Here is a 286,664-nt window from a genome sequence, read left to right as displayed (position 1 = left end):
GGAATGCTAAACCGTTACTTGGGATGATTCTGCAGTTTTAAAGTGAAGGTAATCAGCACTTCCAGGTCTCTGGTGTCTTTTGTCTGTCCTGTACCACTGCTGGGGGCTTATTATGGACTTCAGTATCAAAAACTGGTGCAATAGCAGCACATGAAATGGCAGATCAAACTAAGAGAGTCCACCATATATCAGAGACATCTTTTGAAAGTCGAGTCTCCCCTTACATAATGTGGGTCCTATGATTTGAACTCAGGTTGCCAGCATCGGTAGCAAGCCCCTTTACTCACTGAGCCATTTTGTAGGCCCTGAAACATTTCTTGATTTGGCTGATGGGGTTTGGAAGTGAATTCATCTTGGAAAACAGAGGCCATGGGAGGCTTATAAAGAGCTAGTTACCTCCTTTCCTGCCCAGGTTCTGAGCTTCTTACAGCATTGTTTACTCTGAAACTTAAAGGAATGATTGCCCTTGAAGGTATTTTTATGCACAGCACTGTTACAAAGTGCTAGGTACCCACAGGCAGCACACATTCTGAGTGTCAGTTAAATGGCATTAGGTCTCAGTTATCTTTTATGCTGACTAACACAACGTCAAAGGCTGGGATAAAGGGTACTTGGTACAACCCTAGAGGAAAATTTGACCATTAGGATGGAATATCCAGCAACCCAGCATCATATGGGGACTTCACACTCTTAACCATGTTATCCTTTCCACAGGACATTCTGCCTAGTGGTTGGAGCACCATTTGTCAGGACAATAGTTTCAGAGGTCACCACTGAGAATGCTCAGTCACAAATAGGACACTATCGCCCTCCTTACAAAAAGGGGAGGGTTATGCAAAGATCATCACAGAAGCAGGGGTGGAAAGGGTAAGAGCCAGGGGTCTGGGAAGAACGGAGTAAATCAGTGTCCCTTGGACGTTACAGGACCACTGCGCTCACGAACTCAGAGCAGCTGCAGTTGCCTGCACAAGACCAGCACAGGATGAAGCCAACTAACACTCCAGTGAGGCTCATGAGTCCCCATCGCTGTCTGAGGAACTATTGACAATTGAGAGCTTTTGCAGGAGGGAGAGGCACCTTTATTTAGGGGTGTGGCCTCTAATAGATTATCATGCTCCGGTGGATGGCCCTAAACCCATGGGTATATGGGTAATACAAATCCGACTCGGTGGGTTATTAAAAGAATAAGAGACACACAGTTAGGGAGGGGTTAGGAGTAGATATGAAAGGAGTTAGAGGGAGGAGTAAGGATGAATATGAAAATACATTTATGCAAGTGTGAAATTCTCAACTAATTAACATTATATTTAATAATAATAATACATGTCTGCAGAGACCAGGAGGTGAGGGGCTGTGAGAAAGGCACAGGCTCTAGGCTGGACTCTGATGCTAAATGTGGACTTACAGCAACCAGGACAGAAAGGGACCTAATTATATGGGTGGAGCATGCAAAATAAAAGAATCAGGAGGGTCTTATACAGCACAATGAACAATACTAAGTAACTTGACATCAGTTTGACCATTGCCTGAAGAGGGGACTGCTTCCTTCAAGGTCTTAACGAATCTCCTGGCCTGTTTTGTACTTTTTTTTCTCTCTCTTGGGCCTCCTTTATTTGCCACACAGTCCCTCCTGTTTCCATGCTGGGGATCAAACCCAGAACCTGTGCACACTAAGCTCCGTCCACGGCCTCACACAATTCATTTGTCCTGCGTTGCAGGGCATTTGCTTGCCCTGTGACACTCGGAGACTGTGTTAATAAAGTTAACCTTGACTCAGGGGGTGAAGCCGGCAACTGCTTGACAAGAATTAATCATAGAGACCATGAAAGACCCAGGCTATGGACAGAAAGGCACAGACAGAAAGGAGGAGGCTGGGACTTGGAGACTCCTGGGGTTTCCTGTCATCCCTCTCTTGGTCTGAGAAGTGTGGCGAGAAGGGCAGTTGGTTGCTCCTCTGCTGCTTCTTTGACCTGTCAGGTTCTCAGCACAATGTCTTACAACCAGGTCTTTATTGGTAATAGAACAAGTAAGGTAATACAACAGATGGGCTATTGAAATACCTCCATACGACCACACATTGGAACTGCTTCACAGAGTTCAGCCTAGTAGCATGTGAGTTCAGTTGCTGGGCAGGCTTTGGTTACTTGGCAACTCAGTGAGGTCGTGGGCTGAGGATGTGTGGGAAATTTGACAAGCAGACTGTAGATCAGATCTGCAGTCTTATTCACTTCTTTCTATGGCTGCCCTCTCCTTGATCTATCAACGCAATCATTTTAATGCCATTTAAGGAAACAGTAGTTTTTTCCCCCTCTCTGCTTTCAGTTGTCTTAAATACTATCTTGATCACTCTACACCTGTAATTCACCGAGTAACCCAAGTCAGGCTCAGATTTCCCTTCTGTTACCTTGTATTGCTTGAGAACATTGCTGCCTTGTGATCGCCTGGAAGAACCAGGCTGTGGTTCTGTAATAAGAGGGATGGAGTGTAATAAGAAACGTATACTTGGGAAAATCAATTGGTGGACTGAAGATTATATTGACTCTTTCAAGTCGCGGTGACGTCATTTGGTGCCCTAAATTAATGGTTACCAAATCATCAGTGCTCATTAAAGACAAGGCTTTCTGGGTACCTCCCTTGGAGATTAAGGTTCAGTGGATCTGACTGGTCTGGGTCCTGGGAACCTGTATATTGAACTAGAAGAAAATTTTTGGCCTCAGCAGTTTGAAAAACTCTGTCTTTGGGAATACATTGCTGAATAGTGGCCTCAGGAGCTGAGAATACATTTTATTTGGTAACATATTTCTTTTCTTATGAAAATCTATTGACTCAAAATTAAAGGAAAATTAAAAATGTAATCTACTTGTATTTCTGCCATTCTAAAATATCAGTTTCACTTTTTTGTAATTCCTTATAATTCTACTCCTATGTATATATAAAGACAAAGTGATGCATATTCAGATTCTTCTGGGTTTTCTTCTTTCTTTCTGTCTTTTTTTTAAACAGGCTGACCTTGAACTTGCTGTTTAGCCAAGGCTGACCTTGTACTTCTGAAGTGCTCTCCACCATGCCAGGTTTACATGATGCTGGAGAACAGAACTGAAGTCCACGGGAGTGGTGGGCAAGCGCTCTGCCAACAGAAGTACATCCTTAGTCTTTGTCCTTTACATTAAACGTCAGAAATACTTTTCCTTTGATGGCACATAAAATTGGTGACTTAGTCTATTCAGGCTGCTGTAACAAAAGTATCTTAAAGTGGGTGGTTCACCAGCACTAGAAGTGTGTTTCTTACAGTTCTGGAGGCTGGGGATGTGACTACCAAGGAGCCAGCAGACTTACTATCTGGAGACAGCCCACGTGGTTTCATGGGTGATGCTTTTTCATCGTTGTTTTCCATACTGTAAGGGAAAAGCAAACATCCTTAGCCCTCTTTCTGTTACCATTGTTTTGTGTTTTGCTTATGATTTGAGATAAGATCTCCCTATGCTATCTTGACCAGTCTGGAACCTGTTATGTAAGTCAGGCTGGCATCAAACTCACAAAGATCTGCTTGCATCTGCCTCCCAAGTAGTGGAATTAAAGATGTGTACCACCATATCCAGCTCCCTTGGACCCCTTTAATAGAACACTAACCCTGTTCATAGCCCTCCACCCTTAGGAGATAATAACTTACTAAGACCCTCACTGTTTTTTTGTGTGTGTATACATGTTAATGTATGTGCATGTGAAGTTCAGAAGTTTGATGTTCATTGTTTTCTTTAATGTCTGTCAACTTTATTTATTATTATTATTATTAATTATTATTTGATTTGAAGACAGAGTCTCTCTAGATATCTCTGACTGTACTGTAATTCACTATGTAGACTAGGCTGGCCTTGAATTCACTCCTGCCTCCCAAGGGTTGGGATAAAAGGTGGATACCACTATGCCTGACCTTTATTTTTTAATTTTTGAAATAACATATATAAATTACATCTACATATTTTGGGTGAGCATGTGTGGGTGTGAATAAATGCATATGTGCACACATACACACACATTTGTTGCCATGGCATGGATATGGTGATCAAAGAACAACTTGGTAAGAGTGATGGTGGTACATACCCAATATTCAGGAGGCAGAGCCAGGCATATCTCTAAGTTCAAGGCCAGCCTGGTCTACAGAGTGAGTTCCAGGTCAGCCAAGGCTACACAGAGAAACCCTGTCTTGACAAACAAAACGAAAAACAAACAAAAGAGTTGGTTCTTTCCTTCCACCATGTGTGTCCCAGTGATCAAACTCAGGTTCACAGGCTTGGCCGCAGGGCACAAGACAGGGTCTCCCGCTGGAGCTCGCTGATTCAGCTGGGATGACTGACCAGCAGGCCCTCGGGAGCCTCTTGTCTCTGACTCCCCAGCATAGGAATTCCTGGTGTGCACCGTTTCGCTGGGCTTCTTGATGGGTGCAGGTGATCTAAACACAGTTCCTCATGCTTACACAGCAAACACTTTACCAGAAGAGTCATTTCCCCAACCTCTTCCCACCTTTCAATGTTATCCTGTTGGTGATTAGGTTTTGGCATATGAATTTTAGGAGCACACAAATATTTAGACAATAACAATTAACTGTTATAGCATTAATTGTCTACAACTAATCTGTCTACTTAGCAAGTATTGAAGACGTGTGTTGGTTTTAAGTTTTTTGTTGACATATAAATTATATAATAGCTTCTATCTATAACTCCTCTGCAAGACTTTTTGCAGTATTGGGGATACATTTTTGAATAATTTTTCAGGAACAATATTAATAAGTCAAGGAGTCTTAATATCTTAAATTCAGGATGATTAATATTTGGGACACAATGTACTTCATCACTGATAGAAATTGAGCAACTAGTCGCATTCTTAAAATGTCTGTATGCCTTCTGCAATACATTTCCTCCATGTCTTTATATTTAAAAGTGCATTTCTTTGATTTGGGAACAGCTACTTGGTGGCATGCAGTTCCAATCTAGATACTGTGGGGTGCAAAAAAGACAAGGTCCCTATGGAGCTCCGATGGAGCAAGAGGGACAGCAGGTGACGGTACAGATGCAGGGGCAGAGCCGTGTTAGAGAGCGGCGGCAGGACGCACGGCACATGGAACGTAACAGAGACCGAGTGGCTTCAGAGGGTAATAACGAGGAAACGAGGTTATGCTGTGACCTGAATGACAAAGAAGGGACCACATGCAAGGTTGTGTTAGAGTTCTTCTAAGAGGCAGAACCAAAATAATGTGTGCTGACACACGGATTGATAGGTATGTGTATGTGTGTGTATATACGTGAGAGTTCACAACAGTTTTATCACCCCAAAAGGTTGACGACACCTTTCTGTAGTTCATTTCCATTTTTTTAATCCTCTTGCCACAGCAACCACTGATATTCATATTCATCCTGTAATGTCCTAAAGCTTTTGTTTGTTTGTTTATGGTAGGTTTTACTCTGTAGCCCTGGCTGGCTTGGTACTTGTTATGTAGCCCAGGCTGGCCTCAAACACGTTCCAATCCTTCTACCTTAGTCTCCCAAGTGCTGGGATTGCAGGTGTGAGACGTTATGCCTGGCTGTTCTAGAATTTTGCATAAATGGAATTGTGAACGCTAGGGAAACAGATGAGTTAGCTATCGTACACTGTCCGGCACAGGCTTCACTTCTTTTCAGCCGTCCAGGATCTTGTGTATCCTAGGCAAGCCTTCCACCACTAGCCACATCCCTAGCGCTTTGGTTTTGCTAGGTAGTTAGCTTGTTAGTTGTAGGCAGGTTCTCTCTAGGTAGCTAGTCTGGAACTCGCTGTGTAACCCAGGCTGGCCTTCATCTTGAGAGCCTCCTGCCTCTGCCTAGCGGACGCTGACACGTCAGGCAGGCGCTGCCAAGCCTCGCCCACATCACAGTTTTCATCTCTGAAGTCTTCATTCTTGCTCGGTAATGATGGGACTCTCAAGTCCTGCCCTAAGAGACTGCGCCTGGTCGCACTGCTTCTACTTTCTTATGGCCTTCAGAGCCAACCATTATATTTTCTGCATCCTACCAGGTCGTGTTGAGAATTACTTTTAAAAAAAATCACAAGAGGAATATGCATTTCCCTATTCCCAAATGTGAAGTGTATTGTTCCACTGCAATGCGAGTCGCCACCCTTGTCACTCTTGAGAACCAGTCTTCTAGTCTAATGATCACTTGCTAACCAAAACCACTGACCTGCTAAAGAATGTCCTAGAAAGACATGGGGTAGCGTTCCCTCATCCCACCTCTCCTTAAGTGAGTGCTTGCCTTTTATGACTACCCAATATTTAACGATCCCAAACCAAAGCAATTACTCATGCCTTTGTTTTACATCCCTTGGCTTCCTGATATTATTTTTAATAGCTCCTCCATAACCATCTAACAGCTTCATTTCTAAAAGGTCACCAGGCTCCAGGAAATAATGACCATTTAAATAGGCTAGCCAACGACTTCAAACAGCTGCGTGGGGCAGGGCTGTCCCCAGCTGGGCTGTTGAGGTTGGCAATGGAAGATTTAGATTTCACAGCAGAGATTTAAAAATAATCATGTTGCAGCCACAGAAAGAGAAGACGTAAGTGTTGGAATCTAGTGTGCTTTAATGGTGAAACCGCAGTGTGCGCGCGCGCACACACACACACACACACACACAGAGGAAGTTTAAATGAAGTAATTTATTTCTTTAGGAAACTTCAACCTCTTTTCCCTCTCCCTCTTCTGTGTGGAGTGTATGAGTTCAAGCGCATGAGTCATGAGTATGTGTGCGGTTGGTGAGTGTCAGGTGTCTTTCCCAATAGCTTTCCACTTCATCGTTTGATTCAAGGTCTGTCACTGAACCTGGATCTGATTTAGGGGGCCAGTGAGTATCACCTGTCTCCACCTCCCCAGTGCTGGGGTTACAGATGCACTCCGATGCTACAGATCACACTCAGGTCCTCAAGCTTGCACAGCAAACACTTTGGTCACTGAGCCATCTCCTTGACCCCTCGTCTTTGCTCTTTGTAAGATGCACATCCTAACAGCAGTTTCAAACTTGGTCTTCTCTTTCAGCCCAAGTCTCACAGCTTCTCAACCCGTGTACAAACTGCCAAGCAGCAGACAGCAAGAGTAGGATGACTTTCTTTTTTCAGATTGAGAAATAAAAATAAAAAAGGAGAGCCAGGCAGTGGTGGCACATTCCTTTATTCTCAGCACTCAGGAGGCAGAGACAGAAAGATCTGAGTTTGAGGCCAGCCCGGTCTACAGAGCGAGTTCCAGGACAAAGGGGAGTGGGGTGGGGGGAAAGATATTCTGGTTATTTTAAAATCTGTGGAGGAGTTGAGTAAGCAGCAGTGAGCTGTTAGTGTTGTTTCTTCTTCTTCTTCTTCTTCTTCTTCTTCTTCTTCTTCTTCTTCTTCTTCTTCTTCTTCTTCTTCTTCTTCTTCTTCTTCTTCTTCTTCTTCTCCTCCTCCTCCTCCTCCTCCTCCTCCTCCTCCTCCTCCTCCTCCTTCTTCTTCTTCTTCTTCTTCCTTTTTTCCACTGTTACATTTTTATAATGATGACTTTGTTACAAGGTTCCTTCTGGGAGAAGGGAGTTGATGGAGTTGATATAGTGTCTTAGAGTATAGAGTGTACAGGAAATTTTCCTCTGGTTTCAACTTGGAATAAACATGCTTTTCCTAGGAAACCAATGGCTTTAATCAGAGAGCACTGTGTGTCATGTAAAATTAATCACACATTTTTTTGCTTTTGTTCTGGGTTTGTTAACTCATGGTCCAGCTTTCTGACTGTCTAATGAGTAAGAACTTGCAGCATTCAGTTTGTTCTGAGCTCCACTGCGCTCTTTAAAACATTATGTTCTCTTCATTTGGATGTATCCACTTATTGGAGAAGAATTCTGATACTTTACAATGACATAAATAAATAAAGTAAAAATTTTAATAGGAACTATAGGACCTGTTTTTTGTTTGTTTGTTTTTGGTCTTTTGTTTTTTCGAGACAGGGTTTCTCTATGTAGCTTTGGACCCTGTCCTGGAACTCTCTTTGTGGACCAGGCTGGCCCTGAACTCACAGAGACTCTCCTGTCTCTGCCTCCACAGTGCTGGGATTAGAGGTATGAGCTACCATGCCCAGCATAGTGCCTGTTTAATTAACAGGTAATTTATTATAATTTAATTTTTTATTGGAAGCAGTCTATTGCAGTGTTTTAATGCATCCACTCTGAATTCTGGCTAATGATAAGTTCAAATCTTCTCCAGTGCCCGGGCAGCATAATAAGATCTTGTCTCAAAAAACCATACCAAACTGAAACAACAAAACCAAACCAGTCAAAATTTCCTAATATCCCGATTAATCTAAGGTATTTAATCTGTGACTCAGCTTTCTTGTATGCAGTAACAAAAATAACAAAATTTTTTATTAAATTAGATTAAAAGCAGTAAGCACATAGAACTGTGGCTGGTATTCAGTTTCAGGTGAGCATTGCTGGGTGTTAGAAACCACTGCTAAGTTTTTCCAACTTTTTTGGGGGAGGCAGGAAGCTCAGACTTTTGATGGTTTTATGCTTATCAGGACTGTCTCCCACTGTACCTAAGGTCCATTTGCTAGTCTAGGTTCCCTTGGTTTAGGATGTTACTAGCTTTTGGTCATGACATGGCTAATACATTAATTATGCATATGACTGTGTGACAAATTACCTCCAAATTTGTTGGGTTAAAATAAAATATAGGGGCTTGAGAGATGGATAACTCAGCATCAGTTAAGAGGACTGGCTGTTCTTGCAGAGGATCTGAGTTCAATTCCCAGCACCAACTATCTGTAATTACAGTACCAGGGGCTCCAATCCCCTCTTCTGGCTTCCTCAGGTACTGCACACACATGGTGCACAGACATATATGCAGGTAAAACACCCATATGCATAAATTTTGTAAGCCAGTACTCTTAACTGATGCTACGCCATCTATCCACCAGTCCCTATATTTTATTGTAATAGCAAGAGCCAGAAATCTGAGAGAGACTTATCTGGGCATTCTGTTCAGGTATCTCACAAGGCTACAGTGAGCCTTCTTAAACTGGGAAAGAGCAACCCGCAACCAAACTCAACCCATGTGATCGTTGGGTTCAGTTCCTGTGTGTGTTACCTGAGGCTTCCCCTCAGTACCTTGGTATCTGTTCATCAGAGCCAGTATGGAGGACATTCTGCTATCAAGACAATAGTCACACGCTTTGGTAACTTAATATTTTGAAATAAAAAAGTTCGGTCTTTACTTCCAGTTCTTAAGAGATAACTGCCACCTCGTTGGATTGGCCGATTTACTGGAGTGACTGTGTTAGTCACCATGAGCCCCTCAGCCACGTTTGAGTTAATGAAGGAGCTGCATTTCATGTCCATACAGTTTCGGAATCCAGGGTACTGTACAGGAAAGACTAACTATGTGATTAACCAGGGCTAGAGCTTTCAACTTAACCTTCAGGAAATCGACAAGGTTAGTGCTTGAAGTTAATCGGTCACATAACCAGTGATGCGTGAACCATCCGTTTATTATGAAAAGCTGATGAAATATCTGGACACTGAAGTTCAGGTATACTCTAGGTCATGATCATGTTGATGTACCAGAAGGCTGACCCAGCCTGACTCTGCACAAAGAGTCCAGACCAGAAGAGGCTGAGGAAGGAGATTCTTGAGTTCAAGGACAATTTGCGTTCTGAAGTGAGTGTGAGGCCAACCTGGATATACAACAGGACTCGGTCAAGCAGTAAAACAACACCAAACAAAACAACAGCAAAAAAACAAACAAAAGAATGAAAAGCAGAAGCCAGGCATCGGTGGCACACACCTTTAATCCCAGCACTCGGGAGGCAGAGGCAGGCAGATCTCTGTGAGTTTGAGGCTAGCCTGGTCTACAGACAGAGTTCCAGGACAGCCTCCAAAACAGTACAGAGAAACCCTCTCAAAAAACCAGGAAAAAAAAAGAATGAAAAGCAAATACACAAAACAAAACGAAACTCACAATAACTCCAAAGAGTCATGACACGTCAGAGACCAACACAGGGATAACAGAAAAGAGGTGCGATTGCTTAAGGAGTTTATAAGAAATACTGACAGCTTTGCTTTTGGAGAGAACAGAAGGAATCACTTATCTGGGATTTACATACATGTTCAAATGATTTGCATTTCTTTTTTTCCTTTCCCCTGACGATGGAAAGCAAACTGCCACAACATCCCCTAGGCTCTTCACCTATCAGACAACTGAGGCAGACGGACCTAATGGAATTTGTTTCAGATCAGAGATGAAACTTGGGCTCTGCAGATGCCCACTGATGCCCTGTCCTCCACTCATTTCATTTCCCCGTAAGCCTGGCAGCTCCTGGACACTGGCCTTGGAAGTGCCCTCAGTGAGGGTGGCACTACACATTGGTTGCTCTCCAAACATGCACAGCATGGATAAATGGCCCTCAGATCCCATGTCTACTAGACAAGTTGGTGGATGGCTGTGTGTTGACATCAAAGCTTATACACACTCATGGCAAGTGGAGATAGCTGTAGGAATTTCTTTGAAAAGAAGAGACACAAATATCAAAAACTTAAATTGAGATTGCCACTAGAATCCAGAAGACACGCTACAAGCACAACAAACATTAAAACCCAGTTTCCTTCCCATTTACATTTAAATTGTTCCCATTACATTTAAACCTAAAATGTAGAGGAAGCTTGAGCTTTGGGGTGGCAGTGAAAGGCTGTTGTCATTGGAGAAGAGGGCTTCTAGCTGGTCCCCACTGCACTGACCCAGGAAAAATGGCTTAATCCTCCCGAGCTTCCTTTTCCTATATAACAATCATAAAAAAAATCCACCATTGCAATGCTCTCCTCAGACAGTCCAGGTGACAAAATCAGAAGTTTTTAATGTAAAGGAAATTTGTGATTAGGTTAGGCTAAGAAACCATCAAATGAGAAGTGATGTGTTCCTAGCATCATCTAGAGTCAGTTGTTGGGCAGTAGTTAATTTTAAATGGGTTAGTTTTACTATATTCTAAACTCTTGCAGAAAATGGTTCTTGTCACAATGCTTTGCACACCCTTATGTCACAACAATGGGTCTGGAAATATCACCTTCATTTTTATAGCTTAAAAAAACCCCAACACTTCCTGTAAGTATTTACATGGCACACAGTATTCTTTCATTTGCAAAACACTAGTCTCAGTGTGCATATTTTGGATGTTATTCTTTTGACGCAGAGAACTTCTGAACGCCACTTCAGTGTTTTCCTTAGCTTGTCATTATTTGTATTTCTATTTCTTCTTCCTTCTCCTCATTCTCCTTCACTCTTCCTCCATCTTCTACTATCTCCTCTCTTCTCTTTCTTCTTTGTACAAATCCCTTTTTTATGGAGGCTAGAGAACCACAGAGATCATTTCTCTCCGAGGATGTTATGTTAGCATTCTCCCTTAAGTATTTCTTAGAAAAAGACAACTCCCAAACAGAAAGTAAACTAATTGCAGTACCAGGGTGAACACTCAGGAATATAAGTCATGAGCAATGGTACCATAAGTCACAGAAGATTCGGTTCTAGGCTTAAGCAGCTGTACTTCTTTAACATGACCAGGGATGCAGAATAAGATTTCTTGGGTTTAGGGTTTTGGCTGCCCTTTGACTCACTTATTTTCTGTTCCATGTTAAAATGCATCACAGGCCTGCTGAGCACTGCTCAAGGTGGATAAAGGCGACAAGCCAGAGTCTATGGCTGCACAGAGGGTCATCCAACAGAGTCCTAGCTTTGACATCTTATCTTATACCTTTCTCCTTGACCCTCTTTTGAAAAATTAGCACATCCGGAGGAACTACAGCATGAAGCAGGTGGGCAGAATGGGCTCAGGGAGAGTGGGGGCTAGTGACACATTGTTGTGTCTCTAGTGTCTATGTCTGGTTGAATGACTGAATTAAAAGGTCTTAATGGATAAGTGTTGACCACATTGAGAAGTCATTGTAGATGGTCTGTTCTCATTTGCTGTCTACTTCCTTTCTTTCCTGTTTGTCAGTCTTAGCTTTTTCTGGGACTTAGTTAGGAGGTTAGAGGGCTTTGAGGGACCCTCACATGTGGCTTGCTGTATCCTAGAGCAAAGCGTTTGCCAAGGCAAAGAGGAGAGGGGAGGAAAATAATAGAATCAGGATAATGTTCTTAGTTGGACATGACTGGGAGCATGGGCAATCCCAGCACTTGGGAGATGGAGACTGGAGGACCATAGATTCAACACCATTCTCAGCTACATAGTTTGAGGTGCCCTACATATAAACAAACAAACAAAAAACAGAAAAAACACCATTAGGGCTGGGAGGACAGCTCAGTTGGTAGAGTTGCTTTGCAACATGGAGGGCTCACTGACCAGCCAGCCTAGACTACTTGATGAACTCCAGGCTAATAAGAGACCCTGTCTGAATGGAAAATAAATGAATAAGGATGGTGCCTAAGGAATGTCACCCAAAGTTATCCTTTGGCTCCTTACAAGAGTGCATACATGTGCATGTACATCCCCCAAACCTGTGTCTATGGGCATATAAATGTACACACATACACACAAGAGAATACCTTAATTCAGAGAGGCTTTTTCTGTGTGGCAATGACTTGGTGTCTATGAGGAGAGCCTGATGTGACATGTCCATGACCTAGCATTTATTGTTCCCTTAAAGTCTCTCCAGGAGACACTGGTGAGTCCATGCAGTATCTGCTGAATAAGGACAGGTCAGTCCTCTGGTGTCACAGCTATTTGTTCTTCCTGCCTCCATAATGTCCAAATTCCTCAAGCCTATCTGTTTCTGGTCCCTCCAGATTCACTAACTTGGATATAATTCCAATTTCAACAACATGAATAGAATCTAGGCCATCAAGTTATTTTGAAGATGAAGTGAGTTAGTGCACAAGAAGTACTTGGAATCTTGCCACGAGAGTTATATAAACATTTGATACCATCAGATTTTATTTTGACTAATTGACTGAAGCAAATCCCTGCACCCTCTTCCTTTCTTCCTTTTCTGTTCTATGAGGGGAGGGTGTTTACTGGAGAATGAACCCAGAATCTCAGGACCGAGAGACAAGCTAACCACTGAGATAACATGCTCACACTCCCTTCTGGTTCTTTTTCTTCTTCCCATGTGCTTGAGTGTGTGAGGCCTGCATGTGTGTTTGTATGCGTGTTCTTAAGTGTATGTGGGGTGTGAAGGCACATGTATGCACATTCATGTTGAGTTCTGAGTTTGATGGGAGCCATCTTCCCCGATCATTCTTCCACCCGACTCTTGAGGCAGGGCTTCTTAGTCAAGCCCAGAGCTTGTAGATATGGCTATCCTCACTAGCATCTTGCTTTGGGGGATCCCCTGTCAATCACTCTCTGAAGCCTGGAATTACAGGTGTAGATGGGCTGTAGATCCAGACTCCAGTCCCCTTGCTTTTGTGGCATGTGCCTTAACCACTGAGCCACCTTCCCCTTTCTTCTTCTTTCTAAAAGGCCTTTCTTTTGCACTGGCCCTCCCTGAATCTCCTAAGCTGGCATTGAGCCTGACATCTTCCTGCCTCCACTTTCCCAGTAGCTGATATTACAGGTGTGTGCCACCATACCTTAAAAAAATACTCATGAATTTGCTAAATTTTCCTCAGCAAGCACAACAAACACAGTAGCAGGCACTGGTGGGCACATAAGTCTATTCAACAGTCACAGAGCATTCACTTCCTGTCGCAGAACATTCACTTCTTGTCGCAGAACACTCACTTCCTGGGCAATGAGGTACACAGAAAGTATGGCAAGGAGTGTTTCCTTCTTTTGGCAATAGATCCAAACCTGGCCAATAGGATAGTCCAGTCACTCCTTTGACTATGATAACCCAAGGCTAGCCTATATACTTGCTCCTTTGTTCAGGTACTAGGCTAGCCTCTAGCAAACTGAATCAGTTCTTAGAATTCTTCTGCTGGAGGCAGAAAGGAAGAGCATTCTGATTTTGAATTCTCAAATCCTACAGCTGGAAGTATAAGAAATAGTGGAGAGAGTAGGACCTACACAGAGAACAGAATGAATAGGAATGAGAGGGTAGTTCTGCCTCTTTTTGGCGTGGTGACATTGACTCCACTCCAGGATAACAAATGAATTAGTTGAGGAGTTCCCATATGTGAGCTGCTATGAGGTGGAGAGCTGGAATTTTGCTAACGGATTAAAACAAATACTGCCTTGGCTTTTATAGAGCTACTGTCCTGTAGGAGGGTTCTAGAAACTAGAGTTAAGCTGTTGAATGCTCTGACAGAGATACAGAGCTCTGGATAGAGGAAACCTCTAGATAAAGAGGTCAGAGAGTGTATTATAAGAGCCTAAAGATGTATAGGCAGGTTATGGGTAAGTGTGCAGAGGTCTGAAGGTAAAATTGAGGAAGGGCACTATCTTTGTATAACGAAGCAATGAAGGGAAAAGATCGCAGAGACACCATTCAAGAGTTCTCACCTCTTTCTTCCACCAAGGTAACGAGAAGCCATTATCATACTTGGTCTGGGGGATGGATTTCTATCTTAGAAAGGGCATTCTGCATCGAGCAGTTTTATCTTCGGCACAGTGGCTGCACCTTAATGTACTGCAGTTTCAACCGGCATTTGAGACCTCACAGCCTGCTCCTCTGGCAGTGGCCTGGCCACTCAGACCATCACCTGGCAGGAATTCTGTTCTTACAGGCACCAACCCTGTTGCTGTTGCTAACTGTAGCTTTAACTAAATCTCTATTTTTCTATTTATAAATAAAACTGGAGACTCAAAGACTGGGATGAAAAGCTGCTGGAAGTCGAATATCACTTAGCTAACCTCCTCTCCTTGCAGGAACTTCCCAAAGAGCTTGTCCTGCTCTGCCAAATGACAACAACAATAAAAATGTGCCACTCAAAATCCCTATCCAGTTGGGCGTTGGTGGCGCACGCCTTTAATCCCAGCACTCGGGAGGCAGAGGCAGGCCATCTCTGTGAGTTCGAGGCCAGCCTGGTCTACAAGAGCTAGTTCCAGGACAGCCTCCAAAGTCACAGAGAAACCCTGTCTCAACCCCTCCCCCAAACAACCCTCTCTACTACTTCTGGTGCATCTCTCTGTCTCTTCCAGATGCCCTCTGATGCTCCACGATTACCTCCTGTCAACTCACCCTCCTGACTCAAGGCTAATTTTATTTAGTTAATGCAAAGGCAAACTTGGGGTTCACAGTGTGATTCTCTATCCACCAACAGAGTGGATTGGAAGGGTACAAGTATAGAAGTAAGGAACATTTCCAACTATGTAGGACATTGATGTTGCTGGCCTCAGCTAACTAGAACAAGATGGAGTTAGAACAAAGGGCATAAAATTGAGAAATATACAAAAGATGAACTCAGTAGTTGGTGGTGACTGGCCCTGTCTCTTCCTTCCCACAGACCTAGTTAAGTGTTTAAACATGGGCCTTGATCTTGTCTTCATTTCTGACCTCTCGCAGTCTTGGAGTATTAGACTAGTTCACTTCCCTCTTCACCATTATAGGCTCCCCCCCCACCCCAACTACATGTCTTTCCTTGTTGGTGTTTTTAATCAATTGTTTTTAGTCAGATGACTTTTTTGGTTCGTTCATTCACTTATTCATTCTTGTTTCAAATTAGTTGTTTTGTTGTTGTTTATATCACATATGGTGACTATTGTCTATGATTCTAGCACTTGAGAGGCTGAGGCAGGAGGATAGCCACATGTTTAAGTCTAGCCTGGCCTTCAGAGTGAGATCTTATGACAAAAAAAACTTAGTTTAGAAATCTTATTGTAGCTATCGTACAAGTAACGAGTCAAATAATCTACACAGTTTGCTACGGAACATGGCGTCTCCAGTCACTGGAAGTTCACAAATCTTTTTTTTTTTTCCTTTGATGGTTAACTCTCCTTGCCCCTCATGCCTTAATCACACTAGGGATTTGCTCTCCCACTGAACTACTCCCAGCCCAGTCTTCCTTTTTCTAAATGCCATGGGCACACTGTTAGCCTGAGTACTCCTGTTTTGGACTAATAACTTCCTACCATGGAGGAGAAACATTTCATTCAGATCCGGCACGGCCCCGTCTCAACACTACCACACACATATGGAAATTCCCGTTGTTCTCATCCCAGTATGACGCTGGACCACTCCCAACCCATTCTGGCTGGGGCCAAGACTTCATGTTTTCATTATAACCCTGGTAATAATAGCTGCAGATGAGACCCGTGGCACACCGTGATCTTCTGCCCTTTCTTGAACAACATTTTGTTTTCTCTGAGGTTAATAACTGCCGTGTTCTTCTCCCCTTTATGTCTTCTAAAGTATAATTAATTTAACCACAAACTCTCCATGGCTGTCTAAATCCTGTCCCCTGCTGTCTCAGGCTTAGCATTAATCTATCATTTTTGTCTTCTTAGAGAAATCTTTCCTGTGTTCTTCCACTTGCTCTGACCTGGCTTGGCTGCCATCTGGGCCTCCTGGATGGCTCTCTTCCCAGGATATGTCTTCAGTATGATCCTAGCGTGCCATGTCTTGGGTTGAATTTTATTTCTTCCATCTTCTTCTGTCGCCTCCTTGTCTTGCTGATATATGTTCTACACTAACTTCCTGAGATACTAGGGCCAGGACGTAAGTTCAGACAATTCATGTGTGAAAACCGAAAGCATCTTCAAATTCTGACTTCATATTTATGGTCATTTTAAAATTTTGTCTTCACTTGTGTGTATGTATGTGTGCATGCATGAGCTTATGTGTGCAGGGGCTCACAGAGAACAGAGGATGTTGGGTACCTTAGAGGTGAATTATGGGCATCTGTAAGGGTCTGTTGTGGGTGCTAGGAATCAAACTTGGGTCTTCTGCAAGAGCAATAAGAGATGGCTTAACCACTGAGACATCTCTCCAGTCCCCCAGCTTTATATTGAGTTGATAGAATTTTGAGCCATAGATAACTTTCAGCCTCCAGAAAGCAGGGGTTCTCCCTCCCAGTTTCCAAGTATCCTATCTTCTGGTTCTTTATATGTCCCCACTCTCTATTCTGAAAGTTTTTACAACCTTCTCTTTATCTCTAGTGTCTGTACGTGTCACGCATATGTGGGATTGTGTGTGTGGTTCCCATTTTTTCTTTTAAAATCATAGATAGTTATTTTAACTCATTTCTGATTTAGTCTACAGCATAGGTCCATGTACACAGATGGTTCTGTCCATTATGACCCAATGCATCATCTTCCTTCTTCTCATTGCTGCAGAATGTTACATTTTATCTTCCCACTTGGTATTGGATAACCAATGGCTGTGTTCTTCCTGAGGAAGACTGTTTATCCTGCTCTCAGCATGCCTTAGTTGCCTGTAGCTATTTGTGTAGGGTTGAGGTATTTGTGTTCTTCTCCTGTGTACTTTGGAAATGCATGTATATTGTTGGTCTTGTTTAACTTGTATGTAGGCAGTCATGTTGGTGAGACTATAATGGGTGTAGAATGTGGCTTTTTTCTTTTCCTTTCTTCCTTCCTTTCTTTCTTTCTTTCTTTCTTTCTTTCTTTCTTTCTTTCTTTCTTTCTTTCTTTCTTTCTTTTTTCGAGGCAGGATTTCTCTACGTAACATCCCTAGTTGTCCTGGAATTCGTTCTTTAGACCAAGCTGGTCTTGAACTCACAGAGATCCATCTGCCTCTGCCTCCTGAGTGCTGGGCCAGGCCTTTCCTCCTTCCTCTTTCCTCCTTCCTTCCTTCCTTCTTTCCTCCTTCCTTCCTTCCTCCTTCCTTCCTTCTTTCCTTCCTTCCTTCCTTCTTTCTTTGCTATTGTTCTGGTCATTATGTGGGCCCTTTCCATTGATAGTAGAAAACTTTATGTTCTGAGAAAATTCCTGGTATTATTTCTTTGATTTCTCTTATTTGCCTGTTTCTTTTTCTGTTAACTTTAAAACTTTTTCCTGATAATTCTTTCTTGTTAAGTGTTAAAATGCTCCTGAATTATATATATAATTTTCTCATCATCACAATCTTAGACTCAATCTCTTTGTCATTTTACTTTGCTTTCTGGGGCAGTTCTTCATCGGATTTTCCAAATCTTGAACTGAGAGTTTCATGTCTGCTAATGTTTTCTCATCTTGTGAGTGAATCTTCTTAGCTTTCTGAGATGCTAACTGTAGTTTTGTGATGACTTTCTCATCTCTCCATCTGTCTTTCTCTCTTTCTGCTTTTTTGTGATCTGTCTCATATACTTGGGGGTCTTCATCATGTGTCTGCTTGGTACTTTTACCGAAGACAGCCTTGCAGCCTAAAGGCTCCGCATGTGTGGGTGGGGCTCTGCATGTGTGGGCGGGGCTTGTTATGGTCTTTATTTGCTCTTGAGGAACACTTATAGTCTGAATCTTTCCTCTTGGATAGCTTAGCCTCCTACAGAAGATAATCCTTTAATGCTTGGTGGGTAAGAGGCTGAGCTAAAATTCCCTTCAGTCTCCTGAAAACATTCTTGTAGCCCTCACAGTTCCTTCCGGGCCATACAGTATCCCTCCTGCCCAGTGAACATGGCTTCTGTTTCAAGCTCCTGTCTTGAGTTTCTGCCTGGACTTAACCTGTAAGCTGAAATAAGCCCTTCCTTCTGGGGATCAGAACCTTGTTTTAAAAGTTACTTGATTTTTAATTATGAACATGTGTCTGTATATTGGTGTGTGCATGTGAGTGCAGGTCCTCAGGGAGGCCCTGGATCCCCTGGAGCTGGAGCTGCCAGTGGTGGGGGACATCCCACATGGATGCAGGGAATCCAGGTTCCCCGAGAGAGCAGCAGCACTCTTAGTCATCACCCCTCCCTCCAGCCCCTACTAAATGCAACCTTGCACACTGAGCTTATTTTCAGCTTACTTCACTCATACTACTGATTCCTGTCTTCTGACTTTGGGCGAGCGTGTAAGATTCTTTATTGCTTCCCAACTGATGGTTTACGGACTAGTTTTCTCAGATGGGCTAATTCGTTCCCCATTTACCCACCAATTTCCCAAGATTCTAACATCGTGCTGATCTCAGTTTTTCAATCTTAGCTTTTCCAATCCCATCTTCGGAAATCTGCGCCTTAGAACAAAACAAAGCAAAACAAAACACCATGTGTTGCTTTATTAGGACTTTAAAAGTTAGCAAAAATGAACACAAGGCTCAGTTTGCCCTCTTAGCAGTCCCTTCACTAGGCTTCCTGTTAACTCTGTGGAGCCGCTGGTCTTTGTTGCCACTTTGATGAGGGTTGGAAGAGGGAACCTCAGGTGAGGATCTGCTCCCCCAGACTGACCTGTGGGCGTGTCTGTGGTGCGTTTTCTGGATTGCTGATCAATATAGGAGGGCCCAGCTCACCGTGGGCACTCCATCCCTAGCAGGTGGGCCTGGACTGTATGAGAAAGGGAGCTGACTGTGAGCCCCTCCCCGGCTTCTGCTTTAAGCTCCTGTCTGGAGTTCCTGCCTGAACTGTAACCTGAAGCTGAGATAAACCCTTTCCTTCCTGAGTTGCTTGTGGTCATGCTGTTTATCACAACAGCAGAAAACAAACAAGGACCCCTCTGCTTTTCCGGAACTATTCCTCGTTCCTTCTTCCTTGAAGGTCGTGATTACATTCTCTTTGCCTTGAACTCTCCTTATAGGATCTTTCAACACTAACAAGATGAAATTCAGAAGAGGCAAAGTGCAAAGCTCTATATTCAGGAAGAAACCAGGGATTAAATGACATAGAATTTAGGAAGTGTTACTTAATCCCCATTTAGGGGAAAGAGCATAAGATCAAAATAATTCAATGATATGATATGACTGCCCCTCAAATGGTACGATTGCTCCTACATTAATAGGAGCAAAATGCTCAGAACAGGGGAGAGGAAGTGTGTTTGGAAAGGGTTCCCCCTATCCTTGGTGCTTGTCAGTGAATTCTGTGGTCTCCTCTATGGCACCCCTTGAGAAGGATAATAACAGCTTATGACAGAAATGGAGAGGAGGTGGAAACTTCGGATGGGGAATGTGGAAAAAAAGTGATGATACAAGTTGGAACCTGGAACACAGGAGGGGAATGCAAAATGTCATCTGGGTGGAAGGAGTGAGTTTGGGTGATGTCTTATGAAAGGCTAGAATTCAGATAGTGCAGAAAGGAGAGCGTCTGCTTAAAACACAAAGACCTTTCCCCTACTAAGAACTATCTGGAAAGGGTGGGGGTTGGTAACCAGGAAGCTCTCTCTGTCCCTGGAAGGTTAGTGGTTGAATTGAGTAACTTCTGAGGTGTTTTTTGGCCCAGAGTATGATCTAGAAACACCTCCCCCTTGTTTTAGAAAGAAATTGGAAGCCATCTGATCAGTGCCTGGGCAAGTTCTCCTACCAAGCCTTCTGCTCCCAATGGAACATTCCTTCTAGCCTTTTATTGTCCAAATTACCTTTGTTTTTTCAGACAGACTAAGACATTTGAACACCTAGAACAAGAGTGCAACCACAGAGACACAAGTGATTGTTTGTTCCCCTGGGCATCTGTTTGCAAATGACAGTTTCATAGAATTTACGCATTTCTTGTAGCTTCCTAGCACTCGGGTCCTAAAGGAACACTGAGCTTATTGTCCTTGGGGCACACGTGGCATTGTTGGCACAGCAAGAGGTAACAATATAATCCTGCCTTGGGAGCAAACACGCATTTTTAAGGGATATGCTCTGTATGTTCTGAGATTGTAAAGTCTGTCACCTTTTAGAGTCTGAATACCCATGATTTATGAAGCTTGTTTATGTAATAAGGAAATGAATGGCCTTGCAGTCAGCCTTAAGTCCACATGTGAACAGTTGCATGCTCACTGAACCTTGGGTTGTCCCTCCTCATTAATCATGAACTCTGGGCTTGGCTATTTCAGACTAACAATGCTTCCATTGTCCTCACATTGGCAGGATTGGCCTGGCCCAGGAGCCCAAGCATGAAGAGTATGAACTGGGCAGAAGGTAAGCTGTGTGCACGCAGAGCAAAGATGAAGGCATGTGCTGTGGCTAGAGGTCAGGCTGAGTTAGAGATTGTAGGGAGAAGTCATAAGGAGCAGACAAAAAGTTCTGATTCAAGAGGCCTGGGTCCAGCACTGGGACCAGGCAGACATCGAGCAGTGTGTGGACACCAGCACGGAAGTCATTTTCTGTGGTTATCTGCTCAAAGAGGTCAGATTCTAGGTGGGGTCTGCTGACTCAATCAGAAAATAGGTCTGAGAGAATGCTGTGCTTCCTCTTAATTAAGGAGAAAAATGTTGTATGGTGACCTCATAATTCACACTTCTCCTGCCCCAAGCAGCAGCTAACTGTTCCCCTACACTCCTACTGGGGAAGGTAGTGGTGGGCACAGGTTGGGTGCAGCTATGACGGTAGACTCTCACGCTTCAGTTTGTGTATGTCCTGTTGGGCCATCAGAAATAAACTATACCCCTTAAGGTCCGGGTCTGACTCCTTCAGCTCCTGTGTGCAGGTAGAAGCAAAGCGCCAACGTCTTTTGGCTGATCACGGGTCAGGAGGTTCTAGCTTTTCTCTGCATGACTAAGTACCCATTTCTTCCTAGGCAGGATGGATGGCCACAGATGAAACGCTCTGAAAGCCATGGCCAGGCCACTGAATCATCTGGCTTGAAGTGACAGGCTGCTATTAGAGTAAATCACAGTGATGAAAGGAGGCCAGAGAGGAAGTGCTGGTCACCTTCTCTCTACAGCCTTTCATTTTCTCCCCTTAGACTCGACTTATTTTTAGGCGGGATAATTATTCCTCTTGACCCACTAGATAGCTTCTTTTCTTACAATTGTCTCTGGCAGGACTTGGGTAGAATGACCCTGTCCCCAGAGCTTTTATGGATGTCTCCGGAATGAGAAAGAAGGAAATACATAAGGCACTTTTTCAAAAGCGTGGTTGTAAAAACTTTTACAGGGCATTTAATTAACTTCTCTGAGTCACAGCCTCTCCTGGAGTCTGAACAATTTCAGAAATTGACTTTTTAAAAAAAATCTGTGTGTGTGTGTGTGTGTCTTTCTGTCTATCTGTCTGTCTTTCTCTTGCTCGTTTTCACTCTCGCTTGATCTCCCTACTGTTGGAGATTGAACCCAGGGCTCTGTGCATCCTAGGCAAATGTTCTTCTACTGAACTGTACCTCTAACTCCCAAATTGCTTTTCTCGAAGATTCCCATAGAAGAAATCCTAAACAACCCAGCCTCATAGACAAGTGCTTTCAGACCCAGGCTTCTGGTAAACCCATTCTACATCCTTCTAGGAAAGGTTAGAAAAACCACCAGTAATCCCAAGAGCCCTTGTAGTTTTGCATATTCCACAGGAAAACACACCAATCACACCTCCTATCGACCTCACCTTAATACCGGCGGTACACTATTTGAAATGGGTTATCACTGTGTCGTTCAGGCTGGTCTCAAATTCTGGCTCAAGCCATCCTTCTGACTCCATAGTTGTGCTAACAGGTGTGCAACTGCCTTCAAGCTGCTAACATAGTTTTAAAGCCAAAACTGGGAGATTTGGACAGCTGTGTTTGGCAATTACAGAGGAAATGGAATTTCAGAGAACTCTCATGCCATTAGGCCAATCTACTTTTCAGACAAAGTTGATGCTTCCTTTCTGGGTAAAGATTTATCTAGACTGTGGTTTCTGCAGGTGGGGAAGAGTTCCCCGACAGCCCACACTCTTTACTTTAATTCACATGCTTAGAATCCAAGGTGTGAAGCTGGTGGTTATCTGGGCTTGACACAGGCGATTGCAGAGAGTTTCTCATGAGATGGGGTTAAAACTTAACTTGAAAGACCTTAGGTTTAAAACAAACAAAGAAGAACCCCCCCCCCGAAAAATGATTGTGTTGCTCTTTGGTTCTTAATCAAGGTGACATTAACAGTGACGTCAAAAGGGGTCTATACGATGTGTAGCTGCGTGAATTATACCCAACATTTCCTCTAAGAACAAAGCCAATAAAAAGTTTTGTGTAAACTTGGGGTGCAATTGTCCGACTCGGGGTTTGACAGAGGTGGGTGTGGGAAGGAGAATGAATGGATGGGTAGATAGATGGATATATAGTAGGAAGGAGAATGAATGGATGGGTAGATGGATGGATATATAGTAGGAAGGAGAATGAATGGATGGGTAGATGGATGGATATATAGTAGGAAGGAGAACGAATGGATGGGTAGATGGATGGATATATAGTAGGTTTTCTACCCATCAGAGACATTTTCAAACCAGCATCTCTTGTGTATCCCAGACTGATATTAACCTATATCACTATGTCTCATGGGTGAGCAGGAATTGACCTCATGGAGTCAGAAAGTCCTGAACCTACCTACTCCCGTTTAGACCTGCTACTGATGCTCCTGATCTCATCAAAAGCCCTGTGAGGAGACGAATCCTCGAGTCCTGAAGAAAACCTGTCTTCTGGCATAGGAGAATGCAACTGATGAAATATGACGAGTTATCCTTTATCAACTGCCTGTTTGCGGGGGTGGGGGTTAGCAATTGCCTTAGGATGCAACTTCCTTGCATGCGTTCTTTTCCAGCATTTCAGTAGCGTGCTAGAGAGACGCCATGGCTTCCTGGGCATCATGTGTTTTTGACAGAATATACATATCTGTCTTTCAAGGGCAGATTTCTGAGGCCTTTACAACCTCTTTTCCTTCCTTCCTTTCTTTGTTTTGGTTTTGAAATAGGGTCTCACGCTGTAGCATGGGGCCTGGAACTCACTGTGTAATCCAGGGGGGACTCAAAACTTGCCACAGTGCTCCTGCCTCAGCCACCCAGGTATTGGGATTGCAGGTGTGAGCCACCACACCTGGAAGACTCATTTTTTTTCACGTCTTCATCAGTGGGCTTTTGTTTAACCATTCTCACTTAGCGCTTTATGAGTCAAGACTCACTAATCATTTTGTCTTGGTTTGTGTCTGCCCAGAACATTATTGGCCCTAAACCTCCTAGTATTTGTTATGGGCGTCATAAATGACTACTCAGAATATCAGCCAGACTTTGCAGGCGGTGGCTTCAGATGTGTCCAGCTCACTCTCATAAACACAGCGCAATGCCTTGCCCCTGCCAGACACTGTAGTGACTTGATTCAGCATTCGCTGTGAATTTGGAATAAAGATGTCAGCCTTCTCTATTTGTCACCCAAAGCTATGTCAAACCAGAGTTCACAGCTCATTTCCCCAAATGTTCCCTTAAACTTATCCATAGCAGAGAGTACCAAATAGCAATTAAAGTACCAAAGTCCTATGACTAGAATACTTGCAAAAATTGAACTACACCACAAAACAAACCTGACCTTTTCCTTCCTTCCTTCCTTCCTACCTTCCTTCCTTCCTTCCTTCCTTCCTTCCTCCCCCCCTCCCTCCCTCCCTTCCTTTCTTGTAAATGGAAATTTCTGTCCCACCTAGTCCTGAAGCCATTTATTTAGTCCTAGACGAACACACAGAGTCTTATATTAATTATAAACTGCTGGCTGACGGCTCAGGCTTCTTTTTTTTTAAAAATTTCTAACATTTTTATTGTTGAGTATTTTTTATATTTTTTATTTAAATTAGAAACAAGCTTGCTTCACATGTCAATTCCAGCTCCCTCTCCCTCCCCTGCCCCGCCCAATCCCCACTCCATTCCCCAGGGAGGCTGAGACTCTCCATGGGGGATGTCCAGAATCTGTCATTTCATTCAGGGCAGGGCCTAGGCCCTCCCCCAAGTGTCCAGGCTGAGAGAGCATCCCTCATTGTGGGATGGGCACGCAAAGTCCATTTGTGTGCCAGGTATAAATACTGGAGTACTACCCAAAGCTCCCTAGGTTGCATAGCCCTCCTCATTGACACCCACTTTCAGGGGTCTGGATCAGTCCCATTCTGGCCTCTCAGCCATCAGTCTGGGGTTCAAGATCTCCCCCTTGTTCATGTCAGCTGTTTCTGTGGTTTTCAACAGTCCTGTCTTGACCATTTTGCTCACCACTCCTCCCTGTCACTGGTTTCCAAGAATTCAGTTCAGTGTTTAGCCGTGGGTATCTGCCTCTGCTTCCATCAGTCACTGGATAGAGGTTCTAGGATGGCATATAAGGTAGTTGTCAAACTCGTAATCAGGGAAGGGCATTTAAGGTAGCCTCTCCACTATTGCTTAGTTTGCCAGTTGGTGTCATCCTTGTAGATCTCTAGAAATCTCACTTGTGCCAGATCTCTCCTCAAACCTAAAATGACTCTCTCTCTTATGGTATCTCTCTTCTTGCTCTCCTCTATTCTTCCCTGACTTAATCTTCCTGCTCCCTCATGGCCTCCTCTCCCCTCCTCTCTTTTTCCTGGCTCCCTCTCCCCTCCCTCCATGCTCCCAATCTGCTCAGGAGATCTTGCCTCATTCCACCTTCTCTGGGGTACCATGCATCTCTCTTAGGGTCCTTCCTGTTTCCCAGTCTCTCTGGCAGTGGGGTTGTACGCTGACACTCCCCTGATCCATGCCTAAAATCCATATATGAGTGAGCACACACCATGCTTGTCTTTTTGTGATGCTTTGTTTTTTCCATTTTATAATTTTAGCTTCTTTGTCAGAAACCAAGTGTTCATATGTGTGGGTTAATATCACAGTTTTTGATTAGATTCCATTGGTCTACCTGTCTATTTTTGTGCCAATACCAAGCTGTTTTCAGGACCATAGTTCTATAATAGAGCTTTAAGTCAGAGATGGTGATGCCTTGGGATGTTGCTTTGTTGAACAGGGTTGTTTTGGCTATCCTGGGTCTTTTGTTTTTCATACAAATTTGAGAATTGTTCTTTCAAGGTCTGTGAAAAATTGTGCTGGGATTTTAATGGGGATTTCATTGAATCTGTAAATTGCTTTTGGCAAGATTGCCATTTTTACTACGTTGATCCTACCTATCTAAGAGCATGGGATATCTTTCCATTTTCTGGTTTCTTCTTTAATTTCTTTCTTTAAAGACTCAAAGTTCTTGTGATACAGGTCTTTCACTTGTTTGGTTAGCGTTACCCCAAGGTTTGTGGCAATTGTAAAGGGTGATGTTTCTCTGATTTCTTTCTCAGCCCTCTTACTGTCTGTATATAGTAGGACTACTGATTTTCTTGAGTTGATCTTGTATCCTGCCACTTTGCTGAAAGCATTTATCAGCTGTAGGAGTTCCCTGGTAGAGTTTTTCGGGTCACTTATGTAAACTATCATATCATCTGCAAATAGTGAAAGTTTTATCTCTTCCTTTCCAATTTGTATTCCCTTGATTTCCTTCTGTTGTCTTATTGCTCTGGTTAGAACTTCAAGTACAATATTGAAGAAGTATGGAGAGAGTGGACAGCATTGTCTTGTTCCTGATTTTAGAGGAATTGCCTTGAGTTTCTCTCCATTTAGTTTGATGTTGGCTGTTGGTTTGCTGTATATAGCTTTTATTATGTTTAAGTATGTTCCTGTTATCCCTGATCTCTCCAAGACCTTTATCATGAAGGGGTGTTGGATTTTGTCAAAGGCTTTTTCAGCATCTAGTGAGATGATCATGTGGTTTTTGTTTCTCAGCTTGTTTATATGGTGGATTACATTGATGGATTTTTGTATGTGGCTCAGGCTTCTTATTGGGTAGCTCTTTCTTAATCATTAACCCATTTCTATTCATCTGTGTATTTCTACGTTGTCTTGGCTTACTGTGATACCTAGACCTCTTGCTCTCTCAGCAGCTACATGGCATCTCTCTGCCTCCACCTCTTACCTTTTTCTACTCCTGTTTGGATTTCCTGCCTGGCTAAATCCTGCCTGTCCATTGGCCAAAACAGCTTTTTTTTCAGCAACCAGTATGCAAAAGGTCATTCCCCCAACACTTCCTTCTTTCTCTATCCCTTGCCACCCTGATACTTGCTGTGAAGCCCCAGGTTGTTTCAAGCTAATGGCAATCCTCCTGAGTTCCGGGAATTACACGTATAAAACAAGACAAGCAGCAGCTTGGATCTATTGTATACAACAACAACAGCAGCAGCAGCAACAACAACATTGGGCCAGCAAGGTGGCTCAGTAGGTAAAATCCCCTGTCACATAAGCCTGGCAATCCAAGTTCGATCTCTCAGACCCACTGTGGAAGGCGTAGGCCAAATCCTGAAAGCTCTCTGCTGGCTTCTGCACACACAATAATAAGAGCAAAATAAAATAAAATGATATCAAAGATTTGGTTATATGTGGGTTAGACCTATGATGCTAGCACTCAGAAAACTGAGGCAGGAGGGTTACTGTGAGTTCTAGTCCAGTCCATGCTATACGGTGAGTTACAGGATAGTGTGGCAGGCTACAAAAGGTGACTCTTGTCTTTAAGAAAAGATTTAATTCCCTATTTCTCACAACCGAGAAACATTTGTGAGACTCATATAAAGCCACGTAACAATTCAGGAACAAGGAATGTAGCTCTCACAGCTTATAAATTAACTATGAATGTCAATGGATTTGTCTCCTGAATCAGATACCTGATCCACAAGATTAGATAGAAAAAGGAAGGCCTTAGATAACACACCGGTGCCCAGGAAAACCTCCTTCCCCTGACTATGTCCAACTTTGTCATGATCGAGTTACCCAGGGAGTTGGGACCCTGCATCCATGCTCTTTCTCTTCTTGCTTTCAACCCTGCCTTTGTGTCCCTAGTTGGGCAATGAGCTCTCCAGAGAATGACTCTTTTAAAAGATTAAAAGTCTTGCCTAGACTGTTTGACTGTTGCTGTATAAACTGGACATGCAGGACCCACAGGAAAGTGATTGCTGAACTCAGTCTTACAGGGTTCCTGCTTCATGAAAGAGTCTAAGAGACTTTCTACAGGACAAAGAAAAATGACTAACAGACTGCTAATGCAGATTGACAGTTTGAAATTTCCTGCTTTGCTGAGAAATCTTCTGGACACATTGTGGCCTATGGGCTGAAGATGGATGCCCCAACGTTACAGAGGAAATTTGGGTGACTGTCCAGGCAGTAAGATGTCTCTGTCAATCCTAGTGTTTATATATTATCCTTCTGTGGTCTTTGATGGAGTTGAAGATAGATAGTTATAATTATAGTTTTCCTTAGTTATGATAAAAGATAAGCTACATATAGAACTTTGGACTCACAAGGATGGGATGGATGATATTTTCTTTAAATCTTCCTAAAATATTGTAACTATGTTCTTATTTGATAACTGTTCTGTTATATACAATTTGACTATGTTAAAGTTAAGACCTTTCTTTTTGTTTAAACAGAAAAGAGGAGATGTTGGGGAAGTCCTGTGCATTTGTCAATAAAGCACTGTCTGGCCAATAGGGAATCTAGATAGGAGGGACTAGGAGTCCAGAAGGACTCTGGGTAGGAGAAACACAAGAGGGCAAGATGTAATTGCCATGGAGTAGGAAGCCCGGGACTATTCTCCGGTAAGAGAAATACTTAGATTAACAATTATGGGGCAATTACTTAAGTCAGAGCTAGCCAGTAAGAAACAAGCAAGGCCAACAGCTTCATAATTAATATAGCCTCCTGTGTGTTTATTTGGGACTGATGCGGCTCTAGAACCAGGCTGGCGGGAAGGCTCCTCTCAAGGAAAAAGCTTCCCTTTACACAGAGAATGACTCTTTTAAAAGATTTGGCTCACAATCTACAGACTTAACTGGCCTCATCCAGCCAGGCCTTGGTTGCCCGTGGATGCACTTAGACGGTTGTTCTGAACGTTCTGTTCTCTAACACATCTCTCATTTACTGAGGTCTCCTCTGGCTTTCCGTAGTCCCAGTTCCCACTTGATCTTACAAACAAATTTGCCATTTTCCATCTGTGTGCCGTGGTGTGTGCTCGTAAATCCTGCACTTCGGAGGTGTAGGCAGGAGGATCAAGAGTTCAAAGTCATCCTTTTCAGTGTGGTGAATTCAAGGGCAGCCTGTACCACATGAGATCTGCCTAAAACAAAGCAAGATCTCTTCTTTGTGTTTGGCCTTTTCTTCAAACCTGTTATGCAATAGATGTTTTGTAAATGTTCAAGTGGAAAGGGATGTCAGTTTTGATTGTTGACTTGCGCTGGAAGGGAGTCACGGTGAGGGAATGTCTAGATTAAGTTGGTCTTTGGGCATGCCTGTGAGGGATTTTTAAAACTGGGTTAACTGAAGTGGGAAGACATACCCTGGATGAGGGTGGCACGATTTCAGGGGCTGAGCCTGGGACTGAATGAAACACAGAGAGCTTGCTGAGTGCCAGCATGCATCCATTCACTGTCTGATCCCCATCATGGATGCCACAGGAACATCTCCTCCAGTCCCGCCTCTGTGAGCCCCCTACTATGATGGACTGGAGCCAGGAACCCTGAGCTGAAGAGAATTCACGGGAGCCCATGTTCCAGCTAGTCTGATATATGCAATAATGAAAAAGAAGCCGTCCTGCATGGAGGAAGGCAAGGGCTGACACGCCTGAGGTTATCTTCTGACCTCCACACATGCATGGCACATGCGCACACCCACCGCACACAGATGTCCTTTAAAGCTAAATGCAAGTGCTGTGTGTCTTTTCTCTTACTCACATAAAGAATACATGGAAGAGAGACGTGGAGGGTCTGATTCATGTTTTCTTTCTTTTTTTGGAGACAAGGTCTTGCTGTAGCCCGGGCTGGTCTGCAGCTCTTGATTCTCTTTCCTCAGCCTCCCAAGTGCTGGGATCGCAGGTGTGTACCACCGCACCTGGGTCACGGTGCTTACCCGGAAGTGGTGTGCTTCCTTTCCCGAGCATCGCATCCTGCTACATACTTCCTGACGGGACTCATTGTCAGTTTGTTCCTCTCCTGGGGATGTTACAACCTTCTGATGCTTCGTCACTGACAGCGGAGGAAGAAACACGGGAACAGAATGTCAGGATCCAATTAACTGGAAGGTTTTCTTAGACACATGTCATACGTTTTTCTGAAGATGTTTTTGAGGGGGTGGAGTAGAAGTGTCACTGTTTCTAACCATCCTTTTATGTGTACCTGACACATTTCAACTAGTCTAGGCAAACTGAGCGTTGTGGCAAATGGGTCTGGTAAGAGGGTTTACAGTGGTTCCTAACTAGCTCCAAATGTGTCAGCTTGGAGAAACAGGTCAAAGATCAAAGGGCTCCCCATCACTGAGTCTGCAGGTGTTACAGAGAACAGAGAGGGGAAGGGTACGTTCCATTTTTGGACTTCCCAAAGATGTAGATTGGAGTTTCCTGTGAACCATTCTCCAGTTCACATCCTGCAGTCTAGCTGGAGAAATTTGCTTTTGATGCTACTTTACATAGAAACGCTGGTTTAAATGAGTGGCAAAAGAAGAAAACGATATCTTTGAACTCCCATTACAATCTGCTTGTTTTAATGACAGGTAGGTGAAGAATGGTTCACTGAGTCAGCAGCCAGGGAAGTCAAGATCAAAGCCGAAGGAGAGGGGTGTTGTCACCCAGAAACTCTTTCTCAAAGATATTTTCCTACTCTTTCTAATGTCTTGTCACACTGGGTTGTCACATGGGAATAAAGAAAGGTCTCCCTTTGTAAGGCACTAATTATAATTCTATGAAAAACAGATCTGAATTTAAAAGCTACTCTTTAATCATCGCAACTATTCCAAAGGCTAATCAAGAAGACTGAATGATGAATGGTTTTCTGTAATGAATGAACTTCTCATGAAATGCTAGTGAAACATAATGTGTATTTGCCTTTGTATTGAGTAGTCCATTGCCACTGTGTTTCTGAAGAACAATGACAGATGATATTGGAGCAAAGGGATGATTTTCCACTAACTACCAAGACTCTTTGTGTGATATATAGGTGTGTGTGTGTGTGTGTGTGTGTGTGTGTGTGCAGGTGTGTGTACATGTATAGGTGTGCATGCATTTGTAGTGGCCAGAGACCAATGAGCATCTTCCTCTATCATTGTCTACTATGTTTTCTGAGGTAGGGTCCCTCATGGACAGGAGTCCATGATTGGCTAGACTGGCTGGCTAAAGAGACCTAAGGATCCTCCTGTCTCTGCCTCCTGGTGCTGGGATTACAGGCACACAGAACCACAGCCATCTTTTATGTAGGTGCTTGGGTTCCGAACTCAGTTCCTCGTGCTTGTAAAGCAAGCTCTGTACCCATAGAAGGCTCTCCCTAGCGCCTCTGAGCGACTGATTCTGATCATTTATTAACATACAGCAGGGGTGCACTCTGCACATAACATTTTCAGGGAGATAAACTGTGTTGATTGAGAGTGACAGCGTGACGGAGGATCCTGGCAACGGTGATGAGGAAGCAGCAGGGTTTGGAGGAGATATTTATGGCCAAGCTTCAGCCACTTAAGATGCCTTTTCGTGCAAGTGAAGCTGACTGAATTGGAGAGCCTGTTTCTTTTTCCACACACTCACCCTCAGAACCATCTGAACTGTCATTTTCTCATTTAGCCACCAGATGGCCTTTAATGCTTTAACTCTTGCACACGGGGACAGGTGCAGTGGGGCTGTGGACGGTCTGTCGTGGGTACCTCAGGTGGTGTGTCAAAAATCAATCCTACCTCAAGTGTTCTTTGCTCTGCCAGGAATGACCCATTTCCCGAACCCATCTGGTCCTCCCTGCTCTGCTGTCATGTCTGCCAGATGGACAGACTTTCCTCTGGGAATTTAAACAGCCATTTTCACAAAACCTAATGAGCACTGCATTATAAGCTCGTTTGCTCCAGGTTCATTTCTGTCTTTGATAAGCTTCTGAGTAGACTATAAAATTTCGACAAGTGCTCCCCCACTACTTAATGTTCTGGTTATAACAGAACGTTACGCCTTGTGTGAGGGCTGCTATGGTCTGTACAGCTCAATTTTAGAAAATAAGGTTTCAGTGTGCTTTGTGTTTTTCTGTGACCATAAAGAGCACTGAGAGGGACATGAGAGCTTCGTATTTCAAAGGAGAATTAGAGGGCCAAACGATGATGTCATAATTCGTGCTGTGCATTCCTGTTATTAAAATGCTTTCTGGTTGCCACATTTGCCCAAAGCCTCTAATGCCTGGATAAATAAGTTGTCAGGGGCTGGCTGGCTCAGCTGGTAAAGGCTCAGCTCAGCAAGCCTGACTACCTGAGTTCAGTCCCCAGGACCCACATGCTGGAAGGGGAGGACTGACTCCTCAAGTTGCTCTCTTAGCACCACTGGGCCACGGCACGTGCACACTTACTAAAATGTACTAAAAAAAGAAGTGGTTGCTGCGGGCGTCTACCTGCCTGGTAAAATGCTTCCCTCTTCTTCTCTTCTTCTCACTCTACATTGATTTTCTTTTCTTTTTTTTTTTTGGAATAGTGAGCGTCACTATGACATTTTCCTTCTGTGTGTAGCCTTATGCTTTGCTGATTTTCACCGCTATCACCCCCCATCTTATTCCCTCTCTCCCGCTTCTGTCTCCCCGAAAATGATTCAGTGTGTGAACTTGTTCCTCCTGAAAGTGCAGATTGCACTTTCAGATTATATTTTAATCTATTTCTGAAGAAGCACAGACCCACAAAGAGGTGAAGCCTACAGGAGATCTTGGCGATTGAGAAGGGAAGGGCACATCTTCAAAGGCGACTGTGAACCCACAGCCTCTTTCTCTCCCTCTTGTTCCCATCCTGGCTCTGAGGTGAGTAGTTTTCTCTAACTACCACATCCTTCCCGCCATGATGTACTGTGTCTCTGCTGGCCGGAAAACAACACGGCCAGTCATTAGTGGAAGCCTCCAGATCTGTGAGCCAAATCACCACTGACTCTCTCTTTTAGTTGGTTCCTAGGAAAGCTGACTAAGGCCACTTACCTGTGAAAACCCAAGCACACACTTTCAGCAGTTTTTATTGCATTGCCAAGTTGTGTTTTTCATCCTTATTTCTTCAATTTCAAAATTTTGGTGTTAAAATTTAAGTTGTATTATTCCTCTGAAGATGCGATTTAAAGTAATTCTTTTCAAGCAAGTTGTAAAGTTCAAAAGTGTAAAAAAGGAAGTTCATATCACACTTTACTCTCCAAGTTTCCTTTTTTAAGGCAACAACAGGGTAACTAGCCACACCCTGAATAGATTTGAGATCCATTCCATGGCAAGAATTCACATCTGATACCATGAACATTGTCAATGGCCTGAGGTTGTGTAGGTCACCAGCCCTTGTAGGAAACTGTTGGTGTTATTGTGCTAAAGGGACATGATATGCCTGTTGAATTGCCCTCTAAGTGCTGATATTTATGCCTATAGGTTAGTGCTGCCCTTAGGCTTGGTCAAGGAAGCTTCTTTCTGTAGTGGGCAGAGGTACGTGCAGAGAATGATAAATAATCAAGGTGCTGGGATTAAACAATGATGATCCAGAAACAGGACCCCTGCCAAGACACAGGGAACATCACTGAAGAAAGAGGAAGTGGAAAGAATATAAGAGCAGGAGGAAGAGAGGAAGGAAGGAAGGAAGGAAGGAAGGAAGGAAGGAAGGAAGGAAGGGGTGGAGTGTTGTATGTGACACACTGCTTTCTGGGAATGACATAGCTGTTGTCAACATTCCATCACGGAGGAGGGAGAGGCTCACAAGGCTCCGCCTCTCTCTGAATAGCTCTAGGTAGTTAATGGTTGCTGGGGATGAGAAAGAAATATTTTCTTCGGTAGTGTCCCCATTGGTCAGTTGATAGAACTGGCTTTGAAGACTCAGGTGATCAGGTATTCTCTCCATGTTGATTTTATTCCCGTCATAGTGGGGCCAATGGTCAGAAGCTACATCCAAAAGTTCCTGACTCTTGCTCTGCTTTTCCTCACTGAGGCCCTTCCTATCTGCCAATGGAGTAGTGTTGTCAGAAGTTAGAGTTGGTGGTCATATGAGCAGTTTGTTCTGTTTCGTAGTTGCTGTTTGAAAAAGAACAGAATCAAACACTACATATTTTAACAGGTATTTTTAGAAATGTAGTTGTGGTGATAGTCATATGACACATCACTTATTACTTTGGTGTGTGTGTGTGTGTGTGTGTGTGTGTGTGTGTATGAGACAGTAAAAGTTTTATTGTAATGTAACATCCATACAGAAAGATACAATTCTTGCATTTACCTCCATGTTTTCCACCTCAGTCAAGAAGGAGAATGGGGATGGGAGGGCAGGGGAATGACTCAGTTCGTAAAACCGAGTTGTACCTTGCAAACATGGGGACTTGAGTTCCACCTTCAGAACCCACATGGAGAGGCCAGATGTGGTGCAGGCTCTTATCATCTAAGAAGTGGGGGCTGAAGACAAGAGGATCCCTGGGGCAGTCAGTGTAGACTAATGGTGAGCTCCAGGCCATGGAGAGAGATTAGATGGCCTTCCTGAGGATGTCACTCAGCGCTGGTTGCTGGCCTCCCTACACACATGCACACACACACACACACACACACACACACACACACACACACACACACACACACACACCTGAGTATGCAATACAACACAGGCAGAAAGAACAAATGAAAGTGGCCCTGGTCTCTGGAGCCTTCACTTTTGTGTCTCCCTATTCTTCCCACCCAGCAGGAATGACCATGACCCAACTTTCGTGGCTTAGATTAGATCTGCCCAGTTTGAATTTATATGCAGCATTATGTAAAGTATGTGGCAGGAGGCCTTGCTAATTTCTCTGTTCTAGTTTTTCTCTTTCATTCTGTCATTGCTTGGAATTTGGGCTCTTTCCAGTTTTTGGCTATAAATAGAGTGGCTAGAAATATTCTTGTATGTGGCTTTTGTGAATATATATCTGCATTGCTATTGTGCACGTACCATGTGGATTGCTTGGTTATTAGACAGGTAGATGTTCAGATTTGGAAGAAATTTCTATTTTCCAAGGTCATTGTTGCCAACAGACAGATGCTTCTTCTAAGTGATACTACTCATAGATGCTCTGAAACCTTTGCTTGAGACTAAATGTTCTGCAGAAGACTTTAGAACAACTCCAGATCAAAGCTACTTCAGCAATGCTCTCTGGCTTAGAACTTTAGTGTCTTGCTCAATTTCCTGCTGCTGTTTAATTGCTTTATGACCACTAGGAGAGTTTCAATATAAGACCAGATGTTGTCTCCATTAACAAATTTAAGTTGGAAGGTGGGAGTGCCGGCCCATGAGATAGCTCAGTCAATAAAGCTTGCACAAGCTCGAGGACCTGAGTTTGATCTCCAGATACTATGCTAAAAGCAAACAAACAAATAAGCAAGCCAGGCATAATGAATGGTATGTGGTTGCAATCCCAGTGCTGGTGGTTGGAGACCGGTATCTATCCCAGGGTTAGTGGACACCAGCCTACCATAAACAGCAAGCTTCAGTCAGTGAAAGATCTTGTTTAAAAAAAAATCACTCTTTTTTTCCCGAGACAGGGTTTCTCTGTATTGCTTTGGAGTCTGTCTGGAACTGGCTCTGTACACCAGGCTGGTCTCGAACTCACAGAGATCCACCCACCTCTGCCTCCCGAGTGCTGGGATTAAAGGCATGCGCCACCAACACCTGGCTCAAAAAAAAATAAATAAAAATAAAAAAATCACTCTTTAAGAGAGATACTTGAATCTGACCTTTGACCCCCACATGCACCCACACATGAATGAACACTTACATGAACACACACACACACACGCGCGCGCGCGCGCACACACACACACACGCGGGCGCGCGCGACCATCCACAATTTAAGTTTGGATTGAGCATTGGTTGTTTTTCTTACCCCTCCCTCAAAATCAAGGAGTCTGCCTCCTCTATTTTGTGAGTTTGATGAGAGATAAGAACATGCAATCTCATGTAGCCAGCTACACAAATAAAAGTGCAAGAAGATTGTGATTCTCAAAAAAGGATATTTGCTATGGCAGGAAGCCAGACAGCCAAGCGAAGGTGAGGTCCCAGAGGTAAGGAGGGAAGTTATCCATCCCACCATCTTCTTACTCTTGAAAGGTCTCTAAGAGTGACAGCAGCTTTGGTCTTCCGGATCTTAGGATGGGCAGAGACTGTGGAGTTGAGTGTGGTGGTGGGAAGGTGGCTCTGAGATTGACAGATTCTTGCTACTACATAGCAACCTTTATTTTGGAGATCAGTGTTACTGTTATGCTGGTCTGGAAGGCAGCCATTAAAATGAGCAGTTACTCATTAGACAAAGTATTTTATTCTTTAAGGGCTCCTCAAAGTGGATATAAAATAGATGTTGCTTATATGAACATTATATTTCAATTGGTGTAGAGTGTTCCTACTTACAATTGACACCTACCTAGAGGAAGCTCTAGATAATCCCCTGGCTTGCATTGCTGTGGAAGAGCTCACAACTTAGCATTAAAAATAGTGTGTGTAGCTGGGTGTGATGGTGCAAGTCTTTAATCCCAATACTCAGAAGGTAGGAGCTGGTGGATTTCAGGGAGTTTGAGGCCACAGGGTCTACACATAATGAGTTCCAGGATAGTTGGTTAACTACATAGTGTTACTCTGTCAGGAAAGCAAACAAAAAAGGTGTGTGTGTGGGGGGGGACTCAGTTATGACTGGTAAAAACTATATCAAAAACCCCCATACGGCTACAAAGTAAAAGTATCATTCATGCAACATTAAAGCATTTAGAATTAATTTTTTATTTTAATTTTATTATTTTGTATACAAGGATTGCATGTATATGTGTGCAATGCCCATGGTGGATCCTCCAGGACTGGATTTACAAACTTGGTGAACTGCCATGTTGGTTCTGGGAATTGAACCTGGGTCCTCAGGGTTAGGGTTAGGGTTACTGTCAGTGCTCTTAACCGTTGATTCATTAATCTAGATTCAATATTAAGAATTTGTTGTGGACAGTATATTGTGCTTCTAGGTTGGGAGGTAAACTAAAAAGCTTCTTTCATGTTAAAGAATTTGGGAAGAATTTCTGGACTGGGCACATGTCTTTGAGTCTCAGTGTTAGGGAGAAAAAGGAAGGCAAATCTTTGTATGTTCAAGACCAGCCTGGACTACATAGTGAGTTCTAGGCCAGCCAGGACTCACAGTAAGACCCTGCCTTTAAAAAAAAAAGTTAATGGGGGAGTTAATGTTAGAGCAAGAAGCTGGAGTGATACGGACTTAGACATGTAAAATTAAGGGCCCCGAAATCCTGCATAACTCAGAGCTGGTGGGAGTTGGGAGTGTCCAGTACTGAAAATCAGAGGGATCGACTAGAAGAGATCATAAAGTAGACCCCAGTCCAAGAATGGGAAAGACCCCTATGGAACTCAAAATTTCAAAAGCAGAGGTACTAGAAGATGCTCATTGGTAACAACTGGGATAGAATTGGGTATGTGCTATCAAAGGATACATTAGAGCTAGGTATTGTGGCACATACCCATTGTCCTAGAAGTCAGGAAGATGAGGCAGGAAGGCATCAAGCTCAAGTATAGCCTAGACAACATAGTGAGACCCCACCTAAAACCACAGTAACAAAAGTGAACCCAAGAAAGCAGGCTTAGATATGAGCCACCACTGGGCATTAGGATTGTTGGAACCCTTTGTGACCATTACATCTTTGACTTATGGAACGCAATAGGTGTCTTAAAGAGACCAGAGTCACAGGAGTGCTGCTGTGTAGGAGGAAATGACAAACAAAGGCTGAGGAAGGGCTGCCTCAGGTCTGTGTAGGGATTAGTGAGTGGCCTGTTCCATGACAATGGTGAGGATTGGAACCGGGAGACATCTGAGTAGATGATGACCAGGCTTGACACCAAGCAGGATGTCTATCTATCGTGGGCCCTTTCTCCTGAAGACAATATGATTCCTCTAAAGGCATATCCAGTCTGTGCTTTAGGCATTCCTCCAAGTCAACAATACTCACTGAAGTCAGGATGGGTTGCAAGCACTCTCTTAAGAGGGACAAAATCCAAAATCCACATTTTATAGGTCCTCAGTGTTTGTGTTCCCCACAGTCCCCCCAAGGCTATTGTGAGAAAGAGGAAGAACTCAGATACAGGAAACAGGACTCAAGCCAAGAACGGTCCAAGTCACATCCTGGTTAAGCTAAGAGGCACTAGAATGTGTGACTAGGATAAGAAGGCTTTCCTCATAGAGGAAGTAAATGTTATGACCAGGAAGCAAATGGATGTACAATAATTCTCAATGTTACTTGTGTGTGTGTTTGCATGGGTGTCTGTGTACATGTCTACAGTGCCTGCAAAGGCCAGAAGAAGGCACTGGATCCCCTGGAAATGGAATTACAGATGGTTCTAAGCTGCCCTGTGGGTGCTGGGAACTGAACCCTTGTCCTCTTGAAGAGTAGCTAGTGCTGTTAATTGCAGAGCCATCTCTTGAGGCCCACAACCCTTGAGTGTTCTGGTTTAGGACCTGTATTTTGTTCATCCATCTGGTGACGGACGGGTGCCTGCCATGCTGACAAGTGGACTCATGTGTTATGAAAATTCCAGGAGAGAAAATGTTTCTCTGTCCAGGAACCAGGATGCCTAGATCTCTAATTTATGTCCTTAGGAGATATACGGTCATCATTTCTAGTGTGGGGCTCTTGGGTGACGTGCGATCATTCTAATAATGAAAAATCACTTCCTTATGCAAGAACCTATGAGGTTTACCTGTGACTATGAGGGTGGCTGTCACCTGTGTTCCTATGAAACCTGATGAAGACTGCCTTCTCATCAGAAGATGCTCCTCCATGGCTCTCTCTCTGATGATGTTGGGGAAAGGTCTTGGATCTTGGATGGGGCTACAGGCTTTGGGCTACTTTTGTCTCCTTGCGCCCATCTCCCAAGGCAGGACAGATCTTCTGACACTTCTGTGTCCCTTTTTGCCAAACCAAAACATTTCCTTCTAGAGGAGACTCCTGAGACTCAGAAAGCTAAGGAAACTTGACAGTTATGAGATTCTTAAACCCCCTTACTCAAGGCTGTAAAAGCAGAGGACAGCTGCTGGGGAGAAGGTATCTGTGGTGGAGGCAACTGCACGGGAGGCAGCTTTTGTGGGTCATCACCCATGCTTGGGGTGGGCTTTCTGGTGTGGCACCTTTAAGTCATCCATGATCCTGTGAATTACACCAGTAAGCTCACTGATCTGCCTAGACTCGAGAGGATTTTCTTTTCTTTTCTTTTTCTTTTTTCTTTTTTCTTTTTTTTGATCTGTCATCCATGCCCTGGCTCAGGTGAACAAACATTCACCCCAGAAAAAGTCACACAAACAACAGCTCACATTCTTGCTTTAGATGGCTTTACCATCACTGATCAATGTCAGAGTCGAGGGCGACTTCTGTAAGCCTAGCAGATGACAGGGTCAGAATGTTCAGGATTTAACAGTCTCAGCTGCTTCTAACTATCAACTCAGGAGTTTGGGGAAGACTTCCCTTTTGAAGTTTTTCAAGCTGACTTGTCTATTACTTATGTTGGGAAATCAATATGATCCTTTTTTTCCATGGTCCCAACTGCTACCTGCAGCTTGGGAAAAACAGGGGAAGTTATATGAATGAAACACGCTAGAGTCTGTAGACCCCTGCGACATACCTCGCGTTCTGCTCTGCTGTCTTCCAGTTTGTCTTTTCACAGAAGAAGCAAGTCGTGTTGCCACATAGAAGGGGCTGGAATATTTCCTTGATCATGGCTTTCCACGTGAATCATTAACTGCTACCTTCAGAAACTTCTTCCCCAGTACTCCAGGTTTCAGGGGTGTGTGTGTGTGTGTGTGTGTGTGTGTGTGTGTGTGTGTGTGTGTGTGTTTCTTTATAAACTTTCTATAAACCACATAATGGAGAGCCCCTTTCAGATTCTCACAAGCACAGGAAACAGAGCCTGTGACGTGAGGACACAGAGGTGGACGGTCTTTCCAGTGGGACCCCTAGAGGGTGGAAGCAGATATAGCTCAGAGCAAATGAAATCCCTTAGGAGGGTTGTCAGGTTGGCACAAGGGTGAGGACCAGACAGGATGAGTCACTTTAGGAAACATAACATGGGTGGAGCTGGAAGGCAACATCACACTTCATGCTCTTGGTATTGATCCACCAGGATTGCAGCAAAACACATGTTCTTTGGGTAAACAAGCATGGAAACCCCCATGCTATCACAAGGGTTAGAGAATAGAGCTGTTGACCTCCAGGGAAGAATGCTGACCTGGGTTTCGATGACCATTGTTCTTCAGCTGTGAGCCCCCAAGTAGGTCAGGATTAAACAGCAGGAAACAATGGAATTTGGAATTAATTAGACTCGGTTTTAATTACTACTCCTCCATTTACTCAGATCAGATTTCTTCGTCCAAGACCAGCCTGGTCTACAAGAGCTAGTTCCAGGACAGCCTTCAAAGCCACAGAGAAACCCTGTCTCAAAAAACCAAAACAAAACAACAACAAAAAAATTAGGCTTTGTTGTTGTTGTTTGTTTGTTTGTTTGTTTTTTTACTCCTCTGTAAAATGGAGATAAAACTTCGTCATGGAGTTGTGAGAGTTTAATAAAATGACATATATCATAGATGTGCTTGCTAATTCACAAGCAGCCAGTAACCAAAGTCCTTACTGCCTGGGAGACTGAGTGGTCCTGGAGTTTTCAGTTGACTAGCAGCTCTGACAAGTCTTTGGGCCTCATTTTCAGCTCTGCCTTTGGGAATCTTGGATTCCGTTTTCATTTTGGCACTGTCAATTTTATCCTAACACAGTGGTCGCTGTTGCAAACTCAGAAAACTCGTTCTGTCCTTGTTGCTGTTATACAGCCGAGAGTGTAGGCTGGATCCTGGCTGTCTCTACAGGAAAAGAAGCTTGGCTTTCTAGTAGACTCTGAACACTCTCGTTCTGGGCACACTGGTTGTGAGGACTGTCACCGGGCATGTGACGTGGGTGCCTCTGGGAAGAGGACTGATTGGTGATGTGGCCACCAAACACAAGTCTCCATCAGGTCTGTGTGAGCATGAGGTATTTGAAGAGTTGTGGGTTAAAGATGTCTACCAACTGCTGATGGATAATGGGAATGTGGTTCCTGTATGCAATGGGATTTTATTGATCTGTAAAGGAAATTAAAATTTGCAGGTAAGTTGATAGATCTGGAAAACATTGCACTGAGTGAAGTAGCCTAGACCCAGGAAGACAAAAATTGTGTGTTCTCACTTACATGTGGATCCCAGATCTGTGTGTTTAACTCAGAGTAACTGTGTGTTTAACTCAGCGCCCCTGGAAACTAGAAAGGGGCACTGGTGGGGAGGGGAAGAAAGATCTTAAGGGAGGGATGGTAGGCACAGGAGCTATGGGGGATATGGGGAGGGAGGTTTAAGTGGGGGAGGAATGAGAGAGTAGGGTGGGGGAAGGGGTAGGAAGGGCATAAATAACACTCAGGATGTTTGGAAAAGCCATATGGGGGCTGAAGTGGTTTAAAACCCTCATTGCTCTTGCAAAGCAACTGGGTTCAATTCCCAGCACCCACATGATGGCTTACAACTGTCTGTAACTGCAGGTCCAAGGGATCTGATACTGTCTTCTGATATCCATGAGCACCCAACATGCACATGGTGAACCCACATAGATGTAGGCAAAACATCCATCCACATAAAACAATTATTTTTTAAATAAATTTAAAGAGTTCAATTGATGGTACCCTGTACAGAGGAAAATGCTCCTCCTAGAATCCAGGTTGCCAGATAAAAAGCCCAGTCTCAACTATGGGGAATTTTTCCTTGAGTGGTGGGTCAAGAGTATCTGGATATACCCCCAAACAACACAGGCTGTTGTCATTGCTATTGGTTGTCCACTAGAACCCTATTGCTAAAGACATTGTACAGTTTAGCCATAGGACTCAAATTGCTACCAGGAAGCCTTTTCCTTCCTTCCTTCCTTCCTTCCTTCCTTCCTTCCTTCCTTCCTTCCTTCCTTCCTTCCTCCCTCCCTCCCTCCCTCCTTCCTTCCTTCCTTCCTCCCTTCCCTTTCCTTCTTATTGAGACAGGGTCTCTCTGTGTAACAGTCCTAGCTGGCCTGGAACTTGCTCTGTGGACCAGGCTGGCCTCCAACTCAGAGGTCTGCCTACCTCTGTCTCGTGAGTGTTGGGATTAAAGGTGTGTACCACCACTGCCTGGCCTGATTGAAAATCTTTAACATCAACTTTTCTTCATAATTGTCTGGGGGAAAAGCCAGACTCCTTTTGGTGACACTCCAGGTCCTTGTGAACTTACTTCAAGCTCCAAACTCTTAGAGGAAACCTGGGAACAGCCAGTCAGTATTGTTTGACTATGCCTGGGCACTCCAGCTCTTCATCTGGGCATGCTCTATCCTCTGCCTGGAGAGTGTTCTTTCTCCTTAGATGTTGAAATCCTATCCAACCCTCAAAGGGCAGTTCAAATGTCACCTGTATCGCTTTCAGTTGTTGCATAACAAATTTCTGGGGACACAGTGGCTTCTGTGGTTTGCATGTACCGTCTTTCCCAAACTCTTGCTGAGATTTAGTTGCTAGTGAAACAGTGTTTTGGGGAGAGGACTTAAGAGATTCAATCTTAGCAGACAGGTCCCTGTGAGTTCAAAGCCAGCCTGGTCTACACAGTGAGTTCTAGGACAGCCAGGGCTACACAGAGAGACCCTGTTTCATTTCCCCAAAGTAATTAGTGGTTTTTTTTTTTTTTTTTTGTTACGAGACAGGGTTTCTCTGTATTGTTTTGGAGGCTGTCGGTCCAGCCCGGCCTCGAACTCACAGCGATCCATCTGCCTCTGCCTCCTGAGTGCTGGGATTAAAGGCGTGCGCCACCACCGCCCGGCAGTAATTAGGTCTTAAGGGCAATGCCTTCCCTGGTGAGTTTAATGCCTAAACTACATGACTTCGGAAAGTAGCTCTCTCTTTACTCTTCCATCTCCTGCCTCCTGCCTTTCTTCCCTCAGAGGGAGTAGCATGCCACGTGTCAGCCTGGATGAAGAAAAGCTGCCTCCCTTCCTTCCTTCCTTCCTTCCTTCCTTCCTTCCTTCCTTCCTTCCTTCCTTCCTTCCTTCCTTCCTTCCGTGTTTTCTGATTTCCAAAACTGTGTGAATACATTTGTTTGTTATACTTTGGTCAGGCTCAAGCATTATGTTAAAGCTCACAAACAGCCGCCTAGTGCCTCAAACTAAGGAGACTGGAGGCTGAGGAGGCTCAGCTGTGCTCTCTGCTTAGAGTTTCACACAGTAGAAGTCGAGGGGTTAGCGGGAACTGGTGGTAACCGGCATTCTTAAGAATTGGTTTCTTGTCTCCTCCAGGCTCTAGACCAGATCAGTTGCAGTGGCTGTAGAAACGGGGGCTGTGTATTCTTATTGGCTATTGGTGGGGGAACATTCTCAGGGGCCCTTAATCTCTCAGCAATGCAGCATTTGCAGCACTGCGCAGTCCTCTTCACACAGAGTTTCTGTGACCTCCTCTATCACCAGCAGGAGAAAACTGCACTTTTAAAGGATTTCTGTGATGAGACTGGCCCCACCAGGACATAAGGCAACATAACTGTGGGGGTGACGTCTCTCATAAGCACAGATTTCATTGCCAGGGACAGAAAGCATGCAAGGGTGAGTGGGCGTAGGGGTTAAGATTAGAATTCTCTCTCACCACCACTTCTTGAAGGCCTGTCCTGACTCCTGGTAATGAAAACAGTGTCCTCCTCTGCACTCCATGCTAATGAGCTCATTATGCATGCACCGGAGTCACCGAGTGAAGATGGGCCTTGATTTTGCTTACTTTCCATTAGTCTTAGTGTTGGTTAATTAAAATGTGATTACTATTACGCCAGGTGATATTTTGGTATTGCCGGCACTTAAATTTTAAAAAAAAGTATAAAAGACAAAATGTAAAAACCATTAAAAGAAATGGAAAGTGAAATAAGTGAAGTCTTAATATAAGAGAGTATGTATTCTATATAATCAATATAAGAGAGTATGTATTCTATATAATCAATATAAGAGAATATGTATTCTATATAATCATATAAGAGAGTATGTATTCTATATAATCAATATAAGAGAGTATGTATTCTATATAATCAATATAAGAGAGACAGGCTCTTGCTATTGTGCCCAGACTGGTTTCAAACTCCTGGGCTCAAGTAATCCTCCTGCCTCAGCCTCTCAAATGATTGGCACAGACGTGGGCATCACCGGGCTCAGCTTGAATATAATTTTTACAGGTATTTTTTCATGACCTTTTTTGTTCTTTTTTTCTTGGTGAGTTAAGTATGAAATATCATTTATCTTATTGTTATTTTCTTAAATTCTGTAATGCTTTTATTGTGGAACTAGATTTCTTAATAAGCGATAAGGTATATGCCTTACCAAAAAAAACCCTATTTAATTGGAATTTTAAAATTCAACCAAATAATCTGTCTTATAATTGGTGTATTTTACCATTTATATATTATGATAACTAATGTATTTAGACTTGTCCTATTATCTAATTTTGTGAATGTGTGTATGAGGGAGTGGGGAAGTAACTCTGCCCCCCCCTTTTTTAATTTTCTTATTTTGTTTTGTTTTTCAAGACAGGATTTCTCTGTAGTTTTGGAGTCTGTCCTGGAACTTGCTCTGAAGACCAGGCTGGCCTGGAACTCACAGAGATCTGCCTGTTTCTACCTCCTGAGTGCTGGGATTAAAGGTGTGTGCCACCACTGCCTGGCCTGACTTTTTTTTTTTAAGACAGTGTTGACAGATTTTTCTGTTCTTCCCAGTCCTGCAGCCAAATAAACACAGAGGCCTACATTAATTATAAACTATTTGGCCTATTGCTCAAGCTTATTACTAAAAAATGCTTACAACTTAAACTAACGCATAATTCTTACCTATGTTTGGCCACGAGGCTTGGTACCTTTTCTGGGTACGGCATTCTCATCTTGCTTCCTCTGCATCTGGCTGCATCTCAGCCTTTCCTCTCCCCAGAATTCTCCTAGTCCGGTAGTCCTGCCTGAACTTACTTCCTGGCTACTGGCCAATCAGCATTTTATTAAACCAATATGAGTGACAAATCTTTACAATGAACAAGAGCATTACACCACATCAAGTCAGGGTCTTAAGTTACTCAAGCTTGCTGTGTAGCTAAGGATGACCTTGAAGTCTTGATGCTCCCTTCACCTCTCAAATGTTGGGGTTACAAGTGTATGCAACCACATCAGATGTTAACAAACAATATCCTTTTATCTTTTTGTCTGCCTGTTAACACTGGTAATTTCTTCTTTTCCTTATTATGACTTTAAGTGTGATATTTTGGTGGCTACCATAATTTTTGACACATATACCCCTTTTGCCCCAGCAAAGTTTAAAGTTAACCAGTATTTGATTTGTTTCCTTCCAAATCCTACTCCTATGCTTAGTCGGTTTTGATTTTATTTTAGATTCCTTTGTGTGTGTGTGTGTGTGTGTGTGTGTGTGTATGTGTGTGTGTGTGTGTGTGTGTGTGTATGTGTGTGTGTGTGTGTGTGTGTGTGTGTGTGTGTGTGTGTGGCTTTTTGAGACAGGGTTTCTCTACGGCTTTGGAGGCTGTCCTGGAACTAGCTCTTGTAGACCAGGCTGGTCTCGAACTCACAGAGATCCGCCTGCCTCTGCCTCCCGAATGCTGGGATTAAAGGCATGTGCTACCAATACCCGGCTTTTAGATTGCTTTTAAGCATGACAAAAACAACCCACACATACATACCAGTTTTATTATTACTAATTGGTGATTAATGATCAATGTGTTTCATATTTAGATATATTGCTATCTAATACCAATTTGCTCACTTTTAGCTTTTGTATTTTGTAAATTTAATTCTTAAAAAATTTCATCCTTTGTGTTTTTTTTTCAGGGAGATTATTTGTGTAGAAAAATTTCTAAGTTGTTATTTGGAAGAATTTGCTTTTCCCCCCTATTTGTTAATTCCTCTCTGTTAAGATCTGGTGCGTTTACTGGTGCCATGCATTGCCTTTTCCAGCCTGTTGCATGGTTGGACTTGTACAGCAGATGCTCTTTCAGACTGCCTCTTCTTCTGAGTGTATGTTCTTTGAGGCTGTACCTCTTTTTAAATGCTATTTTGGTTATTTGTGTAAATTGATGTCCCCAGTTTTGTAGCTTTCACACACACACACAACACAAACACACACATACACACATACACCACACACATGCATGCTCACACCACACACATACACACATACTCACACCACACACACACACACACACACACACACACACAGCTCACCACACACCTAAAGAAATCCTGGGCCTCTGAACCATGGAAGGCTAGAATCCTGAACAGGCAGAGTCTGACGTATCTAGAGGCTTTGCTTTGTATTATAATGTTGTCAGCACTGACAATAAGAGGTCCCTAGTGGAGGAAGTGACATTGACAATATGTGATAATGAAGTAGCTACTCCTTATGGAAGCTTAGCATGGGCCAGATTCTGGACTGAATGTTTTGTATGTACACACTCCTTTAATTGTCCTGTGAGGTGACAATATTGATGCCAAACCTAGCATGACACCTGGTCATCACAGCATGCACTACAGCCCAGAACTCCTAGACTTAAGTAATCCTCCCGTCTCCACCTTTGGGAACTGTATGTGTATGTTACCAAGCCCAACAAAGGTGTAGCCCAGGCTGGCCTAAGCCTCACATCCTCTTGCCTCATTCCTTTTAGATAGTTCATCCCTGGCATCCCACCAGGGCCGACTCCTTTAACCCTCACCGTAACACCAAATGTAAGAATGTTCCCCGATTACAGATGATGAAACTGAGGCTCCTAGCAATCAAAGTGTCTAATGACGCATCCATTCCTATAAAGTAGCAGAGGTGGCATCTGTCACAGTTCTGTGTGACACTCAGCCCATGATTTTAGCCACCCCATATATTTCTTTGCAAGACCGAAGTTTTTAGACACCAAATGGCTTTATTTCAGAGGGGGAGTTTGACAGATGGACTCAAGTCATCTGTAAACAAACTGATTTGGGTGCTGAAGAACTAGCTCAGTGGTAGAGCATTTACCAAGCAGGTACGAAGCTCTGTTTCAATCCCAGAAATAAGGTGGAGAGAAAAAAAAAAGACTGCTTTTCTTCTGCTGTGTGTGAAACTGTTTGCATGGAGAGTCAGCTGGTCTTTGATATCTTTTTAAAAAAATATACATATACATACACACATATATACATATACATATACATATGCATATACATATACATATACGTATACATTCTTCCCTGGGGAGACTATCTCTCTCTCAGTGTTCCCTGTTTGCCTGGAGTTCTTTGTTTATGTAGTTGAGGTTTTGCGGGCTTTTGCTGTCCACTTTATTTAGTGTGTCTTTTGTTGCTGTCCTTGTTCAGCTCTTGTTTAGGCAGTCATGATGATCTCTGATCTCTTCAACAAATCTGCTTCTGCCCTACATGTCTTGGTATCCAAGAACTAATATACTAAATAGGCTGGGTTTTCCAGTCTGCTGAAATTTTCCTTCTGTATTCTCAGACTTACTTAAATTCATAGTTAGGTATCTGGCATTATTAGAAAGGAGCCACTTAGCTTATCACTTTCCACCAAGACTGGAAAACACCTCTCATCATCTTTATGCTTAACCAGTTTGGGTTCACAGGCCTGACTCCCCCCCGCCACCCCCCCAGCCCATCTTCATCTCCCATTCTCACAGACTACTTGTAAATGTTGTCTCTCTAGACCCAAACACATCCATCCCCAGAGGTGATTGTGCTAACCTGGTCGATGCTACCACAAGGCCTCTGCTCCTGTCAACCTTTCAACTGGGAGGACCTAGGCTGTCACCTGGGTCAACAGGCTCTGCCAGTTAACCCGAAGTCCAGGAAGATGCTTCTTCATAGTTGCATGTGATTATGTGTCCTGGTTAGGACATTTAGATCCACACAATGTATTTGGACCATCTTAGGACATTGTGATTTATAGCCCTTTTAATGGTGACATAAGACTTTTGATAGCCTTGAATATAGGAGAAGAAATCTGCCAGTTCATGAACGTTAGTAGACAATTGGGGCCATATAATGAACCAGGTAAGCTGACCATAAGAAACCTCTCCTAGTCCTTATAATTTTCAAAAACGGTAAGACCCTTTTGAGAGATGGGCATTGGATGCATCTTCATAACATACTTGGAATCTTGCAGCCTTGAACATGCTAACAAAGTCACGCTCTTGGATAGTTCTGGTATATGCTGCTACTGCTGCTGCCACCACAGTTGATGGTGGCTCCTTGGGGGGTTTCTCCTAGCAATAGAGGGCACTGTAGCTTAGGTTGAGGGCCAAGATGGGGTAATTGGAACTGGAGCTGCCTTCTTTCTGTAAGCAATCAGAAAACTGGACAAACTGGATGAGGGAACTGCTCCCTGGAATTTGGCAAAACCCTGTATGGGATTGGAATGCTTTAGGAAGGGAGGCTGATGGAGTGAGTATGCTCTTACCTGGGAACAATGATGCCTCGACTATGACATCATTGGGGAGAGCCCTGACGGAGCACAGGAGAGGAGTCCCTTCTGAGCTGAGAAAGCAGAGTTTGGAGCTGTGGACCTGGCTTCAGTCTGTGGTGCTGGACAATAGATATGAGGGGCATTTTTCAAGGAATGGAAAGTGATTATTACAACATGTGGAAACCAATCGGACAGGATGGAAAGAGACCACCTTAACTAAATGGGAGAAAACGCAGTTGTCTATTCCATTAAATTAAAAATCTTGGAAAGACACTACAAGTATCCTTATCTGAAATCCAAAAGTGTTTTGAGTTGCAGAATTTTGAAAAAATCTGAGACTGTTTAAATATGCACAGTGATATATCTTGGATATGGGATCCAAGTCTATATATGAAATTTATACAATTCATTATGTTCCATATACATCTCATACTCATAGTCTGAAGGATATTTTTATATTTTTAGTTCACTTATGGTTACAAGAGGTCAGGTGTGGAATTTTCTACTGGTAAGTCAGTCCCAAAAAGTTCTGAATTCTGGAGTACTTCAGATTTTCAACTTGTATGAAGAAAATGAAAAGACAAAACATCTAATGCAAAAAAGTTTCTCAATATGCACCAAAGGACATTTTCCCAAACTGTGTTTAAAAGTTTTTACAATTCAGCAATCAGGCACAGAACCCTCAGGTGGGCTGAAGACTTCAAGAAAGGAAACATAAATGACCAACCAGTAAATACAAAGATGTTTATCACGAATCATTAGAAAACACCACGTGGTCTCTGTGAGTTCAAAGCCAGCCTGGTTTACATGGCAAGTTCTTTTACCAACTAGGACTATATAGTGGGACTCTGAATCAATCAATCAAACAAATAAACGTGTTTCAGAAACATTGTGCAGATTGTATAATGTTTGTTCAAAGAGTAGATCTGCTCTGGGATATTTAGCTATGTAAGATGTGTTAGATTTGTTTATGCTGTGGACTATCACTTTAACTGTGTAAAGGTGTGTTACATTTGTTTATGCTGCATTTACTCAATGATGTAAAGATGTGTTACATTTGTTTCACCTTGCATGACTAAGGCACCTGATGGGTCTAATAAAAATCTGAACGGCCTATAGCTAGGCAGGAGCGGGATACCCTGGGCTGTTGGGCAGGAAGAATAAATTGGAGAGAAATCTAGGCTGGAGAAAGAAGGAGAGAATGAGGGAAGCCAGGCAACCACCAGCCAGACATGGAGACAGCAGGAAACTAAGATACACAGAAAAAAAGGAAGAAAGAAGGAAGGACGGAAGGAAGGAAAGAAAGAAAAAGGTAGAAAGCTCCAAGGCAAAGCATAGACAATGAGAAACGGATTAAAATAAGAGCTAAGCTAAGGCCAAGCATTCAAAACTAATAATAAATCTCCAAGCCATGATTTGGGAACTGGGTGGCATCTCCAAATGAAAAAGCCTGGTACACAGAGCTTCAATGCCATTACCAAACACACACACACAGACAGCATGTGTTCGGATGAATGCATTAAGTAAGTACATCATGCTAATAGTTTTACTATACATATATATAGCTTTGTTGGTTATTCCACAATAAATGGAGAGGGAAATAAATAATATGGAGAGGGAACCTCACAAATTTTTAAAACAGATAATGGAAGGTGTAAACAGAACTTTGCTTTGCACAAGTAAGATCTTAGCTTATTATCACCTGAAAAATCGTTCTAAAATGATCCTGAAATTGGAATCTCTCTTCAAGAAATGGATCAATTTTGTACTCACCTAGGTGATGTGCAAGGTTTGTCAAATTATAATAACACCAAGAAGACAACGCTACAAATGTTGGGCAAAAGTCACATGTAAAGGAGTAAATGTTGAGTTGTACTACTTACAGGATATCCCAGGACAGGCAAACACTGTCCAGTGCCCGAGAACATATCACTCGTGTCCAGGGTAAAGATGATGACATAATACACAGGTATTACAGAAATGTCATGTAGCTTTATTCTCTGGTTTTTTCTAAGGGTTTTGTATATTTGCTTAAATTAAAAAATATGTCCTAAAATATATGCACTATATGGTGTATAAGTTAGACCTCATAAAGATAATTAATACAAAGACCGCATGTTTATGTGTCAGGGTAGCCAACCTGCTACTGTTTCTCATTAATATATGATCTTGGACAAGGTCCTTACTTAGTTCAAATTCGTCTATCTGTAAATTAGGAATACTATGAGGATTTACTAGGATTCAGACTCATTTCAGGATCTGACCTGGACCTCAAAAGCAACAGCCAAAAGTTTTCCCTGATCGTGTTAAGAAATAATATGGTTTATTATTCCCTTGTTCTTTTGAGAGACTGCCTCTGAAGCTATCAGGGCAGAACATACAAACCTGATCTAATCAACCCCAAGACAGGAAGGCTTGTTTTACCTCCATTTTGGAGATTTCTGGCCATGCAGGTTGGCCCCTGGCTGCTCAGGGCCTGTGGTGGATATTTGGAAGAGAATGTGTGGTGGAGAGAGTTGCTCACTTCATGTAATCATGAAGGAAAACAGGAGACAAAAATAGGCATCCACAATGTCTTTGCAGGGCATGCTGCCAGTGACCTGTGTTAGTTGGCTCCACTCTGAAATCCATCGCCTCCGAATAGTATCACTCTGCCGTCCCAGTCCTTGATACATAGGCATTTGGGAGACATTTCTGGAAAAGCATCTTCCAGTATGTAAGCAAGCAGCAGGGGGAAACTGAATTAATTTCCTTTTCTAGCTGAGTACAATATCTTGTTCTTAGATGCAGGGAGGGTTCTGGCTCTTTGAGACAAAAATCTCATCTACAGGGGACAAGGTGTCCAGTTATATTCAGGCTGACCTGAGTTAAAATGGACTTATTTGATCCAGCTAGGTGTCAGAGCATCGTGTCTCTCTTGGACTCATCTATGGTGTCACATTTCCCTAAGGTTTCTGCCTTTCTTGTTTATGCATCTTGTCTGGCAACTTGAGCCTGCCCTGCCCATGATTTGATCACCTGCCACTTACCCTATGATTACTATCTGAATTCACCACCTTCTCGTATATATATGCCATTTAATCACTAACTGACTCGCAGACTCCACGTGTCTCCTGTAAAACTTCTGGCCTGGATGGCCCCTGCCTGCTGACCATGCTTCCCTCGGAGCCATTAGAAGCATGGACTCTTCAGACTGAATGGCTCTCTCCTCATGCCTGGGAGAGGTACAAGCATTTTTGGCAGGAAGCTTATCTGACCTTCTAAGCTGAAGCATCGCTGCTACATTCCTGCATCCTTGCAAGGGATTCCAGTTTAAGATAAGAAATTCAAATGGAATGGGTTGAGTTTAGCATCAGAATTAGATTAAGATGCATTTTATATGTTGCCACAACACAATTCTTTACTCATCTGCTTATGTTCTTAGAGGAAGCCTTTCTGCTCATCAGAGTTTCTTCCATTTTAATTTCCAATTCCAGTGGTCTTTGGATGTTCTCATGTTATCTTAAACACACACTCCATGGTAACAGTACGCAGAGCTTTCTTCCTGTTCCTTTGGGCAGTGTCGCATGGTGTGGAGTCTGGGCTTTCTTCCTGGGCAGATGTGGATTTGAATATCAGATCTGCTGTTTATTAGTGCTCGGGCTCAGAGGAGAGCTCTCTGCCCTAGACACTCTGGGCTTGCTTTTGCTCATCGAACATGCCAACATCACCTCTCTCAGCATCTCTGCACTTGTTGCCCCTGATGCTCTCCTTGTCTAGGTCTTCCACGAAGGTAGTCCTTGTCATTCAGATAGTAGTTTAAACGCCATCTCTTTGGATGGAACTTTCCTGAGCACTATTTCCAACCTACCCTGGCCCAGTCTCTATGATGTCATCTTATTTTTCTTTTAAGTGTTGCTCTTATTTACTTATCATCGGGTCATCCCAGTTAGAGTACATAGTTTTCATAAGCAGGACAAGCCCTTATCAGTCTTTTCCTCCTCCATATCTCTAGAGCTTTGAATTGTACCTAGTCCAAACAAGGTAAATTCCTTAGAAGTATTTGTGGAATGAATCAACAAGTCAGCATCTCTAGGCTTTAGTAAAATACAGACCATAGTCTTCCCCTTTAAGGTTAGTGAAGGTTAATATTTGTAACCCAATGTTCATGGAGGGACTTAATGTATGTGTGGCATACACTAAGTGTTCTATAAAGGACAGTAGTTATAGCTGTTTCTTCCCACTATTCTCTCTTCTCTAGTACATAGATTCCCCTAGGAACTTTGTACATCTTATTGCTATGAACATGGGATGAACTCAGTGAAACCCGGGTTATCTGTTTATAATTCACTTGAGATAGGGGTCTTACTTGTGGTTCAGGCTGGTCTCAAAATTTCCAGACTTGAGTGATACTACCAACTCAGCCTCTCAAGAAGCTGGGACAGTGCATACCACTGTGTCTGTTTATGAATTTAGTCAAAATAAAATTTCTTCTTTTTTAATGCAAACTTCATGGTACTTCTTTTTTTCAGTCTCAGCTTGTGAATTCTCTGCCCTGTGAGGGTTTTCCTGACTGTTCACAGTGGCAGGGTTAGGGAATTAGGTGACTATTTTCTGTGTGACCTTGACCAGAGACGTTTGATTTCAGTCATGCAGTTGCAGGTAGATCGTCCTCTACTAGACTAACGCGTGCTTTGAATTGTCCTTATTGTGTTCCTATCGACAGACCCCAGGCTTCCGAAGGTTCCTACTGTAAAGCAGCAGACAAAGAGCTTTATGCTGATTTGGCTCCAGTCCCTTAGTCATGAAATCAGAACATGAATGTGGATTGCACTATTATCAGAGGATTATAATAGTCTCTTCACATGGGTTTCTTTAAAGAGTACTTTCAACTCTATAAGCATACCTGATTTCATACAGATGTGATAGCACATGGATCATAGTAGACATTCAACAGCAGTCACTGAAAGATGTGCAAATTAAAATATTTTGGCAAATAAAAACATAATTAAACAGGTAAGTAGAACTTGTTACAGCTGGTCCTTTGTAACACATAAATATATTTTAGTTGAGATCATTAATACATATTTTAATTTAATAAAGTATGTTTAATTTTTTTCAATTTCATAACCATTCTAGTAGATGGAGTAAATGTGAAAAATGTTTGAAAGTGGATTTATATTCTACTACAAATCAATTTATGAACACTCTTAGGATATAAATTAAGGAAAAGACTCTTCAGTGGTTATAATTTGGGAACTCACCAGTTCGAACTGAAAATTCTTTTCAAACAAATACTTCCCCCATATTTTGTTTCTTTTGTCTTCTGTTTACCTGTTTTTTGTCCAGCTTCCTAGTGCTCCCATGAGTTTTAACTACAGCAGCAATAAAGTGTGAGTTTATTCAAGATGTGTAGAAATGTTACATTTCCTTAATTAAAAAGATGGGATATTCTCACCTATCAATGAATAGCTAACATGAATGTTACCTAACAGTTATTACATGTCAGTTGTGGAGTCTACATAAATGAGGCTTAAATGACATGCAGAAATTAATGTGGGCTTGGTATAAAGCTCAGTGGTAAAACACTCGCCTAGCAAGCACGATGCTATATGTTCAATTCCCAAGAAGCCCCATGTTTGCTTCCCCAAAACACCTGATTAGTTTTCTTGTTCTAATTGGTTTTCTTTATCTATGTGGGGAAAATTGTATAGTGCACACAACTGATAATAAATATTGTGTGTTACACTCACAGGAATAGCAAGTACTTTGCCTATTTACCATAAAACCAGTGTGTTTTTATGGGTGTTATCTTCAGTCATTCAACAATAGCTCTGAGACAATCTATTGAGAAGGAGGAAAGTCAGGGCTGGAGGGATGACTTGGTGGTTAAGAACTCTTGGTACTCTTACTGTGACCTGGGTTCCATTCCCAGTACCCATATCAGGCGGCTGGCAACTGTAACTCCAGTTCCACTGACCTTGAGGCCCTGGTCTCTGTCGGTCTCCTGGGACATCCGTATGCACATGGTATACATAAATGCATGCAGACCTCATACATACAAATTACGAATAAAAGAATATTGCTAAAAGGGAGGAAAGGGGAGCTGGGCAGTGGTTTGCGCATGCTTTTAATCCCAGAGGCAGAGGCAGGCGGATCTCTGTGAGTTCAAGACTAGCCTGGTCTACAAGAGCTAGTTCCAGAACAACCTCCAAAGCTACAGAGAAACCCTATCTCGAAAAAACCAAAAAAAAAAAAAAAAAAAAAAAAGGAGGAAAGGATTGTTTTGGCTTTGCAGGTCTCAGTCCATGTTAAAGCAGAATAGCATGGCTGAAGCTGAGGAAGCTGTTCACCTCCTGCTAACCAGGGAACAGAGAAGAAGAGGGCGGGGTCCCAATATCCTATCCATGGCATGCCTCAATAATATAGCTGCTATTATGTCCCACCTCCTAAAGGATCCACCACCTTCCAACAGTACTACCAGCTGGGAAGCCTTCAGCACAGCACAAGTCAAGCATTCATGAAAAAGGAAAGCATGAATAATCCCTGCCATGACACACAAACTTTAAAAATGGTTTAAAAGTGACCACAACAGACGTCATTCTGACGTGATGTGTATTTTGATAGATGGGGAGAAAAAAACCCAAGTACATTTCTCACAGTAGAATGAAATTTCTTTGCACTGGGGAGGGTGGAAATTGCAGTGAACTCTGCTGGGGCCCTTGGGAAGCTGTGGCAGAAGCAGAGCCTGAATATTTTATACTAGACCACTTTCACTTGTCAATAGTGAAGCTTTTACTAAACTTCTTCCTCAAACCTCATCATGTAGATTTTCTTTCTTTTCAAATGCTGCATAATAATTATAAATAAAGTCCTCTATGGATGATGACACCACTGACCACCATCAGAACAGGAAGCATTTTAGGATTGTGTCCCACAGGAATGTGTTTAGGTCTCACAGATTTTATTTAACCAGACCTTCTTACAGGCTTTTATGAATTAGCCATTTGCAGTCACAGTATACCTATGGCCATAGCATTGGGAAATGTACAAAACATTGATTTGAACCTTATAAGCTGAAGACAAACAACTCCTTAATTTGTCATTGTTTGTTCATTCATCCTTATTATTATAAGCTCTGTTTTGGGTACTGAAGAATTCACACTACGTAAGGGTGAGCAAAAAATTCTGACCCTATGCTTACAGTCTTATGGGAGAGACAGACATTGACTGGAGACCCCTTGTGACACAAGCCTGGGTTTCTGAATGCACAATGGCAATACAGAGTGTGAAGATGAGGTCTTCAGACATGGAGGAAGCCTGGGAGCAGAGGAGATTGGGAAGGATGGTGTGGCTGAGTCTCAGAGAGAGGACTGTGGTATGCAATGTGGTTAGAGAGCAGGCACAGACAGACCCGCAAGGATCTGGAGCAATAACTAGGGTGGACTCTCATCAGGTCTGTCTGCTGATCAGACCTGTGGAAGGCGATGGTAGTTTAAACAGTGTGGTGTGGTGGTGCTAGATGGAGGAAATTTGAGCTATTTAGGAGACAGACAAATTCAAGCATGATTCTTAGGTTTGTGGTTTGAGGAAATGAACATGGTGCTATTTACTGCAACAGGGAATAGGAGAGGATCAGAATGGGAGAGAAAGACTATGGGTTTGATTTTAGATATGTCAAGCTTGCAAGAGGAAGTCATCAAGCAAGCACCAGAATATAATGACACAGACAGCTAGCACTGTGATAACACCACCTGGCTAATGTTTAGCTATACATACATATGGCCATTGAGTTTAATTAAAACAGAAGCATTAGAAGACTGGAGAGATGCTTTTCTAGAATGCGTTGGTTCCATTCCCAGCACCCATGCTGATTGGCTCACAACTGCCTGTAATTCCTGCTCCAAAGGGATCTGACACCTTTGGCCTCTGCAGGCATCTGTACTCATGTGTACACACAAGTGTGAGTGCATACACACATACACACACACACACAGAGGCACACACACACACACAACACACACAAGCAAATCTTTAAAAATAATTTAATGTCTCTGTTCTACTAGTTACATTTTAAGTAGTCAATAGCTCAGAGGCAGAAAATGGCCTTGACATGAAGGAAGATTTGCGGTCTATCCTCATCACAGGAAAAAAAGAAGTGTAGTTAGCAGCTTTCATTTAATAGCCCAGTTCTAGAGCTCAGAGCAGTCCAGGGTTGGGAATACAAAAAATCGATGCTTATGTGCACAAAGTTTAACAGTGTAGTTAACAGTGTAGGAAGAGAATGGTCAGTGGAATGAGGAATCAAAGGACTGAGAGTCAGTTACCTTCAACGTGCAAAGGTCAGTGAAGAACAAGAAGGCTTCAGAGGGCACAGAGAAGAAGCAGACAGAGAAAGAAGGATAAGGATATCCTTAAAAGTCAGGAAAAGTGTGTACAAAGGAGACAGGAGAAGCAACAGTCACATGCTGCTGCAAGGAGGGCCAAGGGCGGTGAAGACTGAACATGCTGATTCCGTCAGTGAAATAGAGAAGTCTGGCCACTCCAGCAAGATCTGCTCCAGTGGGGGCTGGGAAGAGAAGCAGATAGATGAGCACGAGGTCATGAAGAGAGAGCTGACAGCAGGAGATAAACCTGTGAGTTCCATGATGTAACAAGTTGTCAATGCGATCACAATTACAAATTTAGTCAGGTAAAATGGAATTAATACCATAGACACGTGCTTAGAGCATTGTAGTTGCCCCTCTGGGTAACCAATCTGGAATATTTTGTCCTATGAGGAGGCATGCATACTGTGCTTCTCTCTTACCCTGACTACCTTGGAGGGCAGGTAAGGGGGGGCCATGCAAGGGCTCAGCGGAGGCCATATCAAGGAGTATTGTTTAGCCTTACAACCACAGAATGGGACAGAAGGCAGTTTCTTTTCTGAAATCTTGAAGCCAGTCCTCCAAGGGTATGGAGGGATGACTGCAACAGACAAATCAATAAGTAGGGGGATAAGGAAGGCAACCAAAGGGAAGAGGGGAGAATGGAGTTGCAAAGGTGCAAAATATGTAGATCTGTAGTCTTTATCTTATTGCCTATGTAATATGGGAATGCATCTCCTGAGAGAGAGAGACAGACAGACAGAGAGTCACAGTTTGGGACGTCTGTGGGAAATGGGCAAGAGCAGCATGGGGAAGACACATGCCAAACAGATAGGTAATTGCACTGTGCCTACGGGTGGGGTGAGGTAAAGGGAGAAGGCAGCTCCTCCCCGACCAGCTTGTGGTAATCTCACTTATCTCTCTTGGAGTCAAATACAGAATTATGGGGTGGGGAGGACCGAGCTGAGGTCTTTGGAGGAGTAAATGGGTGAAGGTGGGAGTAGAGGAAAAATGAAACCGGGAAGGCAGCTCCCCACCCATGTGACAGCCAGGGTGACTTACACAGAGCTGAGGAGAGTGAAGGGAAGCACAGACAAGGTCTCTCCAGTTTTGGGCCGCTATGATTAAATAGTCCCTCAACTGTGAACATACCTGACGTTTGGCAGCTGGAAACTCTCAGTTGGCTGCAAGTGAGTTTCAGGACAAATTGCCAGCGACTGTCCCTTTTTCTCTCCCTTCCCTTGGGCAGGGCATTTGTGTCAACAACAGTAAAGATAAACAACTCCAGTATATTACTCACATTCTTCTGTTCTTTGCTTCCAGTTTTGCTGCAGCAGTTTTTTTTTTTTAAAACCAATCTAGTGTTGCCAGTGTTCATACAAAACATATTGTATGGAGTGTATGCAGTTTTCTGGTAGTAATGAGGTAAGCCTCATTCCTTGACCTGTTGAGAATTGGAGCATTAGTGACCAATAAGAATTCTTTTTCTGGAAGACTGTATGTAGATCACATCTCAGGTTGCAGTTTGCTCTAGGAAAGAAATGAGAACAAGTGGAGTATGAGAGATTTTTTGTGTAAAAAGTCCCTGTATGAACTGCTGGTAGCTGAAAATAACTTACTTCCCACAACTGTGCAAAAACTCAGGGATAGATTTTCTGTAATTTTTGTTCAGAATCTGGAAGTTAACAGGCTCCTGGTTGACTTCCTCTTTCATGAAAGTCATCCTGCTCCGAATGTCATCCATCTCAGTTTGTGGCAACTTTCATCCTTCAGGGCAAAGATCTTGGAGGTATTCTTGACTTCTCACATTTCACATTTAGTCTGTGTGGAAACCCCATGGGTTCATCTGTTAAAGAACAGACCCTACATCTGAGTACTTGTCACCACATCCACTGTGATCATCCCTACCCGTTACTTTCATCTCCTGTCTGTAGTATTGTAGGGCCTCCAATAGATTCTCTAACTTTCAGTGTTTTTTTCTAGTAGCTGGATAATCCTATTAAATTATGGTAGTGTACATCACTCTCCTGTTAAAAACCTTTTCTCATTGTTTCCATGTTGTCTTAGGGTTTCTGTCGCTGTGAAGAGACACCATGACCATGGCAACTCTTATAAAAGAAAACAATTAATTGGGACTGGCTTACAGTTTCAGAGGTTCATTCAGTTCATGATCAAATGGAAAGGCAGCAGGAAGAGAATAAGGCACACTAGGCCTGGCTTGAGCTTGTGAGACCTCAAAGCCCGCCTCCAGTGACACAGTTCCTCCAACAATGCCACACCTACTCCAACAAGACCACAAAACCACACTTCCTAACAGATCCAGTCCCTATGAACCTATGGGGCTCTTTCCACTCAAAACACCACACCTATTTTACTTAGTAAATACTAGTGTCCTTATGATAACAGCACACAAGGCCTGTGGTTGCCAGAAGAGGGCATCAGATTCCCCACCCCAGAACTAGAGTTAAGTTGCTAACTGCTTTGTGGGTGGGTGCTGGGAATCAAACTCAGGTCCTCTGGAAAAGCAGCAAGTGCTCTTAGCCACTGAGCTACCTATCCAGGCCCTACTCAATCCTTCATATCATCCTGTCTTATATTGTACTGCTGTCCTCAGTTTCATAAAGTTATCTTGGCCTCTTTGGTGGACTTGAATACACTAAGCAAGATCCTCTCTCTGGGGCTAAGCATTGGCTGATCTGATTCGAAATTTTCTTTCACATATTCATGTAGTTTACTCCTTCAAGTTTGTGCTTTCCAGTGAGGCCTGTTTTGAATATTCTATTAAAAAATATACCTCTAAACCTCATCCTTTTACTGTGTATTTCTACCCACCCAGATACATATAATTGGTTTTTAAAATAAAACATTTATTATCAAAATACTAATTGGTTTTATTGTCCATTCAACTTTATTTTGTTCATTAACTGATCTATAGTACTTAGAATACCTAGTGCATAGTTAGTAAATATTTGGCAAATATTACTGAATAAATGGAAGTCTGGATTTCCTTTACTGAACCTGGGATAATCTTAAAATAAATAGACTTGAACTAAACTAGGTTTCCTTAGAGCATTAAATTCCAGTTGCATCAGTTATAATTTCATATTCAGACATAGTAGCTGGGATGGAACCAATAGGGAGTTAGATGGTGATTTCGTAGAGATATGTTAAATTAAGAAATAATTATTCTTTTATTTGTTGTTTATTTATGTATTTGGAGACAAGTATGTGGTACTACTCCGAACAAGGATTGTTCATTCTTTCTGTTGTACTTCTTATTAAAGCCAGGAGTTTATTCATGCTAAACGAGCACTCTATCACGGAGCTGTTTCCAGACTTGCTTTTTTTTCAGTTTATATGAGATCTAATTTTGCCAAGATGCCCAGGTAGGACTTTTATTGGAGGTCTTCTGGCCTCATACCTTCTAAACGGCTGGGAATGCCACAGGTCGTTTTTAAATTTAATTTTAAAAAGGTGCTTTTTTTTTCTGATAAGGACTTCCTCTTTCAGCTCAGGCTGGCCTCGAACTCACCGTAATCCTCCTGCCTCAGCCTCACAAGCGCTGAGATTACCAGTGTATTCCACCACGTTCAGCTGCCCCCCCTCCCTAAGCTCCCTAAATTCAGGCGCTTCATTTCGAGAATCTTGTGTAATGACACAGAATTCCGAGTGAGCTAGCATGGGCTACTCCACCTGAAATGAGCTTCTGGGAGTTAGGGTTCCTGAAGGCTGTGTCCCTGGATGGTGGAAGAGGTCTGGCTCCTCAGCTAGCTCTGTTGCCCTCCCAAAGCGAAACACTGCAATTTTTCCAGCGGGAGCTTCCAGACACGAAAAGATGACCCTTGGGCTAAGTTTCTAGGGCGTGACAAGCTGCAGAGCGCCTCAGAAAGCTGTTCCACACATTTTCAAACCTTTGTTCAAAGCTTAAACGGCGCCTCCCACTTCAGCAACATCCAAGTAGTTCTTTTCTTCTTACATTTAGCAAGCAACGTTTTAGAGTGAGGCCATGGACATGGCCTGGGGAGTGGAAGGAAGGGCAGACGCGAGAGCTCCTGCCAGGCGGACTCGCGAGTCTCCATTTTGTGGGGCGTCGGATGCCCCCGGGCTCCCCGAGTCAGGTGTGTGACTTGGAGCCGCCGGGCCTCACTAGCCCTCGAGGTAGGATCACGGTTTCTACGGCCAAGGGCTCAGTTGTCTTGTGCAACTCGGAACTGCCTTGGCGGGGAGGGACGCAGCCCTGAGCTCCACCCCCGCGTTTTACGATCATTGTTCTCCCGAGGCGCCGCCTTCCCGCGCCCTGGCTCCGCCTGGAGGCGCGCACATGAGCGGCTCCGCCGCGCCCATCGCCAGCACTTCCCTCCCAAGGCGAAAAGGTTCCCGCCCCCTTCGGTTCCGCCCACTCGGCCCCGCCCAGAGTCTGCGCATGCGCCTTCGTCACCCCGTCCGAGCGCTCCTCGCCCCTCCCTCTAAGCCTCCGGGCGCGCCGCGGGCGGGGCCTCGCGGGCGGGGGCGGGGCCAGAGCGCCTCTCCCGGGGGCCCGACCGGGATTAGTTGGTTTCGGAGAGGAGGAGAAGGAGGAGAAGGAGGGAGCAGCGAACGCCGAGACAAAGCCGCGTCGCGTCCCGAGGACCGAGGGGAGTGGGCCGGGGGCTCGGTGGCGTCCCGGTCAGCCGAGGGGGTTGGTGCGCCGCTGCCTTGCAACAGGTCGGCCGCCGGGCGCGCGGCCTCGTCCTCTCACGGCTTCTCCGGGCCCGCGACCCCCGGCTGACTTCTGCTCGGCCAGGCCGCGGCCGGACCCCCGCTTCCATGCGGTTCGGGTCCAAAATGATGCCGGTAAGCGGGTGGGCGTGCTGGGGCCGGGGCGTGGGGCCCGGAAGTATGCGGGGCGCTGGGGCCGGGGCAGCCGAGCTAGTAGAGCTCGGGGCTTCGGGACTCCAGGCTCCGTTCCGCCCGGTCCCCTCGCGAGGGTCGCGGTGCTGCCTCGCAGGTCTGGGCGGCAGCCACGGGCCGCTGCTCCAAACTTTGCCTTTTGGGGGGGGGGTTGTTTTGAAGGTCAAGTGCCGGGGAGCCGGGAACCTTGTTCTTCAATTGTTTGAGCTTTTTTACTGGAGTCAAGCATAACGCTTGAAGAGGCTTGCCTTTCTTTTTCTTTATTTCTGCTAGTTTTTTTTTTAACCCCCCTTGAATTTCGATCTGATGTTGGCGATAGCAGCCAAGTCACCCTATCTCTTTGTGGAAACAGGCTTTAGTAAATGTAGCCTCAAAAGTTTTAGTTTGCAGGAAAACTTCTGAGACCCGCTCCCTCAGCTTGTTCTGCAAGATCTCCGAGAAAGAGTGAGTTCTTTAGGCATCTGACGTGACCACCAGACCACAGGTGATCTGCAGTTTAGGTGGAGATGATCCCAAAAAGCCACTTTCTTTAGCGAGCGCAAGATTTGGCTGGTTGTGGTGGCTTCTGTGTTGTGGATTTCCTTGTGGGTGCTGTGTTTGCTTCTCTCAGGCAGAATCAATCTTGCAATCAATTTGAGTTCTGTTTTTAAAAAAAATTTTTACAATAATCAGCTTTTATATATTCTTTGAAAAGTTAATGTATTTTAACCATATCCATCCCTACCCCCCAACCCATGTTCGTATAGCTTCACTTGGTTAAGAAAACAAAACAAAAAACCTAACACAACTTTATTTTTGCTTTTGTAAAATCCGTGGAATAGAGTGATGAAATTTGTGTGTGTGGGTGTGTAGGTTCTATTTTGTTTTGTTTTTGTAATTACACATGCAGAATGTTGTCTCTGTTCCCCCTTGTGTTGTAGATGATGTCTTAAATTATTCTGTCTTATACACATACATAATAATTTGATTTTTGGGGGTTTAGATGTCTTGGGAAGAGTCAAGGAATTTGGAATTGCTAGCATTTTGTAACTTAGTACTCATTTATTGAGTTAGGTTTGTGATGTGACTGCCTCATAGTGAAATACATACCTTGATAACGATAGGTTTTATTAACTTTTTTATTCCTTGGGTTTTATTTCTTTGTTGTGAAAAGACTTGTGTAGTGTAGGTTGTCTACCAGTTTTTTTCTGAAGAGTAAAAGGAAGAGAATAGGTGTTTTTGTTGCAATATTACCTCTTCCTGAAAGGTCAGTCTAATATCAAGGTATCTTTTGTTTTTGTTTCATGTAGGGATGTTTTTCTTCCAACTATGTAGCTGATCATCAGAATTCTTATAAGAAGTTAGTAATCTTGGGACTAAAGTCACTTAAGTCATGTGGTTTTGACAGCTTTTCTGATGTCAGTAGAATCATGTAGTGTGTGTGTGTGCATGATGCCCTTTGGAATTTTTGCACAGCATTAGTAATCCCAGATGTTAAAAAAGGAAGAAAGGAAGGAAGAGAAAGAAACTGTCTCTTTGCTTCAGCATCTGTGACTTGGGGATGATGGAATACCAATTCTCAGTAGTCTGGAAGATTAGAGTTACTGTTTATGAAGAGAAGGATTAATATGGTCCCTGGCTTGGATAGGTGCTACATAAAACTCCTGAATTGGCAACAGTGATTACACATGAGATTTTTATTTAGTGATACATAAAAATATGATTGATTTCATTTAGCAGCCTTGTGTTCTTTTTACAAAAGATTTATTTTGTGAATACAAATGTTTTACTTGCCTGTATGTCTGTGTACCATTTGTGTGCCTGGTGCCCACAGAGGTCAGAAGAGGTCATCAGATCCTCTGGAACTGGATTTAGGATGGTTGTGAGCTACTCTGTAGGGTGGTGGGAATTGAACCCAGGACCTCTTTAAGAATAACAAGTTCTCTTAACCACTAAGCATCTCTCCAGCACCCAAGCCTCAGGTTGAACGTGTTTTATACTTGTATAAAAAGAAAACTGCGTATGGTAGAAAGGATGAAAACCAGGGCCTTGCATACATGGTAAACAAGTACTCTGTCACTGGGCTATAAAGCCTCTGAAAGTGTGTTTTGGCTCTTTGAGATAGATCTTGCTGTGTGGTACCTACTCTGTAGCCCAGGCTGCCCCTGCCCTTTAGCTTACAGCAGTTCTCCTGCATCAGCATCTGGAATGCATGGACAACAAACATGGCCACCATTCTTGACTTAAAACCGTCTTCCTAAATTTGGTTTTCATCTTTAGCTTTTAATGTGCTTGGCTTTTTATTCTAATACGAGCAAGGTTTTGTTGCATGTTGTTTGTTACTACTTTGGAAAAGGAGAAGTTTATCAGGGAGAGCATCACGCTAATGAAAAGATGGGCATTCAGAGTGTAGACCAGTTGCTTTGATGTGCCTTTTTAATGTGGTAAAACATACAGAATTTGAAGTTTTACCTTTCTAGCCATTTTCAAGGGCAGTTTTATGGCACTAAGTACATTCCTTGGTTTGTTTTGGAAGGCATTCTGGTGTCCTAGTGTATTATATTAAATATATACAAACCCAAAGGTGTTCATGTATTTTCTAACCAAATAGTACAGACTCAAGTAGTTTTCCTCTATGTGGGACGTGAAGTGATAATTGGTTACAAAGCCAGAAGTGGAGATGCATTTTAGCAGGCTAACTAAAAATAACCGGGAATCACAGAGCAGCTAATGACAGGGTAATGCGAAAGTGGCATGATGCTTACTCTCGGTTTTTTTTTTTTTTTGATACCTGCCATGGCATCTCTTGTTCTGTGCTATCTATCTCCACCACTTAGTGAGGAGAAACTGACTTTATAGTTGACATCTTACCTTCGTTTAAGAAGGGTTATTTAAGAAGGGTGGCTTTTTAGTCTTCCATTCATTGTAACTGATTTTCAAATGGAAGCAATTATCCAAAACAAAAAATCTCACCCACTTGAAAATGATACTAGATTTCTTTTTATTACTTTCATGTTGTATTCCAACAAAAATATGTTTTTACAAAAGAGCCTACCCAACACTGAAAGCATTTACTACTCTTTTCAGAAAAGTTTCATTAAAATGTTTGTTCGCCGGGCGTTGGTGGCGCACGCCTTTAATCCCAGCACTTGGGAGGCAGAGGCAGGTGGATCTCTGTGAGTTCGAGGCCAGCCTGGTCTACAAGAGCTAGTTCCAGGACAGCCTCCAAAGCCACAGAGAAACCCTGTCTCGAAAAACCAAAAAAAAAAAAAAAATGTTTGTTCACATCTGCTTTTGAAATGGTAAATTAAAAAGCAAAATCTACCATTGAAAAACTACAGCCTGTAATAGCCAGTACCCATAGAAGGCCAGTGGGCTTGGATTTGTGTAGACAGTAGGGTGAGCTGCCCTGTATTATCCCGCAGTGCCTTGTACACAGTGTGGCTATTGTGAGTGAAGAACTGAACTTGGAATTATGTTTAAATAACTGCATGTGCCTGGTGGGGACTGTTTTGCCTGTGCAATCAAACCAGATGTCACCATACTACAGATAATCTTTCCAGACAAACTAGTTGAGTTTAAAAAGCTCAGTTGATTTGACTGTAGTTAGCTTTAAAATTTGTGGCATTTTTTTTCCCTGTCTGTGCTGCAGGGGTGTAATTGCTTGGAGTTGTTTATTAGTGCTGGGAAACAGAGCCTGGTTCTCTGAGCTTCTGGCATCAAGAGTGCTAATTGGTTATCGCAGTGACTCCTTTGCAGTCTGACCCCTCCCTGGCCATCAGCTTTTCTATTCTGTAGTTCCCCTCTGCAAACCAAAAGCAGGGCTTCTGCTTAAGTACTGTGTTTCCAAAAGCCCAGTTTTGTTTGCCATTATTTCCCAAACTGGAATTGTTTTTTTTAAACTAAAAAAAAAAATCTTTTAAGTTACAGATGTGGGGGGCTGGAGAGATGGCTCAGTAGTTAAGAGTACTGTCTGCTCTTCCAGAGGACCCAGGTTCAATTCCCAGCACCTATATGGCAGCTGTAACTTCACTTCCAGGGGTCGAATGCCCTCCTCACATACCAATGCACATAAAATAAATACAAACATTTTTAAAAAGTTACTGATGTGGAGCATTGAGCCTGTGTAAATTCTGTTCTCTGAAAGAATTCCTTCCAGCTGACTAGGATAAGAAGGTACTGCATGTGGGTTTTATTCCAGAATGAAGTTTATGCTTAGCTAAAGATGAGTTCCTATCTCTAGAGTTGTAATTTTCAAAGGCCATTGAATCATTTATTTTTAGAAATGTGCGAAAGATCTCACATTTCATGTGTTTCAGTTTTGTGGCCTTGTGACTTCAATTATATTACATGTGATTTCACATTTGAAATTTTCTGTTTTTTTTTGCCTTTTAGAGAAATCAGACTTAGTATAAAGAAATGTAATCTAATATGCACTGCCCCTTATTTTAAAAATTAAAGGGAATTAGCTTATCTGGAAGGGACCTTGGAGGGTCATTCTTACTCTTCTAGGAAGAGCTGGCATCCCCCTTCCCAGCAGACTCAGGAACAATGAAGACTTTCTGGCTGGAGCTTTTAAGGGATACTTTGCCCTTTATCTCTGGGTGATCTACCTCAGGTGCACGCCTCTAAAAGGCACAGAGAGCCCTTGTGAAGTCTACAGATTGATTGGGTTTTCTTCAGCTCAAACAGGATAACTCTGTAGCAGTACATGCTGGTCTGATATGTTGTCCTGTGTGATAAGCCTCTCCCTAGCTTTCTCCATTCACAAGTGTCTCGCAGAAGAATGGGCTGTAAGAGCTTAGGAATCCAGAGTGCTCTGTTCAGTTCATGCCACTTAATCAAGCCAAACACTATTTAAGTACTGGGCTTTGATAGTGTGCTAGGTACTAAACAGAGTGTTTTTCTCTTATCAGTTAGAACTGAAAATGTAGATAGGATGGCCACATTTGAAGTATGGTGGAGTGGTGAGACTTAAGATTCTGTCTGCATCTGTCCTGGTTGGAGAGTGGTGTTGGTCACAGGTGCTCCTGAGAAGGCAGCAGGAAGCAGCATCACTAAACACTGAGTAGTGTTTTATCAGAGAAGTAAGTGCCAAGACCAAGGTTTGGATTGTGGGAAGAAACTCAGCAAGTATGTTTTTTTTTAAAGATGTATTTATTTATTATGTATACAGTATTCTGCTGGCATTCATATCAGCATGCCAGAAGAGGGCGCCAGATCTCACTACAGATGGTTGTGAGCCACCATGTGGTTGCTGGGAGTTGAACTGAGATCCTCGGGAATAGTAGTCAGTGCTCTTAACTTCTGAGCTATGGTTTAAGTTTTTTCTTCTATGTAAAATAATTTAAAAGCTTTTTTGTTTGTTTGTTTTTGTTTTGGAAGCTGTCCTGGAACTTGCTTTGTAGACCAGGCTGGCCTTGAACTCACAGACATCTGCCTGCCTCTGCCTCCGAGTGCTGGGATTAAAGGCTTGTGCCACCAACACCTGGTTTAAAGGCTCTCTAATGTAGATTATACTAGCACCAAATTGTCAATGAAAATAAATGCCCAGTTGACTGGTCATAACTACTGAACTTCTGAAACACATACTAATTGCTTTCTTAGAAAAAATTTTAAAAAGATTTAATTTAAAAAAAACCCGTGTTTGTGTGTTTCTGTGTGATGGTGTGTGCATGTGAGTGCAGCTGCCTGTAGAGACTAAAGGGGTCAGATCCCCTGGAGCTGGAGCCCACGTGGTTCACAACTTGGGTGCTGGGAGTTGAGACAAACTGTTTGAAAACCTGGAATTGGAGGTGGGTGAGGTGGGAGGTGGGGTGAGGTAGGAGGTGGGTGAGGTGGGAGGTGGGGTGAGGTGGGAGGTGGGAAACCTAACTGAAATGGCAGGTCAGTCAAAAAGCTTCTGTTTAGAGCTCCTTTGTGTAACACAGCCCAGGGACCTAGAGAGGCCTTTCTAGCTGGTCAATTTGATCTTTCCATTCTCATTCAACAGAATTTGAAGCTCCAAGTTGTTTCATTAGTTTGCTTCTGGTCATTCTATTGAAGTGAGATTTGAACTGTTTGCAAATACACACTCTGTTCAAGCCTGCAAGCGCTTGGGCTATAATGTACTTGCAGAGCAAACAGTTGTCATGTTATTTTGGCTAATGGCTAATGATAACTTCAAACATTGCTCTTCAGAGGCTAGAGAGGGCTCAGTGGTTAAGGGCACTTGCTGCTCTTTCAGAGGACTGCAATTGGCTTCTCAGGACCCAGGAACCATGACTAGCAACAGCTCGTGCTTCTGGGGATCCAGTGACAATCTCTGGTCCCCACAGGCACCTGCACACATACATAAACTCTTTCACACACGTTAGCATAAACAAAATAAATCTTAAAAATTCTCTCCAGAATGTAGCTAATTTTTGAAGTACAAAACGAAAACATTTTCTATTTAAGTGCACACTAAATGAGAAAATTGATGACGCTCTTACCACGCTCCCATTGAGAGGGGGATTATCTGCCCCTAAGTAGAGGGAATATCTCAGTGGCCTTTAAAAAATTCCCCCCTACTACTATAGAGAGCTCAGATCTTTCTCAGTCATAGGGAGAGGGAAGGGGCTTAATGATTATCTTCTTGTGAGGGATGTTTAAAAATCTCCTTCAGTGGTAGTTTTAAACAGGGTGTGAAGGAGATGGTGTTAAACCAAACAAAACAAAAGGGACAGAGGTGGATGAGAGGCGCTGGGGGATGCTGAAGACGGAACTGAAACGGGCTCCAGTTGGTTTCCAGGAACTGAAACGGTCTCCAGTTGGTCTCCAGCGCAAGGGGCCCTGAAGAAGTGTCGGATGGTGGTGGGGTGGGAGCAGCGTGTCTGAGCTTCAGGACTGTGGGTGGGGAGTAGAGAGGACTGTTTTGGATGAGTTACAGTTGGCTCAGCCTCTTCATTTCCCCATGATGGTCGTCTGGGGCCAGCGCATGTTTAATACATGGTGGGTGAGTGAGTGTTCACTGTATTTTCAGGCTCCTTTATGAGTATCACACATACAGAACAAAACAGGACCACTTTCAGGGAGCTTGACACGTGTCAAGGGAAGTAATGTTAGATGCAATGTAAGTTGGGCTAATGTGACTGGGTGGCTGGTTTTCATCGGGAAAGTGACATTTCTGCTGTATCTGCATGGTGGGAAGGAATGAGCCAACACTGAAGATTTCCACATGGAACATTTTCAGTGGGCAGAATTGCTTGTGTCTGGGGCAGATGCCCATCATGAAGCATTGGAAACCAGCTAGACCAGAGCTATGAGGGCAGGGAGAGGAGAGTGGTAGGAAGTGATGTAGATTATCTGTGGAAGGGGTGTGTATAGTGAGAGTTGGCATGATCTGATGACTAGGAAAGCTTGTTCCTTGACTGTGGGGAGAAAGAATTCTAGGGTGCAGGACTTGGGAAAGGCTTCACGAACCCTGTGGAAAAATGAACAGAATAGTCACCTTGCCACATGAAAGGCCCAGCTGGTGGTAGGAACTGGTTGTAGGTTCAGTGTCTACAGTTTACCACTTGCTCCACTAGCTTGCCCTTGGTGACATGGAGAGGTCTATGTCGTGAGAGGAGAAACAGTAGATTCCCTAGGACTGGGAATCAGAACAAGATGAGGATAATGACTGTTTTAAAAATGTGTTTTGTCTGCATGTATGTCTGTTTACCATGTGTGTGCCTAGTGAGGCCAGAGGACAGTGTTGGATCCCCTGGAACTGGAGTTACAGAGAGCTGTGAGCCACCACGTGGATACTATGAATTGAGCCCAGACCCTCTGAGGAGCAGTCAGTGCTCTTAACCACTGAGCCGTCTCTCTAGCCCCACAGTTTGCTTCTTTTGAGATCTGATCTCCATAAGTTGCTCAGTCTAGTTTGAACACCTGGTAGGTCTTAAATTTACAGTCCTCTTTTCTCAGCTTCCGAAATACGCAGCAGGTTTATAGCGTGTGCCACCAGGCCCGGGTCAGTTTTTTTCATTGGATAAGTTTTCACATTAACATGTCCTTATAGCCTTGTAAGTGCCTTAGGAAGCATCTGACCACAGAACCATGCTGCTCTAGCAGCTTCAGATGCTAACTAACTGCTCCTTGACTTTCTTTTGTTTTGAAGTCAGTGCTATTTTCATGTTCCTAACATAGGTATAAAGTAGACAGAGACGCATGGAAATCAAGTCAAGCTGACTTTAAAAACCATCTCTTCCTGATTTCTCCATCACACAAGCTGTAGATGATGACAGCTAGTCTGTGGGATGCAGGTAACGTTTGATAAATGTGTTCATTTTATGAAGTAGAGACACTATTCATTTTCCGTTTGTTGTGTGTGTGGGATCTGTGCATGCCATGGTGCACACATGGATGCCAGAGGGCAGCTTTCAGGGGAGAAGGTTCTCTCCTCCGGTGGGTTCTGGAGATCAGCGTAGGCTGTCGGGCGTGCACGACAAGCACTTTTCTCTGCTGAGCTGTCTTGTTGGCCCCAACATTATTTAGAGGTAGCTCAGTACTTTGGTATTCTGGTTGTTGCTCTCTAGATCCAGAGACTTATGCTCCTTTTTTCTTTGAGCCATTTGGTCAGTGTGCATGAAGACCCTTTATCTTCAGCGTCTTTTTCCTTGGGCTTATGCAGTCCTCCCCTTGATCGTTATTTTTGCTCCAGTCTATACACAATTGTGTTCCTTGTGGTCTTTCTGAAAAACACTGTTATTTCCTCTCCAGGATCCTTCGAGACAGACCTCTAATACAGCATAATGAATACCTTAGCCAGATACCAAGTTTCTTTGTTATTTAGCCCAAATGAAATCAAGCCTTTTTGTGTCAGGGGCACATCCCATTTCAGAAGTTTTAGCTGCCTACAGGAAGTGACCAAAAGATTCAGAATACCAAAACTGACATTTAGAAGAGAGCATCTGGTTGCCCTTATTGCCTTCCTGTGCTCCTAAGGAATCTCACTAGGATGTCATGGGGCTTAAGGAGTGTTGGGTTTTTCTCTTGCTCACAGCAAGTGTATCCTTTTGCATCTTGCTGTCCTTAGCCAGCTCTAATCTACTGGACTTTGCCATCTTTCTGTGTGAAAGGCAAAATGAAACATTTAATAGTACCTTCATGTAAAAAAGTCATGTAATAACAAAGTAGCAATGCTCACTTTAGGGGAGAGCATAGCAACGTTGATCTTACAGAATAGTTGTAGGCAGGAAGAATTCATTAAGTATATATTTTGCTTCTTTTAGTTTATTTGTTATTATGACAGCTACTGGAAAGCAGAGTGACCTCAAGGGATATTGCTTTGGGTTATGTATTTAAACTTTGACTGAATTCAGTTTTAGGTATAGTTGAAAAGAAAGTTTTAAAATTTGTCTCCACATAGGCATTGTTCTGTCATTTTCATTTGAGACATTATCTGGCTTTGACAGTGCTCACTTTGAAGTAATGCCATGTGTTTATGGATAAATGTTTCTTGAGGCACACACACTGACCATCATGTTCTAGTCTCCTGGAAGTGTTCCCATCCTCCATGGAGTGCTAGATCACTGACTCAGTGCCATTAGTTCACCCAGGCAGACACACACTGCAGAGTGACTGTGTGTAAGGGCTGAGTGAACTTGGGGAGTGGGATGCAGGCGGGAGAGTGAGCTTTCGACGGGCAAAGAAGCATTTCTGTCTGCTGCACTTGGGTGTTTGTGTAGGAGCAGCTAGAGGAGGTTCTGTGGTCTGAGTTAGACTAAAATCATAGGGCTGGCTTCAACAAGAGGGCATGGGTAGTGGCTGCAGATGAGCTGTTCTAGGAGAGAAGTGAAGGAAATGTGGATTTTAGATTTCTTACCTAGTGACATGAAGCTAGTACTGTGGAGCTGATCATTTGATGTAAGCTTTAGGTACTTTTTCCCCCTTCTTCATACATAACCAGACTGACCTGGAATTTGGGATGATCCTTCCGCCTCCATGCCGTGGGTGCTGAGGTTATAGTTGTGAGCTACCGTACTCAGCTGAGCTGTAAGCACATAGCACCTCTGGCCCCAAAATCTTCAAAATCTGAAATCTTTTGAGTGTGGACAGGATGCCATTAGTAGTAAATTTCTCACCTGTCTCATATGAAGCATCCCATTTAAAAAGGCAACCTTATGCTGTATATGCAGGTAAGAATTTCGTGTTTATATTTGAGTCTCTTCAATAAGATTTTCACTGTATTGTTTTGGAGGCTGTCGGTCCAGCCCGGCCTCAAACTCACAGAGATCCGCCTGCCTCTGCCTCCCGAGGGCCGGGCTGGACCAACAGCCTCCAAAACAATACAGAGAAACCCTGTCTCATAACCCCCCCCCCAAAAAAAAGTAAAAAAGATTTTCATGGATATTTGCAAATACCCCAAAATATAGAAACAAAGCAAATTCTGAAATACTTGTAGTCCTAAGCCTCTTGGGTAAGAAATACTCAACCTTTATTTCCCATAATCAAATTGGAATTATTTGAAATGGAAATATGCAGCCCTGCTCTAATGACTTCCCCAGGAATAAAGCCTCACTCCTTGCCCCTTTAAAAATAAACATTTATTATTTTGTGTGTATGGGTGTTTTGCTTAGATGTGTGTCTGTGTACCGTGTGCAGGCAGGGCCCATAGAAGGCTGGAGTTACAGACAGTTGTGAGCTGCCACGTGGGTGCTGGGAATGAAGTCAGGAAGAGCTGCCAGTGCTTTTAATCCCTGGGCCATCTCCTGTCTAACACCTCTTACCCTGTTTGTCGGTGTATTCCTAACCTTCTCATTCTGCCCTGAAGAAGGCACTTTTCATCCCTGTTTTCCTATGAACTGTGTTTGCTCGATTAGCTCTCAGTACGCAAGGAGGTGGGGTTAAGAGGAAGACAGAACCAGGACTTCTTTGGAGTGACTGACTTTGATAAGACACCATGCCGAAAGTTGAATATAGAAGTAGCTGTTAAGCTGCCTATATATAGAATGGTTATGTTACCAGACAGCAAAGACCAGCAGGTGCCTTGTGTATAAACCCCTCAGCTTCCCTCTAAATCTCACCACTAGCTTAATTACCTTGCAGTTTGGGAGACGTTTCTTATGGTTAGGAAATTGAAGGAGTTTTGCTCTTTTTTGCCCATTTTTCTTTGCAGGGCAGGTTTTTCTCCTTGCATGCCTGACCTCCTATAGGTGAGCCTAGAGTAAGTGTGTGTGCGTTTTCACAGATGAAAGCTCTGAAGGTGTGGTGGTCAGCCTCTGCTTCCCGTCTGTTACAGCAGACATCTTAGATCCAGGCTCCAGTTTTCTTCCCCTCTGACTTCACCGAATGACCAGTGCCGCCGACGTGGGTCAGTGAGTAACGGTCCTTGCCGCCACCCTGACAACCCGAGTTTAATTCCAAGGAGACATATGGTGGGAAGAGAAAACTAATGCCTGCAGGTTGTCTTTCGGCTTCCACAGTGATCTGTGTGATATGTGTGTATGCCACCGCCAATAAATAAATAAGTAAATAAATAATTGAGAAAATCAAGTGAATAAACTGAAACCTCTAACTCAGAGTAAATTTCCTTCCGTGCCCTAGCCAGTGTTCTGTGTGTCCTCTTGGAAAGGTGGCTCCTACTTCCGTCTGAAGTAACTTCTCTTTGAAAAGGAGGCATCCTTATGTCAGTGACAGAACATTAATCAGTGACTGCATGTTCCATCACAATGGACCTTTAAGTCTGCCTGTTCTTTTTAACTAAAGGTTATCTGTGCCCTTGTGTTTCTGACAGTTCTGTGTAGAACGGCTTTGGCACAAATTACTGTGCAGTGTTCCTGGGGTTACATTTTATCTTTTCCTGCATGTTTTCCCCTTGAGATTGATCATTGTAAGAGACAGAAACAAGCAATAATCATACTAGGTGTGTTTTCAAGCTGTAAATTATTTTTAAAATTTCAACAATATAGTAATTAGCTTGGAACTTAAAATTGTCCTGCCTCTGCTTCCCAAATGTGAATGCTACCACATCTAACTTTGAAATTTGTTTGTTTCCATCAAGTGATTTAAAAGTCACCTGATCTGAATGAAACAGTAACTGCTTCATTTTGTTTCTGAGAATTAAATCGTAGTTTTGAGAGTACTTAGGTCATTTAGGAGAGCCCTTATATGACACAGTTAAAAAGGTAGCAGTGTGAAGCCTGGGTATGCCCTCAGCGTTCACTCTCACGCGACACACAGGTAGTTTAACCTGCTGTTACTCCTCCTCCTTCACCTCTCCTAGGGACAGAGAAAGGCACTGATGTTTATTGGAAACAAATCTGCATTTCATCTCTTTATAGTGTTTAAAATATAGGTTGCTTTAGCATGCTTCATTGTGGCTAGGTTTTAAGTTTAGAGATTTGAAGTGATGCTTAACATTTATAACTTGGGTGAATACTGAGGATAAGGAAATGTTTGACATAATTTCCAAAGAATGTTTCAAAGGTGTGGTTGCTTCATTTTGCCATTTAATTCTCATGTCTTCTAAGAGGAGAAAGAGGCGATTCTCTATCTTCTTCCTGAGGCCCTTGGCAACCACAAATTTATTATTATTATTAAATTATTTGCCTCCCGGGGGTCTCATAAATTACAACCCAAGTTTCCTATTTCCTTGTTTTGGCCTTTCATAGTGGTGCTTGGTAGGTTTCTAGATCAGCTGTGTGCCACCCAGGACTTGTTAGGAATGGAGGAGGGGTCTCAGTTCCCTTCCCATAAAGACTTGCATGTTGGTTTCCACTTGCTTCTGTAATCTGTTCTTCTTCCTCTCTCCACAGAGACCTCATCTTTCACAGATGTGACCAAGTGTTGTCTCTTGGGGCCTTGTTCTCTGTGTGCTAGGCCTGCGTCTCATGTCTTTTAGATGGTGGCTGCCTGCTTAAGAGCCCTCCCAACATTGTGGGGAGGAGTTCGGCTCGTCCCCTGGCCCTTGTTCCCCCACAGCTCCCTCTGTCTCACCTCGTCCCTCGCACCAGAGTTCTCCAGCCGCTGGTTCTGCTTGGGGTTGCTCAGTGGGAAATAGAGGGAGAGGGAGCTCCTCTCTGCGTCTTTTCCATAGCAGATTTTGTGTTCTTCTGTCATCCCCCTTCTCTCTCTCCCTCTGCATTTTGTTCAGTATTAACTATTTCATCAGGTTGTTTCCACATTAGAGTCCAGACCACAGATAAATGAATAGGAAGGACATTGAATCAAGGGTATTGAGCCCATAGCTTGCTATATGCTATATGCAAGACCATTTGGTGATACCTGAGTAGAACTTACCTGAAACAAGCTGGGGGTAAGATGGTGTGTTGTGAGCAAAAACATGTTCCTGAAAGACAGAAATAGTGACAAGTGTGTCCCATGTGTGCTATTGAGAGAACGCAGTCTCTGGAGGAAGCCGGCCTTGGTTTTGATCTCGGCTTTGCGTTTCATAGCTGTCTGACTGCAGACTTTAATTTAGTCTCTGTGCTTCAGTGTTGTGACCATAAAGCGCCCTGCTGTCTGCAGCCTTAATGCATGTTATGTGCTGAAGACACACTAACAAAGACAGCCCCTCACATTTGTAGTGGATCATAAACTCTGGCTGTCAAGTACAGAACCTGTGCAGAGGCAGTGGCTAGTGTGTATGGTGTTTGATGTTGGAATTTTAGGTAGGGTGCCAGGAAAATGTTACTGAGGGGCTGATAGATGTGTAGATGAGAAGGGGAAGCAAGTTTTACTGTTTAAGAGCATGCTCACCAGAACAGTGAGTACACGGAAGGCTCAGAAGTGGGCGTGGACCTGGCCTGCTCTGTAACAGCCTGCAGGACTCTGGTAGAGCAGAGGCCATGGGTAGACATGAGGGGTTGTGAAATTAATGGTGGTGGTGTTGTTGGTATGGGCAGGACACATGGTCTTGTGGTCTGTAGTCAGTGTTGGCTTTTATTGTGGTACCTAATTAAATGACAGTTCTTAGGGAACATAAAACTCATTTAAAGATAAGAGTGTTGGGCTGGAGAGATGGCTCAGCAGTTAAGAGCACTGACTGTTCTTCCAGAGGTCCTAAGTTCAATTCCCAGGAACCACATGTGACTCACAACCATCTATAGTGCAATTTGGTGCCCTCTTTTGGCATGCAGGCAGAACACTGTATACATAATAAATAAATCTGTTTTGTTTGGTTGGTTTTTCTAGACAGGGTTTCTCTGTGGCTTTGGAGGCTGTCCTGTAACTAGCTCTTGTAGACCAGGTTGGTCTAGTACTCACAGAGATCTGCCTGCCTCTGTCTCCCGAGTGCTGGGATTAAAGGTGTGTATCACCACCGCCCAGCTTATAAGTAAATCTTTAAAAAAATGAGTGTTTCAGGGAGGTACCTTTCCTAAGGCACTGTGTAAAACAATGTGGGGTTCTCATTCCATCTCTCCAGGAAGCCAACGACATCCCATTGCTGGTCCAGCATTGAGGGCTTCAGCACAGACATGGGATCATCACAGCTAGTTTTTATGGACAAGAAGGGTGTTGGCTCAGGCACTTGCTGTTCACACCAGTGTTGACTCCATGGGGCTGGTACCCAACGAGGAACATTTCTCTCCTATTCCTGTAGTAGCTGTGCTCGTAAATAACAGAGCACAGCTCTGTTTTCAGAGAGGAACAGACTAGACTGCTGCCAACTTGGGGTGGCTGGCAAAGTGGAGGACTTGCTCCTACTCTCCTGCAGAGCACAGGGGATGGGTCAGAAGGGGTTGCACTCTGACCTTGCTTCAGTAGCCACGGGGACCACTGCTCAGAGCCTTTTCTTCTCGAGAAAGAGAAAGTAATACTAACGTTAGCTGTTGTGTTTGTCTGAGAGTTGGTGTAAGTCCGATGGGTAATCCCTGTGGCAGAAGCTGGCAGGCCAGAAGAGCACAGAGGGCTGTTATGTGACGGTGCATACTTGCTGGTGGGCTGTGTTTAGTGCATGTTTTTCTGTCTGGTTTTCCATAATTTAATAGACGGCTTCAAGTGTCATGCTTACAGTGAAGACCGTTCCTACTTTTGAAACTTTAAACTTCAGAGAGTTTTGGTGTGGGTGGGAGCATGGAGAAGTACTACTTAGTACTCTGCCACTGTGTTAGGTATGCTGGGGTTTCTGGCCCAGTAGCAACAGAGTAGCATTCTCTGAGCTTGGTTAATGTTAAGGTTTCCCAGTGTTGTCAAGGTGCTATGTGTAAGGAGCTTATGTGCTTCCTTGTTGGTTAAGTTGGGGCTTTCCGACTCCACATCTTCATGTGGTACAGTCACCAGAATGCACAGAGCCCGAGAAAGTTAGCTTGAACACATTCAGTTCATACTAGGAATCTTGACAACATTCCTCTCTTTATAAAATGATCTATTTACTATTTTAGCAGAGTCCACTTCTACTGCTTTTGGATTATTTTGTATGTGAAAGGTGTTTATGTAAGTTAGGAGAGGCATTTGTAAAAGTGGAGGTGAAGATCCCAGGGAAATGGACTTTAGCATACTGAGGAGCAGAAGCAGAGCCCAGGTGCCTCCAAATCTCCTGGTCCCCATGTGATGTCTGAGTCAGTTTCTGTCACTGACTCTCCTCAGTGTTGCCTGTTCACAAAGAGCCTAGTGCAGCTTTCTCACTGGGATGGTGGCCAGAGAAGTGTTAGCTTGCAAGGGTGGTTTGGTGACTTTGGCAAAACCTGTAATCTAATGGTACTGTGTCACTGTGACCAGAATGTAGGTTCTATTCACTCTGCTTTTTTATTCCTATTGTAGTCATAAAGCCCATGCTTTCTTTGTTCGAGACAGGGTATTTGTTTGTTTGTTTGTTTGTTTGTTTGTTTGAGGCAGGGTTTCTCTGTGTAGCCCTGGCTGTCCTGGAACATGCTCTGGATACCAGGCTGGCCTCAAACTCAGAGATCGCCTGTCTCTGCCTCTTGAGTGCTGGGATTAAAGTTGTGCACCACCATAGCCCAACTAACCCCATACTTTCTCAGTGGTAAGCATGTCTGAAAGACAATATCCTGATCTATTGTTTTTCAAGTTCTTGTGGTCCCTGCATTCTGTCTTCAATCAGAGTGAAAGTGGGATAACTCTTTACAGGTGCTGTTCTTCATACTGATATGCACAGGTTCACATGAGTAGGTGTTCATGGGATTGGATGAACAGGGTTTTCTGACTTGCATTACCATCAAACATTTATTTGTAGCTTGTTGGTTTCTTTAGCATTAGGAATTAACAAAAACTTTAAATAATTGAATAGGCATACTTTGGTAGCAGTGCTTTTTAAGATGTTTATTTTTTACTAGGAGAAAGATTTACAGCAAGTTTTAATTATCTGTTGGACTGAATTTATATACAAGGTCAGGTAGGTTTTTTGAATACTGGCTAATTTCTACTTGTTAGTGAAATCTCATACTTTAGAGTAGGTACTGTTTGATTGAAACATTTTAGTTTAAACTTTTGGGGAGTAGTTAATATGTGTACATGATATAAAAATAGGTCTTCTTCTATGATCTGGCTCCAGTGTCTTATCTCCCACCATCAGAATATGTACTTAACTCTTTTTATATATCCTTCCAAAAAGAAGTGCACTGGTATGTGTGTATGTGTAACTTTACTCCTGAGAGATCATCATATTGAAGCTGAACTTACAGCCCAGATTCCCAAATTTAGCAATTCTCCTGCCTCAGCTTCCTGAGTAGCTTAGACTACAAGCATGCCTAGCCTGTATGGCATTCTTTAACTGTGAAAAGGTATTTGATGTCTTGGTTTAGCTAAGTTTTTGCTTAAATAAATATTACAAATGAAACTGGCAGAAAAAGAATTGCTTTGACCTTCTCTCTGGAGGCTGCCTATGGCTGTCCTGTGGGGTTTCCCCTTCAGCTGACAGTGTCTGGGGAAGGACAGGGACCCTGTGCTTTGGGCCTAGCCAATCCCTCCCCCCCTTTTTTTTCCAGGGCAGGGATCTAAAGGGAATGAATGCTACCCGGGCAGACAAGACAGGTGATGGTTTCCTTGTGTTTCAGATGTTCCTGACAGTGTACCTCAGCAACAGTGAGCAGCACTTCACAGAAGTTCCCGTTACCCCGGAGACAATCTGCAGAGATGTGGTGGATCTGTGCAAAGAGCCTGGTGAGAGCGACTGCCATCTGGCTGAAGTGTGGTGTGGCTCAGGTATGGACCTGGCTTTCTGTTTGAGCTCTGCCGTCTTCTGTTGCTTTTGGGTTCTAGGTTGGCACTGTGCGAACACTCGTTAGGAGGTCATATTGCTTCAACTTTTGGTGACATAAAATCTTTTGTTCTTCTCTTCTGCAGCAGCAGGGAGTCATTGAACAAGTGTTGGTGGTCATAGGTCGTAGGGCAGGTGACAGATGTGTTGGAATGTGCTGGGTGCAAGTTTCTGGGGTTGTTGTGGCCAAGTATTTGTTGCTCAGCAGTTGTTGGTTTTGATTTTGTATGTTCAGGTTTTCCTTGCTGGGCATTGGGGCACACACCTTTAATCCCAGCAACTAGGAGGCAGAGGCAGGAGATCTCTGAGTTTGAGGCCAGCCTGGTCTGCAGAGTGAGCTCTAGGACTATACAGAGAAACCCTGTAACGCTTTCCTTAGTTAGAAATGTGAGTCATTCTTCACTTCTCTTCCTCCTGTCTTTCCCTTCCCTTTGCATTCGATGTTGGGATTGTCTTATTTTCCTGTTGCTATGATAAAATACTCTGAAGCAACTTCAGACTCACAGTTCAGGTTGTCGTCCATCATGGTGGGACAGGCATCACAGCAGTAGGAGCTTGAGGGAGCTGGTCACACTGCAGTCACACTCAAGAAGCAGAGGTGGTAAAAACTTGCTAGAACTGAAAACATAAATAACGGAATCCATTCGTACCCCAAAGCTTAAGTGTATTCTGTTGCTTTGCTCTCCAAATAGTAAAGCCTCTCTTCTTCCCCGCCCCACCTTCCCTTTCTCCTCTCTGTCTGCTCATGCATTTGCGTGGACATCTTTTCTTAGATGCCAGTGTACTGGATTTTGAGGGGTAGAGATGGAAATTTCCTGCTTTCAGATATCTCACAGTGCGGGAGAAGCAGGTGTCAGCTGATGTTCCTTACAGTGCTGTGAGGGCAGCAGCAGTAGGGGAGTAGATGGATGTGCTCCATCCTCCAGAGGAAGGGTACCAGAAACAAAGATGAGTGCTAGTGCCCATCTATTCAGCATCCTGCAGAATTTGTATGGTTTATAGAAAGTAGTTACATGCATCACTGTTACTGGGAGTGGAACCAGGACTGCATGTTGTTTACTCAAGCAGATTAAGTTTGGAGTTAAGTCACAGAATTGGCTGCTGAATGCTTGACTGCCCTGTCTCTGTCCATGTCGTTTATTTAAGACATTGAGAGATGGCGTCTTTGATTACTGATAAGTGTATAGTTTTCATAGGACATTTCAGCATTCTTATACAAATTATACTGATGTCATTGAGAACTCTTGAATTTATGCACTTGCCTTCTCAACCAGTACATTGGGATTTTAAATCCAGCTTCCTTTTCCAAAGTGAGAAGTGTTTTGTTTTGTTTTGAAATAACTCATGATACCTTATTTCTACCGAAGCTCCCTCTTATGGAGTATTTAGCTGTGTCTGTTTGTTTGTTTCTAGAAAAGTTATGAAAGTTGGTGGTCTTGCTACAAAAGGGCAAGAAATTTTTTCATTGAAATAATTCTGTTTGCAAATGAATAGGTTTCACTCTTAACATTGTTAACAAACTGGAAAGTTTGCTCAGTGTGTAAAGTGCTGCACACAACGTGGGCTCGAGTTTGTATCCCCAACACGCACTGGTTATTGCTGAAGGCTCTAGAACCCCAGCAATGGGAGTTCAGACAGGGGGATCCCAGAGACTCACTGGCTAGCCAGCTTAGCCAAAATGGCAGAAATGCAAGTTTAGTTAAGAGACTGTTTCAAAAAACAAGGAAAGTGGAAAGTGATGGAGGAAGATACCCTGATGTTAGCCTCCACATGTGTACACATGGGCATGGACTTCTCCACACATATCACTTGTGCATGTATGTGTACAGGCCTACATACCGCCCCCTCAACTCATACAAGGAAATAACCTGTATTGAAGACTTTAAATTAAAACTTAAGCTGAGGCCATTTAGAAAGAAATTTTTTCTTCATATATTTAGGGGCACGTAGAACATCAGTATTAGTGAGAGTGGATCACACCAACCTCCAAAACCCTCAGAAGTTAAATGGCATGCTGATAGACATTAAGGAGCCACTGAATTAGACTCTTAGACCCTGATGACTGACATAAACCTATTGTTTCTGCTACTTTCCTCTGACTTGACAGTGATTGTGTGGAAAGTCTGCGACATCATATTTCTGAGTTCTATTAACAGAAGACAAAAATTATGCAAAATACCAAGTATTTCCTATATTTGTGACTAGTTTATGTCGAGGGTATATTTGTTCTCTATTACCGGTAGATAATTAATTTTTTTTCTTTTAGAACGCCCAGTAGCTGATAATGAACGAATGTTTGATGTTCTTCAACGACTTGGAAGTCAAAGGAATGAAGTCCGTTTCTTTCTTCGTCACGAACGCCCCCCTAACAGGGATATTGGTACTTAGTATTCTATGACTCATAATTAGTGTTGAGGCTTTTATTTTGTACATTGTAATAGTTGGGGAGAGGCATAGGATGAGAAACCGGGGAATTAGAGAGGTGAAGGGAAGCTAGGAAATCAGAGCAAAGGGGCAGGTTTGTTAGTCTGTTCTTGACTGATAATGGAGAAAAAGAGCAAAGGGGCAGGTTTGTTAGTCTGTTCTTGACTGATAATGGAGAAAAAGAGCTATGGTTTCTTTGAAAAAGGGAGAAGTTTCACTGTAGTTTTTTAATGTGGTGGGAAGGAGTCTGTAAAGCAGCAAGTTGAAACTAGACAGAGGAGGAATGATCACTGGATATAGCAAAGTCCCCGGAAATGGGTGTCTCCCCCTGACGTTCTCCTCGTAGATAAGAGGAGGAGCCTGGACCTCCTCACATTAGCAGGAAAGAGAAAATCTCACACAACGTAAATCTGGGCGTCTGTGGGTGCAAGTTGAGGCGTTTCCCATCTGTTTTGTCTTGGGGACGGAGACGAAGTTGTGTGGAAGTGATGTGCTGGCGGTGGGTAGGCAGGCTGAGCTGTTGTGGAGAGGAGAGCATGGGTATGGGGACGTAGGGTACTGGAAGCATCGAGGCTGCCTGATGAGAGACCGGAGACCTGTGGCTTCCCTCGGAGTGCTCTGCAGCTCAGGAGGTTGTCAAGGAAGACACTGGCCTAGAGTTGGGTTTTGCCTGACGGACTTAGTGGGAGTTCAGCGGTGGTGGTAGTGTTTGGCAAGGTACCGTCTAAGCTGGGCAGGTGTTTTAGTGACTTTTCCTGTTGCTGTGATAAAATGCCTTGGCAGAAGCAATTTAGGGGAGGGCGGGTTTATTCTGGCTTACAGGTCAAGCGGTGCATACAGTGTGCTTGGCAGAAGTCAGACTGGGGGCCCCTCACACCCACGTCAGGAAGCGGATCATGAATACTTGTGCTTACTTCACTTTCTCCTTTACGCACAGTTCAGGTTGCTAACCCAGGGAGTGGGGCCACTGCGGTGAGCAGGTCTTCAAGCCCTGATTAGCCTGATCAGTGCTCCCTGCCCTCTCTCCCAGGATTCCCAGAGGCTTAGTCCATGGGCGTTTCTAGATATTGTCAGATTGGTAGTAACCACTAGCCACCATCATAGTGGGGTGGGGTAAAGAGAGGATGGGTTTAGGGGAAAGAGTAGATTGCATCCAGTGACCAAACCTCATAATTAGATTAACAAACGAATGTAGTGAGGGGAGAAATGAGTGGTCCAAAAGTAGAGAGATTAAATATGAGATTGCAGATGTAGACTGCTTCCTGTGATTTTCTCTTTTTCAGGTTCCGCCATGAAAAGGAGCCTGATTTAGAAACAACTTGGCAACAACTTAGACGATCTCTTGGGTGGGAGGGCCTAAAGAATGGGATGGTTAAGTCTCATGACCTACATTGTGGCCTGAGTTGATATAGGGCAGGAGAGGACAGACAGTAATACAATGGAGACTGTGGGCTGCAAGTGGGTTAGACCCTGAGAATGTGGCCCTTCCTTTAAGATGCAAATGAATTTGCCTTCAGTCTGGGGAATTGGGAAGCCAGGGGTTGAAAAAGGATTACTCTGTATTTCCAAACATACTGGCATTTTAAAAGGAAAACTAAGGGCAGTTTTCTTGGGAGTAAGAATGTAGATAGCATCTTAATGAGTGGATAGTTTAACATCCCAGTTTTATTATTTGCTGTTATTTTAATCCAAGTGCCCACATAGTACCTGACCATTAGAAATGATTTGTGTTGGGAGTCAGAATTGACTTAGTTTGGATCTTCTACTCTACAGATGAGAACTACTGATACTTCGGGTTAAGTGGCTTGTCAGGCCACACACCTAGTGACAGGGCCAAGAGAGAAAACCTGAATCACTTGGACCAGGCTAACTTTCAGTATCCCTGGTGTTTGTAATTTTATTTTAAATATATATAGTTTTTCCTCCTAAGCCTTCTTTTAAAAATACATTTTAATTGACATTTGCATCATGTTTTTATTTTGTTCTGTGTTTACATTGCTGTGTGCATTCTGAGTTCTAATAAGATGGAATTTGGCTATCCACCTCCCAGTTCAAATGTCTTGCTGTGTGCAATACTGGGTGAATTATTAAGTAGTCTGCCAATAGTGCATTATGCAGTTTAGAGTGTCTGTAATGTGAGAAATAAAGTGTTAACTAAGACAAAGGAGCTGTTTGCACATTTTTGCAAACACCAGTGACACAGTGTTTAGACTGGTAGAGAGCCAGATGGCTTCCCAGTCTGCAGTAGGCAGACTTCTCTTCCCTGTTTAGTTCAGGCTGCTAAGGACTAGGAGCATGATAATACAGCTGCCAACTAAGACTGTGACACACAATGTGCTTGGAATTATTTTAAAACTTCTTTTTACTCTAATTATATAACTGGCTATAAATAAAATCTAGTTGAATGTTTTTTCCCTGAGACAGAAAAGAACACAATTATTTGTACTATAGAAAATTATTTTTTTTACAGAGATACTATAATAAATTATTCAGGTTATTTTATTAGCATTTAAAAGCTAACATTAAAGTTATATATTGAATATAATGCTTGGCTCTGAGGCTAGCTAGTCATAGTTATATATTTATTGACATAAGAATTTGTTCTAAGTTTCCTGATAGGTATAATAGATACTTGATTCAAAGAAATGTTTGTCTTAAAATTTCTCAGGTAATTGTAATGATTGTTTTAGTCTCTGGTATGAGTTTAACACATTTAAAAGTTATCTTTGTTGATATTTCATATATGTATTATTTTATTTTATTTTATTTTTTTGGTTTTTCGAGACGGGGTTTCTCTGTGGCTTTGGAGGCTGTCCTAGAACTCGCTCTGTAGACCAGGCTGGTCTCGAACTCACAGAGACCCGCCTGCCTCTGCCTCCCGAGTGCTGGGATTAAAGGCGTGCGCCACCAACGCCCGGCTTATATGTATTAGTTTAAATATATTCCTTTTATTTTTCACTGAGTAGTACCAATATACATGTTTTGACTTGAAAGACTCTTAGTCAAAAAAGCAGAGTAGTCATTAGTTTTTAGATAGACTCTCTCAAATCAAGAAAAATGGAAATATTTTCATAAATTAACAAGGATATACCTCATAGCATACTTATGAATTTCCATAGAATGTCCCAATAAATAAAATTATCAAAATACCACTGGTTCTGTTTTTTTAACTACTCTCTTCTTGTATAATTTTTTTTTTTTACTGTTGATGAATACAGAGGTGGACTGATTGCATTTTCAGTTATTTCTTTTACTGAACGCCTCCCTGCTCCTGTACTAAATAAGTATTGAACTAGCATCCTGTACATGCCAGGAAGGCACTCTCCTACTGAATTATCTCCAGATACTCCAGCCTGCTTACGTTTAAAATAAAGAAAAAAATATATTACATATATGCATTATATATATATATATGTGTGTGTGTGTATGTGTGTGATCATAACATGGTGTGTGTGTATTCTTGCGTGGTTGTGTGTGTGTGTGTGTGTGTGTGTGTGTGTGTGTGTGTGTGTGTGTGTGTGTATTCTTGCTGTGGCATGGATGTTGAGGTCAGAGGAAAACTTTGGGGAACCAGTTCTCTTATCCCATCCTGTGGGTCCATGGAAGCATACAGCTCACTGGTTTTGGTGGCAAACATCTTATCAACCTGTTGAGATGTCATTGGTTTCCCCATCCTCCTTTTTACTTTGAGACAGGCAGGCACTGAACTTGGGCTTCTCTTGGTTGAGCCTTCTGAGTAGCTGAGATTATAGGCCTGTGCCATTAGGTTTGTCTGAAGCCCTTTGAATTCATTACTGCATGGCCTAGAACTAGGAGAACAACTATGATACAAATTACCCGGAGTCAGAGGTAGAGTAATTTCCCACCATTGTTGAGTGAATCAGGTAGCTTCCTAGGGAATAGGTGGAATGTGAACTCCTTAATGCTAGTCACTGTTTCAGATAATTGCTTCTTCAAAACAAGCCTAACTGCTGTTAGAAGATACTTTAAGTATACATTTAATTTAAGTATCAAACAGCAGTAAAACAGAAAGCAGAAAGGAACTGCTAATAGGACTCTTCTCTCAACTGTAATGTTCATGCTTAGTTTTTGAATCTGTTTTTAGTGAGTGGACCGAGATCCCAAGATGCAAGTGTAAAAAGAAATGGTGTAAAAATTCCTGGAGAGCATCGAAGAAAGGAGAATGGAGTAAGTGGTCCTTTTTTTCTTATAAGCCCCAGTGACATGTTTGTAAACTTTAAATCTCATTCATTGTTATTTTCTTATTCAGTGGATCAATAATGACCACCCTTTAAAGGCTTCTTCTTTTTTTAACCATTTTAAAACAAAAAAATTAATTGTTACTTATTTGTGGGGACTGGGTCAGAGGGGCACCTGGAACTGGAGTTACAGGCAGTTGTGAATTGTCTGCTGTGGGTGCTGGGAATTGAGCTTGGGTCCTCTGCAAGAACATTATGTGTTCTTAATCACTGACCCATCTCTTTAACCCTTTAGATACTTTTAGCAAGGTTCAGGAAATATTTGTTGATTTTATTTGTTGCTATAGTCACTTTTAGAAAAATGGAAAATTATTAATTAATGTTCTTGCTGTTGTATGTGAAGATCTTAGTATACCTTTTAAGGTGTTCTTTTCAGAACCCAGAATTGAATATCATGCTGGGTTTCCTGAGTTATCTAGCCCTAACCCCTAACCCCAAACCCTAAACCCTAATCCTTATTCTACTTTATTTTTTGGTTTTACGAGTCAGGGTTTCTCTGTATTGTTTTGGAGGCTGTCGGTCCAGCCTGGCCTCGAACTCACAGAGATCCGCCTGCCTCTGCCTCCCGAGTGCCTGGATTAAAGGTGTGTGCCACCACCGCCCGGTCCTTATTCTACTTTATACATAGCCCCTAACCCCTAGCCCTAGCCCTAACCTAACCCAAACCCTAAACCCTAAACCCTAAACCCTAACCCTAACCCTTATTCTACCTTATACCTTTCTAAGTCTCTAAAGTACCTGTGTCACATTCCTCAGGGGGCTCCTGCTCTGTTCTCTGATTTATAGTTAGTTACTGTGATGGAGGACAATGGAAGAGCACAGAAGTAGCTTTAGTCAGTAGCAGCAGGGTATTTCTAAGTGTGACCTAACATACAGTCCCTCCATCGGTGTTTACTTCCCAAAGAAAACTTTAATTGAGATACAACAAATTGCCTATTTTTTTTTTTTATGAGTCAGGGTCTTACTGTGTAGTTCTCATCTTCTTGGAGGGTCTCCTTGTATAGAACAGGCTAGCCTTGAACTTGTGACTATCCTCTTGCCCCTGGGTCTTGAGTGCTGGGATTCCAGGTATAAGCTACCATACTGGACCTTAGACTCTATTTGGAGATTGGAAAGCGATAACTCTTGCCTCGTGTCCCCACGCTGAGGTTACAGATGTGCACTGCACTGTCTGGTGCTAATTTATGTTCGAATCATGTTTTGATGACTGTGTTACAGGTTTGCTGTGGATGCTCCCGTTACTATGTTTATACAACCACCGTCTACTGTCATAACATAAATTAATCACTGGACAAAGTAACTCTGAATTCTGTTCGTGTTCCTGAGCAAACTATTTAGTTTAAAATTGACAACTTAAAAGATTATTGGCCTGTATGTTAGTATCTTTTACATCTTAATAAGTCAACTCAGTGAATAATAAGTAAAATTAATACCCAAGTCATTTTGTTAGTGTTAGTTTAGATGGAGCTTTGAAGTTGGCCTTTGAGTGGAATCCCTGCACATAATATGGTAGTAGACGTTGGTGTGTTTCCATTTGTAGGTTAATAGTCCTAGGATGGACCTGACGCTCGCCGAACTTCAGGAAATGGCATCTCGACAGCAGCAGCAGATAGAGGCCCAACAACAAATGCTGGCTACTAAGGTAGTGTCTTCACCGACCTCACCGTCTGGTGCTGTTAATGTCTTTGTTGAAACTGTGCAGTCTGCTCTGCTTATTAAGGCCGCTGCCTCTCTGTCACATAGGAACTGGTGCCATTGTCCCCAAGTTCACCTCCTGTGTGTGTGACTTTCTTCAGCATTTTCCAGAAATCCTTGTCATTTTAGTTTAGGATTTTCCTGACGAATTTTTGTTACTCTTATTTTTTCTTTTTGAGTAAGGTGTCTGTCGCTCTTACCTGGTCTCAAACTCTTGGACCCAAGTGATATCCCCCTGCCTCTGGCTCCCAAAGAGCTGGGATTATAGGCTGTCATCACTGTGCCTGACCTGATACTTGGTTTTAGTAATGGCTGATTACCCTGTGCTGGGAGTCAGAGAAAAGAAAGCTGTAACCCAGAGCTCACATGGGCAGTAGCAGGGACAATTGAACATTTGCTCAGGCTGTCACTGTCGCTTTCTGCTGGGCCCAGTGAGGGGGGAAAGGGTGTTTTATTTTAACAAATTTCTAGTCTTGGCCTTGAGTAAGAAAAAATGCCCTCAGTTACTGTCAAAACTAGTCTCTGCTGCTGCGCCACAGGCTTCGAGTTTCCACAGATGCACAGTAAGGTCTTAGCCTTTCGGTGCTACTCTGCCTCATGGCAGTTACTCAGCTTTGCCTGGAAGAAGCCGCAGATGTGTGGTGTGGTCCAATAAAGCTTCACTTATGAAAACAGCAAATTAAGGGCTCAGGAGATGGCTTAGTGGGTAATATGCTTGTTGTCCAAGTGTGAGGATCTGAGTTTGAATCTCAGAACCCACGTGAAGCCTTATTCGGTAACTATGTCTGTGACCCCAGCATTCCTATGATGAGGTGCCCTCCTCCCCCATCCATGTGCAGGATTTCAGGGAGAAGAGAAAGATTGATTTAAAACAGAAAACTCGGCAAGCTGGTTTCATCTTCAGGCTCTACCTTGTCCACCCTGAGGACCCTTAAATTAGCAGTCCTTTAGCTGGGTAGCCACATGATGACGCAGCAAGGGTGCCATTGAGCTTTAGAAGGGATGCTAGGACAGCTTTCAGCTGTTCTCACATGTACTCTGCTCTTGCATGTAACATTCCCATGCATTCCTATGCATCCATTTGTTTTTATCTTACATACCAACCACTTTCCCCTCCCCCTCCCCTCCCTTCCCCCCCATGCACTTCTCCTCCCTCTCCATTCGGGTGGGGTAAGGCCTCCCTTGGGAATCAACAAAGCATGGCATATCAAATCGAAACAGGACCAAGCTCCTCCCCACTACACCAAGGCTGAACAGAGCATCCCACCATAGGGAATAGGTTCCCAAGAGCCAGCTCAGCCTGCATCCTTCTACTTGTGTATGATGCCCAGCACCACAGCGTATTGCTTCTCCAACTGGACCTAATCATCTAGGTCCAGGGTGGGATGTAGTTAAGAACTGGGTTTCTGATTCAAAGTTTGGAGCCCGAGATCCTGCATTTCCCAATCTCGGAATAAGCAGATGTGTCATTACGGTAAGTGGGAGGACAGGCCTTCATTATTGCAGAGTAAATCTCTACTCTCTAGACCCTCACTACGAAACTCCATGTTATTTACATGTTTCAGGAGTATTCGGAGGTGGTTACCTTTGATTGTAGATTTTGTAACTGATGGCTTAAAAATCACAAAGTAATAAAATAAATCTTAAATGGCATAACTGCAGTTTTCTAAAGGTGTTACCCCTTTGGCTCTTACAGTTCCTACCTATGGAGTATGTAATATATAAGATGCCCTCAAAGGTTTATATTCTCTATTTAATTGAGTCCTTGCCACAGCAACAAGTAGTTGTTCTTGCTCATTCCCATGTTACAGGTAAAGAAACACGTGTATTCTTGGTGAAGCCATATAATATAAGATCTCATAGGAATCATGGTGTAGCTTGGGTTCGAATTTGAATTTGAATTCATACCCTCTACATTGAACTACTGTTTTATATTGCTTCCCAACTCAAATGGCTCCTTCTTAAAATCAGCCTTTTAAAAATTTAAAGTTAGTGTGCATGCGTACGTGCATGTATGTGAACACGCACACTCCTGTGCGTTCCCAAATGTACATCCCCACAGCACAAGTGTGGAGAGCAGAGGACAACTCTGAGAGTTGGTTCTCCTTCTACCATGTGGGCCTCAGGGATGCAACTCAGTCTCTCGGGCAGGTACTTTTACTTATTGGCCCAAGGTAGCTTCTTTTTTGTTTTTTCTTCTTTTTCGTCTCTCTGTGGCTTTGGAGTCTGTCCTGGAACTCACTCTTGTAGACCAGGCTGGTCTTGAATTCACAGAGATCCACCTACCTCTGCCTCCTGAGTGCCGGGATTAAAAGCATATGCCAACAACGCCTGACCCAAGTTAGCTTTTTACAGATGGCATCTGGGGTAGAAAGACGCTCACTTTGTGAAGTTCCTGCTGTGAAAGTATGAGGGACTGAGTTCGGATCCTCGGCACTCATGTAGAAGCTGGGCACAATGGCAGGATCTTCGAACATAGCACAGAGAGGTCACGATTATGAGACAGGCAGATCCCTACAGCTCACTGGCCACCAGTCTGGGCAGTCCAGGTTCAGTGAGTAACTCATTCTGTATAATACCCCCTCCTCCCAATACTCAGGGATCCTTGCAGAAGAGGGAGAAGAACGATTGTAAGAGCCAGAGGCTGGGTGACTGCAAGGAAATGCTTTCTGGACACAACAGGGCATTCACACATAGGAGCCCATTGCAGTTATGACAGCATGTATGAGACCTGTGCAGTCTCAAGTCAGAAAAGCCCCAGCATGGAGAAGGGAGGTGGCGTGCAGCCCCACTCTAGCTGCAGCGCAGCACGGGTGGGGTGTTTTCAGACGATAGCATCTGGGAGAGGGGAGTCAGTTTTCTCTAAGGTTATGGCCCCTGGCAGCTTGGCCACCCTTCAGTGGAGGGCAGGCATCCAAGAGCACTTGAGCAGCACAAACTGTATTTGATTTTTTAAAGTGGAGAGGAGACTCCGCAGGTGGCAGCATGGACTGTTACTCCAGGGAGCCTGCCTGAGTTCTATTGCCAGCACTCACGCAGGTGGCATATAACAGCCCATACCTCCAGCTCTTGGCTCTGGAGCCATAGTCTCTGCAGGTCCCTGCATCCGTGTCCACATACCCACACAGATACAGGTGCATTGTTAAACATAAATCTCTTTTTTAAAGTTGGGTGGGTAGGGAAGGAGGTGTAGCTCTGAGAGGAATTGGGGACTAAATGTGATGAAAATTCATCACATAAAACTCTTCAAAGAACTAATAAAAATGAGGGGGAAAGGTGATCAAGGAAGACATCCAATGCTGACCTCTGGCCTTTTACGCCTGCGCACATACACATACGCACATGAGTACTCACATATACACTACATATACAATCTGTTTTACAAGCAGTTCTTAATGAAACTGCTTCCAGGATTCCTGGCTGCCTACTATATAGGAACCACTTGGGTTAAAAATACAAATGTCTAGGTCTTCTCTTCAAGAGCTTCTAGGGTGGGCCTTGGGTGCGTGATTCGAACACTGCTCAGGTGATGGTGACAGCGTGCAGGAAATGCGGAGAGAGCAGAGCTGTTACAGGAACACTAGTCTTGGTGTGCAAGGGCTGGGTGAGGTTCTGTTGAGATTGGTAGTGTGCCTGTTTAAAATGACAGGCCCAGTGAATGCTTCTTTTTCTCTCTTTAGGAGCAGCGCTTGAAGTTTTTAAAACAACAAGATCAGCGTCAACAGCAGCAGGCTGCAGAGCAGGAAAAACTCAAGAGGCTCAAAGAAATAGCTGAAAATCAGGAAGCCAAGCTTAAGAAAGTGAGAGCCCTGAAGGGCCACGTGGAGCAGAAGAGGCTGAGCAACGGGAAGCTTGGTATGTGGCTCACAGAAGACAGTGGAGGCTGAATTCAGAGCTGTTTTGGCATAGTGAGAACAGCACAGGAAGTTTATGTGGATTCACAGTGAGAATAAGTGTTCCCATTTAAAGGAAGTTTTTAAGAAAGTGTTTCCCTGTAATTTTGATGTTGTAAGTTTCTCTTGGTTTAAGTTAACATTGAATATTTAGGTAAAATTTTAAAATTATATCTTTAGTTTATATTTTTCATAATTTCTTGATAAAGAATTTGATGAAGATAAGTATTTTTGTTTATATGGTACCTCCAATTATTCAATTGCCATATTAATAATTAAAGTTTAGTGATTTAGTCCCTCTATCTACCATAATAAAATTGAGAGGAAAAGTTTTAAAGAAATTTGATTTCCAAAATTTAGTTTAATGTTTACATTATTCACTGTAAAAATTCTTCAGAGTCCCTAAATGTTCTAGACAGTAATGCAGCCATTTAGCGATTTCTGTTGCTCCCACAAGTAGGCTGGTCCCAGGACATTCCCAAAGAGTTCTCTACTTACTATAAAGTTCATTATAGAGCTTGGGTGCCTGGCAAGTAGTTCATTGTGATTTTTATTTCCAACCGTGGTCGTTCTCTCTGTTCTAGTGGAGGAAATTGAACAGATGAATAGCTTGTTCCAGCAGAAGCAGAGGGAGCTAGTTCTGGCTGTGTCAAAAGTGGAGGAACTTACAAGACAACTAGAGATGCTTAAGAACGGCCGGGTGGATGGCCACCATGACAACCAGTCAGCCGTGGCTGAGCTTGACCGCCTCTACAAGGAACTGCAGGTATGTCACAGCCGCTTTCTCAATGCTGTGCGAGCTGCCCCAGAAATACAAACTGCCCATAGAGGTGACCATAACTTTTGAACTTCAGCTGTTTTTCCTTTAGGTGGGTAGAAGTGGGAGGCCTAAACCCCAAGAGTCCAGAATAAACTTTAAGATGCCTCAGACAGGAAATTTGAGGCATGACCACAGCCAGTGGTCAGGCACAGATGTCGCTTAAGTTTAAACGGGAGATGAGGTGTGCGGACAGGTGGAAGCAGGCGCCTCATATCTTTAGAAATTATGTCATAGTTAACCACCTGACTGCCTCCTGGGGGTGCTTTTCTTTCTTTTCCTCGGTTATCTTTGTGTTTCCTCCCTGTTTGGTTCAGTTAAGAAACAAACTGAACCAAGAGCAGAATGCCAAGCTGCAGCAACAGAGGGAGTGCTTGAATAAGCGCAATTCAGAAGTGGCAGTCATGGATAAGCGAGTTAATGAGCTCAGGGACCGACTGTGGAAGAAGAAGGCCGCGCTGCAGCAAAAAGAAAATCTCCCGGTGAGTGAGTGGGCTGCCTGGACTTGGGCCGGGGAAGGGGGAGCGGCCTTGTCAGTCCTTACAGCTGTCCTCAGAGGACAGGGCAGCGTAGAGTCTGCAAAAGGTCATCTGTCACTTTTACTTTCCATTCTTACCTGTGGTGCTTAGCTTCTCTTTCTAAGACTTGCAGCAAGGTTGTAGGAGAGATTGTTGTGGAGTATTTCTCTTGTCATTTTTTATAGACTGACTGAATTCTAAAATTGCTCATTATGAAATTTTCATTCTTTTCTGATTGCTCATCTAGTAAAACATGTAATATTAAAAGATCTGTGCTTTTGAACTAAGGTTTCACCTGATGGAAATCTTCCCCAGCAAGCAGTGTCAGCCCCAAGTCGTGTGGCTGCTGTAGGCCCCTACATGCAGTCCTCTACTATGCCACGGATGCCCTCCAGACCTGAGCCGCTGCTGAAGCCAGCCCTGCCCGATGGCTCTTTGCCCATGCAATCAGCAGAGGGGCCAATGAAGACACAGACGCTGCCCAATATGAGGTCTGGGGCTGCTTTGCAAAGTAAAGGTAAAAGTGGGCGTCTCCAAGTTCTTTCACACTAGCTCTTCCCTGCCCCACTGTATTCTCCAGTTGTGGGGGTTTTAAAGTTGTCTTTCTGTTACATACCCACTTCTAAAATCTCAAATTCCTTTATTCTTTGCTAGTGATTTTAACCTTAACCAATGCAGTTCCACTCAGGCTAAAATCGCAGTTATTTCAGAAATGTCCTTGCTGGATGTGTGACATTGACTTTTAAGCCCAGCACTTTCTGCAGAGTTTGAAGCAGAAGGATTGTGTTTTGAGGATGAACTGAACCTATACAGTAGGGCATTACCTCAGAAAAGAAAATAACCTTTGTCATGAAGGAAATTTTGATCTGATATAATGTGAGGTCTTCCATCCTGTGCGAAGAGACTGTATACACATCAGTAATGCCAATTTTACAGAGGCGAGTTGTGAATCCTCTGGAATAACGGTGCTGAGGATTTGTGAGCTCTTAGTCATGAAATTGCTTGCTGACAGACTTAGGAGTAAAGGAGAACTCCTGAAATGTAAAGGTGGGAAGAGTAGGGGCCTTGCTTTTAGTCAGCTGTGGTTTTCAGGTACATGGGGAGGTGCAATACTGGGAGGGTAAATGTCAGGGTTTTAGGAAGTGCAGGGTGTAAATATTCTTGTTTGTATAACCATTATTTTTGCTTCTTCTTACCATTGTTACATGAAAAAATAACTGGTTTTAAATTGTTGTTTTGCCGTAATTATTATGAAACATTAACACTTCATATATAATTTGTTATTGTTTTTGAAGTAAGCTCTCAATATTGATAGACCGGGCTGGCCTTGAACTCTCAGAGATCCACCTGCCTCTGCCTCCCGAGTGCTGAGAAAATCATGAATACCCCAAATAACCAACCCACCACCAAGGCATTGTCTGTAACATCTGCCTTGCGTGCTTCGATCTGCTGTATTGGAAACTGTTTTTCAGAGTGATGGCCATGCTCCCTTACACAGTCAAGAATAGTGAACTGGGCCTTCTTTGGTACAGGCCAGCCTTTTCTTGGTTTTGGCTTCTTTTTTTTTAAACTGCTTGAGTAAGGTGGAAAATATGAAAGAAGAAACAATCTAACATAGGTGTTTTCTAAATAACTGTGTTGGGAGGCTGAGTGCCTAAGCTGTACAACTGTTTGTAGAGAAAAGTCTTAGCAGCAGTGAAATGTCTTTAGAATGTGAGTGACTCGTGGCTGCTTTCTGCTTTCTAGTCTCTAGAAGTCACCTAGCTGGCCCTGACTGGAACCCTTCCAATGCAGACCTGTTACCCAGCCAAGGCTCTTCTGCACCCCAGAGCACTGGGGATGCCCTGGACCAAGGTGAGATTTGTTTGTACTACTCCTGAGCATTGTGCTTGGACTCTTAAGAGGTATTTTTTTACTTTTTCTAGGGAGCTCATTTTTTTAGCTCGTTAAGCCCAGGGGCAGTTTATTTATGTGATTCCCTTACTTAACTGAGGACCTAAGATATTAACATTGTAGTATTGGGGTCATTTTTTTTACCAGCTTAAAATAAAAATATGAAAGCATCATAGTGGGTATGATGTTCAGAGAGATCTAGGAGAAAGAAACGGGTGAAAAGCAGTTTTATTCCAAACAGTTTGGATATCAAGGTGGGGTGTTTTTCTTTGTCTTCAGTTGATGATGGGGAGAGTTCGCTGAGGGAGAAAGAGAAGAAAGTGCGCCCCTTTTCCATGTTTGACACGGTGGGCCAGTGTGCTGCTCCACCCTCCTTTGGAACACTGAGGAAAAACCAGAGCAGTGAGGACATCTTGCGGGATGCTCAGGTATTCACCTTTATCTCACTTGTTACCATCTAATGTGTTTCTTTAGTGCATTTTAAAAGAAAAGCTTTTGAAGTATTGTCTGTGAGGGAGAACAGAAGAAATACGATATCTGGAACATGAGAAAATATAGCAGGAGTCTGTTATTTTAATTTTTGTTGTGTAGATATGATTTGCTCTCCCTCTTTCTTGGGGATGGCTGCACATTTGCTTCTGGGTGGAAGGTATTGTGATTCTCTCAAGAGTAAGTACACTGAAGGAGAGAGTACTCATGTTGTCCAGATACTTTATTTCTTTGAAGTCTGGTATGTGAACATGGTGTTTCATGCCTTATCCACAAATTTGAAATCAGTCTGGGCCACAGAATATAAATATGTCTCAAAGAATACAAATACAACAAAAACCATTGAAGAAATCAAGAGCCAAGGCTGTATCAAATCCACAATGACGAATCTTCAGTGACTGTTAGGTTCTTAAATTAGGATGAGTTCACCTGTGGGTGAACGCTGCAAGTTAGGTGGGTTTTCAAACGTTCTGACTGCATACAACTCTGGAACTGCTTGTTTTGGAATGGTTTTTTGAGACTTGGTTTTACTCCGACCTCAAACTTGTGATCCTCCTGCTTTAGCTGCCAAAGGGGGTGGGGTTTGAGTTAGATTGTATGACATTCTGATGAACAAGAATGTTTTTTATGTATCGATAGCATCCATGGATATGAAAAATGGCAGTAAAGAGTTTTGTCCAGTTAGGAAGCAAAACTAGGGGTGGGAGAGGAATTGGATCACATCTCTGTGAGTCTCTTATTAATCTGATTTAAAGCTTTAATGATTTTAAAATGTAGAAGCAATATTTTGTCTACTTTTCATGAACATGTATCTAGTGTACAGGAGTACATGTATGTTTATATATGTATGTGTGGGTGCATGTATGTGTCCATGGGTGTAGAGGTCCAAGGTTCATAGTGGGAATTTTCAATGGCTTTTCTTCCTCATTCTTTGGAGTGGAGTCTCAACCATACTCAGAGCTTGCGATCTGGCTAGTCTCACTAGACCTAAGCTTGCAGACTGGAATTACGGGTGAGCTCCCACTCAGCATTTACACAGATACTGGAAGCCCAAACGCCAGTCCACTTGTTGTGTGACAACAGCTTTAGCCCTTGATCTAGCTGGAGACTCGAGAGCTGATGTGTGTGCTTGTGTTTGTGAGGTGAGCTGACTAGGCTACTTTGTATAATTTTGTACAGTAGTTTTAATCACCTTGCCGTATGTGCATATGTGTTACAGGCTGCAAATAAAAATGTCACTAAAGTTCCACCTCCTGTTCCTACAAAGCCAAAACAAATTAATTTGCCTTATTTTGGACAAACAAGTCAGTCAGCTTCTGATATGAAGCCAGATGGAAACCCACAGCAATTGCCAATCGCTGCTCAATCCACAGGAGCTAAGCTCAAGCCAGCGGGGCCACAGTCAAGGGTGTTGCAGTCTCCGGGTGCACCTTCAGGTGGCCAAGACCAAGTCCTCTCTCCAGGATCAAAGCAGGAAAGCCCACCTGCTGCTGCAGTCCGGCCCTTTACGCCCCAGCCTTCCAAGGACACCTTCCCTCCAGTCTTCCGGAAGCCCCAGACTGTGGCCGCAAGCTCAATCTATTCCATGTATACTCAGCATCAGGCGCCAGGAAAAAACTTCCAACAGGCTGTGCAGAGCGCCCTGACCAAGTCACATCCCAGAGGCCCCCACTTTTCAAGTGGTAAGGTTCTGTTTGTTTGTATTTCTGAGTGGGAGAGGAGGAGGATGTGCAAGAGTGTACTTGGAAGAGTGTGTGTGCCAGTTTGCATGGCGAGCAGAAAGCTTGTGGGATCAGTTCCCTCCTTCCATCGGGAGTTCCAGAGACAGAGCTCAGGTTGACAGGCTTGTGTGGCACTTACCTTGCCCTTGATTGGTAAGATTCCTGATTTCCTTTTCACCTGTGTAGATTTTGGGCTTAAGTCCTATGCCAAGCTGCCCGCAGGCAGTAAAATGCCAGATCTCTTAGGCTGAAGCTGTTGTTCTAAGAATTTTAGCTGTAGCTCCGGTTAACTGGGAGTTTAATGGAGTGCCTGCCACATGTCAGCTGCTACGGTGGCTACAGATGTGCTATTTCAGAACTGTGACTGATAGAAAACCCCTCACAAAAGGTGACAGAGGAGAAGTCATTTGGCTTACAATTCCAGGTTACAGTGTTTCGTTTTAGAGAAGTCAGCTCAGAAATGTAAGCAACTGGTCACGTGTATTCTATTCGCAGTCAAGCGTGGAGAGAAATGACTAACCCCCTGCCCGCTTGCTTGGTCTCACTTTCTTCTGTCTTCCCTAGTTCAGGACCTGTACCTATGGAAAGGTATACACAGTAGGCTGGACCTCCCATACTAATTAACAGTAAGGACCCCACAGACATGGCCACAAGCCAACCTGACCTAGACAGTTCCTCAGTTGTGGCTCTCCTCAAAGGTGGCTCTAGGCTGTGACCCTCACAGATGAATCGACTCTCAGTTCTGAAGGAACTTGCTGATGTGGGGACAACAGAGTCACAGGTGTTAGATGCGGAAGGCCATATCTTTATTACTATTGATGCGACTGTTCTTGGTACATGGAGGGTTGGACAATTACATTGTCTCTTGATTTTTAAAAGCAGTGTTTTCTTCTGTTTTAAGTTGTTATAGTGAGAATACCACCACTAAGTAAATATGAAACCATGATAAAATTAGTTTGTGTTAGATGTGCATAGTCTGGATGTTTGAGGCTTTTTTTCTGACTCATTGGTTATAAGACTAGGATACAATTGACTGTAGTGGCTTTTAGTTATGAAGTAAGCATATAATTGTGGTTCAAAGCCATCATAACATTAAAGTATTAGCATATGTACTACCTCTTGGTCTTTTCATTAATCCTTGGTAAATTTTGCTAATAGAATAATTTGGAAATCAGGTAATTTTGACATAATTGGAGTGTTTCAGGGGACTGTCTTTGGGAAGGACAAGTGGTGAGATTAAGATAATTTCTCACATTGATCTACATTTGAATAGATGGAAGGATATGTTTAAACTTAGTCTGGCTGTGTAGGAAGATTACCAGTTTTCCTTGATGCCATGCCATAGTCAGTGGTTTCTTACAGCTAGCCATGCCTTTCCTTCTTGCTGTTTCGTGGAACAGTGGTGCATGTTATAATGAATGAACCTTTCGGTTCTGTGTAAAGCTTTTGCAAAGATGAAACCCTTGCTTTGTCCTTGTTATTTAAGAAATTGAGTATATGTGAGGGGAATAATGTAGTAACTATGGAACGAAGAGACTTGACTTACCATTAGCTGTTTTCTTGCCAATGTTTCTGAATCAGCACTAACTGGGGCTTTTCCTTTCCGTCTTCTCTGATTAGTGTATGGCAAGCCTGTGATAGCTGCTGCCCAGAATCCACAGCAGCACCCAGAGAACATCTATTCCTGTAGCCAGGGCAAGCCTGGCAGTCCAGAACCCGAGACAGAACCTGTTTCTTCAGGTCACGAGAGCCATGAAAATGAGAGGATTCCTCGACCACTCAGCCCAACAAAACTGCTGCCTTTCTTGTCTAACCCTTACCGAAACCAGAGTGATGCTGACTTGGAAGCCCTGCGGAAGAAACTGTCCAATGCACCAAGGCCATTAAAGAAACGGAGCTCCATAACAGAACCAGAAGGCCCTAACGGGCCAAATATTCAGAAACTTTTGTATCAGAGGACCACCATAGCTGCCATGGAGACCATCTCAGTCCCATCATACCCAACAAAGTCGCCGAGCTCAGTGACTGTCAACCCAGATAGCCCAGTAGAAATCCCAAATCCATATTTACATGTCGAGCCAGAAAAGGAAGTGGGCTCTTTAGTTCCTGAGCCATTGCCCTTAGAGGATGCGGGGAGTGCCAGTACAGAGAACGGTGGTGTGCCAGCACCTTCTCCAGGCCTTGACTATGTGCCTGAAGGAGTCACAGACAGCAGTCCAAATCTCCAGAGTAGCACAGAAGACACAAACCCAGAGGCTCCTCATTTGCTTGAAGTATACCTAGAAGAATACCCACCATACCCTCCCCCTCCATATCCATCTGGGGAGCCGGAGGGGTCTGAAGAAGACTCTGCACGCATGCGCCCACCAGAAATCACCGGGCAGGTGTCTTTGCCTCCTGTAAGTAATGTAGTGATGTAGTGTCCTGTGTTCATTTAGGAGACCTTGCCTCGAGATGCTCACCATGGTACCTGTATTCTTCTAAAGTTTGCCTTTTTAACTTATGATCCCTTGGCACAAAGTGGATCTTTGTAGTCTTGGTTTTTGACAGGACTGGGACTCACTTATGTTGAGCTATATATTCAGTTCTCTTTTTTATTTTAGTGAAATGTTAGGCTGAATTTCAACTTCTAACAGTGATTGGGTTAAAAGGATTGGAGAGAGTGAGAGCAGGAGAGAGGCGGGCAGAGTGGAGTGAGCTCTTTGGCCTCTTCCTCCGTCTCAGTGTTGTTAGGAAATCACTAGCAGACACCGCAGTCTCTTGCTTCCCTTTTTCTCCAGCACCAAATTCTTCTAAGTTTCTGGGCTGGGAATGCCTTTACACTTCTTCCTCGTATTAAGTTCTTCTAAGTTTTTGGGCTGGGAATGCCTTTACACTTCTTCCTCGTATTAAGGTTGTTTTGGAAGTGTATCATATCACTTTGAAATAGACTGGAGAGAATACCACATTGTCTGCAGTCTGCTTTTCTACTGCTTGGTTGGAAGTCATTTTTTAATTCCTTAAGTGCAAACAAAATATAATGCTGAGCTGTGAATTTAAACTACATTAAAAATTAAAATGGCACTTTTGAATGATTATTTAAATGGATCTCATATTTTTTTATATCACTAATGTACTTCCTTTGGAAAATCGTGATTTTTCTAACATTTTAGTGTTTCCCATCTGTAAGGTATGTTATTTGTCACTTAATGATTTTGCAAAGCCTGACAACCCTATTTCTGGGTTGCACATTGTGGACTGAGAGACTCCTGAAAGTTAAGTTGTCCTCTGACTTCCACACTTGCACTGTGACACATTAGAAAACACACACATACCCATGCACGCACGCACATGCCTATATAAGTAAATGTGATTTAAATTATTTGTATTTTATGTACATTGGTGTTTTGTCTGCCTGTATGACTGCGTGAGGGTGTAAGATTCCCTGGAACTGGACTTATAGACAGTTGTGAGCTGCCATGTGGGTGCTGGAAATTGAACCTGGGCCCTCTAGAAGAGCAGCCAGTGCTCTTAAACTGCTGAGTCATCTCTCCAGCCCCAAATAAAAGCCTGACTTACTAATATGACTTCCTAAGTCTCCCTCAATGTACCTAGTTATAACTAATCGTCTTTATTATGTAGCCTAATAATTTGCTTATTTAAGGGGAAAGACTTACCTAGGTTCAAATTCTGGTCCTGCTGTTTTTGACTGTGTGCATTTCTTTCTGTGCCATAGAGTGATTTGGTTTTTAATGAGGAATCAGTAAATAATCACTTGGGTATGTGAGTTGTTATGATTCTGAGTATTGGCCAAGTTAAGCGTGAGGCTCTCTGCATTATACTACTAGATAAGTGATTTAGAGAAAGTCTTGTCTGGTTGTGGTCCTCAGCAGAAAGCCAGTCAGCTTGCCACCAGATTTAGTTCACTCTTGAGTTCCACAGCCAGGCATTAATGGCATACTCCTATCATCTCAGAGCTGTGGAAACTGAGGCCGGAAGCTTGCAGGTTCAAAGTCAGCCTGAGCCACATGGCCAGTTTCAGGCCCTGTCTGAGCTAAATGAGGAGACCATCTCAAGATAGACAGCTATGCAGACGGGTGGGCAGATATGTAGGCCGGTCCCCAAGCAGTAGTTATTTTCACTAGTGCAGCTGAATACTGCTTCTGCCCCTATTACTCTCTAAGTCTCCCACACGTTTCCTTTACAGGGCAAAAGGACAAACTTGCGTAAAGCTGGCTCGGAGAGGATTGCTCATGGAATGAGGGTGAAATTCAACCCTCTTGCTTTGCTCCTAGATTCTTCTTTGGAGGGAGAATTTGATCTTGTACAGAGAATTATTTATGAGGTAAGTTTCTTAAATGTAACTCTTTTTCTTAAAGCTTCAAATAGAAAGCTACTATACGGCAATCCTAGTTTTACATTTTCTTTTTGGGGACTATGGAGTTGTTTGTGGAGAGGAATATTGAGCATGCTCTAAAGCAGGCTGTGTATTTTAAGAGTGTACCTGTAAGGCTTTGATAATGTAGAAATTGAGTTTGCACTGGAAATATTTTAGTGTACTTCTTTAGCAGGAAGAACTTTTCTCCCTGAAAGTTGCTCTGTTTGAATTTGTGCTCTGTAGTATTGAGTTATAGTTGTGGTTGCTACTGAGAATTATTATTATTATTATTATTATTAATAGTATTATTATTATTATTATTAATAGTAGTAGTATAGATGGGTCTTGGTGTGTACCCTCAAATGCATGGCCCTCCTACCTCAGCTTCATGTAGTATTGAGTTATAGTTGTGGTTGCTACTGAGAATTATTATTATTATTATTATTATTAATAGTATTATTATTATTATTAATAGTAGTATAGATGGGTCTTGGTGTGTACCCTCAAGTGCATGGCCCTCCTACCTCAGCTTCATGTAGTATTGAGTTATAGTTGTGGTTGCTACTGAGAATTATTATTATTAATAGTATTATTATTATTATTATTAATAGTAGTATAGATGGGTCTTGGTGTGTACCCTCAAGTGCATGGCCCTCCTACCTCAGCTTCATGTAGTATTGAGTTATAGTTGTGGTTGCTACTGAGAATTATTATTATTATTATTATTATTAATAGTATTATTATTATTATTAATAGTAGTAGTATAGATGGGTCTTGGTGTGTACCCTCAAGTGCATGGCCCTCCTACCTCAGCTTCATGTAGTATTGAGTTATAGTTGTGGTTGCTACTGAGAATTATTATTATTATTATTATTATTAATAGTATTATTATTATTATTAATAGTAGTAGTATAGATGGGTCTTGGTATGTGCCCTCAAGTGCATGGCCCTCCTACCTCAGCTTCATGAGTACGGGAATTGCAGGCATGTGCCACCATGCTCAACTCTAAAATGTTTTTAGTTGAACTTCTTTAATTTCTCATAGCAAATAGAATGTCTACTTAGAAACTGGTTTGTAGCCAGGCGGTGGTGGCGCACGCCTTCAATCCCAGCACTCGGGAGGCAGAGGTAGGCAGATCTCTGTGAGTTCGAGGCCAGGCTGGACTGACAGCCTCCAAAATAATACAGAGAAACCCTGTCTCGTAAAAAAAAAAAAAAAAAAAAAAAAAACTGGTTTGTGCTGGAAATTAGAAGGAAGAACAAGGATAAGTAACTATAGGATATTATTTCTGATGCTATGATTTTTAAACAAAACCTTCTTACAGAGTACTTACTTAATTTGGTTATGCTGTCTGTCCTATTTCTAGGATTTTTCTTGATAGTTTTCTTGATTCCTTTATGTTTCAGTTATGGTTTTTAAAATGTTAGCAACGTTTCTATTTTCTTGATCGTAAGAACCAGTTATTAATGACAGTTGATGTGACATGGAATTGGAGTGACTCTCTCCCTTTTTATTGGTCTGACAGGTCGATGACCCAAGCCTACCCAATGATGAGGGCATCACCGCTCTTCATAACGCTGTGTGTGCAGGCCACACAGAAGTCGTGAAGTTCCTGGTACAGTTTGGCGTGAATGTGAATGCAGCAGACAGTGATGGGTGGTGAGTCTTGCTTTGAACTCCAGTCCAGCAGCAACTGTGGATGTCAGTTGTAGAGCATTGCTGTGGTGCTGTTGGAAGGCAAAGAAATATGCAGTGTACATCTCTCATGTGCTTCCATGTACTGTTTGAGGGGCTACTGTGTCCTCCGGAAGCAGATGGATTTTAATTTGTTTGTTGTTGTTGTTTTTTGAAGACAGTGTTTCTCTGTAGCTTTGAAGGATGTCCTGGATCTCGCTCTGTAGACCAGGCTGGCCTTGAACTCACAGAGATCTGCCTGCCTTTGCCTCCCAAGTGCTGCGTTTAAAGGCATGTGCCACCACTTCCTGGCAGTGTTTAAAATGTTAGTGATAGTGTGCTTTGTGGTCACTGAGTTAAAATATGATTTACTAGATCACAGGCACTGGAGTATGGGGACTGGCCAGGTGGTTGCCAAGTGACCAATGGGTAGGTGGCATACGTAGTGTGGATGCTCGGGATAAAGTGATGAGTCACTTGCAGAGGACAGGGTAGATAGTGCTACTTATCTATCTTGATACTTCGGAGAGTGAAGCCGTAGGAGAAATAAAGACCGAAAATATTAGTTTAATCTCACATTTATTTAAGAACTTAATGTTATAATATCAGATGCTCATGTGTATAAATCATAAATTTGAATTAACCTATCATTCCAAGTGATCATCTATGAAGACTCTTTCCTTTTTATTAGATATTTGTTGTTGTTACAAATAATACTTGGAAAGCCGGGCGTTGGTGGCGCACGCCTTTAATCCCAGCACTCGGGAGGCAGAGGCAGGTGGATCTCTGTGAGTTCGAGGCCAGCCTGGTCTACAGAGCGAGTTCCAGTACAGCCTCTAAAACAATACAGAGAAACCCTGTCTTGAAAAACCAAATAATACTTGGAGAGGTATTATGATTGCATTAAAATATATGTAAGAACAGTGTGTGTCCACTATGGAAAAATAAACAAAGAATAAGAAGAGGGAGACAACCTACATCTCCATATTCTACAAGTAAACATTAAGATTTTAATACAGTTACTTCCAGTTTGTGTGTGTGTGAGGTTCCCTGAATATTAAATTCGGAACCTTAAGCAGTGCTCCTGACAACTCCTCTAGCCCTCAAGCTCTTTTGGACACACTAATGTGTGTGTGTTTATATATATAAATACATATTTATTTATGTGTATATATAAATATACACCCTCTTGATTTAGCATGAGCAAATTCTTATGTGTCATGTTACCCTCTTTTGAGATTTTAGATTGTATGTAATTTTCCACTCTTAGAAACTAGCACAGGAAACAAATCTGTCTACCACAAGGCTGGGGAGTGATTTAGGAGGTCAAGAGCCTGCCCTGCAACCCTGAGCCCTGAGTTTGGATTGCCAGTCTGTAGCTCCAGTTCTGCGCAGGCAGAGACAGGCGGATTCCTGAGCTCACTGGCCAGCCAGCATAGCCAATTTGTGGGCTCTAGACTCAGGAAAACCCTGTCTCAACACAGAAGGAAGGTTCCATTGATAGAGGAAGATGCCTAACTGACCTTTGACATTAGCATGAACTCATGTGTGCACAAAAACAAATGTGCACAAAAGCATACACTCAAATGTATACTGTGCATGTGTGTGCACACACACAATTCTGTAGTCATATTCACCAAAATAGTAATAATAGTATTCTGGAGTATAAAGGGTCTGAATTTCTTTTTTTAAAAAAAAATTATATTCAGCTGTGGGTGGTAACATATACCTGTAATCCTAGCACTCAGGAGACCGAAGCAGTTGGATCTCTAAGTTCAAAGCCAGCCAAGGCTATATAAGTGAGATCTTCTCTGTAAATAAATAAACAAACCTTTTATCCAAACCAGAGGTGAGATGTAGCTTAGTTGTGGAACACTTGTCTGGCACGAATGAGGCACCTGGGATTCCCATCACCTGTAGTAAAAGGGGGTAGAGTAAATGTGTGGGGGGGACAGAAAGAGAGGAAACATATATCCAAGGGAACCAGACTAAAGGAGGAAAAGAAAAAGTGAAGAAATGCGCATTTCAGAGCCTGATTTGTAACAGTCTTAAGCCAATTTTCTGAGTTGGGAGATTTGAGATGACAGGTTTTTTTTTTCTACAATATTAACAAGTTCCTGCAAACTCATTGTCTAAAATAGATTGAATTATGTGTGTGCATGTGTGTGTGTGTGTGTTTCAATAATTTTTTTAAGACCGTATTTTTAGGAATCATCTCTACAGTTTGTTAACAGTTATTTTTCTACTTAGAATTGAATTGGCAGTTTGAGTTTCGAGAATATAGGTAGCCTAAATGTGCTGGTTGATTCATTGAAAGTTGATGGTGAAAAGGTATAAGTATTGGCATTCAGGCATATAGACTTAGATTTTTACTCTGACAGAAAGCATCAGGTTTCAGGTCTGGAGAGATGGCTTAGTGGTTAAGAGCATTGTCTGTTTTTCCAGAGGACCTGGGTTCTATTCCAGACATCCACATTGTAGTTCACATTCATTTCTATGTAACTCCAATTCCAGGGGATCTGACATCCTCTTTTTTGTGGGCAACAGGCACACAAGAGGTGTGCATACATAGATGCAGGCAAAGCATCTAAGCACTTGAAATAAAAAACTAAAGTTCCAACAAGAAATGATTATAAGGTTGGGGAATCCAGACAGAACAAATCTACTTTGTTCTGTTCACTTTAGATCACCGCACAGACTTTATTTCCTTGATTCTTCTCACTAGCTCTCGGCTCCTAGCCCCAGTGTGCTCCAGTGCTCCAGATACTTTCCTTTGTAGCTGTGATTCCTTTATGGTGCAGTCGTTTGTCTCGAGTGAACTGAGGCTCATGGGTAAGAGGCTGAGGACCTTTCTTCTGGGTAACTCAGCAAGCGGAGGCTGTTCAGCCTGGAGACTTTGCTAACCTGTGCTGTGTCCTGCTTCCCAGGACCCCACTGCATTGTGCTGCCTCCTGTAACAATGTCCAAGTGTGTAAGTTCCTGGTGGAGTCGGGAGCGGCTGTGTTTGCGATGACCTACAGTGACATGCAGACGGCTGCGGACAAGTGTGAGGAGATGGAGGAGGGCTACACTCAGTGCTCGCAGTTTCTCTATGGTATGTAACCAGTGCCGTCAGTGTGTGGGCTGCTGTATTCATCACCCCGTCTCTCGGGAATAGCTCAAAGCTCAGGAAGGGTTTTATTATTTGTTCCACGCAATTCTGGATGCTGAAAATAGGCTAGTCTCGGTCAGACGCGATACAGCTTTGTGCTTAGACAAAGCTATTGCCAAGGACAACCTCAGATACAGCTCATTATTGGTGTTAGCTTACGTCTTGGTGCGCTCATAAGACCCTCTGTTAAGCACATTGTACAATGATATTTAATGCTTTGAGTTTGTTTTTGTTTCATGCTTTAAGTTTATAGTTTTGATTACTGTCAAAAGATGCCGTATTAGGGCTGTACCTAAATACAGATCTCTGTTTAGAGAAAAATGAAGTGAAGTCGGGATGGGTATATATGTTGATTGCCTTTTAAGTAGGATTTTTTTTAATTTACAGGACTTAGCAGTTGCAGTAAGTTTTTCTGTTCATTTTGGCTTGAGAGAAGACAGGAACTCAGGAGGTCTCTGGAGGATAATTGCCCGAGCCCTCAAAAGCTTTTTACCAATTGTTCACAAAGTCCCTAGAAGTTAGAGGCACAGGCCTTTGTCCTCTCTGCCTAGCCATGTTCCTTGGTGAGAAGAGAGGAGGCATTAAACCCACAGTGCCCCGTCATCTTCCTAAGTGCTTGTCTTCCCTCCCTTTCTTATTTTGTCTGTTTTGTGGTGCTAGTTCTGAACCCAAGGCCTTAAGCCTGCTGGTGGGTCTCTACCACCGAGGGACACCTAGCCCTCCAAGCTGTTTAGACTTCATTATTGAAACCTATGATTGTGTTTTGTTTGTTTTCAACTTTTGACCAGTAGAGTATGTTGACATTAACATTATGTAAATTCATATGATAGACATTGATTTAAAAAAAAACACATGAAGGATTTTTGGTCAGACTCTTGGTAACTGAATTATATCACAGATGCCAGGGGTAATGATGCATTATGAAGGTTCACTACTAATAATGGACTTAGGACAGCTCCTGTCTTAGGGACAAGAACCTGATCTCTCTGATAGCTGGATCTTTTGTAAAATTTATTTCCATATTTCATTTTCTTTTATCCTGTGCATGTGGATGGCTTGCCTGCATGTACGTAGTGCACCACAATCTTGCAGTACCCTTGGAGACCAGAAGAGGGCATTGGGTCCTTTGGAACCTGAGTTAGAGAGGACTGTGAGCCACCATGTGGGTGGTGCTGGGAATTGAGCCCCAGGTCCTCGGGAAGAACAGCCTGTACTCTTAACTTAGCATCTCTCCACACCCCCCCCATCTTAATGAAAATTCTGGTGAAAACTGGGACTTGAATTGCTAATTTGAGCGTATTATGGTAACTAGGATTTCTTTCCATTCCCATCTCAAGCAGAAACAAAATAAGCTTTAAAACCTCGTGGTGTTACGTTTGTGTGAGGTTTTGTGTTCATGGGACCCTGGGACCCTGTGCATGCTCCATGAATGATTCCCCCAGCGACACTACCAGCTTTTGTCCTCCTCTGTTTCATGTCATTTTGAAAGGTTTTATTGTCTTTTGGAAAAGAACATTTCATTTCTTTGGAGTTTTTTTGTTTTGTTTTGCCCAGAGCAAGAGATACAGAACATACTGGTTATTAGTTGATATACTAATTGCTATGGCTGACTACTAATTGTTGGATGCTCAGAGTTGGAAATGTGTTCAGAAGTCAAACAGCTATTTCCATGTGTTTTTAAGACATAGAGGTAGATGAAGATGAACGCTGGACGCCCTGCTGCCACGCCCCCTCGCCTCCCTCTGCTTCCTTCCCAGGTGCCAGGTGTCTAGTTTCTCGGCCTTGTGCCACCCTTCACCTTTAGGGTACAGCGAGGAAGCTGAACCTAACTCACAGTCATGAAATAACTGCTGGAAAATACCTTTTGAGGATTTTTCTCCTACCCTGTTTGTAGTTTCGGCATCCAGAATTCTGATTTTCCATGTGTAGAAAGTAGCCATGTGTAGACTTTAAAAGTCTACCTCACCTGCTGTATTCTAACACACGATGTTGTCTCTTTTGTTTTCTTTTTGGGGGAGGGGTTCAAGACAGGGTTTCTCTGTGGCTTTGGAGGCTGTCCTGGAACTAGCTCTTGTAGACCAGGCTGGTCTCGAACTCACAGAGATCCGCCTGCCTCTGCCTCCTGAGTGCTGGGATTAAAGGCGTGCGCCACCAACGCCTGGTGTTGTCCTTTTTCTTAGCACACTAGGAATTGCTGTAGAGCTCTTTGAAAGTTTCCCTGTTTGCTCTGGGTGTCTGGTGAAGACTGAAGTTAGTCATTATGCTTGGAAGTAGGCCGAAAGTTGACAAGCCCGTCATTTCCTTTTTTAATGCCTTGGATTCAAGCAGTTTTTCTTTTAGTTCCTGGGCTAGCAGAAGGCAAGCTCTATGAGATGCCGAGGAGGTACCTGTTTTGGGCCTTGTAGTACGGCATCATTCTGTGTTCTGTAAGCACTGCTGGGTTTCTAGTCTCTCTCCCACGCTGGGGTGTTTGCTTCTTGAGTGCTTAATGTAGTCATGATGCTCTCTGGTAAGTATCCTTTTCCGGTTGTTCATAGAGTTTAAGTTCTTAGGAGTGGTGTAATCTGAGAGCTGAATCCCTTCCTTCTGTCCCTGCTGTAGGAGTTCAGGAGAAGATGGGCATAATGAACAAAGGTGTCATTTATGCCCTGTGGGACTATGAGCCCCAGAATGAAGATGAGCTGCTCCTGAGAGAAGGGGACTGCATGACCGTCGTCCACCGGGAAGATGAGGATGAAATCGAGTGGTGGTGGGCACGCCTTAATGACAAGGAAGGATATGTTCCACGCAACTTGCTAGGAGTAAGTCACTCTAACACTGATCATGTTTCATGTGTGGTTCAGAGCCTTGCATGAACTGCTGTGTAGATCCAGTGCAATTCACTGCCCTTTGTTAATAAGACGTGATCCTGGGCTGGAGAGAGAGATGGCTCAGCAGTTAAGAGCACTTGCTGCTCTTGCCGAGGACCCAGGTTTAGTTCCCAGCATCTCTGTGGCAGCTTCAACCATCTATAAACTCTAGTTCTAGATACCTGCTCGCTGCACACACATGGTACATGTACATGCGTACAGGCAAAACACTCATACACATAAAATCTTTAAAAAAACACATAAAGCTAAAGTTTCTGATGTTCTTAATTTAGACTCACAGCCACATCCACAGTGGATTATATTTAGGAAAATATTAATAGTTTGAAATCCAGAATAACATGCTTTCAAGATTTTTCCATTAGGCTCTTACATAGGTTTAAGCCAGGTGCCATGGGTCATGCCCGTATCCCCAGCACCTGGGAAATGGAAGTAGGAAGATCCAAAACAGGCTCTCTGATGGGCTTGGGTATTCTTATATGTGGCTGTGTTCACAGAGTGTGTTGGGTGTATGAAAGAATGAGAGGAATGGTATAGTAGATGGAAGGTAAAAGTACTTGCGGATCTGTTATTGTAACGAATAGGAAAGAGGCTTAAGGAAGAAGGGTGGAGATGATGTAACATGTGTCATGTAGGTCACAGGCACTGGGCTCCACGTCTCTGTTGATCCAGTTGGAACATTTCTGTTCTGGATAAGCAAGCCAGTGGGGGGAAAGACTAGAAGGCTGCCTTCTGAGCTCAGTGTGCACACAGTCAGGCCGTCCATGTGAACCCTGGTGGGTTTTCATCAAGTGTCACATAGACAAGCCTGCCACACCTGTATGCTAGGGTTCCCTGCTCGGGGGTTTCGGGCGGCTTTGGCCCTGGGACCTGGCATTTTGGATTCTGACAGTGACTCTCCTTTTCTGTGATTGCCTGTCAAATGTCCATTTTAAACCATTTCCTATACCTTACGGCTGCTTTCCAGACAGCAGCATTTGTTGTGAAACCATCTGCTGAGCCATCTCTCCAGCTTCGTGATGCCTTCGTCTCTCAAGAGCTGGGATTGTAGTTGTTCTGACACCATGCTTAGACGAGCCCCCCCCCCATTTTTGTCGGGAGTGGGGGGGGTGAATGAGACAGTGTGACAGTATTGCTATGTAGCTGAAGCTGGTTCAAACTGTCAATCCCCCTGCCTTCTGAGTGCTAGGTTTACAGATGTCTCACCTACCTCGCTCGTCTATTGCAAATTAATAACTAATTGTGCATATTTGCGCTATATAATGTGAGTTTCAAAAACATTTACTATGTCTGTGTGTGTGTATGTGCCACAGTAAGTGTGTCATGATCAGAAGACAGTTTGGGAGTTTGGAGATTGAGCAAGGGTCACGAAATTTGGCAGCCAGTGTCCTTACCTGCTGAACCATCTTGCTAGCCCCGACATTCCCAGCCCCTAACCCAATTTTAAATAACAGATTTATATTTATGAAATGGCTAAGTCAAGCGAACTAGCATGTATAGCCTTACAGTTAACTTATTTTGTGATGAAAAAAATCTGCTAACCAGTTTTCAATTAATATATTTGTTTTTTACTACAACTCCCATGTTGTCCAACAGAATTCTTTGAATAAGCTTAATCCCCTAGTAAGGAAAGGCCCTGGTTATGAGATGGAGGATGGTTCTCGAGGGGAAGCAGAGAGACTGTGGAGTTCTCAGAAGGTTATGAGATTAACAGATGGGGAGAAAGGTTGTAGTTTTAGTCCTAAACTTAGGTAGATAATCTTGGTTCTCTGACAGTTTCTTCTGGAGAAGTGTGCTCTCCACGCCATGTGTTAGTATCTTTTGAGTTTTTAGCCAGGCTTAGCCGTAAATCTGGAAAGCGCATTGGTGAATGTCTTCTCTTAAATAACCACACCACCCTTCTGCTTCCTTGTCCCCGGGAAAGAAGGGAGGATTGGTGTCGTTTGATGATTAACTTCTAGTGTGACCCTCATGTAGCCTCTCCTCACCCTTGATATGGAAAACACAAGCCAGCAGAATTCCAGAGCATGTCACCTGTCTTCCCCAAGGCTGCTGACACAGGCATTTTGTTTTTGATAGGCTTAGGTACCCAGACTGCCGTGTCCCTGTAAATAAGGTTGAAGGCATGTGGTTTACATCTGTGGTCGCAACACTTAGGAGGCTAAGGCAAGATAATTGTGAGGCTAGCCTGGGCTACCTCACTAGACCCTGCATTAAAAAAAAAGACTTTGTTTTGTCAGAAGGGGTTCCAAATCCTGGAGCATACAGATGTTTACAAGCAGCTGTCAGCAGCTTGGCTTCCCTAGGCTGCTATGCAGTTGAGCAGACTGCAAGTTGAGTTAGTGCCTGGAGTTCACATGCCACTGCTCTGTGGCATTGTACCAGCTGATGGTCCTTGTGACCTTCAGAGGTGTTTCAGCCAGCAGCCGCTGTGACCAGGGCTGAGTGTGAGCCTTTGTGTACTCAGGGGCCAGCTTCCCCAGCTCAGTGCTTTCCTGAGTCGGTTTCCTTCCTGAATTTATTGAAATACTGTCGGGCTTCCATGCATAGGGCACGGGTAAATATGTTTTCAAACTCTCTTGCAGCTATACCCACGAATTAAACCAAGACAGAGGAGCTTGGCCTGAAACTTGAGTAACTGAAGAAATAATCAGCTAGAATAAATACTATAATCTGGAGAAAATTTCAAAAGACTTACTTTAATGACAATGTAGCTTGAAAGCAATGAAGAATGTGTCCTGGAAGAAAATGAAGGATTGAAGAAGTCACCATTGGCAGAGGGCACGAGCAGCAGGGATTCGGATGACGAATCCGCACCCCCTGTGCTGGGCAAAGTACTCACTGCAGCGCATAGCCAGGCGGCAGTGAGCCTGCTTTTGCCAAGAAATGGGGCCACTTATTGGACTGTGGGAAGTCAGCTTCTTGTCCTGCCTAGGGAGTTTTTTTGGCACTGTCCGCACACCCAATGCCCTGCCAGAAAGGACCAGTGCCATCCGGCACCGTCTCCAGCTATCCCCAGCACTGGCAGGCTTTGGGAGTCCCCAAGGCTGCACACTTGTGTATTGTCAGTGAAGAACTGTTAGCTGCTTGTCAGCAAGCAGTAACTATTGTACGAGTTCCTGTAGCATTTTAAGGATTATGCATATATTTGAATACTTAAACTACACTACCTAATCTAAATTAGATTTAGAATCTTGTTTTTAGGTTGAATTTGAATCTATATTTATTGTCTTTTTGTATCTTGGAAATTAGAGATTTGTTATAGATTGATCTGTATTTGTCAAGATCATAGGTGATTTTAAAAATGATTGTAATAAAATTAAACTTTGTCTGTAACCCACTTACCAGTTTTCCTTTTAATGTCATAAACATCTTTGGTTATAGGTTATAAGCCAGTGGGCTGTCTCTTGCACAGCTGAGAAATAATGAACTGCTTGATCTGATATACATGAACTGTGGTAAGACTTCCTTGTGTGATTGAGAAACACTTCTTAATTACAAAAACTCAGCTTTGCAGTTCATAAGTCTGGATGGCTAGAATATCTTACTTTTTTAGAGAGACAGAGAGTGAGGTGTGTGTGTGTGTGTGTGTGTGTGTGTGTGTGTGTGTGTGTGTGTGTGTGTGTGTGTGTGTGTGTTTTATCCATGGAGGCTGGGAGGGGGGTGTCAGATCCCTTGGAGCTGGAGTTAAAAGTGGTTTGTGAACTACCTGATATCGGTGATGGGATCTGATAGAGCAGTAAGTGCTCTTAACCACTGAGCCATCTGTCCGGCCCCTAATTTTGTAATTTTGAAAAAGATCTTGGAGATCATAGTAACAGACTTGCAACCTCTGCTGGGCTGTTTTAATGCTCTCATCTCTTTCACATTCTTCATAAAGTTATATACATTGATTATTTTTATTTTACTGCCAAACCGGTTAATGAGTTGTTTTAAAACCCATTTTGCTTAGCGTAATAGAAGATATAAATGCAAAACCAGTGTTTTTAAAGCTGAATTCTAACAAGGAAAGTAGATGAAAAACAGAACATAACCTTTCAGATAACGGAGAAAAAATGACAACATGAATTAAATATAGAGATTATACATAGTAGGTAAGATTCTAAACCCAGTGGGCCTCCCTTCCCCAGTTAGTGAGTCTGGCACAGATCTCAGATCTTTTCAGACTAAATACCTTAATCAGCTAACACAATAGGGAGATCAGCTTGGATTATCTAGGTGGGCCCAGTGTAATCCATGAGCCCTTGAGAAGCAAAAGGGGAGGCAGGAGTCTGAGATAGAAGGGATAGTCAGCCAGACTTGGGGTATTTTGAAGATGAAAGGTCATGAACCAGAAAGTGTAGAAACTAAGAAAAACTCTGAACCAGAAACCTGCAAAGAGACAAGGCTTGCAGCCATGCTGACCTGAGAGCACCATGCCAGGCAAGTTGATCTGTCTAGAGACGATTCCACAGCTGGGCGTGGGCTGCAGTCTGTCCAAGTGTGGGATAACGGTTACTTGTGTTAAGCCACTGAATTGTATGAGATGTTACAGTAGGGAACAAATATGACATGGATTCTTGAACTAGACTGCACTGTAGTAATTAACTGTATGACCTTGCCAAGGCAGTTGACGTCCATGAGATTTGTTCTAATTACATAACGAGTTGTTGAGAGAAACCGTGTAAAGTGCTATAGAGTAGGCTAAAGAATTATGTGAATCTTAATCTTACCATTTGTTTTGTTCTTGTAAATTTGGCGCCACCTCCGGGTGCAGCACATTTCCCACATCCGCTAAGAGTTGCATAGTGACACATGCCTCCTTAAAGGCCTTGGCCACCCCACATCATTTTCTCTGTCTAGAGCTCGTTCTGCTCTTTTAAAAGTATATTTATTTATTTTTAAGATTTATTTATTTATTTATTTATTTATTTATTTATTACATATATACTGTTCTGCACCTGACCTGACACCCTCTCCTCTCTCAGCTTCCCTGCTCTCACTCCCAGCCCCTCCCAGCTAGGCCTCCTAGCCTCATGCTTCATTTGACCACCTCCCTCAGTCCTACCCCATCTCCAGTCTCTCACCTACACAGCGACCCTTGTCACCTGTAGACCCGTGACAATCCATTCCTCTCTGTCCCGAACAGAAAAGCTCATACCAGTGACCTGAGTTTGCTCCATGTTCATGTTCTCCAACCTCTTAGCCTTCCCAGCCCACTCAAGCTGCATTTGAAAAATCCATCTACCACTTGGCATGGGCTGCAGTTCCCACTGTGGCTGTGGAGGCAGGAGGATCAGGAGTTCAAGGCCAGTGTTGGCTACATAGTTCCAGATCTGTCTGGACTATATGAAGCTCTGTTATATATCCCCTGCCCCTGAAAAAATCTATCCCCCAAGCTTTCCATGAAAGTGGGTAGCATTTCCTCATCGGGTCATCTTTCTTTCTCATTTTATGGTTCTTCAAGGGTCACTAGCATAGCCAGAACCCTAGATTTGTGATTTTCTTTTTTTGAGACAGGTTTTCTCTGTGTAGCTTTGTAGACCAGGCTGGCCTCAAACTCACAGGTTCTTCTGCCTCTGCCTTCTGAGTGCTTGGATTAAAGGCGTGCACCACGACCGCCCGGCATAGATTTGTGATTTACTGTTTGGGTTTCTCAGCTCCTTGCTGTGAGTTGGTATGGGAGCTGGCCCAAGTGATGGAGCCAGCAGCGATAGAGACTAACTAGCAGGTGAAATTAGGGCTGCCCTTTCTGGTTGAATGACCAGAACTTCTGAGCTAGAGTTTTAAAACATTGCGGGACTGCTTTTCCAGGGGTCCTGAGTTCGATTCCCAGAAACCACATGGTGGCTCACAACCATCTACAATTCAATTTGGTGCCCTCTTCTGGCATGTAGGCAGAACAGTATATATGTAATAAATAAATAAATAAATAAATAAATAAATAAATAAATAAATCTTAAAAATAAATAAATATACTTTAAAAAAAAACTTGATTCAGCCTGACTTTGTTGGTCTGGATCAAGCTTAAAAAAAACAAAAACATTGCATAGTCCCATAGTTCAACTACAGGTAAGATGTTTCTCAGTGTGTCAATTTTCAGGGCTGCAGACCTGTTCAAATAGAGCTAAGCTGTAGCCCGGTGTGCTCATAAACCCTCGCACGGGGCCACACTCGAGGAAGAAAAACAAGGTGTGGTGTGGCTGCATTGGCAACTCTTTATTGACAGTACATTTGGCAGGAGGTAAGGCAATATGCTTGCAATGTTGCTAGCATTTTCCCAAGATCAAGAAGCCAGCTTGCTTCCGAAGACCATCTGAGCTCTGTTCTCCCCAGCTCTAGGCACAATCCCTGGGGTGAGCAGAGAACATAAAATTTCCAGGCAGCCGACAGCTCATTTGTCCTTTATCACCATCTTCCTGCAAACTGAACACCTGGCTCTGATGCAAGGCTGCAGTTGCTCAGGGTGTAATGCTGTCACCATTCACTGTTTAAAAGACTTAAAGTGTAAGGCCAAATATGCTCGAGGACTTGAGTTTAGGAACGACTTGCTGTTCATGATTGTATAAAAACCATCTCTTGTTAGAACCAAATGACGGAGGCATGCTTTTATTTCCCTTCCTTCCTTCCTTCCTTCCTTCCTTCCTTCCTTCCTTCCTTCCTTCCTTCCTTCCTTCCTCCCTCCCTCCCTCCCTCCCTCCCTCCTTCCCTCGCTCCCTCCCTCTCTCCCTCTCTCCCTCTCTTCCTTCCTTCCTGATTTCATTTTGAGATAGGGTCTTGCTAGGTAGCCCAGGTTGGCTTCTATCTCAGACTCCTGTTTGCCGGGGTGTTCCACCACTCACGACTCCTGAATTCATTAGATGTCTCCATCAAACTACTTCAGGATGCATCACCATAATCACCAGTTTGCTCAGGGCAAGAGGCAATCCCCAGGCTTCTGTGCATTTTAAAACTTAAATTTTTATTTAAATATTCCCACCAATGCTTTGTGGCCTCTGAGATTGACTTCTTGTTTGCCCAGTTATTTAATGCCTCTCTGCATTCCTTCCTGATTTAATATTGCTATGAACAGGAAAATGTGTAGAAGTAAAAAGTATATACTATTTACAGATAGCTTTCTTCAAGCTTATCAAGGGTTAATGCATTTCATTTGCATTTGGTTTAATGATATGCAAATCTTTTACTCTGATATGTGAAAATTCATCTATCTCAGACGGTTATATTCTTCAGGTATAATCATCCATTTACGTAAATGTTCCCGTAAGTTCAAGGTTCAGATACGAAGTGTTTGGAAGTTTAGGCATTGGCTATTTTCTTCCGTTAGATGTCTTCAAGTATGTAACATCAGAGTACTGTAAAACTCAGCCACTGTGTGAAGAAAAGAACCGGTTATTCAGGGACCATCGTTAAAATGAAAGACTCTATAGATGGCTTTGGGTTCTGCTGGACGAAGGCTGAACCTGAAAGCTTACACAGGACTAAGACATCAGTGTCCCCGCAGTCCATTCCACCTAACTTGCGGTGTCTAGTTTAACAGTTCAGTGACTTGTGTGGTTTAAACTGGTGGCTGCAGCAGTACTGAATACATGAAGGGTGACATTCAAATAATGTACGAACCGGCATTTTCATACCTTTGCCTCAACACATCACATCGGAGGCTTGTTTCGGGCTGGTCTGGTGGTGTATACCTCCCGTTCCAGTACTAGGGAGGCAGACATAGGCACATTGCTGTGGATTTGAGGCTAGCCTGGTCCACATAGAGAATTCCAGGCCAGCCAGGAATTTTTTGAGACCTTGTCTCAAAAAAAATTTAAATAAAAATAAAAGTTTTGAGATGCAGATATCCAGAAAATACTGGCTTCAGCCTTGGTTCTATATTGGAGTGACAGGAACTCTCAGACCCCCAAATTGGTGTGGAATACACCAAGTCATCAGGACTTTGTCACAGCCCTCCAGAGTGACGTGACCCACAGCTGAGGATGAAAAATCATGAAAATCACAGCATAATTAAGAGGAGACTTTGTAGACATGACTAACCCTTGGGCAAGGCCTCCTAAGGGATCTTTAGGGACCTGTGGAGGGTAAGCTGAGTGGAGGGTGGATAAAAGGTGTTCCTTAGGAAACAGGAAGGGACTGGTCAGAATAGACATGTGAGCAGGGAGTGGGCTGGGCAAGCCAGAGTTGGCTATCCAGCAGGAATGAGAAATGGGCTAGTTTCTAGAACCTAGCATGGCATGCTCCATCTTCCAGTTGTATTGACTTACCTTTAAATTGCAGGTTCAGGCTAAGGTTATTTCCTAAGTGATACAACATTATATAGCTTTAAGGGACTGGTCATTTGTAGCTAGCTAAAAGGTTTCCACTTGGATATGGGTACTTCACAATGTACTGCAGAGCAGTGAACAGCTGTTTGAGTGTTGATTTGAGCCAGAGTTCAAAATTCAAGAAAAGGAGTTGTTAGATCCTAAGCCCTGTCTTCCTGCCAGTCTGGTCCTCTGTGTGACATGGGGAAGCATTGATGACTTCCCACCTAGTGCTGCATTCTTCGGTGGCCTTCTGGAGCCACGTGGTCCTGGATTCTCTGCTGCTTTTATTTTTTTTTTCTACAACGCTGGGGCTTGAACCCAGGACTGTGTAAACATTAAGCAAGCCCTCTTCTACCCAGTTGCTTCTGTGAGTATGAGCCTTTTGTTAGAGGATGACAAGAGGATGTCCTATGCTTTGATTTTGGTGAAGTTGCCTGCTGCATTAATTTAGATCAGTGGTTCTCAACCTTCTAATGCCGAAATCCTTTAATACAGGGTTGGGTGGTGACCCCCAACCATAAAATTATTTCCTTGGTACTGTTATGAATCATAATGTAAATATCTGTGTTTTATGATGGTTTTAAGCCTATTATGACATATGATAAATATATGTGCTGTTATCAGTTGCGTGTTTAGGGGAGACATAATAGAAGTATTTGTCTCAAAAAATATTTTGAGTAGGTGTGTCTAAAATGGCAGGTTTTCCCAGAATCCAACCTGAATTCCACCCAAAGGGTTTCATTCTATAAGCACATTCTCTCAAGTGCTGATCACTTCTTTCCTCAGCCATCTGGTATACCCCATCATCTTAGTTTACCTAGTGTTTATGCTCTAGTCAAAGCTCATTGGACCAGAGAGCCCGGTGTGTTTTCCTAGCTAGGAGAACCAGCAAGTAGATCAGAAATAGAACATCAAAGTGCATCATGGGACTTTACAACCATTTACAGGCTTATCCCCACCAACCAGAAAAAGCTCAGAAACAAAATTTCCAAGAGAATCAGGTCACCCTAGGAACAGCCTGTTCAAGGTCACCCTAGGGACAGTCTGCCTGACACGTCTTCCACTAGCCTTCCCAGGAGCCAGGGTTGGTATGAGCTGCTGACTTACAGAAAGAAGGTCGAGTTGTATGGTCCCAGTGTTCTCAGGGTCCAGTTGCTTGAATATCTCTGTGGAGGGAGGGCGGGGGGCGAAAAGTGAGAGACAGGAAAGGCACCGCTGCATCGCCCAATCTGGCAGCTGATTTTCGTTGGATGACACAATCTACTGCTCCTTCCTGCTTCCCCAGTTTACCAGAAGGGAAATTTACCCCCAACTCATTACACATTCAGTAGCTGCACCCCTGGTGACAGGCAAGCTAGGCCATCATTCTGAGTGAACAGAGCAGAAAGAGCCACGTACTGAAGAGCAGTTCCAGCCGAACCAAACACCGAACAAAGTTGTTAAAATCTATGATGAGTTCGTCATCTGAAAACCGGGCAACGATGACTTGGTGGAGTTGGCAGGGCAGCTTGAAACCTGGAGGTGAGTGAACAGAGTCATCGGCTGAGTGCCAGACCCCACTGCTTAGCTCTGCTGAACACAGGCTGCGGAACCAAAGGGACACTCTTTCCCTCTTCCCATTTATTTTTATATTTTTATTTATTTATTTATTTTGGTTTTTCGAGACAGGGTTTCTCTGTATTGTTTTGGAGGCTATCGGTCCAGCCTGGCCTCGAACTCACAGAGATCCGTATATTTTTATTTTTTAATGTGCATGTACCTGCTTTTCTATATATGCACTACCTGTGTGCAGTGTCTGAAGAGGGTGTTGAATTCCCTAGAACTTGAGTTACAGGTGGTTGTGGGCTGCCCAATCTGGGTGTTGGGAACCAAGGTCAGTCCTCTGTGAGAGTAGCAAGTACTGTCAACCACTAAGCTCCCCTGAACTGTGCGAGTCTTTAAATTTCACCCATAATTGCTTCTGTCCATGGGTGGTGTGGCTGGTTGAACTTTGCAATGCAGTCCCCTCTTTCATTTCTGAACTGTTCCATTACCCTATTTCCTCATGAACACATAAAGCTTTTGTCTGCTTTTTTGCAATGCTGCTCCTAATTGATAGCCATGATCATCCACATGAAACAACAACCGTGTAAGTCAGCTCTAAATCATCTCTGAGATTAGTTTCTTCCTAGATTTAGGTGGCAGGCTGATTGTGGCACACTAATTGATATTAATTCTTCCTTGTGAACAGAAAATGAACTTTAGCAGTCCCGTCGCTGTCTGCACTTCCCAGCTTGCCTTGCAGCTGTAGGAGATCTTGTGAGTAAGTTCTGGCAAACAGTGTGTGTGAGCAGAAGTCATGATGTGCCTTCGCAAGCAAGGAGCCCTTTGGGTGTGGGCCTGCTGGCAGCATGTGATGGTGGAGACCTGCTGTCCCCATCCTAAGCCATAGATAGAGGAGTCTGGGGTGCTGACAGTCAGAGGCCCCAGCCTTGGCTGCTAGAGGGAAAGATGCACTGTTATCTGGAGATTTAACCTCAGGCACAGAGATCTCCTCTCTGGTCTTTGCTGGGTTTACACCCTAGTTACTGATGTCTGTTCTGCTGGGGCTTTCCTAAAAGCTTAGCTGAGACGGTCAGATTCTACCAAGTGAGCCCTACAGGGGAAAGTGTGAGGAGAATGGGGAGGGACACACACAAATGCACGCCACACACACACACACACACCCCACACTACACATACTACATACACCACACACACAAACACCCCACACTACAATACTACATACACCACACACACAAACACCCCACACTACAATACTACATACACCACACACACAAACACCCACACTACACATACTACATACACCACACACACACCCCACACTACAATACTACATGCACCACACACACACACCCCACACTACAATACTACATGCACCACACACACACACCCCACACTACAATACTACATACACCACACACACACACCCCACACTACAATACTACATACACCACACACACAAACACCCCACACTACACATCATACTACATACACCACACACACAAACACCCACACTACAGTACTACATACACCACACACACAAACACCCACACTACAATACTACATACACCACACACACAAACACCCCACACTACATGTACTACATACACCACACGCACAAACACCCCACTACATATACTACATACACCACACACACACACAAACACCCCACACTCTACATACACCACACACATACACACATACCCATACATACACCACACACACACACCACACACACACACACACACCACACATACACACACACAACTCCCCCACCCCTGCATCTCAGAGCCGACTTTGCCTTCTCGCTCTGCCAGGCTGTTTCAGATAAAACAGGAGGACACTAAGGGCAGAGCTTCCGGGATGACATTTAGTTTGAGCAGTCTGTCTCTTCGAGGGGAATGAGAAGGGTTTGTTTGTGTGTTGTTTTAGACCAAGGCCTGCTTTATGACACAGCTTTATACCACCAACCGAATTTTGGTTCCTCTTAACTTTTTTGGTGGTGCTGGGTGGGGACAGGACCCAGCGTCTTGTGCGTGCTCGGCACGAGCCTACCCCTGCGCTACATCTTCAGACCACCAGTAAAGCTTTATGTTGTATGGTATAGAAGGAGGCTCAACAGAAAACACAGGCTGTGGGTAGGAAGTGGTACCTGCTTCTTCCAAGGCTTTCCGCATCTCATAGGAATTCATGGTTCCAGACCTGTCAACGTCGATTTCCCGGTAAATTTTCTGGAACACACAAAATACTTAGAACCATGACCCAAAGCAAAAACAGGTGTCGAGGTGCCTGTGCGGGGTGTGCGCGTGGGTGTGAAGTGCTTGCACCTTCCCGCCTCTGGTCTGGCCTTACTACAACTACTCTCATTTTCAATAATTAGTAGTGTGGTGGTTCTCAACCTTCTTAACACAGGGGTGTTGTGCAGCCCCTGTGAAAGTCAAACCCCAAAGGGGTGGCAACCCACAGGTCGAGAACTGTGGTACTAGAGTTCTTGCTTCTTCTATGTGCTGACTTTTTAAGGTGCCCACCAAATCACCTAGCCCATCAGCATAGGCCTATGCTATGTTTTACATATGAACTGCCACAAATCCAGACTACAAGAGGCTAGGCAGCCTTTTCAGGAAACTCTTGACAGTGGCCTCATTCCTGGTCACTAATCAGGCAAAAGGAAGGCTAAGACTGCTTTCCTGGCTAAGTCCTTGCTTTTTTGTGTGTTTTGTGTAGCTGGGGCTTTACTCCTTCTGAGTTCCACCATGGGTAAAGTCCAATTCTCTTGGAAATGTTTCTCCACCCTCCCGAGGAGTTACATTTTAAAGTATATGTCTAGAATACCCCCCCCCCGACACTGATCTACCCACCCCGGGTCCCCAGGCCCCTACTTGGTATTTCTGAATCTTTGTCCAGAGGATGTAGAACTCCTTCAGGCCCAGCTTGCCACTCCCATCTTCCTGCCCTCAGTTAAGGAAAGCTCCCCGAGTGTGCGGTCACTGGGTAAGTGGCATGTGCTTGGCCTGCGGGCTGGCTCTCCTGGTCTTTCCAACACACACACAGGGATGTTTTGTAGAGGGCTCTCCCTTCTGCGTTCTGCATTCCTGAGTTTCCTCAAAGAGCAGCAGGAAGGGATGGAGCCCTGATGTCCACTGACTGGGGTGCTGTGGGGGCCCCAGATCTTGCCAACAGTTTGTTATGAGATGACAGACAGATGGCGGGGCCCTTGAGAATTATTTGGGTATGTTTAAGGTGTCTTGTGAAGGGAGCTGCCGTGTCGTAGGTACATGCCATGTGGCCAGTAGACAGTGTCACAGAAATGTGCACTGTTCTGCTACTGAGCATCAGAAATGGAGAGAGGGAGCATGTTTAGTCTGCTTCAGGGACGGGTGGGTGGCCCAGGAGAAGCTGGGCCAAAGAGAAAGAATGACAATGTAGGCAGGCCCTCAGCCTCGGGTCTAGAAAACTGTTTTTAAAGACAGTCTTGCTGGCCTCAAACTGGAGATCTTTCTGCCTCAGCCCTACCACGTGCTAGAAGGAACAGGAGAGTACAGGCACATGTGGTTTTAGAAGGGAATCTTGCCACAGTCAGAGTCACATTAGGCACTGTGGGTTAGGGCAGCTCTGCCTTGGAAAGTAAGAGAGCCCTGTTGCTCAAGAAGCTACCCAGACTGCTTGGGCAGGATGGTGGGTATATCGCTAGGGTTTCTAGCCCTGGACCTGACAGGCTGGTTGTTGTACTCCAAGCCTATGAAGGCGGGTGTAGAGTGGGCTAGTCTCCGTTCTGAGCACATTAAAGGATACATCTAACATGTCCACCATGATTTTACAAGTCTCAATGCTGAAGCCATCTGACTTGATATCTTGGCCTAAAAGACAAAAGAAGCCTGTGAGTAAAGCTTCCAGACCAGCACTATCAGACAGAACTTTCTACAAAGGTAGACACATCCTTCCTCTATGCTGGCCACTGTAACAGCCCCCTGGATCACTTTGGCCGGGTGTGGTAATTGGCTGTCTAACTGGGGCAGCACAGGGGATTCTACACGTGTTGGATTTCTCTGTAGAACTACCATGGACAAACAAGGCTTTAATATTAAAATATTTAATATTAAATAATTTTTTTAAATGACACGGCTGTTTTTTTAGACGGAGCCTTGCTTTCAAGCCCAGGCAGGCTTCACATTCACACTTCTGCCCCACAAATGCTGGAGGCATGTTCTACTACACCTGGTCATGGCTGAACCTTTAAATCCTGACAGGGTGGAAAACTGCCTGTGGTCACGTGCAGCCAGAGAGAGGAAGGCAGCTGTTCCATTTGTCCATCTCTAGACAGTTGTGAGTGTGTCTGTGTCCAAGCAGACTGAGAAACTGAGGACCTAGAACCTACTATACTAGGTGAGTCCCGTGCCATTGGTGGTCTGAGACTCTTGTCACATACCCCATAAACTTCATGAGGAGTAACTGTGTGTGTGTGTGTGTGTGTGTGTGTGTGTGTGTGTGAGAGAGAGAGAGAGAGAGAGAGACAGAGACAGAGAGACAGACAGAGAGAGAGAGACAGACAGAGAGAGAGACAGAGAGATGATGGTAATGTGTGTGTTGAGGATGACGGTAACGTGTGTGTATGATAGGGGTGTATGCGTGTGTATGAGTATAGATGGGTGTGTACCATGTGTGGAGTCACAGGACAGCCTTGGGTGTCAGTCCTTACCTTGTTTGAGACAGGGTCTCTGTTGCTAGCCCCCAGGGATGCTAGATTGGCCTACAAGCTTCTGGGACCTCTGTGCCCATCATTTGCTCTGACTTAGACTTTTCTCACCAACTAGTCATTACAAGAATTTTGATTTATAGCACGCGGGCTCTGGATCAGGCAGATTTTACATAAAGCCCAACCCCTGGGAAGAGGGAGTCATACGTAGTGTGTCTACTTTGCAGATAAGGGGTGAAAAGTCAGACGGGTGATCTGTGTAATGTTGTTTACTCAGAGAGCTTGTAAGTAATAGAATCTGGATTTGACCTGTCATCTCTAGACCCAGAAACCTTTGCTCTATAGCATTACTTCACACACTTCCTCTGTCCTACTCTTCCTCGGTGCTGGGAGTGCAAAGGTGATCACTTATGTAGGAGCAGAGAGTGGCAGCTTAGCCACAGCAGCTGACATGTGCTAGAAGGAAGGAGTCCCTCGTGTCTGCAGGGGTAAGAGTAGGATGAGGGATTTGCACAGGGGACACTTACGCCTGGCTAGAACTCTTCTCAAGATGGTCTGCAGCTCAAAGGCAGAGATCTCCGCATCCTGTGGACATAGGACCAGACCATCGTTATGGGCTCCCCGTGGGAGCTGGGTGAACCACAGTGAACATCTTGGATGGATCTTGCTTGCGTTACTAACGCCCTAAGTGATGTTGTTTTGGCTGTCCCCAGCCTATCCTAAGTAGTGCCCTGGCTTGTATTTAATGCACTGTTATAATGTAGGGTGCACACTAGGTGGTCTTAGTCACCTTCTCCATATGGCAGGGAACACGTTCACGGCGTTCCTCAGTCTAACTCTCCCACACCACCCCCCCCAGCAGGCCTTCTCTACCCTCTACAACTCAGATCCTGGGCTTCCTGAAACTGCTCAAGACCAGCCATAGCTCAGCCCTTCTCTGCGGTCATTTGCCAGGGCTCCTCAGAAGTGGTCCAGCTACCTCAGTTCACTTAGGGGTGTTTGTGTAACCTGGACAAGGCCCAGAGTGTTTACAGAGGGGTAGGTGTGACTCAGTTAGTAGAGACAGTAGGTTTCTCTGAGGTCCCTTCCCTTGAGAAATGGGGGGGAGGGGTGGCGACACAGCTTGGGCTACCCTTTGATGAGTCTGTGACTAGACAGGACCTCATGTAGCACTGGAGAGAGCTCACATGGAGAAGGACACTTTGCTTCTGGGGTTGCTGGGAAGAAAGGGAGGTCTGACTTTGTAGTGGGACAGTAGGCTGGGGGACTATTTTAAGAAAAGGACAGTAGGGGGGCTGGAGAGATGGCTCAGTGGTTAAGAGCACTGATTGTTCTTCCAAAGGTCCTGAGTTCAATTCCCAGCAACCACATGGTGGCTCACAACCACCTTGAATAAGCTCTGATGCCCTCTGCTGGTATGCAGGCAAAGGATTGCATACATAATAAATAAAATATTTTTTTTTAAAAAGAAAAGGACAGTAATGCTTTGGTAGAAACTGCTTGCATTCTGGAGGATCGGGAATGGTCCGTCTCAGGTGTGTTTATGGGGTCAAGACCAGGAGTTGTGTTTCATGTCTCAGTTGGCACAGAACAGAGGAAACAGAACAACCTCAAAGTGAGCCAAGAGTCTCAAGGAAAAGCAGAGCCAGGGCTGACCTGAACAGGCGAGGCCCTGGGAGCCAGCAGAGGGCTTGAGAGGATGTGAGCAGTGTTGAGCTAAGGGTCTCAGCGATGACCAAAATTCTTCTGCTTTTGCTTGGTTTGTTTTCTTTCCCCTTAAAGTGAAGTTTCTCCAGGAAGACCACTTCTCCTCTATGTCAGCAGAATTTTGGTGACACCTACCTCTCCTGCCAGCTGAGCAAACAGCCTTCTGAAACCATCGTCAATGTCCTCCTCATTAGCTTCAATCTGGAAGGTGAGGCACAGAAATAGGAAACACGTTAAAGAGAAAATTGACCTGAAGATGCCCTTTCCCTTCAATGGCAGCCCCTCCCCTACTCTCCAATTTCCAGCGTCTTCCTGTTCCTCAGGCTAGAATTCTAAGGACATTGGGCTTACAGTGAATGGCAGTGTGAAGAGTTAAATATTTTGTTTTGCTTTGAGACAAGATCTCATATAATGCAGCCTGGCCCCAAACTCCTTAAGTAGTTAAGGACGGCCTTGAACTCCTGATCCTTGTCTCACCCCCCCAAGTGCTGGGGTGATAGGTATGTGTCATCACACTTATCCTTTGAGAATTTTTTCCTGACCTGAGACAGGGTCTCAAGTAGTCTGGGGTGGCCTTGAACTCACTACATAGCAAAGGATGCTTTGGACTCCTCATCCTTTGGCTTCTAACTCTTGAGGGCTGAGATTACAGGTGTGCACCACCATGCCTAGCTAAGGTTTTTCTGTTTTGTTTTGTTTATTTTAGTTAAAGCCCATGAGAGGGAGTGGAAACCACATGGCTGGGGAGGTCATGATTTAACTTCTTGTAACTCCAAGTATGTTTAATATTTAACTAAAATGACCTTGTGTGGTCTACTCCAACAGGAACAAGTGGAATGCTGCGGAACAGTTTGGTCAATGACACCATTTGGTGTTCCACTGGGTACTTAGGACAAGCACCAGGCTTCAGCAACTATGACCCAATCTAAGAAACACCTCAGGGCCTCAGAGAGAGAGAGAGAGACAGACAGACAGACAGACAGACAGAGACAGACAGAGACAGACAGAGAGACAGAGAGGCGAACAGAGAGGCAGACAGACAGAGAGAGACAGAGAGAGAGAGAGAGAGAGAGAGAGAGAGAGAGAGAGAGAGAGAGAGAGAGAGAGAGAGAGAGAGAGAGAGAGCCCTTCCTTTCTCTAGCCGGTGGTACTTCTACTTGGCTTTGCTAAGATTGGGGGCCTTGGGTGAAATTCCTGAGTTACATGCCTAAAAGCCCTTCAGGATTTACCACTGAACCATTCTTAGAATCCTTAGAAACTTGAGAAATCTTGCTATCCTTTGAGTCCATTTTACAGATGATAAAAGTGAGGTTGAACAAGGGGAGTCAGCGGAACCTGGCCTGCTCAGTGTAGTATTGGTGCCCTGTCCTTCCCCACCGCCCTTATGCCCTCTGCGTGTGGGTAAACTGGGCTTTAATGAACAAGAGACTATCGGTAGCCTCGCTTTCAAACCCGGTTCCCGAGGTCTAAGGGGTACCCAGGCCCTCGCCACGCTTTTGTTCTGCTGTATTCTATGCCCATGAGCATGAGGAGAGTTGGGGAGGTAGAGAAGGAATACCTCTTCAATGTTGGCCTCGATTTCATCATCCACAACTCTGGAAACAGAAGGAAAATTTGCTATTAGAAGACTGAAGTCACCCTACAGAATGGAACAGCGGTGTTTAAATCCAGCATGCTGTGGGAAAGGCTGGCTACTCTGGGGCAGGACAGCCGCTTTTAAGGGCAGAAAGCTCACCTTGGGGCAAGCAGAGGGGGCTGACACTTCCCTGGGAAAGGTTTGTGGTTAGCAGGGCAGGATAGGGTTTGACCAGGAGCAGTGCCGTCCGTGTCACAGAAAAAGGGGAGAAGGGCAGACCAGGGCCACAAGGAGAGGTGGCAGAACCTACTGGTAGTCGGCCTTCTTCTCTGAGAAGACGCGGATGCAGAAATCACCGTCCTTGTGGGGCTCGAAGGTGGAGGGGACAACAATGTACTCCCCCGGGGGCAGCTTGAAGCGATTGAGTACCTCCCGGAGGTTGATGAAGGTGTCCGACCGCTCCCGGGCCCGGGTGGTGAGGAAAAAGTTCTTGCCCAGGTGGATGTTGGTCTGCCCTGTTAACTGATGGTTAAACAGAGAAACGGGCAAAGGGACAATGGGGACAATGGGTTGTTTTAGATGGGACGCAGAATCCCCACCCCAGACAACACATGATGGCAAGGAGCTCAGGTGTGACCAGATGGGGCAGGAGCTCCCCTCTCCCATCTGCCTGGCTTTAGGTGACTCTTGGGGTGCCAGAGGCCCCTCCCCCACAAAAGAGCCAGGCCAGTTCTGTGTTGTAATTCACACACAGATAAAAGGAAAGACAAGGTTGGGGTGCAGAGAAATGGCCCAGCTGTTAAACCAGACGCCACTCAAGGCTGGACCCACGACTCAGAAGGCAGTGTTCAATGAAGCTCAGTTGTCTGTTGGTGAAAGCAGGATGCCCATGGGTGGGTCAGGGCACCTGGTGTGGCCACTTAATACCTGGCTTTTTGAGTCACCCGGCTGTTATGCATCTCATTACTGTTAACTGTAGCCTTCTATAACTCAGTTCATGCCTACAGTACCCAGGGAGGTGATGGAAAAGAAAACTAAATCTCAGAGAGAGTATGTCAAGTGTACAGGGTCGCCTAGCCTGGGAGTTGGGTCCAAGACAGTGTGCAGTTCATCCTCCCCCTCCCTGCTCGTTCTCAGAGCCACACAGGCCTTGGTGACGAGCTCCTGCAGTCCAAGGGCAGCTGGCTACCCCCACGGCAAACTACACAGGTTCTCTACGGCCAGGGCGCAGGAGGCAGGAAGCACGATGAGCTCTATGGACACTTTGTCCTGAGCTTGGCCCAGTGGGATCCAGACCTGGAGCCACCCCCGTGGGACTCAGAGGGGCCACCAGCCCCTCCCAAGCTCCTGCTACTCCCTGAGTTGAGGCAGGCTCAGCCTGAATTGTGTTGGCAGCTGGAGCCCTGGGGTTGGGGGCCGACAAGTAGCAGACGTACCTCCTCTGGAACCTGAAAAACAAAGGAGACACGATTCAGACGTGGGGACTGTGAACACACCAGCTCTGTGACTTTGCTGTGGCCTTTCTCTGCAGCTCCAGTGCTATTACCTCGGTCAACACAGAAGTTACTCTTCAGGCAACTCAAAGTACTTTGGACACATGGGAGGAAAAACCCTCTTAGCACCTGGAGATGCGGTGGATGGGCCCTTACCACCATTCATGCCTGGAGACATGTGGTAACTTGCTTTAGGTCACCAGCCAGCTGTGCTGAAGCCCACACCCACCGCTCACTCAGGGAAAGGAGGGCTGGGTGAAGTTGGAGGGCGAACCAACAGGCCAGGCCAGCTGCATCCAGTCTACATGTTTTTTTCCACTAAGTCACGTTCCCTCAGTGGCCTTAGTTTTCTTACATTTAAATGGAGCTGATAACTGCCAATGTCCTGCCCAACTCTGAAAGCCCATGACTGGACTCCCAAGCGCATGTGTGAGCAGGCTCAACTCACTTTGCATTTCTGAGCTATTCCGTTCAAGTCTGGCATCCTCAGTTTTCATTTCAGAGACTGGGAGTCCAGAGACTATGTATACTGCACAGCTGATGGTTCCCCCGCCCCCCAATCAATTTCTCAGGTTGGTGGGTAGGGCTCAGATCAGCAGCCAATCAGAAGCAGCCACGTGATGAGCACAGCAGTTGAACCTTCTCCCTGACACCTAATCTGGGTTCCCAGTGTGCTAGGAATGTGCTTGGAGTCGATGGGTAAAGGCCCATCTTGGTAGTTTGCCATTTCCCAAAGCCATGCTCATGCTATCCAGGTGACCTTGCTAAACATGGGGCTGAGGGAATGATGGGGGTGGGCTTTCAGAATCAGGAGTCCAGCAAATTGCCACATTGCCCTCACTAAACAAAAGGGCATCTATGCAGTCTCCCTAAGGTCTTCCATGCTGTGCTCATCTCGGGTCAACCAAGGCCACGTTGTGTACAGCATAGCCCTGGAAGTCTCCTGGCCCTAGATCTCAGCTTGAAAAAGAGGGGAGACCATGACAAGGCTGCTCTCTGGTGCAGTTGAGCAGGCGTGGCTTTCCTCTGGCTCGGAATGAAAGAAGGGCCTGTGGATGGTGAGGGGGTTTGCAAGAGCAGAGCTGCAGCCAGCAGACCCCAGGGGAGCCTAATGACCCCTCTTTACCCTGTCCTGGGCTCTCTCCCATCCAGGCCAAAGACTTGGCTGAGCTCTGACCATTAGGGACTATTGGCTCAGCCTAACCCTCACAATACTTGGTGTGCTCTAGAATATCTTGTTCTAGATCAAGTCTTTTCTATTCTTTGGAGTTTGCTGGGCTAACCAGAATTCCAGGACTAAGAGATCTCTTCCAAGCAAGTAACTCCTAGGAGGGTAGCTATGGGGCCCAGGGAAGGACCAGGAGGTCCTTGGAAACACAAACAACTGTGTAGACCTTGTGCCAGCTAAGTCTGGCTATGCTGGCATCTTTACTTTGGCTTGGCCAAGTTGCCTGTCCTCTGTCTTATTCCAAGTCATGCCTCTGGGGTTGTGTGGCTGGGGCTGGGGGAAGGGAAGGGAAGGCAGATAGATGGCAGTCCTGTCCTCTGCCCGTACCTCATAGATGCCAAAGCCAATGGTGTGCATGTCCTCGCCCATCTTTCTCTGCCGCCGCCGGTGCTTCTGGATGAGGCCCACCAGGAAGGTACAGCCCCTCTCCCCATCATCATCATCTTCATCCTCTTCCTCCAGCTTGATTAGGTACTGAGGGTTCATCCAGAAGGTGTCTATGGAATAGGGACAGAGGAGCACAGCTGTGAATAAATGCCCGGGAGCTGGGATCTGGGGTGGGCCCTGGCCTGGGGCCTGGGACAAGGAAGAGAAAAGGGGAGACGGCTGGAGGCAGGGAAGCCAACTGCAGCCCCTGGTGGAGTGGCTACGGACAGAGGTGAGCTCTAGAGGCGTTTCTGCACCTCTCATGAGGAAATGGCTTCCTCTGGTTCTCTCCTTTTGGCACAAGGGTTCACATAGCTCAGGCTGACCTCGAACTTGCTTTCTCTGAGGATGACCTTGATCTTCGGGTGCTCCTGACTCTGTTTCCTCAGTGCAGGCATTGCTAGCACTATGACTGGATCCAGGCCTTTGTGCCTGCTGGGCAATCACTCTACCCCCGAGTTACATCCTTACCCCTACTGTGAAGTCCTCCCAAAGGTTTATCCCCCTAGTACAAGCAAAAGGAAGGCTGCTGGCCTCCTGGCACACCCTAAATCTCAGGAAACCAAGAGTTTCCCCTCCAAGTTCTTCTTCTGCCCTCCGGTTGGCTTGTCTTGGTGCTCCCTAAGGATACCTACACAGTGCCTGTCATTTGTCCCCACCCTATGGTGACGCAGAGGCCAGGGAGATCCTGTGCCCTACTCCGGCATCTCTGTCTCCTGCTCAGCCTCCAACACCCCCACTTCCAAGACCCATCTTCAGGAAGACACTGAGTCACTCCTGTTTGAGGTAATTATGCTAAGTGCCTCCCATCCCTCATGCAGTTAGAATTGGCAGCCATAGTGCCACTGCCTCTGTAAGTCCAGTGGTATCGACACACACTCATTTATATATGAAGCTTCTAGATTACCTCAGTAGCACCAAGTAAGTACTGTTAAGGGAGAGCATCCCCCAGGGTCAGGAACATTCACTCACTGAGAGCGTGTCTCCTGACCCCCATGCCCATCTAATAGGTACGGTGATGGGGGAAGTCCTTCTGTGTATATGTTGTCTTACTGGTTGATTAAATAAAGCACTGGTGGCCAATAGGGAAGCAAGATAGGTGAGACAAGGAGTCGAGGAGGATTCTGGGAAACAGAGGCACAGTCAGTCACGATGCAGAACATGGGAGAAGTAAAAGGTCCGGACCCTTTTCTCTGGTAAGAGAGGACCACGTGGAAATACTCAGAACTCAGATTAGCAGTTATGGGTTAATTATTAAGTCAGAGCTAGTCAATAAGAAACAAAGCAAACAGCCAACAGCTTCATAATAAATATAGTGTCTCGTGTGTTATTTGGGGGCTGAGACAGGGGCGGGACCCAGGCTGGTGAGAAGAGCACATGTTACAGTACGGGGTATTTGTGTGGGTGGCAGAGGGGCTTCCCAGTGGTGTCCTCTAGACCTGACACTTGGATACCGCATGCTGGGACTGGAGGGGCTGGGTCACAGTCTATTTGCTCTGTAGGTCTGGTATACCATGTAGAGCCTCAGTTCCCTCATCTTCAGCAGAAGTATGACCATGGCCTGCCACCAGACTAAGAGTGACTCCACAACCACACTGCTTGGGTTCAGATCCTAGAAAGCTCTGTAGCCTCAGACCAGCCACAAATAAGTAAGTTTATCTAGAAGATCAATACACAGATGAAGTTCTTTGGTAGAGTTCCGAGTACTCCATGTAGGTATGACCCACCCTACGACTGGCAGGTGTCATCAAGACCAAACAGTTCCTATGGGAGGAAGAGAAGGGGAAGGGCTGAGCGACTCAGACAGCAGAGGACATCAGCAAAGAGTGGAGGAGAAATGCTCTCCCCATGTGAGCTGGGTTCAGTCAACGTTTCCCATTGCCCTCTCTCCTTCCCTCTCTCCCTCCCTCCTTCCCTTTCTGTCTTTTCGAGACAGAGTTCTTCTGTGTAGTCCTAGCCATCTTGGAACTTGCTCTGTAGACCAGGCTGGCCTCAAACTCAGAGATCTGTCTGCTTCTGCCTCTCCAGTGCTGGGATTAAAGGTGCGTGCCACCACCTCCTGGCTGTTACATTTCTTAAATGAACTTGGCACACGCGGGTGGAAGACTGCAATGAGAGGCTAGTGTGTCCCTTGGATGCAGTGTGTGAGGGTCTAGGGTAACTAGTTATGAACTGGGACTTAGAACTGCCTCTATAAACCAGATGAAGGTCACAGGCACCAGAGGAGCCGGAGCCCAAAGGGTTTGTCACAGCGAATGAATGCAGGAACTAATGTGGCTGAGAAAACGGAGCCGTGAGACCACAGTTAGTGGAGAAGGAAGAGAACGAGGCCTGGGTGGGTGACAGCCAACACCCCGGGCTTCCAGGCTGATGTGGCATATCTAGCATATGTATCAGGGTGGGACACCATCGCTTCAGCCTCGCGTGGCCACGCCCCTTACTTGGGTAGTTCCTGCAGCCTCCTGCTGTGGAGCCTCTCCTCCAGTTCCCATCCATCTTGGTGAGTTTCCACTTCTTGTAGGAGTCACAGGTGAGGGTGTCAGGGGTCAGGTTGCAGATCTCCAGGCGAGAATAGTGCCTCAGGAAGTCACTGAAGGACATCCTGGCAAAGCAGAGACAGTGTGTCTGTCCCGAGTTACAGGAGACTGGAGCCAGCCTTGGCCTTCTACCTGGTCAGACTAGGAGCTGAGTGAGATCCGGTGGTGGGCACTAGAGTCACAGACTCAGAAGGTCACAGATCTAGTCCTGTAACTGCCACTTCCTAAGCAGGTGACTTTGAGCAAATAGACGAACTCTGTTTGCATCCCAGAGCTCTCGGATATGGAATGAAAGCCAGGAATAAATACCAATTGAGATGACTTATGGGCTGTCAGGGTAAACAGTAACCATGGTAGGTGTTCTGGGGGTGCAACGCACACACGTGGTCCTTCTCTGTTCAGTAAGGAACTGGTTTCTTTCTTTTTAAGACTTCTTCTATTAGGTATGTTTGCCTACATGGGTTTATGTGCACTACATACATGCAGGAGCCTGGGGAGGTGAGGTCCCCTGGAACTATAGTTACTGGCAGTTGTGAGCTACAATGTGGGGCTGGGAACTGAACTCTGGTCTGCATGATCAGAGAGAGCTCTTAACGACTGAGCCATCCCTTGGAGTTGGCTTCTTAGTAAGCCTGGATGTCTCTTTAGAGACAAGTGGGGAGAAAGGTCCCATACTTATTTTCTCTTGGGGTCTGACCATTACTGAAGGAATTTCTCTCAGTCCTTGTGACATTGCTCAGAGTGTCAACCTCACTACTGAGATGGACAAATTGAAGAGATTTAAACGTTGTTCAGGAATGTATGGAGAATTTTTCCCCTCTGTTTTTTGGAAACAAGTTCTTGCTAGATAGCCTAGGCTAAGCAACTTAGTCTCTGATTTGAGAACCCTCTGCCTCAATTTCTAGAGTGCTGGGATTACAGAAGTACAACACCCTGCCTGGCACCTAGGAATGGCAAAGCCGGGATGCCATACCACATGCCCTCGGCATGTTGAATGTATTTCTGGTGGATGCTCTGGTTAGCAACTTTCCTGTGAGGAGTCTGGGGGCAGGGCTGTTCCCCTGGAGCCTCCACTGTCTTACCAGAATTCTCCATCCTCCTGTCGTTCAGTTAGCCTCGCCCTCACTTCCGGGTCAACCGTGTTCCAGCTGGGGCAGCTGGAAAGCAAAGCGATAGGAGAGGCCTTAGGAATGGGTGTGTGACAATGGCCATTTCTCTCCACAGTCCCCAAGTGCTGAGGGGCGAGCACACCCACTCTCCCTACTGAGGGCCTAGACTTCCTGTGGGAGGCGATCATATTCCGCCTGGACCCAGACCCCACTGAGAAACACAAAGCATAACCCGTGGAGCACAGAACCTTGTACAGGGAGCAAGGGGAGAGGTCACGCTCTCCTGGAAGATGGTGGATAGAAGAGTAGAAAATGAGTAAGCTCAACCCTCAAGGGACGAAGGGCCACCGCCTGCTCCAGGTGAGATGCTCCTGGAAGCTCTTTCAGGGCCAACTGGAGAGCCACCAAGGGCCCCCAGGACCAATCTGGAAGGAAGCCTGCCAGTAAGTGGTCCTCTGCTGAGGGCAGGGGAGGTGGGCAGCTGGGAAAGAGTGGGGGCCCAGAGGAGAGGCTCCGTGGAGCATTCCCCAGAGGGTTGAAGCCCAACAACCACCCCCAAGCTCAGGAGGTCAACAGGCAGGTCTCAGCTCCTGGCACAAAGTTCATGACCTTGAAATGGATTTTATTTATTTGCTCTGTGTGTGCGCGTGCGTGCGTATGTGTATCTGTGTGTGTCTGTGTCAATGTGTGTGTGCTCACACGTGCCAGCAGGGCGACGGTGTGCTCATGCCGTAGTGCTTCTGTGGAGGACAGGGGATAACTCTGTGGTAGTTGGTTCTCTAGTGTCTCCACGAGGGTCCCTGGGATCGAACTCACATCATTGGGCTTGGCTCCAAGCTCCTTTACCTGCTGAGCCACCCCACCAGCCTGGGGGGTGCATGTTCCCCAGAGGGTCCTGTAGCAGAGTGAGTTTGAGCTGGGAAAGGACGGGCCATGCAGGAGGGAAGAATGGGCTCCCCTGGAGGCCTAGGCCTGGTGAGAGCAGCCCAGGGCAGGGAATGGCGTTCCTGATTACAAAACCCTTTAAAGGGCACAGTCCTGGGGCCTACGTGATGTGATCAGTGAGTGACCACAGAACCTCAGTCCTTGGTACCGCACACAGTGCCTCCTCTCTGGGTTCCTAATAGAACGCATGCACCCTGCCCCCCTCCGCCCCGCATCCCGGCACACCCCGTACTCTGACCCCCTCTCCCTGAACCCTGGCTCACTTGTCATTCCACTTCCCGGTCCACTCTACTTGTCCCCAGGGGTTCCGGATCCTGATCAATTTCTGCAGGCTTCCTGAGCTTTCAACCTGAAGGATCCAAGGAGGCAGAGAGGCTGAGAACCAGGCATGCTGCGGGTAACCCTTCTGTACACTGTGAAGGCATGCTGCTCACATCTATTAATTAAGAAAAAGCTCATCGGCTGCTAGCTAGGCAGGGTTTCGGGGGCAGAGACAGAGCTGGGGAGAAGAAGGCAGGGTCAGAGGAGATGCCACGAGATGCAGAGCGAGCAGGGTGGGAAGTACAGACAAGAGGTAAAGGAGCCTCGGGGCGGCACATGGGTGAATAGAAATGGGTTCATTTAAGTTATAAGAGCCGGCTAAAAACAGGCCTGAGCTATCAGTCAAGCATTTATAATTAAGTCTGTGTGTGGTTATTTGGGAGCTGGTGGGCAGTCCGACAGAAAACTCCCCCTACACATGCAGGATTGGAGGGGCTTGACCCTCAGACTGTCACTGCTGCCCGGGTTTGGAAAATGACAATTAAACTCCAGGCACCCAGGAGGCCGCACCCCAAATTCCAGGGAAGCCAGATAGATCTATGTACTGAGACTCCATGCCAACAAACCACCTCTCCAGATCAAAAGTAAATAACTAAACCAAGGAAAACGAGAATTAAGGCTCCCAGGGTCTGGCTTTAGTCATTTTCAGCAGCCTGAGGTGTAAACAGCCTGGGATACCCTGGTGTCTGTGTGCGGGGTGTTACGGATAAGCCTCAGTTAACTAGCTGGAATAGGATTACTTCAGGGCTCTCAGAAAAAGTTTTCTCACTTGCTTAAAGGCACTGGATGAAAAGGTTTTTTTGCTTATTTGTTTTGTTTTAAGACAAGGTTCCATTGGGTTATCCAGGCTGGCCCTGAACACATGGCTTCAAGTGACCCTCCTTCTCGGCACTGAAGTAACTGGGTCTAAAGGCCCATACCACCATACCTGCAGCTTACTTGTAAAAGGCTCGGAAGGAAAAAACGGCCATGCAAATGGAGACAGAATATGTGGCAAAACTTAGCAATGTTGAAATACACATAAAATTTTTTTTAAAACCCCACAAAACTCTAGCATACGGGAGACAAAAGCTAGGATTACAGGTATGAAGCACCATGCCCTCTACAGTGTTTTGAAGAGTATAAAATACCATACAGATGCAAAGTGCTGTCTTTGGGTTTTGTTTTAAAAGCTGACTCAGGCATTAAATCTGTTATCTCTTGAATATAAGGACGCCTGCAGTAGCAGCTGTGGCCAGCAGGGGGCAGCGCGCGCTGGGCTGATGCGGGCCTAGAGGCCCCACCCAGGACAGCCATGTGCTTGGGTGCTGGGGTGGGGGTGGGGGAAAGGACTCCCCGAGGGCCAGTACCTCCTCGGCTCCAGTGACGGAGTACGCATGTCCTTTCACCAACTTCTGGTATGTGACGGCCTCCGAATCCGCCGCACTGGTGATCTGCAAACACAGTTAGCAGCTGCTCCAACTCTAATACAAACCGCCCAAGGGAACGCACAAGGCACGGGGGCGGGGCCCAGTCTGGGGAACCCTGCACATCCATCCTGCCACCTGGGGAAGCCCCGTGTCACTTTCAGTTGTTGATCGCCAAGGAGCAAGTTGGCACACCCATTCCCGCTCCCCCAGCCATCTTCTGGATGGAGAGGGCGTGAGGGGGCTCCCTTTCGTGACAAGGGCCCGTGGGGGCCCTAATGACACACACCCAATGGGCATCTGTGGCCAAGATGCTCTGGTCTCCCACGCCACCCCGCCCAGCTCTTTTGCACATTTTATCTCCAGCCTCAGTTCAGAACCGAGAGTTGGATCGCTAATTCCTTAAAACCACTTCTTTCCCACTATTTGGGCACTGCCTTGGGAAACTCCTGGGGCCTGGGCCATGCCCACTCCCCATGCCAGCTCCCCATCCCCCATGCCCGCTCCCCATCCCCCATGCCCAGTCCCCACCTCCCATGTCCACTTCCCGACATCTCCCTTGTTGCTGAGGTTTGCCTGCAAAGCTATTTTGGGTGAACAATTCCTTCTGGTACTCTCTGAAGTCTTCTCCAGGTCCCAGGGGCACTGGGACAGAGTGAGAAGCTGCTGGGCTGCTCAAACAGCCCTGAAGGTGGGGGAGAAGGTCTGAGACCAGCAGAAGGGGGTTGGGGGTCTTTCCTGGGAGCTGGGTTCTGTGAGTTGCGTGATTCAGAGCGGTGTTAGAATGGAAAATGGGCTGGGGACACCATCTCTATACTGAATGCATTCCCAGACAGCCTGGCTATCGCCTAGCAGCCCCTGGCTTCTAGTGATGGGCAGCATGGTGAACAGGGGCTGCGCTAACGTCTGCAATAGCCCCTGGGTGCTGTCAGGGCTTCCCCTTAGCTACAGCAGACTGGGTGTGTCCAGGGTGGTGAGCACTTACGTCGATGGAGCAGCCGAGCAGAGAGCCTTTCTGCAGAGCCTTCTGAATGATCTTGAACAAGTTGGGAGGAGGCTTCCTCAACTCATACCACTCAGCAATGCCTCCTGTGAAGTCTTCAAAGCCCTCCGTGGTGGCACCGCCTGAGAGTGCTTCATAGCACCCATTGATCCTGAAGGAGGGGGGTGCACACTGCCACTCGATGCCCTTGATGCAGGGGACTGTGCGTCCTCATCCCCCAAAAGTGCTGTCCCATTCCAACGCAGGTCACCTCCCTCATGGGACCTCCTCTTTCCTTCTCCTTGTCTTTGTCTCCAAATTGGGATGCCCAGGGAGGCTAGGCACTCTCTCCCTAATTACATTTACTCCATGGCTATGACATGTTTTCAAAATTGTATGGCACCCTGGAGTTAGAAGAGCTTAGCCATGATCTGATCCAGCCTCTGGTATCAACTCTCCCACTGACACAAAAGGAGGTTGGCTAATTGACTGACAGTTACATGCTTAAAAAGACACTCAATCATGAACCCAGCTTCCCTGAGAAGCACAAGGTGGTTCCTGAGGTTACTTGTACACTTTTCCATCAGTCGTTGAGCCGAGGACATGAAGCCTCCTTGTTCCTTTCTAGCCCAGGGCTGTGGGGATTCTAAACCCACCGGCTGCTAAAACTGGCTCCTCTTGATGTCGGGGGCTGGTAGCACCAGTAACCAAGTCCCCTCTGCAGAGGGCTGACACCCAGCACAACTTTGGGCAAGTTGGGTGAGATGTAGCTAGGACTGGAACTGGGAAACCATTCTTACCAGTCAGGGGTTTATTCTGGGCGAGTACCCACAATTTTCCTACCTCTGCAATGGGTAGCCTTGCCCATTGACAAACCTTTTGCTCTTTTCAGTTGATAAGATGCAATGGGGCCCACCAAAGAAACAGAGTTTCTTCTCAAGGCCGGAGCAGTCAGCCCCAGAATGTTCTGGTTCACTTGGTTAAAAACAGCAATGACTGTCATTTATCAGTAGGTCATGTGACCAGGCACCATGCCCACATTACCTCCTCAAATTAAGAGCCCAGTTTGGGCCAAAGTCATCCTTTTATAGAACAGAACTTCTACTCAAAACAGCCCCCCCCCTGAATAGCTCCTGCTGTTTTGGAGTCCAGGGCAAGCAGGGGCAGGATAGGGTCTTGGGAAGGGTGTGGCTACTTACTTGGCGTAGGCCTTCTCCAGCAGGGCGCTCCAGAACTCGCTCCCTTCAGCAGAGTGTACAAAGAGCAGCTCCCCATCCTTCGTGGGCAGCCTGTCGTCTACCACCACCTCCACCCATTCTCCATATTGCCAGAACTGCAGGACAAGGAGGGCAAGGGAGGGTGGCGCTGGGACTCCGAGCTTCAGCCTCAGCCCGCTCTCTCCCAACCAGCCCCTTGTAGGCTCCCTCAATGCTCTTCAGTCTCCGGCGGTAGGCATACCCCTCGCCAAGCAAGAGAGGACCGTAGAGCTTGTCTGTGTCGCCAAAACCACACGCACTTCTTTTTAAAATATCATTTCTCATATGCCATCATAAAAGGAGGAGGTGCTTTAACTTTTATCTCAAACTTCAAATAATGCTTTTTTAAAAAACTTGTGGATTACTTCATGAACACATTACCTCCTGTATACTGAGCTCTACCTCCATGAGCTACTCCCACTCCCCTCTCAGCCATTTTGATGGAATCTCACATCATGGGCAGGTCGGGAAAGTATTATAGCTCTCTCCCAGCATCCTCTGCCGAACAGCGCTGAACTCAGGAGCTTGCAAACCACCAGGGACTGAGGAGCTGAGGAGCCAGCCACACCAGGGGACTCTTGAGCCCCTGAGTCTGGTGAGGAGGGGCCTAAGCCAACTCTTAATTTACCTGGAAGTGGAAGATACCAGCATAGTTCTCCTGGAAGCTCTGATCTAGGGGCACAACCCGAGCCAGGACTTCTTCATTCAGGGTGAGGGAAGCGATGGCAGCCAGCAGCCAGCAGTCCCCTGAGAACACAAAACCAAGAGCGCTGGTCAGATCTTAGTTCCTGGAGGATGCTAAGTCTTCTTCCTGCAGCGGTGGGCTTGAAACCCAGCATTACCCTTGGACAGACAGAGTGGTGTTTCAGATAGTCCTCGTCTGAGGGATAGGCCAGCTAGATTGGGGGAGATTTCAGTGGCTCTGCTAAGGGAGAAATGGCAGGGAGCAAGGAGAGAGGATCATTCTCTGAGAAACTCAGAACTCTGTGGTGACCGACCGAACTGTGTCCTTGGAGCCCAGCCCTGTGGCTGGCACACAGGAGCTGTGACCATCTACTGATGAATGGACCTGACTGGGCAGCAGAGGCTTCCTGAGAAGAGGGGTTTGAATGAGAGGAAGAAAATGCAGCAGCAGGAGGAAGGGGCTGACATTTCACATCTCTCAGGAGAAGGACTCAGAGACGAGGAAGATGCTGTCAGGCAGCGTGATCATGGAAGTATGCAGCAATGCAGCGGACCGCCATGAACCGGTACGCATGAGCTCAGACTGACTCCCAGGGGTCCTGAGCAGGGGCAGAGCTCACTTCTGGGATGTGGACACAGAAGGGGCTGAACAGGGACAGGGGCAAAGAGATGAGGCCTCTGAGCCTCAGGCCCCTCCTTTGTTTAGAGCATGCAGTCCTCATTGGTGCCCACTGCAGGAGCTTCGTGCACCAAGCACGGGTCATTTCCTGCGGTTACAAATAGCCCGGTCCAGCACCAGCACAGCACAGTTTGCAGACAGGGATACCGTTCAGCACAAAATACCAACAAAGGGGGAACTGGGAAGGGTATGGAGATGTTTACTGCAGTCTTACAGAAGGAGCATTTGCATATAATTTTCCACCATAGAGGATAGCTTGACTTTTAAAAATAGTGATGACATTTATGGAGTTCTGAATTCTGGTTGGCTAGTAAGCAAATCCTGCTGGAACCTGAGCTAGATGCTGCTGCTGACACAACTGCTTTCAGCCCTTCGAGGCCTGGATATGCTATGACATATAGTGGCAGTGAATGGTGAGTGAACACACAGCCTCCCCAATTAGTCAGCGTGTAATCAAAAGAAATCAACCCCTGTTGCTCCTGTAATCGGGTGGGCGGTGCTACACTGCGGATGCTGTAGTTTTCCACTCACGGCCATTCGCTGTCCTCCTAGTGACACCAAGACCTTCCCTGGACTCTGTCTCCAAGGTTCAGTAGCTACGGCCCTGTCCCCATTTCCAGATGAGCACTGGGACAATGGGCATTGCTTGACTTCAGTGGCAGGCTCAGGAGCAAAGTGTAATGAGCCCAGTTGAGCTTGGGGAGGAAGGGGCAGGTGGCCTCCTCTGCATTGCATCTATAGAGATGTATATGGGCTGAAGAGCTGACACCATCCCACCTCTGCAGAGTGGACCCGAAACTCTGCCAATGCTGATGAAGAAATGACAGCCACCGGACAAGCCAGGTCCCTGAATCAGGATGTGCCTGAAACCAGGCCTGGATCGAAGTTTTTCAGTCACATGAACTGATCAAGCCCTGTGTCCTTACCCAGCACGCTGGGCTGCGAGGTTCTGCTGCTTCATTGCTAGGGGATTTTATTGGCCGTCGGACTTCCGAAGGAACCCTTTGACTCAGTGAAGCCATTATACAGCCCAAACTGGAGACTGACACACAGAGGTTAGGAAGACCTCAAGAAATTTGGTAGTGACTATTTTTAGCTCTGGCAATTGGGTGACGCTGAGGATTGGGAGGGATGGACATCTGTCTAGGGGTGCTTTCCTGGGGGTGCTTTCCCATGTAATCCCAGGTGGTGCCTTGAATGGGCCTGTGTGTGGATTTAGTGACCAAAAAGACCTTTGAGTTTTCTGAGATCTGCCACTCTCTCATTCAAGTCCTTTGAACTCCTCTACCGAAGGACCAGTTCACCAGGCACCAGCTGTTCCTGCAGGAGTAGGAGTCCCTTTTACCCTGTCCCTCCTCTTCTTCCAGCCTCTTTAGGAGCTGGGCAATGCCTCTGATTCTAGCTTTCTTTGAGATAATTGGATTTTCTAGAATCTTGCAAGCTGCTTAGATTTGAGTCTATCCATGACACTTGAAGGAAGAAAGCCTGGGGGTGGTGTGTGTGTGTGTGTGTGTGTGTGTGTGTGTGTGTGTGTGTGTGTGTGTGTGTGTGAAAGGACCCAACTATAATGAGTCAGACCCGAGCCAGGAACTCCACAGATCCTATGTAATATGGCATCAAACCCTGCGCATCTGCCTAGGGGGTCCCTGGTACTGCCCGAGTCCATCGGTGACCATCTTTAGATTCCCGCAGCCCCAGCAATCAATGCCTTCACATCAGCACCCACATGGAAACACAAGCGTGTGTTCGGGGCCAGTCCATTGTCTTTATAATCTCGGAGGTCACTGCCGTGACCGATGTGCTATTCAGGGAACAATGACTCTGACTGAATTCGTGAAAGCAACACTATATTTGTTCATTTGTAATTTACACATCTACGTCAGTGTTCAGATTAGGTTTGCACACAGTTCCCATTACTGCTAACCTGCAGCCATGTGTGCTCTGGCCATGTCTTGGAGATCAGTGGTGATGCTTTATGTCTTCTGGTTTTCTTATGACCCAGAAACACATCTCGAGCTCAGCCCGTGGGAATTAGCCTCTTCTCAGCCTGCCTTTGGTGAGGACAGCTTTGCTCATCACTTGCTATCCTCTTTCCTCTCAGAGGGTCATGATCCTAGAGGGCTCCCTGGGTATGAAGCAGTGGCTCTAGACTAGACTACCTGCTTAGCTCCACAGCCCAGACACCGCCACTTGTTCTTCCTACCAGCTGGAGTTTAAAAACTGACAGGCAATGCCAGGAGGTGGTGGCGCACGCCTTCAGTCCCAGCACTTGGGAGGCAGGGACAGGCGGATCTCTGTGAGTTCGAGGTCAGCCTGGTCTACAGAATGAGTTCCAGGACAGCCAGGACTGTTACACAGTGAAACCCAGTCTCAAAACAAACAAACAAACAAAACCCCCCAAAACCAAACAAAAACCTAGCAGGCATGTAACACTTGTGCAATACCTTTAAAGCTGTAAAGGAATGTTCTGGATTTTTTAGGACCTCATCACAGCCTTCATGCGATGTTTATCTTTGTTCTTATCGAAAATGTCAGGAAGTCATTGGAGGAGGTGTTTGGTAGGTCTCGTATACATATTCTCAGAGCTCAAACCCTGGATTGTTTTTTGTTTTGTTTTCTTGAGACAAGGTCTCATATGCAACTCTGACTGGCTTGGAACTTGATATGTAAAGCAGGCTGGTCTCAGACTCACAGATCTCTGCCTGCCTCTTCCTCTCCAGTGCTGTAACTAAAGCTATGAGCTATCATGACCAGCCAAACCTTGGATTTCATTTCAGAATAGCATGGTAGTAATTTCTTTTTGATCAAGAGTACCCAGTTCCCACTAGGAACACTCAACTACAAATCAAACTCAGCACTAAGGAAGAACACACTAACAATGCCCTTTAACCCTGCATTTTAATAACCTAATGCATTGGTTCATTGCCCCAGCCACTGTTCTTTTGCTGTGAACAGACACCACGGCCAAGGCAACTCTTATGAAAGAAAGCATTTAACTGGGGGCTGGCCTATGGTTTTAGAGGCTTAGTCCATTGTCACCATGGCAGAGAGCATGGCTTAGTCCATTATCACCATGGCAGGGATCATGGCTTAGTCCATTGCCACCATGGCAGGGATCATGGCTTAGTCCATTATCACCATGGCAGAGATCATGGCTTAGTCCATTATCACCATGGCAGAGAGCATGGCTTAGTCCATTATCACCATGGCAGGGATCATGGCTTAGTCCATTGCCACCATGGCAGGGATCATGGCTTAGTCCATTATCACCATGGCAGAGAGCATGGCTTAGTCCATTATCACCATGGCAGAGAGCATGGCTTAGTCCATTATCACCATGGCAGGGATCATGGCTTAGTCCATTATCACCATGGCAGAGAGCATGGGGGCAGGCATGGCACTGAAGCAGGACCTGAGAGCTACATCCCGTCTGTAGACTCAGAGAGACAGAGAGAGAGAGAGAGGGAGGGAGGGAGGGAGGGAGGGAGAGAGAGAGGGAGGGAGGGAGAGAGAGGGAGGGAGAGAGAGAGGGGGGGGGCTGTCTTGGGCTTCTGAAACCCCGAAGCCCACCCCTCCAGTGATGCACTTCCTCCAACAAGGCCATACCTCCTAACCTTTATAATCCTTTCAAATAGTGTTGCTCACTAGTAACTGAGCATTTAAATACATGAGCTCATGTTGCCATTGCTATGTAAACCACCACATTTATGAAATATTAAAACCTATCTCTTCAGTGCAAGGTAATTCATCAGGACAACATGAAAGGTTATCACTACAAAGACAAGAAAATGACACTAAGGTCATAGCCAAGGCAAGAAAAACCATATGATGTGCATTTTAGGTTTGTTGAAACAACTTTGAGTTCTTGGCTAGCCTATGCTCACTGTGCAGCATAGGCTAGCCAAGAACTCAAAGTTCTCCAGCTCCACACTCCTACATGGTGGGGTTACAGATGTGCCCCACCACACCCTGCTCAAGTCATATAAACCTTACAGCCACACTAAATCTTACAGTCACACATTTATTTTTTCAAATTCTGAAGTCCAGTGAGGGAACTTTAGAGGCCGGGAGGAAACTATGTTGGTTCCTAATAGAGTGGAAACACTTGAAACCCCATCTCATATTGGTTTCCTTCTTCCTCCCTCATCCCCTGCAGCAGAATATTTTAAATACGTTGGGAAGCTCCAAGTCCCAATTTTTTAAAAAATACTGATTCATATTTGCTTTCCTGGCATCAGTCTTTACGCAATGACAGTTCAGCTGACATGCCCAAAGGCTACCAAGTGCCAGGCCCGTCTACGTATTTGCATATGTTTTCACAGTGTCCTTTCACGGCCATTACACAGTGCAGGGAAATACCCGTGTCCTATTTCACTGCTGAAACGGGTTTCAGTGGGCGCAGTGGCTCACTCACAGGTCCCAGCCAGTGAACACCCGCCACCGATGCCTGCTCATTTCATCTCTTTCATGCTCGGCTTTGCAAACAGGCTGGTGTCACTTCCGGAGTCACCCAGTTCAAAGAGCAGTGCCTGGGACTTTAGTCCTTGAGAGGTGACCCGAGTATGTCTCTGTGGTCTACCCATTCCACCTGTAACTTTGTGGGAAAGTTGGTCCTCAGGGCAGCAGTCATGCAGTTTTATCAAGAGAGACCTCCTCCTTTGGTCCCACCCACTCTTGATTTTCCTCACCAAGCTCAGAATCCACCTTCTGCAAAACATTTTATGGAAACACGACCCTTCTGGATAATCCCAATGACTGACAGGTGCCCTAGTTGGAGATGTCCCTGGGGCTCCTTCTCAGGAAAACTTGCTTGGTGCAGTTACAACCTGTGTAGGTAATAAGCCAGCTGGCTAGTTTGGGAGGGGTCTGATGACCAGATTAACTCAAAGGCTACAAAGGGGCATATGACTAATCTGTTTTAGCTCCAGGAACACCCTAAAGGATGCCTTTAGGGACCAGGGGTGGAGGCCCCTGGAATGTGGCCACAAGGCTGGAGCGTGAGAAAAAAATATGTAGGTTTTAACCTGCACCTGTAAGAGACCTGAGACTTGAGCACAGTGATCCTCATGGGGATCTGCTCTTCAGTTGTTACGGGAAGAAACTGGGGGGAGGAAGGGTGAGGTGGCCTCAGAGCTTGGCCCACTCCTGGGGGAAGGGCCGTCTCTTCGCAGTATTCCTTGAGTGACCCAAACTCCAGTCTTCCTCTCCTGGAAGTCACTGTTGTTCCACAGGTACAAAGCATGTTTATGCTTCATTTCCTGAGGACTATTTTTGGGTTCCCAAATTACTCCCTTTATCTCAGCACAGAAACACTTGTCTCTGGAGCCAGAGTATGGTGGGCAGAGGCTGAGCCCCTGGTCAATACCCTCTGCCTGCCTCTGTATTTAGTTTATACCCTCCAACCTGTTCTCTGCTTAGGAGCCCCCTGACCAGTAGACCCAGGGGCAATGGCTGCTGGTATGGTTTAGCCAATGGGGGACTTGGAGACCAGAAACCAGGTCATGTTTTCCCTGGTTCATCTGATGGTGGCTCCCTTGTGGTGACATGGTACAGGACTTTAGAATTCTGGCAATGGCCCTGCAGGTCAGGATCCAGAGAAGAGCAATGGGCAACTGTTGGTTTTTACTAACAACTCCAAAGATGTACAGGAGGAGCCTGCCTGTGGGGCGGAGACCATCATCTGTCCTAATTTTAAAAGAAGCCCATATTATCAGTTATAAAGATTCATTACCATAAAAATGTCTTTTCCTCTTAAATTGCCCTATAAACAATATGGTCCCAATAAAAACATAAACATTGGGATCCAGTTGACACCCAGGTTTATAAGGATCATTAAGTGTGAGGCACCGCCGGAAAACAGTCTCTAAAGGAGGCCTGGAGTAAAGGCACACCTTGTAATTTAGTGCTGGGAACCTAGGCAGAAGAGCTCCCCAGCCCCTGGACTCCTGCCTCCCACATGCTCCTGCCACGCTGCCTTCCGCCTCAAATCCCCCTAAGCAACAGAGCTAAGTGACAGAGACCATGGTTAAAATCTCTGAAAACAGAGCCAAAGAACAGGGCTGTGAGATGACTCTGCAGGCAAAGACCTTTCTCCCTAAGACCTGGGTTTGATCCCCAGAACCCACACGGAGGACGGAGAGAACCGACTCCCACAAGCTGTCCTCTGACCTCCACACTCGAGTGCCCCCCACAGGTAAGTACTTTAAAAACCAAAATAAATGATAAATGGTCAATATTCATATATAAACAGTCATTATGAAGCTTAAATGTATATTTACACATATATATTCATAACTATGGTAAACTATCCATTTGTATAATTTGTTCTCTTATTAACGCATTTGTATATTTTAATGTTTATATCATGGAACTACTTAATATAGTATGTATGTGAATCTATGAATAATTCTAGAAGAGAAAGTGGGAGAATTCTGTTACAATCTTAGAGAGGAGATTGGTTATCTAATTGTAATACAGAAGCCATGACACTTTAAAATCCTAAGTTAACAATACTTAAGTCTAAAATAATAAATTTAGCTATGTCAAAATACAGGAATTACATGGTGAAAGTCACAAAAAGTAAACTAATGAAAACGTGAAAAATAAATCTTATTCAGACCTAGATCAAAGGTCTCATTTCTGCAAAGCAAATGGAGAGCATAAGGCCAAGTTCATTAGAAAAATGAAAACACAGTTGACAGAAAAAGGAAAACCTGATGTGTGTGCGTGTTCAGGTGTGCATACATACGAACAGGAGGCTGTCAGAGCCTATGTGTGCTCATGTGAATGCATACACACAAGAGCAGGAGGCTCTGCGTGAGTGCGTGCGTGTGTGTGTGTGTGTGTGTGTGTGTGTGATTGTGGTGTATGTGTGTTTGTGTGTGTGTTGTGTGCATTCACGAGAGCAGGAAGCTTTGTGTGTGTGTGAAGTCCGTCCTCAGGAGCTGTTCCTCGGGTCCCTCCACTCTGCATTTTGAGACAGGGTTTCTCACTGCACTGCTTAGGCTGCTGGCCAGGGAGCCCAGCGACCCTCCGCACAGGTCTGTAGGGTGAGCCCCACAAAGCTATCCACCCATCTGCTGCAGCCTGAGAGCCTTTGGCAGAGCCCATGCTTTTCCTCCTGGGTTGGGTGCTTTCTTCCTTCTGATCTCTGTCTTTTTTTCTATTAAGACAGGTTCTCAATCTGTAAGTCTGCAGCTCAGGCTAGCCTGGAACTCACTAATAGCCTAAGCTGGCCTCAAATTCACAGCAATCCTCCTGCCTCAGCCCCCCCACACCAAATGCAGAGATTACAGGTGTCTGTAATCTGTCTGACCCTATTTTCTTTATAGTTGCTTGTTTTCCTTTAAAGGCCGTCCTGCTACATACTGTCTATATTTACACTGTTGTCTGTGCTCGCTGGGAATGAGGAGAGGCGCATGTAAATATAAATAAATTCTGCCTTGGCCACTGTACAACTGTGACATGCTGCACCCTGGACATGAGCAGGGACAAGGCTCAGACAGGGGTCACTGTAGCACTCATCACTTGTGAGAGTCCCCAAGCTATGCCTCCCAAGGGTGGGGGCTGGCAGCTGCCGAACATGTCAGAGGTCACTGAGCAGCCTGTAACCACTGTCCACAGAATGCCAGTCTGTCACCCAGGCTGCCCCGCATCGGCCGGTCAAACACCATCTGGGAAGACACTAAAACTGCACAGCCCAAGCTGCAGGGGCCACTGTGTCCTCCAACACAGCCTCCACTCCCACTGGGCTTTGTTTCTGTGATAAAAGACTGTTACTCTCCTCCACATAGAAAGACCAGACTTGGGCTACGTGTACCAACACAGTGGACGCTTTGGACTACAAAACTCTGAGGTAAAATGACTGACAGTCTGAGGAAGGTGGGAGGAGTCACCGGGGTAGGGGAGTGGGTGGGGCCTCACAGCCAGCCTCTTTGTCTTTTGCTTGGGGAGGCACTGAGAAATCCTGCCTTCTGCCTGGTTCCTCCAGGGTGTTTTGCTGTAAGCAGAGGGCATGGCTCTTCCGTCAGAGACTCGGCCTACCTGGTTCCTTTTCTAGTTTTTCACTCTCTGGAATGTTTCACATACCTGTTTGTCAGCACCAGAAGACACCAGAACCCTCCACACCACCCTCTCAAGGCTCGGCACTCTAGGCTCTTTCCTCTCTCTCCCCTGTGGCTGTGGCTCACGTAGTTCCTTGACCCAGGCTCTCACTTCCTGTGGATTTTCCTCCCCTGGGTGTGACCCATCCCTCTTACATTGTCCTAGTGCCTGCTAACAGGAGCAAACGGGACATGACGGCTGCCCGGTGAGCCTGTGGCCTGCGGGTCTTGGACAGTCACGGCAGAGAGGCAGCTCGGATGATAAAGACCTCAGATGTAACCTAGGAGGCCCACCGGAGGCACATGGAGACATACAGCTGTGGCCAGAAACCAAGATCTGGGTCCTGAAGCCGCCACTTGACACTGGGTGAACTTTGTTTCCCTCATGTGCAAGCCTTAGCCACCTTTGGCAATTTTGTTCTGGAAGGTATGAAGCAGGCAGAAGGGGGTGGGAGGAGGGAGAGGGATTGTGACTGAAGTGGGGGTGAGAAGGGAGGGGAGAGAGGAGTGCTGAGCTCTGCACTTTGGAACTTTGGGACTTTGGAAGTGCTTCCGAAGCTGCAGGAAGTGAAGGTGTCCAAACAAGCAGAAAGTATCACCAAGGTAAAGGTCAAGGTCAGCACTGAGGTCAAGGTCAACTTGGAGGTCAAGGTCAGTGTGGAGGTCAAGGTCAGCACTGAGGTCAAGGTCAACTTGGAGGTCAAAGTCAGCACCATTTTTTCAGGGGAAACTGAGTTCCTCTTCACTCCTTCTAGAGTTGAACCTGAGAGCCATGGACCCTTTTGGGGTTCCTTCTCTGCTTGGTCCCCTGGGGTCTCTTCTTTGCTGGGTCCCCTGGGGTCCCTTTTCTGTCTGCTTGGTCCCCTGCCAGAACACAAGGCTGCAAGGCTCTCAGGAGCCAGCCTCTTCCTCCTTCCCGAGACCACGACTGTGCTATGAGTTTCCTCCCCAACGTCCTCACTGCGGGGTCCCCACAGCCAACCGCTTAGGTAGACCAGCGTGCACCTCTTGATTTACCCAGTGATCTCTCTGGCCTGGGGTACCTGAGGAGAGGAGACCTTTAAGTCACTTCTATACATGGGCCTAAGGCTCTCCGAATTCAGACTTTCTCTCTCTGCTTTAATTTGCTTGGCCAAAGGCAGTTCAAGCTGGAGTTTGGGTTTTTCTGTCCCTTGGCCTCAGTCCTGGGGACTCACTTAGTCTACCTGGATGAAAAGGCTCATTGTTTGGTTGCTCAGGCTGCTATGAGCACCCCCTCGAACTCATGTCCTTCCCTGAGCACCCTAGCCTGTAGGACAGGTCCCTGTTGGTACAGGCTGTGCCGACCCTCCCTTAGGGCAGGCCTTATGAATGGTTCCTTTAAGCTCCAGGCCCTCTTCTGGAAAGATAAATTCACTCAGGGCCATGTAGTGAATTTCCAGAGCTGTGCTCCTGGTGTCTGTGCCCTGTGTGGCAGCCCCATGTCCAGGCGAGGGTCACCTGCATCACCGTGGGGAAATGCCTGTGGCTGGGTTACTCATGTTCGCAGCTGCCGTAGGAGTTACCAATGGGGGAGATGAGGTGTTTTCTCCTCCATTCCCTTCAGCCATCAACATCTTTCCTTCCCAAACAGGAAAGGGAAGCAGAGTGGGAAAGTATCCAGGGGACCCAGGGCATGCTGGGCTCTGCACAGCTTTGCCACACCCAGGGGAAATCGCCCGTGGATAGAGTCTGGCCACCCACTGCTTCAGCTGAGCCCTGCCACGGGTGTGCGTGACTTACAAGGCCAGGGAAGGAAGATACCCATCGTTCATAAACTTCGAACACGGGCCAAGGCGGTGCTTGAGCTGGGAAGAGAGAGACAGGACGCAGCCCAGCCATCCGCACCCCTCCCGGGAGCCCTCCCCTGGCCTCAGTGCCTCTCACTGGCTTCCATGGTCACTTTCCTCGCTTAACTGTCTTGTGTTTCTTCCGTCTGTCTTCCGTCACATGCACCCAAGCAGGAGGGTGGCATCGCCCTCTTCTGCCTCCATTCTAGTCTTAGGCTGTGCCGAGGCACCTGGGCAGCTGACTCACAGCCAGAAAGGGCAGCCATGGATACTGGATCCCAATGATGATGCCAAGCCCCTGCCTGGGTGAGGCTTAGCAGAGCTGGCACTGAGGGGGGAGCACTTTCAGGGAGAGGGACGAGCCAAAGGCGTGGGGGACAGGCACAGCCCAGGCTAGAAAGGTCAGTGAGAGGCCAAGCATGGGGAGATGGGGTCAGACCCCCAGAGCAGGTCTGGAATCTGAACTGGCGCCTGGGCCTGAGACGGAGGCTCCTTCCCGTCACATTCGGACACCAACCTGTCCCCGCTTGTCAGCGCCTCCGGGCACACTGCAGCACTTGAATTTAGCTGCACTGGTTGACGGAGTCTCTAGGGGTTGTCCACTGCCGGGATGCCCTGGATAACCAGCCACTCTGCAGGCTACAGGGCACCCTGGACCTCAGCTGTGTTCCCACACACTTCGGATGAGTGGTCAGAATGGACCCAGAGGTGAGAAACTGAGGAGCACATGGATAGGCCTGACAGAGACTCAGAGTCCTCCCCGCCGCCTCCTTTGCCAGGCTCCTCCCAGTGCTGGCGGGAAGCCTGGTGCTGGCCTCCCACATGCTCAAATATTCCAACACTGCTGAACGTCCCTGTAAGCTGGCCCTGGCTGCGGTGTTGCTGGATCCCTAATCTTCCGGGGTTAAGCTGCTGCAATGCTGCAGGTGTTGGAGATGTCTTTGGCAGTCACCACAGATCACTGCCACCCATCCGGGATCCTCTTGCCGCCACTTCCAGATTTCCAATGTGGTATTCTGTGGCCTGGTGACCCGTGGTGCTTTAGGCTTCCACAGCTCCCCCTTCGCTCCTCTGCTGGGGACTCCAACTGAGGCACTTTCCATCCTCCCCACACTGGGAACATTCTCAGTGCTCACAACATTTTTTTATTAACCCAAGGGAGGGGGTGCTTATGGCACATGATGGGTAGAGGCCAGGATGCTGCCGGGTGTGCAAGAACCCCCAACCATGGGGAATTCTCTGCCCCGATGTCAAGCACGGCACCCAGGAGCGAGCCTGCTTCCAGTCCTGCTGGTTTTGTGGCTCATTCCTGCAGTGGCTCCCTTGTTTGCCCACAGCTGGATAAACGATAAAGATTGAGGAAGCAGCTCCTAGCTACACTTCCGCCTTCAGTCACCAGCTCACCTGTGAGGAAGGCAGCCCAGAGAGGGAGGGGACCTCAGTTCTCAGAGAGCTGCAGGTCTCAGCTTCAAGAGAGATGCCAAGGACCAATGACTCGACTCAAGCGCCCTCTGGAGATGGCTTGTGGGTTTCTCTAGAGCAGTGGTTCTCACCTTCCTAGCACTGCGGCCCTTTCGTTCAGTTCCTCATATTGTGGTGACCCCCAACCGTAGAATTACTTCACTTTTAATTCATAAATGTAATGTTGCTACCGTTCGAAGTTGTAATGTGAGTATCTGATACGCAGCATATCTGATAGAGAACCACTGCTTTGGAGGAAACCCCCAGCCCAGAGCCAGGCCTGTGACATGGTGAGGACAAGTCACTCTGGGCCTCCCTCCCGTTACTCATTCCACAGCCTGGCAGCAGGCCAGGAAAGGCGTCCCCAAATGGGAGTTCCCAACCCATGTGCCATCATCATTTCCATTAACCGTGGGGAGGGTGGAAGCATGCACTCCGCCCAACCCCTCCTCGTCAACAAAAGGCCTCCAGGCTCTTGTGCCAAAGACCCCACCCCACCCCAGTTCATTCCAGTCTTTCTCTCTCCTGCTGAGGGAAGGCCCTGCAGAGAGGAGGGAAACGAGGCTGCAGGGCTTTCCTCACCTGGAGTCTGTCTGGTCTCAGGAAGCCTGCAAAGCCCCTTCCTTCCTCAGTTGTCCTGGAATAATGGGGCATATCTATCTGCTCCAGGGCTTTCCTCACCTGGAGTCTGTCTGGTCACGGGAAGCCTGCAAAGCCCCTTCCTTCCTCAGTTGTCCTGGAATAATGGGACATATCTATCTGCTCCAGGGCTTTCCTCACCTGGAGTCTGTCTGGTCACGGGGAAGCCTGTAAAGCCCCTCAGTTGTCCTGGAATAATGGGGCATATCTGCTCCAGGTTTCCTTTACCTTGTTGCCTGCAGCCCTGCCCCTCTTAGGCCGTCCCCACGGTCACAGGTGTAGGATTGTTTTCTCCTGGTACCCAGGCACAGTGGCTGCTTTCCCATCCTCCTCCGCCCCAGGCCTCTTGCCATCAGGCAGCCCAACCCCCCTTCTCCAGTTCATTGCCTCCTTCCTACACCCTCAGAAGGGAGAGGTGGAGAGAGGAGCCCTTGCTTCTCCCGGGTCCCTGCTCTTCAGCAACAACCCCCTCCCTTCATCCCCTTCTGTAGGACCCGGAGGGATGGAAGGGAACTCAGCTGAGACAACACCATGTAGGAGAAACACCTGAGTGAAGGTTGGCCTGACGGGGACTACCGCCAGTTTTCCACTGATCTTCAGAGGGATGGAGGAACCCCCAGAGACTCTGGTCTCAGGAACACCTCAGTCAGGCGTCTCAAGATGCTGTATTGTGTGGGGAAAGGAAAAGGATTCAGATGTCCTCACAGTTCCCATTTCACAGACGGGTAGTTGGAAACTGCTGACTGACATTCCCAGAGTATTGGAGGCAAGCACCAGAGCCCTAGCCGTGTGGCACAGGAGCCCAGTCTGTGTGGCACTAATGGGTCTCTGGTTTGGGAAGAAAGCAGCAGGAATCACGACTCCAATGTGCTGGAGCAGGGGAACCTCCAGCTCTCCCCTGTACTACCTTCTTGGTCACAACCCTCTCTGACGCCATGGCCACCATGCTAAGTGCTAAGGCTGGCCCCGTCCAGGCATGAGAGATGGACAGTGCAACCTCATCCGAGCATCCTCCCCTCAGGCCCCCTGCCCCCAGAGATTTTATTAAACCTTTACCATGCCTCAGCCTCTTGCAAGGCAGGTCTCTGTGAGTTACTCCACTTCATCTGCACAGTTACAACCATTTAATGGAAGAGCACTCCAGCTGTTCAAAGTGACAGAGCGAGGGGCTAGCCTCTAACCATTGGGCACCCAAATCCTCCCTCTTACCCTGATGTTCTCAGGTGGTTACTGACATGTGTGCCTTGCTTGGCTCTGACGTGAGGGCCATGCCATGACAGAGAGTAAAGACGGGGACAGGAGGCTGGACCCCAAAGCCCCGCCCTCTGCAGCACAATCCCCTCCCTCTGTCACACTTGGCTGCATTTAAATAAAACCTATGATTTCATTTCTTCCACCAGCCATGCGGGTGCACGCCTATAATCCCATTACATGGGAAACTGAGGCAGGAATTGTTCCTCGAGTTCGAGGCCAGCCCAAGCTATGGAGTGAGACCTCAGTTCACAAAAAACAAAAACAAAAAAACAAAAAACACCCAGTTCAGTTCCTCAGTTGCATTCCTCACGTTTCGAGTGTCACTCAGCCATGTGACTGGTGGCTACCATATTGGACAGTGCAGCTGGACATGTGCATCATTGCTAAGTGCTCTGTTGGGACAGTGCTGGTCTAGCCTGACTCATTGCCCAGCTGCCTTTTAGGCCACCTGCTCTCAGGTCACAGGCAGCATGGGCCATCTCCTGGGGCTCACCATGCACGCAGTGGTCTGGCCAGGACCCCACTGCACCTCACAGGACATGAAGTCCTTACTGCCGAAGCTCCATATAGGAGCCCCTCCCCTGGAGCTAACACTGTTGGGAGCTGCAGCTGAGCAAGGGCTCCGTTGACTCTGCACTCTGCTCCCAAGCATAGCTGAGGTGAGGAATTTTTAAATCACAGAATGTTGCAAGTGTGGGCCTTAGGAAAATCTGACCCAGACCATTCTTCTCGGCCATGAGATGACTGAAGCCGTACAGGGGTGTGGTGTGGCTCCCAGCCACAGAGGAGAGCTGGTGGGAAAGTTGAGGGAATACCCAGACAAAGCAAAGGTCATATCCTGATCCACAGACCTAGAACCCGGTCTATCCTACCACCCTCTGGGCATGCGGGGTCTTCAGAGGACAGGCCGAGGCAAGCTGGAAGCTCTGATGGATTCTCACCACTCTCAACTCCCACAGCCAAGCACAGAGCTAGCCATGGCATGAGTCTGTAGCCTTGCAGTCTGACGGCCGAGCCAGGGGCCAGCCAGGGCAAGAGAGAGCCCCGGGCCCTTCGCTGGAGCCGTCTCTACTGCCTTAGTGTCAGCAGGGAAGACAGCTGGGAAGCAGCCGGCAGCCTCAGCCTCGGGAGAGAGCTGGGCAAGAGTTTGTAGCAGAGAGGAAGCTGCGGAAGCTATGACTCACAGATACTAAAGTGTTCCGGGAGGGGCCTCTGTGGGGGTGGGGTGATGGAGCAGGAGGGTGGGGTGTGGCTGGAGCTGGAGCTGGGAGTGAAGGACCATGAAGAGACAAGGGTGGCCTCATTAAACCAGCCTACACCCGTTTTCTGGTCATTGTCTTGTTTTTTTAACTACAGACATCATCATCTTCTTTTATTCTTATTGTTAATTTAGTGTGTTTCTGAGTTAAGGTCTTGCTACACACATCAGGCTAGCCCGGAACCAGCAATCCTCCTGCCTCAGTCTACTGAGTGCTGGGATTACAGGCACCCACCATCATGCTCGACATCTCCATGTATTATTTTAAAAGAGGCATCTGCAAATTCCATCAAACACCATTCTTGCCCGATACTCTTTGAAACTGCCAAGTTCAACAAAAACAAGAAAGGACCGAGATGCTGTCACGGTCGAGAGGTGCCCTGGGAGACATGACAGTGGCGCAATGCGGCATTCTGGGTAAAATCTAAGGAGTCTACGTGAAGTGTGGACCTTAGGTGCATGCACCGATACTGGTTCGTCAATGGTGGCAGATGTGCCACACTCGTGTGAGATGGTCGTAAGACTGGGAACTAGTTCCGGGGTATGGGAGTCTCTGCACCGCTTCCTCGGTTTTTCTGTAAATATTACAATTACTCAAAAAGCTCGAGATTTATTAAAATGCAAAAAAATGCCCATTATAAAGTTGAATTTAAAAATCCACGTGGTGGAGGCTGGAGAGACGGCTTGCTGAGTGGGTAAGGCACTGGCTGCTTTCTAAGAGGACATGGGTTTGATTCCAGCCCCTACATGTTGGTTCACAAGCCTGTAACTCCAGTACCTTCCCTGGCCTCCTTGGGCACTGCGTGAACATTTAAGCCAGGCACAGTGGTACTCCTGTAAGCTCAACGCCCAGAAGGCTGAGGCAAGTTGTCTGGAATACTTGAAAGTTCCACTCACAAAGTGACGAGGAGCATCTGCCCAGTGTGCCTCCCTCTCCCCGTTTCCAGCCTCCGAGTGCTGCAGACTTGGGCACCCCTTCCCACCTTGGCACACCAGCCCTTGGAGTCTGAGCTCTTCAAATGGCAAACGCTCAGCTTCTAACCCAGCTTATTCCTCCCCTTCTCTCCCCGGCGAAGAGCTGTGCTCCACTATCGTCCATACTCCCCTTCCACTTCTTTAGGATTCTCCCTGTGCTAACTCTGGCTCCTGCGTTACACTCATTTTCCTCCAGCCCCGAGGAGGGGGTGTTTCCATCACAGATGTTCTCTGACCTACTGGGATGGTCAGAGTTCACTGCCAACTTGATAGGCTTTAGGATCGCTTAGAAGATGGGCCTCTGGGGGTCATCTGGATTACTCTGAGGTGAGCAGACCCACCCACTCTGGCTGGCACCATTCCCTGCCTGGTATCCTGAGCTGTGTAACTGGATAAATGGAGCTGGACAGCATCTTGCGTTTGTCACTCTCTGTTCCTGTTTGTGGACATGGCACGACCATTGCCCATGGCTCCCGCCACTCTGGCTCCAGCACCATGGAACTATATTCTTGAACTATGAGCTAAAATCAGTGCCTTCACCCTTAAACTGCTTTTATAAGGGTTTTTTTTTAATAGAAATATAGTAAGGCATCCACCATGAATCACATCCCTACAAATCCATTGTGTGTGTGTGTGCGCATGTGTATGCACACAATGAATACAAAGCCTAGTTTCCCTTAAATGTCCCCAGAGCACTTACATTACCTACAGGCAGGCAAAGTCCCCCAACACAAGGCCACTTTATTAAGAAATGCTGAGCGTTTCATGTAATTTAACACACGCAGCTGAGCGCCCCCAGAACACCATGTATTTCCCTCTTGGCTAAATCATTGGCTGGACCTGTAGTTCACTATCACCCCCCAGAATTTGTGACTGAGTTCTGGGATGCAAGTTACTGGTCAGGAAAAGACCAAAATCCAAAGTGTGGTTTCTGTTGCCTGTGTGTGCACCACCCAGCATTGCAAAGTTGAAGAAGGCTAAGTTGAACCGTTGTGTTAACTCGGGGCCTTTTCTATCCCCATTATTACAGAAGGGAAAACTAAAGCGTTCCCAAGTTAGGTGGCCCACGATCATAAAGGCTCCTAAGTAGTGGCAGCGGGCATAAGGCCTGAAACTCCACCTTCAGGGACACGTTTCCCACTGAGCTGGCTCCCTTCTGCCTCTCTAACGAGGGAAACACTAGCAGGCTGGAGAGAAGGGCGCCCTGTGGCCAGACACCTCCTGGTGGGTCTTCTGGGAGCCAGAAGAAAGTGGAGGCAAAGTGACTCTCCTCAAGGGCCCAGAGAGCACGGGTCTTCGGTTTGAGCAGCTGTGACAGCAGCAGGGACGTTACACTCACGCTGGATGCCAGAGGCCTGCTGGGCACAGGCTCAGTCACCAGCAGCAGTTACAGAGCATCTGGCCTCTCTCTGGGCCAGCCTGGCTGAGGCTCAGTCTTTCATATCCAGCCTTCCTTGAGGAAGGGTAGATTGTTCTTTGCTGAGTTCATGCCTGGCCCAGCCACGTTCTGCAGTACAGGTGGTTCCTGGTAGGAAGACCTCTGCGCACGTGGGTGTGCATGCACGCATGCAAGCGTGCACGCACCAATGCATGGTTCAAACCATGGGGAGGACTGGCAGCTGAGCCTTACAGGAAGGCAGGTGAGAATGTGAGTAAAGAACTTTGGGGCAGCACAGGTGTAGGGCGTGGACGGACTCTGGGACGGTCACAGGTCTAAGGATGCCGTTTACCCGGGCTCACTGACCTAGTGAGTGCATTTGGGGTAGGAGGCACAAGCGGAGAAGATAAACCATCCTTGCCCTCAGCACAGCACTGAGGATTCAGACTCTGTGTGGGGTTCTAGAGAGAGTGCAGGACCTGGCATTAGACCAGGACGCAGGCAATGATCAGGGCACTGCCTGATATGGGCCATCCTCTCTCTGTGCTTTCCCTTTCATATCTGCGTAGCGGGCGTAAAGATGTCTACTTGGGGGCTGGAGAGATGGCTCAGCAGTTAAAGGGCACTGGTTGCTCTTCCAGAGGTCCTAGGTTCAATCCCTAGCACCCACAGGGTGGTCCTCAACCATTTATAGTGGAATCTGATGCCCTCTTCTGGCATAAGGTCATATATACAGATAGAGCACTTACAAACATAAAATAAATAAATAAATAAACAAACCTTTTAAATATATCTCAGGACTCCGGATGGTCGCATATGATAATGAAACCAAATCAAACAAAAAACAATGCTGTCTGAGTCACACACTGTTTCTCAGGTGATGATACTTACTATTCATATACCAGATCAAGGAGTTGGGAACAACTAGCCATGAACAGGGGACGGCTTGATTTTATTGATTGATTGGTTGCTACACTTGAACGTAGGACCTCATTCATACGTGCCAGTCAAGTGTTCTACCATTGTTCCAGCAAGAACAGCTTTAGAGGATCAGACGCCGCATCTCAGTGGGTTCCGATGTCACCTTGTGTTCCTTCCTTCCCTCTGCAGTTTGGGAACACTGAGGCCCCAGTGATGCCTGGGCCAAGCCCCCCATCTACTGACATTACTGAAGCCTGTGTCTCTGCCACTGCCCTGCTCTGTTACTTCTGAGCCTTTTGGGGATTTGAGAACACAATCTCATTAGAATCTTCCAGAATAAACAGCCAAGAAAAAAATAAAATGGCTAATCTGGGACCTTCAGAAACCTCAAATGTTAGCTCAATTACCAAGAAAATTCAGTTCTGGACATATAGCAAACAATTTCCCCCAGGAGTTAAACCTTATGCCCCCCCAAACCTCCTGATGGAATTGATATGGAACTTAACTTAGGTACTTATGTGTGGCTTGGCCCTTATGATGTGTTCAAACTTTGAAATAGCTGTTTAGGCTGTGTGGTGAAAATGATGTTTCATTTTTCTATATCTTTCAAAACACCCCAGGTTTGTCATAATCAATGCCCAACACTATCATCTCCACTTTCTTGAGCCGGTGGCTTGTCCCCACAGAAGGCTCACCTTAGGCACCCTGGGGAGAGAGGGCCGAGAAGGGAGGCCTGTTTTCTGCAGGTGAGAAAACTCTCCGGCATTTTAGGAATCTACACTCAGCAGAGCTGTGTTCCAACAGGTCTGGATCCTGTTTGCCCTAGAGGCTGCCCTGTCCTGAGGATTTGCACAGGCTATGACATTCCCAAAGGGTGACATTTTTTCAGGCCTCTTTCTAGGGAGGCCACCTTGGTACTTAACACACTAGTTCTGGGGTCAGACCAAATGTGTCTGTATACCAGGCCTCTTCTCTGGCTATAGTTTGGCTTTAGCATGCTCATTTGTAAAATGAGTGACCAGGGGTATCTGGGAGAGTGGGCAAGCATGGTTTAGTGACTGGTTTATTAAGTAGTGCTGCTATAATTAAGAGATCAGAATCCCTATGAAGTGGGCATAGGAAGGTGGTGAATTCTAGCTGGTTGGTTTGTTACAGTGGACTTGTTTGGAAGCCAGTTGAGGTGGAGAGCAGGTTTCTAGCTTATCGGAGCAAATAATCTACTCCAGTAATTATAGGCAGGTGTTTATTATGTGTAGGAAAAATGAGGGTGGATTCTCCCTGCTGAGACTTCACAGAGGCCTGGGGAGCTCCAGAATGAAGCTGGGGACCCTGGAGCCCTAGTTCTCAGACATGGCCCTCCCAGTCTTGATTGAAGCTTGGGTTAGTTTGAATTACACGAGCATTACCATTGCATGAGTGTTCCCAATGCTCACTGCTATTCCCGGTGAGCCCGCAGGGCTGGGCTGGCCCTGGTGTTTCCCACTTCCTCTCAGCTGTGAGAGGCTTCCCCTTTCTTCACACCGAGTCACTGCCTCCTCTTGGGGGCCTGTCTTGGACCTCACAGAATTTCCATCTTAGCATTGTGACTGGCTGGGGGACATCCCCGGGTGACCAGAAGTCCAGGGAGCTTTGGGACATGGAAGTCACCGCACGGTTCAAGAACAGAAGCCACAGAACTCGCAAGTGACACGACACAGCTTGCCCCAGACCCTGCTGCTTACCCAAGGCTCCTTGGCAGATGTCTGTGCGGGTGGCTCCTCCGATGATGAATTGGGGGTCAGAGCAGATCTCCTGGAAACAAACCCACAGGGCATGGTCAGCGCCGCAGGCAGGAGCCCGGTTCCCTGTGGGTCCTCCAGCCCCTCCTCCTCATGCTGCTCAGCTCTGAGGAAAGTTCCCTAGTTAGGCCCAGGTGCTAGCCATGGGACCCTGCTCCATTGGCCCTAATGGGGGGGGGCGGATCCCTTCCAGGAAGTCACAGAGCCCACACACTCCAAATTGCATGCAGTTGGCTCCATTGTGCTGCTTACTGAGGGCAGTGAGTGCATCCAGCTCCCTCTGCCAGGCTTTGAGACCCTTCATGCTAAGTGCCCCCGCCCACCTTTCTGGCACCTTCTCTTCTGGGCCTGCATGCAAATGGTTGGGCTTGCATGACATTCCTCCTTTGCCTACACTTTCCGAACCGTTCATATTTCAAGTCTCCTCTCCCTCTCCTACAGGAGGAAGCCTTTTCCTCCCCACTTATCTCCACTCTTCCCTTTGAGTCCCTAGGGAGTCTTTGGGAACCTAGACCCGTGTGGTGGCGTTCATGGGCGCTCCTCCATCTTTATAATGCACACGCTTCTTGGGGACTGGGGACTGGATCCACCCCTTAGAAGAGTTCTCCCAGAACTCGGAGAATTCATGCACCCTGCACCCGCCGTGCAGATGCTGCCTGGACCCTTATCTCTTGTAGCCTTTTGAGGAACTCAGGGTGGTGTCAGCTCCTCTTTATGTATGCCTGCAGAGCAGCTCAGAAAGTGAAGCGATTGTTCAAAGCTTCGTGGCTCCCAGGGGTAAAGACCCCTGGGATTTGAACTCACTGGTCTCAAGTGCAAACTGTCAGCTCCTGCTGTTTACTGCTAACACCATGCCCCCCCCCCGGCCCCCAGTCCCGTGCCTCTGGGGGGGGGTTGTTCCCAACAGCCTGATGGAAGCCAGTGTGTAAGGATTCAGCCCTCCAGCAGTCCCCTGAATGTGTTTCTCTATTCTGAAGAGCTCCACCCAAAAGCCACAAAGGAAGCCAGGGCCCAAATCTGAGCAGCTTTTGACTCAGAGATGTTGGATTGTAGGAGTGCTATATTTGCATAGAGTGGCCTCATCCCTTGGCACACTTCTGTCTACAGGGGTCTTCCCTGGGTGAGCCATCCTGGCAGCCCCCAGCACCACACCAGCTCACAGAGCATGCTCACTTCCTGCTCCCCCATCAGTCTGCCTGGAGGATAAAGGGACAGTGAGAAAGCACTTCTGCCCAGGCAGGGAAGCCAACTTTTCCTAAGGGCTGCCAGGCAAGCACTTATCCCGGGGGTTGTGTAGACTGGGCTCCGTTCCTGGAGCCCCTTAACCACACTGGTCATCCAGGGGCCAAGCTCTCGCCCCAGGGGAGGGAGGTTCCATTACACTTCAGAAACTGCCTCAGAGTCTCCAGAGAAGTCAAAGTTTGGACTTCACAGCCCAGAGACTCGTGAGAAAACTGAGCCCTGCTCACAGCCTGTGGAACCTGGCAGTAAACACTGATGTAGCCTTGTAGCAGCGAGGAAAGGAGGGGCAGGCTCGGGCCTTGGAGTCTAATAAGCTGGCGAGAATCTTGGTGCTGCCATTTATTGCATAGGTGCTAGGATGCCGGTGGGCACTGGACGCCCAGCAGTTTGATCTGCATCTGTCACATGGGTTTGAAGACAAATGCACCACTCACAGACTGTCCTCAGGGTCAGATGAGATGAACATCAATGGCCCTGCCAAGAACTCCATAAATGACAGCTGGGAGGACCTGATGTGCCAGCCTTGGGTGATGCCATGGCACTTCCGGCTGTGGGCTGGCACTGTCCCCTGCCCTCAGTGAGGCTGTGGTCATGCTCTCTCATCCCTCTTGTACCGGAGCCCTCTCTTGCCCGTGTTGTGACACCCTCTCAGGAAGAGCTAACAGCACACCCCCTCCCAAGATGGCTAACCAGCTCCCCTGCCCTGCCCTGCTTTCTCTTCCTCATGGGCCGTTTCATTCTTTCTCTGGAAGTCATCTTTAATCCCTTCCTCTAGTGACTCAACCTCTAACAAACTCAAGTTGCCCCTGACTGAGCAATCTCTTAAATCAAGCCATAGGTGTGTTTGCTCTCTCTCTCTCTCTCTCTCTCTCTCTCTCTCTCTCTCTCTCTCTCTCTCTCTCTCTCTCTCTCTCTCTCTCTCTCCCCCTCTCTCCTCCTCCTGTCATTTACACATCCTTGTTAAATGATTGAAACACACACTTCACTCTATTCCTCTTACTCTAGGATCTGCCCTTCCTGGTTCCAACCCCACGCCATCCACTGGCATTGCTCTATTTCAATCTCCAATGACTGGCTAAAGAATCCAGTGGATACATGTTTTCCTTTTAGTCCCATTGCCTGTTCCCACCAGGGTCCGACAAGGCAGGTGGGGACAGAGGGCAGCTAACCCAGCCCTGGCTCCACTCCTGTTTTGTTCTGAGCAGGTTTGACATTACCAAGCTTCATTTTCCCCAACTGTAGAATGGTCATGTGGTGCATGGCCTGCCTGCCCTAGGCAGTGTCCCTGAGGTGGCTCTAGATCTCTATTTTCCTATCTGGAAGGCCATAGGCACTATCACCTGTTCTCTTCTCTTTGGCCTTCAGAGACAGAAACTAAGCATACTGTTCCTGGAATAAAATAGACACTCAGTAAGTGCTCATTGGCTGAATGGAAGGTTGAAAGAAAGAGTGTGTGTTTTTAAATGTCAACTTGTCTGAGGCTAGAGTCATGCAGAAAGGAGTTGTTTCAAAGAATTATCCAGATCTGGTTGGCCTATAGTTCTGTCTATGAGGGATTATCTCGATTGCTAATTGGTGTAGGAAGACCTAGCCCATGGTGGGTGGCAGCATTCTCTATGCAGGGCCAAGGAAAGCTAGACACAAGCAGGCATCTGATCATCTCTGCTCTTGACTGTGGAAGGCCTGTGCTGCTGAAGTTCCTGTCCTGACTTCCGTCAGCGATGTGCTGGAACCTGGGATTGTAGCCGAGTGAACCCTCCATCCCTTCTGTTGCTTTTGATCAGGGTGTTTTATCACAGCCACAGAAATGAGGCTAGGATGGAAAGTAAGTAGTAAAACCGTATTCAAATGGAAGGCACATGCTCTCCCGCTTTGTGAATCACCAGCCAGGATGTCATCTCAAGGCTCGCTACGATTGTTCATTCATTCATTCACTCATTCACTCATCCACTTTCCAAATAGTCAGTGACTTTGTTTTTGTTTGTTTGTTTTGTTGTGATTGTTCGTGGGCGTCTCCATGCCTGGCCTAGAATAAGCACTTTATAAATGCTGATGATTGGATGCACTCGTGAATATGGAGAAGGGAGTTCTCTGAAAGCACAAGGGCGAAGGACACACGGGCTCAGCACAGCAAGAAAACCTATGTGACTGTGTTGGCGCATGGTGAGAACGCCAGGGTAGAAATCAGCACAGGGCAGAGAACAACAGGGTGGGGGAGGTCTGCTCACAATGGCCAGGAAAGATTCTTTGGGGAGGAGACTCGTGACAGAGTCCCAAAGAATGTAAATGGGCTAGACTTGGGGTTGGGGGAGAGGAGGCCTGACAGGTGAGAAGGGCAAGAGAAAAGAGCAGGGTGTCTCTGGGAACCCGAAGCAGCTGTGGCCGCTGCCCCTAGTGTGCGGGGCAGGAGAGGAAAAGAGAGGCCTTGCTTGTTTCCTTCTTATCGTAGCCATTTAGTTCGTAGTTCATATTGGTCTCGAATTTACTAAGCAGCCAAAGCGATGGAGTGTCCCGAGGGCTGGGACCAAGGTGTGTACTACCACGCCCAGCTGAAGTGAGGAGCTGTGACTCACCCAATCACCCAGGTGCACAGGACCCTGCTCTACAGAGACTTTTCTGGTTTTCTTTTTCATTTGTTTTTTTTTATTCTAAGTCAAGTTCTCATGTGGTCCAGGCTGTCCTCAAACGCACTGTGTAGCCAAGACTGGCTTTGACCTTTTGTTTATTGTTGTAATTATTAATCTATTTTGTGTGTGTGTGTGCGTGCGTGTGCGTGCGTGTGTGTGTGTGTGTGTGTGTGTGTCACAGTGTGCATGTGGAGGTCAGAGGACAATTTTGGGGAGTTGGTTCTCTCTTTCCACATGGGTTCTAGGATAGACAGAAGGTTGTTAAGCTTAGCAGCCAATGCCCTTACTCACTCAGCCATCTCAGTGGTCCCCAGCTTTGAACTTCTAACCCTCCTGTCTCCACCTCCTAAGCGCTGGGATCATAGGCATGCATTACCATGCACCTGATTTTATGTGGTGCTTGGGCTAGAACCCAGGGCTGTTGAGTACCTAGCTGGCCTTGGGTACTTTCTAGATCTGGAACTGGATTCAGGATAGCAAAAGTGTCCGGGGAAGATCAAGAGTACAGTAAGCAGAGCGTGAATGCCCAGTGTCCTAACAGGGATCTAGATTTTCTCTAGGCTCCCTGGGAAAGTCAAGTGAGGGTCCCATGGGATGAGCAGCGGGTCTTCCACTGGAGACTGAAACCACAAGGACCGGGAGGGTTTAAGGGCAGAGACCCTGAGGCTTGGCAGAAGAGCATTTGGGAACAAGACAGAGGCTCCCAGGTGAGGACTCTAGGCCAACAAAATGAGTATCAGGATTCTTGGAGCCTTTCAATTCTTTGTTAAGTTGCCTCGGGAAATATGGGGGGTAGGTCCCGCTAGTTATACTTTGAGAAATAAACAAGATGCAAGCTGGATAAACCCAACCATCACAGATACTTGTGGCCACGGATGTAAGCCAGCGCCAGGCTGTGCCCACCCTTGACTCCCCGAAGCAGTCCAGATCTTCTACGCTACTTGGGCACCCCACCCCTACCACCACAGCAGACCCAGGTCCCCTCCTATAGTGGTTAAGATCACTAGAGTCCAATAAAAGTTTCGCCCCAGCAGCCCTGTGTCCCCGAGGCTGTGTGAAGCCAAAGGCTCGTGGGATTTGGGGTCCTGTCCTGCGAAACGCTCTGGGCCAGCTAAGGGCAGGTCCACTGGGTGGGCCGCAGCCTGCATCTGGACTCTCCTTAGCAGCAATCGCGGAGCACAACCAAGGCAGCATTACCGAGCCAGCACCACCGAGTCCGGGAACCCCGGGTCTTGGCTCACAGCCTTCCACTGCAGCCCCTCCCGACCCCGCCCGGTCCCCGAGCGCTTCCTACCGTGGGCCGCTTCCATTCGATGCCCCGAGTTTTGCTGGAGTAGGGCCCCAACTCCTTGAAGCCCAGAGAGGACGGCAGGGCGGGGAAGGAAGGATCCTGGAAGAGCGCCCCGGCCTCCAGGCACTCGTTCCGCAGCGTCTCGTAGTCCTGGTTGAGGTACTTGACGGCTCTCTCGTGCGACCCCAGGCCCTCGGCCGCCTCGCGGTCCTTGGCCAGTTTGATTGCGATGCCCGCCATCGTACCAATCGGGCTGGGTCACGGCACAGGGAGAGGGCTCGCGGAGACGCGGGGCGCTGCACTCGGCTGGGGTGCGGCCGGGCCCGGGGCGCTGCAGCGGACTGCGGGAGCCGCTGCTGCGGGCGATGATTCACCGGCGGGAAGCGCCTGGGCCACGGGGTGTGGCCTCCGCCTCTCCCAGCCTGCTAGTCGCCTAGTCCCGGACGCGGCCAGCCAGCGCCTGCCGGACCGTGGAGGACTGACTGCGGGGCCGCTGCTGCCACCTTCGGACGCTTCCCGGGATGGCGCGGCCCGGTAGCGGGGGTGACGCTTGTAAGCTGGGGGAAAGTGAGACTCAAACCCCAGCCAGGAAGGGCGGGCGACTGAGCAATGACTGTCCAGGAAACATCGGATGAGTCAGTAGCACTGTGAGACTAACCCAGTTGCCACTCACCGGTCCTGGATCCTAACAGTTCTGCAGGCTCTGGACATAGCCACACCCACAATTCTGTAGAATTCAGTGTACCCATCGTACAGATGAGAAAATGAGTCCTGCTCAAAGATGTAATACCACGAGTTAAATAAAGCTAGTCACAGACAGAGCAGGGATTCTAAGGCTCGGGGCCTCTGTGGTTACAGAACAGTTATTTGTGCACAAGTAGGGTTGTGCAATTTGGCAAAAACCAGTCATCCGGGTTAAATCTGAATTTCAAGTAAAGGGGGGGAAATGTGTGGTTTTAGTATGCATAGCCCTCAAATATCACCCGAGGCAAACTTATATTAGAGTAACTGTGTGATGTGTGTCTAAAACTCAGATTTACCTGGGAGAGTTTATTGAGTTAATGCTGAGAGAGCATTTAGAACAGAGCCCTTGTTGGTGACTGGTGCCGCCGTCCTGTCCTGTCGAGGGAGAGTTCCTGAGTTGCAGTTCACATACAGAATAATACTGAGAGGGCTTAGTATCTGCCTGTGCTGTGAATGGTTTAAAGCAGGGGTTCTCAACTGGAGGCAAACCCACCCACCCATGTGACCCAAGTGGCTTCTGACCTTAACTGCAGACTTTCTGGGAGGTGAGTGCTCCCAGTGGAAGCCAAGGATGCTGCTATAGGGTTAAGGTCTAGGGCAGCGCTTTATAGAGAGAAGAGCAAAAACAATGCAGTCTGAAACGTCTCCCTCCGTGCCAGACTCAGGAAGCATGGTTTGGAACCTCCCACCAGGTTGTCCTGGCCCAGCATTGTTTCTGAGTTAGTTTGTAACTCTGGAAGTTGTAGGTAACTGTAGCAACTTGAAATATCTATGTGATAGCAAATGACTCTGTTCCTGGAGGAATCAAAGTGTCTTTTTCTCCCTGTTGCAATGTCAGAGTTTGTCTGTTTGCACTGCCAACTCAGTGTTCTCTCCTGTGCATGAGGTGTGTCTTCTACTCTTTTGAATCCTGAGCCCAGAAGAAATCAGGGTGAGGCCAATGGAAATCAGACATCGAGAAAAAATTAACAGCATCTGAGAAAGAGCTGAGAAGCTTCAGATATCATGGAGCTGGACACACAAGCCTGGAGCTGACATGGTGACACACACACTTAAACCCCACTACTGGGGAAGCAGGGGCAACAGATCTCCGTGAGTTCAGCCTGAGTTCCAGGTCAGCCTGGTCTGCAAAGGGAGCTCCAGGCCCTGTCTAGAAAAACAAAAGCACAAACAAAACGTCATGTCTGGTCGCTCCACCTGTTTTTGTCAAGTAAAATCTTTTGAAATGTGTTCATTTTCTGTGGTTGTAATAGCCGTAAGTTTAGCTTTAAGGACTGTCCATAGCAATGGTAGCCTCCTTGCCACGCCCATCCTTGTCTTTAACTGGGTGTCCACTGTCGCCCATGGCTGACCCTCTGCTTCATTTGCTCAGGGCTCTTTCTTTCCTTACTGTTCTCCAGCTTGGCTTCCCCCAGGTCAGAGCACACACAAATGAAGCCGAACACCCCCAGCCCAGCTTCACCAGCTTCTGGGAATGGGCTGATGCCAGCCAGAGCTCTCCCTTGCTTGGCTAGGCATTTTAAGTGTTTGTCCAGCTCTCTTCCCCACCCTACCCGACTCTGTCTCTCCTCTGCCACAGAAAGACAAGCTCCTCCCCCTCGTTCTTCTGTTTGAATCTGAGGTGCTTGCAGAGTCCTGACACGGGACCACTCTGCCCATGACCAGTCTTTCTTTCGAATGTCAGTCTCTCTCTTCCTAAGTTTGACTTATGTCTCAACTCTCGGCACATGGCCTGACAGGCACTCTGCTTGTCACCACACTGACTCGTGTGCCACTGAAAGAGCTGGGGACTACACAGCAGTCATTTGTAGTTCAGGGGTTTCCTGTGCAACAGCCCTTCTCTAGAAGCTGTTAATTTTCTCACCGTCTGATTTATATTGGCCCCATTCTGATTTCTTCAGGACTCAGGGCTCTTGGGGGAAGTTCGTGGGAGTTTGGTTACCAGCTGGAGGAAATGCCTCCTCCCTGGCAGCTGGAGGCCAGGCCCCCTTCCCAATCCCTTTAGCAAAAATGCTGGGGCAGCCTACGCCCATACTGCTATCAAGTCAGAAACTTGCAAGGCTTTGCAAGGCTGAGGCAGCAGGATGTCTCTTTTCACCTAGGGCTTCCTCTTCCTGTTTAGTGAACACACTTATGGTATATCCAGGCAGGGCAGTTGACCCAGCCAACCATGTGCATAGATCTCTTTTCCCCAAAGGCTCCAGACTGTCCAAAGTTACTGCAGTTGGTTTGCAAACACACAGACTGACCTCACCATTTGGACACGGGCCCATTTTTAACCTGAGTCAACACTGCTCTGTGTGCTTCAAAACTTCATAACTATGTTATATCGGGGGAAGCTGGCCAAGTTTTCTCTTCAGGGAGACATGCCCCCTGTCAGGGAAATACAAAGGCACACACACAGATTCCCCTCTTCCCAAATGAGTCACCCAGCCCAGAAGGGTAGCCTGTAAATCAGAAACAGCTGTCATATCTGGAATATGAGCAAGATGGAGAGGGAGGAAGGGATGGAGGCAGGGAGGAAGGCAGGGAGGGAGGGAGAGAGAGAGAGAGAGAGAGAGAGAGAGAGAGAGAGAGAGAGAGAGAGAGAGAGAGAGAGAGAGAGAGAGAGAGAGAGAGAGAGAGAGAGAGAGAGAGAGAGATGCCGATCTCCATTGGGTTCACAGGCTTCACAGCTGCCCACAGGAAATCCTCACTCCTTGTTTTAGGAAGGATATGGCAGCAGCTGACGTGGTGAAGTGAGCCTCACTCTGAAACTCTAGACTACAACAGTCCCAGGGCCTCCCTTCCTGGCTTCAGTCAGCAGAGGACAAGGCAGGTCTAACACGAGGGAAACCTATGCTTTCCCTCCCTGTCTGTCGTATGAATCCAAAGCAGATCACAGACAACATAAGTTCCAGAGTTATTAAAACACACTCTGAGCTGTAGTTCAGTGGTAGAGCACTTATCTAGTGTACACAGGCCGAACTCCATGCCCAGTCTCAGTGTAGAGGAGGCAAAAACGCATAACCCAGTTTTGTGTGCCAACTTTCATCCGAGCATTAGTGTCTCTCCACATGGCGTGGGTGTTGAATACTTGGTTCCCAGCTGCTGGTGGTTCTACTTTGAGAAATGGTAGAAACATTGGCAGGCAGGGCTTGGTGAGGGGAACAAGTCCCTGGAAGGTGGCCTTTGAAGTACACAGGGACTTCAGGACCTCTCTGCTGGCTTCCTGCCTACAACGAGGTGAACAGCCTTCTCCGCTATACGCTCCTGACTCCATGGTGTTCAGCACCCTCTCAGCCCTCAAACAACAGGACCATCCGAGCACAGACTGAGGTCCCTGAAACTCCGAGCCCAAATGAGAAACTCCTGTCTTTAATCTTTTCTCCCAGTGTTTGCATCAAAGCTACAGGAAACTTCATAACACACAGTATGACCTCCTCTCCTCTAGAGAGATTTGTAGCACAAGTTCTAATTGGCCTTAATAATAAAAACCTGGAGTCAGATATTGGCGGGTGAAAGCTGAAAGATCAGAGAAGCAGAGTGGCCAGACACTGGAGTTCTTATCTCTATGGAATTCCCAGATGGAAAAGGGGCCGGCTCCTGTCTCTGCCCGCCTTATAATCCTTTTCCTGCCCAACCATGTCACTGCCTTATTCCTCCTCCCTAGTGGTGGTATTAAAGGCGTGTGCCTCCCAAGTACTGGGATCAAAGGCTTGAGATCCCAGTGCTGAGGTGAAGGTGTGTGTCACCTCTGCCTGTCCTCTGTGGCTAACTAGTGGTTAGCTCCACACTCTGATCTCCAGGCAGACTTTATTTGTTAGAGCACAAACAAGATATCACCATGGAGATTATAGGATTTATTCTTTCCTCAGGACTGCAGAGTGTGGCATGAGACAGAGGGGGCTTCTGGAGGGTGGCTGACACCTGAAGAGGAGACTGGACAGGCATCTCTTAAATCTCACAAAGTGTGGAGTGCTGGGACTAGAAGGGGAGAGGAAACAGTCTGAAGAAAGTCCCAGAAGTTCCAAAGGACCAGCTGCTTTCTGAAGTTTTGCCTGTGTCTCCAACCTGCCTGCACACAGGGCTGCAGATGACACACCTCAGGCACCTCAGGCTCTCCTGAGGGTCTTTCATAGGGGTTTCTCCTAACTGCGGATCAGCCAAGGATAAATTATGTTTTCATTTGTGTGATTCCTTGACATTTTCAAAATACCAGCTCCCCCCACATCTTCCTGTCTCCTATGCCAGATCATTTCTGTCAAGTCGACACAAACTAGAGACAACTGGGGTGTCAGGGAATGAGCTCCACTAGATTGGCTCCTTGGCATGTCTGGGGGTGCATTTGATGGAGGAGGGCTTGTCCCACTGTGGTCAGTGATACCCCCAGACAGGTGGGCTCAGGGATGTATAAGTAAGGTAACTGAATGGGAAGCTACCTGGAAGCAAGCCAGTACTCAGTGCTCCTCTGGGGTCTCTGCTTCAGCTTGCCTCTAGGCTCCTGCCCTGACTTGCCTCCATGATGGGCTGTAACCTGCAGGGTGAAATAAACCTTTTTCTCCCACAAGTTTTGTTTAGTGGGCATTCTGTCAAAGCAACAGAGAAGCAAATTAGGGTGTCTTCTCAAGCGGGGGTCCTACCACTGCCTACTCTGCAAGCAGTCAGAATGGTTACATGTATCAGCTTACTAGGGGTAACAGCAGGACCACGGTCTTACCAACATTATCACCATTGTTGTCACCGTCATTGCCAGCAGCAGCAGCAGCAATGGCACCTCCATGTGAGGGCATGTGAGTGCCCCAGGGAGCAGCTGTAACTGATCATCTGTCTTCACAGTGCCTGATGAAGGGAACACATAAAGAGAAGTACATTGCCCACTCTATGGAAAGCACCACAGGGTACCAGAAAGGTGTGGCCCTGCAGGCTTCCATCAGTAGTATCCCCAAGTCCTCCAAGTCAATGTTCTTAGCCAGAACAAGTTGCTTACTAAGCAAAAAAGCTCCAGGGCAAGCCTCAAGACTAGCTCTTGCAACCCCACCTACCATCTGCATGTTTTCAATTTTCAAGTCCCTCTTAAATAGAAATTCCAGAACTGCCCAGATGTATGCTCAAGTTCACATGGCAAGAAGCCAATGTGGCTCCCGAGTGTGCATGGGGTCATTTCTCCCAACACACCAACCACAGCTGCAGCATTTCCCCAGTGCTTCTGGGAGCCATCTTTGTTGTAAGCATCTCTGGGTATATTCGTGCTGAGTTACTTTTTTTTTTCTTCTGTTGTTACAAAAGCAACTCAGGGTTTATTTTTGTTTTAGGGGAAACATGGATACAGTCTTATCACACTGTATCCATGGTCAGGAAGCAGACATGAATTCTGGTGCCCAGCTAGCTCTTGCTTTTCCCATTATTCAGTTTGGGACCCCAGCCCATATGAAGGAACCACCCACATCCAGTGTTAAGTCTTTCTGGAAACACCCTCAGACACACCCAGAATTGAGTTGTTTCCAAGTCGACAATGAAAGTGAAGTATTACCCTGAGCTTGCTCAGTTATGATCTGGGGGCCACAGCTGCCAGAGTGTGGGTCTCTTCATTTTTTCCTTTATTCAGTTCCATTCCTTTTCTCAGTCAGTGGGTGACTGGGATCGTTGCCAGGAAGTGACACTGGAAATACTGAATAGCCACTGTGGTGTCAGACACTGAGCTAGAGGAGGGTATGCTGATGTTGGTCCCGAGGCAGGAAGTCTGTCAGCCATTAATCATTCGGTGGATGTATTGGAGGGAGCACATGGGGCTTGCAGATAAGGGGCTTACTATATTATACTGGTACAGCAAAGGGACAGGGAGGGGCCGGGAGAGCCAACCACTGAGCTTTGTGAATCAGCTTTCTACCCCTCTGACAAAGCATCTAAGATAAGCAGCTTACAGGAGGAAGTTCTTCTTTGGCTCATGGTTTCATAGGCTCCGTTTAGTGGTCACCTGGCTCTGTGGGTTTGAGCTGATGCTGGTATATTATATCATAACAGGGGTATGTGGCAGGGTTGTCTATTCACCCCATGGCCTCCTGGAAGCAAAGAGAGAAAGAGAGGCAGGAGAGACTGGAGTTTCAATAGTCCTTTAAAGTTCATGTTCCCGGTGACCAAATGTACTAGTTACCTTTCTGTGATAAAATACCATGACCAAGTCAACTTACAGAAGGAAGAGTTCATTTGTCCTTGTTCCTGAGGGATGGAGTCCCTGTTGGCAGGGAGGCATGGCAGTAAGTGGCAGACAAGGCAGCAAGATCAGGAAACGGAGACATCACATCTTCAATAGCAAAATTGGAAGTAGGGTGAGGCTATGAACACAAAGGTGGACCCCAGAGACAAGCTATCGCTAGCAAAACTCCTAACCCCCTCTAAATGGCGCCACGACTGGGGACCACACGTTCAATTATGTGATCATACAGGGAACAGTGGTGGTTTGAATAGGAATGGTCCCCATAGGACCCCCATATTTAGATGCTTGGTCTTTAGGGAGTGCTCCTACTTGACAGGGATTAGGAGGTGTGGCCTGGTTGGAGGAAGTGTGTCACTGGGGACAGGCTTTGGGGGTTTCAAGTGCTTAAGCCAGGCCCAGCATCTCTCTCTTCCCACTGCCTGCTGATGGATGCAGGACTCTCCGCTACCTCTCCAGCACCATGTCTGTCTATGTGCCGCCATGATTCCCGCCGTGACAGACTAACCTCTGAATGCTAGCAAGCCCCGATTGATTGAGTGTTTTCTCTTCTAAGAGTGGTTGTGGCACCTCTTCACAGCAACACCCTGACTAACACAGGATGTTTCTCAGTCAGACAACCACATTACATTTCCTCCCACCGGGCCCCATCTCCTAAAGATCCCACTGTCTTCTAATAGTGCTTCAGGCTGCCATCTACCTTTTAGCCGGTAGGCCTTTGACAGGCATTTAAAATCCAGATCAGAGGCTAGGGAGATGGCTTGAAGGTTAAGAGCACTTGTTGCTCTTACAGAGGACCTGGGCTTGGTTCCCAGTACCCATGTGATGGCCTGCAACCATTCACAACTCCAGTTTCAGGAGTCCAGTGCCTTCTTCTGACCTCTGCAGGTCCCAAGCATGCATGTGGTACATATACACACATGCAGGCACAGTACATACATAAAATACAATGAATACATCTTTAAAAGACATCTGAGCCGCAGCAATCCCATTTCCCCGGCTTCCTGGGGTATCTGCCTTATGACGGTTGAGACTTGGCTCATGTGCTTCCTCTGCTTCCTGCTGTGGTCTACCGGGGGTCAGGTGTTACTGTCTTGCTGTTGTTGACCCACCTTGGTGACATAGCATGACTACTATGGTTTCATTTATTCTGGGGCTTTGATTCCAAACACGCTTCGGGCCCCCAGTCCCCATCAACAGGCCCTTTGGTGTCCATCCATCCGTCAAACAGAGGATGACTCAGTGACCACACTAAGGATTTGCTTGACTATGGATCTGAGCCGGTGTCTTTAATTTCTTAGACCTCGGTTCCTCTGTCTGCGAAAGAGGGGCCATGACATCCACGGTGCTGACAAAGTGTTCAGTAACTCTCAGGTGGGTGAGGCTTGCAGATATAGCTCAAGTTGCTCACACAAAGCAGAGGAGGGCTTGGGCTCCCTCGCTGCAGAATTCAGCCCTGCTGTGCCATCCGCATCCAGGATGCTTCACAGCGTGAGAGCTGCAGCGCAGAACCAGGCGTGGATGGGACTTTAGAGGTGTTCTAGTACAGTGAACCAGGCTTGCATGGAACTTTAGAGGTGTTCTAGTACAGTGGACCAGGCGTGGATGGAACTTTAGAGGTGTTCTAGTACAGTGAACCAGGCTTGGATGGAACTTTAGAGGTGTTCTAGTACAGTGGACCAGGCTTGGATGGAACTTTAGAGGTGTTCTAGTACAGTGGACCAGGCTTGGATGGAACTTTAGAGGTGTTCTAGTACAGTGGACCAGGCTTGGATGGAACTTTAGAGGTGTTCTAGTACAGTGAACCAGGCTTGGATGGAACTTTAGAGGTGTTCTAGTACAGTGGACCAGGCTTGGATGGAACTTTAGAGGTGTTCTAGTACAGTGGACCAGGCTTGGATGGAACTTTAGAGGTGTTCTAGTACAGTGGACCAGGCTTGGATGGAACTTTAGAGGTGTTCTAGTACAGTGGACCAGGCTTGGATGGAACTTTAGAGGTGTTCTAGTACAGTGAACCAGGCTTGGATGGAACTTTAGAGGTGTTCTAGTACAGTGGACCAGGCGTGGATGGAACTTTAGAGGTGTTCTAGTACAGTGGACCAGGCTTGGATGGAACTTTAGAGGTGTTCTAGTACAGTGGACCAGGCTTGGATGGAACTTTAGAGGTGTTCTAGTACAGTGGACCAGGCTTGGATGGAACTTTAGAGGTGTTCTAGTACAGTGAACCAGGCTTGGATGGAACTTTAGAGGTGTTCTAGTACAGTGGACCAGGCTTGGATGGAACTTTAGAGGTGTTCTAGTACAGTGGACCAGGCTTGGATGGAACTTTAGAGGTGTTCTAGTACAGTGGACCAGGCTTGGATGGAACTTTAGAGGTGTTCTAGTACAGTGGACCAGGCTTGGATGGAACTTTAGAGGTGTTCTAGTACAGTGGACCAGGCTTGGATGGAACTTTAGAGGTGTTCTAGTACAGTGGACCAGGCTTGGATGGAACTTTAGAGGTGTTCTAGTACAGTGGACCAGGCTTGGATGGAACTTTAGAGGTGTTCTAGTACAGTGGTTTGCAGCTTGACTGCACAGCAACCAAAGGTTCATGAGATGTCAGTGGGTGGTTTGTGAGTGCATGTGGTTCTGTAATTTTTGTTCATGGCTAAGAGATTTTGGAAAATGCTTCACATTCAATTTGCCTCTTGATGAGCCATAATGCTGTTTATATGTTAAGGACTCTGCTTTGTAATTTAAGCAAAGCAGTGCACAAAGAGAAAGATGCCATGCATCAGGATTCAAGCAGAGGTTTTTTGGTTTTGTTTGTTTGTTTTGTTTTTGGGAAAGGTATCATAAAAAGGGGAAAGGAAGGGGTTGGGGAACCTGGCCTCTGGGGACAGAAGCAGCAGGAGAGAGGAAAGAGGGACGGGGGGGGAGGAAAGAGGGAGATGGAGAGGGAGAGGGAGAGAGAGCGTGGAGAGAGAGGGAGGGTGGGGAGGATGGGAGGTGGGCAGGGCCCTTTTAAAAGGAAACATGGTGCATATGCACAGGTGGTGCTCTTAGTGGCTGCAACTGAGGGTGTATCCTGTCAGAACCCCAAGGGCCTGAAAACTAACATTCTGATCAGTCTAATAGCAAAGAAATATGTTTAACTGAGTGTACCAATTTGTGTCCTCTAGAAAGTGAATTCTCCTCTCTAAAAAGACAAAACAAAAACAACAGCCTGTCACACACAAAGTCAGAGGCTGTGACAGGCAATCTTCATCGTCAGCATGACACTCCATCAGGTGGGCATGCCATTTTCTCCATTGCTAACTGATGTAGGAGGGTCCGGCCTACCATGAGCAGTTGTCATTCCTAGGCCACTTGCCCTTCGCTGTTTAAGAAAGGTGACCGAGAAAGCCAGGAAGCTAGGAAGCAATTTCCTCCTCGGTGTCTGCTTCAGGGTCCCACCTTGAGTTCCTACCTTGGCTTCCCTCCATGCTGAACTGTAACCTCTAAGCCGAATAGACATTTACTGCCTTCAGTTTCCTTTTGGTTATGATTCGTATCGCAGCAACAGAAAGCAAACTGGAACAGAGGTCCAAGAGAGCTGGGCTTGGTGATTCACACCTGTAATCTCAACACTTGGAAGTCCGAGGCGGTGGGGGTTGCTATGAGTTTGAGGTCAGCCTGGGGTATAGAGAAAGAAGACAACGTCTCAGAAAACAAACAACAGCAAGAGGCTGTGGGGGTACCAGCTGGGAAATATAGAGAGCGGGAGAGAAAGCCTTCAGACAGCAGGGAAGACCTCGCAAGAGCAGTGAAGAGAGAGAAGGAAAGACCGAAGGACAAAGGGATCCTTAAGAGTACAGTGTAGCTCCGCTCCGAGGGAACTTTGGTCACCCAGATGGAGACTCCAGAATAAAGCCAGCTCCATAGAGGTCTGCCCGGGTGGAAATGGTCAGTCCAAACCTCTGTGTGCTATCCCTGGCGGGAGCCGGCTGGGGAGCCCCTCTCTCCTTTTCAAATGTTTGGCACGTGTTTACTATCAGCTCCTCACGGTAGCCCAGCGAACCGTGTTTTGCCACCGTTGGCCTCATTTACAGTTGAGAAAACGGAGGCGTCAAGAGACTCAGTCACTTCCCCAGGACCATGCAGCAAGGGAGGATGACCCGACTGCAGCTGGGAATTCAGGTCCTGGGTGTAGTGAACGGAGCACTTGCATCCTGACCTCACTGACGTAGCAGGCTGCAGACTGCACGGCTGGCTGTCATTGGTCACTTCGCTTCTGCGGCTTCCTGACTCTCTGCCCTCCCCACCCACCGGCTAGCAAACCCTTCTCTCCGCAGTCCCCCCCGCCCCCCCCCCCGGTCCTGGACACACCTGCCCCTTTCCCTCTGCTTGTGTCTTTGTGTAGGACATTTTGCCCTTTCTGCCTCAAAATCTACCCGGAGTGTGCTTTTAACTTCCCATCCCAGGGGCCACTTGTGAATACACCTAGGATCTGGGGGTAAAATAACCAGAGTGCTTCAGCTGGTGGAGTCTTTCTCTCTTCCGGTCCCTCCCCCTGCCCCTCCCTCTTGCCCCTCCTCTCCCTCCTTTCTCCTTCCTTTTCCCTTTGTACACCCAAGGAGATTTTTCTACGGACTCGGGGTTGTCCGTTCATTAGAACATTAGTGTGGGTTCTCAGGCACATCCGGTGCAGGTTGACTGATGCCCCTTCATCCTCCGTAGGACCTCAAGTCCCGGAGAGACATTGCTTGCACCCAGTCCTTGTGGGGAGCGAGCCAAAGAGCTGTAGCGCTCATCTGAGGCCGTTTGAGGTTCTGCCCATGAGCACCTTAGGAGAGAGGAGGGAAACCCTGGCTGGGACCAAAAAAGGGCATATTCTGGGAGGAACCTCAGAACTGAGCCTGGGGCTGAGTCACGCTCAGATAGTGTCCCCACAGCTTTTGACTCAGAGCCCAAATTCCTCAATATTCACAAAAGCCGAGGCTCTGAGGGGAGAGGAGGGACCTTCCCACTTAGTCCAGTATCTGTGGCTGAGCAGCAAGGGTCCGAGTAGTTAAGGCTGACAGTCCAGAGAAGGACCAGCCCTTGGTGCTAGGAATGCTTGGTGCTGGCTGCAGCTGTCGCTGGGGCTGGGGCTGGGGCTTCTAGGATCCCCTGAGGCAGCTCATTCTGCCTCTGCTCCTTCCGCTGTGCCCAGTCTGAATGGACCTAGGCGCAGCCACTCTGTCCTGAGCTGGTTCTGCAGGGCGGCTTCATCCTGCTGACTCATTCCGAAGGGAGTGCCCCGAATAGACTTGGGACTAATTGAAATGCAAGTCACATTAGGAGTGTGACTTCTGTCTTTTGAGATGTGGACTCTATAAACCAGAAAACACAGTTTTGGATGAGTGAAGCCGTTCTCTTTGTACTTTAAATTTTAATTCTATTCATTGTTGTACTGCGTGTGTGTGTGTGTGTGTGTGTGTGTGTGTGTCCCCGTGCGTGTGTAGGGCTGCATGCGCCTCTCACAGGGGCCAGAGGGGCACTGGGTGTCCCTCCCTACCACCACCACCTTGAGGACTGGGGCTCCCTCACATTTGTTAGCTAGGCAGACAGGCAGCAAACCTAGCTGTTCTCCTGTGTCTGCCCCTTCAATGCTGCAGTTACAGATGTGTGCAGGACCACGCCCAGATTTCAGAAGGTGTTGGAGTGTGAAGTCCAGTCCTCATCTTACACAGCAGCCATGCACAGTTAGTGCTCTTAACTACCAAGCCCCCTTAGCTCCTTTTACATGACTTCTGTTAGAATACTTGTCCCCGGTGCCACAAATACCTGCCTAATTGTCCACTAGACTGTGGGTCCCCCCCTTGGAATTAATTACTAGAATGTATTAGGTGTACAAAACAATTAATTTCATTGTGATGCTCTCAAATATTCACATAAAGGATTTTGATAATAGTCACCACCACAACCCCCCCCCTCGTTATGCCCTTTCCTCCATTCTCTTCCCCTTCGTCCCTCATTTCTGGACCTGGGCCCCCTTGTACATTCATATGTTACTATGTTTTTAAGTTCTGATTCTGAAGCTGAGTGTGGTGGTACCTTTCTGTCATCCTGGCACTCCAGAGGAGGAGCATGGATTGGAGAAAGTGTGTGTGTGTGTGTGTGTGTCTGTGTGTGTGTGTGTGTGTGTGTGTGTGTGAGTGTGAGGGGGGCTTGTTTTGCCCACCAAGATGGTCTCTGGCTCCCTCATTTACCTGAAAACAATCCAGTTTCACTCTTTGTGGCTGGATAATACTCTGCTGTGCAAGGCAGCACATTTTCTTTGCCCATTCATCCACTGATGGACTGACTCCTAGGCCACCCCTGTGACCTGGCTGTTGTGAATCATGCAATGATCCATGGTGTGTGTGTCTTCATCGGAAGCTGACTTAGGCTCCTAGGCTTGGTTTAGATAGCTGATATAAAGGACTGGAAAGATGGCTCAGAGGTTGACCCTCCAGAAGACCCTGGTTCAATTCCCAGTGTCCACATGATGGTTAACAGCTATCTTTAACTTCAACAACCACACCTGCACAGGGTGCAGAGACATAATAAAGATAGCTGATATAGTAGTCCTACTTTATGAGGCACATCTGCACTGATTTCATAGTGGTTTCACTAACTTACATCCCTGCAGTAGCCTATAATGCCCCTTCACCCCTATTCTGGTCAGCATCTATTGCTGCTTTTCTTGATGATAACCATTCTGACTACAGTGAGATGGAGTCTATGTAAATTTCCCTGATGGCTAAGGATGCCAATGTGTCTTGTATGTTTATTGGACATTTTGCTTCATCCTTGGGGACCGTTCATTCAATTTGTCCATTTACTGATTGGATTTCATATTTAATTTTTGGTGTTCCTTGTAGATTCTGGATATTAATTCTCTGTCAGATGTATAGCTGGCAACAATTGTCTCCCACACTTTTAGGCTCTCTTCACTGAGCTAATTGGTTCCTTTGCTGTGCAAAATCACTTTAAATTGATTCAACCCCATTTGCCAATGCTTGCTACTTCTTCCTGCGCTATTAGAGTCCTCAGAAAATCTTTGCTGTGTCTGAACCTTCAAACAACACTCACCCCATGGTTTCAAATTTTCACCTCCTACATTAAGGACTTTAGTCTATTTCGAATTTACTTTTGTACAGAGTGGGAGATAGCTTTATTACTCCACAGTGGGTATTCAGCTCACACATCTGTGAAGAGACTGCCTTTTCTCCAACTTACACTCTAGGTATGAGTGTCAAAGGTTAGGTGATCCTAATCCCAGTAGTTGACAGTCAAGATTAACAATTCCAGCATCCCTCCATACTAAGAGGCTTGAGAGAGTAGAAAGGTGCACCATGACATAGGAAAGGCCATATGCACAGCAAACTTATAGTCAATGCCATATTAAAGGAGGAAAAACTTATAAATCAGAATGAGACTAAGCTTCCATTCACTGTTCTTATATTGTCTTAAATAGAGTGGTGGCAGAAGAGAAAAAGATAAAAAGAGATTCAAGTAGGAAAGGAAGAAGTCAAATTACCAATTTGTAGACAACATAACACTTGAAAGACCGTTCTTTAGAATCACTATGTGTTGGGCCCCAGCCCCATGGGGTCTCTGTGAGTTGCTGGTCAGCCTATAAGTGCAACTTGTTTTCCAGTTCAAGTGCTTTCTGTTTTCTAGTTCTGGCTTACTGCCCTGGCCTTGACCCTCTGACATCAACATCTAGCAGGAGGAAAACATGCTCTCTTCTACCTGGGGATTTTTCCACTGTGCTGTAAACCTGTATATAAAGCTCCTCCCTCCTACAAGAGAGCTCTTAGTATTTGTAATAAAGACTCCTCCTTCTCTCTCTCTCTCTCTCTCTCTCTCTCTCTCTCTCTCTCTCTCTCTCTCTCTCTCTCTCTCTCTCTCTCTCTCTCTCTCTCTCTCTCTCTCTCTCTCTCTCTCTCTCTCTCGCAGCAAAGGCAACACATACATTCTCTTAGTACAAACAACACTACCCAGAAGGTTGGTGTTCAAGGATGAATAAAAAGGAAAAATTGAACTGAGTACCAGTGAGGGAGGGATCTCTGTGATTAAGTCAGGTTTATTACACAGGTGCAGAATATAAAGTACATTCACAATACAGAACGAGGATCCTTTCATTCCCAAGGGCGACCAGGGAGGTCCGGGGAAGGTCACCAAGCTGCTGCTGCCAGTGAGCCCTCCACAGTCTAAGAGAACGTCCTTCACTCCCCCCAAGACCACGCCCATTGGACCAAGCCGCTCCAATATAATTGGTTATCGGATCGAATTCCCACAACAGAGCACCAATCATCTCTCATTGCTTCTTGACTTTAGATGCAAGGCCACACGCTCCTGTTGCCAGGCTTTCCCAGCTGTGAGAGATTGTATCCTTGAGCTCTGTGTGCAGATGAACCCTTTCTTCTTTATGTTGCTTTTATCAGGGATTTGATATCAGCAACAGAAGTAACCCATACAGATGGGGAACTTCGTGACGGTCCTTCTCTGCATATATTGAGATGGTCATGTGATCTATGCCCTTAAGTCTGTTTATGTGTTTTATTACATTTATTGAATCATTCTTGCATCCTTGGGATGAAACCAACTTGGCCACAGTGTATGATCTTCTTAATTGCTGTTGAATCTAGTTTGCAAGTATGCTCTTGAGGGTTTTTGCATCAAGGTATTGGTCTGTAGTTTCCGTGTGTGTGTGTGTGTGTGTGTGTGTGTGTGTGTGTGTGTGTGTGTGTGTGTTGATCTGACTTTGGTGTCAGGGTACTGCTGGCTTTATAGGATGAGTCTAGTACTGTGCCTTCCTGTTCTGTTCTATGGGGGAGTTTGAGTGTTGCCATCAGCTACTCTTTAAGAGCATGGTAGAATTCAACAGTGAGTCCATTCAGTGCTGGGCTTTTATTTCTTAGGAAATGCTCAGTCTTGTTTGCTATGCATCCGTTTAAATTGTTCATAGTATCTTGATTTAAGTGGGTAGGTCATATATGTCCAGGAATTTTTCCATGTCTTTGAGACTTCCTAGTTTGCTTGGGATATAAGTTTCTAAAATATTCCCTAATGCTCTTCTGGATTTCACTTGGATCTATTGTAACAGTCCCTCCCTTCATCTAATTTTATTAATTTGGATGATCTTGATTTCTTTTGGTTAGACTTGTTAACCACTTGGCAATCATTTATTGTTACTGTAGTCTTAGTTACACCAATTTTTACGTCAAATTACATCAATTTTTGTTTTAATTTTCATTATTTATTCTTTATTGCCTTGGGTTTGGCTTGTTATTTTTTTTTAATAAGGTCTCCGGATGCATCATTAAATTATCTACCTGTAATCTCTGATATTTGCTTAATGTTAACTCTAAATTATCCTCTTGGAATTGCTTTAGCTATATCTCTGAAGTTCTGACAAGTTTGTCTTAATTTTAATTTGATTCTAGGAATTTAAAACAATTTCTTATTTATATTTTTAACAACATATTGTCCATTCCAGAGTGTATTCTTAAGTCTCCAAATATTTGTGCTGTTACTGTGGTTTCTCATGATATTTATTTCTAGTTTTATACAAGAAATCATTAGGTTCTCTTGTATTTGTTAACACTTAGATTGTGCCCTTGAATGTGGTCTCTTTTAGAAGAGGTTCCGTGGGCTGAGAGGCATGTGTATTCCATGTCTGTTTGATGGAATTTTCTGTAGATGTGGTTGTCAAGCTGATTTCATCTATGGGGTAGTCTGGGTCATCTATACATAGATGAAAATGAAGTATTGTATCAGGACCCATCTAGTGTTTTATGGTGTAAAAGTGGAGCCTAGGTTGCCTTGGAAACCTCCAAATGTTGGAGAAGCCAGAGCAGTGAGATATCCACCAGGGAGAGCTGCAGACAGGGGGTGGAGCAAGCCTAAGAGGCAGACGTGTGCTGCCCTCAGCAAAGCTGGAGGGGGAGAGCCATCCGAACCTTTGGCATCAGGCATGGAGTTATAAGATTGGAAGTTTTCCCTGCCGGGATGAGCTCATGCTTGCTTTGGTCCAGCATTTCCTTCATTCCTTGCTATGCCTCCATCCTTCCCGTTTGGAATGGTAATGTGCAATCTGTGCCATTGATGTTGGAAGTACATAATTTGATTTTGACTTTACAGAGGATGACAATAAAGAGACTGCCTCGAGTCTCAAAAGAGACTTTAGCCTTTTAAACTATGTTGAATTCTGAAAGACTATGGGGACTTTTGAAGTTGAACCAAATATATTTTGCATTATAATAGGGCCGGGAGTAGAATGTGGTACCTTGAATGCGAATGACTCCTACAGGTTCGTGTAATGGAATACTTGTTCCCTGTTGGTGGCGCTGTTTGGGAAGGTTTAGGAGGCGTGGCCTTGTTGGAGGAAGTGTGTCACTCAGTGGTTTCAAAAACTCACGCCATTCTTGGTTAGCTTTCTCTGCCTCCTGCTTTTGGACAGGGATGCCAACTCTGGGCCTCTGTTTTAGCACCACGCCTGCCGGCTGCCATGGTTCCAGCCATGATAGTCATGGACTCTAACCCTCAGAGACTGTGAGCCCCAGTAAACTTTTCTCTAAGTTGCCTTGGTTATGATGTCTTTTCACAGAAATATAAACGTAACTAAGAATGAGTATAAGGGGAAATATGAAACAAAAAACCCCAGTAAGATAAACTCAAAACACTTCTAAAAATCTGCATAAGTAAATGTACAAAGGGGGAACTCCAAATGGCATATTGTGTGCCATGCAGAGTTGATCCTGTGATGAGTCCATTGTTTGCCGGAGCTATCTTAACACCAGTAGCTCCCTTCTTTGTACACAGTGCTTCTACTGGCTAGCCACCCTTTATAGTCAGTGTGCCAAACCGGTTCTTCCGCTCTTCCAAGTTTGCTCCCCCTGGTGTGGGTGATGTTCTAGGGGAGTCTTCCAAGAGCATTGAGAGTGGAGGAAGCAACCACAGGGGAGGACCACAGGGGAGGACCACAGGGGAGGACGGAACTGGAGAGCCTGTCTCCACACTTCCAGAACCCTCTAAGCATTCATTGCCCCGCTGCAAAGAAGCAGTTGTCGATGCTGAGTGCTCTGCTGGGGCTTCAGAGCTATCTAATGACATCAGCAGCCTGGCAGCACACAGCTGGCAAGAGGCCTGTCTGCTCTGCTGATCCCTGGCTCGGGGCTGTCACGCTCTGGAATTATTCTCAGCCAACGATGTGTGCTCTCAGCCACCAAGAGAGGAACCATCTTCCCTATGCGCTTGACTGCCTGAGGCACGCCTGCTGCCGCTTCTTGCCATCTGTCCTTCCCACTCTCCACAGCGAGGAGGACTGTCCAGGGCTGTCTTCTCACCCTGCAGCTGGGTCAGTTTGAACTGGGGCCCCTGCACTTGGGACTGCTCCCTGTTCCCAAGCCTCAAGAGCACTCATTCTTACACTCTAGGTTACCCCTCAAGCATCATGGCACCTAGCTGCAGTCCTCTGAGCCAGGGCAGCTTCCCTGATGGCTGACTCCTCCTGCAGGGGAAGTCACTACTTCAGCAAGACTCACAACGGGATTTGAGCCTTGTGAGGGCTATGGACTGGCCTTGTGGGTAGGATTGCCATATGGGTAGGACTATCATGGCGGTCTAGCATAGTCTTTCTATGCAGGCCGCCTTCTGCCTCACTCCTTGGCCCAGCCTAGAGCTGGGCTAGTGTTCACCCTGGCATCCTTCTCTTCGGTGCTCCTCCCTACTTATCTCTGTACTCCCCTCTGTCTTATCACTCCTTTTGTGGATTTCCGAACTCTTTCTTCCTCGGTTTCCTTCTTTGGAACAAAGTCTATATTTTATTTTTTTCTTATCCTGGCACCTCTCCTTTGCCAGGCCACACAGAGGTAGGTTCTAGTCTGCCATCTTACCTGGAAGTCATTTTCTCTGACTGTTTAATATAGACACGGATAATCAGCTACACATTTTTTCCCCTGTGTCCAAAGCTATTATATATTGGGTTTTCATTTTCATTTGTTTCTAGAGAATTTAAAATTTTCTCCATTGATTTCCTCAGTGGCTTGCTGAGTGAAGCCTTTTCCTTGCCAGCCGCTTTGGTTTTTTCCCCACCAGTCGCCTGGGCTCTGCCACGTTGTAGTCCCCAAATAACACACAAGACGCCGTATTAATTATGAAGCTGCTGGCCGTTTGCTTGTTTCTTGCTGGCTATCTCTGACTTAAGTATTCACCACATAACTGCAGGGTGCCTGACTCTCGGCAGGTGCTTTGCAAAGGTTTACTGTTGTGGAATATCATTTTGAGATACATTACATTTGGTTATGCTGTGGAACATTGGCTTAATGACGCAAAGATGGTTGCATTGTTTTATGCTGCATTTGTTTAACTCTGTGAAGCTGTGTTACTTTGCCTGTCTAAAACACCAGGTTGGTCTAATAAAGAGCTGAATGGCCAGTAGCTAGGCAGGAGAAAGGATGGGTGGGGCTGGCAGGCAGAGAGAATAAATAGGAGAAATCTGGGAAGAGAGATCCGGGGAGCAAAGGAGATGGAGAGGACTCCAGGAGCCAGTCACCAGCTACACAGCCAGTCATGGAGTAAGAAGTAAAGTAAGGTACATAGAAATAGAAAAAGGTAAAAGCCCAGAGGCAAAAGGCATATGGGATAATTTTTAAAAAGCTGGCTAGATCCCAGCACTCGGATGGCAGAGGCAGGCGGATCTCTGTGAGTTCGAGGCCAGCCTGGTCTACAGAGTGAGTTCCAGGACAGCCTCCAAAACAATACAGAGAAACCCTGTCTCAAAAAACCATAAAAAAAAAGCTGGCTAGAAATAAGCCAGGCTACGCCTGGGCAATTATAGGTAAGAATAAGTCTCCGTGTATTTGTTCGGGAACTGGGTGGTAGGCCCCTAAGAGTAAAGAAATAAAACAATTAACTACAGTTTATTAAATGGAAGCTAGAGACACAGATCTTCCCTGATGCAAAGACTGTTGCCATCTTTGATGTCAGTATCACTTATGTTGGCTGGGGTGCTGCTGTCCCTACATTCTGCATTTGAAAGGGGCATGATGTACCATCCTTCTTTACAAGAAAGCCCCACCCACTAGGGTGCAATGCTCATCTACAGGAGAATGGCCTGGGACAAAGACCCTGCAATCATTTCCCATTGTCTCCTTTTCTTACTCTCCGTAGTGCAGCTCATCCCTCAAACTGTGAGTTTTGGCTGATGTGGAAGTGTGAGGATACGGCTAACAAAGTCTTTGGGGAAATCTGTTTGGGACCAGACTGCCCATTCACGCATGGCCCAGCTTCTCCCCACTTCCCTGAGGGCATTTTTGGAAGATCGTGGCAGCCGGATAACCCTTGGTAACTCTCTGGGCCTCTTGAGACTTCTGTGTGTGTGGGATGCCTAGGATAGTGGTGTAACGCAGTGACGGGGCTTTTAAAGAAAGAACGATTCAATGGCATGTCTAAGTGTGACTATTCTGGACCGTCACAATAGGTAAAGGGATCATAGCGATGGGATTTGGGAACAAGGAAGCGAGTGGCCACTAGGAAGTACAGCCAAGAAGCAAGGCTGGGTCAGTGAGTGGAATCCTCAGGGCGAGGGCTTGGCTTAACCCAGTGATTTGTGGCTCAGTGACCCTTGTCATCGCTGAGACTAAGTCTCTGGCAGAAAGCAAGCCATGGGGGGATGGGTTTGTTTGGCTCCTGGTTTGAGAGGGCACCGGAGTCTGTCATTGTGGGAGGCATGGCAGGCTGTGGCTGGCACACCTCAGATCTGGGCAGGCCCGGGGGCAGAGAGGCAAGACCGGTGCTCAGAGGGCTCTCTCCTTTCTCCTTTTGTGTCCTGCCCAAGCTTCAGCTCACAAGATGGCGTCGCCCACGTTAGGGTAGGTGCTCCCTCCTCATTTCAACCACTCTAGTAAGGCTCACCCAAAGATTTGACTTACTACTGCCCTACGAGTTTCTTTACTCAGTCACGTTGACAATCAGAACTAGCCAGCATAGCCACCTAACAGTATTTTTGATGAAGCCAAATCAGGTGATCAGATGTCACTCAAAGGTTAGTGGAGGGTCAGGGACCCCAGGACAGTAATGCTGAACAGAGTGGAGATTGAGGGATTCTTTATCCTACCTACCCACCTACCCACCTATTCACCTACCTACCTACCTACCTACCCACCTACCTACCTACCTACCCACCCACCCACCCACCCACCCACCTACCCACCTACCTACCTACCCACCCACCTACCTACCTACCTACCCACCCACCCACCTACCTACCCACCCACCCACCTACCTACCTACCCACCTACCCACCTACCTACCTATCTACCTACCTACCCACCCACCCACCCACCTACCTACCCACCCACCTACCTACCCACCCACCCACCCACCCACCTACCTACCTACTCACCCACCTACCTACCTACCTACCCACCCACCCACCTACCTACCCACCCACCCACCTACCTACCTACCCACCTACCCACCTACCTACCTATCTACCTACCTACCCACCCACCCACCCACCTACCTACCCACCTACCTACCTACCTACCTACCCACCCACCCACCCACCTACCTACCCACCTACCTACCTACCCACCCACCCACCCACCCACCTACCTACCTACCTACCTACCCACCCACCTACCTACCTACCTACCCACCCACCCACCTACCTACCCACCCACCCACCTACCTACCTACCCACCTACCCACCTACCTACCTATCTACCTACCTACCCACCCACCCACCCACCTACCTACCTACCCACCCACCCACCCACCTACCTACCCACCTACCCACCTACCTACCTATCTACCTACCTACCCACCCACCCACCTACCTACCTACCCACCCACCCACCTACCTACCCACCTACCTAGCTATCATCTGTGTGTGTGTGTGTGTGTGTGTGCGTGTGTGTGTGTGTGTGCGTGTGCGTGTGTGTGTGTAGGGGAGCAGTTGTACATGTGTGAGTGCGCGAGTGCCCGCCTGTGTGTATGTGTGGGTCACAGGACAAGTTGAAGGAGCTAGTTCTCTCTTCCAGCACTTTCTGGGGACTGAACTGACATGGTCAGGTCTGGTAGCAAGCCCCTTTACCACCGGGCCGCCATGATAATGGGCACGTTCTTGAGAAGGTGACTTGGCAGAGTTCTTTGTTGAAAGTAGATTTTATGAGACATGCGCAGAAGGTCCAGGAGCCTGACCTAAGTTTGGTCAAGCAAAGAGTCTTTGTTCATTTCGTGGGGGAGGCCAAAGTGAGCCTGGGAGGTACAGAGGCAGATGGTGTCAGGCCACAGAAGGGAAGCATGTGTGGCGCCCTGTGACTGTTGCCGGGAAGGACTGAGCACGAGAGGTGTGGCAGGGGAGGGATCACGACCGATGCCATCACACACAACCCAGGGCAATGAAGACGCATCCCTGGGAGCAAAGCCCTGGTCAGGAGCGATGGCTCCCATCCCCAGCCCAGATAGTGCCCTCCTCCACAGACCCAGGCAGGACTTGGTTTCTTTGATGACAGAGCCGCTCTGCAGCCTCTCCCAGCTCATGTTCGCTCACAATGCTCTCCATCATGCCGGCAGCGTGAAGGCCATCTCTCTTCACTCTTGGATCTGGGTGATTTATTTGAGTATAGAAAACTGTGAGGCTCACTGAGATTTCCTGAACAAAACCAAATAGTCTTTATACCCAAAGTACACAGGAAACAATGGTGGTAACGTCACAACCAGTCAGGAAGTGAGGGCAAAATGGCAGCTGTGAAAGTCTCTTTGATGTTTCATTGGCTCCACCTTGTGGCAAAATACAGTAATGCTCTTTGGAGGGAAAAAAACATTTAATTCAGCAATGCGAATGGAAATCTCTTAAAACCAGCGAAACATACCGATGTATTTAGCAATATACTGATCTCAAAACCCCTTGGAATATGATACTGATATCACATGTGATATCTTATCTGTCATAATAGATCTATCATCTATTACGCATCTATCTATCTACTTACCTATTATCTACCTAGTTATAACCTATCTATTGTCTACCTATTTATAATCTATCTACTGTCTATCTGTCTTCATCATCTATCAGCTCGCCTTTATAACACGCACAGATGGACTCTGTCCCTGACAGTCCTTTGCTTTCGTTTGTCCCCTCTGGCTGAGGCTCGGTGGCTGAGTAACCGCTTTCTGAAAACGACCACACCTTAATCTTCAGAGCCCGCACTCACTGTGCTGCTTTGCAGGGTAAAAGAGACTTTGAAGACATGATGCTAAGGATCTTGAGATGGGGAGGGACTCCTTGATTGTGCAGGTGGACCCAGTGTCATTACAGAGGCCCTTTTGATCCAGTCAGGAGTGGGAAGCCAGGGTATGAGGTGATCTGAGGAAGAGATCCCAAGCGCAGGAGTGCAGCCAGTTTCTGGACCCTGCGAAGGGCAAGGGCATGAACTTCTCCTGCATGCAGGAGGGGCTCTAAGTTCACTCCAGTGGTACGGAGCGGGGGCCTTCAGCTCTCGAGTAACTCCACTGTTACAGCGCCACACTTCACAGAGCCCGAAGGCTGAACAGGCCTTTCCCTGTGCTCTGGGGGCTGGTTCTCAGGCACACCACTCAGGGCGTGGCTGGGAGCAAGTTTCCCAGCGAAGGCAGTGGAAGGCAGATTCTTTGTGGGATGCTGGGGTGACACTCAGGTCTCGCTGCACCTTTGGGGTACGCTGCTTCAGGTGGCTTAAGGATGAATGAGTCCATCCGGCCTCTGATGCCTGGCAGGGCCAGGATCCTCACTCCCCACTGGCCCCCCTACACTGTATTATTTTCTGTTTTAAAGGCCTCAATTTGTGTATGTTAATTATGCACTGTGACAACATCACCCTTGCATATAATGTATTTTAATATTAATCCCTGGTTACCTTCTCTGGTCTCCTCCCACTCTGATGATCCCCCTCTTCCCAGTTAGTTTCCCTTCTTTCAAAACATCCCCTCCACCTCTTGGGGGGGCAAAGAATATAATTAGTGTTACTAACAGAAGCAAGGGTGAAAGATTACTTAGTGGCATGTGGGCATCTTAGCAGTGTCTGTGCCACTGAAGAAAAATCTTTCTCCTCCTCTCCCAACAAACTTTGATGCCTGTAGATCCTCAGGTGGGACCTTGCAAAGCATCCCTCATCCATGACAATGTTTAGAGGCCTGATCTCTTATCGCTTGGTTACAAAACATTTTAGCAACATTTTATTAATTCTTTGAGAATTTCATACAATGTATTTGACCACATTTACCCCACATTCCTACCCCAGCTCCTCCCATCACCACCCTCTCCGATCCTTCCCACCCAACTCTGAGATTTTTCTTTTTCCCCATCAAGTCCAGTCTATGTTGCCCAGCTAGTCTCGGGGGCGGAGCCTGTCCTAGTGTGTTGTCAATCTCTCAGGGATCATATCATTAAGGAAGACTGCCTCTCTTCTCCCAGAAGCTGTCCAATAGCAATTGTTCCTCGGCTTGTGGTGGGGTTTTATGTCCGTCTTCTACTCTCTACATTGGGATTTTCTCTGGTTGGATTTGCACAGGTCTTGTGCACGTGGTCATAATTGCCGTGAGTTTGTTATGGCGTATTCTCCAGAGAAGACTGCTTGGACATGGATCTAAACCAATAGAAATCTTTATTAGCAATCCACAGACATACTGGGTGTTCCCGAACCCAGTGTAGCACTGAACATTTTAGGCACAAAACCATGTCCTGGCTTGACATACTTCAGTTAACAAAAACAGTTAGCCAGAAGCAGAGCTATAGAAGCCAAAACCAAGGTTAGTACATTTAGAGACTTTCCCAGAACTACGGACTTTGATGGGTTAGGTCTTTGTTTTCATTTTTAGCAGGTGGTGCTGTGTATGTGCTGAGTTTTGCAGCCTGAATGGTATTTTTACCATCGAGTCAGTTGTGCTAAGGTCTGGGGGCCCTGTTGCAAGTTCAGGTGTGTATCTGTCTGGGAAACAGTTTCCTTGATGTTATTGACCACCTCTGGCCCCTACACTCGCCCTGCCCCCTCTTTCACCATTTATTTTAGGGTACCATTTTTGACTGGGGTTCCAGGCTCCAGGCCTCTGTGGTGTTTCTCAGGTGGATCATCCCCGAGTGGGAAAGGATCTCCCAGGGCCTGGGTGAGGCGTCAGGGCCTGGGGCTGCCTGTGAGAGATGGTGCTCTCCTCGAGGACCACAGGGCTTGCTTGTTCAGGAATGTGCTGAGAGGACTCCATGAGTGAAATTCCTTTCATCCGGGACCACGGTATTTGCTCTGGAATGTGCTGGGACTGACTCACTTGGCTCAGAAGATAACAAGAGGATACTGGGGGTGGGGAGCTGGCGGGGTTTCAAACACATTGCTATTTTCCAGTTTGCAGTTACATGGGCCGTGCCAGCCTTCACAGCACGGCTTTATGTCTGTGCCCTCTCAGAACTTCTGGCTGGGGATGGCCAGTAGGCGGAATGCAGATAACAATGGAGACCCCTTGTCAAAGGATTCCCATTTCTATTTCTGGCTATGATCATCAGGTGGCAGCGTCCAGGGCCTTGGAGGCAAGAGGAGCGTGACCCTCCCCTGTGGTGTTCTGTTTTGTATTGTCATCACGCAGGTCACTTCCCGTGACTTCTAGTTATGCTTGGAAGGGTTTGCTGCATCCGTTTTTCCATCCATCATGACCCCTCTTGCTGGGATCGCGGATCTCCTTGTCAGGCTGAAGACTTTGTAGCACAGTCCCCTTTCCTCCCGGTCGTCTGGGCTTTGACCCTGGAGGTTTAATCTTTTGAGGGTATTTTCTTCCCTTCATGACAACATGCCAGGCCACCTGCAGCTGACTGCTGGAGTTCTGGCTCCCTTTTCTTTGTCCTCAGACGTCCTGCAGGAAGCCCTACACTAACAGCACCGAGGGTCAGAACACGTATCGGACTGACTGATCCTGTAACTTATGGTGTCAGGGACCAGAGGAGACAAGAGCTCTCCCCACTGGGTCAGTGGGTGACTCTGCTGTGACCTGGGGCTATTCCCCCCTCTTTCGTGGACGCCTAGACCCTGTGTGCTGGGAGCTATTTGCCACTGTGACGCCTTCTATCTAGTGACCCAAAGGGGATGGCAGTGACCTGTCTGTTATTTGTTTCCTGATTGGGACTGTGGATTGTTGCGCTTGGGGCCTGCCAGAACGTTCATCCAAGGCCCACCCTGGGCTGGGATGGAGGCTGGCCCAGCCTTCCTGGGTTCTCTTGGAGGACTTTTCTCTTGGCAAACACCGAGGTTTCCATGTTTGTATGTGGTGTGAGAACCTGCAGGCTGAAAACACTGCAGTAAAATGGGTTCTGCAAGGCCTTAGGAAGTGGAGAACTTCATCCCCGGCTGTGTTCAGAGGTGGGTCTGTGGGGGTCGCTGGGATTAGGTGAGGACATTAGGGCTGGTCTCATGTCTGTGGGAGGTTTTAAAGAGAGAGAGGAGGTGCATGTGCAAACTGAGGGGACACACACACACACACACACTCACTCACACATACACACATTCACAAACACATACACTCATACACACATACACACTCACACATACACATATTCACAAACACATACACTCATACACACATACACACTCACACATACATGCACACACACTCACACATACACACATTCATAAACACATACACTCATACATACATACACACATTCTCACTCACACACACACACACACACTCACACTCACACACATACTCAAGAGCTTTCAAGAGAAGGCCGCATGAGGTAAGGCCTTTAGGCCTTATACTTCCAGAAGTTGGAACACAAAAAGGTTTTTTCTCTACAGTTAGCCTCAGGCATTTTATTAGTAATGAAAATAGATTTGTATAACAAATTTCAAACTTATGGAAAAAATAGTACCAAACCCTCCTGCATATATCATTTGCCCAGACTTACCAACTGCTTACTTTTTTTTATTGTTGGGTTTTTTTTTGCCTTGTTCTACTGCCTGTATCTACCTACTGTATCTCTACCATCTATTTATTTACCTACTATTATATGCATATCACATATATATGTCATTATTTATCTGCATATGTGTGTGTCTCTGTTTCTTAACACCCGAGAACTGGTTGCAGACATTAAACAGTTGAAGGCGCATTAAGGACTGGGTACTTAAAACAGTTGAAGGCGCATTAAGGACTGGGTACTTAGCACTGATATATAGTTATCCTCTAACCCATAGTTTGTATATTAAATTCATTCCTTTCTCTTATAGCTGTGGGAGCATGCCCTGGTAAACGGCCCAGTGCAGGCGCATGGAATGCATTCAGGTGTAATATCTCTTCAGCCTTCTTTAGGCCACAGCAGTTTCTCAGTTTATATTGTCTCTCACGACCATGACATGTTTAAAGAACACAGGATATGGTTGGTGCGATGCCTGCTGTTTGGGTTTATTTGCTCTTTGCACGAGATTGAGATATGATTTTTTGGGGGGGGCAGTAACATCACAGGAGTGGTGTGCCCTTTGTAGGACATTGATTTATTTCATTCCTGGTGATGCTAGTTCTGATTATCCAGGCAGGGCAGGGACTGCTGGTTTCTCCATTACTGAGTTATTTCCTCCTTTGTAATTAACCAATCGTTTGTTGGGACATACTTTGACATCACATGCTTTCTCTTATCAAACTTTCACCTACTAGTTATAGTCTTTGTAACAGGGGTTCCAAGACCTTGGCACAGCTGACTCCATGTACCATTCAGGCTGTAAAACTGAGCACACAGGCAGTATCACCTGCCAAAACTAAAACAAAGGCCTAATCCATCAAAGTCCACAGTTCTGTGAGAGTCTCTGAGTGGGACTAACCTTGCTTTTTCTGGCTTCTGGATAACTGTTCTTGTTAACTTAAGTATGTCAAGCCAGGACATGGTTTTTGTGCTTAAAAGCTCACCCCGAGAGAGGTTTGGGGCCACCCTGGGATCCTGAACACGCAGTGTAGTCACCAGCTGGCTAATAAAGTCTGAGCAATCTTCTCGGTGGACGCCTCAGAACCGCCTTCATCAGTATTTCTTGTCTGAACCAACCACTGTTAATGATCACTATAAATTAGTGTTTTAAATCTTTAATGATGCCTTCTTCCTTTGCTGGCAGCCATTTCAGGATTAGAAGGAGCTTCCCTGCCAGCAGTTATGTAGATCGGGTTACCCGGAATCTCACTTACTCAGGCCTTAGAATGCATCACCATTATCCCTTGTCTTGATGCGCCCCACGACCCTGATTTTTACAAGGGTTTGTCCCTTCAAGCCCTCCTGTCATGTCCCCATCATTCACCGAGAAAAAGATATTCCAGTGCCTTTTTACAGATGTTCTGCTGCCTGCTCTGCGATGAACTGTTTCTTGAGGAGCCACGGTCTCTTTCACGTGGAAACTGAGGTCCCTAACTGCTAAGAGAGTAGCCATGCTTCCAGGCCCTCGAGGTGGGCAGACCTCTCCTGTGTAGACAGTGCCCAGTAAACAGGCCCCCAGGACGTTCTCCCTCTCCAGTAGAATGTTTAACTGCCTCCTTTTTGGCTTGTTCTTCTCCCTGGGAGCAGGGCACAAGCCTATAAAGTCACACTTTAACATGTAGACTTCTTAACCCTGGACAGATGCACATGGTCTCTATCAGGTTAAAAGAAAAATAATGAAAATGGAAACGGAACTCAAAACAAAAATCAAATTTGGAAACCCCCACTTTTCTTGTGTGGTGTCAACCAGTTTGTGTCTTCTTGAACCAGTCTTTTTATCCAGTTGGTTCTTTTATTCCTTAAGCGACTCATAAAAAATAAGGTACCTGTCAGGTGGTTGCGGCACACGCCTTTAGTTCCAGGCTTCAGGAGGCAGAGGCAGACCCATCTCTGTGAGGGCAAGGCCAGCCTGATCTACAGAGCGAGTTCCAGGACAGCCAGGGCCACACAGAGTAACCGTGTCTTCAAAAAACAACAACAATAAACAACAAATTAGGCTTATGAGAGGGGTTGTGACCACCGCGGGGCTGCCCAGAGAGGAGGACCTCTGAACTCTCACCTTGGTACAAGCCTCCAGGCCTGCTGAGACCCTTGCCCTGTCCCTGCCACCCAGCAGCCTGGCCTCGCCCTGCCGCCGCCCTCCTGGGCTGCTTTGAGCACCAGTGCAACGAGAGGGCGCTGCGTGAGGTCAAGGGCTGCAGAAAGACAACAGGCTTACCGGCCCCACCCTGCCCCGCCCGCTGCTGGGTGCTGGAGACTGAACGGATGAGGATCCTGCGTGTTAATGGGTTTAACGGAGATAGAGAAGGCCACCAAAGTGCAGGGCATCAAAAACAACCTGAAGGAGGCCTCTGAAAGCGTCGTGGCCCCCATGAGGAACCTGGTGCCCCCAGGGGAGCTAGCCAACGCCGAGAACCAGGTCTGAGTGGACACCATTCTGAACTGAACGTGCACAGCTTTGACCTCCCTCGTGAATTTTACCTGCACGCCAAGGCTCCATGGGTGGTTGAGCGAGTGCGAGCCTGCTACCAGTGTTCCAGTGAGCACCAGCTGCCTGAGCCCAGGGCTTCCCAGACAGGCTCAGTGTGAACGAGCAGCCTGACCATGTGCCAAGCGACTGGGACCTGCGTCTCTACCACATTCTGACCCCTGGGATCTTTGAGGTCAAGTTCCAGGTGGACAAAGTCAACTTCCACTTGTTAGAAGTGGGTAGCCAGTGCTGTGAATGCTACGCGTGGATCACGTGTGTCAGTGACTCCATCTTGGGTGACTGAGGCCATCTTCGTGGTGGCCGACAGCAGCTACAGACAGCACGGGAGGACAACACAGACCATCTGCCGGCAGGAGGCGCTGAACCTCTTCAAGAGCATCGCAGATGGCTGAGAGCCTCTTCCTGAACAAGCAACACCTGCTTGCTGAGAAAGTCCTCTCCGGGAGATCCAAGACTGAGGACTATGGGATTAGCCCTCCACTCTCCTCTTGAGGATGCGACTCCCCAACCCGGAGCGGACCCCTCTGCCCCCTGGGTTAGCTACTTCATGCGGGATGAGTTTCTGAGATTCAGCACTGCTTGTGGAGATGGGCACCACTACCGCGCCCCTTACTTTATGTCCCGTGAACACCGAGAACACTTTAGACGGCTGCCATGACATTGCCCAGCACATGCGTCTCTGCCAATAGGAGATGTTCAAAGAAGGGGACACCTAAATTTAATTCAGCCTTAAGCACAAGCAATTAGGGGTGAAACAGAATTGTACAACCAATCGATCATTTGCCACAGGGCTGATTAACGATGCAACCTTTTCCTGGAGTGATTCTGAGCCCCCATTTCCCTTCCCTATAGCTTGCTTAGATGTTCCAAATTTAGTACGCTTTCTACAGAAGAAAAAGAAATAGGTCACAAAAGTGCTCTCTCACTTTCAGTAAATAAAATAAAAGCAGCAACAAACAGCAAGAAAGAAAGAAATGAAATACATGTTGTGCCGTGTAGCATTAAAACATCAAAATTAAATGTGAACAAAAAATTAGGTGCTCACTTAGTGTTTATCAGGATGAATACATATAGTTTAGCCATAAGCATTTATGCTTTGCTATGTGAGCTTGTTGACCTGTAATTCAAAATGAGCCCCTCATGGTTTATTTTAACTTTTTCTCCCCATCTTTGTAGTTCTCAAGCAAGAAACATGCCTTTTGTCCTTCTGGTATTCCAAGAATACATGGGAAGTGTTTCTGAGTTACTAACCCGTATGACCATGAAAATAAAGAAAGGCTAAGTAGTGTTCAATATATGTTTATAGTGTGTGTGTCTGGTGTGTCTGTGTGTGTGTGTGTGTGTGTGTGTCTGTGTGTGTCTGTGTGTGTATGTGTGTGTCTGTGTGTGTATGTGTGTGTCTGTGTGTGTATGTGTGTGTGTCTGTGTGTGTGTGTCTGTGTATGTGTGTGCGTGTGTGTGTGTCTGGTGTGTATGTGTGTGTATGTATGTATGTGTGTGTGTCTGTGTGTGTGTCTGTGTGTGTATGTGTGTGTGTATGTGTGTGTCTGTGTGTGTATGTGTGTGTCTGTGTGTGTGTGTATGTGTGTGTCTGTGTGTGTATGTATGTGTGTGTGTCTGTGTGTGTGTATGTGTGTGTGTCTGTGTGTGTGTCTGTGTGTCTGTGTGTGTATGTATGTGTGTGTGTCTGTGTGTGTATGTGTGTGTCTGTGTGTGTGTATGTGTGTGTCTGTGTGTGTATGTATGTGTGTGTGTCTGTGTGTGTGTGTATGTGTGTGTGTCTGTGTGTGTGTGTGCGTGTGTGTGTGTCTGGTGTGTCTGTGTGTGTGTGTGCGTGTGTGTCTGGTGTGTATGTGTGTGTATGTATGTATGTGTGTGTGCGTGTGTGTGTGTCTGGTGTGTATGTGTGTGTATGTATGTATGTGTGTGTGTCTGTGTGTGTGTCTGTGTGTGTATGTGTGTGTGTGTGTGTGTGTGTGTATGTGTGTCCTAGCACTGGGAGTCACACCCAAGGTCTTGCCCATTTTTTGATCAAAGTCCCTTCAGTCGCTTTTTTCTTTGTCCTATCTGATAAGAAGTTTCTCCCATCCAAGTGCTAACCAGGCCTGACCCTGCTTAGCTTCCAAGATAGTGTGAAGATTGAATGAATTCAGGGTGCTGTGGTGTAGATGTACTTTCTAATCTGAACTATGCTTAGGAAAAACTGTCTTGGTTTGTTCTGTTATCTTTAGCTAGAAGATTCTCACATACAGACAATTTTTTAAAATGCAAGATGGCCATGCAAAGGGAACCAGTGAATATCCATGTTACAGAATGCCTTCTTTTTTCTTTTTTTAAGATTGTGTATCCCTCATTTCTGAAAAGTGGTTTGGATTTACCAACAACTCGCTAGTGTTCCAGCCTTTGCTGCTCCCCTAATGATCCGTTAGTTCCACACCCTGTGGGAAACGACTGGATTGGCACACTTTAATTAACTCCACATTGTTTTCCTCTATTTAGGATTCTGAGAAATTGACACTTCTCCAGAGGACCCCAGCTAATAAACAGCAATCCCAGTTCCCTAGAGCTGAACCATCCGGAGTCAGTTTTAAGCAAGCGTTTGCATGGAGTATTCAAATGTGTGTACGGCATTAGCATACTTCTGGTGTGTGGGGGGGGCATTTAATGCCTCATGTCAATGACATCTTAAGTTTTAGTTTTTTATAGTTGGGCTGTGTGCTTTGCTCTCAGTTTTTAAATAGCTGACTGTGTGATTTACATCCTTGCCAGGAATAGAACTTAACAGAGTCTAAGTGGACACAATCTGGAATTTGTTTTTAAAACTATTCCTCAACTTCATCACTCTTTCCCCTCTTAGTGGTATCGGCTCATGTTGTCTGTCTTCCCTGCATATTGTTTTACACGTTTAAAAACCCTTTATAGAGGTGCGTGAAGTTCATTCACATGCAGGTTTATACAGTAGGGCAAGCACTCCTCTCTTCTTCTGGGCACATTTGAAATAACCAAATTAACATGTGTGTACCCCAGGGTTATAAGCAATTGATCATATAATTTTCACAATTTTCTGCAAAATGAAAATGTAGCCATCTTCAACGCCCCACCAAAGTGCTATTAACATCACTACAATAAACCAGGTGTGGTGGCTCACGTATTTGGGATTGAGGGAGGAGGATTTTGAGTTTAAGGCAAGGGAGACGTAATACACCAGCTCCTGCCACAAACAAAAGACAACAAAAAGGAGTACCACAAAACTAGCACGTAAAGCTACTCCCTTATTTATTTTCCTAGGCTAGGGAGATAGTGTGGTTGGCAAAATGCTTGAATCTGTATCCCGAGCATCTATATAAAATCTACACAGCATGCACCTATAATCTCAGTACCGGCGAGGTGGAGACAGGATTCCTGGGGCTTGATGGACAGCCAGTCTAGATGAACCAGTGAGGTTCAGTGTTAGTAAGAGATCCTGTCTCAAAAAAGCAAGATGCACCGTGATTGAGGAAGCCACTGAATGTCAACCTCTGGCTTTCACACACACACACACACACACACACCCCTACATAATACACCATACACATATACACACAAACACACATATACAAACAAACATAGACATACAAAAACACACACCCATGCACACATAAAAACACATACAGACACACATGCCTACATACATTCACCACACACACACACACACACACACACTGTCAAACTCCAGCTCAGCATTTACTTCTGGGGAACCAGCAGCAGAGCCCAGGGGACTGGCAACATGGGCCACAACACTGCAGTCCCAGGGCCTTCATGTGGCTTAGTGATCTTCTGTGGCCTAGTTAACAAATATGCAGAAAAATAAGTCAGGAAAATGCTATGATCAATCACATTAATAATGCATTGTGTTATAGAAAATATAATTAAAAGGTATACTATTATAATTTTTAATTTATGCTATTTTTATTCATATGCCATTATTCTCCTTACTATATTTTATAAGTCAAAAGGTGTGTGTGTGGTGAATGTATGTAGGTATGTGTGTCTGTGTGTGCTTTTATGTGTGCATGTGTGTGTGTTTGTATGTCTATGTTTGTATATGTGTGCGTTTGTGTGTATATATATGGTATATTTTGTAGGGGTGTGTGTGTGTATATAAAACATCTGTGGGTAGGAAGGGAAGGAATAGTTTGGGTATTAAGGAGAAATCAATGTGTCACAGTGCGGCAAAGCTCTGCATATCCAAGGCAACACTCTGCTCCATACATGGTCTATCAGAGATACTTCATTAGGCTAAAATGTCTGGGTCTCCACACTTTTCTTTCATCGTGTGTTGCGTCAGAGCCTCTCCAGTGGTTGGGGACATGATGAACCAGGGGTTACCCTCAGGCGGTTTAGAATTGTCCCATTGTAGAGAGTCACCTCCTCCACTAGCTTGACTGCTGTCTTCTGAAGACAGCATTAGCAAACAGAATCCAGCTATGCACATACGATGCTGCATCCCAACCAAGAGTTCGGGTCTATTCCAGAAGTGAGGATTGATTAAACATTAGGGAACCAGGATCCCCCATTGACGGGCTGATCTATGTTAACAGAAGTGTGCCTAAGGACAAATGCAGAAAGGCTGGAACTGAAATAAGAAAGCTGTATCAGACGGACACCAAGCAGAGGGAAGCTGACATGTCTTAGTATCAGACAAAGTAGAGCATTGTTAACGGGTAAGGTGAGTCCTGTGCAATGACAGAAGCTCAAAGCTCAAGAGACAGTGAGACCATCAGAAGGCGCGTTTGGGAGACAGGCTGGGCGGCCCTTCTCCAACCCACTACCAGCTTAGGTAGCTTATTTCTTTAGAGTGCTGTTGTGTAGTTAGAGAATAAAGAGAAGGATGCCATAAACTTGTAAAAAGACGTGGTGGAGGCTTTAATGCATGTTATTAGGTGACTGACAAGGCCGAATGCTGTATAATCGCTCTCAGAAGACTAGAAAAGATGAAACTACGGAGCCAGTGTGGAGGTTGCTCCTTTGTGTTTGGTGGGCAGGGAGAGAGGGAGGGAATGGTGGCACGTGGGGGAGGTTTAGGGCAGTGAAACTATTCTGCAGATGCAAGGCTGTGGGTGCATGTTGTTATACATTTGTACAAGCCCATAGAGTGCACAGGACCAAAGATGAACTCTAATTGAAACGGCGGCGACAATACGTTCAATGTCCCTCTCAACCCCAAGCTGTTAACAATAGAGCAACTGAGGGTAAGGGAGTGTGTGGGAATGCCATTTTTTTTCCTGCAAACTTAAAATGGACCTGAAGTCTATAAATTCAAAGAGTTACTAGAAGACTGAGTACAGCGATTCTTTGGTATAAGTTACAGAAATCACCTCAAACTAAGCCCAAAGCAAAGATAAATACAGGTTAGGACTGGGTCCTGCTGAGTGGTGACTGGAGTCTAAGGGCAAACATAGGAAGTTCGATGCCAGGCTGTGATGGTGTGGGACCTAAACGGAGAGCTCCCTAGGGACATTCAGCTGTAAGCAGCCAGGCTGGGAAGCCCATGTGGACCTCGAATGTGACAGCGCCATCATTTGTATGATGAGGAAGAATTGGGTAGCTTTGGTGAGGCTGCTGAACTTCAGAACAGAAGCCCAGGGCCAGCCTCACTGGTGGATGCGATTTCTCTGTCCTTCCACAACTCTGCTTTCTCCACAGTGGGTCCATCCTGCATATACAAGGGCTGGGTATACACAAGCAATCCCGAGGGTCAGCAAGGAGAAACACAGTCCAAATGTGATCCCGGAGTAGAGTGGTGGCTGCCAGGGGCTGGGCAGAGAGTCGAGTGTTTCGCAAGCTTAGAGTTTCGTTCTGGCAAGGTCAGAGATCGTTTGGTGGATGGATGGTGGCGATGGCGCACTGTGAGGTGACTGTACCAAATGCCACCCATCCTGCTTTGTTTCTGTAGCCTGACAAAGACAGCTTTGGGAGAGAAAAGTGTTCATTTAACTCACAATTCACAAGCACAGAGGAAAAAGAGAGAAAAATGAAGGCATACATGATAGTGCTCAGCTCTCTCTCTCTCTCTCTCTCTTTCTCCATGTATACAGTCCAGTATTCACTGACCACAGTGGGCTGGGGCCTCCCACTTCAGATAACATAAGACACAATCCCTCATAGGCCAGCCTGATCTAGACAATGCCTCATTGAGACTCCTCCAGGGTGATTGTGGATTGTGTCAGGTTGACAAAACTAACCCCATCACCACCAAACTGTTCACTTAGATGAATAAGATAGAAAACTATATGTGGTATACCTCCCGGAAATGTGAAAACTCAAAAACTAAATGCATTGTGCAGATTCTAGAAAGGTTTGAAGTACAGTAGGTACAATAAAATTACACCTCCCAAGATCAAAGGCAGAGGCATATAGCATTAGAATTCTCTCTCTGTATCTTGTTTCTCACTACAGGCCTAGGATGACACTGTTAACTATATTGTTCACATCGTCTGTGTCCATGTCTATATTTTATCTGTTCATTTCACCAGTTGCTAAAAGTATCACATTAAATCTCACACTTAGATGTTATAGTTTGCCTTTTTGACCTGTGAAAATTTACTTCATGTATTCTGAGGCTGTGTTGAGCATGCAGAATTAAACTGGTTACTGCATCTTCCCAGTGAACCCATCTGTTACTGTCAGGAAAGGGTTCTCCTTATCTCAAGCACTTGTTTGCTTTTGAGGTGGTCTCTATGACGTTAGCACAGCCATTCCCACTTTCTTAGTATCTCTTACACACTTCCCCTGTTCTTGTCTTTTAGCCTTTAGGCTGCATCGCTTTGCTGTTGCTTTTAGCTAGCACAAGGGTTAGTTAACAGATCGATTTTTAGTTCCGGGGATCGACCCTAGGACCCGATTGGTCAATTTGATGCAAACTAGAATCAGCCAGGAAGAAGGAACCTCAAAGGAAGAATTACCTCGATCAGGTTGGCCTGTAACAATGTCTGTGAGAGACTGTCTTCATTGGCGTTGGAGGGTCCCACCCTTGTGGGCTGTGCCATCCCTAGGCAGGTGGTTCTGGGCTGTATAGGAGATCTAGCTGAGCAAGCCGGAGAACAAGCCAGCAAACAGCGTTCATCCATGGTTCCTGCCTCCTGGATCCTGTCTTGAGTTCCTTCCTGAATTCCCTCAACGCTGGACTCTAACCTGGAAGTATAAAAGGAAGTAGCCCTGAAACCCTGCCCTCCCTAAGTTGCTTTTGGGTGGACTGTTTTGTCACAGCAGCCGAATAAAACTAAAACAGACCTTGAACACATACTCTACACTGAGCTATACCTCAACAAATATTTTGTTTTCAAATGTAGTTATTTAGATCCAACAGAACTACGTATTCGTTGGTGTTTAAACTTACTGTTTCCTTTTATACTTGCCTCATTGATTCAATGTTCTTTTTCTTTTTCATGTGTGTTTTGTTTTTCATGTTATTCTGCTTCACCAGTAGGTTGGTGTGGGGTTTGAATAAAAATGGTACATGCTACAGTCCATAGGCCTAGAGAGGCTAAGAACAAATAGGGTTGAAGGGGGGGGGCACATGTATCTCCTAGGAAGGAGAAACAGAACAGACAGTACAGGGATGGGAGCAGGAGGGATCAGGTATGGGGGATGGAGGGAGAGAGTACCAGGAGAGACAACTGGATCTGGGGGTGGGGCACATCTTGGAGACAAGCTGGAAACCTAGTGCAATGAAAACTTCCAGGAGTCTACAAGGGTGACTGACCCTCACTAAGACTCCTCGTAATGGGGGATTCAGAGCCTGAACTGGGCATCTCCTGTAACTAGGCACGGCTTCCAGTGGAGAGATTGGGACACAAAACCTTTGACCTATGATTTGTCCTACCTACAAGTTGTGCTGGGGTAAAGGATGTGCAGAAATTGTGGGAGTGGCCAACCAATGACTGGTCCAGCTTGGGACCCATGCCATGAGAGAGAGCCCGCCCCTGACACTGCCTGGAGGGTCAGGACCCAGATGCTAGGTAGCCCAGAGACCTAGGATAACCAAACACAACTGAAAAAAGTCAATGAAATGATTCCTAAGGATATTCTGCTATACTCATAGATTGATGCCTGGCCCAGCTGTCACCAGAGAGGCTTCGTTCAGCAAGTGAAGGAAACAGATGCAGAGACCCACAGACAAACACTAAGGAGAGCTTGGGGAATCCTGCAGAAGAGGTGTGGGAAGGATTGTAGGAGCCAGGGGGCGGGTTAAGGACATCTCAAGAAATCCCACAGAGTCAACTAACCTGGTGTCTTAGGGTTTCTATTGTTGTTAAGAGACACTATGATCTCGGCAACTCTTATAAAGGAAAAACATTTAATTGGGGTAGCTTATATTTTCAGAGGTTTAGTCCATTATCATCATGGTATGACATGGTGGTGTTCAGGCAGATGTGGTGCTGGAGAAATATCTGAGAGTCCTACAGAAACAGGAAGTGGTCTGTCTCACTGGGAGGGTCTTGAGCTCATATGAGAACTCAAAGCCTGCCTCTACAGTGACACACTTCCTCTGACAAGACCACACCTACTCCAACAAGGCCACACCTCCTAATGATCCATTCCCTTTAGGGACCATCTTCTTTCAAACCACCATGCCTGTGCTCAGAGGGTTCCTTAGAGACAGTACCAATAGCCAGGGAGACTGCATGAGACTGACCCTCTCCATACACGTTACAGTTTTATAGCTTGGTCTTCTTGTGGGACTCCTAAGAGTGGGAGCAGGGACAATCTCTGACTCTTCTGACTGCTTTGTGGACCCCTTTCTTTGTACTGGGCTGTCTCATCCAGCCTTAATGTGAGGGGAGGTGCCTAGTCTTCATGCAACTTGGTATGCCATGTTTGGTTGACATCCTTGGGAGGCCTGCCCTCTTCTGGAGAGAAGGGAGGAGGAGTGGATTGGGGGTTGGGTCGGGGAACTGGGAGGAGAGGAAGAGGGGAAGTTATGGTCGGGATGTATTAAAAAATACAAGAAATATAAACAAGGCAAGCAGGGGCAAATTCTGTATAGTCCCCAGACATACCTGTGTACTTAAGCAACAGATTCAACAAAAGAATATGATGAATAGACATTCCAGTAAGAAAAAAAATGGCCCCCATAGGCACATAGGGAGTGGCGCCATCAGGAGGGTTGGTCTTGTTGGAGTTGGTAAGGTTTTGTTGGAGAAGGTGCATCACTAGGCAGAGGAGGGCTTTGAGGTCTTAAATGATCAAGCCCACTTACGCTGCCTGTGGATCAAGACATAGAACTCTCAGCTGCCTCTTCAGCACCATGTCTGCCTGAATGCTGACATACTTCCCACCATGACGGTAGTGGACTAAACCTCTGAACAGTAAGCCAGCCCGAATTTTATAAATGTTTTTCTTTACAGCAGTTGCCCTGGTCATGGTGTCTCTCCACAGGAATAAAACCCTAAGACAGTTGGCTAGTTAGTCATCCTGTTAATTTTTGGTGGACATCAGACCATGATGCCAGTGGTTCGGGGGCTGAGAAATCCCACTTAATCTCCTATTCCTCTACACTGACAGTTGACACAGGTTTGGTTGGATTCAACTTGTTTTGGGGAAGACGACAGAATTTCTCACAGGTGGCTCCTGTTGTCATCCTGTTTTAGCATGTTACAAGACAATGGTGTCCCAGGAGCAGATGCTCAGAATAACAATGAGGCTCGGGTGTTTCAGCCTGTTCCATCCATCCCAGAGCTTCTTATTAGCTTTTCATCTAACTGTGCCAGCATCCTTGGTGACAGCTGCTTATGTCCATTATGCCATTAAAGGCTGAAAAACGTTGACTTCTGTCACCTGTTCCCTGATTAGCTGCAGTTCTTCCATAAGGAGAAACATTCATTATCAATCATTGTTATTTTTAAGTTCAACACATTTATTTGCACGTATTTTTTTTTAGACAAGGTATTTCTATGTATCTCTGGCTGGCCTGGGACTCACTCTGTAGATCAGGCTGGACTTGAACTCATAGAGATCTGCCTGTCTTTGCCTCCAGAGTTCTGGGATTAAAGGCGTGCATTGCCACACTTGGCAATTTTTAAAAATTGTATGCATCTCAGTGTTTTACTTACGTGTATGTCTGTACACCGAGTGTGCTGGTGTTCACAGATGCCAGAGAGGATGCTGGATCCCTGGGACTGGAGTTACAGCCAGTTGTGAGCTGCCATGTGGGTGCTGAGAGTTGAACTCAGGTCCTCAGCAAGAGCAGCCCTCTTAACCACTGAGCTGTCTCTCTACCCCTTATCAATTATTTAATTACCCGGAAATACAGTCCACACAGGGTAAATGTACAGTTCTTTCCCTTCATCAATTTTCAGTATCCCCAGTCACTTAAAAATGTGCCTTAAATATGCTTTGCAGGCGTTTTCCAAAGCACCAGCAGCAACTGCTCAGTGAGACAAGAAGCGAGGTTGCTACAGAGCTAGTGCTAACCCAGGCGGTTTCAAGCAAGCCCTCAGCTACAGAGCTAATGCTAACCCAGGCGGTTTCAAGCAAGCCCTCAGCTACAGAGCTAGTGCTAACCCAGGCGGTTTCAAGCAAGCCCTCAGCTACAGAGCTAATGCTAACCCAGGCGGTTTCAAGCAAGCCCTCAGCTACAGAGCTAGTGCTAACCCAGGCGGTTTCAAGCAAGCCCACAGGCTTTTGGGAGTGAATTAGGTCCTAGGGGGCAGCAGAGACCACCAGCTGCGGCAGTGGGAGCAGTTGCTTTCCTTCCAACATTTGTAGCCATCGATTTGAGCTATCTAGAATCTTCACTGGTCTAGCATGCCGTTTTCCTATGACCTCTATAGAAGACTCCTGGATTCCTGAGTGTGTGTGTGTGGTGGGTAGGTGGGTGGGTGGAGGTTCCCACTCCCAGTGGGAACCCTGAACTCCCCATGGGGAATCTTGTCTGTGAGAAGACAGCAGCCTAAATTAGCCCAAGTCTTTGGCAATATTGAACACATTATAAAATAATTCCTGACCCTTTAGGACATGAACCCTTGAGGTGGCATATCAGACATTTACATTACAATTCATAACAGTAGCAAAATTACAGTTATGAAGTAGCTTTGAAATAAGTTTATGATTGGGGAGGGGGGGTCACCAGAACAAGAGAAACTGTATTAAAGGGTCACAGCTTAGGAAGGTTGAAAACCACCACATTAAGCAGGGCCCACACAGTATCTTCATATCTTGGCATGAGTTGAGACAAACCTGAGTTCGAAGTTTGATTCTGCTGTGGGTGGCCAATGTGATGGGACCCCATTTCCCCATGGGCAGAACATGGCTGGTGGTGGGCGTTGTGCGGTACTGACGCCCCAACGGGAGTGGTGTAAGGACGGCCCCATTTCTGGTTTTTGAGACACGGTCTCACTGTGTATCACTGGCTTTCCTGGAACTTGCTATGTGTAGGGTAGGCTGGTCTTAAACTCACAAGGATCCTCCTGTCTCTGTCTCCTGAGACTGGGTTTAAAATGGCCATGTGCCACAATGGCTGGCCACTTTAATTCCTCTTACAATCAAATCAAAACAACGACAAGAAACAATTCTTCAGATAAAGCCGGCAGTTAAAGGGAATGGACTGTGCTTATGTTTCTGACATGTCACCCGTATGTTGCTAGTGGCAGAGTTTCTAATGGCCTCCCTGAGGTTGGCAAAGTGGGCGTGACTGCCTGATCTTACGGTGCCACCTTCCTCAGAGGAAGGCAAGACTGGCTTCTGGGAGCACTCCTGCACTGATTCCTGGAGTGGAGGGACAGAAAGAACTTTGGAGGCGGTGACCGAGAGCTGTCACCCTACACCACGGCAGCCAGTCCTTGGCTCAGTAAGTGACCTTTTGTGGCATGATCCAAGGAAAGATCTGGGACAATTCGGATCTCCCCTCCTGGGGATTTGGGGTGAGAAACAAGGGCATCCCTTGCCATTTAGTGGAAAGAGGGTTGGCACTGGAGAGGCTGTGATGGATCAATGGGAGTCCAAGTTGTACTGGGGTGAATACAGTGAGTGTCTCAGGGTCCAGCTGAGAGCAGAACCAGACTAGATGTTTGGCCTGGATCAAGGGGGGCAGGGTACCAGTACCCATAGGAACTGCTAAGCCCCTGGAGCTGTGATTAGTCTCTTGAATAATCCACCTTCTGAGTTTGGGAGGCCCGGCATCGTGAAGCTCTGGTCCCTGACTTCCTGTCCTTATGCCTAACTGGGTTTAACCCAGCTTTTTGCCCACACATGTGTGACTTGCAGAGGGTGTGACTGGCTGCAGCCATTTAAAGGAAGCGCCCTAGACCCCTCTTTAAAGGGAGAGGCCCAGGTCTCCCTGGTTAGAGAAGGCTGGACACAGACATTTGCTTTAATAGGATCAGTCATAAGTAGGAGTGTGTCACTTCACCCTCTGCCTTTCCTTGGGATCACGTGGCCTGGAATAAGGCAGTCCCTGTGTTCCGAGGACATACAAGCAGCCCACAGAAAGCCCCGTTAAGGAACTGAAGGATCTGACTCACAACATGTATGTGAGCCATCTTGTTTCTAGATCCTGCCGCTCCTCACGACATCGTTGACTTTAGCCCCCACCTCTCCCCAATATCTTCTCAAAGCGGCAGCCCCTTGGGAGACTCTCCAGGCCAGAGTCACCCCTGAAGTCATTCCCCTCAGAAACTGTGAGATAATAAATGTTTGCTGTTCTAGGCCATTAAGTTTGGGCTAATTGGTTAGTATACTAGATAAATCATACATGTGAGGACTGGTCTCATGTTAAATTGATAATTACCAACTCAAATGCCCCCAGATGCTGCCTTCTAGAGTTATGTCTCTTGTTCTCTGTCTTAGGCTCAGTATCTCTCCCTCCCCAACTCACTTTCACTCTCTCCTGATGATGTGAATGCCTATCTCCAAGAGAAAGTCAAAGTAACTGGAGTTTCCAGGCTCACACTTCTGTTCCCACTGGATCTGCCTTCCCACCTGTTTCCAGCCATGCTCCTGGCAGAGGCCAGCCTCTCCCTCTGTGCTCTGGTCTCTGCTTGGCTCTTCTAGGGTCTCCTTCCTGGAATCGAACCCTCCATCACCATTTTCAGGGGGAAAGGTCACTATCCTGTGTTTAATTTGCCACTTGCAGGTAAGGAGGACTAAGAGTCAACATTGGGTGATGGGGCCAGTGGTCCAAGCGTCCAGGCCCGCGGTTTTACCCTGAAAGTCTGCCTGGAGGGACAGTAAGGAAGAGAGAGTGAGTACGTATTCACTGTATGTACACCACTTCCATGAAACTTTATTGTGAAACGGAAAGTAAGTCAGGCAGTGGTGGCCCATGCCTTTAACTTGGGAGGCAGAGGCAGGCAGATCTCTGAGTTCGAGGCCAGCCTGGTCTACAAAGTGAGTTCCAGGACAGCAAGGACTAAACAGAGAAACACTGTCTTGAAACACCCCCTCCCTCAAAAAAGAAAAGTAGAAGCTAGATGTGATGGCTCACATCTATCCCTTGGATGGCTGAGACTGCAGGATTAACTACATTTTAAGCCATACGGTGAGCTCTAGATCATCCTGGACGACAGAGTAAAGTCTGTGTTTCAAAAAGTCAAATCAAGTGATGCTGATGGTCGCTGCAGAATGACTCAGATACGTCCATGAACACTTGGTGTCAGGGACTACAGGCAGGGAAGTATGACAGAGAGGTGTCCAGCAAGAGCAGCCCCGAGCCCGTGTGACAGTCTGAGACTGCACACGGGGTCTGTGAAGGGCTTGGGACTGTGAGGTACTCCAGCTCCTGCCCTAGGACCTTTTCTAAAACCACACGCTCTCCCAGCTCTGATACTTCTTTCCTAACGAGTGGTTTCCTTTGGGAGGAAATGACAGCGTTGCCCCGGTTCCCTAGACTGTGAATCCTGAGCTGCCTCAGTGTGTGGGAAGTGAGGTCAGGTCAGGCTAGTGGGGTCAGACTCATCACCATCCTGAGAGATGTAGAGCGTCGTCCTTGCTTGTCTCTGTTCACGGCCTACTCTGCTTCTGACTCCAGATCTGGGCTTCCCCCTCCCACTGACTGATTCCTCAATACTAGCCGTGTCTTGTATTTTATTAGATTCTGCAGGCCCTCTGTGGTGAAGGCTCATACCTACAAGGCTGCCCCCCTCTTTAGATCTCATTGCTAGTGGTGGGTACCCACGGTCCCACTCCTGTTCAACTTGGTCAAATTTAAGAAAATTATCTCTTGAGACAAGGTCTTGTCTTGCTATGTAGCCGGGCTGGGCTCAAACTCAAAAGCCGTCTGTTCCAGACTCTCAAGTAATGGAATCATATTGCTTTGGATGTGCCGCCACTCCCTGTACAACTTGGTCACAAGTGAAGGTTCCTAAGATTTGAATAGCTTGTCTGACTCGACTCAGGGGAGGTTTACTTACTAGGGTGACCGCTTAGGGTTGAAGACTACATCCCGTAAGTAGCCATTCGGAGCCCCTGTCAGGGTCTGAGTGTGTGGGGAGGGGGCTGGAGCTTTCGAGCCCTCTCTAGATGCACCACCTCCCCATCAGGCTACACGGCCCACAGCCTGGAGGCTTTCCAACCACAGCATCCAACTTCCAATTTAACCAGGATGGAGATTAGTTCAAATCCAGTACTTTGCTTCCTGGGGAATAGGGGCTTAATGCAAGTTCCAGGTAGATCTTGGTAGCCTCCTTAATTTTTATTTTTTTGTTTAGGTTTTTACTTTTTTGGTGTCTTTCTTTCTTTTTTTTTGTGACTACTCCTGATCCAGAAGCCCACCCAGAGATACCTCACTAAAAAGCAAAGATGCATTACCACCCGGGAAATTCCAAGGGATTTAGGAGCTTTGTGTCGGGAACTGGTATTAAAGACTTGGTGTTGGCATAAAGATGTTTCTGCTATCCCTAATTGCATGGGAAATTCCAGGGGTTTTAGGAACTCTATGTTAAGAGAAAGAAAAGAAGGAAAGAAGGCAGGAGGGAAAGGAGAGCAACTGAGCAAGCGAGCAAGTGAGAAATTGATTTTATTTGTACAGTAGTATGCACAAATTTTATATGTACAGTAGCATGCACAAATTTTATATGTGCAGTAGTATGTACAAATTTTATATGTACAGTAGTATGCACAAATTTTATATGTGCAGTAGTATGCACAAACTTTATATGTGCAGTAGTATGCACAAGTTTTATATATGCAGTAGTACGTATAAATGTTATATGTGCAGTAGTATGCACAAACTTTATATGTGCAGTAGTATGCACAAACTTTATATGTGCAGTAGTATGCACAAATTTTATATGTGCAGTAGTATGCACAAATTTTTATGTGCAGTAGTATGAAAGGACCCTGGCCACATCTCTTCCTCTTTACCCATCTCCCATCATCCCTCACAGAGACGGTAGCTTGGGAACTAGTCTCCCCCTTGTTCAATCCTGCTGCAACTACCTATTTAGGCTGCCACCAGCTCTTGCCTCGTTCCCGGAAGCTGCCTTCCAATTACGAGGCAGTGTCCTTGCTCGGTGACAGCGGTCAGCATCCCTCAGTGTCTCTCTATCTTGTGGCTCCTCTACTGCTCTGCGGTGCACTGTGATATTCTCTTGGTGCTGTGTGCGGGCTCTGGCTCACTGCCATGCTGTGTGCAGGGGTTTTCTTCACTTTCACGCTGTGTTAAGGGTTCATGCTGTGTGCGGGGTCCTCGCCGCCGTGTGCTGTGTGCGGGGTCTTCACTGCAGTGCTGTGTGCGGGGTCCTCACCGCCATGTGCTGTGTGCGGGGTCTTCACCGCAGTGCTGTGTGCGGGATCTTCGCCGCCATGTGCTGTGTGCGGGGTCTTCACTGCAGTGCTGTGTGCGGGGTCCTCACCGCCGTGTGCTGTGTGCGGGGTCTTCACCACAGTGCTGTGTGCGGGGTCCTCGCCGCCATGTGCTGTGTGCGGGGTCCTCGCCGCCGTGTGCTGTGTGCGGGGTCTTCACCGCAGTGCTGTGTGCGGGATCTTCGCCGCCGTGTGCTGTGTGCGGGATCTTCGCCGCCATGTGCTGTGTGCGGGGTCCTCGCCGCCGTGTGCTGTGTGCGGGGTCTTCACTGCAGTGCTGTGTGCGGGGTCCTCACCGCCGTGTGCTGTGTGCGGGGTCTTCACTGCAGTGCTGTGTGCGGGGTCCTCACCGCCGTGTGCTGTGTGCGGGGGTCTTCACTGCAGTGCTGTGTGCGGGGTCCTCGCCGCCGTGTGCTGTGTGCGGGGTCTTCACTGCAGTGCTGTGTGCGGGATCTTCGCCGCCATGTGCTGTGTGCGGGGTCCTCACCGCCGTGTGCTGTGTGCGGGGTCTTCACTGCAGTGCTGTGTGCGGGGTCCTCGCCGCCGTGTGCTGTGTGCGGGGTCCTCGCCGCCGTGTGCTGTGTGCGGGGTCTTCACTGCAGTGCTGTGTGCGGGGTCCTCGCCGCCGTGTGCTGTGTGCGGGGTCCTCGCCGCCGTGTGCTGTGTGCGGGGTCTTCACTGCAGTGCTGTGTGCGGGGTCCTCGCCGCCGTGTGCTGTGTGCGGGGTCCTCGCCGCCGTGTGCTGTGTGCGGGGTCTTCACCGCAGTGCTGTGTGCGGGATCTTCGCCGCCATGTGCTGTGTGCGGGATCTTCACTGCAGTGCTGTGTGCGGGGTCCTCACCGCCGTGTGCTGTGTGCGGGGTCTTCACTGCAGTGCTGTGTGCGGGGTCCTCGCCGCCGTGTGCTGTGTGCGGGGTCTTCACTGCAGTGCTGTGTGCGGGGTCCTCGCCGCCGTGTGCTGTGTGCGGGGTCCTCGCCGCCGTGTGCTGTGTGCGGGGTCTTCACCACAGTGCTGTGTGCGGGGTCCTCGCCGCCGTGTGCTGTGTGCGGGGTCCTCGCCGCCGTGTGCTGTGTGCGGGGTCCTCGCCGCCGTGTGCTGTGTGCGGGGTCCTCGCCGCCGTGTGCTGTGTGCGGGGTCCTCGCCGCCGTGTGCTGTGTGCGGGGTCCTCACCGCCGTGTGCTGTGTGCGGGGTCTTCACCACAGTGCTGTGTGCGGGGTCTTCACCACAGTGCTGTGTGCGGGGTCCTCACCGCCGTGTGCTGTGTGCGGGGTCCTCGCCGCCGTGTGCTGTGTGCGGGGTCCTCGCCGCCGTGTGCTGTGTGCGGGGTCTTCACTGCAGTGCTGTGTGCGGGATCTTCGCCGCCATGTGCTGTGTGCGGGGTCCTCGCCGCCGTGTGCTGTGTGCGGGGTCCTCACCGCCGTGTGCTGTGTGCGGGGTCCTCCTCATTGTCATTGCTATTCTGCCCGCTCCCAACCTCACGGCCCATATGCTTGATTCTCACTGCCTTTCCCCCAAATCCCTACCCTTACGCCCTTTCATAACTGGAATGCGCCTCTTCCCTGAACACCTCCTTGTTACTCATCGGCCTCAGAGCTCATCGCTCTGTTCTTGAGTGCTACCCTGTCTTGTCTTGGCACTGAAGTTTGGTAGGGACAGGCCACTTTTATTTGTTCTTTCTTCCTCTGCTCACATGTACTCATTGCCTTCTTAGTGTTCTTGTGGAGGCGCATCCCATTACTTCCTGTTATCCGTATGCCTCGGTCTTAGTGGTGGAAAGATACCAAAACATCAAATCAGAAGATTTTGGACACAAATTCATTACCTGAGTGATCTTGGGGGAGTCTGGCTATGGGCTTGCTGTGAGTTTGATCAACCAATGGCTGTAAAAGCTCTGTGTAAACCTCGTTTATTCCAATCAATGGTTTATCACCTTCTCTTAGCCACAGTGGTTCAGCAGTACCTGCCTTGGCCACTGGAGGGCAATCTCAGCCAGTCTCTCGTCTGGGATTGATTGGGGCCTGAAGTATAACCCCAAGGTGCCATAAGTGGTCTCAGAGAGCTGGTGAGGGATATACCCCAATACTGTCACTTGGTCAGCTTTCTCTTTTCTCTGGTGTGGCTAGAGAAGGTTCTACGCACAGCCTCAGAACCCTGCTGCGTAACAGGCCATTAGGTCTTCTGGGCAGATGGGAACCCAGCGTTGTACTCAGATCACTGCAAGTCTTCCATCTGTAATATTTTCCTTCCTTCCTTCCTCATCCCCCTCCCCCTCCTTCATCCTCCCCACACCCTCCCCCTCATTATTATGCCATCTAGTGTGGTATCAAATTCACTCTGCAGCTCAGGCTGCATTAGCCTTCTGAGCACTGACATTCCAAGCATGAGTCACAATATTCAACTCTACTTAGATTTTGAGATGTATTTAGCACAACACAAGCATCATCATTTTCAGGCATCCATTTAAGGCGTGACTTTTAGTTGTACGATCACTGGCTCTAGCTAAGTCTATCACCACAAAAAAGAAGCCGTGGACCTTGCAGCGGTCAGTTGCAATCCCCCATCTTCCAAGTTCCTGGCAGTCACTTTCTGCCTCTATGACTTTACCAGCTTGGAAGTCTCACATAACTGGACATGATGGTTAAACTTGATGTCAACCTGACTAGATTGAGCAGTGCCTTAGAGATGAATAAAAGCACTCTTGGGTGTGTGAAGGCATTTCTAGAGACTGCTAACTAAGGGGGAAAACCCTGCTTTGAATATGGATGGCACCATCCCGTAGGCTGGGAGAGCCTTCTAGAGGGCAGTCACTCTCGCTCTGGGACTGTCATGACTTAAGCCGCTCTGCTTTCAGGCTCTCCCTGCCAAGAAGGAGGAAAACTTTGAAACTTGATTGTTAGATGCTTCATTGCAGTGACTTTGAGAGTGACATGCCTTTGATGATTAGCTTTGTCTAATTTGCATACAGTTTTCATGCATGCAGCAGTATTTCACTCCTGGGGGATAGAATCCAGGGCCTTGCTGGGTGTTGTACTGTGAGCAACCCTTGTCCCCTGCCAGTCATTGGGTCTTGCTGGGTCATCTGGGCTATCCTTGAGCTCATGATCCTCCGACCTTTGCCTTGCCTCCCAAGTGCTGACGTCCTAGGTATACGACACCACACCTCGGCGCTGCACTCATTTTTAGGACTAAATACTATTCTGCTTCCTGAATGTAGTACATTTTATTTATCTGCTCACCCATTGATTGGTGGCTGTTCATTTCTGCCCTTTGGCTGTTATGGAGAACTCTTCATTGTGCAAGCATCTGTGCACGAGGTTTGAACAGACATTAACTTTCTATTCTTTCTTGATTCTTGCTAACTGTGGAGTGCGGCTGGGAGTTACCATGCAACTCCACGTCTGGCATTTTGCAAAACTGCCAGACTGTTTCCCAAAACATCTGTGCTGGTTTCCATTTCTGCCAGCCGCCTATGAGAACCCCAGAATGCTCTCGACACCGAGGCCAAGCCCTGCTTCCCTTAGCATTCTGAACATGGGAGGCTCAGGGGACAAATCTGCCAGCTTTCACCCATCTCTTCCCAGTGCTGGAGTTACGCAAGACAACAAGCTTTGCAGACTTTAATTGCCCGAGAAGCATACTTGGGCCCTTGGGTGCAACCAGGGTGATTCATCTTTCTTGCTGAGGGGAGTACTACTGCGTGGCTCCCCGTAGCAGTGGAGGGCTTGTCCGTGGGCAAGGCTCAGGGACTGACTTGGCTGATGTGCACTTGGGCTGTTTGCCAAGAGCTGTTCTTATTAAGTAGGGGCTGCCAGGCAGGTGGGCGCACAGACTCCTTGTCTCTGTCATGGATCCTGAGGCTTCCTGGCAGGGAGCTGGCTCTGGCTCTTGCAGCTGTCCCAGGCATGAGGTTGGGAAGACATCTGTCCAGATGGACAGAGATGGTGGGAACAGGCTGCTTCCTCCGTGGTGCCTGGCTGGATAACAGGTAGACACTGGCTGTCTAATCAAGAGGGGATGGTGAGCAAGGCCTCCCTTCTCCAGTCACCATTCATTTCGTGACTGGGCAAAAGAGGGCTCTATTTGCAGCAGCTCGGACCTGCCTGCATGATGAGGAAGGGCTTGGTGGTATGGTGTCTGGATCAGGAGTGAGGCAATTTAGGAAGGGGAGCGGGAAGGAAGGGTAGACAGCTAACCCCAAAGGAGCTCCCTCATGGGGAAGCAAAATTACCAGATGCTCTGTCTCCGTGCTTGGAGGAGAGAGGACTTGCTTGTTTCTGTCAGTCTGAGGGGAATGCTTTGGGGAAGCATAGGGAAGAACCAGGCAGAAAAGCACTCCTCTGAGGTCTTTATTAATTAACTAGTGGCCCTGCGTGGGGTTGCCAGGCCTGAAATATCTGGTTTAGATCTACTCAGCTACTGGACATCTTGATTTATGGTTGTTTCTTCACGTAACAAACACGTAACTGGGTTTCTGGAAGAATCCTGGGATCCAGGGATTAAATGACAAATAAAGCCAGCCCTGATAAGTGTCCTCGTGGAACGCCAGGACTGATGGTGCACAGGGGCTTTGATTCACTGGTTGCAGGAGTCTGTGCTGGGCACGGCCTTGCATTCTTATCTGATAGTGTAAAAGGGGGTGGTGGCCAAATCTGAGGGATGAGGCTGGGGAAAACCTCTCCTGAGGCACAGGTCTGAAGACTAAGCAGAGGGCAGAGCAGAACATTTTAAGTTGGCAGGAACAGCACGGGCAAAGCCCTGAGGAGGGACGAGCGTAACACCCTAGAAACAAATCCAGTCTTCTGTGGGAGATCACGGAGGAAGGAGAGACATGGAGACAGTTGGCAAAGCCAACAGGGCCAGTGTGCTTGGGCTCCCGCGAGCCGTGCAGAAGACCCATTCCCTTCTAAGATTTCTGGTGGTGGCCAGATCTGGGTTTGAAATGGCCACGTTGTTGCTTGTGACTCATCACGAGTGTCAGATAATTAGGGGACAGAGTCAGAAATAAGAACAAGCCCTTCCCCCACTAGCCACTCAAAGATGCGGGGCTTCTAGAATCGTCAGTGTTCCAGGCAACTTCAAGGGATGGGATGGAGCTAGGACTCTGGTTTAAAGAAAGGTTGGGCGAACATTGTGCATGGGTGAAAACTGAACTGGGAATGATCAATGAGTCGGACAGTGGGAGAGTATTGATTCAAAGGAAAAGGAGTTTTGAGGGGATAAAGAGGAGAGTCAAGTCCTTCAGATAACTGACTTGATGCTCTGAAGGTCATTGTGACCTTGTATTTCTGATCAATCCTTAGAAACTAAGTTCTTTTCTTTTTCATGCATGGAGAGGCTCATGGGCTTTCACTCAGAAGTACCTAGCTCAGGGCTGGACACATGGTTTACCAGCAGCATGAAGGACGAGGATCTGTAGGCCTCAGAGACCACCTGGCTCATAGTCCAGTGTGAACCCTTGTACTAGAATCATCTGTGGGATAATGGTCTAAAGACTGTGGGTTCTTGAGTCTTACCCAAGATCTACTGAATCATGATTATTTTATATTTTGTTTTATTTCAGTTTAGAGGCAGGATCTCATGCAGCCTAGGCTGGCTTTGAACTCACTATGTAGCCCAAGATGACCTTGGACTTCTTATCCTCCTATCTTTACCTCTGAATGTAGATTTCTGTGCTTGTGTGGCAAGTCCTCTACCCACTGAGACATCTTACAGCCTCCTCCCACAGGAACTCCCTCAGAGATGGTGGCAATGGTTCAGGCTATTAGAGAGCCTGCCTTGTAAGTAAGAGGTCCAGGGAATTCTTGTCACACTGCATTAGTTGCCTGTGTCTTCTGTAACAAATAAAAACAAATGGAATGACCAAAAAGAGCAGAAGTTGGGGGTTGGAGAGATGGCTCAGGGGTAAGAGCACTGGCTGCTTTTCCAGAGGGCTTGGGCTGGATTCCTAGCACCCACATGGAAGCTAACAGCTCTCTGTAACTCCAGTTCTGGGACTCTGACGCCCTCTTCTGGCCTCCACGGGCACTGCACACCTGTAGTGCACAGGCACACATGCAGACAAACCACACTTTAATGATGGAAAGAACTGAGGGCTATGGACTTTCTGTCCTGAAGACCCACAGTCCTAAGTTACCTACACCGGACTAAAACCAAGGTATGGGCAGGGTCACTCCTTGCAGAGGTTCTGGGGGAGGACAGAGCCCCTGTCCTATCCAGCTTCCAGTGACTTCTGATATCCTCCACCCGTGCCTCCGAGGAGTGTGTGAACAGCAGGAGAGGGTGGGGCAGATTTGCCCAGTACATATTTGATCCTGTTGATGACTCATGTGTCTTTGGAGCAGGGCCTCCCTCAGGTGAGAAGTTTACACGCCCCACCTCCCTTCACGCTGCCTTATAGGGCAGCAGCCCCACGGGGCAGATGTCTGAGAAGACACAGAAGCCCTGCTTTGCTGTCCCTCCTACAGGCCATGGCAGCCCTGGCAGCCAGAGTGTCCAAGCAACGCGCAGCTGCCGAGGGGCTTGGCTCGAACCAGAATGCCGTGAAGTATTTGGGGCAAGACTTTGAGACCCTGAGGAAGCAATGCTTGAGCTCAGGGGTCCTATTTAAAGATCCGGAGTTCCCAGCGTGTCCGTCAGCTTTGGGCTACAAGGATCTCAGACCCGGCTCCCCCCAGACTCAAGGCGTCTTATGGAAGCGACCCACGGTAAGGCACCGTTGGAGGTCACACAGGGTGGATGGCTGTCACGTCTGGTCAAGAGTTGACGAAAGTGACAGTGGTGGGATCCATTTTCGGATCCCATAGTTCTGACTCCACCTTGCTTTCTGAAATTGTTTCTAAGGAGGAACACACACAGGTTTGGAGCTGCATGGGGTAGATCTCAGTAGTGGCTCTGCTGATGCGGCCTTGGGAAGATTTTCTGCCCTTCAAACGGCGCTGCTGGAACATTGTGTGTCAGTGTTGCTATGAGAACTAGAACTCAATCTCGGAGGGTAATTGCAAGTAAGAGGCACAGAATGCACAGTACTTAGAACTGCACAGTGCCCCAGGCCAGCACACAGGGGAACACGCCAAGGTCAGACACAGTCAACCATGGGCAAACTGTGGTAGAGTCACTGCTGAGAGGGACAGGGTCACTGAAGGTCATGGAGGGCTCCATCAGGGATGGAGCGTGGAGAGGAGCAGAGGAAGCCATCCTCAAGGGCACGGGTGCGGTCACACTGTGGTCTTGATTTGCATTTCCATGATGATTATGGATGCTGTATCTTTTCATCTTGAGAAGTGCCCCATTCAAGCCCTTTGCCCATTTTTCAATGGTACGGTTTGCTTTTTGTTTCTTCATTTAATTTGCTACTTTTTGAGGATAAATCTTTATTTAGTTTGGGAACTGCTAATTTTTTTAAAAATCTACTAATTCTACAAATTAGGGTGTTTTATTTCCCTGTCCACACCCAGACAGCCATCCCTTTACTTCTATACTTCCCCAAGTTCTACACACAAGGGAAAATATGTAATATTTGTTTGTGAGTTTGGCTCATTTCACTTAAAATGATATTTACTTTTGTTCATTTTCCTGCAAATGACATGATTGTGGTCTTCTTTATGGTGAATGATACTCCAATGTACACACACACACACACACACACACACACACACACACGCCCTGCATAAGTATACAATATTTTTTATTCATCCATTTGCAAATGGATACCCTGGCCGATTCCATATCATGACTATTGTGACTAGTGCTATAATAAACATGGGTGTCCAGTTGTCACTATCTTAGCTGACTGTGATTTCTTTCTGGCTACACGCCCAGGAGAAACATAGTCACTTTGTTTCTGCCTATTCTTAAACTTCTAAGTAGAAGGTCCACCTAGGCTCTTGCCCCAAGGAATGGAAGACACAGTTGTCTAGGTGAAGGTCGCACAATCAGACCTGGGTTCTCAAGAACTTGCTGTTGGGAGGCTGAAATCCCCTATGGTTTTCCTGTTTATGTGGGGCAAGAGCAGAGGCCAGCCCACAGAGACAGTGGCTGGTCGTGCTGGTCCCAGTGCCCTTAGCTTCTTGCCTCGCCATCTGGGATCGGGGTCCGTCCTAAGCCCCTGTAAAGTGCTTAATATCCAGTGTGGATGGACTTAGAGCAGCCTGGTCAATATTCCTCTCTGTCTGGTGCTCTGCCCCCAGCAACTAAACAGTTTATTGTTTTTGTTTTTGTTTTGTTTTTTGAGATAGGGTTTCTCTGTATTGTTTTGGAGGCTGTCCTGGAACTCGCTCTGTAGACCAGGCTGGCCTTGAACTCAAAGAGATCCACCTGCCTCTGCCTCCCGGTTTATTGATCTTAAGGAGAACTATGGAGTCAGGAGTGAAGTCATGCCAGGCACACGATAAGGACCCTGGCTGACAGACACGTGGAGGGTTGAATTGTTGGAGGGTTAAGAGATGGTGGTAGGCTCCGTTTGGAGGTTCCATCTTTTCTCCAGCTACTACCTGTTGGATTCGTAGCTTTGGAGTTTCCAGTTCAGTCATGATCTGCTGTGCACTTGTCCTGTGTGGGGAGGAGCTTTAGTTAGTAAGGAGGGACAGAGACTAGGCAGACAACTGAGAGACATTGGAGTGGAGACAAACATGGGCTTGGGTGTCAAGGTTCTGGTCCATTGTCTATCACTCACTAGCTGAGTGACTTGGGTAAGCTATTAACCACTCCGAGAGCCTGTTTCCTCATCCATGAACTGAGAACAACAGTACTAGTTCCCACCTCCTTGAGTGATGAGGAAAGCTGGATGAAAGAATATGGGAACATTTAGAAAGTGAGCTATCTCTAGAGAGTATCACATGACGGACTGGACAGAGAGAAAACTATTCAGTGAACAAAATGCATGGGAGCTCAGCAGGGAAGCTTGAGTGTGGAATTGGACAGGAAAATTATGCATGACAGTTGAGCTAGGATTGGTGGAGAAAGAGGTCATAGGTGAGGTCAAGCAGAAGGCCTGGATGTGGGCCAAGGCTCTGGGCTGTGGAAGAGCGTGCAAGCAAGAGTGTCCAGAGGAGGCGATGGTCCATGGTTGTTAGATAACACACGGAGGCAAACGGGCAAAGCTAGAATCATTCAGTGGACCAGTTCCTGGAGGGTCACAAGAGCTGGGTGGTGTGATGTGGTTTGGGGTGAGGATAATGGCACCATTGGGCTTCTTGACAGCCCTGCAAATGCCAAAGCAAGTCTACCCGTCACTGTCCTGGAGAGCAAAGCTCCTGAGGGCCACCACTCCTGAGAGTGTGTACTTTCACAGCCCTTCCAAGTCTTGAGTTCCTTACAGGAAATAAGGACTACTGTTTCCTGTCTTCCCATTTTTCTGGGGCCAGTGCAAAACATGGGTAGTTTGTGTTAAGGAGTGCTTGGGATCATTACTTGATGACCAAGAAGCATTGTCCCAGTCACAAATGACTGGTGCTAAAGAAGAAAAAAAAAAAGCAGTCCAAATATGTAGGCAAATGGGTGCTGGCCTGTAGCAAGGCTTTCTCTGTCCCAGCTCCCAGCTCCCAAATAAAGGACATGGAGACTTCTTATTAATCCTGAAAGTACTGCCGGTGGCTTAGGTTTGTTTCTAACTAGCTCTTATAACTTAAATTAACCCATTTCTATTCATTTACGTGCCATCACATGGCTCATGGCTTGTTGTCCTGTCTCCTACGTTTCATGCTTCCTCTAAGTCCAGCTGGCAATCCCTCCTTTCTTCCCAGAGCTCTCTCTGTCCAGAAGTTCCTGCTATACTCCTGCCTAGCTATTGGCCGTTTAGCTCTTTATTAAACCAATCACAGTGACACATCTTCACACAGCGCAAAGGAGTATTCCACAACACCTGCCTTTCTGCAGGTCTCCATCTTTTAAATCTCTCCGACTGCCTGCTTACTCTATATCTGCTTTGGGGATTAATGGTGGAGAAGGCATAGAGCAAGTTCTTGTGTCTTGCAGAGGTCTTTTCTCCCTGTGAATTGTGGAGTGAGGACTTTCTGTGGCCCTTGAAGGATCCATGTAATGTATCGGTCATAGTTATGTTTTTCCGGGTGGGGAAATTTTGTAAATAAAACATAATAGTTGGGGTAGGAGAGAGGGGGTGTTAAGGGAGAGGGGCTGTTTCTGGCCATCTAGGCATGAGCTGACAGGTTTATATTGGCTGCCTTCCAGAAGGTTCTATCTCCTGTAGTAGGATCCTAGAACTCCTGTTCACAGCTCCCCCTGGCCTCTGCCCTTTTTGCTCAGCTCAGTCTCTTGCTCTCTCATCATGTGGCATCTATCATTTCTTCACGTCTGTGGAGTAAGCAATGACTCTACTGTGTAGCCAGCCACCCCTCCCTTGCAACCCTCCGGTTTGATGCCTCTCAGTGAGCGTCGTCCAAGTTCCCTTTGGTCACTTGAGGTCCCACACTTTACCCTTAACGATTTGTCTTGTGTCCAGGATGACTGTACCAGAGCCCGCCTTTATAGCAGACAGCCATCGTGTTCACGTGGCCGGCTGGTCAGCCAGAATTCCCCCTGGACTTTTAATATGACTCTTTTTCAAAAAAAATTTTTTTACTCTGTTTCTCAATAATGTCAGCTTGATCTGCCTGTGTACACCAAAAGCACATAGAGGCCAGAGGTCAACCTTTCTGTTTCTTCACTGTCACCACCCTTCCATCTCCCCTGCCTGCTGTGAAACGGGGCCCAGTAGGACCCTCCTGGGTAAACAAAAGAAAAAAGGTTGAACACATACCACTCTGGTCCAGAGTGACGTCACACGTGGGCAGATGCCAAGTGGAAGCTGGTAAATGGCAGATATAGGCGTGCATATGACCTTATCAGATCTGAGTTCTCCTGTCTGGAACTGGTACTCCCTGACACCTCATCCTTGATTCCTGGCTTCCTCCCTGGCACCCTCGGGGTTGGATCAGCTACAAGGTCCTTGCTGCTTAGTCACGTGTTTAAGGAATGTCCACAGTGCATTGCCCTCTCCCTGGCTCTCTGGGTGAAGAGGGGTGTTGTCCAAACGGGCGGGGTCATATCTCATTGTATTAGTATCTCAGCCTGGGCGGGGTCATATCTCATTGTATTAGTATCTCAGCCTGGGCAGGGTCATATCATCTCAGCCCTTGCCTTTCTCCAACCACACCCTCTTAGACACATGCCCACACACCTGGTGTGCACAGCAGACAGGATCCTGGTCATGACGGGAGCTCTGGGCTCCAGCTTTTGTCCTGTGGACCGGTAGCTGTGTGACTGTGGTGTCTTCCCCTCTCTGGTCTCACAGACCCGCGAGAGGAGGGAAAGCACGTGTGTCTACGTAGTAGTAGGCGAGCTGCTAGGCTTCTTCCAGGTCTGAATTCTGCACTGATGTCTTCCCTTACGCCGCCTCCACCATTGTACAGCATCCTCTGACATGTGTTTCCTCCTAAACCACTTTCAGGAATTGTGTCCCAACCCTCAGTTTATTGTTGGTGGAGCCACGCGCACGGACATCTGCCAAGGGGAACTAGGTGAGTAACTGGGCTGAGCCCTATTTATGTAGGGCGGGGGCCGGTGAGTGTGAGGGATGAGCAACACCAGATTAAGCTGTTAGACGCGGCCGACCAAATTACGCACACATGGCCTTCTGTTTTTGCGCCTGTGTGCTCCACGGCAAGTCTCAACGTTGGCTTCCCTTAGCCAGCGATTTTCTGCCAGCTCTCCGAACTCCTTTCACGAGAGAGTGAGGAGCCAGGATTACAGACCTACAGTAAAAGAACCTGTGATGTTTTCCATAGCTGTCCTTAAGCAGGCAGAGCTTCCTGTGAAGTGACCCCGTCTGTGTAATTACAGCACAGGCAATGCCTCCATCATTAGTAAGAAAACATGATCTTATCTCTCCAGCCAAACATGCTTTCACAGGCCTGGGGTCCTGGAACCAAGAACCTCCTTCTGGGGGGATGAGGACTCATGACAGAATGGGTACCAAGCCAGTGTGAGGGCCTGGGTTCAGTCCTTGAAACAGATGAACAAGCAGCAAACAACCCCCTCCCCACAAAAACCTAAACCCACCGTTTTCTCAAGTCTCACACTCCTTTTAAGTCAGCAGCAGTTCGTTTGGGGAAATAATTTTATCTTTGTTTTTCATGTTCTAGGCTTTCTGGGGTGTAGCTCCATTGTAGAGGTCATGCTACAATACAAGAGGCCCTGGTTCAATCCCTAGCACCAAAGAATAACAAACAAATGAAGTTTACTCATGAGGAGAGTTTGACAAAATCCAGTAAGAACTCACTTTGGCAATTACAAAGTTTGTGTCTCATTTCAAAACAGAATCATTCAAGGCAATTTCCAGGCACTAATTTTGAATGTCCTCTCATCAAAGTTTAAATATGCCGATAACATGCAGAGACACACCTAGGAATTTTTTTGGCGAGGGTGAAATTTATCCTGAGTGGGCCTCGGACTGGCTCAGCCAGAGGATGAGCATGGGGTCACCCACTAACTTCCATCTCTGGAACGTCTGAGATTACAGGCCTTGAGCCACGCCCACCACCCCGTGGTAGGTGGTACCGGGGATTGAACCCATGAACTTTGGTGTACTAGGCCAAGCCCTCTATCCACTGAGGAACATCCCTAATAGGGACTTTATTTTCTTTAATTTTGAATCAGAATATTGTTAGGAAGCAAAATTTGCCTGAAAATGTACCAAGTTTTAAATGGTTCTTAGCTGTTTAAACACAAACTAGCTACAACTGTTGTCCTGTTTCTTTAAAAGAAAAATAAAGATTGGTGTGTAGGAATAGCATGACCAGGAGCTTGTGTGACTACATTTCCTTAATATGAGCGAACATTCCGAGATACTGTTCTTGGGGCTGAGGGTGGGGCTCAGTGGTGGAGTGCTTACTCAGCGTGCAAGAGGGTCTTGGGTTAACACACACACACACACACACACACACACACACACACACACACACGCACACGCACACGCACACGCACACGCACACGCACACGCACGCAGGCACCACTCTTCACATTGCCTGGCTCTGCAGTTCTGATATATGAGTATTTCAAATATTTCAAATGTGTACATCTTGTAAAACAGGAAGACGCGCAGACTCTGTTGATCCCCAGCCTTTCTAACCCCAGAGCCTCCCTGATGGGAGTTTCTATAGAGAGCTGGACAAATCGAATAGGTTTTATGGCCCAATGGGGTCCTCAGTTGAGCTTGCTAGGTCTTCATAGTGCCTTGCCATCTAGTAAGTGGACAGCTGCAAAACACAATTAGAGATGAAAGCAAAAAAGAAAGACAGAGAAAGAAAGGGGAGGAGGGGGGAGACCCCTCCTGAAGAAAATAAACAGCACCCCCTTTCACACCAGCACCTTGACCTTCCGTTTCTTAGCGCAGCTTTCTGCCCTTCCTCTCTGCTCTCCTGGTGGCCACCGAGAAACCCTCTTTCTCCTCAGCCTGTGGGAAGCCATCACGACTTGGAAAATTGCAGGGCACTTGGTTTTAAATACTTCCAATGGTCTGTCCTTTAATGAGTACAGCAAATAGCTCAGTTCGAACTCAGGCAGCATGACTACAAAGCAGAGAGCATGGTTGGGGTGCCACACACGAGTGCCCCACGCCCACACTCACACCCGGCGTCTTTGTAGCTCTGGTGGGAGGCTCCCAGAGGGGTGGATGTGCTGACCTTTTGCCTGTTCTGGGTGAGGATGCACTGCCCTTTTCCTTCAAGCTAAACAGCCCAATTTAGCCCACAGCCCAGGGAAACACAACTCTGAATGTCTACTTTCAATGGCTGCTCGTTAGAGACCTTTTAACTCTGGGAAAGGCAGTTAATGAGTGCCTTTCCATTGGCTGACTTGGTGGGATTGTCCTTTGGTTACTGTTAAGCAAGCAGATTTGAGGGCTTCCAGAAGGGGCCGGTGCGTTACCATGGAGAACGTGTGTGGTGGTCGCAGCCCCAAGCTGGATGTGCAGGAAATGAACCCCAATTCTCACTCACATCAAAACAGGTGGAGCAGTTTAATGTGCAGAGCTAGGAACGGGGCCACGGAGCACCTGAACGGATGGGACGGGTGTCTGGGAAAGGGCCTGGGTCCCCGCTTATCAAGATTCTATTTAGTCAGCAGATAAGCAGCTGCTTCATAGCTGAGGCTGCCGCCAGTGGCTGAGTGACAGCAGCTCTCCTGGCCTGCAAGGTCTGAGCCAGGTCAGCCCTGAACTATGAGGAAAGAGTCCTCATAGCACGTAGCTCACTTCCCTGAGGCCCCAGGGAATTTGACACACAATTATTGATCTGAGCATGGCAGGGAGTAACGTTTGTTTAATGTTTTGCTGGCATTCCAGAGTCCACTGTTAGCACTGTTATTTTTCTTTAAATAAAAATTTTAATATTTGACTTACATAGGCCTCAGACTCACTCTGAGTACAGTGGAGCACTGTGACGGGGCAGAGCATTGTGATAAGACAGGCGCACACTGTGACAGGATACTACAGTGGAACACAGTGTTGTGTTGTGACAAAGGAGCGCTGTGATGGCACAGTACAGGTGGACCATGTACTCATTATCCTTTGTCTAAACTCCTCTGAGCCCCGTCAGAGTGCTCCACCACCCCATCAGAGTGCTCCACCGTCCCATCAGAGTGCTCCACCGTCCCATCAGAGTGCTCCACCGTCCCATCAGAGTGCTCCACCGTCACCATCAGAGTGCTCCACCACACCATCAGAGTGCTCCACTGTCCCATCAGAGTGCTCCACCACACCATCAGAGTGTTCCACCACACCATCAGAGTGCTCCATCGCCCCATGGGAATCCTTTACTTTCTCACCACAGTGCTCTATTTTCCTACCCTTGGACTCTACTCTGCCACCACGGTGCTCCACGGTTCTATTACAGTGCTCCACTGTCCGCCACAGTGCTCCATCATAGTGCTCCACTGTCCCGTCACAGAGCTCTCCTGTCTTATGAAATGTTCAGCTGTCCAGTCCTAGTTTTCCACTGTCAAGTCACCATGCTCTCTTATCTCTTCACTATTATCATGGTGCTCCATTGTCCTATCACAATGCTTTGCTCTCCTGATTCATTGCAACACTCCACTGTATTATCACAAGGTGAATCTAACTCAACCCACGTTTTTGCCCCTTTACAATGCTCCATTGTCTCATTGTAGTGCTCCTCTGTCCCAAGACAGTGCTCCACTGTCCCAAGACAGTACTCCTCTGTCCCAAGATAGTGCTCCTCTGTCCCAAGATAATGCTCCACTGTCCCAAGACAGTACTCCTCTGTCCCAAGATAGTGCTCCTCTGTCCCAAGATAATGCTCCACTGTCCCAAGACAGTGCTCTACTGTGGCATCACAGTGCTCCACTGTCCCGTCACAGTCCTCCATTGTCCCATCATAATACCACAACAGTGGTATTATCACAATACTCCATTGTCCTACCACAATCCCCATCTGTCTCATCACAATGCTTAGTCCCAATGTAATGCTCCATCTCGTCACAGTGCTCCACTGTCCCATCAGAGTGCTCCACCATCCAGTCACAGTGCTCCACTGTCACAGTGCTCCACTGTCCCATCAAAGTGCTCCACCGTCCCGTCACAGTGCTCCACCATCCAGTCGCAATACTCCACTGTACTACCAGAAAGTTCTACTGTACATCCAAACATTGCCACAAGGCCCCACTGTCTTGACACGTGGTTCTCCTGTCTAATCACTGCCCCATCGCCATGCTGCACTCTCCCTTCGTGGTGCTCCACTGTCCCATCAGAGTGCTCCATATCCCATCACGATGCTCTGCTCTCCACTGTAGCTCCACCTTCTCATGTCAGTGCTCCAGTGTTCCAGAGCAGTGCTCTACTCCTAAAATAGTGTTCCCCATGAGCTATCACAGTGTTTTAGAATTCTGTCGCACTGCCGCTGTTCCTTCCCTCTGTGATAGCACGGCCCCGCGATAACACGGTATAATACCCCATCCCGGGGCTCCACAGTTCCGTAATAGCGCCCATTTGTGCCACTGCAGCAGTCCATTCTCGTACCTCAATGTCTCTTTGTCCCTGTCCCAGTCTTCTGGTGCCCTCCATGGTGCCTCCTCCTCTGTCCTTGCACTTTGGCTGCTGCGTGTCCCAGAGCTTCTGGATGTCTCTGTGGCACCGAGCTTAGTGGCTTTCACACAGCAAGTCACACTCGTGTATCAGAACTCATTTGGTGCCTGGCTTTAGATGTCCTACTCACTACCAAGGAAAAATGGGCGTATACTGGCTCATGGGTAGACAGGAGATTGCTGGGTTGGCATAGATAGAGCTGGTATCTACGGATCTAAATGTTCTGACGGACCCCCTGACCGTCTTCCGTCTCCGCGAGTCTGGATGAGTTGACTGCCATCTCTTCCGTGGAAGAGGTGCTGTGGATGGCGGGAAATCTGACCACTACTGGCGTCACATCTCCCCAGCAGCTTTGGTTTTATAATGTCATAGGAGGCCTCTGAAGCGATGGTTTGGCTCGTCGCCCACTTCCTGCACACAGAAGGGCAAGGGCCCTGTGGCCAGCCCGATCTGGATCATGGCTCACTGTTAGGGTTGTGAGCACTCTACAAGTCACAGGGAGGACTTTGCAAAAGAAGTGGGGAGTGGCTCTTAGCAGATGGTATAAAAAGGGACAGGGTAACATGCAAATTATGTGTCTGGGGTGGGAACAGGGTCTGGCCCAGTTTGGACTTTCCCACGACCAATCATGTCTGTCCTCTGAGTCCAGGGGCCTGGCGGGACTCCCCTCCCTGCAGGCCACCACCCGGTCATGCTCACCTACACTCGTTTCCTGGGGGGTTTCCTGGGGGCTCCCATTCTCTCTCTGGATCTGTCATTAGCCAGGACTCAGCCCATCTCTGTCGACCTGGGCTTTCACGGTCAGCTAATGAGTGCGCTGACCATCATTTTCACAGCTGTAATTAAACCAGCCAGGTAAATGTGGCTGGGGAACTAGCACTTGGTTCATTATCACCCAGGAAGTGGTCACTACCCTGGATAGAAATGGTTAATAATAGCCCTGGGCACCATGACTGCGTTTGCCGCAGGACATGGTCTGAAGCAGCATTCAGAGAGTGGTTGTAGCACTTTGGTCTGTTGGCCTAAACCCTCAGTCACTGTCTCATTGCTAAGGCACTTGAAAACTGATAGAACCCAAACTCTGGTCTTCATTCTTTTCTTCCTGGCTTCACAATATTGTCAACAACCAGGTTGGATCGGGTGTAGAACAAGAATGTTATCCTGAGGTTGTGTGTGCATCTTGATTTTCAAAGGATTTTAAAGTTCTGTGGAAACCGGGCTGTCTTACTGCCTGTCCCCAACTTTCTGACCTGGCTGGGTAGGAACGTTAAGAAACGTAAAGGTGTCTGAAAGGGCTTGATCCTCGGCAATGAAAGAATGTTCTAGAAACAGTTCATAAGAGGATCTTTGGTAATAGCTGTAGAGAAAAGCACACAAGATACCTCCACTCACCTACTGTATCCCCTGTTGGAATTCTCTGAGATGGCTGACCTACTGTATCCCCTATTGGGATTATCAGAGATGGCTGACCTACTGTACCCCTCATTAGGATTATCAGAGATGGTTGGCCTATTGTATCTCTTGTTAGGATTCTAGCAAGCTCAATGGCAAGGGCTAACTCCTTCTTCCTCAGCTCCATCCAGCCCTTGTCCCTCCCGACACAAGGTGAGGAAAACATCATCATGGGCTGTCCTTGGTGCCCATGTTTGTGGAAAGACAAAGGACTCAGAGGTCTTTAGTTTGTTGTGGTCTCAAAGACTACAGCAAGGTAGGTACCTGGAAAATGAAACTCTGAATGCTCTCTCAGAGACTAGAGACTTCCAGAATATAGAGAAGCCAGTGGGCTTTCTGAATAACATATTATAATGTGTACTCAAAGTTTTAATCTACTGGGTGGTTTTCTTGCCTTCCCGCTGCCTCCCCTCCCTGTTTCCCTTCCTCCTTCCCTGCCTCTCCCCCCTCCCCCTCCTTCCTCCTTGTCTTTTCTCTTGTGTTAGGGAAGACACCCAGGCTCCCGCCCAGCTCACAGATGCTCCATCACTGACATACTGGCTCTCCCTTGTGTTTCCTGCTGTCCTGTTCCTGGCGTGCTTGTGCCTTCGTGCCGACTCCCTTTCCCCCTTTCTCTATTGACCTGGGTTTTCTCTTCACCTCTTTGGAATTGGTGTCTTATTCATCTTTGTTGCATTTATTGAATAGAGTTTTTATATCCAATATTCATGTTTCAGAAAGGGAATGAGTGGAACATTTCATGTCTCTAAAGATAAAGGAAGCCCGCTAGCGATGACCTAAACTCCTCACCTTCTCGGATGCAGCCCTTGCATTGATTTTCTTCTGTGAGCCAGCACTCCCCCATGGAGCAGGGCCTGGCCTCCTGCAGCAGAGATGGGCATATGCGCTCGACAGTAATTGAGAGCAGTGTCAGCAACCTTAAGACATCTTCTGATCTGAGATGTCCTTTCAGGACTGGGGCGAAGTAAATCAATTCACTAGGTCCGGATGCTTACTTTTAATGAGCAACTGGGGAAGCTTTTGCAAGCACAAAGGGCTCAGTTGGCTTGGTGATTCTGGAGAGCAAAGGGTCAGACCTCCGGGAGGCAGGAAAAACTTCGGAGGCCAGTCCCATGCGGCCCGGTGGGGTGAGGTGGGACATTGGTATGTTTGATTCTGATGGGGTCTTTTCTCCCTTTTACTGTTGTCTCTTTCTGCTCTTAGTCTCCAGTGGCTCGTGGCCTGTTCTACTGTGACCCCTCACCCTTCCATTTTGAACAAAGGTGCTGGGGACAAGCATTAACATTTGATTTGACTGTGACAAGATGAGTTACTAAAAGATATCTGTGTTGTACACTTAGTTACCCTAGTTTACCTATTTCCTCCTTGTAGGACTGAAGGTGCTGAAAAACAGGGCTGGCAACCCCAGACACGTGTTATTTTCATACCATAGAACAATCGTTACAGCTATATAAAGTATCACTCTGCCCAGTATTTTCTTCCTATCACATTTCTTATGCACTTGTCCACATCTTTTAAGGCATGAAGCACAAACATTGTAATTTCAATTCTTTTTTTTTTTTTGGTTTTTACGAGACAGGGTTTCTCTGTATTGTTTCGGAGGCTATTGGTCCAGCCCGGCCTCGAACTCACAGAGATCCACCTGCCTCTGCCTCCCGCCGAGTGCCGGGATTAAAGGCGTGTGCCACCACCTCCCGGCGTAATTTCAATTCTTTGGATAGTTTTCAGTAGGATTGGACTTTTAGACTACTACCTTTTATTCTATGCATTTAAATCCACTGTTCTGAGATCAAATCTCTGGCTTTCCTGAGCTGCCATCGGAATCATGTGAAGGTCACTTACAATGTACTTCTCCAGGTGAACGCTCATTAGGAGGGCGTTTCTTTTAGTGTATTCTGGTTTTATGCTCTTGTATAGAGTAGTTGTCGACTGTAAAAGGTGAAGATGAGCTTTGGAGTCTCCAGGGAGACACTCCCTTCACCTCACAGGGAGGTGGTCTGTGGGCCTAGGTAACAGGCTTCTCTCTGGGCTGTCTTGGCTGAGCAGCCTGAGTTTGGGTGCTCAAGCCATATCCCACAGTGTGGTAGATTCCTATGCAGGGGCTCTGTCTGAAATCCATCTGCACCGTTTTATACATTCCACAGATCCTGCTGTCTGTGCCCCACTGGCAGCATGGCTGCCTGCTTCCCGAGGGGGTCACTCGGAGGCCCAGAGAAGAGTTTTTCATCATTGCCAAGCCATGATGGCTGGGCTTCTGTGCTCTTCCTGGTGACTCAGGAACCCCCACCTCAGACACCAGGCGGAGACACATGGCTGGTAAGAGGACATAGTTGCAGGAGGCTCTGGACTGCTCAGGACAGAGAAGCTGACAGAGCACTGAGTGCTGGCAATTCAATGTCCCAGTCCTCAGAAACCGGGGAGCCTGCCGCTGAACAGGAAAAGGTGATGCAGGCTGGGAGCAGGGCAGCAAGGGTGAAGCCTCAGGCCATGTGCAGGTCCTTCAGTTGCAGGGAGCTCTGGGGCTTTACTGGAGGCCCCAGCGATTACATCTGGGACTGTTGCTCAGAGATGTGCCCTGCAGTCCCTGAGAAACCAGTTCTCACCATGCAAGGACCAGAAGCAGGATCCACAAGAGCCTGGTCCTGCCACAATGAACTCACGCCACCTGTTCACAGGGGATATAACACAGTTGCGTCCGTCTCCCACGATGCGGCCAATCTGACACACAGAAGTAGACACTATTCCACGAGCCATTCAAGGCATCGGTCTTTTTCGGATGCTTCCTCTTGCCTGGCCCCTTCCTGTCACCTGTTGACTGCCATCTTTGATGTCCCTGGTAATCTTTGGCTGTGTGGTCCCTTATCAATTCCCAGAGGCAGCTGGTCAGGACCTCCCTGTCAAGAGGTAGACTATGCTGCCTACAAACTCCTTCGATGCTTACGGTCAGAGTAGCTGCTCAGTGAACCCTTGTCAGATGAGTTTGTAGAGGAAGTGTTAGTGGCTTTCTTCCTTTTTCCTTGCACTCTTCTGCCCTTAGGAACTGTACCCAGGGTGTTTACCCAGCCTATAAACGCCTGGTTTTTGATCTGTACACATGCTTGCACTTTGACCTCTGAGTTGCTTGCAGTCAGAAAGCCATCCGTACTTTCCAGGGAGACCCCCTGATACTCTGTTTGGCACGGGATATACTTTGAGAACCCACATGCCCCCTGGACACCTCACAGCCCTCCCACTGGCTTCCCAGTACCCCCCACTTTCCGGGCAGCTTTGGAAGGGCTCTAACTGTGGCTGGCACTGCTCATTGGATCTTAGCATCCCTCTCTAGCCTTCAGTATCTCCCCGTTACACCTGTCTTATAGCAGTTTGCTGTATTTTTTTTTAATTTCAGAGGGCATTATAGTTAAACACAGTAAGCAAGCCAGGTACTTTGTGATGTATTTACATAAACCCAGTTGAATGTATTTACCTAATAATGTCCCTGCCCTGGTGAATCAGTTTCATTTTTATAATCTACTAAGAAATTCTTTCTCTCTCAATAGCATAAAGGTCTGATTAAGTGGCGGTGGTGGGGGGCATAGGAACTCCCTGAACAGTTTCATGCCAAAGAGTCTAATTTCTTCAACAATAGCTCAAATTAGATGAGGGTTGGTCTATAGGGCTTCCTATGCAACTCCAAAGTGCTCTGAAGCAATCCTAGGACGTTCCCTTGGCTGTGTATTCTCTCTCTCTCTCTCTCTCTCTCTCTCTCTCTCTCTCTCTCTCTCTCTCTCTCTTTCCCTCCCTCTCTCCTTTGCTACCCACTGATAAGTTAGAAGATAAAGCATGATGTGCCTGCATTCACACATGGCCTTTTCTAGTTCTTTTCCTTATTTGTGACTACATTAAGTCTGGGCTACTCCTACAGCTCCTGGAAGCAGAGACCCCAGGCTCATAACTGTCCTTGGCAAATGCCATTGTTACAGCTGTCCTCCATGCTGAGCTGCCCTGCACCACTGTGGATCTGCCGTCAGGTCTGAGGAGCTTTCCTGAGTCACCATGGGAACCAGGAGTGGAGAGGAGAGGTGACCTGTGGGGCAGCAGAAGCGCATTATTTAGCGTGTGTTATTATTATATCTAGTACATCCGGAAAGAGTTATTTTTGAGGACATAAACATTATAGTTGCTATAAGGGAGTATGCAGCCGTCACTCAGAGAAAAAAACACCAGGAGGACTCAGGGCTGATTTTTGAAAGCAGCTCTCCTCCTAGGGTGACCACAGTGCTCTATCTCCCATGGAGAACCTGGCGCTGGACCTTGAGTATTTCTGGACATGTACCACACAGATTGACTCTTGTCTCACTTCTAGATAGTGCTATCCTGCTGTCATGTGGCCATGGGGTCGGGATGGTATACCAGAAGGCCGAGGTAGACCTTCATTTACAGTTACAGCTGCAGGGACTGGTTGATGGCCTTGGGTCCAGGCTTCAAAGGACCATGTGTTTTACCCGACATGCTTGTCAGAGTCAGGGAGAGCGTTCATGGCTCTTTCATTCGTTTGAATGGGTAGTGCGTTTCTTTCTCATGCTAGCAAACAGGACTGTCTCTCCTCCTCTGGCCTGGGTGGGTGTGGGGAGAGGGTTCCTGGAAGCAGAAATCTGAACAAAGCTCTTTCACCTAGAAGAGCACGTGGTGAGGGGATCTGCAAGGATGAGGTGGGGTAGGGCAAATAGAGGAAGGCTGCAGAGGGCCTCGATGCTGTGTGGGGAGTTTGAGGAATTCTGGGTGTTATTTCTATGGATAATGGGGAACCACAGGAATTGTAAGCAGACATGTGTGTGGCCACATGCGGAGTGTGGAGAATGGGGACGATGCTGTGTGGGGAGTTTGAGGAATTCTGGGTGTTATTTCTATGGATAATGGGGAACCACGGGAATTGTAAGCAGACATGTGTGTGGCCACATGCGGAGTGTGGAGAATGGGGACGATGCTGTGTGGGGAGTTTGAGGAATTCTGGGTGTTATTTCTATGGATAATGGGGAACCACGGGAATTGTAAGCAGACATGTGTGTGGCCACATGCGGAGTGTGGAGAATGGGGACTCTAGGCAGGACACAGCTGCAATAGGAGAAAACCTGGTTATCTTCAGATAACCGCAGTCATAGACAGAATTATAGAGTAATCCGGAAGCTCTCATTTCATAGCAGTTTCTTTAAAAAGATGTGATTAGAACATCATTTATCAAAATGATATGAGAGATTCTGAAACATTTTCTCATGGCTCACTGTACTTAGGGGATAATGGTCACACAAAGACAAGGGCACGGTGTCCTTGGGGTCTCATCTGGACTGTCAAAGCAAGGTCTTAGAAGCACCTGAGACTCTGAGTTCTTCCAGGGTCTCCCTTCACTCCTTAGCACACAACACCACAGACTGGATGATTCACGAGTCACAGAAATGCGTGTGGCTGAAAAGTCCGGGCAACAATGCTTCAGATTTGGCGTGTCTGCCTGCAAGTAGTGTTTAGTCACTCTTGGAAGGCACACTGTGTCCCAAATGACATTGGGCAGAAGGGAAAAATGTGGCAATCCTGTCAACTCTTGGGTAGCTAACCCTATTTTTGAGGGCTGACCTCTCAAAATTCGTTTTCCTCTGAATAAGCTCCAATGAGGGTGGATCCCATGCGAATTTTGAAGGGGACTCGAATGTTCAAACCATACCGGTCACTCTGCTACCCATTGGCCTTGCATTTGCTGGCTTGGTTGGCACTAATGTTAAGTGGAAGTGGGTGTTGGACTTAATTTTCGTGTCTGATAGTTTTTGTAATTTCCTAATTATAACTCCTAGATTCTGAGCATTTAGAGACAAGGGTCCCTTGAGTTGCAGCAAGCGAGGAGATGGCTGGGGAGTCGGGATTCTAGAGGTATTTGGCACCAAATCTAAAGCATTTGGGAAACGATTGGATGTGGGGAAGGGGAGGGGGAGGACAACATGGCTCCCAGGCTGGGAATGGTGACACCACTGGTGGCAATGTTTGTTAGAGGGAGGAGACTCGGTAGGGTCAAGCATGGGTGGGTGGGGGTCAGTCTACGGCTTTACTTCTTGTATCACCCTGGGTGACTCTGGGAGACCACAGCACCTTCCCACCATCGTTATCAGTTTTGTTTACTCCTAGGTAGTGGGCACGACGTAAATGTCTGCTGATTCACGTTTTTGGGGACGCCCACGTTTAGGTTAATCGTTGTGTGATAATAGAGAATAATCGGGAAGCTTATTGAGGGCTTTCCGTGTGTCAGTCATAAGCTAGATGCTTTCCACCTCTTACCTCATTCTTATCTTCCTAATAGCTCTGAGAGGTACTGACTGTTCTCGTGTCTCTGCCAGGTAAGTAGGTGCTATTACATGAGGTAGGTGGCAGGGTGAGCTCAGTGTTAGTAAAGGTGGGGAGAGGGCGTGTTCTGGAAGCAAATGGAAAGTGGAGTTGAGGAGAGGCCGAGAAGCTGCTTGTGGGAGCTGGAGAGAAGGGGTTGACCCTTTGTACGGAGGTGTAGGCATCTGTTTCAAGTGGTGCTGATGATGCTGCCTTCAGCTTCCACCCCTACAGGGCGTGGAAGAAGCAGCAAGCTGATCACCTGGCCGGACACTGACTGTGGAGAGCACTTGGCTGGCCAGGGCCTCAGTTTTACTATCTGTAAGTGGGTATAAAACTTGCAGTCTACCTGTTCAAAGTGTGTAGATGCTCAGCACAAGAAAACACTGTTCTAGACTTGCGCACTCCAGCAATGAAGGGGTGGTGTCCACGATTGGGGGAGCTGCTGGACGATGAAGGGCTGAGCCTAGAATGAACTTTCCTCATCTTATTCTGCAAGAACTTGTTGGGGGAACCTTTGGGTTGGTTCCCCTATTCAAAATGAACTTCAGCAGGTTGTATGGCCCGTGGGAGCCTTTCAGATGTGCAAGGTCTGCTAATTCCAAGGATGCTTTGCAGGCTGACAGGATGCACAGGGAAAGGGCGTTTTGGAGTTGACTCAGCAGGTGGGTGGTGACAGGGTGACCCACTTAGAGCAGAGCCCCAGGGAGTGTATCTTTGTCTCCATATTGTCCCTTTTGGGAAGGTAAAGAGACTCCAAGACTCTGGCAGATGCTTTTGCCCCCACCTCCATGATTTCAGGAGGTATGGAAGACACTGTTTGTCCTGCATACAGCGAGGCCAAAGAATTTTCCATTTTGGGCAGAGAAGTAGTTGCTGACTGGGGGAGACCTCACTAAGGTTACCTACGTGCATTTCCAGTTGCCTCTCCAGTGTACTCTGCTAGTCCCATGGACTGGTCACCAGGACATGTCTGCTATCTCAAACCACTTTGATCTCCCTCAAGAGCCCTGGCCAGGGACCTGGGAAACTAAATGTACTCCCATCTGGTTTATAATTCTGTCCAATTCAATAACTGAAACTGTAGTTCCAGTGTAACAGAGGGATGAGTGCCTCTTTGCCCTTCTCTTTCAAGATGGCGCTGAGTGTGGGGGAGTGGGCTGCTGAGGTGTGGACGGCCTGGTGCCCTCAGGGACCTTCTGCTGTGCTCCTTGCTGGCATGGAGGAGCGGTCTCCTGTCCCTTTTCTTTTGAATGCACAGGGAAGCTGAAAGGGCTTCTGGAGAGGCAGCCAGGGATCTCTGTCTAGTTGTGGCTCATTCCTTTTCTAACCCAGGGAGTTGCCCGAGTCCATGCAGGACTCATGCTGCCCATGTTGGCTTTTTCTGTGAGCCAGCTGGAGAGGAAGCAAAGGGTCCTTGGTCCCCTGCACACTTCAGCATACCCAGCTGCCTCGCCCCTGCTCTGGGAACTTGAAGATCACACTCACTACTGTCCCTCATTCTTCTCGCTTCTCTGGAGCTGTATTGGCGGATGGGGTCAGGGAGAAAAATGCCCGCTCACCCATTGGAGAAAGCTAATGAAGGTATTTACCTGGGCTCCACAAATATCATGCTTCTTCATCCACGCAACTCACGCTCATGTTCTGTGCTGTCTACATAGATGTCCTCTCTATCCAACCTGAGACTTATAGTCACATGCCACCCAGTGATAAAGGCAGACTCTGAGACACATGCCAGTATTGTGTACTTACAAACAAAATGGTGCCGGTAATCCCGTGATGTCATTAGGAGATGTGGTAAACGCAGATGTGGGAACCTGCTGTTGGGACAACATGGGATGACGCTTGCAATAAGTTCTACAAGTAGGAGTCATTTATTGTTATCAAGTACTATATTCTGTGTATACTTACACCAGCTAGCCTTTCATAGGATCGCTGGCCCCCAATGACAGGTGTAGTGGGTTGCACTAGGCTACGGTGGCTTCAGTGTTACTAGGTGATGGGAATTTTCAATTCCATTACACTTTTATGGAACCCCATTATCTATGTAGTCTGTGGTACTTGAGAAACAATATATATGACATTATATGTAATATATAATTTTAATATAAATTTCATAAACTGTATTTCTATAGATATCAAAATTATATATACTTTCTACCTGAAAAAGAACGTGTCATTTTATATATGTCTATAATTTTATAATATATTTACACACACATATATATCTCAGTATTTGGCCCTGTATGGTAAGCTGTCCCAGACTCATTTTATGGAGGAAAACTCTGAGATGCACGGGAGTTCAGTGACTGTTTCTGGCCTACCTGCACACATACGGCTACCATGTGGTCGTATGTCTTGGGGAGCAAGGGACAATAATCTCAGAGTTACCAGGTGTCATGAAGATGCCAGAGGCCAGAGCTGATTTGGAGCTAGGCGCTACCCAGCTGGCCTGGGCAGAGGGCAAAGGTGAAGGGTGACCTCAGAGGATGGCTCAGGCTTGTAGGTTGGATGGGTTCTGATAGGTCAAGCTTGTCTCTGCTCACAGAAGTGAAAGATGGTATCTCTGTTGATTGAAGAGAGCAAAGAATGACATGCTTGTACGACCTGAGTTGTCTACTGGGGGCCAAGGGCCCAGCCATACAAATCCAGGTGAACCTGAGCAGCCATCATGTCCTAAGAGTTTTCAGAGAGATGGCTGTTGGGAGATGGGTGAGAGGCAACACACGGTTGGTGTGGGCTCCAGAGGGAGGAACAGGGCTGAGGCTTCCTTTAGCTAATAATTTTTTTAAATCAGAGAAGGCAGACATGAGAAAAAGCAAGGGGAAGAAGAAAGTGGGTCTTGGAAAACTCTAATGGTGTCAGGCAGAGATGTATCTTAAGAGTTACCACTAGTGACATTTATAATATTAACAAATAGTACAGAACTGTGTAGGAAGCCATTCTTTCTATACTCCTGCCAGTCCTCAGACTTTCATCTCTCTCTCTCTCTCTCTCTCTCTCTCTCTCTCTCTCTCTCTCTCTCTCTCTCTCTCTCTCTCTCTCTCTCTCTGTGTGTGTGTGTGTGTGCGTGCATACGTGTGTGAGCATGTTTGATTCCCCTTCCTTTCACCTAGAGGACTTTTGGCAATATCTATATTAATTTTTGGTTGTCACATGGGGGACACTAGAATCACCATCCATCTGCTGTAAGTCAGGTCCACTGCTCAACACTCAAGATGGCTTCCACCTTTAAAACAAAATCAGTTCTGTAATGTCGACGGTGCTGTGGCTGAGAACCCTACTCCACCTCATTACCCTTCTCTTGTAAGAGCTTTCCTCACCAAGAGAGCAGCTCCGATACAAGCCTGGTTCTTGTCTCGCACAGTATGGACATGTGCCACTTCATGTTTCTGTCAGAGAAAACTTCTGCAAAATGAGTTAAACTGTAGGACCTCCTAGATGGTTAGAGCGTGCACGGTCAACTCAGTCCTGACAGTTTCAGCCAGAAGTGATGGCACCCATTGCATGCTGGGGTCTGGGAGGAGCATGAAGCCCACCCTCTCCCTCCAGCCAGCTTCCGGTCTAGATGGAGAGACAGAAGTCGTCAACAAAACCAAGAGCAGGCAAAAGAACGTCTGTGTTTTAATGCAGTCAAATGGCATGAATGAAACGCTATGGGCTTGAGAAGGCATGCTCCCCCACAGGAAGGAGGGAGGATGCTTCATGGTTGCTGAGCAGTGAAACAGAGCTAAATTTGTGGCCTGTAAAAAGACAGTCTTTTGGAGGAAGCGCGGGCAAAGGGTGCCCCAGCTGGGATAAAACACTGACGATGAATTAAAAAAAAGAAAACAAGCATTTGTTAGTGGGGTCAAGATCTTTGCATTGAAATTGAATGTGTAATCAGAGAGACTGTTTTCCTCAACTATTTTCGGCTTGCTAGGGTGCCCCGTTTCTAGTGACAGTGAGTGGGAGGGAGGGAAGTAGGAGCTAGCCAAGGGTGCCACGACTCGTCCTGCTTCAGGCTCTTGTCTCTTGGGAACACATCTCCCTCCTTCAGGTCTCCCATGTGAGACCTATGGTGTGGATGAATGAATGGTCTCTTTGCCCTGTAACATTCATGTTACATTTCAGCATCCAGTGTGGTAGGAGGTGAGGATGTAAGGATGTGATTAAGTCAAGAGGGTGGGGCCATTATGAGTGAGGTCAGCACCCTACTCAGAGCCCCTGGTGAGTTTTCTTCTCCCTTCCATCATGTTGGAATATGGGAAGAAATCCCTCATTTATGAACTAGGAGGAGATACCAAATCTGCCTTCTAGCTTGCAGGACTGGGAGAAACAGATCAGTGTTGTTCATAAACCACCTAGTACACTGGTTCTCAACCTGTGGGTGGTGACCCCTTGGGGAGAACGGCCCTTCCACAGGGGTCACACATCAGATATCCTACATAAGAGATATTTAAATTACGGTTCATAACAATACCGAATTACAGCTATAAAGCAGCAACAGAAATACTTTTATGGTTGGGGTCACCACAACATGAGGAGCTGTGTTAAAGGGTCACAGCGTTAGGAAGGTTGAGACCCACTTGGTAGGTAGTATTTTATTTAGCGTCACAAGTGCACTAAAGTAAGTGGTGCCTCACTTCTTAAAACTGTTGCTTCTCAAGATGGTAGCTGGCTACAACAAAGGCCATGATGACCTGGTAATGAGGGTAGACCAGATGGTTTTCATACAGCCTGGTAGTGAGGGTAGACCAGATGGTTTTCATACAGCCTGGTACTGTCCTCCAGATCCTTGCTGACCTCTTGAAGAGGTGACGGCATATTGTATGGTCTCCTTTCCTGGTTCATCAGGGCCCAACAGACCCGTCTTGGCTCCATATGCGTGCCCATGAGCTCTACCCACAGGCAACATCAGTTCTTCATCTCTGCCTGACCCCTGAGATCACTCCTACAGCCTCTGCAGGGGGATGGACCTGCTCTTCCTTTCCCCCTGACTCAGGTGCTGTGATAGCATCTTCTCCTGCTCTCTCTGCTCAGCACTCCATGCTGCCATTTCCCTCCACCTCTAGATTTCTGAGTTGGCAGTAGGGCATAGGGATCCTCTGTGTGGGCTTTCTCTTAGGATTGTCTGGGGTCTCAAGATCATTTCTCCTCCAGCCATTGCACTTCCCAAGATGACAAAGGTCCCTCCTACCGGGCTCCAGTGTTTACCTTCCCCCTTCCTCCTCATCTGCCTGTGGTCTAGAAGCATCCCCACTCTACCTAATGTCTGAAAAATTCCCTTCAGCTTGAGTCCTTGCAGCCGATCTCTCATAGTGACAACGGTTATTGACACATGCAGGCTTTCATTTACTTACTTGCTTGTTCATGTATCATTTGGTTTTGCTTGCGTTTTGAGGCAGGCTCTTGCTATACCGTCTGAGTTAGTCTTCAGCAATCCTTCTGTCTCAGCTCCCTGAGCAGCTGGATATATAGCACAAGTATATAGAACAGCCAATGTCTCTGACACTGTCACCAATGATCTCCACATTGCTAAATGCAGTGATCAATTTTCAGTCTTTATCATCTCAAATCCATGTGCAATATCTGCCCCACTGCTAACCTGTCCACCCAATGCCCTCTCCCTTTGGTTGTCCAGATGACTCTTGCCCTTGCCTTAGTAGCTGCTTCTAGCCTTTTCTTTCCTATGAGGAACTGTAATAATTTAATGAACTATAATTTAATGGCTACATACTGTGTTTTATCTCTTACAGATCTCACTTTATCGCTTAGTACCCAATCCAGTGGGGATTAGAAACACTCCTACTGTGTGCATGGTGAGCCCAGGCTCAGGGGGGTGCCATCTCTTTTGGGGCCCACACAGCTAGCTAGTGAAGGACAGAGACAGGAGTTACACCCACATCGCAGGTTGTATTCTCATGAAGGAAACCATATCCCTGCACTAAAGTCAACCTGAAAAGGCTCTAGGAATCTCCTTCCCCCTGGCCCTTCCAAAGAAGCACCATCAGACTTGAGTGGGAGTTCCTGTTCCGACTCATTTCTTCATGAAGCCCAAAGACGTCACTAACCGGTATTCCTCTCTGTTGACTCTTGATCTCCAGTAAGCTGCCTTTGAAGAGTGTCACACCCATTTTGAATGCGAGAACTTTACCTTAAAAAAGTTATTTTGATGTGTAGGAGCTTTCATGAGTTTACGTGCATCACATGGGTGCAGGAGCCCGCTGAGGCCAAAAGAAGGCGTTGGATCCACTGGTACTACTAGAGTTGTAGGTGATTTGGAGGCACTAGGCGGGTGCTAGGAACTGAACCCTGGTCCTCTGGAAGAGCAGTGAATGCTGTAACAGCCCCGCCCCCTCCCCGCCCAGCCATCTCGCTAGCCCAGAGAAGTTTATCTTAAAGGCAAAGCTCTTCCTAATCAGTGATGAGAACAAGGCTCTTAGGACCCTCTGGCTTCCCTTTGGATGTACTTATCCTGGTGTTTTCACATGCCTGACCTTCCGTGGTTGCCACTCTTCTTCAGATACCCAGTCTCTTACCAAGGCCTTTGCTCCTACCGACACTAGTGGGAAAGGTTTTTCTCCAGTGCACCCTCTAGTGTCTGCTAACGTCCAGTGCTCCTCCTGCCACTCTTTTACAAGAGACCTTCTAGCTCATTCTCTACATAAAGAGAGGACAGGCCCTTCCGTTCAATCCTGTCTGTTAGTCCTGCTCAGCTGGGCCAGGGGAACCCCAGATTCCTCTTGTCAATTCTTCTTTTGTTTCCCCTCTCCTTGGCAATAGGCATGGTGTCCTGCTCACATCTCTCTTTTTGTCTCTCTCTCTCTCTGTGTCTCTGCTTGTCTCCCTCCCCACACCATCTGGACTCAGAACAATTCTTTCCAGCTGCTGTGGTTTGGATAGTTGGTCCCCACTGAGCCTCTTGCCATGCGCTGGTTTGGGGGAGGAAGGACCCCTCGAGTGATGAGGTCATTTGGAAGATCTGTGCCTTTTCCTGGAGAATGAGTTAGCCATCACAGGACAGTGATCTTTCCTCTCCTCTGCATGCTCTGACTGGCCTGTCTGCTTGCTGCCACGAGTTGAAGCAGTACGAGACATTTGCTGGTGTCATGCTCTTAGGATTCCCATACTCCCGGAACCATGAGCTAACTGTAGCCCTTCCCTTTAGAAACCCCCAGGCTCAAGTTCTCTGTTACAGTAAGGGAAAAATGGACAGAGACGCCCACGTCCCTGCCTTAGTCTCATTTCCTGTTGCCGTGGTAAAATAGACCACCAGAGCATCTTCAAGGAAGAAAAGGTCTATTTGGCTACAATTCCGGGTTCCAGATCTTCCCTGTGGGAAAGTCAAGACAGAAACCTGAAGCAGCTGGTCATGTCCACCCTCATGATTGAGAAAGAATGTGTGGCTGCTGTCTCTGTGTTCTTTACTCTCATGCGGTGTAGGACTCAAAGCCAGGAATTGCTGCCATCACTATTTGGCTGGACCATCCTACGTCAATGTCATAATCAAGGAACCCTGCCTCTACACACACACACACACACACACGCACGCACGCACGCACGCATGCACGCACGCACGCACGCACGCACACACGCACGCACGCACGCACAGGCACACACACACACACACACAGAGAGAGAGAGAGAGAGAGAGAGAGAGAGAGAGAGAGAGGCATGCCCACAGACAACCCAATCTAGATAGTTCCTCACTGACTCTTGCTAGGTGATTCTAGACTGTCACATTGACAATTGAAAGTGACCATCACAGTCCCTCACAGAAGCATCCTTTCTGTGCTTGTTGGGGTTGAGGGAGGGCCTGGGTTCCCTCAGCATGCTCCTCACCCCTGTTTCCGTGCATTGAAGTCCACATGCAAATGTTACTCTCTGTAATTCCATATTCCAGGATCCTTTGTGGAGATCAGACGGACATCCCTAGCCAGGATCCCCAGAACTCAGCCAGGCCAGCCAGTGTACAGAACAATGTGCATATTTCAACTATCCCTGATAGTTTAAAGAACTCCTTTAGTGCAGTTCTTTCAGAACCAATTTGCAAGGCATACTGATCACTTTGTTATTATATCAGGAAAAAGTTGGCTGCAAGGATTGTTGAACCTAACCATAATGGTTTGGACAAGTGGTGGTAAGAGGCTGATAACTCTTCTGTGATAGGAGTCGGGAGGTGGGTTACCCTGGGCTAGTTCTGAGAAACCCAGACACACACTGGGCTTCTGTTCTCTTAAGTGTGTTGACTTTCATCTCACGGGTAGCCCTGGGTTTGTGAGATGTCTCTGGATCTCAGGTATAAGGCGACTTCCTGGGTGAGAGGACAGAGGTGGGAGGGACAGGGGGCAGGAGGATTCTGGTAGCAAATCTACCACACTCCATCAGGAAAGTGGGTGTTTTTACCAAGTTCTCACTAAAGTTCTTGGGAATGCTAATCCGTGGTGACCTCTAGCTGGGAGGTGGCTGGAGAGAAGATGTTTGTCTGTGAAGACAGTTCCGGGCTTTCTTGTCTTCCTCATTTGTCAACAAACATAGATCCCAAAGCTTCATGGCTGCTTTTGTGAACCAAAACTATGTTCAAAGATCAAGGCAGGCCCCTCAAACAAGTGTTTATGTGTTTCAAGCAGGAAAGTAAATGTCTCCCATTCCAAGATTACCTTTGAAAGCAAGCACATTCACTTGGGCACTTTAGAAAAAGTATCCTGTGAGAGGGTTCACTCACACCTTATGTAGTGATTGGCAGGGACCCAAATGTCTATACCTGTGGCATTTCTTTGTGCATACTGCAGCAGCTGGGTGACCTGTGAAATGTCAGGAATGAAGAAGAGAAAGAAAACATTAAATCGTTTCTTGGCTGGGCCTGTTAGACATTGGCCACAGAAGGACATTTTCTGGCATGCTTTATTGGAATGTCTAGGAAGTGCTTGGAGTGGGGGTGTTGCAGCAACGTAGATTGGGAGTGTCCATCTTCGCAACAGAAGGGAGCCTCTCTGAGTTCCTTGAGAAGCCACCTGCTCCACAGACACCACAGAGCACTCATACTGTCCCATCTCACCTGCTGTCTTCTTCTGTCACAGACTTTTGAGTAGCCAAGCATCTTGGTGCAGAGCAGATGTCATCTGTGGGATCTGTGAGGTTCAATGCATGGCCCTTCCCTGTTTGCTTCATCCCAGACCTGGGATTGCCAGGTGTCAGCATGTGTGGGAGCTATTGCTGACTCACAAAGGGGCAGAACATGATTCATGAATTCCTTTGCTGACATGATATCATTGTCAAAATTTACTGGCTCTCCTCTATTTGTGGGCTACTGCCAGGGATGTTACCAGGAGAGACTCCATGTTCCTGCATGGCAGGAAGAGATCAGAGAAGAACAGGGATGAGAGACAGGTGTATCAGGTGACCTTGGCAGTAGTTAGGAGCCCCGTGGAGGGAGGGGAGGCTTGGGGGTTTGGGGTTAATCAGGGATGGCAAGGAATGTGCCCTCATGGAGCCTCCGTGTGAGTGGACTTAGGAGTCCGTCTCTCACGATGACTGTGACCAGCTGAGGGGGATGAAGAAGGTCTCCAGGACATACAAGGAACAAACAAGGTGCGGTCTGAGCAAACCTTAAGACAGGCTTTGCGGAGAGGGTGAAGACCCAAGCGGCCAGGTTGCAGGAAGCACCGTACAGACAGAACAAATAAGGAAGGGAAGGCAGGAGAAAAGGTGAGGGTTCACTCTGTGCTTTGCATGTTTGACTGGAAGCTAAACTCACAATGGGAGAGAGACCAGGTGGGTAGGGTGGAGTCGCCCTGGGGAAGGTGTCTTTTGTTTCTAAGCAAAGAAAGGCAGAGAAATGACATCATTTCACGAGTTCACAGGAAGAAACTGAGCTGAGGGGAGGAGGAAATCTGTTCCCACTCTTGAGAAGTTGTTTATTAAATTAGTTTTACCCCTTCTGAAGTTTTCTGTAGCATGGAGTAATGTAGCCCAAAGCATTCATACAGACGCCATCTCCATGCTCATTTTGAACTTCACCTTGGATCCCTGTAATCAATCTGAGGGATAGCGCTTGTTGGTAAAGATGATGTTACTTTGAAAATCAGAAAAACCCTTCAAAAAGTGTGTGTGTGGGGATACTGAAGATGAAATTAGTTTGGTATGCAGTCTGGGTTTTTTTTTGAGAAAGGTTAGTGGTGACATTGTGATGGAACTCTTGCTGGTGGTGACAGACCTTCAGAGATGGGTCCTGGGTCAAAGTTTGAGTTACTTGCTCAAGCAGTCTGAGTGTGAAAAACCAAGTGTGTTCATTCCTGGACTGTAGAAGCAACTTTATTTAGCCCCATGGTTAAGATGAAAATATAAAGTTAGAAAAGGACCTGGATAGCCTTTAAAATGTTGCCAGGATTTTTTTTTATCTGAAAGTACATAGAACAGGTTAAGAGTATCTATCTATCTGTCCGTCTGTCTGTCTCTCTGTCTATCTATTTGAATATCTTTGATCTATTATTTGATGATTTCATGTATGTACATAATGTGTCTTGATCACATCCATCTTTACCTCCTTCCACTCTTCCCAGACACCCCCAACACCCCCTCTCATCTTCATGTCCTGTCATTTCCTTTTTTAGATTTATTTTATAAATATGGGAGTTTGCATATATATACATATATATATATGTATGTGCACTGTGTGTGTGTGTTTGTGCGCGCATGCACGCGTGTGTGCATGTGCAATGCCTGTGGAGACCAGAAAAGGGCATAGAGTCCCTGGAACTGGAGTTAAGGAGTGTTGTGAGCCACCATGTGGGTGCTGTGAACCAAACCTGGGTTCCCAGTAAGAGCAGAGAGTTCTCTTAACTGCTGAGCTTTCTCCTCCCTCCCTCCCCTTTTAACAAATATGCTCACTGAGTCTACCTAGTGCTGTGTGTTGACTTGTTGACAGACCTTGTTGGAGACAGCATTCCACAGCACTTTCGGGGCCTGGGGAGGTCTTTCTCACACAGAAGGGAGTTTTCTGTTTCTAAATTTACTCAGACATTCAAAGTGACCAACATCAAGCCCTGGGATGTACAACCTCTCTTGACTTCCATTTCTTCTGCTTCAAATTATGATGATTTTATGCTAATCAATATCTCAAGGGTGTTGTAACCAAGGCTCTCATGGTGAACTCTGAAATATAAAAGGACTATTATACTCTACACAGATCATATAGTCAACTGTCATTACCCAAGGCCATAGTGGGAAAGGATCCATCACTCACTCAGTCAGCCATCCAGTCAGTCACTCACTCGCACTTACTCACTCACTCACTCACTCACTCAGTCACTCACTCAGCCACTCACTCAGTCAGTCAGTCACTCACTCAGCCACTTACTCAGTCAGTCAGTCACTCAGTCACTCACTCTGTCACTCACTCAGTCACTCACTCAGTCAGTCACTCACTCACTCTGTCACTCACTCTGTCACTCACTCACTCACTCGTCAGTCAGTCAGTCAGTCACTCAGCCACTCAGTCAGCCACTCAGTCAGTCAGTCAGTCAGTCAGTCAGTCAGTCAGTCAGTCACTCAGCCACTCAGTCAGTCAGTCACTCAGTCAGTCAGTCAGTCAGTCAGTCAGTCAGTCAGTCAGTCAGTCAGTCACTCACTCACTCACTCACTCACTCACTCAGCCTCTCACTCACTCAGCCTCTCACTCACTCAGCCTCTCAGTCAGTCAGTCAGTCAGTCAGTCATTCACTCGTTCACTCAGTCAGTCAGTCAGTCACTCACTCAGCCACTCACTCAGCCACTCAGTCAGTCAGTCAGTCACTCATTCATTCACTCGTTCACTCAGTCAGTCAGTCAGTCAGTCACTCAGCCACTCACTCATTCACTCGTTCACTCACTCAGTCACTCACTGACTCTCATACCTTATGCGCTCTGGAATAGCTTCAGTGTTTCTCCCAACCCAGTGCATCTGAGTTGACAACAAATGGAACAAAAGGACACATTTCTTTCTCTCTTTATATTTCCACTCCACTTATTGGGAGCCCCTGTGAAGAGGTCGGCATGCAAGGGAGGCACAGCAATAGGGATGAACAGAGTTTCCAGGCTGAGTGAAGCCCTCCTAGTGAGGCTCACCTCAGGAGCAGAATGTGCGTATGCTTCAGCCATGAAAGGAGACTGGCCTTGCGCTCCTTGGTTGACTGTGTCCTTCCAAGACCCAGGGTCAGGCCCCAGGCCCAGTGTGGTCATACTAAGAAGAGGGCTTAGGCACCAGTGCTCCTCTAATGAGGTAGGAGAATTAGCAGGCCCTTTGCCCGTTCACTTTTCTGTCGTGTCTCAACACAGCACCGAGCAGAGAAGTAGAAACAGAGAGCGGCTCTCCCCAGTACCGAGCCTGCTGGCTTCTTGAACTTCGGTAAATTCATTTCTGTTGTTTACACATAACCCACACTCAGGAATTGTTCTATAGCTGAAGTCAGTTTACAACAGGCGTGAACTCTGGAGTGGCTGGGACGGCGAGGGCCTGGCCTGACCGGCTGTTGTCGTCTCCTCGGATTCCTTGCAGGTGACTGCTGGCTTCTGGCAGCCATTGCCTCTCTCACCTTGAATGAAAAGCTGCTTTACCGGGTGGTCCCCAGGGACCAGAGCTTCCAGAAGAACTATGCAGGCATTTTCCATTTCCAGGTATTAGGGCTTGCCCGGGGCCTTTGCCACCACTTTCGTCTCTCAGTTATTACTCCAGACGTGTGGGATCAGAAACTCTGAAGTGAGGCCAATACAGACATTAGAGTATCTCTCTGGGAGATTTGGGTACACCCTACAGTTTGAGAACCATTCCTGCATACATCTGTCCAGTCATCCTCATTCCTTCTTCCTCCAGGCCACGGGGCCATGAGGGACTCACTCTGGACTAAGGACCAGGAGATGTGAGTCTCAGTCACCCGCTTTGGCTCTCTGGGTGGCACAGCATCTCCTGTGTGTGGATGAGCTGTAAGCCCTCCCAGGGCGTTTAAGGTTCACAGACCTGGAGACTAGCTCATTGACAGTAGAGACCCCATCCAAGGAGGCCACTGAAGGGTCTCTCTCTGCTTCCGCATGCGATCCGTGCTGTGTTTTCCCACCCTTAGTTCTGGCAGTATGGAGAGTGGGTGGACGTGGTCATTGATGACAGACTCCCCACCAAGGATGGACAACTGCTCTTCCTGCACTCAGAAGAAGGCAATGAATTCTGGAGCGCTCTGTTGGAGAAAGCCTATGCCAAGTAAGTGAGATAGATGGCGAGGAGCCGGAAGACGCTGGGGCCTCCCTGAAGGCTCGCACTTCCCTCCCACTCAGAGTGTGATAGCCAAGGTTTTCCCAGCATCCAGACATCCACAGGCTGCACAGAAAGCACCCCTCTGAAGAGAAATGGAAATTTGGGCTGGGAATTTTAGATCTCTTCTCTGGGGCTGGAGATGTAACCCAGCGATACAGTGCTTGACAAGAATGCGTATGGCCTTGGGTCAATCTTCAATACACCACAAACATAAACGCATTTTATATCTGTGACCCTAGCTGTGTCTCACAAGAATGTCTCTCTAGCCATTTCCTCTCTCAGACCCCAAGGTAAGATTTGGGCAGAATGAATGTTTAAAATGATGCTAATGATGAGGAAGAGGAAGAAGGGAAATGTTTTTAGCTACCAAACTCAACGAAGTTCCAGTTCATTTCTTGAGTGCCATTTTCCTGACTGACATTCAAAGTTTAAAGGTTCCTTTGAATTGGTCTTGTTTATTTTCACTCTATTCTGACACCCCAGTAATTTTCTCGTTCTGTTAGGGCAATCCTTAGCAGTTCCCTCCCGGCCTCAAGGGAAAGCTCCCCATTTGTCGCTGTTCCAGGACAACCCAGAAACCCAAGCAGTCAGGGCCCATTCTGGAAGGGGTTTTGGTTTTGAAAGGGAGTGGGAGGCCTGGAGAGGGGCTGCCAGAGCATCTGTTCCCAGTGGAGTCCTGGGATGTCTGTCTAAAGCACCTGGTCTTTCCATACCCTCTAGCCCGTGTCCTGGCATCGGCCCTTTCCATGTCCTGTGGTTCCCTTATTGGGTTGTTCATGCTTGTTTTCTTTCTTTTTTCAACAGGCTCAATGGTTCCTATGAGGCTCTTGCTGGAGGCTCCACAATTGAGGGGTTTGAAGACTTCACAGGTGGCATCTCTGAGTTTTATGACTTGAGGAAACCCCCAGGCACTCTGTACCGCGTCATCACGAAGGCCCTCCGCGCCGGCTCCCTGTTGGGTTGTTCCATTGACGTGAGCCTCTAGTCTTCTCTTTGTCTCTATTTCTCCGGTGGCATGTTGGTTTACAGTGTTCAGGAATTGGCGAAGACCTAATGAGTGGGTGGGAACTAGGGTTAGTCACATTTTAAGGTTATGTTTTGCTAGTAACTGTTGGAACTGCTTTAGTACAGCTAAACTCCTCATGAGAGCACAGACTCGTCCCCCAAATCCTAGTTCCTATCTACTTGTCATCTTTTTGCCAAATCATCTTCGTCTTTGGAAAACAAACTGGCAGTTGACACTATTTGATGGACTTGGAGATCCCTGAAGGAAAGAGGAAGGCCCAGCCCTGACAGCTGTATGGAATGTCTATGAGGCCCTAGGGATCAGATCTGGAAGCCACCAGCCTGAGGGCCAGTTGTTATCTACCTACTGAGGTGCTCTCTTTTCCTCTCTGGATGTCACAATGGGCAGTTTCATTTGTTTGTTCGCTTTGTTCTGAGGTAGTGTAACTATGTTCTCAGTCACACTCTAGGCTCTGCTCAGCAGCCAGATACAACTTGCCTAGCTTATTAAGGGGAGGGTCTAGATATGGGGCTGTGGGTGGTTGCTGCTCCTGCACTCTTCCCGCCTGGAAGAGCCCTGGTTGGATGGTGTACTTTTAGAAAACATTGCCATACTGGCTCCAAAGAGGTCAGGGTCAGCCTCCCTGACTGGACTCTCTCCTTGACCAGGTCTCAAGTGCGACTGAAGCAGAAGCCACCACCAGGCAAAAACTGGTTAAGGGTCATGCGTACTCTGTTACCGGAGTGGAAGAGGTAGGAAGGGGCTAATATGAAACCTGGGGTGTTCTAGGAAAGAAGTAGATCACATTGAGAAGGTTTGACTTGCCTTTGAGCTTTTGTGCTTACTCAGGGCAAGTTTCTCTCGGGATGCAGAGCCCCGACAGATGTGCTGTTGATTCATGCTCACCACAGGGTGCCCTCAACTCTTAGCCTCCCAGGGGACGGTGTCTGAGTCACCCTCACTCCATCTCTCCGGTTTCAATCAATTTAAGTTTTTTCTGAGGTGTGAGTTATAGGGACCATCAGTTGGATTCTACAAGTATTCTAAACAAACGTTCGTGTAGGCAAAGCAGTAAGACACATAGGAATCCCTAACAGAAGAAACGATTTCTACTCCAGTGTTTAAGATGTCATTTAACAATGAGAAGGCACATAGATATTCTTCATTCTCTGCCCCCAGTACAGCCTATAATAGTCATGATTTTATTTCATATGGTCTACCTACATTCAAATAAGACTTTAATAATTTGGATTATACTTAAAAGCATAGATATAAGTGGATGATAAGACAAAGGTAAAATACATTAACCTAGACAGTGCTACAACTGAGAAATGAATTTTCTTCGGGTTTCCCATTGGTTGTGCAGAAAGAGGCGCACACCAAGCCCTCCAGCTCTTGCTGCTTATTGAGATGTCGACACCACCCACTCCACATCTTTTAATTGAATGTGTTATGGTTAAATCAAGTCAACCCAATTAGCATGAATTGAACATGTAAGGAAACTCTGGGCTAGCATATGATGGAAATGATGACAGTAAAGACATGATAGACTGACCTGTTTATGTGTATATGTGTCAGCATGTGCGCAGGGGCGCGTGGGGACCATATTTGAGTGCTTATTAAATAGTAGCATGACGTAGTATCTTAGTATCTTAGTCCTTTTCTGTTACTGAAACACAATACTGGAATCTGGATGATTTATATAAGAAATAGTTTTTTGTTTGTTTTTGTCTCATGCATCTGGAAGCTGGGAAGTCTAACACTGGGTAGCTTCATGTGGCTTTATAACAGCATCAATTGGAAGGATAAGTGGACAGATTCAGAAGAGAAACAAACAAGAGGGAATTTGCTTTATAAGACCTTCAGCAGCCAATCCAGTCCTGAGAGAATGAGAACTCACACCAGATGGACTCAGGCTCATAGGAAACGCATTAACCCTATCTCAGGTTTTAATCTTTTGAAAGCTCCACCTGCAAACCCCACAGCAGCGGTGATCATATTTGACCTAGGGCGTTTATCCATTCAGGCTTTGGAGACACTCTGCTAGGCTCCTCCCCTTTTCCTAGAGAGATGTGAGCAAGCCTGTACTCACCGCACATAAGGCAGATCAAAGAAACAGTTCCGCCCAGATCCACCCCAGGGAACCAGGGCTTGTACTGGGGTTGCTTACAGGAGCAGGGATGACTCAAATGCAGCCGTGTCATCAGAAGGCCGGCATGGGTGATGACGCATGGACACTGCATCTCTGGGGCTCCTTACATGACTTGCAGGCAGCACCTGACGAAGACTCAATGTTTGCCCTGAAACTGTCCACTGCTTTTATAACGTTGGAGAGGCACATAGATATTCTTCATTCTCTGTCCCCAGTACAGCCCCTATGGAGAGGGGCTTTGTGAGTCTTGTAACTTTTAGGAACTTCCTGGGTCCCCAAGTTTCCTTTACTTCCTAAGCCTAATGTGTTTCCTTGAGGAGGGGATAGCTATACAACTAACTAGGTAATCTTGAGTTCTCTGAGGTCAAATGATGAAGTTTAAAGCAATTGTGTGTTTGAAATGCTTAGCATTGTGTCTAACCTAGTAGTAAGTAATCAATAAATGTTAACTTCCACACTATTGGCACTGTTTAAGGGGGTGTGTAGTAGGATGCTGTCTTCGAACAGCATCAGAACAGGGTCCAAGTTCATCAACTGCAAAATCTAAACCTAAGTTTAAGTAGATATACAGTTGGTTTTGTGGTAGATTCACTCATCGTTTGTTCTAGTAGCTTGTGAAAACAAAACATTTGACAGAGGCTTAAAAACAAGGACAACAAGAAAAGGAAAGTGTGGTCTTTTGGAGACATTTGAAACTTTGTATGCCCTGGGTACAGACATGTGCTCCAGGCAGCAACAGTGTGGTGATTTGCCCGTTTGTGGCCCTTGCAGGTGGATTTCTGTGGCCACCCGGAGAAGCTGATCAGACTGAGGAACCCGTGGGGTGAAGTGGAATGGTCGGGAGCCTGGAGTGATGCGTAGGTTGCTCGCCTCTCCCTGCATAAAGGTGTCATGTAGCACAGACCATAAGCAACGAGACCCTATGTCGGTTTATTACACAGCGTGCTATGGAAATAGTATCCCATAGTTCCAGGATGGGAAAAGCAAAATAGAAACCACTTCGCTGCAGTTTTTGATTATGGATTTCTGCTTTGGCACTTGGAAATTTGGCAGCTCCATGAAATGTTGCCTAGTGTTGAAGGCTTACCTATTTCCTGCCTACCACGCTGGGTACTACAAGATAAAATCAATCACTCACAATCTGATATTTCCCTGCCACAAACACTGTTCCCCTCAGTACCAAGAAAGAACAAAGGTATTGGGGCAAACCTTGATCCTGGGAGCCATGGCCCATGCGGGCAGTGATGAACGGGAGTGTCATTAACTCCATGAGTTACTGGCTAGGTGGGCATTGATTCCTGGGTGGAGGGACATTCTTTGGGCTACCTATCTACTGGTAAGGGCAATCAGCCCAAGGAAATGAGGGCCTGGAGTGGCTGTACTCTGGCATCCATGTCCCTGACATTCTTTACTAGCCAGAGACGCAGGCTGGGCTATTTCCCTGCTGGCAGGAGGAGGAGGACACAGAAGCTCTGAGGTGACGTGTCTGAACTCGGTTTGCATCCACCTGCTTTTTGCTACTAAGTTCGAAACCTCAACAGTAACAACGACGAAATTCAAACCAACTGGGAGATTAGATTGGTCTAGAATTCTCAATCAGATCCCTTGACTTTTGCTTGTCACAGACATACTGCGGGGCTCAGTACTGACAAATGAATGTTCTGATGACTTTAGGAAGTCCCAGAACACTCTGCTGCTGCCCAAGTGCTTAGAAGCCCCCTGGAGGGAGAGGTGGGGCCCAGCTGTCTTCTTGGCTGGGGAGGGAGGGGCAGGGCTTTTGCTGAGTGTGCTCATGGGAGGGCCTTTGTTTGTCTTTAGGACGGATACTAACACTGCTCCCTTATGTGGGTACTGCCCATGCATTTCAGGGAAACACAAAGCTGTAAAGGTCAGGCAGCTTTGTGGACGGCATTTGAACAAAGTACATGGATATGGCCACAGAAAAGCCACCAGCAGGACATCGGGTGACATTACTTCAAGGATATTTCCATAAAACTAGGCCCGGTGATCAAAGCCGTAGACTTAGGAAGTGGACAGTGTCTCTGTCCCCGGAGCTAGCAGGGCCCTCTTATAAATAAATCCACCCCAGTCTGATAGGAGATGAGAGTGACAAGTTACTAATGGATACAGGAGTACCTGCCTTCCTTGTGACAGTACCTCCTTGTTCCTACGGTCAGAGGTCTGTGAGTCTTAATTGGAATGTGGAACTTACCCAGAGAGTGAAAATTAGAATAAAGCCATTGCGTTTCGGCTGCATGCCCCGGTCACCCCTGCAGAAGCCCATGTCCTTGGCTTCTTCCAGTGGTACACTACCTCAGACCAGGCCCGAGCCTGTCTTCTTTCCTTGACGGGCATGCATCCTGTTTGTGGTCCTTTGAGGGCATCCAGCTGGAGTACACAGCTTGCATCTCAGCAGTGACCACCTCTGGCTCACTTTCCCCTCCGCAGTGCACCTGAGTGGAATCACATAGATCCCCGGAAGAAGGAAGAGCTGGACAAGAGAGCAGAGGATGGAGAGTTCTGGTGAGAGGCTGTGTGCCAGAAGCCTGTCCCCTCAGTGGTCCATCTTTCCCAAGGTACTCGGGAGGTCCAGTCTAGGACTTCCAGGGATGCGATGAGGTTCCTAACATGGAGCCTTTTGTTTTTCTCTGGCCCCTTGTCCGAGAATAATTCTTTCTCAATTCTTAAGTATAAAGTGTTGGAATCCAACTCTCTGTGCCCACAAGATGGCCTGGCCAGCAGCTTGTCTGACTGTTCTGAGCCTAAAACAATATTCCCTGTCCCCAGAGCTGGCTGGGCCCTCTTATAAATAAATCCACTCCAGTCTGATAGACGGATGGGAAAGAGGTAAGATTTCTTTGGAATGAGCCTCTGATGGGCTTAGCTGTGATCCAGCCTAGAGACCAGGGCTGCACTGGTATCCCCTCCTGGGGGATCCCTTTGGTTCATGGTTGCAACTCTGTGTGGCTGGCAGATACAGGAGGGAGATTCTTAGGAACAGAGATGCTGACCACAGTGACAAACTTGGACGGTAACTCTGTTTGTTTGTCACTGGGCTGTAGAAGGGAATCCGACCAGCCCACAGCTGCGGGAAGACCAGAGCTCTTTCCTGGACCTTCAACCTCTCTTCCAGGCCAGCCCACTTCACTCCCTCTTTTCTGGTCCCCCCGTTCTTCAGGATGTCCTTTTCGGATTTCTTGAAGCAGTTCTCTCGACTGGAGATATGCAACCTGTCCCCAGACTCTCTGAGCAGTGACGAGGTCCACAAATGGAACCTGGTGCTCTTCAATGGCCGCTGGACAAGAGGTTCTACAGCTGGGGGCTGCCAGAACCACCCAGGTGAGGCAGAAGGCCTCCTGACTTTCCCTCCCTGGGCTGCATGGCTTTAACTTGGATCTTTGAATAATTAATGCCCTTGGATCTGAGGTCCTGTTTCTACTCTGGCTTGGAGGCTGGGCCAGCAAGGTGGACAGTGGTTTTGCAGCTGTACCAAGGCCTCGTCTCGACTCCTGTGTGCTCATATCATCCTCGCTTCAGCCCCCATCCCCTGCCTCGCTCTCCCAATCTGTTCTTGGACCATCACTAAGGCCTCCTGGTTTTCTCATGGGTTTCTGCCCGCCCTGGTCTGGGCTGACTGACACCACCCCACTGGGCTTGTGGGTAGAGTAGCTAACGATGTCAGGAGACAACCTGGTGTTTCCATGGGCTGCACTCAGAAGGGTAGACATTCTGCTTTGTGTTGCCAGAGTTACAGCGGAAGAGGTGAGGCTGTAGGGGGTCAGGAATGAATGCACACAGGCTATGTGTGGGTCGTGTTCCATTCTGTGTGTGTGTGGGGGTCATCAGGGCTCTCTCCCTGGTGGGGATGTTCTGGTGAAAACCACGGCTTCTGCCTTAACTCTGGCTCCGTAAAGATGAGAGTGGCCTCCCTGGTTCTAGCAAGATGACTAACATGTACTTGTGTAGACTCCTCCTAGGTCGAAGTCCACTGAGGCAGCTGCTGAAGAAACAACTCAGTCACTACCCCCAGATCTCAGGAGAAGCAAAGGACAGAGAAGCACACCCCCCTCTTGCTGGTTCCCCACCTGCACGCTTCCCTGGCTTGCTCTCGCTCCGTTGATTGGTGTTGATTGACTCGGTGTCTCCACGCAGGGGCCGGGGGCAGCCGCCTTCTTCCCAGCCAGAAACGGCAGCGCTGTGAAACCCCGTGTGGATGCAGACTGGGAGCACAAGGTCTTACCTTTCCCATCCGTCTCCATCAAGCTGCAAAGACCAGCTGCTGACGGGCCTGACGGGGGAGCTGGTGGTGTGCCCGCCCCCATTAGTCAGCTTGCAGGTTGTGAGGCCTGAGGGGCACACCTTTCCCGCAGCTTCAGTGTTTCAGTCCTCACAATGGTTCATAATTCCTACCTTCCGACTCGCTCGGGCGCAGTGAGCTTTGTAGCACGGAGTGCGTGGGGAAGCGCTTTGTAAACTGTGCAGTGTTATACAAATGGGATGCATTATTTTTATGGCCCATTCTCTTCCTCTAGTACTGTTAAGGAGTAAACAAAAAAATATAGAGAATGCAGTAATGCTGCATTTGGGAGAAATTAAAATATGCTCAACATTAACAAGCTTTTAGAAGAGGCATAGGAAGTTCTCATGGATCATTCTGGAAGCTCAGAACCATAGGGGGTGCTCAAGGTATCTGCATACACCAAATCATAATCCCATCTGTGCTGCCAGCTAGCTGTCAGGAAGAAATGGATTGTTCTTACCTCGTGGTAATGAAGTAAGTACAGAAGATTACTGAATTTTCTGACTCCCCTGGAATTCACAGACACCTGATCTTAAAATCCATATACACCTGTGCCTGGAGTGAAAAAAAAGTCTAGAAATGCAGGCTCTGGGAAGGAGAAAGTGAATAAATACTCTCACTGTTAGGGAAAAAATAACGAATGGGCCTTGGACATATGTGAATGCTATGCCGTTCTACAGAGTTTGCACCATCGTGCCAAGATTGTCAAAACACCTGCTGACCCCTGCTCACCCGAAAACAAACACTCCTCCTCAATTCTTTGTTATAATTGAATGCCTATCATGGTGGAGTCTGTCAGACCTGCCTTCTTCAATTATACTCTTAACTCAGTTCCATCAGAGAACTGCTGTGTGTCCGTGGCAGATCCCTTAGGCTTCTCTGTGCCTAGCTTGGGTAGTTACTAAGTTGAGAGATCTTTTTCAAAAGTTGTCTTTCAATAAAGGTGTCGTTTGTGTGTGTGTGTGTGTGTGTGTGTGTGTGTGTGTGTGTAGTGTTGCTTTGTATGTTTGTGAGTGCAGAAGATGTTAGGTGATCACATTGTCCCCTACTCACTGTAAACAGATGTTTCTCATTCCAACCTTTTGTTCCCAAATTCCTGGCAGCCACTTCCCAAATTACCATGTAGAGGGTTATATTTAATAAGAAATGCTTGGCCAATAGCTCAGGCTTATTACTAACTAACTCTTACACTTAACCATATTTCTATTTATGCATTGCCATGTGGTGGTGCCTTTATTAGCATCTCCTTCTCCCTCCGCATTTGGCTGATGATTCCTGACTCTACCCTTCTCCTTCCCATCATCCTTAGTTTGGTCACTTCACCTGTATTTCCTGGCTGGCTATTGGCCAATTAGCATTTTATTAAACCAATTCGAGTGACAAATCTTTACAGTGTACAAGAGGATGATTCCACAGCACTTCACCTCTTCTTGTTCATGCTGTCTCACCCTCTGTCTCATATGCCTTTGAGACAGGGTCTCTAACTGAACCTAGAGCTATGCCAACAAGGCCTAACATGCCCCCCATTTGTATCCCCCAACAGACCTGGGTTTGCAGGCACATGTATTACAGACTTTGTTGGACCACCAGTCCTCAAATCATGACTGGAGACTTATTTTTAAGCATGAATGCTCAGCCTTAGTTTAGGCTTCTTTCTATCTGGCCTAATTAACCCATTTCTATTAATCTATGTGCTGCTCTGAGCCTCATTTACCTCATCTACTACTATCCTGCTTTTCTGCTTCCTCTGCGTCTGTCTGTCTGGCCTGCTGGCTGGCTGGCTGGCTCCTCTTTACTCCCTGCTCATCAGCCCTGCCTATCCCTCCTCTGCTATTGGCCATTCAACTTTTTTTTTTCTGAGACAGGGCTTCTTTGTGAAACAGTCCTTGCTGTCCTGAAACTCACTTTGTAGACCAAGCTGGCCTCAAACTCACAGAGATCCACCTGCCTCTGCCTCCTGAGTGCTGGGACTAAGGGTGTGAACCACTATTGCCTGGCAAGATGTTTAGCTTTTTATTAGACCAATCAGGTGCCTTAGGCAGGCAAGGTGAAGCAGCAACACATCTTTACATAGTTAAACTCTATTCTACAACATTTACCCATTTTTGTCTAAATAAAAAGGAAATGTTTTTAACTTTAAGATAGTAAAACTATATATAATAAGAATAATTAGGTAAGAATTACATTTACAATATCTAGTCCATTTACATTTGGCAAATTTAGAGAAAAATACTCCATTATTTATTCTATCATGGTTAATCCAGAGTTTTGTAACTAGTTTACCTTCTATCATAACTAAGGAAAACTGTAACTAATTATCTAGTCTTCAGCTCCATCAAAGACCCCTGAAGGATATGCTATTACCTGAGTAAACAGGAAGTGTAATGCAAGCCACTTCCAAAACTATGTAAATGACAGAGACATCTGGCTGCCTGGACAGTCACCCAGGGTTTCTCTGTAACATTGGGGCATGAGTCTTTGGCCTACAGGCCTAGAATGTCTGGCAGACATTTCTATGATGCCAGAATTTTGAAGGACTGCCGGCCTTGTCTTGGCAAAGTTCAGCAGTTGCTTTCCTTTGTGTCCTGCTTGTCCAGTTCGGATCGTATACTGTCACCAGTCAAGGCAAGGACAGTTTCTTGCCCAAATGTCTAGCTTTGGCACAATCAAAGCAAACTCCATATGGAGTCTCTTTGGCACCATATCCTTTTATGAAGTAGATTAGTGCTGCCAGGAATGGATGTGTCTTGCTGTCATGAAAAGACTTAGGCTGCTAAGCATATTAAATGCCATATTGTGTAGGTCTCTGAAGCATTTGAAGACCATCTATCTATCTAAAATATATCTATCTGTTTAACCTTGAAAACATATCTAACTCGACTACAAGTTTGATTATTATAGATGACTAACTACTAACCTGTATTTCTTAATTATATGTTACATTTTAAAATGAGCTGCTTAGGTACAATAGCTTAAACAAGAGTAGAAACATACATATAGTATAACAAACATAACTTTAAATTTGTATCAATATATCAAAATCTATATCAATGTAAAATATTTGAGGTTAATAGTTGTCTTTTTAATCTTTATTCCTATATCACCTCCTAAATGATTACAAATATTCACAACACCACACCTCTTGGAAATGTGGGTAGTGTGTTCTTTAGACTACTTCCTGTTTTCTGGGGATGACAGCATCTCCAGGGAAAAAACTGAGACAATGGTCAAGCCCTGGGGAAATTAGTTGTAACATTTTTGTTCAGTCTCAGAACTGTTCCCATGCAAAGAGATCAATATATATGTCACCTGTCTTGCGGTTTTTCTTTGTTTATTTCTTTATGTCTGTAGCCAAAATTTTCAGGAGTTCTCCCCAAATAAAACCTGATCTCTATTAATATTGAAGGAATCCACAGCCTTTCATTTCTTATGTAAACCAAAGCATATTGTCTTCCCTAACACAATACATTTTCTGACTTCTATTTTAAAGTTAAGGCTTCCCTACACTATCTAGGCTAGTTTAATTCAGCAGTTCCCTTTACAATTCAATGTCCCTAAGCAGCTGTGGTTTGCTCATAGCATTAAAAAAATCAAAGTCAACACAACACTATACATGATCCAGATTGTGTATTTCCCATCTTTACGTGGCTCTTTTCCTTTATATGAGTTTACTCTCTCCTAAAAGACAGTATTATTTCTAAACTATTTTTTCCTATGACTGTCTATACCTCTTTTGCTTAAGCGCCTACGCACATTTTTTTTTAACACACTGTAATCAGTTTAGAGGTATTTCTTGATCTGGACCTGCTTTACTGTACAACTGTAGCATTCTCTGACCATGTGAGTCAAACCTTAAACTTGCCAAGTGGCTTTGTGCTGGTGGCTGGCTCCTCCCTGCTCAGGTCTGTGAGAGCAGGACTTTATACCCCGGGGGTGTGGTCAAGAGCTGCAGTTAACTGAGAGCTGTGTTTAACTGGGGGAGCTGCACTTAACTGCCCCAGCTCTTGGGGCCTGCATTATGGCAGGCGTTTTTCTTAGCTTGTTGTTTTTTACTTAACATGCTGACTGCTCAAGTACTTGCTGTATGGCAGAGTCACACCCCTGTATGCCACAAACACCAGGCTACTAGGAAGCCATGTCTTTTTCCTTTCCTTTCAGCGTTCTCAGACCCCGTGTAGCAATATGTGCCCCATGTTGGGCACCAAACGTTGTTTTAACTTTGACACAGTGGCTGCGCCTTAATCTACTGCTATCTCAGCCAGCAACTGCAACTCTGCAGTTACCAGCCTGTTTCTCTAGCAGTGTCCTGGCTGCTCAGGCTGCAGCCTGGTGAGAATTCTGCTCCAGCAGGCACCAGCCCTGTTGCTGCAACTTAACACAGCTTCAACTAAATTTCTATCATTCTAATTACGGATAATACTTGAGGTAAAGGCTGGGGTGAAAACCTGTGAGCTCAGAGAGGCTGAGTAACAGCCACTTAACCCTTTCTCCTTGCTGACATACAAGGAAGACTCATGCTTCTGCTTCGCCAAACCAGAAAAGGCAGCACCACTCCAAACCCACCCTACTACTTCTTATGTCTCTGTCTCTCCTGGATGCCTTCTGAGGCCCTGTGAATATTTTCTGTTAACTAGTTGCTAACTCAGCCTCCTGACCAAAGGTTAATTTTACTTAATTAATGCAAATGCAAACTCAGGGATCACAGAGTGATCGAATATCCCCCAACAATCATGCATAGCCACGACTGACATTTAGACATGGTACTAGGATCTGAACTCAGGTCCTCTTGCTTGCCCAGCAGCCCCCTTACCCACTGAGAAACCTCCCCGGCTCAGACAGGCGTCTTTCTAAGTATCCACAGGTGGTGTGGCAGGAATGCTTAATGACATTGTCATTTCTCTCACATTAATGAAGGGCTTGTCTCGTCAGTAGGCTGCAACACTGGGCATCGTGGGAGGCCCCTTGGGTTGTGGGATAGAGGCTGGGCCTCATGGAATTGAAATCCAAAGCTGGGGCTTCTCCTGGGCTTGGTGAAGCACACGGCAGTCAGATGACTTTCTAGCTATCAGGCAGAGGCCTCGTTGGTTCTTCCGTGACTCAGTTGTCACCCATCCCAGAGATACACTTCTCCCTAAAGAGCTCCTTCCAAGTGGAGTCTTCAGCTAAGAGCAGGAAGAAATGAGAGAGCTCTAGGAAGGCAAGATGTGGCTTCCTGATGTAGCCCAGTGCAGCCTGGGATGACGGGATCTCAGATTTCACCACCGTTCTGGGCTACTTGTTGATCAAGCAGACAAGACAGATATCCTAAGTATCTACCTGTGGGGTGGCATGGGGAGGTGGCAGGGCTGCTTTCCAGTTCCACTGTGCCAGGCAGTCTGGTCAGTGCTATTCTTTCTTTGGGACAATGGAGGCTTCTTTCCTTGTTTAAAGTTTCCCTTCTCCATCTCCACCATTGTCACTGGATGCCTTCCAGCCACTTACTGGACCAACCCCCAGTTCAAAATCCATTTGGATGAGGTGGATGAGGACCAGGAAGAGGGCACTAGCGAAGCCTGCTGTACAGTGCTGCTGGGTCTGATGCAGAAGAACCGCAGACGACAGAAGAGGATCGGCCAGGACATGCTCAGCATAGGCTACGCCATCTACCAGGTACAGTGAGTCAGGCTCCTCCATCAGGGTGTACGTGTGTCTTTGACCTGGATGTTTCGGTCAGTAGTTGGGGTGCATCTTTCCTACTGCTCAAATACTCTTAATGAGATGCTTTCCTTGCTCCCTCACATCCCCAGAGCTCTTACCAAGGTTTGGATTCCACCATTAGAGCCATCCGTGTGGCTGGAATTTCTGCAGCTAACACTGAGATATGCAATTCATTACACTTTGCCTGTCAGTGAGAACTCAGTACAAATGTGCATATTAGACTTTTTTCCAAGAACGGGTATCTCAGGGGACAAGAGCCCAGAACAGGAGGGTAAAATACATTTGAGCAATAAAATGCATTTCAGAGTGGGGGGAAGGTGGCTGGATACAGAAGCCAAATGTCTACAGTCCCTTCTTCCTACCACAGGAGTCACTTGGAACACACAAGGCACCAGCTAGGGTAAGAGGAATGATGCAGCCTTTTGTTGGTTCTGGAGTCTTGGATTGAGGAACACAGCCAATTCTTGTCTCAGGCTTCAGTCCCTGGTTCAGGATGCCAGCCTTCTCCGATGACTACCCTATTGTGGACTCTGTCTCCCTGATGCAATAAATCAAGTCTTCAGGGCTTGACAATATAGCTAGGACCATGCTACAGACTACTTCTTTACCCAGGCGAAGACTCCATACAACATTCCATGGAGCCTCAGTTTTTTGCTTTTTGGTATGGTTTTATTGCAAGTGAATTTATTGGTTAAAAATATAATTCTAATCAGGAAGACCCAGATCTGCTGGGAGGCCCAACATCTCAGTAAAAAATTAATGCACATAAAATAAGCATTATAATAAGAAGTATTGTAACAAATTCTGTAACAAGGAAAAATTCAGTTGCCAAGCCCATATCTCTTCCTCCAGATCTGTTTATCATATTCTTAAACTTAGGGTTTCAGGGGTGTGTGTGTGTGTGTGTGTGTGTGTGTGTGTGTGTGTTATACTGACAAAAACAAGGAAGAGATTATTTTAGTCTACAGATCAACGTGTAACCCACCATGTCCAGAAGTCAAGGGAGAAGGATTTGAAGCAGCTGGTCATTTTGTGTCTGCAAAGGAAGAGAGTGGTGATTGCACAGCTTAGCTCCTTTTCTGAACTTACATACTCCAAGATACTAGATAGGGAATAGTGCCACCCACAGCAGGCAAGCCTTCTTATATCAATTAACAATCCTACACAACCCCACAGGCTTATCTTCCAAGTGATTCTAGAGTCTATCATGTTGGCAATTAACACTGTGTGTGTGTGTGTGTGTGTGTGTGTGTGTGTGTGTGTGTGTGTAATTAGAAGAGTGAGAGTTTTGAAAGAATTGCTACTTAATGGCAAGAGAGAAGAATCAAAAGTAGCTAAGCTCCATTTTATTCCACCTGAGTTCTTCCAGCCTTGTCTATCACAAATACTGCAAACCCACCCTCAGAGATAATAGTCCTGCACGCACTCCAACACAACAAACTTGCCCGAGCATCTACCCTGTGCCATGTGCAGAGCTAGAATCTGGGGACACTGGGGAATAGCACATAGTTACTGTCCTCTGGGTGCACCCAATCAGGAATGGGACAGTCAACACACTCAGTTGCTGACAGGGCGGGGGAGACCTGTGATGGTGGTATGACCACAGCAATCTGGGCTCCTTAGTGTCATTGCTGGGGGAGACTTTAATCAGGTCTTCAAAAGATGACCTAGATTTAAAAGGTGGAGAAGAGAGAACATTCTAGCCCGAAGGCATGCCATGTTGTCCCTGACAGCTTAAAGCTTAGTGACTGCTTTAGACAGTTGGCAGGGGCGTTTACAGGGTGAGCCACTCAGGGACGCTGGCCAGTGCTTCATCTGTCAGGCCTGTTTCATTGTTCCAGATCAACAAAACATTCTTTCTCAATAACTGTGTGTGGTATGGTGTTTGCACCAATAAATAATACCCACAGCGTGTCAGTTCCATGTATCAGATTATAGCTGCTTATAAAATACTCCAGGGTATGTGATCTGCGGCCCTGCTTCTCGTCATTGGAAGCATATAACTTAGAGTTTGAACTCTGCGAACAGATTGGTTTTAAAGTCAAATTGAGGAGATGGATGTAGGGAGCAGCTGGGGCCAGGAGAGCAGCCCCGGTGAGGAGTGGGGAGTAGCTTAGCTGCAGGGAGCAGCTAGGGTGTGGGGAGTAGCTTGGATAGTAGGGATATCATGTTTCCACCCCTGCCTGTGTCTCCCTTCTCTGGCGGTAACTGTCTGAAACTGAGCTCTAGCCTGAGGTTGAAAACCTGTGACCAGTTGAGAAGGTACCAGGCACCCCTGCAGGCTAAAGAGTCCTCCTCCTGTCACCCACTCAGAATCTCTCATTTCACAGATGACTGCCCTTCTAGTGTCACAGGGCAGTGGCTCTTCCTGTCTGGCCCAGGGGACTCAAAGCCAGGCAGACTCAGGGCATTTTGTCTGAAGTGTCCAGGTTGTTGAGGGAAAGCTGGCCAAAGTAATTACGGAAGCTCCTGAGGGTGGGAAGACCTCTGTGTGGCTGATTGTGTTTTAAACTCCAAATTAGAGGAGTGCCCGTATCCCTTGGCTGCTCTAGCTTTGCTGAGAGAAAGCCAAAACTCACTTCTCATCAGAGTGGAAGGCAGTTGCACAATGGGCCTAAGCTGTCAGAATTCTCTCTGCTTCAAACAGCCTGTGTGGCAGGGGCAGAGGGGGGGCCACAGGAGAATTGCGGTTCTCTTTTCTAGCCTGACACACGATCCCTGGGCATAGCAGGACTCCCCCTCTGGGTCTGAGAGCTTGTCTCCATGGTCTGATGTCTTCAGTTGTGCCCAAGAAAGCTGCAGCAGAGCCAGCGAGAGAGAATTCACTACCTCATGTAACCAAAGCCAAGGACGGAGAGGAAGGATGCTTGGGGTGAGGGAGGCAGTCTACCAGGACACTTTCTCTCCACATCCCTTTCTCTAATGCCAGTGACATTCTCCCACATCACTAGCGTAAAGGAAGGGGTCCCTTTCCTTACTTCCGATTTAAAAGTCTTGCAGGAATCCCCTATAGGCCCAGTTTAGGCCACTATGATGGAAGACAGGATCAACTGTGACTTAAGTTGAGTAGAATTTTCTTTCCAGCCAAATCCTTGATCTGGCAGGCCAGGGTAGAAAGTCTGGGAAGAACTTGGAATCTAGTTTAAACTCAAACACGAAGCCTTTTGAAGTACTTGGGAGATCCTGGTGATCACACAGAGTAAAACGTAGGGGCTTCCGCAGCCCCAGATTTCTAGGACTCAGCAGTCTGCCTATGGCCTTGAACCCACCAATCGCTTTCCAGTTCAGAGATGCTCACCACCCTTTCACTCTGGCTGGAACTTCCTGTGTGCTGCGGTCTGTGGTCTGTCCGTCTGCGAGGTACAGGGATTGATGCACAGAGGGAGGGGATTGAGCTCCCTGGCGACCTGTCTTCTCTTTTGCCCTGCAGATTCCCAAGGAGGTACGTGAGTATCGCCTGGACAGAGGTGGTCTTCACCGGGTAAGAGAGGGCATGTCTGCCTTCGGCACCTTCCTGCAATGGAGACAGGCTCTCCTGTGGATAGTCTTTTGATCGGGTGAGCCCGTAGCCCTGACAGCCAGTGAAAACAAGCTCGAGTCCCACCTGTTGGGGAGGGAACAGTGGGGATCCTTGCCCCTGTGTGAATGATGGCTTGGTCTGACTAAGGCAACTGCAGCGCGCTGTAGGTTCCTTCCTGTCTGGCCAACAGAAACAAACACCTTGGTGTCTGATTAGAAAGGGAGCTGCCAGCCTCGCCCTCTGCTCTGGCTTGTCCCGTGTTCCTCAGTAATTCACAGTTCGCTTAGGGAATCCTGTTAGCAGTGTCCATGTGGTCTGAGGCTCTCTCTGATCCCCTTGTTCAGAGGCACCACCCCTCCGCTGGTTGGAGGTAGGAGCCTGGAAGCACTCCTGGGAGGGGACCTGCGTGGCCCCACAGAAGAGCCCAGTCAGCACAAATCAAGGACCCGGAGCATGCTAGGCCAGGAGCAACTCAGCTGCAGCCTAGGACGTCTTAAAAATCGCAGTGTACAGGCTCCATCCCAGCAGGTTATAGCGGCATCTTAGGGTCAGGAGAAAACAGGCCTCGTAGGTTTATAAACAGCCCCTCAACTCCAGTGTGTAGCCACGCCTGGGTTTTGACTTGGAGTCAGCTGCGCTAATTACGCAGTGGCTGTGACAGGCTGCTGCCTCCTCTCCTCTCCCAGGTTCTCACCCTGACCCGGGAGGTGGGTAGATCCACAGGGCCCAGATGTGTGCTTGGGCCCAGGCTACGTTCCCAGATTGCAGATGACTGGCCTTTTGGGCCCTTGGGTCTCAAATGCATGCCGTTTATCATGGAGGCAACAGACGGGTGGGTGGTCTGCTGCATTCTTTCCTCTACTAGAACACGATGGAAACCAAACCCGAGTTAAGTGTGGTTAATGGTGATTCCCGTCAGAGATGCCCCATCGATGTGAGTGTGGGGCCTATGTATGAGTGGTAGAATCCCCCCCCCCCCCGGGGGACCCTACGTGCCCTTGGTGTAGATCCTGCGACTTGCAGGTGTCACAGAGCTTTCTGGCCAAACTTGAACTTGCGTCTGCATCTCTGGAGGGATTCCTAAGTCACAGATCACTGGGCCTCATATCTGCAGCGTCTGGCTCAGTAGGACTGGGATGGGCCTAACAATGTGTACATGCCTCACCCTGCAGGGTTCACCTGTTGACCTTAGCCTCACGCTTTTGAGAATCACCCTTAGCTGGGCCGGCTTGATTTCCACACCATTGTTACTAGCCGAGTTAGGTCAAGGGAAGATGTGAAGGCCAGAGACCCTCAACACCTAGCTGGATGGGGTCTCTGAAACCCAGCTCTTGCCTCAGTGACCCCAGGTCCCACCCCGCTCTGGCTTCCTAAGCAGGGATTCTTTGGCTGATTCTACTCTTGGATTCTCCTGGAAACTCTGTTTGCCCAGCGAAGCCCAGATGTCTGCCCAGTTAGCCGCCCATCTGCAGGGACAGCACCTTCTGCTGGACTCTCCCTCCCCTCATTTCCATCAGGCAGGGATACCAAAAGACATTGACCTTGTTACACTCAGATGCTGCTGTGGCCCTGCTGATGCCCCAGCACACTTATGCCCGGGGTGCACACATTTTCAGAGAGAATCTGAAGCATTGTGCCTGTCCTGGTTGCCAGGATCCCCGAGGCATCCTGACCAGGGCAACGACAGGGGGACACGGGGGTCCCGCTTTTCTCCCCGATCAGCGGAACTGAGATCCAGAGCTGGTGACCGTGCATGGGCACTGACCCCTCCAGTGCGGGTGTTTCAGCTCTTGCAGCTCCGCCTCTGGCAGAGGCGTCATATAAAGATTGATGGTGAAGGCGCAGGTTCGGGAAGGCTTAATTGTAGCGCTGATGATGTGGGCACCTGTGTTTTCCGAGCACTCCGCAGTTAGTAATTACCCGGTGTCACACACCAGCAGCACCCTCCCACCCTTCCTCACAACAAATTTGTGGGAGCATCTCACCCTCTCTGAGGAAGGCCAGGAGGGACAGAACCGGGTTTGGACAGCTGCCTCCTCTGTCACTGCAGTTTTCCCCCAGAGCACTTCGAGTGAGGAGCAGGGTTGAAGCTTCCAGCCTCTGGTCTGGACTGTGAGAGTCAATGCTGTCCTCACAGAGACAGCCACAGAGTGTTGGCTGCTGGAATCATGAGGAAAAATATGCAAAGCCCACACCAGGTACCCCAAGCTCCACCTTTCATTTTACTGGGGAGGCCTAGAGGACAGAGGAGCTGGTCAATGTCACAGTTAAGGCTACAGCCTCAGTGGGCTTGGCACCCAGGAGGCACCCCAATCCACTTGATGGTTGAGACACAGTGAGCTAGCTTGTGACTGAACTGAAAGTCTCTCAATCCTTACACTTTAGGTGCAGAGAGCAATCCCTGATTCAACAGGGCTGGGCTGCACAACAACGAGAAACTGACTCTGCCCCTTGTTTTGTGCAGCTGGAGAGGCACGCGGAGGCACACCTGGGCCGGGACTTCTTCCAGGGTCGCCAGCCGTCCGCCTGCTCCAGCACCTACATGAACCTGCGGGAAGTGACCAGCCGGGTCCGACTGCCCCCAGGACAGTACCTGGTAGTGCCATCCACCTTTGAGCCCTTCAAGGACGGTGACTTCTGCTTGAGGGTGTTCTCAGAGAAGAAGGCCAAGGCTCTGTGAGTCTACTTTGTGGGGGTGTTCTCTGAATTAGGCCACAGGTGGACGTGCAGCATTGGGAGACACCAGCTGCTGAGGACCTGGCCCTGGATCCTGGTGGGTCCTTCCAGAGGAAGTTTGGGAAGCGTGACACCTCACAGGAGCCTTCCCTGGGTGTGCCTCCTGCTGCCTCCTCTTTTCTCTACGGTACTGGGAATTTCCTCCTCCAGAAACGTCAAGGCTGGGGAGACAGAGAACCACCAACGGCCTATAGACCAGCTGTCCTACTGTCTGACAGAGGCTGATGAGATCTACGGCAGGGATGTGCACAGTACACACCAGTTACACACATTGCACACAACCCACATCATTCATATGTATATACATACACACATATATATACATGCTAATACATGCAATATACATACCAAATATGTGCCATCTATGCATCCCTCACCTTATGTATGTACACAACATAATACCATACACACACTATAGATAAACATATACACACGTACAGCATGCACACTGTATATCACGTATACACACAACACATGCATCAAATTCATAACACAAACAAGCAATACACAAAACACATAATATACATACCATATCATGTACACTTACCACAACATATTATGTGCACACATACCACACACTACATACATAATGCATACCATATACTTAAATACCACATACCATTAATACATAACTCACGCACACACACTGCACATACTCACTACACATATAGCACACATATAATATTCACATAGACACCCAGAAACTATATATACATGCCTCATGTACCACATACCACGTGTGCCATACACACATACCATACCACATCATGGCACACATACCACGTGTGCCATACACACATACCATACCACAGATCCTCAGTGCCCACCACACACATCCTGCCATGTACCCACCCCTCACACTTCACTTCTCCATGAGGCCAGCAGAGGGTCTGGAAGTGAGGTTTTCAGAGGAGAGAGGAGTAGCCTAGGGTAAGATGGGGGGCTATCTCAGGATTGGATAGTCTGGGGGCAAGCAGAAACCCTTATCTCTGATGAAAACTTCAGGGTGGGGGTGTGGGTTGGGGCAGTGAAGGTGTAAGATTCCTTTTAGGGGTTCAGCTATAGAGTTATTTTAAAGCAGGAACTGAAAATCCTGCATGTGAAATCAATTTCCCATTAGAGGAAATTCTTTCTGAAAGAACCCGACCACTGGCTAAACTTGCTTTTTCATGTTTAATTTGTTTCTGTCTGGATTTCAGGGAAATTGGGGATGCTGTAGCTGGAAGCCCACATGAGGTACGCTGTAGTAGTTCTTTCTTGTCAGGACCTCAGTCCCCACATAATGTCCCGGGGAATTATTACTAATTACAAAAGCTTGGACTTAGCTTAGGCTTGTCCCGCTAACCCTATCTGATACAGACAGCATCTATCCGCATGCACACACTGGGTTGCTATGCATGTGCCTGAGACACAGGCTTGCTGTGTAGCACAGGCTGGCCTTGGGCTCCCACTCCTTTCGCCTTTGTCTCACGGGGGCTGGGATTCGAGGTGCACCGCCTCACTTGGCTCTGCCTTTAAAATGCAATTTCATACATTTTCTCCCCAGAATAATAGCATATTATGCTCCCTCTAGAATTTATGGGCTTGCCACTAGACTTTAAAGTGCATTACATGAACAATATAATCACTTTCTCTCCCGAAAAGGCACTTTAAATCATGTGTGTGAGACTGTCACTTTTTCCTTCTAAGAAAACCTATGTGTGGCTTTGTGTCTGTGCATCTTGTGTGTGAAGGCAGCATCAGTAGCCTGTGGTAGAGCCCTGGAGGCTGAGAATGGGGTGTTGTGTGTGATGGTAACATCAGTAGCCTGTGGTAGAGCCCTGGAGGCTGAGAATGGGGTGTTGTGTTTTATGGTAACATCAGTAGCTTGTGGTAGAGCCCCGGAGTCTGGGAGAATAGGATGTAGGAAGTCTCATGGCCTACCAGAATGGGTGTTTTCTTCCTGTACAAATCTCCAAGTCATGATTTGTTAATTCATTCAGCAACCTCTGGTTGTCACACTAGAAGATGGTAGAGAAGGACATCTGAATCGTGGTCCATCATTTGTTAGCTGTGTGACCCTGACCCCTGACACTCCACAGTTTACTTTTGTGTTTTAGTTCCGCATCCTTCAGCAGTATACTTAGATTACATCCACCCCCATGTCTCCCCTCCAACCCCTGACTCCACCTTCCTTTTTTCTCCTCCTCCTCCTTCTCCTTCTCCTCCTCCTCCTCTTCCTCCCCCCTCCTCCCCCTCCTCCTCCTTCTCTTTCTCCTCCTCCTCTTCCTCCCCCCTCCTCCCCCTCCTCCTCCTTCTCTTCTTCCTCCTCCTCCTTCTCCTCCTCCTCCTCTTTCTCCTCTTTCTCCTCCTCCTTCCCCTCCTCCTCCTCCTTCTCCTTCTCCTCCTCCTCATCTTTCTCCTCCTCCTCCTCCTCCTTCTCCTCTTTCTCCTCCTCATCTTTCTCCTCCTCCTCCTTCTCCTCCTCCTCATCTTTCTCCTCCTCCTCCTCCTTCTCCTCCTCCTCATCTTTCTCCTCCTCCTCCTCCCCCTCCTCCTCCCCCTCCTCCTCCCCCCTCCTCCTCCCCCTCCTCCTCCCCCTCCTCCTCCCCCCTCCTCCTCTTCCTTCTCCCCCTCCTCCTCCTCCTCCTTCATAACTCACTTAGCACAGTAGTGCTGCCTGTAATGGGGAGCAGGGCCATTCGTTGGCACAAGGGCAGTCCACCACGGCCCCACGACTGAAGAAAACCGACCTTCCCTCCATCCGCATCCATCACCTGCCCAAACCTCCTTAGACAGGCCGTAGGGGCTCACACACCCCTCACCTGCCCACATTGGCATGTTGATGTGCTCCATCCTGTGCAGGTTTGTGGAGGTAAATCACAGCTACTGTGAGTTCATGAGAGTGTCAGCCTTCTCATGTCTAGAAGATACCTACTGCTTTGCGGCCATCTTCCCCCAACCTCTGGCTCTTACAGTCTTTCTGCAATGTTGCTTAACTCTCTGATCCTCAGTCCCCCATGTATGAGAAGTGTATAGTGAAGAGGCAACCTCACAGAGTGGGTGCACTAAGTCACAGGTGGTGAGTAAGGATGAGACCCCCCTTCCCACCGCTGTAACTTCTGTTTACTGCGTCACTAGGCTATCCTGGGCTTTGTGTACTTACCCTAAGGATGGCTTCGGAAGAAATCGACCTGGTTTCTGGAAACTCTTCAGGCTGTCTGGGAAGCTTTGCCCTTTTAGTTCCGTGGTGATGACAATCAGAGATAATTTTGAAAGCATTCGGTCAAAGGCATTTATAGAAAGGCTTGTAATTTTTAAAGGACTGACATTAGCTCTCATTTGATTTTCAAAATGACGCTATGAAATGGTCCTAGGTAGTTTAATATTAGCATTAGGAAGGGGATGCTTCGGTAAGCGGCCTGTCTACTGGGACTCTAGTCTACTGGCTTCTGGTTGCATTGTATCTGCCAGGCTGTGGTCTTAACTACATTTTAGTCTTTTTTTTTTTTTTGACTGTGCAAATGCTAGGAAAGCACATATAGACAGCCTCACATTTTTTATACGATTTCTGGAGTTCAGATTCCTATGAAGTTGTTGGGATAAATCCTTAGACATTCTCTAGACCCAGCCTGAGATTTCCCTATGTCTGTTTTGGTTGTTATCTGAAAGTGATTCTGGGTTGAAACCTGAAATTCAAGGCTTAGGAATCTGGAATGATGGTTCCTTAGTTACGTGTGTATATTTCTCTTGCAGAGGACACAAGTGTGGTCCCAGCACCCATGCAGAGCAGTCACAACTGCCTGTAACTCCAGCTCCTGGGGATCTAATGCCTCCGTGGGCACTGCACACACATGCGCATGCCCCCTCCCCACACATATGGTTAACGTTTAAATAAGTCTTCAAAGAAGAGATTCAGGCACTGCAGACTCAGAGAGGAGCTCTGGATCAGGACGGCAGCAGCCTCCTGGACTGCCGACCCTCTGGGTGGCTTCCTTCCTTACCAGCCGTATTCATTACTTACCTGTCGCTTTAATAAGACACTGTGCCCAAGGCAACTGCAGTGAGAGTTTATCTGGGCTTATGGTTCCAGAAGGATAAGAGTCCACCACAGCAGGGAGGCATAGAGCACACAGCAGCCAAGGCAGCAGGAGTAGGAAGTTGGGAGCTCACATCTCCATGGGTAAGCCAAAAGCAGAGATCCAAAGGCAAGCAGAATGAGGCTTTTAGCCCCACGGTCCCTCCAGCAAGGCCACACCTCTCGAGCCTCCCCAGGCAGTGCCACCAACTAGGAAACAAGAGCTCAAATGCCTGTGACTGTGAGGGTCATTTTTCACACCGCCGCATGCCCCCACTTAGACGGAAGCCTGGCCCAGGACAGTCTCACGGTACATGCTAATGGGCTGCTTGGGCTTCCCCGTGTTTTACATCATCACTGTCTCCTTTTCCAGCCACCTCCATGTGACGTGGATCCAGAAGACAAGCATTTCTGGAGCCTGTTGGAGGAGTTTGCAGGCAAGGTGAGCGGAGGCTGGTGCCTTCCACGCCGGGCAGGCGGCAGGAGGCTGAGGTCACGCTTGTCTGCACTCCCTCAGGTCTGCAGGAGTGCAGAGGGCGAAGCTGGGTACTCTGGGTCTCTAGCCTGTGCCTATCATCTGTCACTTCATCCTGCCTGAAGCCAGCAGGCTTCTCCTGTGTTTTGGGGAGGGAGAGAGTGACTATTGTCCAGGGGCCACTTTCCTTCCTGCGTTGACTGACTTGAGAAAATAGAAAAGTCCAATCTCCGGGTCCGGCCAAAAGCCTTTCAGTTTGTAAATTGGTCCTGTCAGATGGGGCCTCCGACTAGAAAGCCAGGGCAGTGTGACCAATTTAAATTGATAGCCTCCAGAGGTGGAACTGCCCAGCCTCAGCAGGAGGCCACTCAGTTAACCTGCCCTGGGAATGGAGACACACATGGCCTGGCCCACTGGAGACCAGCCGTGCTGTGGGATCTTAGTCTGTCTCTGGCATGTGTGTGGATATGATTATCATCAGGGTTTGCACAGCTGTTCCCTCCCCTCCTGCTGTCCAGGGTCCATTGTGGTCCCAGCTATTTAGCAGTCATAAATCCGAGCTCACTTAAGACTCGGTGTGTCCCCACTGGGTCATTGAAACTGAACATCCGTGATGGGTCATAGAATAATAAAACAAAAACAAAAACAAAAACAACAACAACAACAAAAACCAAAGGCCCCGAGAAGGGAAAAGCCTTCCTACCCCATGGAGGCACCAAGAGACTTTCTGGACTTAGTCTGTCATCCTAGGTATGTGGGAGTCTGAGGCTGGGAGTTCAAGGACAACCAGGAATACATGGGGAACCTTCTGTTTGGGGAGGGATGGGGAAAAATCCCCACAAAGTACACCAGAAACCTTTGCAGCAGAGCAAAGCAGCCCTGCAAGCAGCCCCTCTGCGTGTCCACTGGCCGGCGCTCCCACAGAACATATCACTTCCTACTACGCCGATGCTAGGCTGGTGTTTTCCCAGCAGAGGCCTGTTTCCTCAGCTGCCAAGGGGCCATGTTTTATTGAATGCATCTGAAACACCAGAGGGGGGAAAAACGCTGTTGCTTGTAGGTTTCTTTCTAAGCTTGTCGTATGTGTCTCTCTGGGTGAGGGGTGACGGAGAAGGGACACGGGTCCCACCCCCTCCTCCGCTGATAAAGTGACAGAAGGTTGAGGGGCTGGTCCAAGGTCACAAGACCTCATGAAGGTCACAGCCAGGGTCCAGTATGAACTCCGAGCATCCAATTTCCTCCTGGTCGACAAATGATTAGCGTACCTATGGAGAGGTTTTTCAGAGGGGTCCCGGTGTTACTCTAGGACTGACCACTCTGTGCTCCAGGGAGACCAACCAGAGATACTGCTTTGTACAATGTTGGTCTCACCTTTGCGATGCTGGGGCCTGGCTGCAGAAGTGCAGGAGGACCAGACTGAGTAGGCTAAGGTCAGAGTGTGAGAAATGGGCAGAGTCTAGACTAGAACCCAGCTCACAGCCCACAGTTTCTACTGAGCCCCTTGTCCCCCATCCTGTTTGAGGCTTTATCTTTTATCTCTGTGTTAAGATGTGCGTCTTCTCTCTGGCTCAGTGTTCACACCGAATACACATGGGCTGCTTCATCCCCTGAATCTGAATTCCAGCCTGAAATGTGCTCCTGTGTGGAATTGAAGCCCCCACCCCCCACACGTGGGAAATATGGCACTTGGTGTCTGTGAGCCCCAAGCAGTTACAGCACAGTGATCCCTGCCATTGTGTGTGTGTGCAGTGACTAGCAGTTTCTGTAGTCATGGCTCTTTAACTGTACCATGGATGCAGCTTTGTTAAAGATTTAATGATGCTGCACATTGGGTGTGTGGTACATTAGTGCTAGTTCCTGCTGTCACTACTTGTCATACTCTGTTCTCTGACTAAGCAAGTCCCATGAAACACAGCGAGAGGCTGGGCTGGCAGCCGTCTGCGGAGCTAGGTGCCAAGTTGTTCAATCGATATCTCTCTGTGTTCTCAAGGTCTCTCTGTGTTCCCCACTAGCCCTTCTGTGCTCTTCTGGGCTGCAGGACCCCAAAGGGGATGGGGAAGCTGAGTTTCTAAATATCACATGCTTTGGGAAATCAAAGGGCTGGTGGACCTGGAATCTGACTTGGGAGGGAGCTCTATATTAATTGGATGCCACGGAATAGCTTGTTGGGTCTGACGCAATTCACATTTCTAGGATTCTGAGATCACTGCTAATCAGCTCAAGAGAGCCCTAAATGGAGTGTTTTCCACACGTGAGTTCTCCCCTGGGACCAATCAGCAAGTCCACGGGCATCCGAGAGAGGTTCCAGGTGGGGCTGAGGTTGGCCATAAGTACCCCAGGTGTAGTGTGTTGGGTGGGGGGTGCTCAGGCTGCCTCCAACCTTAGAGATGGAGACTCTGTCTGGTGAGTATCTGACCTGTAGGCTGGGGAGGTGGTGGCATTGGGAGAGATGAGACACTAGGAAGTACCCAGACCCCGCAGGATTGAGAATCTTGACATGCAATGTAATTATTTGTAAGTCCTGAAAGCAAGGAAGCTGGGCTATGCTTGATTTATGTGACACTCACCTACAAAATTAATGTTGCCTGAAGATCCTTTACCCAGATTCTTTGGGGGAGTAGGTGGGAGGGGCAGTTCTGACTGTTCTTGCCTATACTGAGTTGTTCAAAGCTTCAGACTTCTGCCAGCCCTGGGGACCGGCCGAGTGTCCAACTGTTCCCCAAAGAGGGCTCTGCACCCTACTTCAAGCCTCAGAGGCGTTGAAGCCAGCATGGAGCCAGCCGCTTTCTGTTCTGGTCCCTGCATGGCCAGGATTAAGTCCTTCATTGACTTGGGTGATGGGCATTCGTGCTAGCCCAGAGACAGATGGGACCCTGAGCAGTGTCCTAGCTTAGGACAACCCTCCTGCTCTCTGCTTCTATGGTTTAGAGCAGAGAGGGGAGGAGGGGGCTACAAGGTCTTTAGTAACCAGATGAAGGTGGAGGACAGGGATATCTGGAGCTCCAGAGAGATGCCTGTGCCTTAACAGTGACAGCGTCATTGAGTCACTGTGTGTTATGACTATGGAGTCAGGTGACTGTATTTAAACCCAGCTCTGTTCCCTACAGGTCAGTGACTTTGAGCAAACTGTAGAAGCTCCCTGGGTTTCAGGGTCCCTGTTTATAAAATGAAGATGATGATAACATCTGCCAGGCAGAAGGAGTCTCAAGAGCAGATCATATAGTGACAGGGAGAGCCAAGGAGGGTCTGGGGTTGGGATGGAGAGTAGGTGGGCTTACCCCAGAATCCTGTTAACCCGGTGGAGCTGTTTTAGGAAGAACTTAGCATGCTTCACATTTCATACCGCAATGCCCAACCAGTTCTTGGCTGCAAGTAGCATCATTACCACCACTGTATTTCCATTGGAAAGCGAAACTTAAGTTTATAAACACAAACATGTGGGTAGCAAAGCTGAGGTTATGAGGTTGGACGCAGTGCAGTACTGGTCAACGCTGTGCATCCCAGGGTACCAGGAGGCTGGTGGTATCTGTCCTGAGTCTCCCATGATGCTCGAACCTTTTCCACTGAAACAGTACTTTCTTTGATAGTCTCCTACGGCCTAGATCATTTATTTTCCCTGTCTCCAAACAACCCTGACTCCCACCTTCTTTTCTTTTTAAATATTTAGGAACAGGCATGAAATTTGATGGATTTAACATCAACACTTGCAGGGAAATGATCAGCCTGCTGGATGTATCCTTTAAATGTCACATCTTTTTTTTTTCTTTCTGTTTTAAAGGCTCCTCTACCTTTTTCCAGTAAGGAGGGAGGGCAGGGAAGAAACTGAGAAATGAAACATACTTAGTGATCATATGTCAGGAATTGTGTTACAGTTTTAAAGAAAAATGTGCCACTTTGCAAATTGTCTTTACCACACTCGAGACTATCTCCAAGTTATTCATAAGAAAACCAAGATACTCAATAGTTGAATTCCTAGTCTAAAATTATGGAACTTAGAGATAGCAAGTGGAGGTATTTTCCCCTTCTTCCTCCACACTGTGTGATCACAGTACCCCCACCTGCTGAAATCCATCCAACTCTCCACCCTCACCGGAGCCCCTCCTCGGCTCTATTTCAGACTCTCAACATGGCCCTTGGATATCCACTACCAATAGTTCAGGATTATGGTACAAGATAAAGCCTATTTGTTCTCTCTGATCTCATCTCCTATTGAAGATCGGTCTTTTCAGTGTTTGCCAGAATACTATTGAACAAGACTTAAACTGTGGGCTTATAAATAATAGACATACCCTACAGTTTGAGGTGCTGGGAAACCTAGGACTAAGATGTGGCAGATGTATCTAGTGAGGGCTTGTCTCCTGGTTCCTGGCTGTAGCTTCACAAGGCAGGAAGGGATTTCTCTGGAATTCCTTTTATAATAGCACAATTGCATTCATGAAGGGTGCCCCTCTGTGACCCAGAGGCCTCATTTCCTGATTAGATTTCAACAGGTGGATTGCGGGGGGGGGGGGGACATAAACACTCAATCTGTTGTAAATGGACAGGGGTTTTCATGATGAATAGAGAAAGGGCATTCTGTATGTCAGGGAAATTCTATAGAAAGTACAGGGTACCAATGGCTCAACAGCTTCCCTTAAGCTTTGCCTGGGGTGGGTCTAGGGGGCCATTCTCCATTTACTGGTGGTGAAGGTGAATCCTTTAGCATGGGAAGCCCTCCTCAGTTCTTAGGACCTCGTTCATGATGATGACTTACTCCAGGACCCCTTCTCCAATCCCATTGAGGACAGAAGAGTGACTTTCCTTTGGACATGGCAGGGTTGTGCTGAGTCATGGTAGTGGAGTGTGTGCCAGCCTCTGCACAAGTCATCACTGATGGATGGGTGGTGCTGTCTAGTGGCCCCGGTGCCCCAAGTGGCCACTAGCCAGTGGTGCTGGAGCCCTTCTGTCCTTCCACGGGTGTGTGGTTAACAGTTCAACCTGTGGTCGCAGAAAACTGTTTGCTTCACTTTGCTGTGACTAGGCCCTTGGTTTCAGAATCGCTATCGTCAAAGCTTCCTGTTGGTTTCCATCCAGACTCAGATCCTGTTGTAGTTATCCACACATCATTCCCAATGGCACTGGATGTCTTTTGGGTGCAAAGCATGCTGGCTTGGTGACTCTGTCTTCTTCTTGAGTCTGAACATGGGCTTAAATCTCCATGTGCAGTGAAAATGCCCGTGAGGACGTAGGAAGATGGCAAGTCTATTCAGACGTAGTTCACATGTAAGAATATGCTTAGTCGGGATGTACACTTCATTTCCTGGCTTTTGTTAGATTTGGAGTTGTGTAGTCATCACCGTCAGCTTTAGAACATATTTTGCCACCCCACCCCACTGAAATCCTGCTCTCGTATTAGCAGTCACTCTTTATTCCCCCATCCCCCATACCATGACAGCTGCTACTATATTGTCTACCTCTGTAAATCTGAGTGTTGTGGACATGTGTATTCATGGAATCCTGCAGCAGATGGTGCTTCCATTAGCATGATGCTTCAAGCACTAGAACGCACATTAGTATTCCCTCACCCATGGAAACTTGAAAATGCCATTGCTTCAATTTCAGTTCTGGAGACCCTGACTCAGTAGGTCTATCTGGACTTTGGAGCAAGCAAAGGTTCAAATTCTGCCATGAGAAGTTACTAAATGCTTGGACTGTCGGGGTCTTCTACTAGAGAAGAATGGAATAAGAACGTTGAGTTTGTACAGTCCCTGTGGAGGTCATATGAGATGCAAGCACATGGAAAGTGCCAAGACTCGGGGTGCTATTTCTCTGAGCCCAGAACCCTGCCAAGGACAGTTGTTTGTGTGGCAGTAAGGGTGTGAGCTGTGGTCTAGGCAACATTCAGTTCTCTGTGCAGACTGGTTGTTTATGTTGTAGTGAGGGTGACCAACATTCAGCACTAATCAGAGATACAGCCCGAGACTGGATGCTCTGAAAGGATGACAATGTTAGTCAGCCTTCCACAATTTTAATGGGATACCTGAGATAATTTGAGCTCATAGTTTTGGTTGTTTTGACCTATGATGAGGCAGTACACAATGGTGGAAAGGAGACAAACCACTTATCTCACGCCATCCAGGAAGTAAAAGACAGAGAGGAAGAGGAAGAGGCAGGGTCCAACATCCCCTGCAGGGGCGTGCCTCTGATGACCTGTGGTGGTCCACTAGACCTATCTCTTCAAAGCTTCACTGCCTCCCAAGAGTGCCCTGCTGGGCATGGAACCTTTCAGCTGGACCTTTGGTGGTCACTCCAGATCCAGACAGGAACAGAATGCTTTATATTCTTGGGTGCAAACTCCTATTTGGTTTTCTAACATACATGGGGAGGATTGATGGTTTGTTCTGTAACACAGTGGTGTTTATTTATTTTTTTTTGTGATTGGTGAGAAAATTTATGAGGGTTAGGGCAATTTAAAACCAAACCCCCATGTCTAGTTCAGCACTCAGTAAGTACTCTTGGAAGGAAGATACGTCAGATATGGAAATGACCTCCTCCAGCATACACACCTCTTTTGGTTTTGTTGTGCCTTTGAGAAGACCCCATGTTTGCAGCACCTGGTATATTTTTTTTTAACGTTCTGATGACACTAACATGACTTGAATGAGAAATTGCACTAATCACAGACATTTTAGTCTGGAAGTAGGTGTATAAGCCATATAGCTCCATCCTCTGTCACCCGGGGTGATAGGGTATGGTGTCAGTGAGTTTGTTGGGAGGTCTCGGGCTGCCGGTGTGTTCTTCCCTATGCGCCTGGCCGCTGGAGTTTGCTTCCCACCATCACTCTATCGTGTGGCTTGCTTCAGACACTCACAGTCCTCTAAGGCTTCAAGGCGCTCACATGAGCTCACAAGAGAATGAAACTCACTGGTGATTCAGGGTTTGCTGATATTAGACAAAGAGCTAAGTCTTTAACAAACTTAGAGTGATGGGACTGGAACCCTGGGACCTGAGGAGCTCAAGACACTCTGGCTGAAGGTTCGCAAGTATCTGGTAACTATTTTTTTCTATCTCTCTTGGGAGAGAAGGGCATCTCTCTGGGTCCTGAATCCTTTCCCCCTTCTGATCCTCTATAATACTCATCCCTGGACTGTTCTAGACTCTAGTCTTCCCAGACTGTAGTCAAAGCCATGTAAACCTGGGCACATTGTTCAAAATAGACTCAGAAGGCAATGGCAGCAAGAGATACGATGTCAGCCCCTCCAATTTGGAAGCCCTATTCAGAGGACAAAGTGCCACACTGAACTTTAACCCTATTTCTATTTGTTCTGGAACTTTTTTGAAGACAGTCTCTCTCTCTCTCTCTCTCTCTCTCTCTCTCTCTCTCTCTCTCTCTCTCTCTCTCTCTCTCTCTCTCTTCTTTTTTTCTTTTTTGGTTTTATGAGACAGGGTTTCTCTGTATTGTTTTGGAGGCTGTCGGACCAGCCCAGCCTCGAACTCACAGAGATCTGCCTGCCTCTGCCTCCTGAATGCTGGGATTAAAGTTGTTAGCCACCACAGCCCGGCTCAATACAGTCTCTTTAGAGTGCATCCTTGGCCTCCCAAGAGAGGAGTAGAGTGGGAGGAAATTGTTGTGCAGGGCTATTCGATTCCCCATGCACGATTTCTCTCTGGTTTCAGGAGATCTACCAGGAAATGGACCACAACCATGTAGGGACCATTGATGCCCATGAGATGAGAACAGCTCTCAAGAAGGCAGGTGAGGACCCTCTCTGTAGAAGAGGTCTTAGGTCCCAGATGTGCCCACTGTAAGTAGTTGTTCTCGTGATAGGGGCTAAGGGTCATCCCTGAAGCTTTCTTCCACTGTAAGTAGTTGTTCTCGTGATAGGGGCTAAGGGTCATCCCTGAAGCTTTCTTCCACTGTAAGTAGTTGTTCTCATGATAGGGGCTAAGGGTCATCCCTGAAGCTTTCTTCCACTGTAAGCAGTTGTTCTCATGATAGGGGCTAAGGGTCATCCCTGAAGCTTTCTTCCACTGTAAGTAGTTGTTCTCGTGATAGGGGCTAAGGGTCATCCCTGAAGCTTTCTTCCACTGTAAGTAGTTGTTCTCATGATAGGGGCTAAGGGTCATCCCTGAAGCTTTCTTCCACTGTAAGTAGTTGTTCTCGTGATAGGGCTAAGGGTCATCCCTGAAGCTTTCTTCCACTGTAAGTAGTTGTTCTCATGATAGGGGCTAAGGGTCATCCCTGAAGCTTTCTTCCACTGTAAGTAGTTGTTCTCGTGATAGGGGCTAAGGGTCATCCCTGAAGCTTTCTTCCACTGTAAGTAGTTGTTCTCATGATAGGGGCTAAGGATCATCCCTGAAGCTTTCTTCCACTGTAAGTAGTTGTTCTCGTGATAGGGGCTAAGGGTCATCCCTGAAGCTTTCTTCCACTGGATGATGCCAGTGTGACAACAAAGACTTGCTGAGGATCCGTCCTATCCAGGAAGGAGAGGACGGTGCTGTGTTCTACACCCTGCCTGTTACCGAGGCAGTGACAGTGGTTACAAGGTGTGGGGCTCCGTCACAGACACCACAGACACAACGCCCCTTACCCTGTCCACTTGTACTTACTGTGGTTATGGAGCCCTGACACTCCCAGGGCCCAGCTGGCATTTGACCAGGGAAAGAGCTGGTGAGACATCTCTAAGAGTGGAGAGACTTGGAAGAGCATCTCCTGGACCTCCCCAGGAGAGGCAGAGTAGTCCTGATGTACAGATTTATACATAATCATGGAGGGCCCCGGGATGTGATGCCAGCACCTTGAAGCTTACCAGGAAGATGCTAAGACACAGTCTCTCTCTGTCATCAGGGTTCACTCTCAACAACCAGGTGCAGGAGATTATTGCCATGAGGTATGCAAGCAGCAAGCTTGGCATTGACTTTGATGGCTTTGTGGCTTGTGTGATCCGCCTGGAGAGCCTGTTCAGTAAGCCTCAGTTTTCTTCAACCTTTTCTTCGGAGACACAGAGCATGGGAGGGGCCAGGCCAGGAGGCGAGAGGCCTGACAGTGCCTTTGGAGCTGGGGGACTAAGGAAAATGGATGGGATTTTTATAACTGTGATACCCAGCAGGGAAGGGAGGTAAACGCTATAGGGGTTACGGATGTCTGGGATGATCACACCAAAGGGCCAAGGTTGCTTTTCCTTGGAGACCTGGAGAATGATATCCTAATTATTGAGCTATACAAAGTCACTAGGCCAAGGCATTGACTCTCAAGGTCCTGTGTTAGGAGCTCTTAGTGTTGATTCATTTGTATGCCACCATGGGAGTCATTTAAGTCATTTGTATGCCACCTTCCAGGAAGAGGGTGGGCTTCCTCTAGAAGGCAGCAGCTGTATTCCTTCCTTGGGCTTCAGGGTGCTGTTATCTTATAATCAGTACACTATCTTTCAAAGGGAGGGGACGGTCCTTCCATTGGGAGGTGCAATGTTGAAAGCCTTAGGGGCAAAATCAGTTGGCCAGAGATGGAGTTGAGGGACTGGACTATCCACAACCCACTTGTCAAAGAACTGCCAGTTTCTCGTGAGCTTCTGAAGGTGAAGAGCCAGAGGAACCATTTCTGCTGACGAATTGGTTTGTCCATTCAGTCTGGGAGACACCTGCAGCCACGAAAACTCTCCCTGACTGCTGGCCCCTGGGATTAGATGACATTTGGAGGGGAGGGGTGGAGGGAAAGGGGAGTTGCAGCTTCCTGTGGGTTGGCCAGAGACAGTTTTCTGATGTTCCAAAACCCAGAAACAGACCTGACCAGCTTCCTTCCTTCCTTTGGTGTTTCAGAACTTTTCAGGCTTTTGGACAAGAACCAGAACGGCATTGTCCAGCTCTCCTTGGCTGAGGTAAATGACCCATGGCTTGAGGAACTCCTTGTATGCAGAACTTTGAAACCCCTGGACAGCATAGGTGCTAGGCTGTGTTTATTCCTACCAACTAGCTTATTGCCATGGAAACCCTGAAGGTTCTGTGGTGGGCGTGAGGAGAAGGAATGGGATAGTCTCTTAAGAAGTCTGTTAGGCATTCTAATCAATTAATATAATTAATTAAGTGCCTCCCTCTTGACTCTTTCATCCCTTTATTTATCTAAAATCATTTGAAAGAGGCAAACCCTCGCTAATGTGGATGAGCTTGTATACCCATGTGTGTCTGGTGGGGGGAGGTAGACATAATTTAAGGGGCTGGACTTCTTGAGTTGACATGACTGGAAGCCAGAACTGAGTCTCCAACAAGGTAGAATGAAGGTACAAAATAAACGAGTGTCCCTACTGTGCCTAAGTCACAAATGCTTTAGGGAGAGAGAGCCAGCCACGGCCTGCAGGGGGCACTCTGGATAAGGGAGGCTGCAGTCGCGGCCTGTAGGGGGCACTCTGGATAAGGGAGGCTGCAGTCGCGGCCTGTAGGGGGCACTCTGGATAAGGGAGGCTGCAGCCACGGCCTGCAGGGGGCACTCTGGATAAGGGAGGCTGCAGTCGCGGCCTGTAGGGGGCACTCTGGATGAGAGAGGCTGCAGTCACAGCCTGTAGGGGGCACTCTGGATAAGGGAGGCTGTCTCTGGCTGCTGTAGAGGGCCAGGTGGAACAGGAAGTGTAGACATGGCTCAAGGGTCCAAGTTATGAGGCAGCATTGGCCTCTGACATGCTTCTGGGGTGGCAGAGCTAGAAGATTGTATCATTCTCCTCCTGCCATGTTAGAGGGTGGGTTATTACCTTCCTGCCATGTTAGAGGGTGGGGTTATTACCCTCCTGCCATGTTAGAGGGTGGGGTTATTACCCTCCTGCCATGTTAGAGGGTGGGGTTATTACCCTCCTGTCATGTTAGAGGGTGGGGTTATTACCCTCCTGCCATGTTAGAGGGTGCGGTTATTACCATCCTACCATGTTGTATGAGTCCAACTGCTTTTCATTCTTCTTGTGAATGGAAATGGTATTGAAAACCTCATACTATCAAGAAAAAGCTTTCTTTGTAACATATATGTAATTCCTGTAGACATCTGGAGACTAGTGTAGGACCTAAAATGAAGTGTTCATGTAGAAGTATACACAGATACATATAAGGACATATATGCACACACGTATAAAATACAGATATAAATGCAGGAATATCCACATATATTGGAATGCATATGATTATATATGAAATATAGATATAAATGTAGGAATATATACATATATGTAAAATATAGACACAAGAATACAGGAATATATATACAAGGATTATATGTATATTTGTAAAGATACATATGTTTATGAACATAATTGTTCTTGATGGGCATCTGGATTCAGAACCCTCCTAAGATACCTGGATGCATCAGACCTTTGTATAAAATGGTATGGTGTTTACATAGGACCTATACCCATCCTCTTGCACACTCTACATCCTCTCTGGACTGTTGATGATGCTGAGTAAAGAACTGTTTCACTGCATTGGTTAGGGAGTCAATGACAAGGAAGAAATTCTTTTTCTGAGGAGTTTTAATCTGCCTTTGAATTATGGATGTGGGACTTGCAGATAGACGGGACCCATTGTACCCTCGACACACCCACTTTTGGGTATAGAGCCTTTTCTCTAAGTCACAGTTTCTGTAGTGCTCTGAGTGACTTTGTTAAGAGCTTCCTGTAAGTGAGCATGGCACTGGCTGGAGAATGGAGCTGTGGCAAGTGGTGACATACTGGGCAGGAGGACATCTGTGGCCACAGCCCACATGCTCCCTGGAGGCTGTGCACTGATTTCGTCTCTTCTTTTGCAGTGGCTGTGCTGTGTGCTGGTCTGAGAGGACATCAGCAACTTCCCTGAGTCCGCTTGTCTCTTTGCAATCTTGTGAACACGGATCCTCAAGTGACATTTTCTGATTATTGTATTGTTCCAGCTAATCACTGTTCCCGAGACGCTTGTCTGTCCCAACAGAGCAGGCTGGGGAGCCCCAGATCTCAGCAGCACAGAACTATGCTATTTGAGCCGATCTCAGGGCCCAGCGGAAGGAAATCAATCACTTGAAGTTGTGGGTCAGAATGGTCTCTGTCCTTCTCTAGAGATGCACGATGGTGAGGGGCACCCTGGGCCTTACATGTGATGGGAAAAGATTCTAAACTACCAGAAGGCTGAAGAGATGGATGCTTTCCTGGAGGGGAGAGCTTCTGCAAGCAGGGATGCTTCTGAGGGCCCTAGGTAAAAGAGGCAGTTTCAGCTATGCTAAGAAAGAGCACAGACCTTTCTAGAGAAAGTGTGTCACTGCAGGTGGCTTGAACTGTGTTTGTAGTTCAAGATGTGAGCCCTAGGCTTTCTGCTCCTGCCGCCATAACTTCACTCAATCATCAGAGACACTCACCCTCTGGAGCCGTAAACACAAATAAGGTTGTTCTTCTATAAGGTGCCCTGGTCGTGGTGTTTTGCCACAGCAATAGCAAAGTAACTGATTCACCTGGCCACGCGCTGAGACGTTATGAGTCCAATTTCAAAAGTCCCCATAGTCACAATAGCTCCAACACTTCAAAAATTTAACATTTCTTCTGAGACTTGAGGCAAATTCTTCACTGTGAACCTCTACAAAAATAATCAGACTATCTACTTTCACTATAGAGACACGGGAGGAATGGGAGACCAGTGAGGAGAGATTCGACCCAAGCCAAATAGGGAAGACACTAAATTACATGGTTCCGTGTCTGGCCTGTGGGGCATGTGATGATATCAATCAACTCCAAGGGGCTGGCGTAGCCCCTCCAGCTGCCTGTAGCGCATGTGGGTTCCTTTTGGGGCCACATCCAATTGTGCCTATATGTTTTATCAGCATACGTCTGTCACCTACTCCTGGAGTCGCCAATGAAACTTGGGCTTCACATTTACAGCCTACTCAGGAGGGTCCGTGTAGGGAACCCCGACTGTGCTATACATTTCCCGGCCTTCGGCTTTTCTCTGGAATCTCATAGCAAAGCTCTACAGTACTTGCATTCTTTGTGCTTGAAAACCCAGCACCACATGACAACACCAGTTCTTGTTACCAACCCAGGAGATTGCCAGGGCTCCAAAGATGATGGTGGCAGTGGATTCTGCATACATACCCCAGAAGCCTGGGGAAGCATTTCCTGAGTGGCCCTTTAGGCATTCTTTCAGAGACCCTCTCATTTCAAATGAAAGTCTTTCAAATGAGTTTTTCTGCCTTCTAGGTGAGCTATTTGCCTTGAGGTTTGCTCTTGTACCAGGGCAAAGAGCTCAATTTGTCTTTAACAATAACCATGGCTTGGCTTGTGGTGTTCACTTGGCTCACTACTTTAACTGCATTCAGACCTTTGCTGAATGTTTTACAAATCCTTCTGCTTTATGGTGGTGACTCGAAAGAAAACAACTCCCAAAGAGGGTGTGGCCTTGGTGGAGTAGGTGTGACCTTGTTGGAGTAAGTATGTCACTGTAGGAGGCAGGCTTTGAGGTCTCATCTCAAGGTTCATTCAGTGTAGCAGACAGTCAACTTCCTGTTGCCTCTGAGTCAAAATGTAGGGCTCTGAGCTCCGGCACCACATCTGCCTGCAGGCCACTGTGCTCTCTGCCATGGTGACAATGGACTGAACCTCTGAAACTGTAAGCAAGCCTTCCTCCTCCTTCAAAGTTTTTCTTTGTATGAGTTACTGTGGTCATGGTGTTTCTTATAGCAATAAAAAGCCTAAGACATCTACTCTTTATTCTCAGTGGTTCTCATTGTAAATCTGGTTAGAAACAGCCAGTGATAACCATGCCACACACAGCCTGTGTGCTGTGCTGGCTTGAAATTTTCTTTACCAGATAAATTAATCCATGACTTTTGAATTCAACTTCAATTAAAGACATGGCTGAAATCCATCCAGATTCTTTGTCATGGTGTAGCATGAATGACCCTGAGTGCTGTTCCCAATATGGCCTTCATATCTATCTGAAACTATGAGCAAAACCCTTACTGCCATATTTCTATTGTCATTCTAATCTTCCAGCATGCAGGGAAGCCCTGTAATCAACCCCCAGTACTAAAAGAAAGGATAAGGGGTCCAGCAAGAGATGGGCAGCTGAATGATCAAGCATGAAACTGTGCCAGATTGTTCTATTTTGCTGTCTGTTGCCGTGATAGACACCATGACTAAAACTGACTCGGGGAAGAGAGGGTTTATTTTGGCTTGCAGGTTGCAGTCTGTCACTAGGGTAAGTGAAGGTATCACCTTGTGCAGGTGGCCCTGGGTTCTGTAAGAAAACTGGCTGACGGGGTGGAGATCATGATGAGGAACCCACAGAGACAGCTGACCTGAGCAAGTGGGAGCTCACAGACTCTGCACTGACAGCTGGGGAGCCAGCATGGAACTGACCTAGGCCCTCTGCATGACACCATGATGAAGTTGTGTAGCTTGGTCTGTTTGTGGAGCCCCTAGCAATGGGATAAGGACATGTCCCTGGTGCATGAGTTGGCTTTTGGGAACCTATTCCCCATGCTGGGATGCCTCACCCATCCTTGATGCAGGGGGAGGAGCCTGGTCCTACCTCATCTTGATAGTCCATGCTTTGTTGACTCCCATGGGAAGCCTGCACCTTAATGAAGGAGGGGGACTAGATGGGGGTAGACAGGTGGTGGGGGAGGGAATGGGAGGGAAGGAGGGAGGGGAAACTGGCTGAGCAAGCTGTGGAAGGCAAGCCAGTAAGCAGAGCTCCTCCACGGCTTCTGTTCCACGCCTGCCCCTAGGTTCCTGTCCTGACTTCTCTTCAGGATGGACTATACGCTGCAAGCGGAAATAAACCCATTCCTTAAGCTGCTTTGGGGAATGGTATTTATCACAGCCATGGAAAAGCAAAGCAGGACTTAAACCAGTACTAGAGAGTGGGCCTTTGTGGTGAGAGACATAACCAATGCTGCTTTGGGGGAGGGTTGTGGAGGTGTTGGGAAAACCATTACTTCTCAGAGCTTAATGGGATGTTCTGTGGGACCTTGGAAGAGAATCCTGAAAGAAGTGCAGACAATAGAGACCTGGTTTGTGGTGTTTCAGAGGGAAGCAAAGATTCTATCGTGGTAATTCATATAATATTTTAATTAAGAATCTGTGTTTGCTGGAGAGCTGGGACGGAAGAATCAGCCATGATTAATAAGAGAACTAGCAACACTGAAGTGAAACCTTTGCTTTGCTGGGACAGCCAACCCTAGTTAGCTGAAACTAAAAAGATCAGTTGTGGCTGATAGAGTTACCATCATCGAGGCGTGGTTTTGCTGTGATTTGATTATAACTGTGCTCTGCTTCTCTCTTCTTGGAATAAGAATATCTGTAACTTGTTTTTGATTGTGAGGTGACCCAAAATGAAAAATTTTGGATGTTTTAAAGAGTCTGAACTTTTAAAATAATTGAACTTTTAAAGACTGCAGGACTTTTAAAGTTGGATTGTATTTTATATTGTGATGTTGGGGATAAGCAAGTAAGAGAAAGTTATGGTTTAATAGTGGTAGGTTTGGGTGTCAAGTTGGTTAGGGTTCGGTTGTTCTGGTTAGTGTCAACTGCACACGAACAAGAGTCACTTGGGAAGGGAGAACCTCGCCCGAGGCATTCCCTCCAGCAGATTGGCTTGTAGACGTGTGTGTAGGCATTTTCTTCATTAATGTTTGGCATGGATGGGTCAAGTCTATTGTGGGCAGTGCTACCTTGGGCAGGTGGTCCCAGGCTGTCTAAGAAATCAAGTGAGTGAGTTGTGGAGGGCAAGCCAGTCAGGACTGTTCCCCTATAGTCTCTCCTCAGTGACTGCGTTGAGTTGCTGTTCTGACTTCCTGTCATGATGGACTGTAAGCTGTAACGTGAAATAAACCTTTCCTCCCCGAGTTACTTTTGGTCCTGGTGTTTACCACAGGTGTAGAAAGCAAATCAAGACAGCGATGTTGACTATTGTTTGATAATTACCAAATGCCCATGACCAGAAGCCCTGGCAACGATGTTGACTATTGTTTGGTATTTACTGAATGCCCATGTCCAGAAGGCCTGGCAACGATGTTGACTGTTGTTTGGTAATTACCGAATGCCCATGTCCAGAAGCCCTGGCAACGATGCATTGCAGCATCTTCTTATGTCCTCCTTATATTCAAGTCCCCAGTCCAGAGCGCCGCTTGATGTCATTGCCCCACACTGTGCCAGAATGCCACGCCACATATCTCTAGCCTGCGTTCGATGTGTGGAATCAACTGAACGTGCAGAGTGTTTAGAAAATGTGGTGCAGTTTTACGTGGCTGCATTATAATCAACTTGCAAGTATTTTGTTTTAAGCCTTCAGGCTTCACTTACTTTAGGGAATGGATTGGTAATAAAACCATCTCATTACAAAAGTGGTGTTTGCTTTGATGCCTTACATCCCACCACAAAGTGGGC

General features: G+C 46.7%; 3 protein-coding genes, 4 long non-coding RNA genes and 1 pseudogene across 12 annotated transcripts; 6 read left to right on the top strand and 2 right to left on the bottom strand.

The window, feature by feature from the left end:
- Positions 1-20,857: 20,857 nt before the first annotated feature.
- LOC121136866 lies at positions 20,858-24,125 on the top strand. The gene is made up of 2 exons (XR_005874041.1): positions 20,858-20,937; positions 23,266-24,125. It is a non-coding gene; the product is annotated as an uncharacterized LOC121136866 (long non-coding RNA).
- A 32,146-nt stretch (positions 24,126-56,271) lies between these two features.
- On the bottom strand, positions 56,272-60,979 carry LOC121137212. Of its 2 annotated transcripts, XR_005874444.1 has the most exons (4): positions 60,302-60,979; positions 58,228-58,454; positions 57,909-58,138; positions 56,272-56,811 (listed from the first exon to the last, which is right to left on the bottom strand). It is a non-coding gene; the product is annotated as an uncharacterized LOC121137212 (long non-coding RNA). The 2 variants fall into 2 exon arrangements; XR_005874443.1 differs by having other exon boundaries at positions 56,272-58,138.
- A 187-nt stretch (positions 60,980-61,166) lies between these two features.
- Positions 61,167-111,743, top strand: Tp53bp2 (tumor protein p53 binding protein 2). Of its 2 annotated transcripts, none has more exons than XM_040738407.1 (18): positions 61,167-61,441; positions 78,442-78,589; positions 80,911-81,024; positions 85,174-85,256; positions 86,868-86,969; positions 90,703-90,877; positions 91,500-91,681; positions 92,050-92,214; positions 92,539-92,767; positions 93,997-94,104; positions 94,423-94,571; positions 95,852-96,314; positions 97,974-98,752; positions 100,540-100,677; positions 102,237-102,370; positions 105,313-105,479; positions 108,138-108,337; positions 110,989-111,743. In XM_040738407.1, the coding sequence occupies exons 1-18, from the start codon at positions 61,415-61,417 to the stop codon at positions 111,028-111,030; spliced, it is 3,405 nt and encodes a 1,134-aa protein (XP_040594341.1). In that variant the 5' UTR covers positions 61,167-61,414; the 3' UTR covers positions 111,031-111,743. The 2 variants fall into 2 exon arrangements, with proteins under 2 accessions (XP_040594341.1, XP_040594342.1); XM_040738408.1 differs by lacking the exon at positions 61,167-61,441 and adding an exon at positions 69,645-69,747.
- Positions 111,744-115,322: 3,579 nt separating this feature from the next.
- On the bottom strand, positions 115,323-164,545 carry Capn2 (calpain 2). Its single transcript, XM_040738406.1, has 21 exons — positions 164,010-164,545; positions 158,790-158,859; positions 138,538-138,656; positions 137,853-137,986; positions 136,657-136,825; positions 135,615-135,698; positions 134,208-134,293; positions 132,973-133,047; positions 131,795-131,955; positions 129,255-129,424; positions 127,643-127,654; positions 126,517-126,728; positions 126,189-126,225; positions 124,766-124,831; positions 123,451-123,508; positions 122,023-122,087; positions 121,110-121,178; positions 120,383-120,461; positions 118,087-118,203; positions 117,796-117,854; positions 115,323-115,750 (listed from the first exon to the last, which is right to left on the bottom strand). The coding sequence occupies exons 1-21, from the start codon at positions 164,244-164,246 to the stop codon at positions 115,727-115,729; spliced, it is 2,103 nt and encodes a 700-aa protein (XP_040594340.1). The 5' UTR covers positions 164,247-164,545; the 3' UTR covers positions 115,323-115,726.
- Positions 147,351-152,347, top strand: LOC121136891. Of its 2 annotated transcripts, none has more exons than XR_005874074.1 (2): positions 147,351-147,801; positions 151,774-152,347. It is a non-coding gene; the product is annotated as an uncharacterized LOC121136891 (long non-coding RNA). The 2 variants fall into 2 exon arrangements; XR_005874075.1 differs by having other exon boundaries at positions 148,987-152,347.
- An 18,904-nt stretch (positions 164,546-183,449) lies between the features above and the next one.
- Positions 183,450-192,860, top strand: LOC121137105. The gene is made up of 3 exons (XR_005874331.1): positions 183,450-183,532; positions 184,111-184,284; positions 192,069-192,860. It is a non-coding gene; the product is annotated as an uncharacterized LOC121137105 (long non-coding RNA).
- A 64-nt stretch (positions 192,861-192,924) lies between these two features.
- On the top strand, positions 192,925-194,362 carry LOC101833433 (annotated as a pseudogene).
- A 21,275-nt stretch (positions 194,363-215,637) lies between these two features.
- Positions 215,638-284,139, top strand: Capn8 (calpain 8). Of its 3 annotated transcripts, XM_040738528.1 has the most exons (21): positions 215,638-215,904; positions 220,644-220,713; positions 245,608-245,726; positions 246,170-246,303; positions 247,162-247,330; positions 248,032-248,115; positions 250,287-250,372; positions 251,964-252,038; positions 252,694-252,854; positions 259,289-259,464; positions 262,943-262,954; positions 265,497-265,708; positions 266,968-267,004; positions 270,199-270,267; positions 272,494-272,551; positions 273,968-274,032; positions 277,261-277,329; positions 277,957-278,035; positions 279,128-279,244; positions 280,096-280,154; positions 282,059-284,139. In XM_040738528.1, exons 1-21 carry the CDS (start codon positions 215,668-215,670, stop codon positions 282,080-282,082), a joined length of 2,112 nt encoding a protein of 703 aa, XP_040594462.1. In that variant the 5' UTR covers positions 215,638-215,667; the 3' UTR covers positions 282,083-284,139. The 3 variants fall into 3 exon arrangements, with proteins under 3 accessions (XP_040594462.1, XP_040594463.1, XP_040594464.1); XM_040738529.1 differs by lacking the exon at positions 279,128-279,244; XM_040738530.1 differs by lacking the exons at positions 259,289-259,464; positions 262,943-262,954; positions 265,497-265,708; ... (7 more) ...; positions 280,096-280,154; positions 282,059-284,139 and adding an exon at positions 253,482-255,557.
- The last annotated feature ends 2,525 nt before the right edge of the window (positions 284,140-286,664 follow it).

The sequence above is a fragment of the Mesocricetus auratus genome, unplaced genomic scaffold (genome assembly GCF_017639785.1).
Source record: "Mesocricetus auratus isolate SY011 unplaced genomic scaffold, BCM_Maur_2.0 Super-Scaffold_100676, whole genome shotgun sequence".
NCBI lineage: Eukaryota > Metazoa > Chordata > Mammalia > Rodentia > Cricetidae > Mesocricetus > Mesocricetus auratus.
This window is presented reverse-complemented; position numbering and strand designations above follow the sequence as displayed.

What these genes read in the sequence shown, in the direction of transcription:
- Tp53bp2 (XM_040738407.1), top strand. Translation starts at nt 61,415, where the DNA reads ATGCGGTTCGGGTCCAAAATGATGCCG. An exon ending in CCCCCCTAACAGGGATATTG is followed by an intron (nt 81,025 to 85,173) that starts GTACTTAGTATT and finishes ATCTGTTTTTAG; the next exon opens with TGAGTGGACCGAGATCCCAA. An exon ending in GCAGCAGACAGTGATGGGTG is followed by an intron (nt 102,371 to 105,312) that starts GTGAGTCTTGCT and finishes CCTGCTTCCCAG; the next exon opens with GACCCCACTGCATTGTGCTG.
- Capn2 (XM_040738406.1), bottom strand. Translation starts at nt 164,246, where the DNA reads ATGGCGGGCATCGCAATCAAACTGGCCAAGGACCGCGAGGCGGCCGAG. An exon ending in CATCTGCCAAGGAGCCTTGG is followed by an intron (nt 138,657 to 158,789) that starts GTAAGCAGCAGG and finishes TTGTGTTCTCAG; the next exon opens with GGGACTGCTGGCTGCTGGCT. An exon ending in GAGAAGAGTTCTAGCCAGGC is followed by an intron (nt 122,088 to 123,450) that starts GTAAGTGTCCCC and finishes TTTGTCTTTTAG; the next exon opens with GCCAAGATATCAAGTCAGAT.
- Capn8 (XM_040738528.1), top strand. Translation starts at nt 215,668, where the DNA reads ATGGCAGCCCTGGCAGCCAGAGTGTCCAAGCAACGCGCAGCTGCCGAG. An exon ending in TCGGGAGCCTGGAGTGATGC is followed by an intron (nt 250,373 to 251,963) that starts GTAGGTTGCTCG and finishes TCCCCTCCGCAG; the next exon opens with TGCACCTGAGTGGAATCACA. An exon ending in GGGCTGCCAGAACCACCCAG is followed by an intron (nt 252,855 to 259,288) that starts GTGAGGCAGAAG and finishes GATGCCTTCCAG; the next exon opens with CCACTTACTGGACCAACCCC.